Below are 274672 nucleotides of genomic sequence, written 5' to 3'. Positions count from 1 at the left end.
CTTGTTGCACAGGAAGGGCCTGGAAAAAAATACCCATACCCTTTTCCATGAGAAACCAGGTGATGCTTTGGATCAGGATATGCTGGGAACAGCTAATTGGCCCCTGACACTGCTGTGAGCTCTGCAGGTGTTACACGAGCAGAGCAGGGTGTGGTGCATCTTCCCACCCAGGCATCTTCCCCCTGGAGATGGCCCCAAACAGGATCTGGGGAGGAGCACAGGGCACTGGCAAAGGACAGGGGGATCAGTCTGTGGCAGAGCCAGGTTCTGGCAGCTCTGGTGGTATCATGGAGAGGTTTTTGCCATCAGTGAGTGACTGGTATTTGATTTTCCGACGCTGGAACGTTCGCTTTGTTGGCTTGTTCCCTTGGTTACATGGTATATATTAAGTTCTTCATTTGCCTTCCTTATACAATTAACTGGCATTCCATTGCATGAATTTTGAAAACACAACCAGTGCTAAAACTTCACGGTCAGGCCTGGCTGACCCCAGCAGACACTGCACCAAGCAAGCACATACACCACTGGTTCTCTGGGAGCAGTGCAGAACAGTGCTCAGCATTGGCAGCCCAGGGATTTGGGGAGTGGGGCTATTCCAGCTCAGCTGCCTGGCAGCCCCGGTGTGTGACAGGCTCTGTGCAGGGCTGTCAGTGCAGCCTGGGTGTGTGACAGGCTCTGTGCTGGGCTCTCGGTGCAGCCCAGGGTTTGTGCTGGGCTCTCGGTGCAGCCCAGGTGTGTGACAGGCTCTGTGCTGGGCTCTCGGTGTCTGTTTGGGGCTCTCAGTGCAGTCCTGGTGTGTGACAGGCTCTGTGCTGAGCTCTCAGTGTCTGTGCCAGGCTCTCAGTGCAGCTCGGATGTGTGACAGGGTCTGTATGAGCCTCTCGGTGCACCCCGGGCTCTGTGCCTGCCTCTCGGTGTCTGTTTGGGGCTCTCAGTGCAGCCCTGGTGTGTCACAGGCTCTGTGCAGGGCTCTCGGTGTCTGTTTGGGGCTCTCAGTGTCTGTTTGGGGCTCTGAGTGCAGCCCTGGTCTGTGACAGGCTCTGTGCAGGGCTCTCAGTGCAGCCCTGGTGTGTGACAGGGTCTGTTTGGGGCTCTCAGTGTCTGTTTGGGGCCCTTGGTGTCTGTTTGGGGCTCTCGGTGTCTGTTTGGGGCCCTTGGTGTCTGTTTGGGGCCCTTGGTGTCTGTTTGGGGCTCTCGGTGCAGCCCCGGTGCCGCTGGCAGCGGCCGCTCCCGCTGGCTCTGCCCATGGCTCCCAGATTGTCAGAGCTCTCTGCAGATCCCATCCTGCAGGGATGTGTACGCTGTTCCCTGCGCCCGTGGGTGTGCATATGGCTGCCTGTGTGGCAACTGTGCCGAGTGCCAAAGCACAGAGGACAATGTGTGTAGTAGCAAAGGGTGCCAGGAATCTGAGCTGCTGGAAAGCCGGGGAGAGGCACCCCACGCACCGGGATAGCAACTGCAGAGAGGGCTGGGATGGGATGGGATGGGATGGGATGGGATGGGATGGGATGGGATGGGATGGGATGGGATGGGATGGGATGGGGTCTGTGCTGAGGGAGGCTGTGCCCAGGGAGGCTCTGAGGATGGCAGAGGCCAGCGAGCAGGCTGCACTTAGGATTAGTCAGTATGGGAAGATGAGGGGAGGAAAAGCATCCCATGCCTGAGGGGGAACCCGTGGCAAGGGAAGCAATGCCCCTCTGCCCACAGGAGCACAGCACTGTGTCAGAAGGTGGCACTGACCATGTGTCCCTGAGCCTCTGAGGCTGGCTGGGATCCTGCTGTGGGTTAACCCCACCACTTAGGTGCAGGATCCTCCTGTAAGAGCTGGCCAAAGCCCTTCCCAATGCACTGGGAGGATCTGAGCATCCTGCTGTTGGAGTGTTTGGTGTCCCAACCCTGAACTGTCCCCTGAAATCTTCCCATGGCTGAGAGGCACCAGGCACAGGGCACATCCAAGGAGGGACAACACACTCAGCCTGTGTTGCCTGGACCCTCATTCCCATCTCTTTGCCCAGCCTCATCCCTGGTGTGCAATACAGGGTGTGGGATTGCTTTGGCATCCCAGGGCAGGGGATAAGGGTGTGTGTGTGTCACAGGGGGCACAGCCCTATCCCAGGTCCTGTCCTGCAGCACTGCTCCTCTGCCTGGGCCCTTGATTGTTGCCACCTAGAAAAACTCCTCTTTCCTCTTCCTACCTATCAATAGAGCCTCACCCAGCCTCGCTGGGTTTCCTTTTGTGGTGTCAGATGATGGCTTTAGCATAAATGGTGCTGCAGTCCCCTCCATGGAATGCTCCAGCACTCTGGGGCTGTGGAGCATGGCAGGGCTGTGCAGATAGCAAGGAGCTGGGAAAGCAGGACACGGCCAGCATGCTGGTGCCTCATGAGGAGAACTGTGTCCAAAACAAAGGCATGTCAGCTCCAGTTTGGGATACAGAGCATATACAGAAAGTGGCTCCATATGATCTATGAGTTAATGGTGGATGTAAAATCCAGGTGAGGAACCCTGCATGTTGTCCAGAGGCCACAGGCAGAGGCAGGGCTGCACACTGAGAGAGGGGTTTGCCTGCTGAGTGCAGGTTCCACTGCCTCTGCCCTGCCATACAGAACTGCCCATGTTCCATCCCTTGCTCCCAGAATGACTCAAATTATGAGGTTCAGTCCCCTCCAAATTAAATGTGAGTCAACAGTGTGCCCTGGTAGCCAAAAAGGCCAGCCTTGGTCTGGGGTGCAGCAGGGACAGCATCACCTGATGGCCAAGGGAGGATTGTCTGGCTCTGCTCCCACTGGGGCAGCCTCACCTCGAGTCCTGGGGCCACAATAAAAGGATTTAAAGCTGTTAGAGAGCATCCAAAGGAGGCTGCAAAGGTTGTGAAGGGTCTAGAGGAGGCCATATGAGGAAAGGGTGAGGTGACCTGGCTCATTCAGCCTGGAGGAGACTGAGGACAGAGCTCACCAGTCTGCAGCTTCCCCGTGAGGGGAATCAGAGGAGCAGGCACTGATCTCCTCTCTCGGGTGCTCAGGGACAGGACCTGAGGGAAGGGCATACAGCTGTGTCAGGGCAGGTTTAGGCTGCACATTGGGACAAGGTTTCTCACACAGAGGGTGGTGGGGCACTGCCCAGGCTCCCCAGGGATTGGTCACAGCCCCAAGGCTGCCAGGGCTCCAGGAGCATTTGGACATCACTCTCAGGCCCATGGTGGGATTGCTGGGGGGACTGTGCAGGGCCAGCAGTTGGACTCCATGACCCTCTGAGTTCCCTTCCAACTCAGTTTTCTTAGAAACTGTTGCTGTTAAGTGTTGGATGTTTCAGTAGCCAATTGCATTGCAAATCTTGCTAAATTTTAGACCTTGGCAGCTGTTTCTGGCCTGATCCTGATGATCTGGAGTGAAACTGCTACATTTTCCCTGTTCACTGTTGATTATGTGGAGAATGGATTTTTTTTTTTTTTGACTCTACATTTACCATTTTACAGCCTACAATTGCATCCCTTTTTGTTTCTATTCATTCTGTTTCCAAGAGCTCTGCTTTGATACTTGGGGTATGGGAGACTTTTGAGCGTGGGGATCAGTGTGGTGTACAGCACTGAGACAGGCTACACCATTTTTGTACAGAAGGGCATCACAATGTTTTCACCTCTTACTGTGCCCCTCTCTCTCACACCTTGTTTCCTTTGCACCCAACTAATTTCGTAGAATAAATTATCCTGAATTTCCTGTTAATACAGTCATGCTACTAAGAGATTTAAAAAATATAAGCTGCTAAAGGTGTTTATTATGTTATTATGTACAGACATTTTTTTCCCTTTAAATGGACCGACCCCCTCTCTTGCCTTTCTCAAGCAGTGAATTCCTGAGGTTAATTATACGCTGCGTAACAAAGGTGTTATTTCTTTTTGTGCCTTCGGTTGTGTTCCTTTTCATGGCTGGAGAAATGAGCTGGGAGAATAAAGGCTTTGCACAGAAGTGCATTAAAGTCAGTGGGCTTTGGCTCATGCCCAGAGAGAAAAGCAGCACATGGTTTAATTCCAGGGCAGGCTCAAGCAGTTGCATTTAAGGCTTTTTCAGCGGTGATGGTGCAGCTTTTAGGTTGGATTCTTCATGTTCAGCTACCAGAGAGGAAAAACAAATTCCCCCAGGAGCAGCAGAGAGTCGTAACACGCTGTCTCCCTCTCTCCAGATGAATGGCAGTGATGGGATGTTCAAGTATGAAGAGATTGTCTTGGAAAGGGTAAGTACTGCTCACCCACCCACCAGCAGCCTCCTCCCCCTCGCCCACCCCCGGCACTGCTGCCCCCCACACATCCCTGCACAGCCCATAGGGAGAGCCTGGTCTCTGCCCCCCGCTCTCTCTGGAGCCTTTCAGGGTGCTACACCTGCTTTGCCAGCCTGGCTCCCACCAGGGTGGGCTTGCTGCTCCCCTCTGCCCCTGCACGCCCCTCCAGAAGGGAGGGAGGAAGGCTTCTCCTTTGCCTCCCTCTTTCACACCCTCACCCCCACAAACTCATCAGTGCAGAGCTTGGGGGGGCTCTTTGTCGTTGCCTTTGTCAGAAAATAGAGGTGTGGGGAGCTCTGCTTAGGCAGACACAGGTGAGTACCCCCCACAACTGGGCACAAGGACCAAAGCCACCCTGCCCCCAGGCTCCCTGTCACTCTAGGGCACACAGCCTCGGGATGCTAAGCTGCAAGAACAGGTTATTTAGTAAAACAAACCACAATAGAGGAAGCTCCTGCTCAAGCCTTATCTTTGTTGGCAACACAGAGGTGATGGCACGTGCCACGCCAGCCGTGGCTAGAATCAGCTCCCCCCGTGTGTGGGGTTTATTCAGGGGTAAGCCAGCACCACACAGGGCACCAAGGGCTTTCTGTTGCCCAGGAAGCAGCAGGGGAGGAGGGATGGAGAGGGAGCAGGAAAAGCTGGCCCGGGGTTTACTCAGAGAGACAGGCACAGCCCTGCTGGCTGGGAGTGGCTGTGGTGGGAGGCTGCCCGCTCTCCCCACAGCTCACCTTCCCTCCCCACAGCTCACTTTGCCTTCTCACAGCACACCCTACCTCTCCACAGCATACCTTCCCTCCCCACAGCTCACCTTCCCTCCCCACAGCCCCCTTGTCTCCCCACAGCCCCCTTGCCTCCCCCCGGTGCCGTGCTGGCGGCTCAGCCTCGCCGCGTGGCCGGCATTGCAGGGGAAGAGGCAGTGCTCATTATTCTGTTCCTCTGTGCCTTTAGTCATCTCCCTCCTTCCCTTGGCTCTGCATCACAGAGGTGGGTGGACGGAAGGTTATCTGGGGCTGCCGCCTCACCCACCGCTTCCCCGGCGTGCCTGACGAAACCAGCCCAGAGGTTCCTTCCTTTTTGGGCTAAGTGCTTCTTGCTCCGGGCCCAAGTCACGGGCAGGAGCCTTGTCTCAGGGATTCAGAGCATCCTCTGTCCTCAGCCCATAGTGGGAACAGGGAAAGAGCTGGCAGGACACACAGAGAGGCAACACTCATTGATGCCTTCATTTCAAAGCCCCAAGCATCAATTCGTTCTCCAACAGCAAGGAATCATGAGGGAATCTCACTGCTTAGAGCCTGGGCCAGCATGGACCATACCCAGGTCCTTCCCCTTCACCTGGTCCCTGGTGGGATCCAGCAATCCTGTCTTAATGCAGGAGAAGCACCCTGGTGCCTGCAGGGGAGGCTGTCCCCTTGCTGGGGTGTTTGGCTTCCAGAATTGACCTCAGTGTACCCCAAAATCGCTGGTCAGTCACTGTTATTAATCCTTGTCTTTGCTGTAAGGACAAGCATAAATGCAGCAGCATTTTGGGGGCAATAATAGCAGAAACACAATCTGCAGAGGGACATGGCTTTGTGTTTACCCACCACATGTGTCCACATCAGGAACTGGCCTGGCATCAGCTAAGAAATTCCTTGAACTCCTTTTTGAGGTTTATGAGAATAAAAATTAACACCTCCCAGATAATTTCCAGGTTTTGTAGCTAACCAAGGACCTTCCATAGACAGGCACAACTAATGGCTGGAGATTATTTTGCAATCTTACCTCCCTTGGTGCAGCCTGGCTTGGTCTCTGTGACAGCAAAGAGCTTTTTTGAGCTAGACACAGGGTAATCAGAACCCAGCCCAGAGGAAAGAGAGCAGCCTAGACCCTTTACTGTTGAATGCCTCTGTGTCACATGCCAGCCAAATCCCAGCTGGCCAGGGAGCATCCAGGAGTGCTGCACAGTGACAGGCATTGGTGGCTCCTGGTGCTGTGTCACGAGTGTCACCAAGCCAGCTCTGCATCCCTGCAGGAGCTGATGCTGGGGCAAAATTGCTGGGGAGAAGTGCAAGCCCCAGCTGGCTGTTGGTGCTAAATTATCCTGGGGAGATGGAGTTCCAGTGTGGCCCTCTCAGCCACAGGTCCCCTGGAAGAGCAGAGCACCCCCTCATCCCCCACGGAGCACTGGGGCCATGGGCAGCCAGGAGAGCTTGGCCTGAGCCCACTCGTGTAAGAGAGAGGCAGGCACAACTGTCTGTGACTAAGTGTCAGCTCTTCCACATGAGGAAACAAGGCAAGAAGCCATCTGATTTTCAAGGCAGAGCAAAAAAGGCAGGAATTGTCCACTTGCATCAAGCACGGATCTGGAAGCAGCGCCTGTGAGTGTGTCACTAATGAGGATCCTGCAAGTGGGAGATGTGGCACAGGGCCACAGCCACTCAATCCTGAGGTGCTGGGGGGATGGCCTGGAGATGAGCTGTGGTCCCTGCATTCCCCCAGGCAGAACTGGGCAGGACAAGCATGTCTGTGAGGAAAAGGAGACAGAACTGGAGAGCCCACTCCATCCTGATAGCCACCTCCACGCAAAGCTGTAAATTTTGTCATCAGCGTTGCTGGTCCCCAGCTGGGCTTTGTGCCAGGGCTACATCCCAGGGTGCAGAGGGGCAGGAGTGGGATGCTGGTGACTGGCACAATCCCCGCTGCTCTGTGCAGGCTGCAGCATTGGTGTCTCCTCCTGGGGAGCAGCCAGCAAGGGGAGGTTTTCTCAGCCAAGGACCACCTCCTCTTCCCCCAGCTCCCCGCCTGCCTCGGTCTCTCCGTGGAGACGCGGTGCTGAGGGAGGTTCCCACTCTCCCTCCATCTGTTCAGTGCTCCACGCTGCTGCGCCGAGCACTGAGGAACGCCAGCCTCTCCTCCAGCAGCATCCCTGAGCCCCCTGAGCCGGGCACCCCAGGGTGGGAGAGCTGCTGCAAGGGCTCCTCCTGCTCCCCAGGCAGTCCCAAAGCTGGGGGGAACCATTTCAGGAGGGCTGGCAGCAAGCAGGTGCCCATGGGGGAAGGACTCAGTGTTTGATTTCCCACAGGGGAACTCCGGCCTCGGCTTCAGCATAGCGGGAGGCATCGACAACCCCCATGTTCCAGATGACCCAGGCATCTTCATCACCAAGATCATCCCCGGGGGAGCAGCAGCCATGGATGGCCGTCTAGGGTGAGTACAGGGCTGGGGGTGCAGCCAGGGGGTCACCCAGGATCTCTGCATGGACCCTCTAGGCCTAATCTCTTTTCCCAATATGGTCCTTGGCCTCCATATGTCTCTTTCCCACAGCCAGATCCCCTCAGGACAGGGTTGTCCACCATCATTGGACCACCCTAGCCACCCCTATTCCCCTCCCTGTATCAGGCTCCTGCTCCCACCCATCCCATTACAGCCTAGGGCAGGGATCCAGCCTTTTTAACTCCCATCTCCATCAGGGTTGCACTATAGGGACCAGCTCTGCTCTCCCTGCTTTGGGAGGGACCCCTTTCTCACCCCAGCAGGGTGTGATCTGCCAGCTTGAGCAGCTCTCATTTGGTGGCTGGAGGAGGGTGGCACAGGGTGACCAGAGGAGGGTGGCATGGGCTGGTCACTCCCCAGGGATGCTCAGGGCCATGCTGTGCCCACAGGGTGAACGACTGCGTGCTGCGGGTGAACGACGTGGACGTGTCTGAGGTGGTGCACAGCAAAGCTGTGGAGGCCCTGAAGGAGGCCGGCCCCGTGGTGCGGCTCGTGGTGCGCCGCCGGCAGCCCCCGCCAGAGACCATCATGGAGGTCAACCTCATGAAGGGCCCCAAAGGTGAGCCCTGAGCTCTGCTCGCTGGGCCAGGGTGCCCTCCTGCCCCACAGGACAGTGTGGGGTGACCCTCGGTGTGAGATGTCATGAGATGCGGGGATGTGGGATCAGGGTGGCACTGCTGCAGTGCAGGGTGCTGCAGGGTGGCTGAGCAGCGTGGAATGCTGTGGGACAGGGGTTATGGGACAGTCCCACAGTGCTGTGGGACACAGGGTATGGGACAGACCCACAGTGCTGTGGGCCAGGGTTAAGGGACAGTCCCACAGCGCTGTGGGACAGGGGTTATGGGACAGACCAAAAGTGCTGTGGGACAGGGGGTATGGGACAGACCCACAGTGCTGTGGGACAGGGGTTATGGGACAGACCCACAGCGCTGTGGGACACAGGGTATGGGACAGACCCATGGTGGCCAGGCTGGGGTGGCCCATTGCCTGCTAGTTTTGGGCAGGGTGTGAATCCCAGTGAGGCACAGGGGCTGCCGTCTCTGTCTATCTGTCGGTCTGCCTGTCCCTCACCTGCATTCTCACTCTCCCTCAGGCCTGGGGTTCAGTATTGCAGGGGGCATTGGGAACCAGCACATCCCTGGGGACAACAGCATCTACATCACCAAGATCATCGAGGGAGGTGCTGCCCAGAAGGACGGGCGCCTGCAGATCGGGGACCGGCTGCTTGCGGTAAGCCCCGTGCCCACAGCCAGCTGTGAGGAGAGGCTGAACAGCTTCCACTGTGATGCAGTGTTGATCCTGAAGCCCAGCACCCATCCTGTCAGCAGCTTCACCCCTCTTCCCTGGGGCTCCTGCTGGGATGTTGCTGTGGGAGGGCAGGCTCAGTAGTGGCTGCAGGCAGGAGGGCCAAACCCAAGGTGATGGGACAATGCCTCTGGAGCTGCTGTGGCACCTCCCCTGTGGAAAACCCCTCTCGCAGGGCTGCCCTGCTCCCTGCCCTCCTGCTCAGCCATGTCACCCAGCCCTTTCCCTCTGGCAGGTGAACAACACAAACCTGCAGGACGTGCGGCACGAGGAGGCCGTGGCTGCCCTGAAGAACACCTCTGACATGGTGTACCTGAAAGTGGCCAAGCCTGGCAACATCCACCTCAACGACATGTACGCGCCCCCCGACTACGCCAGCAGTACGTACGCCTGGCTGGGCACGGGGGCTGGGGCACCTCAGCCTGCTGGGCTGGGGAGCAGGGCTGGGGCACCTCAGCCTGCTGGGCTGGGCACGGGGCTGGGGCACCTCAGCCTGCTGGGCTGGGCACGGGGGCTGGGGCACCTCAGCCTGCTGGGCTGGGCACGGGGCTGGGGGCACCTCAGCCTGCTGGGCTGGGGAGCAGGGCTGGGGCACCTCAGCCTGCTGGGCTGGGCACAGGGGCTGGGGCATCTCAGCCTGCTGGGCTGGAGAGCAGGGCTGGGGCACCTCAGCCTGCTGGGCTGGGGAGCAGGGCTGGGGGCACCTCAGCCTGCTGGGCTGGGGACAGGGCTGGGGGCACCTCAGCCTGCTGGGCTGGACACGGGGGCTGGGGCACCTCAGCCTGCTGGGCTGGGGACAGGGCTGGGGGCACCTCAGCCTGCTGGGCTGGGGACAGGGCTGGGGCACCTCAGCCTGCTGGGCTGGGGAGCAGGGCTGGGGCACCTCAGCCTGCTGGGCTGGGGACGGGGGCTGGGGCACCTCAGCCTGCTGGGCTGGGGACACACGGGGCTGGGGGCACCTCAGCCTGCTGGGCTGGGGAGCAGGGCTGGCCTGGGCTCTGTGTCCTCATTCTCTATGCATTTCTGCTTCTGATGGCCTTCTCCTCCCCTGCAGCCTTCTCAGCCTTGGCTGACAACCACATAAGCCATAACTCCAGTCTGGGCTACCTGGGCAGTGTTGAGAGCAAGCCTGCCTATCCCCTCCCTGCCCAGGTGACTCCGTCCCGGTACTCGCCCATCCCTCGGCACATGATCGGAGATGATGACTTCACCAGGTGAGCACCAGGCAGCAGCATCCCCATCATGCTCCCTCTCATTCCCTCACTTTCCCTCTGTGGTGGCTGGATGTCATCCCCACTGCCAGTGCAGAGCCTCAAAAGGCCATTTAGTGCAATGCCTGAGGTCCCCATCATGAGCTCTGTGCTCACCCCCTGAGTCGAGCCCTGCTGTGTCAGTCTCTGGCTTGCTGCATTCACTCCCTCTCCATTCCTTCTCCTACTCCTTCACAAGCCTTACACAACTGCATTTCAGCTTCATTCTCTTGCCTATTTCACAATAGCTGCAGTACAAGGTGTTCCCTGCCCTGATGGTGCCATCCAGCAGTGCCACAGGCTGCCAGGATGTCCCCAGGTGGAGCTGGGACAGGGGTGAAGGGCCAGGGGGAGCACAGCCTTGCAAACAAGTGGGGCCCAGTAGAATCCTTTATGCTGAATGAACAGGTTTGTTTCCTGAAGCCAGAAAATAAAGAAACATTGCTCTGAGCCTAAATGCAGTATAAAACTTCTCCAAAGCCTCAAGCTGAGGGTGGGAGAGAGAGACCTGGAAAGTCCTGTTCTACTAGCTGATTGTTACAGCTTCCCCTCTTCTTGTCACAGCCTTGGGGCCAGTGCTCTGAATGTGCTATCCCCAGGGCCAGGACTGTAGGGCTTAGGCTGATTAATAAGGACCAACATTTGACTTAGGCTTAGGGCTGGCTCTGCTGTTTGGAGCAAGGTTGCAGGCTGGTTTTGGGAGTGTGCCTACAGTGGAAGATGCAGTGGCTTTGTCCAGGATTCTCCCATTCTGCAGCTGAGTGGTGGATGCTGGAGTGGGAGACGCTGACTGATCTGCTGCCAGGTCTGCCATCATCCTGGAGAGTGTCTGCACTCATCTTTGTCACGGGGCTTTCTCACCTCCTGGTGCTCAGCCACAGCTGGGTGTCCCTGCACACCATGACCTCTGCAGCAATATCTCCCACCCTCACCCACCTCTCACACTGGGCTTGGCACCATCAGTGCCAGTTCTGGACCCTGTTTCTGGCACTGCATCCTCAGCAGGTGTAGCAACTTCTGTGCTGTCAGGGCACAGGGGGATGATGCCACAGGCAGGAGCAGTGCTGTCTGCCATTACAGACAGCAGAAGGGGCTGAGTCACAATATTTGGAATATTTGGAAAACACACCAGAGACCCTGCTCCCAGGAGGGTGTCCCTTCTTGCACAAGCCAGCATTCCCATTTGTGGATTAGAGAGCAGAAAGAGCAACCCAGCTAAGGCTTAGCCAGTGGCAGTGGCACAGCAATGGCCCAGCAGTGGCTCAGCTGTGGCTTGGCAGTGGCAGTGGAATGATCAGGGCTTTCCAGTGGCTCAGCAGTGGCCCAGCAGTGGCTTGGCAGTGACCATGGCACAATGATGGCTCAGCAGTGGTGTCTTGGCAGTGACAGTGGCACAGTGATGGCTTGGCAGTGGTTCAGCAGTGGCTTGACAGTGACCATGGCACAATGATGGCTCAGCAGTGGCCCAGCAGTGGTTCAGTGGTGGCTTGACAATGGCCATGGCACAGTGATGGCTTGGCAGTGGCCCATTAGTGGCTTGGCAGTGACCATGGCACAGCCATGGCTCAGCAGTGGCCCAGTGGTGGCTTGGCAGTGACAGTGCCTTGGCTCAGCCAAGGTGGCTTGGTTCAGCAGTGGCCCTGATGCAGCACGTGCTGGTGGCCACTAGAGGATGGTGCTGCCTTATGGAAGGCCCCACTGCAGACAGGCTGGCACCACTGGGCCAGCGTGCCCAGACACAGCCCCCTGCCACCCAGCAGATCCACAGCCTGCAGTGGGCTCAGCACTTGGCTCGTGCTTCCCAGGACAGTGCTGAAAGCCTCCTGTGCATTGCTGACTCCCCAGGACAGTTCCATGGCTGCAGGTCTGCTGGCACCAAGGTTGTGCACTGGGGCCAGTGTGGTCCAAATACAGCTCACTGGTGTGGGGAAAGGCAGCAGCTGCCCTGGAAAAGAAGCTGTCTCCCATGAGGCTCTTGCCAGCCATTCCTCAGGAAAAGCAGAGGTCCAGTATCCAGCCTCTGCCCCTCCCACAGACACAGGTGCTGCTTAGATGTGGATGTGGCTCCAGTGACCCTCACATCCTGCAGCATCCAGAGCTGGGAACCCAAGAATCTGTTTTCCACCACAGCAACCCAGACCCAGCACAGCCCCACGGGATCCCCCAGCAGCCCTGTGCCAAGGTGCCAGTGTTAACACTGACATTCAGCATGGGATCTGCCGGGAGGCTCTGTGCCCAGGGCTCAGACAGGCTGTGATCTGTCATGCCTCCTGTGAGGTGGATGCAAGCCAAGACTGCACATCAGGACTGAGACTTTGACGTACCTGTCTGGGGCTTCATTTCCTCCCCTCCTTCTTGTAGGGCCTCTTTGCCTTCCAGCAAACTGTCTGGTCCTCATGGGTGCTGGGGATGCTTCCCCCTACACTGAGTTGAGGTTGTGTTTCCTGCACGCTGCTTGGGCAGCAGCAAAACCCAGGGGGCAGAGCAAGTTCATCTCCTGGCTGGAGGCAGGGTTTGCAGACCCAGAAACCTGACCTATTTCTTCCCCTGAGAGAACTCTAGCCCTAGGCACAGCTTTGCTGCAGAGGGACTGAGGGCTGCAGCCCTCCCTGCCCCCTCTCCCCTGCCCCTAAGCCAAGTGCTGGTAACATCTTGAGGACTTGGGGTTGAGCATCTTTTGACTGAGCATCTCCATGGTTTTCCTGATCTCCTGGTTCTGGTGTGTTCCAGTCCCCCCACCCCAGAGCCCCAGGGCTCTCTCAGCACAAGTCTGACAGCCTTTTAGGGTGCCTCTCTCAGTGCCATGCCTGGACTCCAGCATCTCTCCTAACACAGCCCAGAGATTTCCCTCTGATACCTGCAGGTGATGATTGATGAGGCTCCTGAGCTCCATGTCAGGCCTTTGGTCCTTGTGGTACCCAAGGAAGTGCCCAGGATCCAGCCACAGTGGATGCACTGATGATCTCCAGTATCATCTTGGCTGACAATCACCACCAGCCTGTGCTAATTATCTGGCATCATTTATTCCTTATTTCAGTCCAGAGCTTGAGCTGGGAGCTGCCATTGTTCCCATCACATTGGGTTTTTTCTCCCAGACAAAAACTGACACAGGAGTTTTGCCATGCCAGCCTGTCTTTCTGCTTTTGCCTGCCTATTGTTTGAGCTGTGATAGAATTAAGTCATCAAAAAATGAAGGACTTCTGTTGAGCTGTGCAGGGTCTGTGGCACTGGAGGGAGGCATGGGGCTGTAGGCACCCTTGCCATGCTGTGGAGGGGCTTGATCCCACCCTCCTGGCTCATGGCATCTGATGCCACCATGCAGTTCAGTGTTTCTGCGTGTCATTTCACAGTGGATGCTCTGTCTCTGTCCATGCTGTGTCTCATGTCACTCCACCTGCCACCTCTTCTGGTTTATCAGTCTCCACAGTGCTGAGGGCTGAGTCACACCAGGCTGCACTCGGGTGACTCCAGCCCCACCAACGTGCCACAAGCCCTGGGCACAGAGGAGCCTGTCACCAGCTCTGCTGCTCCTCACCCCAGTCTCTCTCTGTCCCTTTTGTGTCCTTCCAGGGAGCCCCGGAAAATCATCCTGCACAAAGGCTCCACCGGCCTGGGCTTCAACATTGTTGGGGGGGAAGATGGCGAGGGGATCTTTGTGTCCTTCATCCTGGCTGGAGGCCCGGCTGACCTCAGCGGGGAGCTGCGGAGGGGAGACCGAATCCTTTCGGTGAGTCGGCGGGGCACCGTCTGCCCCTCTATCCTCCCACAGCCCCGGGTGGGCACGGTTCTGGGGGATTCATCCCGGGTGCGGGTGCGCTGGCACGGCCCCGGGGTGCCTGCGGTGGGGGGGCTGGCCGGGGGCAGGTACCGGGGATGCCGGTGCTGGAAGTGCCGGTACCGGGCGTGGTGCTGGGGGTGCAGTGGCAGAGTGATGCGGCTCTGAGTGTGGGTACCGTGGGTACCGGTACAGGGACGGGGCAGCGGGGCCGAGGCGCAGGGCAGACCCCGTGGTTCGTGCCCCGTGGGTCTGGTTCAGCGGAGCCGCTGTGTCCCGGCAGGTGAACGGCGTGAACCTTCGCAACGCCACCCACGAGCAGGCGGCGGCGGCGCTGAAGCGGGCGGGGCAGACGGTGACCATCATCGCGCAGTACCGGCCCGAAGGTACCGCCACGGGAGATCGCGCTCGGGACCGGGAGTGGGACCGGGAGCGGGACATGCAAATGAGGAGTGTGGCTATGCAGATGAGGCAGTTGTGATATGCAGATGAGGGGGCGGGGCATGGCTGGCGCGCGGTCGGGAGGCCGGGGCGGGGGTCTGAGGGCGAGGCTCCGCCGGGGGCGTGGTCCGGGGGCGGGGCGGGCTCCGATTGGCCGGCGCGGAGGGGGCGGGGCCGCGCCGTCCCGCCGGCCGTGCCTGCGCGGCTTTGTGTGCGGGCCGGGGGGTGCGGGGCCGTGGCCGCCCCGCCTCAGGTGAGCGCCGGGCAGCCCCGCCGGGACCCACCGGCAGCGGGGCCGCGGGGGGATCCACGGGCCAGGCTCATCTTCGGGGGAGGGGGAAGAGCTCTGCTTGCCGGAGGGCGTCGCCGCGAGGCCCGGCTCCGTGGGGTCCCGCGGGCCTTGCGGGAGGGACCCCGTGGTCGGGAGAGCTCAGGGGTCCCGGAGGGCGGCCACGGTGCGGGCGGGGCTGGAACCGGGGCGTTGCTGCTGAGCTGGGGCTCGTCCCCCCCTGCGAGCATCCCACCTGCGGCGCCGCCCCAGCCTTTCCTTGTCGCTGGGTTCCGATTCCCCGGCAGCAGCGGCCGGGGCGGGTGGTGCCGCCGGGGGCAGCGGGAAGGGAGCGGGCAGTGCCCGCACAGAGCCCGGCTGGGCGGCTGGAGCGTGGCCCGGGGGCTGGGAGGGCGAGCGCTGGGAGGGAGCCCTGGCGGCCCGCGGGGCCGGGGCTGATCCCGGGGCTGATCCCGGGGCCGCGCCGTGCACGTGCGGGGATGCCGCCGTTCCCGTCCGCTGGAAAACGCCTCTCCCCTGGCCCCCACGGGCTTTCTCCACCAGCTTTCCCCACCAGCTGCTCCCGTCCCCTCAAGGAGGCCGATGTCCCCCCTAGGCATGCCCTTCATCCCGTGCCTCCTGGGGCATCGCTGGGCGAGGTCCCGCTGTCCGCTGTTCCTCCATCCCATGGCAGAGGCCATTGGGGTGCGGAGTCATTGGTGCTGCTCAGGCTCTGCTGTGGGTGTGGGGTTTGTTTGTTTTGTCTTTTTTTTTTCCCCTTTCTTTCTTTCCAGGAAGAGCTTAATGTTCTCGTATTTCTGGCTCCCTTTGCCACTTGAGATTTGGCAAAGACACCAACCAAGAGTGATTCTTAAATGTCGAACTGGACAAAATGTTTTGAAACCCCCTTAGACCGAGGCGGAAATGTCAGTGTATTGTAGCTGGTGACTTTCCACATCCATGATGGTTCCTGGCACGTGTGAGCAGCAGCACCCAGCACAGGGGCTGCAGCCACCCCGGGAGGCAGCATTGTGGCTGTGGAGTACAGGCTGTTGTGACTGGAAGTTGCCCTGAGTGCTCCAGAGGCTTGAAGGGCTGGGAGTCATGGAGAAAGATCTCCCTGGTGGGTGTGAGCCCCCAGTGTGGGTGAGGCTGGACCCACTCAATGGGCTGTGTGCTCTCAAATCTTTGCCTTTTCTATGTTTGTCATGTGGGAAGAGCAGGAGAGCTGGGTTGTAGGATGCCCAAGGAGGAGATGCTGGTGGAAAGGGGATTTGAGAAGTTCTTCCCCGCTAGCAGAAGTGGAGGATGGCACCTGTCTCTGTACCTGAGCATGGGCAGGGCTTGCCTTGGGGTGCTGGATGAGCACAGTGTGCTCTGTGCCTGACCTTGCTGGGGCTCCAGGGGGCAGAGAGGCTGCTTGTGCAGGTCTCGGGGGATGAGGGGCCCTGCCTGTTTTGTCCTGCCAGACACTAGGAGGGAAAAGAAGCAAAGACCAAACCAAGAAAGGCAGGACAGCAGCTTCTCTTTCGAACCTTTCTTCTGAGCACCAGCACCTTTGACCACTGCTGCCTGCTGTTGAGGAGGGGGAGTGATGGTTCCTCAGTTTTTGTGAGGTCTGTTCCCTCTGAGCACTTCTCCCCCTGACCTTTGCCTGCTGCTATCACCAGCACTTGGATTTAGCAATTCCCCCTCCTCACACCCATGCAACAAAGCTTTGAATTCCTCACTTGAAAGTATAAAAAGTCACATTATGGCCTTTCTCTGAGTCAGTCTGTTCAAAGGGGAGTTCCAGGGGTGTGCAATGAGTTGTAAAAGCTTCTGAGCATTCCCTGTGGCTGTGCTTCCTTCTGCTTTCCTGGGCCTGTGCAGAGGGAAGGTGTCTGGGGTCAGGGTGCTAAAATGCTGGGCTGAAGTTGTCAGTAGTTTTTTGCAAGTGGCTGGGCTGAAACCTGTGACTGAGCATTTCTGGGCTCTGCTGATGGCCTGGCCTGGCAGAAGTGTTTGGATCCAGGGCTTTATGTATACTCAGGAGCTGCTTTCCCCTGTCTGCCAGTGTCTTTCCTTTGTGCTGTCTTCTGGTGCCCAGCTGCAGACCCAGGGCTTTGTTGGCTCTGCTGGGTGTGTTTGCAGGTGTGTCACACACGTGTGCTGCTTTCTGGGATCCTGGGGCAGGCAGGTGATCCCTGCCTGTTGGTAGTGATCTGTAGCATGTGCACACTCAGGGATTCCACCGAGGATGGAGCTCACCCCAGGGGACAGAATCAGCCCAGCTCTAGGAACACCCACACCCTGGAAAGGGAAAAGCAGTGGGAGGGTGCAGGGGTGTTTTTATCGAGCTGCTGAGTGAGAAGAGCAAACATCCTGGCACACAGTGCCATGGCACTCAGGGCAAGAGGTGCCAGCTCACCTGTTACATACTTTGCAGTGTTGATAAGCATGTCCTGAACGTGTTGAGCACTGTGGGGATCAGCCCTGGCTCACCTCCCTGCTGCACCCTGGGAGGGTTTCAGCTGCACAGGAAGTGTTCCAGAGCCGAGGTGTCCCTAAGTTAGGGAGCAAAGGCAGGAGCACTCCTTGCTGGGGGTGATCTGCTGGTAATTGTCTCAGGCTGCTCCAATGTGCAGCTAAAGGGTGCCCATGGCACCTGGCAGTGCCCTGAGGCAGTGGGTTTGCTTTGGCTGCTCCTCCACTCTGCCCTCCTCAACTGGAGCAAATGTGGGTTGGTGGCTCTTTGCCCTTGCTAGGGCAGGACTGTGTTTGCTCTCTGGGGTTAAAGGCAGAGCAGCCCCTGTGTCCTTCAGTTTGCTGCAGCCAGCCTGGTTTGTGTTTCTTGTCATGTTAGTGGGCTTTGCCCACCCCTCCCAGCAGTGTGACCACTCTAACAAAACTAGGAAAGGCTCTTTCCATGGAGTGCCCCAGCTGAAATGGGGACATTTGAGAACTTTGGGCTGCTTGCAGAGGGATTCATATGCCACTTCTGGCAGGGCAGTGGGACCCACAGGTTGCCCTTCCAACACCCCCACCTTGATGCTGGGGTGGAGAAATCTCCTTTTGCCCTGTGTTTCCTGTCCAGTCCCAGGCAGTGCATCCTCCACAGTTCTTGTGGAGAAGAGTGTTGCAGGAGGAGTGAGTCTGTGTTCCCCTCAGTGTGGGTGTGCAGGGAATCTGTGCCCCCAGCAGGGTTTGCCATGACCCAGGGAGTAGTGGGGGACAAGGGCTGTAGTGGTGCTTTCTGGGGGAAAAACAGCCCTTCTGTACCTAAGAGGGTTTACAAAGAAGCTGTACCCACTTCTGACAGATGCTGCTCTGGGATTCAAGAGCTTATGGGTCTTGCAGGGAGAATGAGCTGTGTGGGTCAGGAGATGTGGAGTGGGATGGAGCTCCCTTCCCTCTGCTGAGAGCTCCATAAAACCCTGGTGCTGCTTGGGTGGCAGAACTCAGTTTTCTTGTAAAATAAGCATTGTCCATGCCTTGCTGCATCTGTGTTTCCCTCTGCCAGCAGGAAGGCAGGTGAGGCAGTGGGTGCCCCTTGGCGTGGGGCAGTCAGGGGCTCTCTTGGTCCCCACATTACCTGACCCTGCCTGCTGTTGCAGCAGCTCTGGGTGTTGTATGGCAGGAGAAGGGGCTTTGCAGGGAGTTTCTGTGTGCCACTTGGCAGTTTTGTGTGTATTGCCTTTTTTTTTTTCCCAATCCTTAAGTAAGAATGTATCTTTGGTAAGTGGGTGTAGCAGGGGGATCCCCAGGCTGTAGGGCTGGAGTCAGGAAATGCCGAGCTGCAGCTGCACCATCCCATAACCCCAGCCCTGCTTTTGTCTGCACTGACAGTCCATGGGAGAGGGGCTGGCTCCCAGACAAAGCCCACAGAGCATTTCTGAGCAGTGTTGCTGCTCCCCCCATGTGAGGTGGCTCCACAAGCCCAGCACAGCTGTGGCTCTGCTCTGCAGTGAGTGCTTGCCTCAACAGCTGCCATGCTCCCCTCCCCGGAATTAAAACCCAAGCCACATCTAAACCACTGGGTCGTGGACAAGACTTTGTAGGCAAGTCTTACAGCACAAATGAGCCTGGTCCTCTCTCACCTGTAACTGCCCAAGGGACAAAATGACGGATGTGAGGCAAGGTCTGGCAGTGTGGGCTGTGGCAGTGCCAGCAGCTTTCCTGGAGCCGCAGCTGCACTTTCCCCATTCAGCCCTGGGTAGGGAGGCCTGGAGCCTCCACCCCTGTGTGTCAGCCCGACCTTTACACCCGGCTGGAGGCTGAAGGTCGGGCTGCTGCAGCGCTGCTCCTGCCCAGCCGCCTGGCAGGAAGGTGCTGGTGTCTTCTGGAGGGTTCCCCAGCTCTTCCTGCACATCTCTGCTGCTGGGATGTAGAAGCAAAAGGTGAATTCTTCCTCCCTGCTCCTCTTCCAAGGGCAGGGACTTTGTGTTTTGCCTCCCTTTCCCCGTTCCTGCTTAGGAGAAGGTGTTTGCTGCTAGCAGAGCGGTAGTTGGGGGCTCTCCCAATGGCTGTGGTTGTGTCTCCCTGCTCCAGCTGGTGGGCACTGGTCTCCTGGAGGGGCTTTTGCTCTCTCTCCATGTTTTGAACTGCTCTGTAGGTCAGCAGCTTGCCAAGTCCTGCCCAGCCATTCCCTCAAGGAGCAGTGGAGGTCACAGCAGCCACTGCCTGAGCTGCAGTGTGGGAAGCTGTGGTGGGGTTGGGAGCAGCTGGGACCCTGCCTGCTCCAGATGCCCTGCCTGGACTCCTGCAGACTCCTGTAACCTCTTCAGCTTTGTGTGCAGGGCCAGACAGGCTGGTGGGCAAGATGCCTCGTGGGGATGAGCCCTGGGCCAGCCGTGCCTGCACTGAGCAGCCCTGTCCCCACAGAGTACAGCCGCTTCGAGTCCAAGATCCACGACCTGCGGGAGCAGATGATGAACAGCAGCATGAGCTCGGGCTCGGGCTCGCTCCGCACCAGCGAGAAGAGATCGCTCTACGTCCGGTAAGGCCCCGCCCGCTCCCGCCGCGACCGGCACAGCCCCGCGGGTGGAGAGGGCTCCTGAGGCTGTCACAGCTCAGCCTGGGCTGTGCAGAGCCTCCAGCAGGGACTGGCACATCCCTGCGGGTGGAGAGGGCTCCTGGGGCTGTCACAGCTCAGCCTGGGCTCTGCAGTGCCTCAGAGCTCAGTGTGTCAGGGACCAGGGGATGAGTGCCACGGATGCATCACAAAGCCTGGAGGGAGCACCAGGTTTGTGCACTGGCTTGTCAAGGCTGGGTGCTCGCATGCCTCTCCCAAGGACTGCTCCAGGTTGGAAAGCAGTGGTCTCTGCAGAGCCTGGGTGGCTGCTGGCCAGCCCAACACACTGAGGAAAACAGGGAAATGGTGGGCATCCAGCCCTGCTTCTGCCCCAGGCAGCTCGTGGCAGCTTTCAGGGCACTCTCCTCAAACCAGCTAACAGGCTTCTCCTTGTCTCGTCCTGCCATCCCTGTGGCAGGATCTGGCTGGATGGGAGATGAGCTCTTAGGAGGATTATTGCTCTGAGCCCTCAGAGCACTTTTGGTCTGGAGCCAGGTGCAGGACAGGCAGGCAGGGGTTAAACAGCCATGCAGCTCAAACTGCTGCAAGTCCTGTGTGGACAGGACAATCCCTGCTTGCCTCCTGCCACCTCCTGCCTGCCACAGCGCCAGTGGGATGAGTGCTAATGAGTAATTTTAACTTGGTAATTAAAATAATCCTGTAAATCCTAACCCTGCACAGCCTGTTGCAGGTGAAGCTGGCAGGAGCAAGGGATGCTCCTTCTCCTTCCCTGTGAGAAGGATGGCAAGGACCAAGGCTGCATGAGCCTCAGCTGCATCTCCCACTGCATGGCTGCTCCATGCAGAGGGACCTCAGGGAGGGTGGATATGTTGCAAGCCTGGTATGGCAGGAGGGGAGAGCTGCAGCTCTGGGTTCCTGCAGTTCACACCTTCCCACAAGTCTCTGCAGGCATCTTGCTTGATTTAGCATCTCAGGGCTTCCTGGGGGTGTGCGACAAGCTGGGTGCAGTGTTGAATAAACATCATCTTGTTAATCCTGCCCTCACTCCCCTGCTGTCCTGTGGGCACCCTGATGTGGAGGAGGGTTTAGGCTGGGTCCAGCTTGAGTTGAGCCTGTTTTCTGCCTGGAAAGGTGCTCATGTGTCAAAGTATTCCTGTGAACCAGAGAGCTCCCTGTTGCCTCCACACTACTTGTACCATTTCTTAATTCTTGGTGCATCCCCCCCATGGGGCTTTGGAGGCCTCCACAGCACTGAGCCCCTCACACATACCCAGGAGGAGCTGGGCTGTGCCTTGCTGACAGGGTGATCCCAGGGGAGAGCTTTTCCCCAGTGTGGCCCATCACAGCACTCCACTCAACACACACCCTGCAGACGTGCTTGGAAGAGCTGCCGGGTGCCCAGGCTGCCCCAGCCCTTCTGGGCGGGGTAGTTTCAAGCACAGTTCACCCGAAACCAGCTGAGCTGCTGTGCTGTGGACAGGACATCAATTACAGGACTTGCTACCCAGCTGCTTGAGTCAGCCCTGTGTGGCTGCATTGCAGCCTGTGTGCTGTGGAAGGGCTGGAGCTGGGCACCCCAGTGCCTGCTGGAGCTGATTTGGGGGTGCTGGAGTTTGGTGCAGCACAGGCAGGGGCAAGGCAGGTTCACATCCTGCCCGTCACCTCCCTGCCCTGCTGCAGGGCAAAGTCTGCCAGCGCCGGGCCGTGCTGGGTGGGGATGGAGGTCAGGCAGGCATTGTGCCTGGGCACCAGGAGGACGCCATGGGAGTCCTTGGCACTGCTCCCCTGCCCTCCAGCCAAGCCATCTGCTCTCCTGGCTGTGAGTGCTGGGAGCTGGCCTGGGGACACAGTGGAGCTGCCGTCTGCCCCTGTGCCCCCGAGGGGCACCGAGCCACGGGGGTGCTGCATGCCAGCACAGCCAGGGGCCAGTCTGCTGGACCACCGTGCCCTGGGGTGCCAGGACCTCCTGTGCTGGTCTGCAGGTGCCCTGCCCCTGCACAGACCTTGCTCTGCCTGTCCTGGGGTGCTGGTGGCTGCTGCTGGAGGAGCATGGGCCCTGTGCTGCTCTGCAGGGCGAGCTGCATGGAGTGGGCAGGGAGGAGTGTGGGCCCTGCAGGGCAGGATGCACAGAGAGGGCAGGGAGGAGAGTGAGCCCTGTGCACTCTGCAGGGCAGGGAGGAACATGGGCCCTGTTCAGGGCAGGCTGCACAGAATGGGCAGGGAGGAGCACGGGCCCTGTTCAGGGCAGGCTGCACAGACAGGGCAGGGAGGAGCACGGGCCCTGTTTAGGGCAGGCTGCACAGACAGGGCAGGGAGGAACATGGGCCCTGTTCAGGGCAGGCTGCACAGAGTGGGCAGGGAGCACGGGCCCTGTTCAGGGCAGGCTGCACAGACAGGGCAGGGAGGAGCACGGGCCCTGTTCAGGGCAGGCTGCACAGACAGGGCAGGGAGGAGCACGGGCCCTGTTCAGGGCAGGCTGCACAGAATGGGCAGGGAGGAGCACGGGCCCTGTTCAGGGCAGGCTGCACAGAGTGGGCAGGGAGGAGCACGGGCCCTGTTCAGGGCAGGCTGCACAGAGTGGGCAGGGCTCCTCACAGCCTGCCTGCCTTTGGGAACCGGCCTGACCAGTTCCCCAGGGCCTTGGCCAGCAGCGCTGACCTCACAGCAGCCTGCCAGCCACATGCAGCCTTATCTCCTGGCCTGGAGCTGCCTGCAAGGCTTGATTACCTCCAGCCAAAGCACCCTTTGGTGCTCTGCTGCCAGCTCCAGCCTGCTGCCCTGCAGAGGGAACAGGCACAGGGGCTGCCCCAGCCCTGAGCAGGCTGGGCAAGGAGAAACATTCAGCCACCAGATGTGTTCTGGATGCACAGGGCACATCGGGTCTTGTCCCAAAGAGCCCTCTCCATGGGGCAGCCCTTCTTCTTCCCATTCAAGACCCATCCCCAAGTGCCCTGAAAGGTTTCATAGCCCAGCACTCCCCTGGCAGAAATGCCCTCCAAGCTCTGCTGCTCCCCAGGGACATGCCACATGATCCCACAGTGGAAGGGAGCAATGAGCAGAACAGAGGATCTCTCTCCTGCTTGCAGAAGGTTTATTAGGGCCAGGATTAAACCAGCAGCAACCCAGTGTTTGCAGTGCCTGGGCTCATGCTGGGCTGGGGCCCAGTGGGGCCAGTGTCCCAGGAGCAAATACAGGGGTTTTGCTGCCAGTACTTTTAGTGACTCGTTCCTTTCTTTGTCTTTTTGCAAGTTGATGCATCAAAGCAGACACAGTTTGTGTGATCTGACATGAGTAGAACAAGTTGCAGGTGAAGCCTCTGAGAGCAGCTTATGGGTACAGGCTGCAGTGCTGTGTGTGATGTACATGTGCAGGAAAAGCATTAGTGCTCTTCTAGTAAAAAACCAAACTCTTTTTTTCTATAACTGGTTTAATTTTGAAGATAATTTTAAACTCAATAAACTGTTCTCAGGGGAGGTGTTTAGGGCTATGAAAAGGATCACTTGTGGAAGCAGATATATATACTCTGAGATGCATTCCTCATTCACAGGCTCTGTACATAAATAGAGGCTGTGCTCAATGCTGTGGTGGTCTGGTGGTCTCTGCCTGTGCAGCCACCCACCAGCAGTGGGGTCTGATGTTCCCTATCCCATTCCCTGGCCCCACAGCCACAGAGGGACTCTTAGCCCTTCTTCAGGCTGCTGCTGTGGGCCTGGCCTGCTCACCAACCACAGGCACTTTGAGTGTGGCTCATGTGCATCCTGCAGCTGAGGTCAGCAGGGAGTTCTCTCTGGTTCCTGCCTTGCACTCCTCAGGGCTTGTGCAGAGGGGTGTTCAGGTGGCTGCCAGCACTGCTCACCTTGGCAGGGCTTGGGTTAAACTCTGTCAGGTGTGACGGTGGCAGTGCCCCAGGAGGGTGGCACTGCTGCTGCCCTCGCTGCCTGGCCATGCTCAGAGAAGGCCTTGTGCTCTCTGCCCCTCCTCAGAGCCCTGTTTGACTATGACCGGACCAGGGACAGCTGCTTGCCCAGCCAGGGGCTCAGCTTCTCCTACGGGGACATCCTGCACGTCATCAACGCCTCGGATGACGAGTGGTGGCAGGCCAGGCTGGTCACAGCCCACGGCGAGAGCGAGCAGATCGGGGTCATCCCCAGCAAGAAGAGGTGAGTGTCCCTCAGCAGAGCTGTCACACTTGGTGAGCCCAGGATTTCCATGAGGTCTGCAAGCCCTGCAGCCCCCAGGGCCCTGCTCAGGCTGGGGTCTCCCTGTGGTCCCAGTGCACCTGGCCCTGTGCAGCCTGCAGGGCAGCTGGGTTGCAAGCTGGGGCTGTGTGCAGGTCTCCCTAGACAGGTTCTCCAAAGCTGGGGAGACTCCAGGTGAGGAGGGGAGTGGTCAGCCCCCTCTGTGGTCCCTGTGGGCATGGGGAGTTGGTGTTAGCCAGTCTGGGTCTCTGTGAGAGCAGAGGCACAGCAGCAAGGGCTGCTCCTTGTGTCCTCTGTCAGTCTGCCCAGCTCTGTAGCCAGGTCCCACTGTCAGGTGGGAAGTCACAGAGAGCAGAGGAGCTGGCTGCTGCTGCTGCCTTCAGGTCTGCAAAGCCAGCCTTGAGTCTGTCCCTATCCCTGTTGAGAAGGCTGGCTTGGCTCCTCCTGCTGCTGCCCAGACCTTGGGCAGGCAGCTCCACACCTGCCCCTCCCTTGGAAGGAGCTTCCATTTGCCAATGGAGCCACCACCCAAGGGTGCCTTTGGCTGGAGCCACGTGGGCAGCGTGGAGGGCACATGGATGGGACTAGCAGCTCTTTCTCTCCTGATCAGGGTGGAAAAGAAGGAGAGAGCACGGTTGAAAACAGTGAAGTTTCACGCCAGGACTGGCATGATTGAGTCCAACAGGGTAAGTGCTGATCTGGGGCTCAGTGGGGCACCTGGAACTGGTAACTAGTGAGGGCAGGATGAGTCCCAGCAGCAAAAGCTCCTCATGGGGCAGCTCAAACCAATTCTAAGGCAAAGAGCTGTGTGACCGGACCTGCCCCAGGCCCACATCTGCTTGGCACAAAGCCTCTGTGAATATGCAGTGATTGAGCAGAGGAGCCCAGGATGGTGTGAAAGCACTGGGAAGGACCCATGATTGGAGTGATGGGGTGGCAGAGCTCATGGCTTGGAGCTGCCTGCAGGCAGCTGCCCTCACACCTCACAAGCAGTGCCTAACAGGCCAACAAGAGAGGAAGAACAGCCTGGCTACCCCTGCAGAGCTACTGACTGCCCCATCAGCTTCTCAGCTTCCCTACCACATGTTTTTCTCCATGCTTAATTTTTTTTCCTGCATTACAGTTCTCACTTAATCTCCATGATTTCATTTGAGGGTGACTGCCCTGCCACAGCTCCTCATTGTCTCTCCATTTTAATTTCCCCCACATGTGTTAAACACCATTGTTTTTTCTGTCCTCCTCCCATCTCCGTGTTCTTCAGTCGATCAAAACGAAACGTAAAAAGAGTTTCCGCCTCTCTCGAAAGTTCCCATTTTACAAGAGCAAAGAGAACCTGGCCCAGGAGAGCAGCGGACAGGAACGTAAGTAGCAGCTGGCCAGAGAGGGGCAAGCCTGCACCCCTCAGCTTCCCTGCCCTGAGGGAAGAGATTCAGCACGTTTCCATAGCCAGGGGTCCTGGCACCTGCCTGTATTCAGGTCTGTGCTCCACAGTTGTGCCAGCAGCTAGGGAGAAACTGGAACTTGAAATGAAAGCAACAGCTGCAGTCTGGCACTCTCTTCCTTTCTCTCATGTTCAATGTCTTCATCTTTTCATCCAACTTTGCACCCACCCAGCTCCCTGCTCTGCCTCCCCCTGCTCTCCCCCCTTTGCTGCAGGCTCTGCTCCATCCCTCTGCCTGCTTCCCTCCCAGTGAGGGGCTGGCTGCCTCCTGCAGAGCTTCTCCTGTCCCTGCCAGGGCTCAGGGCTGGGGAGGTCCCAGCCTCATCTTCCCTAGAAGTGACTCACAGCTTCACATTCCCACTGGAGAGCCCTTCCAGTGTGGACACAGGGAAGCCATCACCCTGCTGGCCACCCACAGCTGAGGCTCATCTTTGGTAGTTGGCTGCAGATGTTGGAGGTCCACAGCTCTCACCACCCTGGGGCTCCCAGTAAAGGCAGTGTGTTTATCTTATTGCCCCAAATCCTGATGTGGGCAGCACTGGAGCTGCTCCCCAAACCCAGCCCCTCCTCTGAGTGCTGAGCTGCATCTGCTCCTTGGACAAGCATCCAGCTGGCAGTGCCCACACCTCTGGGAAGGGGCAGTGGACGAGGCAGAGCTGTGTCTGTGCCCCAGTGCCAGCAGAGCAAGCACATCCCCTCCCCTCTGGGGCTGTCCTGGCTGTCATACAGAGCCAGGAGTTGCTGCTGGGCTGCTCCAAGGGCTCCCTGCATCCCTGTGCTGCCCATGGCAGGCTGGTGCCAGCTTCCAGTGATTTTAGCAGACAGCCCAAGCCTCTGGCCGTGCTGAAGGTTGTCTGTGTGTCTGCCTGTCTCTGGTAGTGCCTGCACATGGCTGGGCTCCAGTGAGATCAGTGCTGAACCTGGGGCTGGCTTTTGGCTGCCCTGCAGTGAGATGACACAGCGTGGGGATGGGGCAGGCCCCTCTCTACCTGCCTGTGTCCCAGGCACACAGCCAGCTCCCTCCCTGTGCTCTGCCCTGTCCATCCCAGCTTGCCTGGGGGGCTCTGCCTCACATTTCCACAGCCTGTGCAAGCACTGGGGTGTGGGGCAGCTGACACACACAGCTGGGGGGAAATGTGTCCTCCTGCCACGTGTCACAGGACTGTGTGCTGTGCTGGGGAGGCACTGAGACACAGTGCCCTGCCAGTACACCCCATGAGGGGAAACACTTCAGCCCCTGTGCCAGCAGCTCAGGGCTGCAACTGCTTGCTGCCAGCGATGCTGCTGTGGCTGCCCTGCCCTCCCCAGGCCCAGGGTGGTTCCTGGGGGCTCTTTGGCAGAGAGGGTGAGCTTGGGGGGCGGGGGGGGCCCAGCCAGACAAGGCAAGATGTTGGCAGCGGGCTGAAGATATTTAACCTCACTTGCAGTTGCAGCTCTGGGCCGTTCTGCACTCCTGTCACTAATGCTGGTCTGGCTCTGTCTCCCCCATCCCTCTGACTCCCCTTTTTCCTGCGCTGTCTTCTCTCCCCCTCTCCCCCTTCTTGCTGTCTGTGAAATCAGGACTTCCCTGGGTTAAGTGACGATTATTATGGAGCAAAGAACCTGAGTAAGTTGAATTCCGATGCACATTGTTCCCTCTGTGGCTGGCGGTGCCTGGGGCGTGGCTGGGGCAGCTGTGCTTCCCTGGCTGCAGGGCAGGAGGAGCCCGGGGGCTGCGGGGCTTGAGGTGCCTCTGCTGCACGTGGGATGGGGTGGGGGAGCTTGTGTGGGGGTGTTGGCCATGCCCTGAGTGCCTGCTGCACCTCCTCATCCTCTTCCTCCTGCTCCTGTCTGGGTCGATTGGTGCTTCAGCACTCGGAGCCACTTCCAGTGTGGGTGGGAAGTGGCCATGGTGGGCCTGCTCTGAATGGGGTGGTTGGGTGACAACGTTTTGAGGTGTTCCCACCTTTCTCTGGGTTACCACATGTGCAGAACTGCAGAATAATGCGAGGAGCCCCGTGGGGTGTGAGTTCCCTGCCAAGCTGCACACCCCCAGCCAGTGCAGGGCCTGACTGGGGCAGGCAGCGGCCAGCAAGCCTCTGTGGGGTGGTCGCAGCACTAGGATCAGCCTGAGCAAGCAAAGCCCCAAGCTCTGTCCCATTCTGTCACTGTCTTGTCTCTGTGTGTCCCAGCCCCATCCCCAGAGGCAGTGGATTCCCTGTCCCCATCCCTGTGCCAGCACAGCCGTGCCCTCCCTGCCCGCTGTGTGCATGCTGCACTGCTCCCCTGCCAGCATCCCCTGTGCACTCCACCTTCCCTCGGCCTGGGAAGCCCTCACATGTGCCAGGCAGGCCCTCCTGGCCTCTCTGTCCTCTCCTGGCAGCATCCCCTGCATGTCCCAGCCCAGGGTGAACGATGCCGCCCTTGCCCACGTGGCACAGACTCGTCCCAGTGGGTGCTGGGCTGCAGGTTTTTGGGGAGCCATTGCTGTCCTGCCCTTGGTCACTAGTGCTGGGTGACAGCTGGGTGCCCCTGTGCCTCCTGCCCAGGCTCCTTCTGAAGGGATCTCTCTGGTTGCTTTGCAGAGGGCGTGACATCAAACACCAGTGACAGCGAGAGCAGTTCCAGTAAGTGTGTGTGCACCTGCTCTCCCGCCCGTGTCCGTGTGTCTGTGTGTCCCTGTGTGAGTGTGCATGTCTGGGCACGTCCATCCTGTCTGTCCCAGTGCTGGTTCTGTTTGGAGGCTGGTCCTTCCTGCTGGTGACACTGAGATGCTGCGGCCAGCTCCCTCCTCGGGGCCAGGGAGAGCAGGGGCTGGCAGTAGCAATGAGCCTGCCTGCTTCACTGCTCTCTCCTGGCTGCTCCAGGGCAGGGTGGTGGTTCCCAGTCCGTGGTGATCCCCCATGCTCAGTGCCTGCTACAGGCAGCAATGGCCAGAGGCCAGACCTGTAGCATAGATGGCTCCTGGAGCCCAAGCCTGTACAAGAGTATGGGATCCAGCTGCAACAGATGCTCCCTTTGTCCCCAGAAAGTCCTCTAAATACCTGCAGGGAGGACACAACATCCCAATGGGCTGGAGCCTGCAGTGGTGGGGGAGGGAAAGAGGAGGCTTGACCCAGAGCTGGGACATGAATAATTAAAGTGGCTCAAGGGCACATAGCTGCATGCCCGTCATGCTTCACATCCGTGGGTGGAGTGAAGGGGACAGCCTGGAGTGTCCCCAGAGCTGTGGGAGGCTGAAGGGGCAGGAGCCAGCTCCTCACAGCTGCAGAGGGGCTGGAGAGCAGCTGCAAGTGCTCACCTCCATCCCCCTGGCTCTGTTGCAGAAGGACAAGAGGACACCATCCTGTCGTACGAGCCAGTGACGCGGCAAGAAAGTAAGTCCTGAGCTGAACTGCCCTGTGCCCACTCCAGTGGGGCCACCTGTGTCCCCAGCACAGCCAGGGGGTCCTGTGTGCCCTCCCCTCCTGCCACAGCAGCAGGGCACTGGGTGGATGCAAGAGGAGTCCCGTGTGTTACATGCAGCAGGGGAGCCAGGTGTGCATGGCCTCCACTGCCCAGTTTTAATCAGAAAAGATTTGCATTGTGGTCTGCAAGACCAAGGGAGAGATCCAGAGCTAAAACTGAGCTCAGCTTTAGTCCTTAGCTGAGGACAAGATTATCCCTTCCTGCCTCAGACCAGGTCTGTGCTGCAGAGCAGAGCACCCCCTCCCTGGCCACAGCCTGCAGCCTTTAAGCCTGCTTGATGCTCAAACCCTGCAGACCCTTTTGCAGGCTGAGTAGTCCCAGCCTTGGTGGTCTGTCCTTGCCAGGAGCTGGATCTGACCCTTAGGCTCCATCACTCCCCCAGCTCCCTGGCATCCTCGCCCAGCTGTCCTGTTGCCTGGCTCCTGCCCAAGCAAGGGAGCAGTTTTGCTGATCCACAACCCTGGAGACCTGCAGAACCTTCCTTGGGGCCACGCAGATGGTTTGGGTCAGATGGGAAGGACATGTTGACCATGACCAGGAGGAGATAAACTCGCACAGAGGAGGCACCTTTGGGTGCCCATGTGAGCCAGGGCACCCAGTGCCAGCAGAGAGAGGGCAGGTCCATGCCAAGAGTGGCAGTGGGGTCAGCTCTGCAGCACAGGTGGGGCTCAGGCTGTGGCTCTCATTTGCAGTTCACTATGCCAGGCCAGTGATCATCCTGGGCCCAACCAAGGACAGAATTAACGACGACCTCATCTCTGAATTCCCTCACAAGTTTGGTTCCTGCGTGCCCCGTAAGTCCCAGCTCGGGGCCCTTGCTGGAGGGAGGGACAGGGGTGGCTCTGCTCCTTGCAGGGTCCTGCCCAAGGCGTGGGGAGGGGGCTGGGAGCAGGGGTGGGTTTGTCCCTGCTGGTTTGTGGTGTCACTCTGGCTTCACTCTTGGTTCCCACTCTCTCCAGACACCACCAGGCCTCGGCGTGAGAACGAGGTGGACGGCCAGGATTACCACTTTGTGGTGTCCCGGGAGCAGATGGAGAAAGACATCCAGGACAACAAGTTCATAGAGGCTGGGCAGTTCAATGACAATCTCTATGGCACCAGCATCCAGTCCGTGCGGGCGGTGGCAGAGCGGGTGAGTGCCAGGTGCCATTCCTGGCACCGGGATGCATTCAGCAGCTCCCCTCCTTCCCCCCTGGTGTTAATCAAGGGCTGTAACCACATTAAGCAAGCACAGTACGATCCTCTCCTCCCTCCAGAGTCCTGCCAAGCCATGTGGCTGCTTTTCTCAGTTGTGTCACTCTGCCTCGGCGTGGTACCTCTGTCATCCAAACTCCACCCGAAAGCCTGGCACTGCTGGCCCAGCCTTGTGCTCAGGAGCTCACAGGATGGAGATACCTGGGTGCCCTCAAAGCAGCAACATTCCTCTGGAGGAGTCCTGGAGCTACCCAGGGCTTGTAAATAGTTTCACATGTCCAGACAAAGGCTCAGTCCCTTTGCCTTGTTGCTGTCCTGCCCTGAGCAAGCAGGAAAGTGAGGCCATTGGGAGCTGCCTTGTGTCTCAGGAGTGGGGTTCGTTTCTGCAGCTCCTCCCTTTTCAAGCACATCTGTATGAGCAAGCTGTTTCCCACACAGAGTAGAGTGTGTGGGTAGGTCTGATCCTGCTTGTCTCCTTTCCAGGGGAAGCACTGCATCCTGGATGTGTCTGGCAATGCTATCAAGAGGTTGCGACAAGCACAACTTTATCCCATTGCCATTTTCATCAAACCTAAATCCATTGAAGCCCTCATGTAAGTGCAGCACTGTGTTCTGTGCCTCTCCAGCTGCCTGTCCTGCTGCTCCTGGCCCTGGGTAGAGCAGGCTGGAAAGAATGGGAAAGCTGAGCTTGCAACTCTTCTAAGCAGCAGCAGCAGAGGGTATTATCTGTGAGGAGAGTCAGGAGCTTGAGAGTGACCCTGAGATCAGAAGAAATTCTGCTGGCACCAAGGGGCCTGGGAAAACCCTTCTCAAGTCAGAAGGGGTCAAATTGCTTATTTCTATGTTTTATGGAGATGCGAAACCCTGGGCAAGCAGCAGTCTCACAAGTTTAAGGGATTGTCTGAGTTTGAATTCCCTTCCGTGCTGTGGTGCAGGGGCTGGGGTAGGTGGCAGTGGGAGGAACTGGTGGAAGTTGAGATGAAAGGCCAAGGCAGCCTGGGGTCTGTGGGGATGGGAGCTGCCTTTGGGAGCTGGGTCCTGCCCAGCTTCCATTCCTGTGAGCAGAGGATTCCCAGGCACCCTGGCTCTGTGGGCTATTTTTGCTTCTGTTCATTGCTAAGAAAAAGAGCTGAAAAGTTTCTTATTCTTTGTGTGTGTCAGGGAGATGAACCGGAGACAGACATATGAACAGGCCAACAAGGTCTTTGACAAAGCCATGAAACTTGAGCAAGAGTTTGGAGAATATTTTACAGGTGAGTGTCCTGAGCAGGGTTGTATCTGATTTACTTCATTTTTCCATCCAGCAGCTGTGACCTCTCTACCAGCACTGTCCTACTGCAGGGTCATGGGAAAACATCCAGCTTCATCAAAGCAAGAAAGAAATGGCACTTTGCCAGGAGGGCTCTGCAAGGGGACTGCTCCAAGATCAGTGGATAGGAGTAAACCAGTCAGAGAGGAGGAGACAAGTTGTCAGGCAGGATTTTCTGAGTTTGTGAAAGCTTATCACCAACCTCAACAATAATAAAAATCGAAAAATCCCCAAGCAGGGGAAGCACAGGGTTTCAGAGTGCTACAAGTGTACAGGAAGTAAACTCCCTGCATGGGAGAAAAGTGGAGCATTTTCTAAAAGAGAAAAGAGAAGTTTTTAAAGAGGAAAGATTAAAAATTAGTGACCTAAATGGTGGAGACAGTCCTGAGTTATTACAAAACATCTACCAAAAAAGACTGGAAGTTTGGCTTGCTTCCTAAGTAGTCTTTGCTCAAGAGCCAGTCAGGGGTTGCTGACACTTTGTGCCTGCTGAGATGAACTGCTCATGACACAGGCATCCTTGTGCATTAAGGAACTAATGTTTGTAACATGATTAATTCTGGAAAACCACAGGCAGGTGAAGAGGCAGAGGAACTGGTCTTCCATCCTTTTTCCAGTGCAATAGCTGTTTCTTCTGAAGTTGAGGAATGATAATGTTGCCAAACTGTGCATTACCTGCCTAACAGCTACTGGGAAAACCCCCAAGCAGGATGTTTCCCAAAAATTGATTTCAGCTGGGCAAATACTGGGGTACAAACACAGGGAGCTTTCCCCAGACCTGTCCTGGGCTCCAGAGCTGCTGGCTGTTTTTCCAGGAAAACATGACACAGTTTTGCAGGCCCTCAACATGCCACTATGCACTTGGAGGGCGAGTTTGATGCTGACCTGTGAAAAAGGAATGTTGTTGGCTGAAATGTGTTGAAAGAACTGGGTAATGGGCAGAGAGATGGTCACTGCCTCAGGTTCTGTGCCAGCAACTTAGAATGAGGGAGCAGAGATGCTGGAGGATGGTCCTGGCTGGCTTACAGAGGCAGGCTGGATTACCAGAAAGCTTTGGCCCCTCTTGAACATCTTGCTGTGATGTAGCAGCACAGGGGAGCACAGGATGGGGCAGGGGCTGCTGCTGGGAGCCTTTCCCAGCCTGAGAGCTCTGTGTTCCCCCCCTGCAGCACAGGAGGAGCCCTCAGCAGGCAGCCAGAGGGAAAACCAGAGGGAAGGGATGAAGCTGGCACCTCGGGGGTGGCTCCTGATGCACCCCATGAGCTGCCTCAGCCCTGCCTTCCCTGCTCTGGTCAGTGCAGCCCCGGTGCCTGACACAGCGTGCAAAGCTGATTAGCAGCCTGGTGTGGAGAGCCCAGCCAGCCCTGCACACAGCCAGGAGCTCTGCCAGCTGGGATCAGCACTGCCTAATCCCCACCGAGGTGCTGCTTTAACCCTCTGTGTCACTGGGCCCAGGGCAGCTCCCCTGACACCGCCTGGCTCAGTCCCTGCAGGCTGTGCCCTCTGGGGCTGCAGGAGGGCTCTCCAGAACTCAGGGCAGTGCTGCCTGGGGCTCAGGGTCTTGCTTGTTCTCTCCTCTTGCAGCCATCGTACAAGGAGACTCTCTTGAAGAAATTTACAGCAAAATCAAACAGATCATTGAGGACCAGTCCGGGCACTACATCTGGGTCCCGTCCCCAGAGAAACTCTGAAGATGTCTCCCTCCTGCTTCCCTGTGAGCAGAAGATCTCTGAAGTCCCACCCATCCGAGCCCTCTGCCCTGAGGGGGAGGGATATGAAAACTATTCCTGCTCCCTTTTTTAGATCGTCGCAAAATTGAGTTTTCTAGTCCTGTTTCTTTTGTTGGGATGAACTCATATCATTCATCACGTGACTGTTCCCACCATTCCTGCATGGACCTTCCCACTGCTCCAGTAGAGACAGACAAGAACCCATTCAAGGTCGTTTTTTTATTATTATTATTATTATTATATTATTATTATTATTATTATTAACTAAACAAAGAATCAAGATGGGAGGAGGCAGCTAAGGACTAATGTAAGAAGACAAGTGAAACAATGGGCTCTGAACACATGAGCTGGTATCAGAGCTCCAGGGGCATTTTTCCAAGTGTGACCGTCTAGCAGCTCTGAACAGTGCGACAGATGGGGCAGCAGAAAGCATTTTATTTATCTGTATATGTAATTTATATATAATATAGAGGAGAGATATTATATATATATTATATATATATATGTATGTGGACTAGGAAATCTGAGGGACCTCTCTGGAAAGGTGTTGTATTATTGCAAGGTTCTCTCAGTTCCTCTGTCCCGAGCACTCGGCGTAGGGAGTCTGCTTGGGCAGGAAGAGCTCAAAACGGTACCAGGTGCTTTGGAAACTTCTCCCGTCCAGGCCAGTTCCCTGCAGCCCCCCTGGGTCTGAGACAGGCCAGAGACTGGTACTGGTCCTACTGGTACTGCCTGTGCAGGAGGGACCAGAGCAAGGAGCAGCAGCTGCCCTGCGAGAGGCTGGGAGACAGAGACTGAGCAGGAGGCTGCAGAGCAAGAGAATGGATGATGCTACATATTAAATTGCACATTGTTTTACACATCACCTTATGTGTTTGCATGAGAGGTTTCCTTTTGGTTCTATTTTTTTAAGCTGATTTTAAACCAAAACCATATTGTGTTGTTGTGTTGGCTTTTTTAATTATTATTATAATTATTATTATTATTATTATGCCATTTTTTCTCTTGTCAATGATGAACTGAATGGGTATAAAATCCAGTTTTTTAACTTATTTTTTAAGCTGGCTCAATTGTAAATAGAATCTAGATCTGTGGTGTTTAGTTAAGAAATACTTTACTGGCCACATGGAACAAATGTACTCACTGTCCTGTGTTGCTGTGAAAAACCTGGGATGTTGGACTGGCCCTGTACCTGTGGGTGCAGGTGGAATGACCCATTCTGGCTTGTGGCAGCACACTGGCATTCCCTTCTGCATTAGCCACTGGCAGGAAAAGCCCCCAGCTGTGCCTTGGATGGACACTCCCATTTTCCAGATCAGTGACAGAATTAAACCCTTCTCTGTTCCCGGCCCTGCTGTGTGCAGGGGCCAGGGCTGGCTCTCCTGGGAGGGACCCTCCCTCCAGCAGAGGTGGCTGCATGGCCACCTTGCCTGGCTCTGGCCTGACATTCTGTGTGAATCTGTGGCTGGAGCTGGGTTCTGCTGCCGCCCCCAGGCCACCCCAAAGCCCTGAAGAGGTGCCCAGCTGGCAGCTGAGGGCAGGGGCTGCAGAGCTGCCCCATGCCCTGGGCACTGGCATTTTTCAGGAGAGGCATGGAGACACTTGGCCCTAAGCTGAGACATGTCTGTCTTTGAGGACACTTTGGCTTCTGTGCTTGAGTGGGGCTCCAGACCCTTGTGTGGAGCTGGGGACACTCTTGTGGCCTTTGAGGAGTGTGTGCTGGGCACTCAGAGTCCAGTCCCAGTGCTCCCACCTTACCAAGAGCTGGTGGATGCTGTTCCTCACACAGTGCCACCCCACAGCACAGGAGGTCGCTGTCCAAGCACGCCCAGGTAAGTCTCCTCCTGCCTCTGTTTGGCAGGGACGAGCTGTGCTCCCTGTCCCCGAGGTGATGGCTCTGTGTGTGTCAGTCAGTGACGCTGTCCCTGTGCTGCCTGGGGAGGAGCCTCCTTTGCCCACCCTGCATCCCAAGGAGCCCTGCAGGGACCGAGCAGCTTCTGGGGCCAGCACAGGGCTCTGCAGGAGCCCCAGCTGTGAGCACAGTGGAGGCAGGAGGATTCTGCTGCCACTGGGACCGACCCTAAAGGAGCACACAGAACTTTGGCAATGGGTTCCTGCCGGGCACACAGCCCCTGCCCCGCTGGTCCTGCTCCAGCTGCTATAAATGTCGGTCCCTGAAGAAGTGGAGTAAGTGAAACAAAAGTCCTTAAGGTGCTAGTCACACATTCCTATCTTTTTTTTGTCTTTTTTTTTTCTTTTTTCTGTTTTTTCCTAATAGCCTGTCTCCCTCTCTCGAGTCACGTGGAGAAAAGATGATGTACTCCATGGCATAGCTGACAGTACTGAATCAATCATGACAACAGTAGTTGGTTAACAGTGTTTCTTCCAAGGAGACATATATTTTTAATAAACAGAGAGTTGCAAAGAACTCTTGTCTTTGAGACCTTCTTGTAGAGTCCTTCATTGTGTACCAGATCTGGTTTTTTTTTGGTGCTGGTGTTAGCAACTCTTGATATGGTTTCTCTATGGCAAACTGACATAGACACTGTTGACACTGGTTTAGGGGGGGGGAAATAGCCTTTGTAGTATAAAAGGTGATGCCTGAGAACTTGCCTAGTGGAAAAAGGAAACCTTAAAAAAAAAAGAATATAGAAAGGAAGTGGGTTTATTTAGAGCTGCAACTCAGCCACTGAAAAGTGCTTTTGGTTGGGTTGTTTTAACCCAGGTTAAGTCTGGCCTGATGACACAACACCATAATCTATTCTGGATCATGGCTTGAATTCTGGGGGGGTTGCTTTACAAATAATAGGGTCCATGGGCTCCCTCCTATGTAATTGTTCTTGAATTGGATATAAGAACAAAGTAAATACATAGTCCAGCTAATGTAGAACTTCTTTTTAGTTTTAACATGCTGTTTAAATATCAGAGAGGAGAAAAGTTGTAAAGACAACTGGTATAATTTTTAGTACCTTCAAATGCAAAGAAAAGGAGTGTTCACTGAGAGATAAATGTGGTTGAAGGAGTGTCACAGTACTCTTGTGCCTGAATCTGCTTTGTCATTTAGCTGAGCTTAAGGAAGGGTGAAGGGGTTTGGTTTTTAAATACTAAATTTCTTTTTTACTTTCAAACTGCACAGAAGGGAAGCAAATTGTGATTTCAGGAGAACAAGGATATTGTACCCACTGAGCACGGGCATACAGTTTGCTGACTGTTGAGTTTGTGAAGCTCACTGGACAAATTCAAAACCATTTAGAAACTCCTTTAACTGATCAGATCAACAGCCCGGTGGTGGTGGTTGTCCACAAAACACCGGAAGATTTAGCACTTGCTAAGCAGACCTGATGCTAGAATTACCACTCTCAAAATACAAACTTTGCTTGCCTGCTGACAGATTTGGAGTCAGGGAAGAAGCAGCACAGAAATATTGTCTGTTGCTGCTGTGCCCAGCCCGTGTGGGGCTGCAGACACCCTCCTGTGGCCTGTCCTGAGCTCCTGTGTCAGCTCATCTGCTGTGAGCAAAACATTCAGGCTCCAGGGGGGAGAGGAACACGGGGTTACCTTCTCACATAAACCCTGTCACTCCTGTGAGGCAGAACAAGCTCTGGAAGAGAAACACCATGTGAAGAGAAAGAGGGTGGCTTGGAGAAGGAACTGGCTCTGCTAAAGCTGTAACCACCCATTTTCCTGGCTAAGGATAAGTTGCAAAATCTTGGCCCAGAAAATAGCAGAGCATTGTCCTGAAAATGGTCCTGTCCAGTTGTGAAATGTAGGAGGTGGTTCTTTTCTCTCCTAAGATGTCCTGCTAAAGCTGCCTGCAACAGGCATGAAACTAATCTGCCCTAAGACACTTCTAGAAAATTAGACTGTAAGCTGCTTGTGCTCTAGAAAACATGTCTGTGCTTCTGTCTGCAGCTCTGGCTAATTAGCTGTCTTAGCTAAGCAAGAGCTAAGAGAGCACAGGTTGTGCTGGGAGGCTACTGGAAGAGGGGCTTTAAAAGAATGTAATTATCATTTTCTCAACATTTTTTCTCCATTGATGGAGCTGTCTTAGATACGCCTGTGGTTGCTAATGATGCTTGGCAGCACAATCTTCAAGAACTGCTGTTCTCTGCTTTCCTCAGGCTGTCACAGCAGGATTCATGGCACTGTAGCATCTGCTGTGAAGCAGGTAAACTTATCATCTTGTCAAAGGTGTCTCTTTCCTTCAAGAATCCATGGGTACACCTTGACCTTCAGTGTTTATTTATATCCCTTGCCTCCAAAATGAGGGTTCATTTGTTTACCCTTAGGGTTTTTAACCCTAAGGGAAACATTACACATTGTTAGAGTCAATCAGTGCAGCATCTCTGAATGGTACCAGCACGTGGGAGCACCTATGGGACCTGCAATACCTGCTTGGGGCCACACCTGACTCAGCACGGGGGTGGCTGTGGGATTTCCTCCCCTAGTTACAGTTGACAAAATCTCCTGCCCAATCCTCTAATGAGCTTCAGCCCTCCTCCAATTACCTTCATTTCTGATTACTGTGACCACTTCTGAGTGGCCAGGCCAGGCCCTCTTCCTTCCCTGCCTCTCCCAGATGCTCAGTGCAGCCCCAGCAGTGGGAGCAAAGCTCTTCCCCCCGTGTCTGCTGGGAGGTGCCCCCTCAGTACAGAGCCCTGCTCCTGCTGCAGGTGCTCTGGGTGAGAGGTGGTAGAAGGGCTCCAGGGCTCAGCAGCTGAGCTGGGCTCTTCTCTGCCCTGCCCCATTCCCAGATCTTCTCAGCAAGGACGTTGTTCCCAGGGCAGGCTCCCTGCCCCATCAATCCCAGGTGTTGGTTTGGACTCACCCAATTCACATTGCAATTCCCTCCGGCCTCTGCACTGCTGCTCCTCCCCAAATGGTTAAGAAGTCAAATTAGAGGGGGGAAAGGGGCATAAAATACTGGCTGGGGAAAAGGGAGGGAAGTTTGTGACCTCCTGCCCTGGAGGATCCATCTGTGTTCTCAGAGGCAGGGAGGGCTCTGCAGTACAGAGCCAGTGTCCAGCACACCCAGGAGCTTCCACAGTGATGTGAAAATAGGAAAGTACAGCTGCAATGCCACCCTCTGGAGCCCTCTGTGCACATCCAGGGATGAGCACACATCTCTGAGCTGAAAGAAAACAGGGATCAATGAAAAGGTAAGAATGGGGGAAGAATGAACAGCTCTGTTGGTTTTTTTTTACAGGTCACCTGTTGCTGTTTTAGAAAATATTTATAAACCACAGTCACCCTCAATGGGGTACTGAACTGTAAAGCAGCCTTTAGCCTGGTAAAATAACCTGGACCAGCCTGCATCTGGACCAGAAAACACCTGCAAAAGTGTGATTGCACAAAAACAACCTACTGGGAACAGCCACTGGAAATGCAGCTAATTACAGTCTGATTCAACTAGGAGAGGAATTCTTGCCCTACTTAAACCCTTTGGTAAATACTAAGCCTGGAATAAAATGTACTGTGTAAAAATGTGCAGGAAGAGATGAGTACTATCAGCAGAGTCTGAAACGTATCTGATCCGGGCTCTTCAGGGCTGTGTGTAGCATAAAAGAAATCAGAGTATCTGCAAGGAAAAAATTCAAATCATTCTGGCTGTAGGCAAACCCACATTTAGTGTTTGCTGCCTTCTATGGCTGTATATAATTACCTCCTTGCACTTGCTGGGCAAACATGACCTTTCTCACCAGGTACAGTGTGACACCTTTACCTGTTTATGTGTGTGCAAGTCAGAACTCAGCAGTAATTACAGGCAGCCCAGCAGGCTCCCAAGGAGATTCTGCAGGCAGGATGGAAACCTTTGAGTTTGTGGCATCATTTAGAGTCCCCCAGTGTTGTAATGCAGCATGGATCTCCTAAAACTCTGACTCCAGAAGAATTTTCTGTTTCATTTGAGACCTGGATTTTTACAGATTTAAAGGTATTTCTTAGTTAAACAAGCAGCACATTGTGCATTAGAGATCTGAAAGCAGTGTCTCAGAGACCCAAACTAGGTCTGGTGAACTGATTTCAGCTCACCATGAAATGGAGAATTGAGAGTAAATAGATCCATGCTCCTGTTAAGGAGCTCCCCTGTGTGACCCTTCAGATGCCATTCCTGGGGTCCCAGTGTCATCACCCAGACTGGGAGCAGAGCCCCTTTTCAGTGGCAGCTGCAGTGACCCAGGGGGTCCCCACCCAGCTCCCTGCACACCCCACACTCACACACAGAGGATTCCCCACTGGCTCAGCCCCAGCTTCCCCACAGCCACGTCCCAGATGTGCTCAGACTTGCTGAGCACCTGCCTGGCCCAGGGTTCAGGAGCCCTCCCAGCACTGCCAGGGAGAGCTGCAGCTTCTGCCCTGAGCTCAGCACTGCTGGTTTTTCTATTCCAAGGGACTGTGAAACCAGTAAACAGCTCTGAATTCTTGTCCTCACTGAAATGGACTGGAAACTAAACAATCTGATAAATATTTATGCTGCAAGGCAGCTATGACAACCAGAGGAGATGGAAGACTTTTTAAAGACTTTCATTGTGCTCATTGCCATTTGCTACTAAAACCAGATATTTAAACCAACCTGTTACACAACAGCAGAGGCATCTCATGTAAAACTTAAATATTTATTTCTAACTGTTAAATAGCTCCAGAGAATGAAAATTATTCCCAAGAGGAAAACAATTACATTTATTGAATAAACACTTCCTAAAAAGTACATAACTTCTTTGCCAACAAGAAGGAGATCCTGGTTTCTTTCCCACTGCTCCCATGGCCCTGTGCCTTCACAGAGCTAACAGCCTCTCATTCAGCAGAACACTTCCAAGAGAGACTGCTTTCCTTTTTTTGTAGTTGTGGCTGTCATTATTCTTCATTTGGAATAAATCCCTTTGCTCTGTCCAGCTTGTCCAGAACCTCACTATAAAGGCCAACCATCTGGAGAATATGAGCACCACAGTTGTCAACAAGGATGGATAAAAATGTATCATTTAACCAAGTGTATAATTTAACTAAATGTATCATTTAACACAAAACAGAACTAAGGGAAGAGGTGGGAGACTACCACCAGCTTCTAGACCTGAAATTTCAAATTGATGTAAAGATTTTTGGCACAGGTTTAAATACAGTGGTTTAGAAAAAAAAAAGATCAGTGCAACCTAACAAAAGTGGTTTTATTTACAGTCATACAGCATAGTTTATATGTGAGTCTTATACCAGCACATAAACCTATTCACCAAATAACAGATGTTGGGAACTGATGTTGAGGACGGGGAAGATTCTTATTGTCAGCTCTCATTGCTTTAACTGATGCATTTTAAATGGTGTAAGAGTTACAGCCAAGCCCTTGATTGCTCAGCTTGCACACAAGAGAATGAATGGTGACACCAGCCAGGCTGCACTGGGTTGCAAACCAGACAGGAGCAGCAGCCAAAAGGTGTAGGAAGAGGCTTATTTGTGACAGAGTAAGAAAAGTGTCATTGCAAAGTGTCACCTACACTTTGTAGGTGCTAGGCTGGAAATTTCTCCCTCATAGGAAGTGGGTAAGCTACACCTGAGGAGATGAGCTTTAGTGATTTTCTTCACACCATTTTAAACCCTATTTATAAAACATGAGATTACACTAGAAACCAAGCCTGAAAGTATATATCAGCTGATTTAACTAAACTGGTACAGCACCTTGACTTCAGTTAAAGCAGGCAAAGGTACAAGGTTCTCCCATGGCCACAAACAGTCAGAATTTATTTCCAGTCACCCATTTCCATAATCCTTCCAGTAAAAGAAGGCTACATTATTCTCTCTATTGTCTATCAAAACTTTTCTGGCCTCACTTTGAAAAAATCTTTTAGCACCAGGCTCCCCCAGAATATTTAGATACCATGATTCTCCTGAAACTCTAAAGATCATCAGCAGTGGTTTCTTCACCCAGATCCACATCTCAAATTCAGGCCAGCCAGCCAATCCCATATCCTCAAATCCCCCTGTGCACACTCACATGGCCTTCATAGGTCTTCTTCAGAGAGCCTAAGTGATTGAGGAACCGCATTCCCAATCCACACCACTGCTCAGCTTCCTTGTATTTACCAACAGTGTACTGAAATATTCCTGTATTCCAGGCTCTTGTCATCAACCAAAGGATCTCCATCTCTGGGTAAGCATCCTGAGGTAGCAAACAAGCAGCAGCACCTCATCAGAAAATAGAATCTTCACTTCAAAACTGACAAGTCAAGAGTGTGCTAGAGTTTAATTTTAGAGTAAGAAAACAGTTGGGTTCTTTCCTCCTAAGCAAAGAGAGAAAAAGCCCTTACAAATCCAAGGAAATTTGTAATGCAGTCCTAAATATCCAAGAGACTTTTCTACACCTTCAGTGTATCTTTCACTGAAGAAGGCTTAGCAGCTCCACATATAACACTATGTAATGTTCATTTTACTAATTGTTCTCAGTCTAATGAGAATTTCTTTCAAACGTGCTCAGGATTATGTCCCAGTCTCTTGGTTTCCTGTTCAACTTACTGTGCTGCTGACTACACTCAGAGCATCCTCAAAGTAGTCCCACACCTCCTGCAGCACACAGGTATCCAAGTCTGTCAATCCAGTTGGCAAAGAGATGTTAATCAAACTGTGTAAGCATTTGCTGAGGATTGAAAGAGAGAAAAAGAGGAAATATTAAATACCATGTGCACAAACAGTTTTTAGTATGAGGAGCACACTGAGTTATGTCTCTGTGATTGTCAGACATGTCTACCTTGGGGCTTCACACACTCATATTCTTGTAGCAGAAACATGCATTTTTGTACCATCAGATCTTATTCATACCAACTGTGAAGAAACAGAGTCAAGAGCAATGAGTACTTAATTCTTTTCATTGCTGGTCTGTACAGTAACACAGAAGGAAAATCACAGTATTACCTAGGGTGCTACACATAACAGCAAGAACAAAGTACCTTTTCTAACTTCCCCAGCAAGAGCTACATAGGCAGCATCCTCAGAAAACCAGTAACAAATACAGGGTTCTGAAAACAGCTCTGTCTTTCTGAGGGTGAAGTGAGAAAGGCAATATCAACAGTTGCCTTTGCCAAGTGCTTACTTCAAGGAACTTGGAAAGGACAAGTAACACATAAATATGCTAAATAAATCACATATGTACTATGTGGCATCACTACCTTACAACTCATAGCTTTCTTCTCAACCCTTAATTTCTCTTCTTTGTCTTTGAAATACTCAGCAGAGTAACATTTGAAATGAACACCTTCCTCACAAGAAACAATCAGATACCACTTCTGGATCCAATTTTCATTTTCCTTCCGCAATAGATGAATTTATTGGAAACAAGACTATGCCAGAAAATATGCCAAGTAAACAAACTGCAGGTGAAACATCTGTTAGGCAGTCATCATTCAGAGTTACACTGGCTGGCCAGCAAGAAGTGGAACCTTGCATATAAAGTAAAATCCACTTTTTTTCAAATTGCAGGCTTTATACCCAGTCAGCATTTCCAGTCACAGGCTCATGGCAAAGCTATGTGATAACACTAACCTAAATTTCACAGCATCAATGACAGCCTGCTTTCTGTGAAGGTTTAGTGCACTCTTGAGAGCTTTCTTACACAGTGCAGGATACCGAGCTGGAGGCTCCATTGCTAATGCTTCAAAGTAAAAGAAAATAGAGAAGAATAAAAGATAAATTACTGAAGCCAACTTCAATCTCTTAGGTTACTAAAATAACTTGCAGCATGTTGCCAGATCCCTTGTGAAAAACAACTGAAAGAGATCTGCTTAATGGGCTGGTCACCAGCTGGTGCTTCTCTCCCTCTTTCTTACTCAGCACATCATCAATGAGGACAACAAGGCAGAAGCACAGGAAGCTTCATAATTCTCTGGTGTTTACCTCCAATGCAGTAATACAAAAAAATCGGGTGAGGGACACTGTCTAAAGAGTTTTGTTTGTCTCCTTGAACACAAAAATCCAGATGGAAACCTTATGCAGGAGCAGGATTTGAGAATGGTGTCTCCAGCACTGGAGTGTTCTCCCCCAAGGCAAGGAGAACAGAAGGTGTTTATGCAATCCTACAGGACACCTCCAAAGACTTGCCATGGTAGTTCTAAATGCTCCTCATCTTTCTTGGATCCTGCTCTAGATTCTCAAGCACATTTTTGTGACTAGGACTTTGTAATGAAAATATGGCACAGTGTAGAGAAGTGCTATTTACAAATTGACTATAAAAACTTTAGAGTTGAAACTTAACTTTATCTTAGTGGCTTAAATATACTCAAAGTATCTATCCAAAGTCCACAGCCCAAAACTTCTGCACTGGGGCATGAATCAGTGAGGGTCATTCTCTGGCCTTTGCCAGTTTGGAGCATGTAAAAGTTCATCTGAAAAACCCTTTCACAAGCTGTATGAGTGTCTCAGGGTCTAGAAATGGAAAGATATCACAACTTTCTGGTTCATCATCCATGTCATCTGTCATTTCAAAACACAGCTCTCCTAACCTTGCTGAGATCCTAGGCATCCTTGCTTCAGGACAAAATATATATGGTTAGACCCATTTTTACAACACATGATAATCCTGGTCACCTCAAAAGAACAGGAAAGAGAAATTAAAGCTTCTTTGTCCTTACATGCAATGATTTCAAGTGTCTTGATCTCTATTTGTGGCTGCTCCCAAACTGACTCCATAAGATTGTGAAGTGTTGGATCATTCAGTTTGGATCTTGCTTCAAATTCATAAAGCAGCAACAATGTGTCTGTTGGGTCTGTAGCAAAATCTCCTACAAAAGAGAAAGGATTCCCTGTATGTAATGATGGATTTTATCTAAGCCACAGGGTAATTTTTGCTTCCAACAGGCAGGAAAACCATCAAGGCACTCAGACTTAACAGCAGAGCAAGTGGAATTTGCCATTCAAGGAATATGTAATGGAATTTTTCTACCAATATCCTACCAGAAAAAGTGAACTATGCATGCCAGGCTAACAGTCACTTAACACCTCAGCTGTTATCATACTGTCATCTATCTACTCCAATAACCTCCATCTGAGACAGCAACTCCACATGCTCTGTATTTTCCACTAACATTGGGACTAAGTTGCATGTGCTGAACACACACTTTGTGGCTTACCTGTTAATTTCAGCACCTTCCATATCTCCTTGCATGTCTGAAGATGTTGAAGGGCCTGACTAAAAAGCTCCGTCTATTTTACAAAATTAAATAAGTTATTCTTGTCATGGTTTTAAAAGCAAAAGGAATAATTATATCAGAACCAGCTATAAAATAAATGAAGAATCAGCCTAGTTAGTAAATTGCCTATACCATTTACTGGGGTTTTGAGGGTTTTTTCTCTTTTTCAAAGACCTCCACATCTCTGACAAAGCCACTTCGCATTGGCCCAGAAAGAACCATCCATGCTCCTATGGGACATAACTGTTTTATCTCTCAAGAATAAAACAGTGCTATTGAGACTGACAATCCACTAAATGCCACAACAGAATTGCTGTGCATTGCCCTCCACAGAATTTTCTACAATCATTCTATACCAGACTTCTGTACTTCCTTCACAACCTCTGTATTTTCCTTAATCTTCTTATCACAGTAGGCACAATGCCCTCTTCCCCCCACCCACAAAAAGATGTACACATAAAAAAAAATTAGTTTTATCACAACCACAGTGGTAACTACTTTCAGCAACAGCAGTAATTGTCTTTCTCACTAACCCAAATTTAGTAGCAGACTTCTTACAATATATATCTTGTAAATTGAAATTCTCCTCAGAAGTTACTGCCATGACCCTTTATTGATACAAACCCATTCAAAGACACTGAACTAATTTACAGAAATTCAACACTTACAGATGTCTGGAAAGGTGCATCAATTCTAACTATGAAATAGTCCCTTGCTTTCACTGCTCTGAGTGAAAAAACTAGGACTTCAAAATCAGAAGGAAAAAAATGCTACACTGGTAGAAATTTCATAGCAGAAATAGTTAAGAGGTCTTTCCCTACCTGTTCTGAAGGTGTTACTTGCTGTCTCCCCATCTCCAGATCAACTGCAGCTGCCATTAGCAGGCATGTCTTCTGAGCAATCAGAACAGCTTTGTCAGAGGGACAAAACTGGGACAACTGACACCAAAAATAGGAAAAGGTAATGAGAATTTTACCCATAAAAAGCAATTTGCTTGTGAACAGATGATTGCTGACCCTCCTCTATGACACTTGCAGGAATCAGTCATGAGTAGTATATATTCATATTGTAATTTTACTGGTACAATTGCACTAAAGGATTATTTAAATATAAAGTGTAAAGCAGAGTTGGAGTCCCCTCTCTACAAGCACATATGAAACTGACAGTTTGGTAGAAGTCCTGCATAAAGATTAGGACTCAAGTACTTAACATGTTTGTATTAGTGATGCAGTTTAAAAACATCAGAATCCATTTATTTTAGAAACTTCTCATCGAAATCTTATTACATTCTTAAGAAACAGAATGTGAAGTATGACAATAATGCACACATTTTCTATCACAAGTCAATCTCCTTGTGACAAAATGCTCCATCTTCAGAGCATACAAGCATGTCTCCATGGAGACACCCAAACCATGGATGTGACTTCTAGAAGAACTAGACAGATTAAAATATTCCTCAATTAGAAACGCTATTAGCAAGAGTAAATACCTTGAAAGACAGCACAAAAAAATCCCTCATCTTTTCAGGGCTGTCCTTGAACTGTACAGCTAAGTTCCAAGCTAACAAAGACACAAAAATAGAGACTAGAATAAGAATCTGCACTGCTACATGTGTGCCCATGTAATCTCTAGGAAAAAGCAGTTCTGATCTTACAATTCTATTTCTGAACCAATATGTCATCAATAGCTCATTTAACAACAGCAAGAAATACTGTTACTAGTGATTTGTTAAAATAGCTAATTCATGCTTTCACATTTTGCCTTGATAATTTCACCACAACCAAGAACCCATTCTAGCACACACCCTGCCAACAAAAGCATGAACTGGGAAAAGCATTTTCTTATATTAGTTAACAAAGCCAGCATATGAGGGGAAGTGTTGTACAGTACTCCCAAGACAAATGAAAAAGCAAAAGAAGAAAAACCCACAATGTTTTGAACCATTCTTCATTTTACCCCAGCAAGGTCAAGTACATGGCAATTAATCACACAATTCTGAGTAATAAATGGATGAGCATCTAAAGGCAATCAAATTATTCATGTATGAGAGCTTGACCCAATTAATTGTTTAGATTCTACAGCAACTTTCACATTAATTTATTCTATAGGACAGGTTTTTGTAGTCTCTGAATTGTTTATCCTGTGAGTGAGAATGCTGCCTTTGAAAGGTCCTGATTCATTCATGCTCATGTCACTGTATCTGACCTCTGCTGCTTCTCCCCCTCCCTTGCTGCTCTTTACTGGAGCACAGTTACACTGTGAGGATGTGTGCAATTCAGGTGTCTTCTGATACTGATTCAACTGTTTGCTCTCCTGTATGCTCTAACAGAAGCAAGAATCTGAAAAATTGGTTCAACTTGTTACCCTATGCTTATATTTTTATTTATAGACAGCAAATGCATTAATCCTTTACCAAAACAGTGTAACAAAGACTACAAAGTGAGGATCCAGAGACAACATCATGCATAAAGCTTAGGGCAGCCCCATGGCAGCTGCATTTCCCACTAGAATCCACTTTATCTGTGATAATATTTGCTGTTAGGATTTCCCAGTCTGTAGTTCAAGGCAAACTCCAAGGTCCTTTAAAGGACCAGTAAAGACAGGAGATTCAGTCTAGATTTTGAGGGAGCCACCTACCAACTTTTCTAAACCAGTGAGCTTCAAGGATCCTCATGTCCCCTGTAAATTTCTCTTCTGTGAAAGACTCAGCAAGTTTCTTGTGAGCTGCAGAAAACATAATTCAATATACAAAAGTACCACATTTGGAGCAGAATAAAAACATTTCCAAGTCTCATCCTTGCACTACAAAACAGAGGTTTCCAAAACACCTGTGTAATTCCTGATGAAGACTTATTCTCACAACTTAAATCTAATATTCTTCAGAAAGCCCTATTACAAACAGCACAAGGTGCCTCAAACAGCATTTTTGAGAAGATGCCAATAAGCACTGCTCTTCTAAGTTTACTGACACTGAAGTCTAATGCAGAGGAGTTTTACTTAATTTCACAAGAAGGGGGTTTAAATTTAATTACAACTTTGAAGCCTTTCTTCTAGGAACCTTTTATTGATTCAATTCTGCTCTTAAATCTCTTCTACTTGCAGCAGGACTGCAAGCTTTTGATAGCAAAACCTGTGGCACTGAGACCCAACTTCACAATTCTATTGAATCTCCAGCTCTAGTTTTCATTGATTTCACTGGGAAGTTCAGAGTCTGGATTGAAATAAGGAGTCTAAATATTTCATTAGTATAGATCTAATCATATAATAAAATATTCACATATGGAAGAACTCCAGAAAATGCAAAAACAAAAACATACCCAAGTTCAAGTAAGTCAGTATGGAATTGATATCTTCATCTCTAGAATTGAGGAAAAATTCAGTTTTAGAAAATTGATTAATTTTTTTCAACAGGAATAAAAACAGAACACATTATTTATGTTGGAATATATTTTCCCAGTTATGGATAGATCCACTCTTCTCACTCCAAAGTTTGGAAAGATATCCCACTAGTGTCAAAGTTACAGAGATTGCTTAGCTCACAACCTCCATTAAAAATGCCTGACAGGCAGGCATATGCATTAATAAAAGAAGTAGGCAAAGAGCAAATATTTAAAGAAAAGTTTAGACAAGTTGAAAATATGTTCCTATGTGATGTCATTAGGTCAAGCTAGAAAGTCATCTGGGTGGACTTTTACCAGCATAAAAAATAATCTCTTGATTACTCTGCAAGAAAAAACACCCAGAAAGAAAATATTACAGAATTTGAACAACATATCCACCATAATAAAATGGTTTTTCAAGGAGACCCACCTTTTCTCTGAATTTTCTGCCATGATTTTTGATAACATCAGACGGACCAAACATCTAAATATGAGAAAAACAAACAGTGAAAAAACAAGATTTTTTTTCAATGGTGTACTTTGCCCTGCTTTTCCTGAAAGGATCCCACTTTTCTTCCTTATGCTTTTCCTTGTATGTATATTGAATTCTTACTTTAAGGATGTAAATAATTGTCGGCAGTCTTGTAAATGTTCAGACAAATACTCCAAAGCTTTGATAGCCACAATTTGTTGGTCATTCTGAAAAGAATTAAAACATGTTTTGTATATACTGCACTACCTCAGTTACCACAAAAGATACCCAAACCAAAACAGCAACAAAACCCCAAACAAAAACAAACCCCAAAGCAACCACATTTTCCAAGTCTGTGCAGCCCAGTAGCAGGAAAATGAACAAAGGACTGTGCACAGAATTGCCTGAGAGTGCAGAGAAAGCTCTAAGGAGAGATCATATGATTCCCTGCACAAAGAGCCTGTGGCAAGAGCAGGACTAGTACAGGTTGCTGAGGCTTTCATGCCTCACAGGGCTGGGAACAAAGCCCTGATAGCCTGAAATGCAATCAGCCAGTTCAGACAGTGCTCAGGCCACCAAGCAAGAGGCAAACAGGAGGGACAAAGGACTTTCATCATGGATTTATGTGTATTTTTACACAGCTTCCCCCTCTCACATCAAAGATCAAATCCCAGAGGCAGAAGAAGATGAAACGTTTTGTTGAGAATTTTACAGAAATGCACAATGTTATATCCAGATGCCAACATTTGTAACTCAGAATTCTTTATTTTTATGACAAAATTTTAAAAGATACCACTTCCTTCTACATGAAAATAATTTCTACTTTGCATTACACAACACATTTGAGTGAGACCTTTGTTGTGGAAGCATGAAATCCTAAGAAATCCATGAAATACAGAGAAATATTACATCTAGACCAGGTTAAAGAGGTTACAGCTGTCCTACTTATATCAATAAAGCAAAGACAACATTATCTGCTCTACCTCTAAAGCAATTTGGGCAGCTAAACTCAAGAGGTTGCTGCCTGTATTTTTATCCACTCTCAGCTTGTCTTCATGTTCTGCTGGCTTTTCTGCTAGTTTCCCCATTTCAATAACTGCTTCCATAGCTGAAAGAGACAGAGGGAAAACCAACATTTTTATAGAAGCAATTGGAAGGTGCAAAGTTCTGTTTTAATGACTTATGAAAGGCTATAATTTTTTTTTTTTTTTAATGGAAAGCCAAGACAAGAAACCCTGAGCATACCAGCACCTCTCCTCAAATACATATTTCCTCCTAGGGAGGTGCCAAAAAGCTTTCAAGTTACTAATCTAAGGAAACAAAGATGCCATACAAATGATACTCATCTCACATCCTTAATTTTGTTCTGCTAAGTAACTGTTTGTTACCAAAGACAGAAGACTTTCTCTAATACATTGTCTGGGCATCATTCCAAGCTCCCACATCTTGGCTTGTGCTAAGGGTGCCACTGCTTTTATGTTCACACTGTGCTGTGTTTCCCACTCTATATTATGTGAGCAAATTATGCTGTCAATAAAATTTGTATAGAGAATAATTAAATGGCAGAGAACTCATTGGAAAATAAGCTCTGCACATTACTCTGTATTCTAAGTAACTATAGACTGTATTTCTCCATTTTCATTACTTGAGCTAAGATCCTCATTAAAATATGAAACAGCAGAACTCATTATAAAGGAGAAAGAGGCTACAGAGATACAACATTCTGTAAGTAATCTCAATAATTCATGTATTTCTTGGTAACTTCAGGCTCCATCTGTCCAGAGAAGTTAAGAGCAGCAATAATGGTTCCCTTAAGTTTCATATTGTATATGCATACTAAAAAGTATAGAATGATTCTCACCCTGGGATGCTACTACAGCTTCTGCCCATGGGAGGATTATCTTCCCTAGACAGAGACTCCATCCAAACAAAATCAAATATAGCAATGGACTCTGCCTCTTACATATTGTGTGCTAAAGAAAACCAAATCCCACTTTCACAGCTTAAATCTACAGCCTGACATTTTCAATGACTTTAGGGACCCTTCTCTAGCTACCCTCTGTTGTGTCTTTCTCAAGATGAACAGTCCAAAGCTGTTGAGTATTTTTTAATATATTTGGTATTTCTCCTTGTAGTGGGCCCTTTAACTTTCAGGTTGTACCTTTATCAGTATCGTTCTCCAACACTGCAATCTTATAGACACTGAATTTAGTAAAGATGCTGTTTGGATCACACCTTTCTGCTTGTTTAACTGCCTCTTTAGCCTATTCACAGAAGAGATTAAGGGAAATCAGTACAACATCACCTTGAAATTAGTATATAATTTGCAATAGAAAAGAAATACAAATATACACAAAACATTACTGGTTACATTGCTGATATTTATAGAATAACTCAAGATGTTTGACAGGGCCACATCTGCCCTTGAAACAAAAGTGATGAGACCAGAAGACAGCACCAAAGGCTGACCAGAAATGAAAAAGCCAATTCCTCAAAAATAAAAGCAATGCAAATAAAGACATAAGTATGTATACATATGTATTAAATATACCTTGTCAATTTGTTTCAGATGAAGATAGCAAGAAGCCATGTTCCTCTGCAGCTTAGCCAAGTTCTGATCTATCTGCCCAGGTGTATAGAAGCTGACAGAATAATTGTACCAGTGAAGGGCTTCAGAATAGCTTTTCTCCTAGAAAATATAAAAATAAAATAAAACCCAAACAAACATGGCCATATTTGGGTGATTAAACTGCCTATGTCTTCCTAATTTTTCTTTAAAAAAGGTCACAGCAATGAAAGATTTAGATAGTCAAGTATATCCTAATGCAAGCTCCAGGTTGTTCCAGGTGCAGAATCCAGCACTTTCCCTTGTTAGATTTCCTACAGCTGGTGAGTGCCCAGCCCTCTAATTTGTCTAGACACTGTGACAGACAGAATGCAAAGCTTTACTGAAATCCAAAGAGATGACATCAACTGGCTTCAGCTGATAACAAGGTGGATGACCTTGTCCTAAAAGGAAATCAAGTTTGACAAGCAGGACTTCCCCCTCCTGGACTAGTGCTGGCTGTGACCAATGACTGCATTGTCCTTCAGGTGTCTTTCAATAACTCCCAGAATAATCTCCATAATTTTACCAGGCACTGAAGTGAGACTGACAGGCCTGTAGTTTCCAGGGTTGTCCTTCTTGCCCTTCTTGAAAATTGGGATAACTTTTGCCAGCTTGCAGCCAACTGGGACCTCTCCAGATTCCCAAGATCATTCAAAAATCATTGAGAAGCCTCACAATGACACCAGCCAGTTCTTTGACTACTCTTGGACAAATCCCTTCAGGCCCCAGAGCCATATAGGAGCCAGCTGGAGCAGGAATTCTTGCATTAACTGTTCCCATGCACAAACCTTAAGATAAGGCTACCTGAAACTTGATTTTGTAACTGAAAACAGCACCCAGATGGATGAAAATAAAACTAGTGCCAGCTGGAACAAGGCTCTTAGTAACAGTTTGCACTCTAACCAAAAATAGACATATCAAAGAGGTCAGAAAACGAATTTCATTTTCACTGATATAAATAAGAACACTACTATTTGGTCCCAAACCTCATAATGTTTGGCAGCTCTGTCCCACAAGATGATGTGCAGCTGATTCAAGGCTTCAGGCAACAGCTGTTTGCCAGTATAATGACCTGAAAAGATACTGCAAATCATCACTTTACAAGAACTTTACAAGAACAAGCACACTGAGAGGCATCTAAGAACTATTCTACAGCCTGCAACAAAAAACAGAGACACAGCAATAGTTTCAGCTAGGAGCCAGTGTTTAATATCCTGTTTATAAAAAAAAAACCCAAACCAATGAATCAACCAAGCAAAACTCAAAATACTCAGTAGGTAAGAGAAAAATATTTTTATGCTTGAACAATGTAAATGTAGCTCTTGGTCCTAGCTAGATGCAACATGAAATAGGATTTGTTTTACAGCAGATCTGTAGTCAAAAATACTACACTGCTACCGGTGCAACAGACCTGAAAAATTAACTGTTATCCAGCTGCTCTAACAAGGATATGCAACCTGTCTTACATTGACAAACAAAAATAAATTGGGCTGGATGGACAAAGTATTAACATTACACTGGTTAATGTTTCTAATCCACATGTATCAGTCACACACAGACTACACTAAGAAGGAGGAATTGCTCAAGCAAACGAATTTAACCTTAAACTTGATCGTGACTGTTGTTCAATATGGAAGTTGAAAGTTGCCAAGTAAAAGAAACATAATAGAAAACAGACACAGAGAAAGAAAAACAAGAATAAGGAAAAAAAGTGAAAATTAGAATGCAAGACTTTAGCCAACTACATCCAGCTTTCAGTAAACAGCAGCAAAAGATGGGTACAGACCTATAATAACTTCTTCAATCTTTTGCTTAGCGAGCAGCTCCCTCTTATTCTGCAGCAGGAACTCGATGTGGAGCAGGGTAATTTTTCCAAGGTCAGGTGAAGATTCAAATCGTTCAGGAACAGATTTCAGAAAATCAAAACCAACTGATTCCCTATTCACAGAGATGCATTTTTAAGAGGCTGCACCAGAAGAGCTGTTAATTTTCCATTCTAGAGATTAACATATTCACACCATACAGCATGTTTGTCATTCAATCACACCGACAGAATGAATCAAGGTATGAATTTGTTACAGTTCATCTATTCAGTGGCAGCTTCCTCTTACCACAGGCTTCTTCCACTGTATTCAGAAGAGTTTATTCTTCACATTTGCATCAAGATACAAGCATATACATACATAATCATGATGGAGCACTTAACAGGGTAAAAATTTGTGCCTCAATTTATTTTGCAGTAACTTGTTATCCTTCTACTGTTTTTTCCCAAGAATGGTTCTAGGGCTCCAAAGTCATTCTGATGGTTGGTTAGAAAAATAAATGTCAGTCTGATGATTCCAGACATATAATAAAACTACATAATGAATCTTAATCATTCCAAAGTAAGTCTACAGCACTGCAAATTGCCATTACACTTATTTCACACTCTGTTCTGTTGCCACCATAATCATTATCTCCTTGCTATAGAAGACAGGCTCCTTCTCAAAACCTTTCACCTTACCCCCATGAGCTTTTATTTGAAATAATGCATCATTGTATAATAGATGTTCTTTGCTTATAAAGAAACACCCAAAACCTCCAAACATTGTGTTTACCCCACTTAGAGATGCTTTCATACCTTCCATGCTCCAGCAGCAGTTTGGCAGTATTCAAACAGAAGTCTAAAGACATGTCAAAGTGTGTGAATTCTGCAAGAGCTAGACAGAACACAAAGCACTTGAGATTATGTAATCAACTTAGACACTTAATTGCTCAATTTACCACTTATCTCTTACACCTTCTTTGAAAGACAGAAACAAAACTGAAAAAAAAAACCCAGCAACCCTATAACAGATGTACAACATATGGAAGAATAATACCTATTGTGTTTTGACTTTCCTTTCACTGTACAGTTAATGCAGCACTACAGAAAGGTGACAGGCTGATAGCCCTGGAATTCCAGCCCTCTGTCTCTCTAAACAGGAGCAGCATAAACTTTTGTAGAATAATTATTTATTTTTTGCCTCCAGCTGCCTTTTATCAAAATGTCTCATCCTTATCCAGCAGGAACAACCTAACACTGAGGTTAGTGTTCAGGCTGGGTGTGGTATCATATGGCACTGGGAACTACTTCAGCATAATGCCCTGAGCATCAGCTGTTGGACTGACTGGTGCTGATAAGCAGGTATCAGTTTTACACCACTCAGATAAAGTTTTAAAACTGTTACTCTGTGCTGAATGGTTAAGAACAAAACAGATACATTTGTAGCTTGGATGAGATCAGAGAAGGAATACACAAGGACATGGAACAGTTGTTAAAAGAAGCATTTGAAGGCAGCTGATGCAAGTGTGCAACCCAAGATTTTAGTGAAATGCCTAAAATTGAGCAGGAATCTTCACTCAAAAGACAGAGAACACACTTTTTTGCCAGCCATACAAGAAAAGAGACATCCACTCAATAAATGTGCTTGAAAAACTGACTGGAGGCTTAGTGTTACTAAACAATAGCCAAGTGTGTTGTGATAGGCAACTCTATGGTTTCACAATTCAAACTGAAGAACACAAGTCAGCTACTGTATGTTTATTTGAAACTGTAAGATTCAAATGACTGGCTACTTGAAATCTGGCTGAAAGCCCCAAGGAGGAATGTGGAGTTACCATTTCTGCTAGTCTGACAGCATTCAAAGCCCTCAGCTCTCTGCAAAAAAATTCCTCATTTCTCAGATTATTCATTACAGATCTGATGCTTTCCAACCTGAAATGTACAAAGCCTCTCTTCCTTAAGATTTCATTATTTATGAAAATAAATTTCTCTGACACATTAATTATCCTTTCTATATTAAAGTCTCTCCAAAAACTTTCTTATCCTCTCATTTTATAGCAGAATCAGTTCTGCTCAAGTGATAAATGTGAGAAATAAGGAGAAAAGAGTTTACTTGACTTAAACAAACTCTTGTAATAGAGGTTTATAACACACTGCTCAGTACATGATGTCTCTTGGTCAAAATCTGCAAAATCCCACCCAGAGAACAGCAATGCTTCACCAGCCTTTCTTCTGTGCTGACTGTGTAAGTCAATGCACCTTCCCCCTTCTGCATAATCTTATGCATATGTCTAAATAAACTGGAGCTTTACATTGCTACATTTTCACTCTCTTCCTTTTCACAGCCTTCAGAGTTCCTCCCCCCACCCCAATTTGCAGCAAGGCTATTGAAATTAGCATCTGGATACCTCCTCTGTGAACACTGAGTACTATGTCTCATACTTCATAACCAAAAGGACATTTAGCTAATAAAGATTCTGCCAAAACCACAACATTTTTTTCTATGTATGACACATGCAGTCTCCTTGGATATGAAGTAATATGAAACCTAGGGAGAGCTGTGATACCTGACTTGATATCTTCATCTGATGCTCCACTTTTAAGAAGAATTTTAACTTTCAAAAAAAACCCTGCTGGGTGCAAATTCTCCTGCACAATGAAAAACAATACATTACTTGGACAGCTCCTCATAGAACACAGATCCTGTGAGAGTACAGCACATTCATAATACAGACAAATATTAAGGAATCACATACTCCCCACTGAAATTTTCACTTCCATTTTAATGAATGAAGCAAGTGGTAGGCAACTTATGCCATAATTTCTTCTAAATGCAATGTGCATCTTTATTATTTATTCTTACACCACCAAAAGACCACAAGGATAACGAAAGCAAAAGATGCAAAATTCTCAGTTTGTTGTGGCTCGTTTTTGATACTTTTAAATAGAAGCTGAACATTACTGGATGATAGAAACATTTCCAGCTTTCCTGTGTGTGAATTGGCTAGATTAATCTAGAATTAATATGAGTAGATTCAAAGTAGTTTATAAAAAGAAGAAATTCAGGAGTCAACAACAGTGGGAGCAATTGGAAATAATGAAGACTGTTTACTAAAGCCCTCACTAAAATAGTGCATTTTTCAGGTTCTAGAATCAACATTTTCTTCTGGTTTTCCATACCCTCACACAATATCAAAATTTACATTATCAAAAATTATGATAAAAACACTTTCTGCCTCAAAAGGCTTTGCAAAAGTAAACAGTAGAATAGGACAAAAGGCTTAGATACTGTAGTAGCACATTATTTGCATAACTAAATACACTGCCTTTTATCCTGATCTCATGAGCATATGCACTATGATCTGCCTGTAAATTCAGGCAGCATGCAGAAATTGAATTTCAGCTTCCATTTAAAGCAAAATTTCATACTTACAACTTGGTTTGTACAAAACAGAAAATTAATTATTTTTAATGATCAACCAAAGACAAATAGGAATTTTTCAGATTTCATTTAATCCATACTGACCTGAATAGACAGAAGCACAAAATTAATTCAAGTCTCTATGGGAAACAGAATTTGTAAAGGATCAAGAGACCTTGCTGTAATGGCTGCTTAGAGATGTATGAACTTCCTTCAGGGTAGCTGGTGTTTATACACCTCATTTTTCAGATCTGCTTGCATGCCTCTGCCTGGGTGTTGATTTGGGGATCCCCCAGACAATGAGGTAACGGAAATCATTTTACTCTCTGTGCTTTTGCTGTGGGTTTGTGGCTGTCCCAGCTGCCTGTCTGTATCAACTCACACATCTGAGAAATTTTAGTCACACCATCATCAAAGGACCTTACTACTAACACACAGGAAGCAGGAGGGCAGCTCTACTTCTACATGCAAAAAAAAGTACTTATCTACAAAAAAAATAATAGCTGGGAACACCAAAATATCCATAAGAGCATGGAAACATAAAGCAAACACATCTCAATCTGTTGTCAAGGATTACACACCAGGGATTAATGTGGTCCATATTACCATGTCAATAAATGCTTGAGTTTCATTTATTGCAATCTTTAAATACAGCAAAAATTAGTACCTGATTTGCCAAGTTTATGGCTTTCAATGCCTTGTCCAGGTACAGGCTGCAATCCCACTCAAAATAGGTCGTGGCTAACAGTCGCAGCACTTTAGCCTGGGAACAAAAAAATAGCCACATACAAACATACATATGAACATAAATCACTTAAATTCTAAGGCCAGGAAAAATAAAAGCTCTTTGAGGCAAAAAACCCTGTCTGGTATCAGACATATGAGGTGATTTCTCACATCTGAAATATATCCAGTCTTGAAGCAATGCAGTACACACAGGACATGAATCAACTAGAATTCAGAGAAAAACCAAAGGGTTGCAAGGAAAATCAGATAACTGGAAAAAAAAGAATTAAAGAAGAAATTGAAATAGCAGGAGGTACACGTTTCACAGAGGAAAATAAACAAATAAAAAAGCAGGACAAAGACCTACATGACAATGGACTTCAAATACATAAATTATTTACATAAAGAGGAAGAAATTAAAATCTTCATATCCGCAGTCGGAAGTAAAAGAATAAACTGACTTCTGAATGAGACAGAGAAACATCCATCACAAATGACACAGCTCAACTGATGAGGTATTGAAAGAGAAGAGGAATGGACAAAGAGATGCCCTTTCAGGATCTACTTCAGCCTCTTTCTACACTGATTTCTGTGAAATAGCAGAATCAAATGTGATTTAATGGCACTCATCAGTGACTGATGCTTGTAACAATTGAACTTTAAACTCTGCCAAACTTCACAGCAGACTACTAAAAAGGAGACCAAGACATCACTGGGCAGGTTTGCACAGAAAAGGCAGATAATACACTGGAGTCAGTTTAACAAAATGCTCCTATTTGTAAATAGAAATTTCTCTATTTCTTACCTGCATTTCTTTGCCAACAGAATATTTCATGTCCATCTTCCCAATGTCATAACTCTGGCTATCAAGGATAAATGGAATTTAGAATTAAACAGGATGACAGAGATAAATTCAGTCAATCTTCTGATATGTTCAAAATTCCTGTCCTTTCCCACTTCCTAAGCAGTTAAAAATCACATAAACCACACAAAATAATCTCAGTAGCCGCTTTTACCAGAGAATAGAAAATTCTGGGTTCCTTCTACCCTTACATTAAAAATTGTACTCAATCACTTTCTTCAACCTGTTGCAGCACATTCTGTAACATCTTCTATTCAAACATTTTGGTAGATTTTATCATTTTTAACCACAGAGATTTTGAAGAAGCGAGTGTTTCCATTCTCACCTGGAATACAATATGGCAATACACAAAATCTATTCATGACTCCAGACCACAGCACACCAACAGCAAAGACAGAACCTGTAACTCGTGATCCCCATTCTTCTTCTAGAAGTTAAGTGGCAGAACAAAGAACCACCCAGGAGAAAACACAGTGATAATTACACAAAACCAGATTTGATTGCAAATGCTGTGAATGACGAACTGTTAGAAAGAAAAACAGTAACTGGACTCTTGTTTTCTAATCTAATATATTCTCAGACCAGGGAAATCTTAACCCACTAGATGGAGCCACACTCTTTCTCCGGATTATTATTTGCACTGTGCAAAGCTTTATTTCCTCCTCAAATTTTGTCATCAGGATTCGGTATTTAATTTTCCAAAGGAATAAAATATAAAATAATCTCCAAAGCACCAGATGTAACTAATTCTGAGCATTTCTACAAATCCTCTTTGACAACAGATACAACCATAATGATTTGGAATTTGGACTGTTGCCCTCCATTTTCTTCTATTTAAAAGAACAAGAAGACATTAACACAAATTTTCTGCAGTGAGGCTGTTACCATGGCATGAGGATGCTCTTCCTCATAGCCTACATTTCCTCATCCTTAGTAATACCACAGTAGTTATTTGGATCCTACCCAAACCATCTCAACCCATTCCTTTTGCACCTTGATGTTTGTGCCTTTCATCAGTCAAGGACTCTTCAGAAAATTAATCCCTTTGGAGGAAGGGCTAGGGAGAGAATTGGCAAGAACCACTGGAAGATGACTTTCATTCTAATGGCATGAAAATCCATGTGGGAAAACAAATCGAGATTTTAGGCAATAGTGTACAACCATGACAAAATATCTGCTCAGATAATTTGGTTCAGCTAAAATCTTGTATTCTCACATTTTACTGAGACTTCTACTTTCCCTTGCTCTCCTCTCTCCTTCACACACATTTTTACATCTCAGAATCAAGGGTCTGTTTATTTGATCTTTGCACATTACCTGAGCCAGAAGGAGCTCTGTTCATACCTCTTCCATTCATAGGTTTCCACTCCAAAATTGTAACAGAGGATTGACAGGTAACAGGTCTGGAATAAAAGACTCCTGCTTCTATAATGTTCTTGTAAAACATCACTACATCTATGGCACTCCAGTCTCAGGTTCTTTAAAGTGCATTTTACTTTCAAGATATTTCCACTGCTATCACTTCTGGCCTTTTGCAAGGGGATGCTGAAGATGACTAAAATGGAATCATTAATTGCATGGCAAAGTGAAGTATCATTAACCAGACCAGGACACACAAAAGAGCAGGATTTTTGAAACACATGAGGAACACAGAGTTCCTCAATAAATCACATTGAAAGCACTGGAACTGTGGAAATTAAACAATAAAAAATGAAATTTGAGAGCCAAAACTGTAGTACTATAACCCTTTTTTTTTTTTAATAACAAAAATGTTTTACATAATTAAGTGAAGAGGACTCTACCTGTTTCATGGCAGGCTTCTTCCCAGCATTTCTCTTTGGGGTTAAAAAAGGATTACAAGATGTAAAAGAAAACTGCTTTTGAATGCTTGGTTATTCAGAGCTTTATCAGTCAGCCCTGACAACATCTGTTCATAACAACTTGTCATTTCTTTGAAATTATTTGCAGCTGTCATATGTCATCCAAAGAAGAGACAAAAAGTCATTTTATATGCCAGCAGGCTGCCAATATTTACATCCATTTTGCCTCTGCAGTATCTTTTTTTCCCAAATATAAATGATGCTTTTTGCAAGGGACTGCAGATTTCAAATTCTCAGACAAAAATGAGAAGGGTAGGACAACATCTTGTTTCAATTTTTTTTTTTTTTTTTGCAATCCAGAAGCAAAAGCACAGAGTAGGTATATGCATAAAGACAAAAGAGATCACTCTCAGATGTGAAACCTTATTTTTCACAGGTTCATTTGTGAATGTTTTCTTTCCAGGAGAGAAAGTTTCCTGTTCTGAGCATTGGTTCATACACTATCAAGGATCACAATCCTCCCCAGCTGATCTCTGGTACCACACAACACAATAATCTGCCTGTGTTACTCTCCAAGGACTCTCTGGTGTAATGAGAGCCTGGAAGAGTTTAGGATTGAGAGCTACCCAGCAGTGCAAAAGATTTGGATTCACTCAGCAATCACTAGCTCTTTCCATTTTCCTCATTTTTTACATACCACCTTTTAAATCAGAAGTCAATTGTATCACTCTCTCATGACCAGAACTTTTACCTTGTCTGCATCAGTGCTCCTGCTTTGTGAAGAGCTTTCATCACAAGAAGTTTAATATTATTTAATGAAGGAGTTCAAGCAGAAAGAATTAAATTAATTTAGAATTAAATTAAAAACAGGAGGGGAAAGATCCCAGTGAACATTTTCAACAGTAAGAAGTTCTGCTCTTATAATTCAAATCAAAGCTAGACCCCTGCAACTTAGTCACTCAGATACACTTGAACAGCCTGAAGCTGACAAAAAGCAATGTAAAATCAGTTGGAGTTTAATTGGTTAAAAACACAAATAAGCTCCAACAATATTTCCCGTATTTTTCTTTAAGAATTTGCATCTGCTCCTTTGAATTCTATTATCTGTGCCAGAGAAACAGGAACAAAATGTTTCTTAAATATTGGGAAAACATGTAAACAAATGAAAATAAATGTCAGGAAGTTTATTCTGATATAACTATAATAGACTTTTATCTTTGCAAACAAAAAACTAATCTGCATATGATAGTTTGTTTTCTCTGTGAGACAAGAACTACAAAAACTACTACAAAAACCATTCATAGCTCTACAGTTTCCTGAAGATGAAGATTAGTACTGATGGTAGTGATAGACTTGCATATCAGTGACTTTGTAACTCAGCTCTTCTCTTGTCCCATCTGTCCCCAGACAAATGTTCACATGGGTACAAGATGCAATATACAAGATCAAGATGTAAAATGCAGCTGGTTCTGTAGAGAGTAGGTGGTATATTCATTCAATTTAGAAATCTTTTTGCCTTGCTTGCTGATTTGTCTTCTCATTGTTTAGGAAAGAGTTTATTATTCTATTTAAAATTTTAATCTAAGAGAAGCAATAAAAAAATGCACTCTGAAAAAACTCTACTGTTTCCACACAAAATTTTTAGCAACAAAATCTGAAAGAGGCAACCAATCGCAGAAGAGATCTTCAGTTCAGAGTACTTTTCAAAATTTTCTATGGCATATGTCATGCTTTAACATACAGAGAGGAAAGTAGGTTCTCAAAGTTTGCAATGATAAAGAAGGGAAGATTTCACTTACTTCTTTTGGCAATTTCATCAACATATCTTTGCAGCGCTGCACACACATCACCGCTTTCTGAAAATCCCCTTGAGCAACAGCCTGAGAAAGCAGCACAGCATGCCAACAAACTGTTAGTGTGCAACTGCTCTTTAAAATTCACTAAAAACCTCATTCTTTAAAATAGGACTTGGGCTTTTCACATGCAGTAAAGCTAGGTTTAGGATTAGGTATCTGTCCTTACAGTGCTATAATAATTCTATTTTTCCATATTGCCAGATGATCAAGAGATCCAGAAAATCACTGCAATCCTTAGGTAGTATGCAAAGGCCAGAGACATGGGACAAAATCATTCACATGTTAAGATGATACAAGAGCTCAGCAAAATTTATACCACCTCTCCTTTTGTTTCCATGATCAAATTAAAATATGGGCCATTGCTTTGTCCTGTTTAGGGTAGCTCCTGAGAATTTTGGAGATAGCACTTCCATTCTAGATACTGAGGTCAGTGGTGTGACCAACAAATGCAGGAACTACATTCTCTGTATTTGCACTTCTGTGTCTGTAATGCTCTGTAGGACTGATAGAGTTCTCAGGCACTTCTGAAGGAAAAACAATTCCTCTCAAAACTTAGAATTTCTAAATTACATCTTTTAAACTACAGTTATTTGCCTTGTTCTCCAGTCAAGCACAGGACACTATTGGAACTGACCCATGTATGATTCATAGAGGCAGCTGTTTATTTTATAAACAACCATGATAGCCAAATCATAAAGCAACAAATCTGAACTAGAAGAGATAAACACCACTGCAAGAATGACTGCGATAAATGAGGGAAATTAAAAATCATTAAATGATTGCAACACTGAATGCAATCATGAGATCTGCTATCTTATATCTAAGTGAAGGAAAGCTATCCCTCAGCAAGTCCTCAATGCCAAGCATTCAGGTATCTAATAACTGGGTCAGAGTTTCCCTCTATACCTCTACAAGGTATAGAGTGACTTAGAAGGAAAACTGAGAACACATACTGATTCAGCTTGGTAAGAGAGTACTTTGAAAAGGCTCTTCTCCACATCAGCTCTGTGCCCTTGAATATCTGCTTCACCCTCGCTCCCCTTCCGTAACTTGGCATACAGCTTTTCTATACTCTGCAAAACAAAGTGCAGGCATCACCCGTGGAACTTACAAACAGGAGTGTATGCAAGAAATCAAAAGTGGCAAAGAACTTACATTCATGGCATTCTCTAGAAATCCATCTGCAAGAGCAGCTTTTCCAATATCTATCCATCCTTTCCCAGTTTTCATAGACATCTGAAGGAGGAAATGGTCTTTTGTGAAAATGCAGTCATTTTCAAGAAAGGTAAAGTAAGATCTCATCTCGTTGTAGCACATATCTAACACAGGACAAGGGTATTTCAGCTCTGTAATATCTAACCAGCAACTCTCACTTCTGAATGAACACTCAGATACAGCATAAGACTTATGGTGGCCTACTAGACAATATTATAAGATAAATAAATACATGTCCTGCTCATAACTATTCTACCCTTGAGAAGATGTGATGCTAACCACACTGCCCAGACACTCCTAGCTCCAATGGCTCAGCAAGGTACCCCTGTAAGATACAGGTCTCACTTCAACATGTACTTTGTTTTTTTAAAAGCGAAAAAATGGGATCATCAATCTTATCTTTAAGTGATGAGAAGAGAGAGTCAGCAATGCTCCTGCCAAAACACCAGTTACCCTTCCAGAACTAGACGGATACTTCACTCCCTTTCCAAAGCAAATGTAATAAGATTTGAAGACTTCCCTGGGGGATCAACTGTATTTCATTACACACCCACAATTAGCCTTACCAAAATCTGTCTTCGAATAGTTCCCTCCGGAGGATCGCTGCCCTCACAAAGGCAAATCAGTCTGCAGGCAACAAACCGCACTGCAAGAAAACAGTGCAGCCATTCAACTTTCCTTCTCTCTACTTCTTCTTTTTTTTTCAGAAAGTCAAGCCCTGCCATATCTGAAAGACTATCTGACATTTTAAATCACAAGACAGGAAAATGTGAAAGCTTCAGGAGTCAAAGAAATCTGAATTTTAGCCAAGATGTTTAAAATTGCTTTTCAGACAGTAAGAAAAAAATATATATTCTCATTAAAATAGCTATTAAACAATTTAGAGAGAGTTTAAGTTAAATACATGGTATTCAAAGATTTAATTACATTGCAGGTGCTTACAGTAACATTTCTTGAAGCCTCAAAATAGCCTTCAGCAAACTAAGGAAATGAAGTTTAATAATCTCTACAGTTTCAAAGTAAAAAGCAAAAATATTTTCAGACCTTCCTTAGACATCAGGGATGGAAAAGACACTACTTAATATATTTAAAAGAGCCTCTCCCTGGCCCTTCAGCTGTGATCTGACAACATCACACTCTACTTTGTGTCAACTTACCCTTTTCCCTTTACCTGGTGTAATTTATATGATGCAGATTATACATCATTTTGACTATAACACCTCAAGACAAGAATGTAGGCCTGACTCTGCAATCCCACAGAACCACACAAAGAACACGCTGAGGGAAAACACCAAGAGCTCATTTCTGCTTTCTCCCAGCCTTGCTCCTGGCCCAAGAGAACCCCCCAGCTGTGCACCTGGCTAAAGTAGGTCAGTGAAAAGAGGACCTAGAATGTTTCTCTATGCAAATATGGACGAGATAGTTACATTATAAAAACAATCTCACTGGATATAAATTAAGTGACCAACAATCTAAGATTTACATCTTTGTTTTTTCCATACATTTTTGGATTTGAACCACAGGATCAGAAGGCAAATTATAGCTTCCTTTGGTCACATCACCTCTTTGCTGGTATGGAAAGGGGAGTGATAAGAATGCCTACACTGATTCTGTGTCACAAGAAGATAACTATTACATCAGGATGCTTCTTCTTAACCTGTTTATACAAGCCAACTAGTACATTTTTCTCTTTCTAGCCCATGTCTGCAAAGACTCAAACAAATCTCCAGCACTGTTTATGCACTTTAAATGCATTTTAAAGTGCATTTTACTTTCAAGATATATCCTGCCAGCAGAGAGTGTTTAGTTTCCACGCTGCAGCACACAGAACACCCTTAGGGAGGTACAGAACATACGTACATTTGGCTCTTTGCTCATCACTGATAACAGCACCCGTGTGTTTGGTCACTGTCCAGTTCCACAAGCTGACTGCACTCTCTTCAACCTGAAGAGGAGAATTCCACTCAGTTTAATTTTGCCCTGGATGTGGATCCCATTGAAATTTACTACTGGAAAAAGAAGCATCTTTCACGTGTTTCACAGGAATGGTTTCTCCACATGTTTACACAACTCCCTTTCACACCAAAGGTGTGAGTTTTCCATAAAACTATCACAGGATCCCACAGGGACCTGTTGGACAGGGACCTGAAAACAGGCAAGCTGAATGGATGTAGCATTTCTTCACCTAAAATCTGAACTTTGGAAAAGAACTCTAAGAATCTTATCACATTTGAGAACTATCTGTAGTAAGGCTTCACCTCTTTTGCACATCAAAAAGACCACTAAGTAGCTTAATTACTTTAAATACCTACACTGGGAAACTTTAGATATTAGCAAACAAAGAACAAAGGTTACTGACTATATACTCTTGTTTAAAAGATAGAGCACTACATAAAGGCAATAAGCTGCTTTAGCAACCCACCCTGAGGGGCTGATTTTCCATCACTTTATTCTAGTTTTCATGACAGATCTTGCCTATGAATACATATTTGCCTGTCTAGGAGAGAGTTCATAGCCCCTCTTATTGAAGTGGCCAGATTACAAATTTATGATTTCTCCTTTCTTCAAAAATAATTTAGCCCAACTGCTTCAGAAAAACTGAAGGATACCACTTTTGTGCTCTTGTATTTCTTTACACACTGTACTATTGGCACTTTCTGTTACAACACTTGCTAACTTATCGCGCTCCTTGTTGCAAATTTAGGATTTCCAAAATCAGTGTTCCTTAGCTGATAATTGCTACTTATTAAATGTCTCTTGAAAATATAATTTTAGAGAAAGAAGTTGGACAATATCTCAGCTGGTCTTTTTCCTTATTTCAGATTCATGTATTACCAGTTTTCTCTTTGAAAAAGGACTTTTAAAATAGATGTTTACTTCTTTCTAAGTACTCCTCTAGGAGAAATAAACCAAACATTAGGAACAACCACTTGATAAACTTTTACAATGACTGAAAATGAGTACCTCCAACATAATATTGTGTACTGGAATATTGTTTACCAGGCAGTTAAAATTACATGCCTGCTTGTTTTCTTCTTCCTTGGGTTATCTGCTGTCACTATGGGAATCCACAGGGTGAGAAGGACCTCTCCTCTGATCCAGTACTAAACTCTTAATTCATCAGTGCTCTCTGCTTGCATTTTTACTTAAAATTACAACTAGATACTACTAGTAATTTGAAATAATAAATACCTTACCATCATCAGTAACCAGTAATTTTTCCCATTATTATCATAGAATGGTTTGGGTTGGAAGTGACCTTAAAGTGTCGCAGACATCTTTTCACTAAAAGTCCTTTCTTTAAGATTTTTCCTTCTGAGAAGCTAAGAGGCCTCAGAGACAGAATGTAAACAATGGTTGTCTGCTGCTGTAGAATGCAACAGGTCCACCTGTGACTGGCCCATCTTAGATGTGTATAATTAATGGCCAATCAAGGACCGAGCTATCTCGGACAGAGTGTGAGAGAGCTGCCTTTGTTATCATTCTTTTCTTTTCTATTCTTAGCTTAGCTAGCTTCTGAGAAAACCTGTCCTTCTTTTTCTTTTTAGTATACTTATAATGTAATATATATATATATCATAAAAAAATAAATCAAACCTTCTGAACATAGAGTCAACATTCTCATCTCTTCCATCATCCAAGAACCCCTGTGAACACAACCACACTTAAAGACCACCCAGTTCCAACCCCCTGCCACAGGCAGGGACATCTTTCACCAGACCAGGCTGCTCCAAGCCCTGTCCAGCCTGGCCTTGGACACTTCCAGGGATGGAGCAGTCACAGCTTCTCTGGATAACCCGTGCCAGGGCCTCAACACCCTCTCAGTATCTTACTAATATCTAATCTAAGTCAACCTTCTTTCAATGTAAAGCCATTTCCACTTTTCCTGTCACTTCAAGCCCTTGCCCAAAGTCCTTCTCCAGCTCTCTTGGAACCCCTTTAGGCATTGAAGGTGCTGTAAGGTCTCCCCAGAGCCTTCTCTTCTGGCTGAACCCTATCTGTCTTTCCCAGCTCAGGTGCTCCAACCTTTCAATCACCCTCATGGCTCTCTCCAGCAGGTCCACAACCTTCTGAAGTTGGTGGCCCCAGACCTGGACACAGCATCCAGGTGGGTTTCATGGAGAACACATTGAGAACACAAACTGATTCAGCTTGGTCAATGCAGGGTCAATGCAGAGTCAATGACACACACACTTTTACATTCAACATCATTTCACATTGACTTTTAAAAATAACATTTCCCACTTTATTTCGGACTTTCACGCTATTGGGGCAAATGACGAAGAAGTGAACTCTTCTTTACATTTGAGTAGTGCTACACTTTTAGCTTCCCCGCCACGGGTGGGAAGCAGCAGCCGCTGGTGTTTACGGAGCTGCAGCACCAACCTGGGCCAGGGCTGTGGGGTGTGAAGCACATGCACCCCCCGTTTCGTCAGACGGGCTGGGAGCGGGGGGCTCTCCCTCCGCCACCTTCCCGTCCTCTTCAGAGATGCTCTCCGCCGCCTGGAACAGCTCCTCCGTAAGGGCGGCGATACGGGACGGCGCCTCTTCCCTCAGCAGCTCCCGCACCAGCGCTGAAAGACAGGAGGACATCGGTGCGTGACGCTCAGCCCAACATCAGCCGCCAGTGACGGCACTTATCGAGAAGGGAGAGCCCGCGGCACCTTCCACGGCCGCCGCCCGCGGCCCCGCCATGGCCCCTCAGGGGAGCTCCGTGAGGGGCGCGGAGCCACGGGAGCAGCGCCCGCGCACTGCGCCTGCGCGCCCCGACCCAGCGCAGCCGGCGGGCCCTCGCGCCGCCGATTGGCTGTCTGGCTGTTTCGTCCCGCCTTCCGCCCCGAGTGACAGCCAATGTGGCCAATCGCGCGGGGCGACGGAGCGGCGTCCGTCGCGCGCCGCTCGCCGCGTCCGGTGCGCGGCGGTTGTGGAAGGATCCCGGCGGCGGGGCCCGGGCGGGCGCGATGTCGGGGCTGCTGCACACCACGCTCAGCGGGCTCAACAGCGACTCGTACTGCGAGATCAGCCAGTACCGCGACCAGCACTTCCGGGTGCGCCCGGCGCGGCGGGTGGCGGGGCCCGGCCGGGGCGGGGAGGGCTGAGGCCGGGATAAGGCCGTGCGAGGAACCGGGCAGCGGGAGGGCACGGGGCGGCGGGAGCGGCACGGCGAGCGCGCTGAGCCCGCGGCCTGCGCCTCTGTGCCCGCAGGGTAGCAGGCAGCTGCAGGAGAAATCGCTGAAGATTTCCTCCACGCTCTATGTCGGCAACCTGTCCTTCTACACCACCGAGGAGCAGATCCAGGAGCTCTTCTCCAAGTGCGGGGATGTCAAGAGGATTGTCATGGGTCTGGACAAGATCAAGAAAACCCCCTGTGGCTTCTGCTTTGTAGAGTATCCTTTCTGGTTCCCTGCTGTCAGTACGGGTGTGCTTGGCACCTGTAGTTCCTCTGCACAGGAAGTGTATCAGTGCTGCTGCTGGACAGGTGATAGCCAGGTGCTTCCTACCAGGCACATCCTGTCCCTCCTTGCACCTTCCTCTCTGCACCCCGACACTGACTGTATAGTGGTGCCGTATGTGACAACTGCCACCAGAGCTGTAGTTTCTGGAGGTGGAAGAGAACTCCTTTTAATTCATTAATTTCTTTAATGCTTTTAGGGCCAAAATGAGAACTGTTAGTCATCAGCCTGACATCTTCCGTGTCCAGAGCACATGTTTGCTTTCTCATCTCAACTGCACACCTGAAGGAAGTAGCAAGATAAGCCATGGGGGCATTTTCAAGCAGAGGGTACACGCTTATACAGGTTGTGCCAGGAGCTGTCTGTGCAAAGCTCTCCTTTTGTTCTATTTCAGTCAAGTTTTACATAGTACAAAAAGGCTGATTTCTTGCCCTTAGCAAGGCTTTAATGTCTGTGTTCCATTGTCTTGGTCTTGTCTGTGCAGGTACTCACATTAAAGTACAGAATCCTTGCTGAGCTGGTCTTAGCTTGGATTTACATGAGTGCAGTTTTTGATCCCATAGAGAAGAGCAGAAGAGGCTGGGAGGCAGTGGGGGGAGTTCAGCTTCTCAAATACAATACTTCCCTCATTTTTTTCCCTGTGCCCAACAAAAAGCACCCTGAGTTGTCCTTACAGAGTGCCTCAGGTATTACACAAGAGCAGATGCTGAGCACGCCATGAGGTTCATCAACGGCACCCGGCTGGACGACCGCATCATCCGCACGGACTGGGACGCAGGGTTTAAGGAGGGGAGGCAGTATGGGAGAGGAAAGACTGGAGGACAGGTAAAAGCAATGCCAGTTCATCCCTGAATTCGGTCCTGTAAGACTCTGTACTTAGTTGCTGGTTTTGTCTCAGGGAGAACAATGTGCAGACTGTAAAGACCTGATAACCAGGGTCACTCACTCCCAGGCTGTTTTGGTAATTGACACCTGGTGATAAAGGCTGGAAATAGAACTTAAGGCCACTTTTGTTTAGGACTCCAAACTTCCTGCAATGCAAGCAGAATGTTCTCTAATCCAAGCTAGTACACTTGAAATGATCCAGAATTTGAGTAGAGAGAAGCAGTGTGGCTGCCAGGCCAATCTCATAACACAGCAGTTTCCCCAAGGGCAAAGATGAGGTTTAGATGAGATAAAGTGTTTTGAAGGCCAAGCCTGGCAGTTCAGAAGAGCATACTGAAAAGCTGAACAAAAATATTTTGGAGTCTTTGCTTCTTACCTGAAAAAAATCTCAACAATCAAATATGTCCTTTTTGGTCATTTTCACCACCATTACCACCTTTTTGGTGGATTAGTCGAAGAGATCTCAGACGAGTTGAAGTGTTTCTAATGTGAGCTTCAGTTCCCCACCAACTGAACAAGGAGGGGATGATGATTCTGAGGTCTGGCAGGGGGCTGGCAGTGCTGGCTGTTAATGTGTGTGTTGTTGCTGTGCCCCAGGTGCGAGATGAATACCGGACAGACTACGATGTGGGAAGAGGTGGCTTTGGCAAGATCATCCAGATGCAGAAGGCAAATCACCAGCCTGCAATCTATTAATTGCCTCGTGGCTCCTAGCTCGTAGAGGGCTCTGTCCTTCCAGAGCTAGCCCTGTTCTCACATTTGGGATGGGGTATGGAGTGATCCAAGTTCCAGCAAAAGGTGACTCTCCTTAGACTGTGGATATACATGTGTTCATTCTCCCTTCTTCCTGAGCCAGAGAGGATGTTCTGTGCTGATACAGGGCAACAAAGGGGAAAAATGGACAGCTCTGTAGGATTTTGGGCAAGAAGAAATGCAGCATGTCACACACACCTTATGCTATGACATACTCTTCATGTTGCACTTAAGCAGGTGGCTGCCTCCAAGCTGCAACTGCAGCTGTGGTTGCTTTCAAATTGAACTTTTTTAAAAACATTATCACCATTGGAGCCCTCCAGGTGCCTGGGCACCAGTGAGGATGCAGAAGAGATTCAGGTTTCTAATTTACAACCTCACCTGCTCAATAAACAGTATCACTGTTTCAATGAGAGAAGTGGACATGGTCTTACCATCCACTTGGAGGTTCTTGTCTGCACATCTATCCCTTTGGTTGGTCAGGGCCTGCAGAGCATTTCTCTTTGTGATGCCCCCAGTGCTGGCTGCCTGGCTTTTCAGATCCTCACTGTTCGGTGTGATTTTGTTAAAAGTTTCTGTTAATTTTTTTAAATAAACAGTTGTATTTGGTCTGACTGAGAAGAAAGTAATTTCACCCCTAGCAGCCCTTATAGAGCTGTGTTTTGTATTGGTAGCTAGGAAGCTGTTGATAAAACACCAGTGTTTTAGCTGTTCTTGAACGATGTTCCCACAGTGTCAGGGCTGTCTCTAACATTCCCACCTCACCAACAGGCTGGGGTGGGAGCAAGGTCTTGGGCTATTCAGACCCTATGGCATCTCCTCAGCAGTAATAGCTAAGAGAAGGGAGATGGGGGGCATTCCTTACTAAAACATCTGTCCTCTGGAGCAGCTGCTCTGTGTACTGAAGTTGTGCTTCCCAGGAAGTGGCCGGACATCTCCTGCTGGTCAAAAGTAGACAATAAATATTTAGTTTTCCTTTGCTCCCACATGCAGCCTTGCTTTTGCTTTATTAAACTGCCTTTATCTTGGCCCACAAATTCCATTCCCATCTTCCTTTCTCCCTGCCTTCCTCCCAGTGAGGAGGGGAGTGAGAGAGCAGCTTGGTGGGTACCTGGTGTCCAGGCAGGGTCAGCCCACCACAGTTTGGTGCCCAGGGTGGGGGCTGAGGCAATGGCTGTTCTGTGCTAAGTGTGCTTTAGCCATAGTAGTTACTAAGTAGGCAGCTCCTGTTGGGCCACAGTGTTTGCTGGTTGCATTTCTTATCTCTTTACTTTGCTGGGCTTTGGGAACATGTTAGTACAAACCATGGCTCTGTGCTTTGCCCTGGCACTGATGGCCTTGCTCTGCTGGGGGAGCTGCCTTGTGGAGAGGATCCATTTCCCACTCCCACCTGGTGTGGGTGGCTTTATTGTTCCTGCTCAGCCTTATGTGAGATATTTAATGCTACTAATTAACATGGTTGGCATATCATGGGGTCTGTGTAATCTGGTGTCATCCTGGTATAAGACAATTTTTGGGTGAGTCAATACTGAAATGTGCCCTGAGGCAGCTGGTCCGTGGGTGGCAGAGTGTGTGGAAGGATTTGGGCAAATGCCTGGGCTAGTTATCACCTCCCATAGCCTGGGACTACACCTGAACAGGCAAGTAACCCTGGCAAAGTGACGTGCCAACTGACAGAAGGTGCCTAGCCCAGTGAAAACCAGCAGCTTCTGGCACTGTGCTGGGGCTTGGCATGTGCCTGCAAAGCCCAGTTCAGGGCTGTCAGAGGGCTGTGGTTAACTCAGGGACCCCAGCCACCTCTGAGAGTAACCTGATTGAGACTGGGGACAAACTCCATCTGAGGTGATAGGGGCCCAAACAAGAACTGCTGTTGCCCCAGTTGTGGAAAAAACCCAGTGGACATGGAAGTCAATGGGTCTATGTCACCAGTTATTAGGGGAGGAGGAAGAAGAAGGGATCCATCAAGACGTTGGTCCTTGAGAAAAGAAAATGCAGGAAGGAGTGAGGGAATTCAGACAAGAAGCAGAAACCACCCAGTCTGCCCTCATCAGAACTTTGAGACATGTGGAAAGATTACAGCCCTGTGGAGTCCTTACTGGCTGCTCTGATGCTGGCATAACAGGGCCCAAAGTCAGCAGGAAGGTAGGGAAGCCCAAGAGCTATTCAGCTCTTGGGAACAAAATCAGGGATGTCACCACATGCCTATGGATGTAATCAAGATACCAACTGTGTCTCCATCAGCCAGCAGGGAGGAGACACCAGGTTTCCTGGGCTTTGGGGAAAGTGCATGTTCAGGTTATTGTTAGCTTGTGAGCCCTCTCCATGGAGTAACCTGGACAAATCACAGAATCACAGAGTGGGTTGGGTTGGAAGGGACCTTAAAGACCAGCTAGTTCCAAGCACTTTGCCATGGGTAGGGACACCCCTAAGGGGGGAAAGTGACACAAGTGGCTTAGTGGGCACCTGGTATCCAGCCACTCCAACATTGAATCCTGCAGCAATTGCAGTTTGTGTGTCAGAACCACTTTCTCTGTGACACAAACTGGGTGGGGGACACATCTCTTGGTGTTGTAAAGCTGCTGTCACTTGCAAACACAGAGATGGACTCTAGGAGGGTGCACGAGTCTCACCATGGTTCTTTGCACTTCTGTCTTGCTGGCTTTTCCTCTCCTGCTGTGCAGTAGCTCAGGGCTGATGTCAAAAACAAGTTGCTTATGCTCTCAATCAGACCAGTCCATACGTTTCATATCAGCAGCTTGAGAAAATTCAGGAGAGTTTTCCCTGTTCTGTCACCTGTCCCACAATTGGAGTAGCCTGTAAAACATAACAAATGCTCAGTGATCACTAAAGAGAGGAGGGAACCAAGAACTCCCTTCCCTGCATTTCTTCCCATTTTAAGATGAGCATGGCTAGCACTCTCTAGCCTGTTCTTCTGTCCAAACAAGATGAGATCTAAACCCTTTTTGATCTGTCCCCAAGAACCTCTCAGGTAGGTTCCTCAGGGCAGGTAATTCCATTGAACAAGTTAAATTCTGTCTGTAAATTTGGTTTGTATTATGTAAACAATAGCAGCTGCTCCCTGCCCAGTAACGTGTCATGATTTTTCATGCATTATCTTGTCCAGGATGATAGAAACTGTTGCACACCTATGTGCAGACCAGGCAGTTAAATTAGTTTAACACTCACATTACCCCAGAGACTTGATAACTGAGCTGGGAGGGGTGTTACATTTAGTTTGTCAAAATGTCTCCTATCTGTTTGTTTTGCAAGTCAGGTGGCTGTGCCTGTACAGCTGTCACAGGTCTTAAAGGAACTGCATGTTTATCCTTCAGCAGGTTTAAAAAATGTCAGGATTGACCAGGCCAAGGTGCAGGCTGCCCTGAGATGCAGTGAAATGGAACAGGACATTGGCATAAAAATGGAAAAATAAGAGCAGTCTTCCCTCCAGCCTTGCAAAGCACCATCAGTGTGAGGTCCTGTGTGGAGAATATGAATTAGAGATGGAATAATTGTTTGGATAAACACAGCAGGAAAATGGGAAAGCTTAAGGAGGACAGGAGGATGTAACAGCTTTCAAACTCTATGATTAGCAAAGAAATCTCTTTCTGTGTATGAGGTTGGGAAACCAGCACACCTATGCAGCCTTTGGTGATCCTGATAGTGGCAGAGAAGGGGTTGTTCATCAGGAAGTGGCCACACTGATGGAAAATTACCCATTTGCACCATAAATGTGCCACTTGCACTGCCCATGCTGCCTCTGCCATCTCCTCCCTGCACCACTCACTCACTCACTCACTCACAGGCTCACTTCCACCTCAGTGAGGTGTGGGTGCCATGGGGGTACGGCTGTCTCATGAGGGAGACTGCTCTGAAGCTCCAGGGTGACATCCTGCTGGGTGCAGGCATCATCACAGCATGCTGGCAGCTCCAGCACAGGCTGTGAGAGGAGCCACCCTTTGCCTAAGTGCAGTGAGGACTGGGGGACAAGAGCAGGAACCAGGGCAGCAGCTGCAGCACTGGGAGGAAAGGAGAACAAGGGAAGAGAAGCCATGTGGCAGCAGCTCATCATGCCAGGCCTGCAAAGGCAAAGAGAGGCGGGCACTGAGCCTGTGTGTTTATAGAGAGCTGGCCACCTGGCACAGCTCAGGGCAAGAGGATTACTGGATGCACACAGGCTCCTCACAGCTACTGACTGGGTCATGTGTGCTTAAGCTCACCACAGAGAACAGAAGGGTTGGGCCCTGCCTGGAGCCAGGTGAGAAAGGAGTGATAAGAATCTCCCCCATCACCGACTTTGATTTCCTGGAGCCCTTCTGGACTGCGAGGCAGCACAACCCAGTTCTGCTGCAAGAAATGTCAGGAGCTGATCCCAGTTTGCTGTGTTACACCAGTGACCCCATCTGCCTGTATCAATTCCCTAGATTCCAGGACTCAGGCCCTGCTGCTGGATTCATCCCACTCAGCAGCCACTGCAGCTCTGCCCCACCAGCAGGGAAGGGGATCTGACAGTGCTCAGATTTACAGGGAAGAAGATGGCACATTAACTCCTCACATTGAAGCATTTGGTGTCACAGAGCAGAGCAGATTTGCCAGCCTATTTTAATTCCCAAGCGGATCAAAATTTAATCTGCTGCTACATCCCTGCCTGCCAGGGCCTGCTCTGGCCAGGGAGCAGTGCAGGGACAGGGGCAGGCTCTGCAGCTGCAGCTCTGCCTCCAGAGGCTCAGCAGCACAGCCCCCCATCTCCATCCTGCCCCCAGCCTGTATGGCCACGCTCATGGCCTCTTGGTACCCCCCTGGAGGTGGCAGGCATCCGGTGTGCAGAGAGCTGCTCTGAAGGATCCACCAGGAAAGCCCCATGTCCCCCAAAACCAGCTGGATATGAAGTTGTCCAGATAAGATATGAAGTTATGAATGCCATGGGGTGTGGTGAAGCCAGATGGGGAGGGAGGCTGGCAGTCACCCCAACAGCCCAAGCCAGCAGCACTGCATCCCTGGCATGACCCCAGAGCACACTGTCACCAGCCAGTGGCCACAGGAGCCTCCCCAGCCACCTGCCTGCTCAGCATGGCTTGGGCCAGACACAGTGGGACTCAGCAGCCCTCCTGCTCCCCTTTCAATCCAGGGGGGAATGGCAACGAGGAAATCACAAATCAAGCCTGGGGAGGAAATGACCCAACTGCCAGGGCAAACCACATGCAGCTGTGTTGGGGGTGGTTCCTTCCTTCTTTCTTTCCCCAGAAGGGTGGGTCATCACAGCCCTCCCAACTGCAAAGCCAAGCTCTGCTTTTTGCTGATTCTCCCAAACCACAAAAGGGCCCCTCCCAGGCTGGTAGCGGAGGGGAAAGGCACCCTCCAGCCCCCAGCCCCTGTCAGGCTTCCCCAGGAACATGCTTTCCTCCCAGGCTCTGTGGGATGGAGCTGGGCTGCTATCAGAGCACGCTGCTGGGGCAGCAGGTACAGCAGTGACCCCGAGGGTTTGTGCAGACACACACGGAGGCTCTGAGTGCTGTTCTGGCTGTTGCTGTGCTGAGATGGGCAGTAACCCCAGCACGGCCTGGGAAAGGCAGAGGTGCTGCCCAGCAGAGGATGTGGTGCCATCCCTGGCAGCCCTGCTAGCCCTGCACAGAGAGGGAGGCAGGGACCCCCAGAGTGGGTGCAGAGCTGGGGCAGCCCCCACAGGCTGGTGGCCAAGGACAGGAGCCTGGCCCAGAGCCTGGGGGGGAACAGGGCTGCTGTAGCCATGGCGCAGTGGCACTGACTCCCCAAAGCTTTCCCTGCTGAGCTGCCATGGTGGGAGCTGTCCAGAGCTTCCAGAATCCTGCTCCATGCCCTGAACTCTGCCAGTCCCAGTGGATGCCCAGGCTGGGATGGCAGAGCTCAGTGGGATGGCCTGTAACCAGGCAGGGATGTGCCCATGGGCACGTGGGCAGGGATGTGCACATGCATGGGACACAGACACAAACAAAGGCACGGGGGCTGTGCAGTGCCAAGGCAGGGGGTGACAGCTGCAGCTGTATCACAGGCCCATTGCCCTCTAGCCTTGGGTAGCAGCACCCAAAACTGGGTGAATGAGCACAGGGCAGGCTCAGGGCTCAGCAGGGGCCCTGTGCTGCCTCTGGCCAGAAGATACCCACGAGGTGGGGTGGTGAAGCCAGCATGGCACACTGAGGCACCAGCCTGACTAGGAGGGCTGGCAGCACCCACAGAGTCACCTGTGCCTGGGGGCTGGAGCCTGAGGCTCTGGCAGGGACAGCAGCCTGGGACACTGGGACAGTGAGTGCCTGTGCTGGGGCCAGAGCAGGAGCCACAGCCCCTTCTGCTGCAGGGACAGCCCTGGGAGAGGGCTCCCAGCTCCAGCACAGGGGCCAAGCAGAGCTGATGGTGCAGGTACCTCAGCACTGACCGTGCAGTGACCTTGCACCACTGCCAATGAACAGCGAGAGATGCCAAAACCAAGCACAGTCCATCTGCCTTAAATTAGGTTTGTTTTGGATACTTATGTCAGATCTGATTTAGACCAGAACAAAATCTGGAAAATCATCTTCTCTCATGGATGCAGCCCAGCTTCTAGTCAGGCTTCCTCTGCAGGCCATTGTTGGCACCTCCAGGAGGGATTATTTCCAAGGCCTTTACTGTATCCACTGCTCTGGAACTTGGTGTCACAATGGCCTGAAAGGCAGGACCATGGCAGGCTGCTCTCCTGCCCCCCCAGGTACCAGCAGCAGTGTCTGGAGCTGGTTTGAAGCACTGCTTCACAGCTCCTGGCTCACAGTGAGCACTGGTGGCTCCAGCTGGCAGGGTTTGGGCAGGGTTTGGGCAGGGATGTCACCCAGCACTGTTCTGCACTGGCACCCAGCCCAGTGGCAGGTAGGGTCCTGCCAAGGAGCCCATGACTCCAGGCCATTAACAGCAAGACTAACAGGAAGAAGCACTTAAAAACATTTAATTTAATAGATTTAAAAATTCACCCTAAAATTATAGAAAGGCAGACGAGGTTGGACACAAGTACAACTACACTGAGGACATCTCACTGACACTTGAGCAAGACATTTACATCAAACAGCATGGTCAGGGCAGTACCAGTTTGCTAGCAGTGAGTTCCAGAGTACTGTGAGTACCAGAACAAGTTGCAGTAAGCCTTCCTGCAGAGCTCCAGCCATGGCTGCCAGGTACACATCTGGCACCTGGAAGGCAGGGAGGAGGTGGTGAACACAGCTACGTGGCAGATGGAATGAATACAGCTGCACCATCACGTGGGGCCTCCCGTGCACAGAGAAAGCAATTTTCATGGCCAGGGGGCTGTGCTGGTGTCACTGCCCCTCTGTGGGACTGGAGGAGGGTAGAGACCAGCCCTGGGCCACCAGCACTCCCACCCAGACTTCCCTGTGAGGGGAAGAGGCAGCAAACGACCCAGCTCTGCAGTCCTGACTCTGTTTTGCCAGTAGGTAGGGTCGGAGACACAGACACCAAATTAAGGAATATATATACCCTACGATTTCCAAACTGTCCTAAGTCCTCAGTTTCCTCTAATTGTACCCCCAGTTAGCTGTCCACAGAGTTCCCAGTCATTGTCCTACACAATACACCCTGTGACTATAATCACTCAAGCTTCACAATATCCAAATAGAGCTTGAGAGCATTTCATGCTTTGGTACCACATGGATTGTCTAGTATCAGTGGAGGTAGTTGGTAAGGTAATTGTTTCATGACCATCCAAACCTTAACATATACAATGCAATTATCACAACAAAAAGCAAAAGGATTAGCATCAATAAAACAACACCAGGGTGAAGCACTCAGTTGAAAATTCTGGTAGCTGTAGGCACCCATCCAAAAAGAATGTCCCACCATCCATATTCTCCATCACATGATGGACAGTAATCAAAGCCTTTTATCCATTCTCCTGGGCTTGTTTCAGCAAGCCTCAGGTCTGTGTGTTGGAACAGAACCTTGACCAGTTCATACCAATGGGAGTAGGCTGCAAGTCATCAATCAGGGTATAGTTAGGTTCCAAAAATTGACAGGATATAACAGGAAGTAAAAAACTAAAAATCTTCATTTAAAAAATAGAAAAAAAATAAATAACTAAAAGCCTAACACTGCAATAAAGTTACAGGTACAAATATTGGAGTGACTAATATATCTTCAGTAACATTACTGAAGATTAATATATCTTCAGTAACATTATCTACAAATAGAAAATCACAAGAGATTCTGTTGTATCTCATTGTATACAATCTCACAAAGTGTACCACTGACTTTTTCAGATCCTGGCCAATAATTTGCTGTAGGGTATTTAGTATTACATCCAAAGCAGCCAAAGCTAACAAATTAGTATTGTAAATGTTATTCCAAAATGCATCCTGCACAAAAGAATCCAAACTCAATCTAAAAACTTCTTAGAGTCCCCTGAGTCTAGGGTTATCCCTGATGCTCCCTGGTCATGCAAGCACACCACCCAAGAGAAAAGATGTTCCCCTGTTTTTTCCTAAACTGCTCAAATATTTAAATTATGCTGAGTATAATCCTCTATGAGTATCCCTCCTGATCATTAGCATCTAATTCTACCATTTGTCTCCATGCTGGTATCACATCTACACAGTCATCTCGGGAACCAACCTCATCAGAATCCACAGCAGCCCAAATATCTCCATTCCATTTATCAGGATCCCACTGCACACCTGCCTCTGCAATCACTGCATGCATTTTCTTGTGCTTCACTTGCCCCCTCCTTTCCTTATACTGAGCTACTCTAACTGCAGCCTTCTCAGCAAGTCTGGTAAATCCATCTTGTCAGCAAGCAGCTTAATTTGGCATTTTAGCATTACAATTTGATTCTGCAACTCACATCTGTTGGTTCATGTTAGAGCATTTCAACAACTGTTCCTTTTGTTGGTGTTTTGTTTGTTTGATATACTGTTAACAAAATCCATCCTTGCCTTTCTGAATCCACAAGTTCTTTTCCTTTTTCAGTATGTGATTTTTGGATGCATTTCAATACATCCAACAGTTCAGCTTCTTTTAACTGACTTCCCCATTGCTCACATGGTCCTCCAACCTTAGCCCACCTGAGGACCAGTGAACTATATGGAAGTTCTTCCCATCTGGGAATTTCATACAGGACTGGTTACTTTAATTTAGATTTTAAAAGCAACAGTTTGTTCTGACCCTGCTGACTACGCTGATTTTGTTTTGCTAGTGAGTAGGGTCAGAGACACAGACACCAACTGAAGGAACAGTGGCATTTACTATGATGGAAAACTGCAAAGAATCACAAAAGGATAAGCTAAGCAAGGCACCTAACCATGAGCAAAGAGTTGCAAAGGGACAAGCTGAGCAATGCTAATCATTGCTAGGAAAGAATGCCTACAGTGATTATGGAATATCCATCACACATCATCCAAGCCCAAGAGACATCAGCTCTGGGGGGAAGTGTCACAGCCAAGGGCTGGAGAGCCACGCCAGGAGCTGGGAACTCCTGCAGTGCCTCCTCCTCTGCAGGCCACGAGGCTCCCCCACTTTGCTGTGACAGTGGCCCGGGGTTTACACTGCTAAACAAACCAGCTGACATCATTTCTAATTTCATTTTCCTGTCAGCTTCCTCCCAGAGCCTGGCCAGGGCTCAAGGAGGATCCAAGGGAGTTGTCTTTGATCCTATACCCCCTAGTTAGGCCAGATGTGGCCTTAGGCTGTTTCTAGATACAGAAAGGTGACCGTGTTTTGCCAATAAGTAAGTACATGTAACAATACTTTGTTAATGAGTGGAAACATACAACATTCAGTTGGGATGTTCATCCTAGGTCAGCTTTGACTCAGGACCTTTTGTTCAGACCTTAGTACTTCACTCTGGGACTCAGTCTCTGCAGGAGAGCGGATGGATGGACTGTCTGGATCATGATCTTGTCCCAAAGTGGCAAAGAGGTCCATGAAGCACTGGTCCCCAGGCCCTCAGACTGCAGCAGCCCCAGGGCTGAGGTCCAGCCCAGGATGGTGCAGAGGTTTTTCTGCTGTGGCACGGGCTGTTTCCGAATTTTTCTCTTCCACGCTGTTCCAAATCCCATAGGTGAAGTAAATAATGAAACCTGCAGGACAGTTTACATAATGAAATGTGCAATGGTGGGTTGGCAGCACTAACAGACCCCCAGGGGAGACCCATGGGCACTGCACTGCCCAGCACAGGACACCTACCCACAACCATGCAGACAGCAAACCGCACCCAGGTGCCCGCACTCAGCTGGACCATCAGCAGGATGTTAATGAAGGTGCTGAGGATTGGCACCAGTGGCAGGAAAGGTACCTGCAAGGGACAAGAAGTGCTGTGTCAGCTGTGCCTTGAGGGACCAGGCTGGGCTCAAGGATGCTACTGGCCAGTGGAAGGACCCCCTCCCTGCCACAGCCCAGAGCACCCAGGCACCTCCACACTGAGGCCTGCTCCTCAGAGACACTTTTTAGGGCTTTCCTGGTGACTGCCTGGCAGCAAGCCCTGGCAGAACCTGCAATGCCCAGATCCTGATGGAGTCCAGGGGATGCAGACACCAAGATGCAGGGGGCTGCACTCACTTTGAAGTTTAATCGTGCATTGCTCTGCGGCTGCCTCCAAATGATGATGGTGAAAATGAGCAGGGCCACGAGGAGCAGCACCAGAAGCACAACAGAGCCCACATTGGCATCCTCCAGTGCATCCACACTGAGGGTCAGGACCACGCAGATGACTGTGATCAGTGCAGCTGCAAGAGAGGGGGTTGTCAGGGGACTGTATGGCACATGGCCTCCCTGGGGCCCTGAGCCTCACCCACAGCTCTGCTGAGGCACCCACTTCTCTTGATCAGGTCCAGCACGCACTGCCTCTAACACCCGCCCCAAAGCCTTAGGAAAGTGCTTTGCTGGAGGCACTTCCCAGACCAGCAAGCTGCAGGGAGCCTGTTCTTGGCTGGGCTTGGGCCCAGCTCTGACGCTCACCCAGACCTGGCTGAGCCACCCCACTCTGGCTGTACAATGGAGCCATTGATAGATCAAACCCTGCTGGCTGAGCCCAAGCACTCTCAAGGGGCTGGGAACTGCCCTTGCTGGTGGCCAGCGTGGGTCAGGCTCATCACAGAGATCTCCCATGACCACCTGCACATCCCTGGCTTAGCACCCATGTCCTCCAACAATGCCTGTGCACCCCAAACCACAGCTGTACCCTGCACTTGGCACCTTGCTTAGGGCTCAGCACCTTCTGGCACTGCCAACAGCGACTGGCAACCCGGCCCCTCTCCTCTGCCTGGCTTGCTCTCCATCCCTTCCCAGCTCTACAGAGACATGCCAAAACACTCCAGGCCCTGGCAGGAGGGGACACCAGCCGCCAGTTCCCACTGACTCACCAATGACCGCGACACAGACATAGACAATGCGCCCTGAGAGCACGGTGGGGGTGTCCCCAGGCGGGTTGAAGAGCGTCGCCAGGGACAAGGTCTCTTTGTGCTGGGCACTGGCAGCACTGATGGCTGGGTTCATGATCACTCTCTCCTCCTCGTTCCCATTCAGCTCCAGCATTTCCACGGCCTTCGGGGAGTTCGGCTGCCTGGGCTGGTACCTGAGCAGGTAAGACAAGCTTGCAGCAGAGCCCAAGAACTTCCTAGCCCAAGGGAACAGTGGGCAGCACCTTCACATCCCTGCTGCTCCGGCAGTGGCCCCGTGACAGCCACTCCAAGGATATGCCCAGAGTCACACACAGGCTCTGGTCAGCAGCCTCCATCTTGGGGGCTTGACACTTCCCCAGGATGCATCATGCCCCTGGAAAACAGCTGTGGCTACAAGCCCCCAGGATGGTGTGAGGAACATCCACCCTGGGCACCGCCAAACACGAGGAGTCACGCACCGGAGGATGAGCACGCACATCGCCACCAGGGAGTAGGCCAGCAGCGTGCCGATCGACATGAGGTCCACCAGGTCCTTCAGGTCAAGCAGGAGGGCAAACACCGCTGCAATGAGGACAAGCAGCATGAGCACAGCTCCAGACCACTGTCACAGACATTTTCTGAAAAATCCTTTCGCTAGGATTTTTCTCCTGAGAAGCTGAGAGGCCTCAGAAGCGAAATGTAAACAATAACTATCTGATGGATGTGGAATGTGGTCTGGAGATGGTTTACCAAAAGGTGCATCTTTGATTGGTCTCATGTGAATTGTTTTTACATGATGACCAATGACAGCCAGCTGTGTCAAGGCTGTGAGCAGTCACACAATTTTATTATTCATTCCTTTCCTTGCTAGCCTTCTGATGTCTCTTTTCTCTCTATTCTTTTAGTATAGTTTTAGTATATAATTTTCTTTTAATATAATATATATCATAAAATAATTAATCAGCCTTTGGAAACAGGGAGTCAAGATTCTCATCTCTTCCCTCATCCTGGGGACCCGCAAACACCGCCACAGACCACTGCAGGGCTGGGTGTGAGGATGTGGCCAGGAGCCTTACCTGCGAAGAACCCCGAGACAAAGGTGGCCATCAGAGGGGTCTTTCTGCCACTGTGGATCTGGGAGAGGAACTTGAAGAGCAGCCCATCCTCTGCCATGGCATGGATCACTCGGGGCATGGGAAACATGGAGCCCAGCAAGCTGTCGTGGAGAGAGATTAGGCAAGCTGCCCACATCTACCACCCAAAACGGGAAGGGACCAGCTCTGTGCCAAGAGCAGGACAGCAACTGGACAGAGCAAATCCCCAGCCCAGCCAGGTTAATGCTGTCGGTCCCTGTGCTGTGCCCCAAGCAGTGCCAGGAATATGGCAGTCCTACCTGGTGGAGAGGGCACAGAGCGAGCCAACAGCAACGGCGTAGCGGGCGGGCTCCCAACCAACCTCCTTGAAAGCCTCAGGCAGAGGACTGCTCTTGTTCAGGAGGAAGTAGGGCACCATGAGAGTCAGGGATGCAGACACCCCGAAATAAGCCACAAAGCAGATGAGGAGGGACACAATGATGCCAATGGGAATCGAGCGCTGTGGGTTCCTGGCTTCTTCCCCTGTGCAGACACAAGAGGCCACATGTGCCCCACTCCACTGCACAGCATGGGACCAGTACCCCCAGGGGATGAGCCAGAGTAGGGACTTTCCATGGCAGCACAGGACAGGGGAGCAGCAAGCAGGGGCTGTCGAAAAGGAGGGGTCCCTGGCCATGCTGCTGCTGCACTGGCAGAAGGAATGGAGCTGCCTGGCAGCCTGGGCTTGCAGCCAGCCCTTGGCCATGCCAGCCCTTCCCCCCTACCATCAGCTCCCACTCCCTACAGAGCCTGTTGAATAGAGATCCTCCTTGAATGTGTGCTTGGCTTTGCAAAGGTGTGCTGCACCAGGCTCCCAGCAAGGGGCTCAGCAGCAGGAAAGGAGGAGACTGCTGGGCAGCCCCTGGAGGCAGGGTGGCACAGGCAAGGTCAGGCAGAACAGCCTGTACCAGCCACCCACTAAGTAGATTTCTGGGGTAATGAGAGGAAATTAAGAGAGCTGCCTGTGCTCCAGGAAGCAGCAGTTTTGCATGAACCCAGTCATTTGGAAAAAGGCTGCCTGAGGCTGGGAATAACTAGGAGACACCAGCAATTCCCAGCACTGTGGCAGGCTCGGCTCAGCAGTCAAAAGGCTCCCTGCTGCTCTGGGAGCTGGCTGTGCAGGCAGGGTGCAGCCCTGCTCCCATCATGTGGTGTAATGAGCCACTTTTCCTGGGGCAGGGCAGGCTCTGAGCCCTTTTGTCTGGCCCAGCTGAAGACACACACTCCACAGGGAAACGTCCCAGGAGCAGTGAGACCAGCTGTTTTCCCACACCATGTGGGAGCATCCTCCCCATCAGCTCCCAACCAGCTGCTGGCTGTGCAGGGGAAATGCCCACGCCACCCTCACCCAAGGCAGTACCTGTGGTGGCAATGCAGTCGAAGCCCACGAAGGCATAGAAACAGGTGGCAGCACCAGTCAGCATCCCTTCCAGTCCAAAGGGGAAAAACCCACCAGAGCCAAAAGCTTCTTTCCTGGAAGAAATGCAAGAGAGCAGCTGCCGTGAGGTGCAAGGACAGCAGGGCCTGTGCCTGCCCTATGGCAGATCCCAGTTGCTTACATGTCATCCGGTGTGTCTAGCAGTGACAAATTGACATGGCTCTCTGAAAGCTGCCAGTTCTTGATGTTTCCCTTGATGAAGCCAGCAATGATGACAAAGCTCAGCACCAACAGGTTCACCGCTGTGAAGATTTTGTTCACCAGGGCAGATTCACTGACACCAAAAGACAGCAGTACTGTGGGGACAGAAGAGGTGAGTGAGGACCCAGCAGGCTCCTGTGCCATCACCCATGGTACCATGGAGCCACTCTCCTGCATACCCACCAGTAAGCAGCAAAATCAGGATCAAAGCAAAGAAGTCTGGATGCTCGGCCAGCACTCCTGGCATATGCATTGGGATGTTGGTGGTGAAGAAGGTGGAGATGTGGTTGCCGATGATGTTGTCAAATGTTGCACTCCAGGCTCGAGCCACACTGGCCGTACCTGGTTGATGGCAAACCTGTGCATTAGTCTGAGCCCATGGCAGACTGGCACCAGCCACCCACCTCCCTGCTGATCCCACCCCACACACTGCCCCCAGAAGCCTCCCGTGGTGCCAGCAGGGCGCTGGAAGGAGCCCCACACAGCCTGCCTGGCCTCGTACCTATCACATAGGAGAGAATGAGGTTCCACCCGGCTATAAAAGCCCAGATCTCGCCGACGGTAACGTAGCTGTAGAGGTACGCAGAGCCAGCCTTGGGGACACGGGCCCCAAACTCTGCATAGCAGAGTCCAGCCAGTACCGATGAGAAAGCAGCCACCAGGAAGGAGAGGACGATGGAGGGACCAGCCATCTCCTTGGCCACCTCCCCGGCCAGCACATACACACCAGCCCCTAGGGTGCTGCCCACCCCCAGGGATACGAGGTCCACTGTGGAGAGGCAGCGAGCAAAATGTGTGTCATCAGAGCTCAGGTCCACCATGCGCCGGCGGATCAGCTTCTTCCCAAAAACGGTCATTTTTTCCCTCAGCATCTTGTCTTCTCCTCAGTGAAGCTCAGCTGGTGAAAAGCCCTGCAAGAAAAGGGAAATGTGAAGCTCAGTGTCCTTCAGGCAGCAGGACTGGTACTGCAAGGGGCAGGGAAGGCAATGATGCCCACGGGAGCCCAGCTCCCAGCTCACTCATTGGCACCACACCCCTGCCACACTGGTTGGCCAGAGACAGTGGTGGGGCACCCTCCAAGGCACTGTGGGGCTGCACACACCCTGCCTGCACAGCCCTTCCCCACAACAGTGAGTCAGGGATGAACCCAGTCAGTCCATGCTGGGAAATGCTCATTGCTTAAGCCCTGTGTGGTCTCAACCATAGAACTCATAGGCGTGTCCCAAAGCTTGCCCACCGCTTCCCAGGCTTGTCAGTCTGGAGATCCTTCAGACCAAACTTGACTGCCGGTACATTTCTCCAGCCTGGAATGTGGGCAGCAATGATGCGGAGACAATTCCTCCATAATTCCTTGCCTGCTAACAGTGCTTGCTAAGCAGTCTGCAAGCTCTACAGGCTGTAATCACCCCGAATGTGTGACATCCCCACTCCCCTTGCTCACAGCAGCCACCTATCCCCAAAAAGCTCAGAAGATGAGCAACCTGTGAAGCAGGCATCCAGCACAGAGGAGCTGCAAGGAAAGTGGTTCCCAATGCCCATGGCCACAGCTGGCACTCCTGCCTGCACCGAACCACCCAGCCACCAGTGGCTTCTCCCTTCATCGGCAAAGTGAGAACACTCCATCCACGTGCCCAGGACCGCATGCCACACTACTGTATCAGCCTAAGCACACAAGGATAACTTTGTGACCATTTCCATAGAGGATTATCAGGATCACAGCAGCAGCCACCAACTCGGCTGTTTCCCCATAACCAGCAAACCATCCTGCTTCTTGATAAACCTCCTCCCGAGCTGGCACGTGTCACATTCAGCCTTTACCCCAAGTGCAACAAGTCCCCCAGCACCAGCACCCTCCTCAAACACTACCTGGACAACTCCAGCTGCCTTCCCCAGCGCTGCTCAATTGTTCCAAGTACCTCCAGCACCCGAACTCGAGATCCGCATGGGTCAGGCGGCAGCAGGAGCCTCCCGCTGCATCCCGGTGCCTACCGCAGCCAGGGAGCGACTATCGCATCCCGCCGCGACTTGGCGCAGGTGTGGGGAGCTGTTAGCTCGGGACCACCGCCCCAGCCCCCGCGGGGGCATCTGCGTCCCCAGGAGCGCCCGTCAGGCTCTGTCCTGCCGCGGAACCCGGGTACGGCAGAATTCGAGCGCGGCAGGAGCGGAAGGAGGGGCCGCATGTGGGCTGGCGGCAGCTGATGCAAGATCGGCACCGGTTGCGCCAAGCCGCTCCCGGTCCGGCGGCAGCGCCCGCCACACTCACCTGCGGCGCCACGCTCACCTTCAGCTCGGCTCGGCTCGGCTCGCCCCCGTGGGCCCCCCTTAGGTGAACTCAGTTCCGTTTCGCGCCGCGCTCGAGAGCAGAGGGTGACGAGTTCCGCCGTGATAGTGGTATAAAAGAGGAGGGCGGGAGCCAGGGCAGAGCCGACCTTCCTTCTAGCCCCACCCGCCTCCCGCTTCCCGCGCTCGTTTTCGAAAATAGAAATTCCCGTGACAAATGGCACCGGGGCGAGGCACGGCTCGGCCGGCGGGAATGCGGCTGCTGCGGGCAAGAGACCAGGGCAAGGCACCTTGCTCCCTCGGGAAACGCCACGGAGGGGGCAGCTCAGGGTGCCCCGAGCCCAGCTGTGCCATCAGAACGGAGCCTGGCCCGGCCAGATCGCAGGGAGCCGAGGCGGCGAGGCCAGCGCGCTGCGGGGGCTGCGAGCGGAGCTCCGCCCGCGCCTTGTGCGGGGACTCTCCCCATTCTGGGAGCAACAGGCACTAAGGGATGGGAAACCCAGTCCTGGGAGAACTGTTCGGCAGCCAGGAGAGAGGCAGGGGCCAGCACCATGCTGTCTCGCTGGCCCCCCCCCGTCACCGGGCAGCGCCTGATGCAATCCAGGGCTGGCGTGTCGTGAGCGCCCGTTCAAAGCGGCAGCTCAGGGAGATAAGCCAGCCCCTCGCCGGCATCATCGGCAATGCCCTGCTCCGGCATTGCCGCTAGCGAGGCAAAAAGCTTGTCAGTCTCTTGCAGAGCGGAGGGGAGCAGGGCAGGGCAGGCGGGAGCGCTAGACAGTGCCTCCCCCGCATCCTCCGGGCGGGGGAAACGCCTGGAGTACGCGGTGATGGAAACACCAGCTCATGCTTCTAACTGGAAGTGACACAGTTGTGTAGTGCTCTGCCCCCGCTTCTCAGAATCGCGGAACTGCAGTTCAGCACCCCGACCCCATGACGAAATAAGGTCATTACTAAGACACTTCCCACTCATTCCAGGACTGACAGCTGTAGGCAATGACCTGGACAGCACCATCGCCAAGAATGGTGCTGGTCCTCAGCCAGGACAGGCAGCACCACGGGCACAGCAGGACTCCAAGCAGGGTCACCCTGTCCTAGACGAGCAGGCACTGCGTATCCAGAATAGCAAGGGGGCAGATTACATTTCCCTATTTCCAGAAACCTTCTTGCAGCATCAGGCTTTGGGAGGCAGTTTCCAGAAAGGAGCATCATCAGGACACCGGAGTATGTCTCCAGTTCCCAAACCTCAAGTGCAGCTCCACATATGTCTTCCCAGTGTCCCATCCTCACCTCCCAGTCTTACTGCTCCCCACTCCCATCATCCAGGGCCCTGATCCAGCAGCACAGGCCAAGGGCTGGGAGCAGGCAGAGGCACGGAACAAGCCAAGTGCATGTCTCAACAGGAGCAGCAGGAAGGCAAATAGTGGCAAAGCACACATAGCCAGCATCAAAGGAGGTAGGAGATGGCTCCAGCCCATAAAGCGAGCCAGAAGCCCTGCAGAAACAGATCCACATCAGTCCTCAGATGCCCCCACCACCTTCCACAAATGAAACATTAGAGTATTTTAGATTGGAAGGGACCCATAAGGACCATTGAGTCCAGATTCACCCACGAGTTCCTCTCTGTTTACAAATAGCAGGGCACTTTTTTGAGTCAACTCCCTTAACTTCCTGGTGCAGGTACTATCTTCACCATGCGTGTAGATGGAACACACAGCATGTTAGGGCTCTCTGCTGCAGATTGTGCCAGCACTGGAGCTGCCCCAGCAACCAAGTGCCAAGCAGGGGTGGGAGAGAGCCAACACAGCTTTCCTGTGCAGCCACCCCTGCACACAGTCCAGGGCAGTGCCCCGGGAAGGGGTGTGGGCTACCTGTGAATGTGCATTCCAAGGCAGCCAGGAACACCAGCCAGAAATAACAGGAGCAGGAACAGGCCAGCCTTCCCAGCCCAACCTCAGGGCACTGCCAGCACCAGAGTCTCCAGTGCCTCACCCAGACACAAGGCAGTGCAGAAGGCGCCTGCATCAACCGAGCACAGAGAGAAGGCAGCAGAGCAGGGCCAGCATGCAGGAACAGTGAGGGACTGGACTGAGTCCCAAGTGCTGCTTCCCACCACATGCCCCTAGTCACTGACAATAAAGCAGTAATAAATAGCCAAAGCCTGCAGAAGTCTAATGTGCCATCAGCCAGCATTGGCTTTTCCCACATCCAATGTGAAGGTGGTCTAAAGAAGAAACCTGCCCATACAGCTGCCTACCACCACCACACATCCAAGCATCCCACCTGGAAGCATCAGTTTTGTCCAGAAATGCTTCCCCAGAGCCACACTGTACCTCCATCCACCAGCACCCAGCTCCTTCTTGTAACAGACCTTAAATCTCTGGCTAAGCAAAACCAGCCACAGCCAAGCACAAACCTGCCCTGTTCGCCCAGGGCACTGCCTCTACCCAAGCAGACAGCAAGCACCACTGCAAAAGACACCTTTATTTTACATACAAGGAGTTAAAAAATTAATTAATTCAAGAGCTCCACATATATCACTGGCCCAGGGGCTCGCACAGCTGAACAATGGCTGTTGTCTGTCCCCATGTCCCAGCTGTCAGTCTCTCCCCAGGTCACCACTGTCAAGCACTGCTGCATCTTTCTGACAGATTCCTGGGAAGCAACATCAAAGCAGTAATGCTTCTGGCACTCAGCACCTGACCCCTGGGAGAGGCCATGAGCTGTATCCCTCCCACCTCACAGCCCTCAAGGGACCACTGGAGCATCCCTGCAACCTGCCCAGAGGAGAGAGCTCACCACAGTGAGGGAACATACCTGCTGCTCTGAGCTGAGCCTGCAAGGAGGAGATTGTCTGCTGATAGGCTTCACACTGGGCAGTCTTGTCAGCTGCAGACAGGAGGCAAGAAGGTGTGTGCTCAGCCTATCCTAAATACCTCACACCCAGACTCTCTAGGGGCAGCACTGAGATCCTGCTCTACCCCCAAACATGAATCCAGCCCCACTCCCACAGAGCTGCAGGCCCTGGGCTCCAGGTACAAGCACAGGGGATGTCACCTGCACTACAGGTGTCCTGCAATCCTCAGAACAGCCAGCTCCACATACCAAGCTCGCCCTTCACTTGTTCCAGCTCTTTCTTCACACGCTCCAGTTCCTGGGACAGCTGATCACCTGCAGACTGGCAAGAGCAGGGTGCAAGTGTGATGCAGGGAGTTGCAGCCCCCCCACAACACAGCCACAGCACAGCCCATCCTCTGGAGGAGCACTGCAGCCCATCCAACACTCCAAGCTCAGCCCCCTGAGGCACATCCATCACAGGAGCAGTGCCTGGCAAAGGAGCTGCTGTAGGGAGCATCTGCCAGCACCCATGGGAAACAAGAATGCCTTTGGCTGGCTGCAGCCACAGAGTGAAGAGCCCTAAAACTGCTGGAAAATGCACAAACTTATTTTGCAGGTAGGAGATTCCCAACTTAGAGATTCATCTTGCAGGCTCTGCACAGCCCATCCTGGGGCCATGTCCTACATGTCAGGACATGTAAAAGTGACAACACAAGCCACATGAAGTTTGCGTGTTTCCAAAGGCCCTTAGAAAATCTAGCTGGACAGAAGCCTGCAGTCCCCTGAGCACAGAGAGCTGGTAAAGCCAGGCAAAAAATGTCCATGGACTTGTGTAAACCCCAGAGAAAGGCTGAAACAGCTCAAGTGCCAGCCAGAAATTGGCAGGTCCAGGCCTCATCATCTCCTATCTCTGGCATAGCTGGCCCAAGCCAGAGACTGAACAGTGCTCCATGGTGACAGGACACAGCTGGCTCTTACCTGCTCAGCAGGGACTGCATCTTCACACCCTGAAGTCAGGCCAGGGGCCAACTCACTGGACAGAGAGGACTCCACACACTCCCATGTCTGGTCATTTCTACCTGTGAAGAGAGATGTCAGCACTAGAAACCTGCCATCCTCAGCCCCTCTTCCACCTGGCCACAGAGCTGCTCCAGATCAGGGAAAGACAGAACCTGTCCAAGAGAGCCAGAAGTGTCCCAGCACCTCCAGCCCAACAGCTGCTGCTGGCTTGGCCTGTACGGCTGCTGCTGGGAGAAAGTGCTCCTGCATGGCCTGGCTCCCAGAGGCTCTGGGCTCCTGCTGGGAGTCTGCTCTCACAGTGAGGGCAGGCAGCTGCCTGGGCAGGGTGGGACAGGGCTGTCGCAGCAGAGCGGGGACAGCCTCCTTGCCTCCCTTCCCTCTGCAGGGCTCAGCACTGCGGGCAGCCCAGCTGCAGTTCCTGGGCAGGCAGCACCCCCTGCCTGCAGCACAGTCTGGAGCACCCTCAGCCAGGGCCACACCTGGTCACAGGGCCTATCTGGGGAGCAGCACTGCCCAAAAAGCAGCTGCCCATGTTTCTCCACACTCCCCCCAACACAAGGCAAGAATCTACACCTCCATACTGCTCACCTGCTCCCAAGACGATACTTGAGGCAACCAGCCTTTCTTTGCTCCCATCATTTTCCTGCAGCTCTCGGGTCCTATTGCACACCAGCTCCTCTGTAGTTGATTCTGAAGTGAGACCCAAGAAAGGAAAATAAAGAGCATCAACCCCTGCTAAGAGACTGACCATGGCCACTCCCTCTCCTATGAATGAGCCTCAAGCACCAGATTTGTTTGGATTCTTTGCTGGATGCCTCTCCAGCAAAAGAGGGAAAGTACTTCACCCAGCCTTGCTTGCTCTGCACTTTACCTCCCCTCCTGTGAGCCCAAGCACATGCAGTCCCCCCCCAGTCCATTCCCCAGGATGAGCTTTGACCCTGCAGCCAAGACCTGGATGTTCTTCCCATGGCAGCAGTGCCCCTCTCCCATGACTCTGCAGCCTCTGAGGCTTCTGCCAAGACTCACCATTATTGAGGCAAAAATGCTTGGACGAAATCACTTTTTCCGGAGGCCTCAGTGAGGAGCGGGAAGCCACAGTAGGAATTCCTGTAGAAAGCTTTGAAGAGGGCTGTTTAGAACTCCCAACCTTGGCAGCAGCTGTAGTGAACAGTAAACACAGAGGCCGCTATTCCCAAGCAGCTCCATTTCACCTTCTTCAGGCAGGCTGGGGCTCAGCCAGGTTGCCTGCCCTAGGAGCACAGCCACCAGTAACCCCGTGACCCCACAACACCACGGGGTGAAGGCTTCAAACTCAACAGGCTGCCAGCCCACACTGGTGGCAGTTAACACACACCACGCACCTCGGGGTACAAGACTATTTCCTAGGCTCCTACCTGTGCCGCTCCCATGGACTCCCCACTCCCCATGCCCTGTCCCCTTTTTGGGCTGCAGCCCAAGCCCTTCCCCTTCTCCCTTCTAGGTGCAGCACCATAACCTACGTGCTTCCCTGCTTCGCGCGAGGCAACTGGCAGGTGCAGAATTACTTTTCACCCCTCTGGCCCGGGGGACGAGTTTGGGAAGGCTGGAAGGCTGTGCCTGCTGCGAAGCCCCGCCGGCACGTTGAAGCCTGGACCTGGCAGGCGACGTCAGCTTCAGCCTGGTCCCTGGGGGAGAGAGGGGGTTCTGCAGGGCCGGGCGGGCGGTGCCGTGCCGGGGCTCCCCGCCGTGACCCCGCTTACCTGGGGGCCGCAGGAGCCGCGTTTCCCAGGCGCCGCGCCCTGTGCCGGCCGCGGGGAGCTGCAGCCCCAGCGAGGCCCGTGCGCGGGGCAGAGCGAGCCTGGCGCGGCCGCGGCCCGGGGAGCGGGCAGGGGTGCCGGGGCCGCCGCCGGAGGGCTGCCCGGGGCCGCGCCGCGCCCGCCGGGACACAGCGGGTGTGCGAGCGGGGAGGGCGCCGCCGGCCGCGGGCTGCGGGAGGCACCCGAGCTCCCCCGGGGTCGGAACTGGCGCCGGGCCAGGGGCAGCAGCGGCCTCGCAATCGCCCGCGCTCGAGTTTGGGAGCCGCCCGTGGCTCGGTAAGGGCAGCGGCGTGGAGGTGGCGGGTCCGGGGGGCTTGGGCTGCAGCCCGCTGAGCTCTCCCGGGCCCGGCGAGGGCTCCGCGGCCGCCCCGAGGCGCAGGCGGGCGGCGATGGCGCGACACTCCTCCTCGAAGAAGCTGAGGTACAGCGGGGTGGCCGGCGAGCGCAGCGCCGGGACGTGCTGCAGCAGGTCAGGGCAGTCCGGCGAGCCGGGGCCGGGCTGCGGCTCCGGCAGCCACATCGCGCCTCGGAACCGCCGGGGAGAACCGGGGAGCCCCGCCCGCCTCCGCGCTGTGCCGGCCCCGCCCGTGCCCGCTCTGTTCCGGCCGTTGTCCCGCCCCGCCCGTGTCCCTCTCATCCCGGCCGTTCCCCCGCCCCGCCGCTGCCCGCTCTATCCCGGCAGCTCTCCCGCCCCCTCGCCGGTGACCGCTCTCTCCCGGCGGTTCCCCCGTCCCGGTAGCCCCCAGGACCAGGCAGACAATTGGCTTCACAGTGGTTTAATGCGAACGGCACCGGGACGTTACACTGGACAGGGTGCAGACAGCTGGATGGATGGCAGCCCCGCGCAGGGCAGGGGAAGGAGCCGCCCCGAGCGCGACTGGCGGCAGCAGGAGGCAGGGACCGAGCCCCTCCGAGGCCACGGCCGCCTCCACCGGCACCGGGCTCCGCGCTGCCCTACGGCCCTTCACGGACCGAGCCAGCCCCCGGAGCAGCTCCCTCGCGCTTTCAGCGACTTCTCCCCAAGAGCCACCTCTCGCCCAGCAGTACCAGTTCCTCACCAGAAAATAGAGGGGACGGTGGGAAGGCCTCGGGTAACGTGCCTGGCAGGAACAGGAGGGCATCCACTCTGGGCCTGTGCTCCAAGAAAGGCTCAACTGTGCCACAACAAAGTGACCAAGCACTTTTAAACCAGCCAGCCTTGACCTGAGGAGCCCCTGAGCTGAGGCCCAACCTCACTCATCACAGCTGTGGCAGCTGGGGGAGCCTCCAAAGGACACTTGTGCTGCAGCAAGTCACAGCCTCATTGTCCCCTCAAGCTTTGAACACTTCCCTGACCAGATGAATGTTCTCACTTCCACACAAGTGACTGCCTAGCTCACTGCAGAACAGGGGAGAAGACACAAAGAGCCATTGCCACTTCTCCTGCTTTGCAAGCAATGTCTAACCTAGGACTGACTCCCATTTTCTGCTGTCCTTTTCTGGAGAGGTGGCCTCACTCTGGGCCCCTCCAGTGGCAGCCATCACAGCTGCATCCTACAACTGCTCCCACCAGCCTTCTCTTGCTCCTCCTCACCAGCCAGTCTGCTCCTCCCTGCAGCTGGGGCCCAGGATAAGGTCACTAGGCTCAGCCGAGCAGGGTGCTGCAGGCAACACCAGCCCAGCAGCCCATGCTACAGCAGGCTGTGGTGTTTCTTAAACTCTGGGCCAATGCATCACAGCACATGTGGCTAAAGCCCAGACTATCCCATCTTCCACATGCCAAATGGCCCACAAAGAGCATCATGAGAGCACATGGGATGGAAACCCCTCAAGCTGCCAGCAGCACCTTAGAAAGGAGGGGACACAAATACACCAAATAGGTCTGTAATTCAGGAGGCTGATAGCGGGGTTTGAGTAGGTGTTGGGTCTCAGCACTTCCAGACAGTGAAGAATGGGGGTTTCATGCAGGGTGAATGGGGTGGATGACAGACTGACACACCCAGGCACCTACTCACTGGTTTGGATAAACCTTACTAAAACTCTAATACCTGATATAATCACTGACCAACATGACAACTGCTATTCTTCAAAGTCTCCAGCAGAGATGCTTGGGGCTGCACAGACAAGGGAGTGAAGGTCATCTCTTATCTTCCTGTACAGGGAGAGAGGCAGCTCCTACACCAGAACGCCATTAGCAAGTTCCTGCTCCACACCTAGCCACATCTGCCCCTAGACATGGGACAACACACTCACTTGCATAAATCTTCACATCTTTAGGCCACGACCACAGCCCAGTAGAACAAACTGCTGCCAGTTACAAAAGAGGAAAATACTGAACAAACTGGGAGGTTCAAGAGAGGAAAAGCTGGTTCAGAGAAGACAGATTTAGTGTAAAAATAAATGTCATTTTTGCAGGAGGGAGGGTGGAATGGAGGAAGACAGTGCCAGGTGCTCCTACTGGCGCACTTTCCCTGGGACGTAATTCCTATCAATAGTCTCCTCTTGCAGGAACATATGTAAGCAGCGCTCATTCTGTGCCAGTGGGTGTCCAGCAATTCTGGAAGAAAATCAGATATGGAGGTTAGCACAGCTGCCTCCAAGACCCCCACACCTCTGATGTGCACAGGAGGGAGTCAGGCAGCCAGCTCAGCACACCTGCACCGCGCTCAGCCCAAGGTCACGCATGGCTCTGCAACAGGACCAGTAAGAGGTGCTTGAGCACAGGCTGTTCCCTTCCAGGCTGTGCCCTGAACCAACAGTACCATGCTGGTGGGTCCCTGTAGCACAGCTGTTCTGCTAATACTCACTATGCTCTCAGGAGAGAGCACAAAGCACAGCCCCCACTCAGGGCAGGACTTGCTCCAGTTCCAGTTTCATTACGTGGCTGCAGGCACCACCCTCCAGCACTGGCATCTGCCAGAAGCAGGTCAAGACTCAAGACTCTCTCACAGTCAGCCCACGGCCAGCAAGAGCTAAAAAGGCAGCACACAGCAAAGCCTGGACATCCAACTTACTTGTTAATAAACTGTTCTAGGCCCTGTCTCCGCTCCTCGATGAAGGACTCCTCAAAGATGCCTTCATCTCCTCGGAAGGGAAGCTGTCGTTTCAAAGCTTTTCCAGGCAGCGGTGGCACTACAATCTGAAAGCACAGAATCACCCCATGAGCACAACAGCCACCTGCCAGCAGACATCCTTTGCTGTTTGATGCTCATCTCCAGTGCCATTGCATGGACAGAGCAGAAGTTGCCCGCTATCAGAGACTTGCTAAGTTTCACGTCTCAAATCATTTTGGGATGCTTGGCAAATGCCTGTGGGTATGTTTGGTGGGAGGGGCAGATCAGGGCTTGCGAAGGGCTCCACCCCTCAGCCCAGAGCCAACACCCCAGGCCGGGCAGAGCTGTTCATCAATCACACTGTGGGTGGTGCTAGCCCAGCCCCTGAGTGGCCAGAAGCTCCACCTTGGGAGGCGGCCACGAAAGCCCTGGGGCTTAAAAGCTCCCACGAGGGACTTGTCTGGCCCCTGCATTCTCCCGGAGCTTCCATCTCATCCATGCTCGAACCCTAGAAGTTGGTAACTGTGTGTGTTTTCCTGTACCTTTTCTGTCTTTCTCTCTCTTTTCCTTCTAATCATCTTTTCATGGAACTTTTCTAGGTAACATAGCAACTTAAGGTTTTAAAGGTTTCTAAGTTAAGCAGGGTAACATTATGCTAAGTTAATAGTAATTTATTGTTACATAAAAGTAACGTTATAATAAATGTATCAATTCTTTTGCCAAAATTCCTTATTTTTGCCAGTAAACTTTTGTGCATTTGTGACCTCTTGAGAATATCTGGTTGGGATTTCTCCTTGCACCAAACTAGAGTAAGGGAATCTCAGTTTAACCCCTAGATTTAAGTATCTGGGGTGCAACATGCACCACCACTTCTGGGAATCTCAAGATTGTTGCTGCAACTGTTCCCACATCCTGACTTAAGGAATAAGGAGGTCTGAGCCAGGCCTCACCTTACTGTCTCGTTCCAGCTCATTCTTCAGCCACTCAAAGTCGCTGTATCGTCTCCTCACACACGACTCCTTCAATTTGAAGATGGGGAGGTTTGTCTGTAATGAAGCAAAGCAGTTTATTTGCAGGTTGCTCTGGAAGCCACACATGCAACTGAAACCTGAAGATGCAGTGAGAAAATTAAACCTCCTAAGGATGCATGATGGGAACGCTCAACTTCCTTATTCAGGACAGCACAAACACCAAAATCCTTCAGATCCAAGCAAGCCAGTCTACTCAGTGCCAGCCATTCCCTCTCCCTTGAGAAACTATTTCTGGAACATGCCCCCTTCCCAGGGGCACACACTGGAACCAGTGCTGACAATATGATTGTCAGGAGAATGATCTTTTTCCCCCCAAGTTTGCTCCATTTTGAAGTGATCTACAAGAGAGTTTTGCAGCAGCCCACAGAGGAAAAGAACATTTGACCTGACACTGGCATCTCCATGGAAGAACTAACTGAGGGAATCTTGCCCCAGCAACTGTTCCAGGCTAGACCTTATCAACAGTCTTCTCCTAAAACAGAGCACCTACCCTAACAGGCTTTTCATGCCCACCTTGTGTCACTGGAGAACGGTGCAGCAATTCCTCACCTTTCTCCCCTGCCACTGGAGTCCAACAAATGACAGCTGCATTAACTTTACCTTTACCCCATCAACACAGTCTGAATCATTCCAGGAACTGAGGTAACAAAACCTTCTGATGGACAGCACTTAGATATTACTGCAACACAATTAACTGTGTTCTTATGAGGACTGTGAAATAAACCCAGCTGCTTTCAGAGCATCTCTGCTGGTTTCAGTGGGACTAAGAGGTTCCCATTGCCACCTGCAGGCTGATGGGAGCCAAGCACCAGAGCAGAAAAAAGCAAACACCAATTCTTCTGAAAGGCAGAGGAGACTGACCAGTTAAATCACGCTATAAGCAAAAGTTAAACCAGAACCACAACACATGCTAAAGGGATCTTGTTTTAGGGGAAGTTCAGTTTTGCTTTTCCCATCTATCAGATGCAGAGCTGTGAAGGGGTCCCCAGTTCAGCTCGTTTAAGGCCCAATGAAGAGAACTCTGCTCAGCCTGCTATGCACACTCCTACCTAGGCCACGGGCTCTTGGTAAAGCAGCCAGCACGCAGTGTGAGCAGCCCCACGTTACTGCCACCCAGCTCTCCTCCCCTGCCCGAGATAAGCAGCTACGTGCAGCCATGCCCTGCTCAGCAGCCACCCAGCGGGGCTCTGGAGCTGCTGAGGCAGCACCTCGCTGTCCCTGTGCGCAGCAGCCCCCGCTGGATGCCGGGCGAGCCCATCAGCTCTGACCTTGAGCCCCGCAGGCTCGCCCCAGCCCGGGGCTTCGCCTCCTCCGCCCCTCGCTGCTCCACAGCGGCAGCGCTCCGGCCCTACGCGGCCGCCGTCCCTCGGCCACCGCGTCCCGAGCGCTGCCGCCCCTCCCCGGGCCGCACACCCGCGCACCGGGCAGCCCAGCCCCGCAGGCCCGACCGGGGCCGCACCCGCATGCGGAGCTCGTAGCTGGTGTATCTGGCGCGGCCCATGCCCACGGTCTGCGGGTTGAAGATGTCGATCTCGAGGAAGTTGCTAGGCGGCCCGTACGCGTCCGTGAGGTCCTGCGGCTTCGCGTTGAGGCGCCGGGTGTCCGCCACCGCCGCCTCCGACATGGTGGTGGTGCCGCCGCCCCGCCCGGCCCGCCCCGCCCGCTACCGCAGCCCGCCCCGCCCGCGCATAGCCGCACGGAGCCCGCCCGCCGCCTACATAAACCCGCAGCTATCCAGGGTTCGGGGCCCCTCAGCCGCCACCCCACCCGCACATCGCAGCACGGCGCCCGCACAGCGCCTGCATAACGCGGTAGTTATCCAGGGTTCGGGGCCGCTCAGCCGTGGCCGTGACAGCGCCGCCGTGCGGCCGCCCCCTGCAAAAACGCAGCGGGTATTCAGCCCGCGGGGCTGGCTCGGCCGGCCCCGGAACCTGCATGGCAGGCTTGCTCCCGGCGTTGCTCTGCGTCCCCTGAGCTGTCCCGGCCGGACCCCCACGGGACAGGGCAGAGCCCGAAGCTGAGGCGGCCGTGCTGAGCGCCCGGCTGGAAACCGGGGCGCGGGGCCAAGAAATGTACACAGGGACTGCACCATACAGCGTCTGGAGTATTGCCAGCCCCAGATGCTGTACAGCGCGGGGAGCGCGAGGCCCCAGAACGTGGTTGTCGCGATTCTGACGGGCAGATCGGGACGCAGACCCATCACGCCTTACGCCAGGGAGTGTCCCGGAAATAGGCTCCCATCCGTGACGGGATGGCGGAGGCAGCACCACTCTCAGGCCGACCCGGAGTGCCGCGGCGCACTCTGAGGCGGGCGGAAAAGCTGCGGCCGCCTCGGGGCTGCCGCCACCACGCCACTATCACCCCTCTGCCGTCGTGGGGGGACTAGGCCCGCACTGGGCCTGGCAGGTTATGTAAGCGTAGCCCACTGCGATGCCTGCTGGGAGCTGTAGTCACATCAACGCACCGCCTGCCACGCTCACCCGTAGTGGGACACGCCCCGCCCTCCGCCGCAGGGGGCGCTGGGTACTGTAGTCCGCCGGCCGTACATGGCTGCCTGCTAACGCCCCGGTGGGACTACCGCTCCCGGCGTGCCCCGCGCGCGCAGGCGCGGGGAGCAGCGCTGCTCCCTGGTAAACAGAGCGGCGCGGCGGCGGCAGCGGGCCCGGGGCGCACAAAGGGGTGGCGGGCCCGGCACTCCCGGCGGGGCTGAGGCGGCGCCCATGGCGGAGCCGGCTGGGGCCGCGGCGTCGCCGGACATCGACCCTGACTTTGAGCCGCAGAGCCGCCCGCGCTCCTGCACCTGGCCGTTGCCGCGGCCCGAGGCGGAGACGGGCGGCGCGGCTGGCGCGGCGGAGGAGGGCGCGGGCGGCGCGGCGGCGGGGCCCGGCCGGGCCGAGGGGGCGCGGGCGGGCGGCGCGGCGGCGCGGAAGGGCGGCTCCCGGCGCAATGCCTGGGGCAGCCAGTCCTACGCCGAGCTCATCAGCCAGGCTATCGAGAGCGCCCCCGAGAAGCGGCTCACGCTGGCGCAGATCTACGAGTGGATGGTGCGCTCCGTCCCCTACTTCAAGGACAAGGGTGACAGCAACAGCTCCGCCGGCTGGAAGGTGCGTGACGGGGGGACCGGCCTCGTGTGCCGGGGCTGGGCCGGGCGAGCAGCGGCTGCGGAGGCGCCTCCCCGGTGCCCCGGCCCGCCCCGCCGCCCGCTCCGTGCTCACCTGTTGCTGCGGCTCGGCTGCACTCGGGGCAGCGGTGCCCACACTGCGGAGCCTGGGCTGAAAGCTCTGCTGAAAGCTCCGGGGTCTCAGACCCAGCCCAAGCTTCGGCTGTGCAGCCGGAGCAGCTGCTGGGGCTGGTTGTGGCATGGCCCCGCGAGGTTGCCCCTTGCGCTCTTTGCGTTTAGAAACGTTGCCAGGAGAGAAGGGGCACATTTTTTTAACAGGCTGTGTCCGAGTTTCTGTGCAGGGTAGAGCCTCGGCTGAAGGGTTTTTAATCGCAAGGCCGCAGTTCTTTGTCACGTGATTGTTAAAGCTCAGTATAAATAACAGTGTCATAGCAGGCGTGCTTGGCTTTCAAGAAGGGCTCTTGAAAAGGCGTCCTGTTTCCAGGAACGTGATGGGGGCCTCTGCTGGAGTTTGGAAAAGGGAAAGCAATAGTCTGCTCTAAAGGCTCAGCAGTGTCTTGTCTCATTCTGGAAATAGGTGTGTGCAGGGCTCTGTTAAAAGAACTCCACATTGTTTCAGTTCTCTGCCTGTGGCGACCTTGTGCTCCCTTATCTTTAGTCTAAAGAGTTCCAGCAAAGAGAAAGGGAAATGTGAGAGCTGGCTTGCAAAATAGCCCCTCAGCCTGTCCTATGTATCTGAGCGGATGCCATGGAGACTGGACTCTGTTGCTCTCTCACTCCAGACTGGAATTACACTCTTGTTTGCAGTATTTATTAGCAGTTCATCCGTGCCGCAGTTCTGCAGGAGGTTCAGCCAGCACGGTTTGGGGCTTTGGGCTTCCGTGACTCCAGCCACGTGTTCCTCTGCTTGTCTGACTGAGCAGTAGGTGAGGACAGAGAGTTAATTTCAGACAGTAAATAAATAAATAAACGCCAGTTTCGGGTAGGTTGGCTTTCAGCTGGCTCAGCTCTCTGAAGCGGCACACCACGTGGTGGTGTGAGTGCAAACATTTGCTCGAGAGGGTAGAACCACGGTGAGAGGGATGCAGCTGTCACAGCTTGGGCCGGCACACGTCAATGCAAAACTTTTCACCTTTCCATTTATCACTCATTGACAGTTCCTAGAGAGTGCATCTAGTTTAACTAATATGGATTGTTCTCTGTTACTCGTATGTATAGGTTGGATTCTGCATACTGAGTTCTGATTTGGGACAGTGCTTGGGTTTTGGTGTTCTTACTGGAAGATAGTTCTTGTTTCCTCAGGCTAGGGCTGCTCTCCTGGTCCTGCTGCTCCTGCATGAAGTCGTGTTAATTTAACAGAATTGATGCATTTTCTTGTCAGGAATATGTCCGAGTATCTGTTGGGCAGTAGTGCCTGAGATTAAAGCTCATTGTGCTTTCTGAAATGCTCCCTAGGTACTGTAGTGAAGATGGAATATAGTGGGATGTCCTGCTGGACTGGATGCTGGAATAAGTACACTTCTGGCTTAATCCACTCTGGCTGTTCTTTTGTTATATCCATTCACGTGTAATGGGACCATCAGCCTTTGGTGTTACTCTGTGTTTTAATAATGTGTCACTTTTGGGACATGTACAGGTAGATTTAAATTCCAGAATTTCACTTTGAGAATTTGTGCATACACAAGAGTGAGATTCCTAGTCAGATACTGTTGTAGCTTTTCTGTGATTGACTTTTTAGTGTGGTTTTTCAGCCTGGGAACAGAATAATTCTGGCTTTACAAGGAGAAGAAAAAGAAACTTTTCACCAAGGAAGATGAGGGTGGGCAGAACAACAACAACTGTGGTGGGAATCAGCCTGTCTTATGATCAGGGCAGTTTAAAGCTCTTGATTTAACCAGCAAACAGAAAATCGTGATAAAAATACAATACATTTTCTTTCCTGCTCACTCTCAAAATCCTGTTGGCAGAGCTTGGCAGGATGTGTGACCATGGAACTTACTTTTAGTCTTTCTTTCTGTTAACTCGCAGTTACATGGGTTTGCAAGAGGTTTGTTTGTTTTACTGACCTTAGTCTGTTTGCATTCAGATCCCTTAAGTGAAGGGAGGTCAGACATTTACAGTTTTACAGACGGGGACTCAGTCAAGTCAGTTCAATTTGACTTTTGTGGACTTGGAGCAAAATTAATAGGTGCATATTTAAGACAAACTGAATAAACAAAAGACGTGTCTTCACTCGAGGAATGGACCTGTCTGTTTTTTTGTTTTGTTTTGTTTTGTTTTATTCTTGTTAATTTTAGAGCTGTGTAGCTCTCTTTGCATGTTTTGGGGGGTTAGGGTTAGGTTACAGTTTTAATCTGTAAAGTAAAGGAAAAACTTCTTGAGTTATCTTAGTGATTTCTCAGTCTTGAGGTGAATGATTTTACATAAGGGAAATAAATGTGAAGCTGCTGTAGCATTTAAAGGTAGCTGTAGCATTTTGATGCCTGTTAAGATGGTGGTACAGCTCTAAAGTTCTGGCATTTCTGTCTCGTTTGAACAGAGCCAAACTGATAATACATTTTATTTTTATGTAGTGCAGTTTAACAGAGAATTTTGATTAAGTAATTAAAAGCAAGATGTCTTTAAAAACTCTTAATCTACTTTAGTTAATATAAACCCCATAAACTCATTGTTGTTTCATAATTAATTTAGAACTGTCCTGCTCCACTATACAATTGGGGGAAGTGCAGCTGTTGCAGACTGCCAGGGTGTGACCTCCATGAATTCCAGAAGAATCTGTGTTTTCGAGGAAGATGGAGTTGGCTGTTCCTGAATTGCTTCAAGCACCTTGTAAAGGACACATTTGCTGTGTGTGCATTCTGTCCTTTCCCTGCAGGAGTTCAGCTGAAGTTAAGAATTAACCAGCCTGCGAGGCAGAAGTGTCTGTGTAGGGGGTGTTTGGGGCTTCTTCATAATCCTTCCTGGGTGCTCTGCAGGGTAGTCTGGGTATCTGTGGGTAAGAGGATAATTCCTTTTGGTTTTGAGATTATTTGCAAGGGGCAGTGTTGAGGGTTTGGGGTAAAGGGCAAAAACCCTGCAGAGAAGCAGTTTGCACTGGTTGTTACATCCATGTGTACAAGCAAATTTGGCACGGTGAGGAACAAAAAGCACTCATCTTTCTTAGTGAAACAAACTGTGTATTCTCCCCAGGCTCTTGTCTTTTCCTTTGTAGGAACAGAATAAACTTTAAAGCCATCCTCTTCACCCTCCAAAAGTATGTCACTGAAACAAAAATCAGATGTCACCTATGTATCTATGTATACAACATAAAGAACAAATGATTCTGCACTATTGCACTAATTATGGGAAGCTGAGGTCACTCCTCTGCATCCTGGTGCTCCCTATTTATTTCAAATGTGTGCATGGATATATACAACATATGTACCCTCATACATATATATATGTATGGTGTGTGTGTGTGTATGTATATATATATGCAACAGCTCAAGGAGCTATATTATGAATTTAAAATTATCAAGTGTTCTGTTTATCTAAAACAGATGTCTACTCTTAATCTGTGTTAAAGTGGGCAGCATCTCCTGAAAAGCCTTCCATTCCAGCCTTGTAGTTGATGTTAAATGTTGACCAGATGGATCAGGAGACCTGGCTGAGGGCTCAGTCATAGTCAGTCACTTCAGTGGCTTTCAGTGCTGGCCCTGACAGTCCCCAGCCTCTCCCAGAGCTGTGGCTATCTGATCTCCTGGCAGAGCATGTGCAGAGTTCCCTCACGTTGGAGCAACTGCTCATCCTGTGGCCCTCTGAAGCTCCTCCATGAAAGAGAATAGGCCAGCAGACAAAAGGAAGCCTGTACATCTTCTGGACTGTTTCTGCTGTGCTGCAGCTGGTAGATTCTGCCAGGCTATCTTTATGCCTTGCACATAAATTCCAGTTCAGTAGATACAAATCATGTGAAGACTAGTTTTGGCAAAGTTGAAAAGTTTATTGTTGGTGTGCTGACACCAACAAAGTCAGGCAACTTTTTTGTTTTTTTCTGAAGTCAGATCTGCAAATAAGCAATGATAAGTTCCTAAAATAGGCACATTCACTGTTTGTTTTTAATACCTGCTGGTATGTCCCTGTATCCTTTAAGATTATTTCTTTTTGCTCAGATTTGTCAAAAACCTTAGGTTCTTAAATTGAACCACTAAGGGGCCAAATCATTATCTGGAGAACCTTCTTTAATTTCACTAAGAAACCCTTTACCTGGACAGGAACATCTGGTGGCAGTGCTGGGCTTACTTTGACTTTTGGTAATGGTAATTGCAAGATAATAGGATTACAGAATGGGTTGGGTTGGAAGAGACCTTGAAGATCATCTCATTCTATGTCCCTGCTGTGGGCAGGGATGCCTTATAACAGACCAGGTTTGCTTCCAGCCACATCCAGCCTGGCCTTGGACACTTCAGGGATGGGGCAGCCTGTGCCAGGGCCTCACCACCCTCACTAGGAAGAATTGCTTAATATCCAGTCTAAACCTGCTTTCAAGTTTGAAGCCATTCACCCTTGTCCTATCACTCCTTGTAAACAGTTCCTCTCCTGATTCCTTGTAGCCCCCCTTTATTTACCAAAAGGCTGCAATGGTTTGAGAAGACTTTCAGAATATTTTCCCTGTGTTTCCTCACTGAGCCAAAACCGAATGGATGCCATAAACCAAAAGGATACCTAAAACTTCAGCTCAGCATCTTGGGTGTGAGCAAAGTGTAATTCTGCCCAATTTTCATCCTGGTGCAGGTTTGTGTATAGGTAAGGCACAGTGTGGAGTCTGGGGGTGTCTGTTCTGCACAGAGCCACTGATTGCAGTCTGTGAAGAAAGGCTTTATGTGACTGTGTTGAGAAAGCCTGTAGTGTTCATTCCTATGTTCATGTGCCTGAAAGGATACAATTCCCATTAAATCTTCTGACACTAAAAATGAAGATGTGTTCTAAAGTGAATTGGAATAGTGATGTCATTGCTGTCGTCACTGATACATCATTGAAGTCCACCTGCTCTTAAATGGTTTTGTAGGTGCTGCTCTCTGTTAGTTTTGGTTTATTTTGGTTTCTTGGAAGTTGCTGCCTTGCAAAGGGGAAGGGGGGTCTGGCTGTTTGAATCCTCTATAGCTGAGGGTGGGTAGAAAGTGCTGGACTCTTGCCATTACCTCATGTGGTGTTAGTGATGTGCTTAGTCCTGGCTGCAGGGCGACGTTCCCTGTCCCAGCTGCTGACAGCCAAACTGGCTTTCCTTAAAGCAGGGGGGACATAAAAAACAGAAGCTGAATGAGGCTTGTTCAGATGCCATACTGAGGAGCCCCTGATGGAAACCTAGTGAACACAGGTGGATATTGTCCATCATCTTTCTCTTAACAGGGTATTTTACCTTTGAATCCCAGTAGTCCTTAAATGGTCTGGTGTAGGTGAGGTGGGAGGAAGGCAGCTGGGCATGGCAGGGTGTTGTGAGTGGGAGAATGGCTGAGTGCTGGGTGTGGAAAATGAGGCTGGTGCACAGAAGTAGGACAGTAGGGCAGATGTGGGGTCACCAGGTGTCCTGTATTCCAGGTGGAAGAAAACTGATGAGTACTCAGCTGTGAAGAGGGCCAACTATCACAGTGTAGCAATATACACTTAACCCTGCTTAAAGTGACACTAATAGGCTCTTCTTGTTGTAATGTCCTGAAGAAGCATGAAATATAAGATTTTTTTTTTTAATTTGAAGCCTTGTTGAATGTGGTTGTTCCCTTCAAAAGTTGGGAAAAGCTTTTGGTGAAAATTCATCTACTTCATAGAATGCCAGTTAAATTACTTGAAGATTTTGCTGCTACTCTTTCCGGTTCCTTGCCAGTTTTTTTTGGAAAGCTGCTGTGCTGAATGATTATTCCTTGCAGCACAGCTCAGTTTTCCAGGCAGTTCTCAGAGAAGGCTGTTCCTGGGCTGCTGGTATTACTTGTTCCAACAAGTTTCTTCTGCTCTATCTAATCCTAAACAGCTTTTGTTGTGTATGCCTGCCTGTCTTGTAAATCGCCTCAATCTTTGCTTTTTAGAGAGCTGTGATCTTCTTCTTCTGGCCTCCCACTGAAAGATTACAGAAAGGAAAATGTTCTTCCTAAGATAGAGATCCCTGTCTGCTGAGCTTGACGTCTGTGCTCGTGTGTGCCTTCTGGAAGGGGATTGCTGGGGAAGTGTTTCAACTCCCTGGCTCTGGAGCAGTTGTTTACTTGCTGGTGCAAATCTCTACAAGGAAGACTTTTTCCTGAAGCCTTTGGAGCCAAGTGGCTGAGACAGGCACTGACAAATACAGCAGGCAGAGTGTTCTCCCCTTGCAGCCTCCCAAGAATGCCATGGCAAATGATAATTCAGCACAATTATAGGCCTGGCACTGGAACATGGCCCTGCACTGGGATGAGACCAAGTTCTTTGTATGCCTCCAAGGCAGTGAGAGTGTATTACAGGCAGCTGCAGTGATTGCATGTATTTTCTTTCCTTTTTTTTTTTTTTCCTTCTGTCACTCATCCTTTAGAGAGACTTTTTGTTAAGAAATCTGATCCTCTGTGGTTTGTAGTTTAAACTACATGATGTTTCCTGGGAGAATGGCCAGGAAAGGAAGGAAGCCACTGTGTCTCCTGGAAGGGTAGTTGCTCTGTCTTGTCTTTCTGAGCATAGCTTGTGCTTGGCCCTGAGTGTCTGCTAGCCCAGGCCGTGCACCACTGCTGCAGGGATGAGCTCTGCTGGGCAGGGCACAAGAGCCTCCTTCTGCTCCTGTAAACTTCAGTTTTATGCTGGGGAACCTCAGCTGTACCTTCAGAGCTGTACAGTCCCCTGGAAAGGTTGTAATCTTCTGTAGTCACTTCAGCTGAGCATTTTCAATGGTATCTGTGGCAGTTGCCCGTGAGGCTGACTGGGCAGGGCAGTGGCTTGGTTGTGCTACCAGCTCCTGTGGTAATTCCCTGATGTGAGACCAAAGCAGTGGTTGGTGCTGGGCATGATCCACAGCAGCAGCACTGATGTTGCTGCAGGGGCAGGCCTGTTTTGATGGTGAGAAGTGTTGCTGTCCTTTAACTGTGGCCAGGAGATTTTATCAAAGAAGAAGACTTAATGTTCTGGTAACTAAGATTTAGGGAATAGTTTGCATAAGCTCCTAGCCACACTTCTGTGGCTGGTCCATATATCCTAGTTTGAAGACACAGTGGTTATGACCCAGGGAATGGTCCACCCTTCAGTGTACAAGTTTGTCTCTGGCCAAACTTGATTTTTTTGCATACTATCTGTCCTTAATTTCAGACTGGTTTTGTCTGAATGTGGTTTGCAGGAATCATCTTTGATCTATGATGGATTTAGAGACACAGGCTGGCATATTTTTATGGCAATGCTTATCATGCAGCCATAAGTACCACTATAAGATACCTAAATAAATAACAATATCCTGCCCTAAGTAGGGGCTGAAGATGTTCCTAAGGATTTGAAGGATTCCTGCCTGCACCTCTTCCTTCAGGTCATGCTTCTCTATGATCAAAGACTTGCAGAGTCAAGACCTTGTGTGTTTTGCAGATGCTTAGACCAACTGGGAGCCTCCCACACTGCTAAAGCTGAGCATCTAAAAAGTTAATCAAAAGTCATCTGTATGTTTCTGGTGTGGGTTGCTTAACATCGAGAAAGGAAATATGTCAAGGTTGCCCGGGTGACTGAACTCTGTCATTTCCTCTTCTGTCAGGTCTGACTTTGAGGTCTGTGATTATTTTAGCATAATTGATCTGTCCCTGGCTTTCTCAGTGAGATTGGAGGGTGCTCTCTGTGTGTTGAGTGTATTGAATCACTAGCAGGTGCATTCTGGTGCATTCAGGCTGCTGGGTGTGTGGGTTCAGGTGGAGTTTGGGACACTGCTCTCCAGCCTGCAGCCTTGCAGCCAAGCTGGGTCCTGCAGGTGAGTTGGGGTTCTGTGCTGCAGTGCTGAGCTGCCTCCCACAGTCTGCAAAGTGATAACTTAGGCACTGCACTTTAGATAACAGTTAACCCTGTTGAGAGAAATGTTCTGGTTTTTTTCCTCTGCCTCCAATTACACGTTTTGTTCTCTTCAGTTTTCAGTGCTTGACCCCCATGGTGAGGTAGTTCAAAAAACAGAGATAAAAGAGGCAGGAAAAGTAGTTTCCAAGGAAGGGTAAGGCTGCTTTTCAGTTTGGTTGGCTCTCTGAACTGCTTATAACGTCACAGATGCTTGTGTTACGGAAGGATGAGAGTTTGAAGATGAGGAAGGAAGGAGTGGTACAGTAATTATCTGTTTCTACAGCTTTGCCATTATGTCAGTTCAGCAGTACCATGTAAAATCACTTTGGGACTGTTTTATAAAAGGTACCAGGCTTCATCGTGCTCATATGAATCCTGTTCTTATTCCAAGATGTCTCATTTCAAGCTGCTTTTCAGCCAAAAATTAGCTACACAAATTGTCTCTTATGATACTCAAGATGCCATCATGAGTTCCCAGGCTACTTTCAGGAGAATAAATGAAGAATTAGTGACAACATAGTGGTTCTTATTGCTGCAGCAGTGTGCATTCAAAGTTATGCACATTTACCTGGGAAAAGGGACAGGATTCTTTGGAAATGAAAGCAGCAGCCTTGCAGGAGACAGTGCACAGTCTGAATTGTTTGTTTCAACACTTGAAGGAAAAGAAAGCTTTGTTTAGAGAAGATGCCAGGCAGGACTATTGTACAGCTATTACTGTGAGCAGCTCAAGTAATAAAACTGTGTAAGAACATTGACTGACACATGTTCCATCAGGCTCTGGCTCTGCAGTCACTCTCCAATTAAGAACATGTGTATTCTTTGATACCAGTTGCAGCAAGCAGCCAGTCTTCTCCAAATCCTCAACAGCCAAAGGTTAAAATGAAAGCTAAGCCAGGATGGTTCTCAGATCTCCTTCAATCTCCATAAAATCTTTCCACTTTGCCTGCATTGTTAATTTGTCTGTGTCTCCTTTTTTCTAGGACAGTACTTTTGGTGAGGTGGCCAAAATTAGCATGGGGAGGACTTTTCCGAGAGGAAAAGGGTGGGGAGAGGGAAAGCAGCAGACAGGAAAGAACTGTGTTGAGAGTTGGTGGAAAAAGATGATAAAAGCACAGTTAATTTGTTCAGAATTAAGAGAGTATGCATGAAAACTGAAGGTTGTTATATAACTTAGTTAATATGAAAAAGATGTTGTGCTTGGACCCCTGTTGTGTTTCCAATGCAGCACTTTTTAATCATTTGTGATTTGGCCATCTGAAGAAATTAAGTGCAGATATCAAATAAATTCATAGGCCTCAAGGGGAGTTTATGGAGGATCTGTTCAAACAATGAGATCGTTGCTTCCTGATTCTAAAATACTGGGGAGTTTATCAGCTACAGGATGAAAATTGAGTTCGATGATAGTGTACAGACATGTTAGCTTGCAGTTTTCAGCAAAGCTAAACCAAAAGAAGGGAGCTGGGAGAGGCAAGGAATGTGTGTCTTACCCAGCAGAAAGATGGGAGAGGCTAAAACTGGCTTGTACTGTGTGGGAGTGCAGTATCCACTGAACATCTTACCCTGTCAGGAACATGCACCAGGGAAAGCACACAGCCTCCTTGCAGAGGGAGCCTGGCAGTCTCCAGGATTCTAGGACTCTTGTTCCTTGAAGTTTCTCTCTCATTTCTCCCAGTTTTGGGGTGATGTTAATGGATAGACTGAATAGAAGTGTTCTGCCATTTCTCTTCACTCAGTCTGTTGTATTTACTGTTATACTCTGCTTGACTCCAACTGAAAACTGGCCATATAAACATTAAAAAAATAGCCAGGGTTATGCTGGGTAAAGGGGTTGACAAAAGGGTGGGAACAGCAATAGCTCAAATTCAGGTAGGCTCATGTTGAAATTGCAGGTTGTATTTTAGAACTTGTTTACTCGCTCTGTGACATGCCTAATTTTTTGCAGATTCTGTACGGTCTTTAAAGTTCTTTTGTGTTAGTATTTTGCTAGCTGAAAGCTGCTAGTTGTCATGGTAGCTTCACCCTTGATATTGCAGTGAAACATGGCACCGCTTGCTAGTGCTGCAAAGCATGTTCAGACAGAAATAGCAGGTTTTTATGGGTAGCTTTTTGTTATAACTTTCTTCTCTGCATTCTGTCTGAATGTGTTTAAGCTTGTGAGGTTTCTAGGTGGGAGGTGTGTCAACTGACAGGTTCTCACATTTTGTGGGCTTTATTTCTTTTTTTTTTTCAGAACTCTATTCGACATAACCTGTCCCTGCACAGCAAGTTTATTAAAGTCCATAATGAAGCCACAGGGAAGAGCTCTTGGTGGATGCTCAATCCTGAGGGTGGCAAAAGTGGAAAAGCACCAAGGAGAAGAGCTGCCTCCATGGACAACAGCAGCAAACTTGCAAAAGTCAGAGGTAAAGCATCCAGGAAGAAGCCTCCTCTCCAGTCTGCTCCAGAATCCTCTGCTGACAGTCCTGGCTCTCAATTTCCTAAGTGGCCTGGGAGCCCGTCCTCGAGAAGCAACGAGGACTCTGATGTGTGGAACACCATCCGGCCTCGAACCAGCTCCAATGCAAGCACCATCAGTGCCAGGCTTTCTCCTATCCTGACAGAGCAGGATGACCTCCATGATGAAGAGCTGCTTCCTTCTCTCGTGTACTCCAGTGCATCCAGCAATGTTCCACCAACTGTGACCGAGGAGCTCGAGCTCATCGATGGCTTAAATTTGATGTCTCCCAGCTCATCTGTGCTGTCCACCCAGCAATCTGCCTCCAGTGGTCAGATCCAGAGAGATTCCAGCTTTTCCTTGCAGAGCCCAAATGCAGCTGGTCAGACTTTTGGCAACTCCCTGTTTAACCCTGTTGATATTTCACTGCAAAGTTCTGTCAACCATTTCTCTGCCCCTCAGACCTTGGAAGCTCTTCTGACACCCAGCTCTCCGCCTCCAAGGGATGTTATGATGACTCAGGTGGATCCAGTTCTCCCACAGACTGGTAACAGGATGAGCAGCCGAACTCTTCTGCTTCTGGGTGGACAAACTGCCCAGAGTAAGATGAGCTCAGGCAATCCACGAGGAAAGCCTGCAGAGCAGCAGGCAGAACCAGTCGGTGCCAGTGTTTTGCCATCAACGCTTCCCATAGTGACATCTCCTCAAAACACTGCCAGCATCACCAGTTTGAAGGCTCCAGTTTCTGCAACAACTGCCCAGTCAGTCCAGCTGGGCAGTCCAGTGCTCCTTTCATCTGCCAGCCCTGCTCCCTTGGGATTGAACCAGGACAGGCTCCCCACTGACCTGGACATTGACATGTACATGGAGAACCTTGAATGTGATATGGATTACATAATCAACAGTGAACTCATGGATGGAGGACTGGACTTTAATTTTGAACCTATTCTGCCTACTCCCAGCTATCCCAGCACCTCACAGGCCTCCAACCATACCTGGGTACCAAGTTAACTTCAGGAGCACAAAAAGGTAGGTGTAGTTGTGTAACATGCTACAAACAACCTTGTCTAGGATGGTTCCTTTGCCCAACTCTACAGCAGTTAAAAAAGCCTCTTTGAAAGCATAGTAAAAAAGCTTTTGGAAGAGTCATGTTCCCTTTTAGGAGGAGAAAAAGCTGTTTAAAGGTAGGTGGATTTAACTTACTAACCAGGTAGTCAGCTCCTTTATGAAATAGAACAACCTGAATGAAACTCCTGTTGCCTCCTGTCACCCAAGATGGCTCCATCACAGGACATCAGGCAGTGCCTACAGCTCTACAGTTGACATGAGAGCATGTGCTGATTCCATAAATAAAGACATCCACCAGTAAATACAGAGTGGTTGAACTGAGCCAAGCACACACTGTGTTTCTACCCAAGTTACTATTATCCCTGCAGAACTCTCTAGGATGTGTAGTACAAAGCATGTCCATGTCATGGCTGGCTGCTTTGGTCTGTGTATAGCAGGTCACAGTCACTCTTATCACACCTCCTGCCCTGCCCTTACCTGGGGTAGTGTCTGGAAAGTCAGGTAAGTTGGCTCACCAGCATTAACTACTCAATTGCTTCCCATTATTAGAATAGGAAACAGGAGTCTGCAGTGTGCATGGAGGTGGAAGGAAGAAGGATGTGTTAGTGCTATCCCATGTACTGCAAGGCTGCATCTTCAGCAATTTGTCATATTTGCACAAGTAGAGTCAGTTTGGCAAAGAGTGTATATGACAACAAGACTTCAAAATATCTTATTGTTTAAGGCAGTGACACCCTGACTTGAAACACTTAAACCAGAGGCAGTGGAAGAATTAGGGAGCTGGAGCTGAAGGCCTGCTTCACACTTGGAACTCAGCTGATGGAAAGTGGACAGGCTGGAGCATAGGCTGGATATTGATTGGAAAGTGGAAGCCTTGCCAAGGATATTTCCTTTTTAGGAGGCAGATATAGTATTTGTTAGTGCTGCAAATTCAACTGCTAATACTGTCCAGCTGAGCAGGCAGAAGTAAGGGCAAACTGCAGATACTGCTTCATTCTGGGAAGCCCTTAAGCTTCAAAATCATGAGGGCAGAAATTATCATCTTCTTGACCTTAATACTCTTTCCTAGGCACCTGAGTAACCTGGAGGTGGTTTGGACCAGGTGACCTCTGTCAGTGCAGCCATTCTCTACAAGTGTCTTGGGTCCAGACAGAGTAAAACACTGTCCTTTGAGCTGGTGTTACTTAAACTGTGTGAACATATTGATGCATTACTATATATTGAGATTTTAGACACAATTTAACTCCCCCTTATTCCAAGCCACATCCCACTGCTTAAGATGTAATTTCTTGGTAGTGTTCTTCTGTTTGTATCTAACAGATCTCTTTATTGTAGGGAGAGGAAGATCAGTCAAGCTTCTCTGTTTTCTTATGGGACTTTTTATAGTGATGTGTGTTAACTGTGCATTTACTGAATTTCTGAGTGTCTTAATTTAAAGATCTTATCTTCAGGTGAAATACAGAAACTCAGTTTTGATTTCAAATTTTGGTTTCGAAATTTGGTTGACAAACTATGGTATCCTTCTGTGTTAGGACAGTTTGCAAGTTAGTGGCAGAGGCTGTGGCTTTTTGAGCAGTGTTCCATTGGATATTGTTCTGAGCTTTTCTGTTGGTTTTGTTTTTTTGTTAGGGTTTGCTTTTTTGTTTTTATGCCCTGCTAGGGCAGGCCATTATATTTGTGGACTTTTCAGGGATTAAATATTTTTCACAGAAGTGTTTTCAAAGCATATGCAGGCTGTCCTGCACTCCTGGGCCAGATAGACAAGGCCTCTCTTTAAAGCATACCAGGTATAGATTATTTTTTAGGAGTGTAAAGCAGAGAAGCTGAGGAATTGTTTATCCAAGGGTAGGGTCTAGTACTGTTGAAAATGTGGATATAATGAAGTGCTTAAGAGGGAGAACAGGAGCTCTTAAAAGCGTGGTTGTGTTCTTGTTCCATTTTATACTTTGTGTGAATTGCTTAATCAAAACAGAGGAGCTACTGATGCTAAAACCCCTGGATTTTCCTTGTTCCACACATGATACTTTCTGGGAAATGTGCTGGGCATGAAGGAGTGAGATCTGGAGCAAGTTCTGAACCCCCATTGTGTTTGAGCATAAAGCGTAGCTCCCACGTGCCTTGGTGCTCTGGTCACAGCACTGCTGCCCCAGGAGGAGAGGCCACACCCTGCCAGTGTGCTTTGCTTCCAGCCTTTTATTCTGTCCTTAGATTATGTTTGCCTTTTCTGAGTTTTGCAAAGCTTTTCTGTTTTGCCTGTATCCTGGAGTCCATGGAGTGGGATGAGAGGGAGCTTTTTCCCCAAAGGAGGGCAAGTATTGTGCAAAAGGCTGCCCAGACAGAGAGGTGAATCAGGTTTCCAGCAAAGGGAGAGCCGGCCACATGTGCAGAGAAATAGGAATGTTCCTGGGAAAAGAGGCAGAATGTTTTCTCAACGAGTTACAAAACCAAGTGAGCTGCAGACATCAGTGTCTGTGAGGAGGTCAGGACCGTGTCAGTTGTCCTGTACTGCAGTGAGTTCCTAGGATCCCAGTTTAAAAATCACTGTTCAGGGAAAGCTATGTATTGCTCTGGTGTGGCAGGCATTTTTCCTTTCATATCCTTTCTATTACTCTGCTTTTCTCTGTGTTAAATTCACATTGGCAAAAGCTATTCTTAAGTGATCACTAACATAAAGCAGTTCTGAGTAGTTCCTGTGGGCCTAACTCGTGGCCTTCTGGGTCAGTTATGGGTGTAATGCTGAGCAAAACCTGTTCATCAGTTAATCACAGTGATCACATTCTGATTTGAGCAGCCAAAATGAAAGTGAACTGGGGAAATATTTCTCTTTGTAGACAAGAGGATATCTTTAGGAAAGAGTACTTAGTCTTATCTGCAGCACTTAGGAAGATAGGAGCTAGTTGGTGTTACCCTTGGTGCTCAAAGCTCCCATGATTTTATCCTCTTCTTACAAGTTAAATGCCAAAGAGCTTGTCCACAGCTTCACCAGGAGTCTGTTTGAACCCTGCCTGTGTTTCTTTGCATGGGCATTAGAGATCAAACATTGAAACTTGGTCTCTGCCCAGCACTGATGCAGCACCCACAAACTGAGCTATTAGCCACAGAGGAAGACAGCATAGAAATAGAACTGCTTTTTTGTGAAGTGCTGTAGTATTTGTCTCATTGGTGAGTGTGGAATCCATTTAGTCTTGTGGTGGATAGTAGTTAATTATTTTTACTTATTCAGTTAGACTCCCTATGGCTTCAGAGTCTGGAGAACTCTTTATCTCTTGCCCAGTTTGGTCTGCATTCATGCTTTTTTTGCTCTATCGAATTCCCTTTGCTCCAAACATTGGATTTTTGTCTGACAGAGCATAAATAAATAAAACCCTCATAAACTTGCAATTTCCCAAAGCATCCCATTGCTCTGGCTTCTGTTTTAACTTACTGTCTTTTCTTGTTCAGAGCTGATTCCCTTTTGTAGTTTTGGGGTTTTTTTTCCTTTTCACAGGTTTATTTCATGCTTCCTGTTACTGAATGCAGCTGCTAGGATGCCCTACATTTATCTCGCTGTTTTGCCTTTCAGAGTGGATCATATACCTACAGTGGTGGTTTTATGTCAGTGTCCTAAGTCAGCTTAGACTTATTCCAAGGCTTGTTTCAATGAGTTGTGACAGCTTTATTGAGGGGAGGCAGAAGACCTGAGAAGAGATCTTCAGACTTTTGGGGGATTGAAATACCTAAAAATGCTTAATTATTTGGAAGGTAGAGACAGGATTTCTCTAAGTGGGTGAGCATAAACAGTTTGTGTGTGATCTTTAAAAGTCTCTTTTACAGTCTTTTCCCTACCAATTGATATTTGTGGTTGTTTAAGGTGAAGAGTAATTTTCCACTTTCCTGCAATGCCTCTAGTGTTAGCCAAGTCCTTCTTTAAACTTCCTTATCTTGCAGAGCCTTGTTGGTGCTGTCAGCTTACAGGAGAAATACTTGCTGCTGACCTTTCTGTCTCAGTCATACCCTGAAGCTTGGAGCTGAGCAATTGCATCCTCCACTTGACTCTCTGTTGATCAAGGTTTCTTGTGGTCTGTTTGTTCTGTAGGGGCAGAATGGTAGTAATTAACTCCTTATCTATGCATCCAGGATTCCCACTGAAGAGGAGCTCTAACCAGTCACTCTTATTTTCTTCTTCCTAGTGTCCTTCAGGTTTTGAACATTGGGTTCTGACTTCACTTCCCACCCCAGCAGAGAAGAGAATGGAGCATGTTGGATTCAGTTTCCCTGCACACCATGCCTTGGGCAGAAAGGGCTGCCCATCTGGGAAGAAGGGGCAACCTGCATCTGGCTGCAACAGGAAGAGTTTAAAAATAATAATCCTGTTATGTGCCATGGCTCTTCCTACAAACCTGACCCTGCCTTGGACCACCTGGAGAAACCCATGTCCAAAGAGGAGCCCTGGTAAAAACCTGGGCCAGAAGCCTCTGTGCCAGGCAATAGTGTTTTCCTGTGTGATGAGTTGGGTTTGCTGGAGGAATCTCTCACTGGCTGTCCTCTCTCTGCTGCGGCAGAAAGTCTCCCAGTGCCTCGGACCGGTGGAGGGCTGGCTCTGCTCTCGCTTGGCTTGCCTCATGGGGCAAAGTAGTTGGACTTTCTGATTAAGCCACCAGATGTGCACTTGGTATCCCACAGAGGAATTGGTGGGAGCTTGTTGGTAGAAGCCCTGTGGGAGAAGGGGTGCTGTTTCAGGGGTTGGTTTCAGTGTGCCCATCACTGGAGCGTCCATCATCGTTCTGCAGGGAAGGGTGGTTCTCGTGGTGTAGAAGGCTTCCAGCTGTCCCCCTGGGTGGAACAGGAGGACACTTGAGTTTTTCACTGTGCCAACTGAGCCCCATTGAATCAGAAGCATGTTTTGAGAAGTCCCTATGCTGTTCTCAGCACTTTCCTGATACACCAGGCTGCTGTAAAATAAGCACAGGTGCTAGTAGCTGCTTTCTGGGACATAAAAACATTGTTTTGGGTTTGTTTTTGATCTGTCTTGCTACAGCAGCAAAATGGAAAGCCTGGGTGTGGCCTTAACAGAGCCCTGGTTGCTTTTCAGAAGGGCATTTTCTATAGATGAAATATTTTTTTACTAATCTGGGAACTTTCTACAGTGAACATGAAGCCAATGTAATGTGTGTCCCTATTATGCATCTCTCTGTCTGAGAAGGCAACAGTGACAGACTCTTTTTCAGAGCTGTATTAGGAACAAACACATCTGATGTTTGATAATGTATATGATTGAGGGGAAGAAATTGGCAGGTCCCCGTGGTTTCAAACCACTGTGGGGAAGAGTTGTACATTATTGTAATCTATATGTAAAAGTAGGTGCAAATTACATAGAAGCTTTTCTAAACCTTTTTAAATATATATTATATATTTTAATTGAAAAACGAGATTATTGGATAAAAAGAAACAAAACACATTTGCTGCATCTGTCCCCTTCATACCAGATAACACTACAGTATGGGAGGGGGCAGGCCTAAGGCATTTTGGGCCAAGAAGCTGAAAATGTTGTTGGAAAAGTGGGAAGGAGACAGCACTGTGACTGGGGAATGGCTGCTCTCCCCAGAAGAGGCAGAGGGAAGGTGCCTGGCAGGGCTTTCAGCCACAGCTGCTCAGGCTGGGCGCTCCTGCCAAGCCAAGGGCACGATGGAGGGAATGCTAATCATTAACAGTGCTGTTCTCAGCTAATCCCTGAGTAGCTGCCTGCAGCTGATCCACAGGACACATTCCCTGCTCTGCTGAGGAGATGGTGTGGGCTGGATTGTGCTAGATCTGCTGACACTGCATAGCCCTCACCGAGGGCATGGTCAGTTGGATTTGGTAGCTCACTTTGGTTTCTGAGGGGTTTTGTTTTCTTGCTGAAGCTTCTGCTACTGCTGGGGAACTTGAAGCCTGTAGGCTCACCCTCAGGGGTCCACTTGGGATCCTGCTCTGTTTCTATATTTTTGCAGAACAGAAATTAGGGGTCAAAAGATAAATTCAGAGCATTAGTGGCATGTTCCTATCACTGTTTTGGTGTTTGCAGTGGCAGGATCTGTGGGAGACATGATGCTTTCATGGTGTTCTGGTAGGCTTGATCTGACAGAAAGACTCTCCAGTCCTTTTTGAAGGTGACTTCAGTTCAGAAAGTTTGTATTATGCAGTGCAATGAGCCACAAGGTTTCACCAGCTTGTCTGCTCTGTTTTCATTTTAATCTGAGTGGAGATTGCAACAGGAGTGATTGCCTGGTTACCTCCAACAAGGAGTCTTCAAAAGTCTTATCTACAGCATGCTATGCCATCAAAGCTTTGAATAGTTTGATAACCTTTGTTTTGAAGGCTGCTTCATGGCAGACCTCCCAGTGATGTTTCACATTTGCCCACAATCTACATGTCTGGCCACACCTCGTTGTAACAAATAAACAAAAAGGCAGCTCCCAAGCTGGGATCCCAGAGTTTGTACACTTGAGGCATGGATCAACATTCTCACTGGAGTTAATTCATTACACAAGTGGATAGATGCCCTGTCACAGCACTTGATGGCATGTGTCACATGTGAGAATCAGCCACTCTGAGCTGCAGTGAACAGACTGGAGAGATTTATGTTGTTTGGCACATAGTGTGCTGCCTTGTTAGCTTGGGTCCTGAAGGGAACTTGATCCAGTGATGTACAGAGCAGGTTGAATGGCTGCCCAGGATTCCCAGCCATGTATCAAAGGACAAGACACCAGTAAGTGTGGTCGTGTTAAATGTGAGTCTCTGGCTCATCTCCCATGAAAATGGAACCCAAAGCAATAGAAAAGACAGTATTAGTAGCCAGTGCTTCAGACCACATGGTGAGCTGTTTCAGGCTGGGTTGGTCTGTGGGAAAGAGGTGCTGTCTTCAGGCTGGTACAGAGTGTCCCTTAACTGTGACAGCACTGGGAGCTGGCCTGATCCCTGTCTGCAGAGAGCCTGGCCCTGGGCACTGAGGTACCACCCCAGGGAGATGGACACAATCTCAGCTGGTTCATGTCCTTGAGCTGGTCCTGCTGCAGGAGGTGTAACCCCAGGATTCATCATGGGTAGTGCTCTGCTGTGAGCTCACAGAAGACACTGTCCTTTGAGTAAGGAATACAGCACGTACCTATTTTTTTTCCATATTCCCCTGGCCATACTTGTGGAGATAACACTGGAGATAGGAGCACCTCTGGCTGGAGTCCTGCTGTACCAGGGTCCTGGCAGTGACATTTCTGCCTTGCAGCAGTCTGTACAGGTGCTTTGTGTCTCTTCAGCACAGCAGGAGCTGTCAGTGGTTGAAGAAGGTTGAGAGTGCACCAGTGCTGAGAATGGTGTTCAGAAGACTCATGGAGTGCTCAATAAACCATGAATGTAATGCTGCAGGCTCAAGCAAGCAACTTACCTTCTTTTTTGTATGTTTAGCAGGATAGCTTGTATTGTGGGCACAGAGGGCAGGGATGCAGAGAATTTAGGAGTTCTACAGACGCTTCATTTTCATAAACCTTGAGCTTCATTTTCATAAACCTTGGGGTTTCATAAACCTCTAGCCTGAGATACTTCCTCATAGGACACAGGAGACTCTGAAGTTCCTGAACTGCTGCTTGCAGAAAGGCTGTACCTGGCAGGGGGTTGCTCAATACTTGTCCAGTTTTTTGTGTTCTTGCCCAAAGCATTTGCTGCTTCCTGCTTGCTGCTGCTGGAGCCCAGGTCATGTCTTGGTGGCTCTTCATGCTGCATTAGCACCACAGGCCCCATACTTTGGGTTAGTTTTTGCTCTAATGAAGGATTGGGGATTTTGAGAGCAGCTGTGAGTGGGTGAGAAGGAAAGGGGCCAGTGACATGGGGAGTGGTGCTCCTGGATAAGTGCCTGAGGGGAGTGGGCAGGGGACTCTTGGCACAAAGCATTACTTTATGCTGTGTTCCTTGTCCTCCCTGAGCTCAGGCAACAAATTTCTCCATCTTCAGAGGATCAAATGCCACCTTACACAGCATTGAAGCCACCATGCAGCTCAGGGCCACTAAGGATTCAGGTAACTAGGCCCATAGAGCTTAGTAGGAGGCAGACTTGTTGCTTTTATTTACACTTGGGTTTAGCAAATTGCTTGAACTTTCTTTATAATTTAAGCATATTTTACTTCCAAGCATGTACTTCCAGCTTCATGTGAGAGCTTGGAAAATTGGAAGCTTCTGGGAGCCCTTAATTTTCCTTGCTGGTGTGTCTAAAATCATGTCATCCCTATCCTGTGCTGCTTTAAAAACAGCAGTCAGATCATCCTGATGAGAGGAATGAAGCATTCCAGAGCCTGGGTGTATTCATAAACAAGAGTCATAATAGAAGCAAGTAGCACTAATCAGCTTTTCCAAAAGAAATGCCTAGAAAGCTTTTATGTAGATAAGAATTTGTTAATTTGTTTTCTTACTTAGCTGCTTATTTATAGCCACATTCAAATGCTTCAGGGCTAGCCTTGCTCCAGGATTGAGTAACCTGTGTCTGGTGCCATGGGTAGGAGTGCCTTGGGAGTGGTGTCCTGGACTGTCACCAAAATGTGAAAGTTTGGATCCATTATTAAAAAAACAAACCCAAAGCAAATCAATCAACTTTGGGACATGAACATCAACAGGGAATAGCTTAGGGCTTGCCTCAGTTGCATGTCTAATGAAAAACATGTTCTAATTAATGTGGGGAAAAGCAAGCAAGAGGTGACTTCTGAAGCCTGAAAGATGTGTCTGTGTGAAGGCTTGGAGCATGAGCTAACCCATCACCACACTTACCTGACCTTCAGGAAGGGGATCCCCTCTCTTCACTAGCCTGTGTGTCTTTCCCTGCACCTGATGTGTCTGTAGCTGATGGAAAGCAGTATCTGATGGAACCAAAATCACTCCTAATGCTGTGGTGTACAGCAGGGAGAAGAGGCAGCAGAAGCTGAAGGTGTAAGAGCTGACAGTGTTGCATTTATGGTTCTTTGGCTGAAGCAGTGTTATGGTGTGTGGTAGTAGGGGATGTTCTGGGACACAAAACCAGCCCTGGTTGTTTTTCAGAAGGGCAGTGGTGTGGGACTGGTGGTGTGGGGTTCCCCAGGGTTGTCCTGAGAGGTTTGGCTCAGTAGAAGATAGGTTACTTGTCCTGAAAGCAGCCACCTTCATACAGCACTGGGGTGGTTCTGTGAAATGGTGCTTCCAGCACAGTGGAGTCTTCACCTGGTGCAATCCCAGGAAGGGTTTCTGCATTGCTAGCACAGATGTCTGCTGCACACAGGGCACCACTACCTGACACAGTTTCCACCACATCCCCTGTGCACTCTTCCACCCATTTCTCACAATATTTTTTTTAATAAACCTCTGCTTTTGTTTGCTCTCTGTAGCAGTGTAACTTCTGAACCATTACAGGCTTTGTTACCATCTGTGCTAGCAAGACTGTAGAATGTGCTAGACTAGGGGGGAATGTTTGAAAAATAAAAAACCTGTAATCCTCTGCTCTGTGTCTCATCCAGTTTGTTCTGTTCTCATGGCAAAGGCCAGCTATTTCTCCTTGCCCTTGTCTTCTTTCCTCTGCTATCCTCACCTGTTGGGGTCCCCCTCAGTGGAATGCCCCTTAGCTGGCCAGAGGCAGAAGGGTTGCAGTGTGACACCCACAGAGTCTCTGCTGTGCCCTGCAGTGTGGGAGCCCCTTGTTAGAACTTGCTGGCAGTGCATGGGGATCCATGGGGTGCCAAGCCCTAAAACTGACCCTGGGGAGTTGTAAATCCTGCAGGACTAGTCTAGAGTTGTTTCAGTCCCTTCATTTCTTGCCTTTCTAGACCTCAGTGCTGAAGGTGACTCTGTTTTGTATAGCTACATTCAAATATCTGTGTGTGTCAGCAGTGGTGGTGGCAGGTAAGGAGATGAGACAGAAACGAGGCAAGGAGTGTAGACTAGGGATTCCACTGGCCAGGTTAGACACACAGAGGGCAAGCTGGGGATGTTCTAACACTGCTGAGGGTAAAGGCTCATTTGTGAAATTGCACAATATGTGTACAGCCAGAAAATTTTCATTCAAAGCCTTGGATGCCAGTATATTATTTTTTAATCCTATTCTTCACTACAGTTAATGCAAATAACTAAACTTTAAGGGGCTCTTTAAGGGTCCTGCTTCAAGATTTAACCCAGTTTGCAAAAATGGGGAATTAGGAGGAGATCCTTAGGGGAACTCTCTGCCCCTCATCTGTTCCTTGGGTACTTAGGGCTCCTTGCAGGCACATAATGATGGGTGCTCTTGGAAACACAAAATGCCCAAGATTTTGCAGCTGATTGGATCAGGGTGAATGTGTTCAAAACTTGCCTCACAACAGGGGCCATGCATTTGCTCAGTAGCCATTAACACTTTTTTTACCTCTTTGAGCATTGGTCTGTGCCATTTAAGCATTGCCAAGGAGAACAAAATGGGACCTGAATGCCTTGGCTCAGGGTTGCTTTTGATGAGTGTAACACTGTATTCAGTAGCCACCAAGAGTCTCCTGTGTTCTGTGGTTTCAATGCATTGTGTTTGCACCTTTCTTGCAGTCCTGGACACCTCGTAGCTCTCCCAAGTTGTCACCATAAGTGTTCTGGCCTATGGGTAGTTGTCTGCAGAACAGCAGTACCTGAAGCCAGTGCAAAAACAGGTTTTCTGCTCAGCTGGGTTTCTGGCCACAGTCCTGCTTTGTCTCCAACCCCTGCTGGTCGATGAATACCTGCATTCCACCAGGGATGGCCCCACGTGTGGAAGCACAGTGGGGAAGGCTCTGCCCTCTGCACGTGGCCTTTGTGGTGCTGTGTGAAGAAAGAGGGCTGGGGCACAGGGATGTGGTGGGTGCACTCTGCCTTCTACTGAGCTGTCCTCAGCTCGTGTGCTGTTATTTCCCCTTGAGAGCTGTGCTAAGAGCAGCAGCCAGAGGCCTGACTCTGGCTGGGTTGTAGGGGCTGTGGCAGTACCATTGCTGCAGTAGGACTTGGTGCTGTCCATGGGCTAGGACACCATTCCCCCACCATGCAGCTTGGGAATGGCTTGGCTGTTACAAAAGCAGTCCTGGCTGTACCTGCCAGCGCCTCATTCTGCTACAGGCTTTGCAAGAAACTCAGTTACTGCTTTGGGCATGTGCCTGCATCCTCCCCTGGGTAATCCCCAGTACAGTCAGTGTCCCAGCTCCCATGTGCAGGATCTCCTGGAAGGTTCCTGCAGAGGTGAGGCACTCTGTACTCTGGCAGTTCTTCCAGCCACCGAGCAATAGGGAGGGATATCCTGGCCCAAGCACATGAAGGATGCAGGGGCCACCAGGACAGGGACCCAAGTGCTGAAATTGCCAGACTTGTGGCATGCTCTGTGTGACTCCCTGCAGTCTCTCCTGGCCTTGCCAGCAGCTCTGCTTGTTTCTGGTCAGGTTTGGAAAGCATGGAGCCTTTCATCTTACTGGTGTGGCTGGTATTTGTCTGTGAGCTGGAGTGTGTGGCAGCTCCAAGGCCAGCCCTTAGTGCGGGTGTAGAGATGAAGTAAAAGGGAGCCAGCCTCACATCACCTGGGAGAGGCAGCCCCTCACCCCCAGCCAGAGCCATGCTGTCACTGCCTTGTCCCTTTCCTGGCCAGCACGGGGTGGTGGTGGGAGGTGAGGGTGCTGCTGGCAGCAGGCTGGGAGCCAGCCCAGGCTGCCCAGCACTGCAGGTGCTCTGCTGTCTTCACCAGCAGTGAGCCCTGTGGGGAACTGGCTGCTGTGGCCCATCCCAGCCCTGCAGGGGATGGAGCTGCTGTTGCAGGGACAGCAGGGAGTCTGGCAAGCTGGCTGGCATTGTGCTTAACCAATGCTGCCCCTGGCAGCCAGCAGTACCCCCAGCTGCCTGGGCCCTGCCCAGCCCTCACTGGGGCTGAGTGATAGTACAGCAGGCAGTCCCAGCACTGGCTAGCCAAGCCTGGTGGCAGCTGTCCCAGCACCAGTCATGCTTGCACTGGTGTCACTGTTCCAGCACCAGTACTGACTGAGCTGGTACTACCCAGCACCAGTTGTCCTGGCATTTTACTGCCCAGGCACCAACTTGGCCCAGTACAAGCTGGCCTGGGCCCAGTGGAGGGAAAGCATCAGCAGCATGGATCAGGAAAAAGCTGGTCCTGGTTCCTGGCCTTGCTCACTGAGCGTCTGCTTGGGAGTGTGAGCAAAATGCTGCTTCTTCAGCTGCAGAAGCAGCACCCCCACCTTGGCCATGTGTGACCAGGTACCAGCCAGCTCCTTCCTTTGGCACACTCCACTCCTCCTTGCTAGAATGCCACGGCCCCTTGAAAAACTTCCCTCTTTTCCTCTCAAACACACAATGCTGCAGCAGTTGCTTATCTGAGCATGGCAAGAGGACAGAGCTGAGCTGAACAGGATAGGTGTAGCCTCAGTGACCAGCTGCTGGCCATGGACCAGAGCTGTCACTGCATGACCCCAGCATGGGTCATGCATTGGGGGTTTCCTGACACTTGGGCCATCTCAGTGCTGTGCTCAGCCAGACACTGCTGTCCTGCCTTCACAGCAACCATGCAAGTCTGGATCCCCTTCCCAAAATCTAGCAGAAATAAAGCACACATCCATGTCAAACATAATATATTTATAGCAAAAATAGGCTTTTTCTGTAGCTTCCATACACAAGGTTTTCTCCCCGTATATTTACGCAGTAAACAGGTCGACTGAAGCAGCGTGCACTGGCTGACTCGACAGCTGCCCTTGCTTCAGGCTCCCACTTACAACGGGTGGCTTCATTCCCCTTTTGTGGCTGCTCTCTGGAGCCTGCACTGGTGCCCTTGTACCTCTCCAGCCAGGGGTTGTGGCACAGGCAGGGAGCAGCCCAGGGCGATGGGAGGAATCGTGGTGTAGCCCCCCAGGCAGAGGGCAAGGCTGGTGGACAGGCTGCCTCTGTTCAAATGGGGCAGGCCCAGGAGTGCCCCCAACCCACATTCAAGGAGAAGCTTCCTGTAGCTTACCTGTGCTGACCACAGGCTCCTCCACCATGCTGTTAAGCAAGTGACTGGACACAGGACCTCAGCCCTCTCATGGTGGTAGGGAGATACAAATCACATTAACTCAAACACATTAACAAGCCTCCCTTGTTTCTCCTGTCTCTCTGCTGATGGGAAGCAGAGGAGGGGCTTAGGACTGCCCAAGTCCCCAGCAGAAACCTCCAGTGCCTGAACACTGTCAAAGACCTTCTCATCCCGCTGTCGGACAAAGCAAAGCATGAGGATGCTCTGCCAGCAAGAGCTTCACAGTTTGGAGTTTGCTGGGTCATCCCTTGTCCATCCCAGAAGGGTTTGGCACACAGACCTAAGGGACATAACGCAGGCAGCAAGTGCATCCCCTTGCTGTCCTGGGGAAGGGCCCTTGCTAGGAGCCAGCACTCTTGCTGCCTAACCCTGCAACTCAGAACATTGCAACACACCCACATGCTGCCCCCACTGTTCCCAAGTGAGAGACACCACCCCAATGAGGACGGGTGCCCAAGCGTGGCTTTGCAAGCAGAGCAGCCACTGCAGCACAGGGAAGGAAGCCAGTTGTCCCCTCTGCCCTCCCTGTGCCATTGAGGCTCCCACAGCACCCAGGCAAGGAGCATCCCTCTAATCTGGCCCCAGTCCCCTCCCACTTCCCTCTTCCCCATGTTTTTGGCAGTCCTCCTTGGACATGTTCAAGTCTCCAGCATCTCAGCAGCACGGACTTGCCTCACAGTTTGGTAATTGCACGTAACAGGGCCACTCAGTGACCCCCACAAGGCAGGGGGGGAACCAACAAAAAGGAACAACAGAGTCAAGTGAACTAAATCAAGGAATCCCTCGCTGTCGGTCCCAGCGTGAGGGTCCCACACGAGTCCAGGGACAGAGGAGGCTGCCGGGCCCTGCCGCAGCTCCAGCATTTAGGAGATCATGTACTGGGTGATGGCCTGCAACGCGTACAGCAGCTCTGCCTGCATCCGGGCTTCCAGGATCAGCAGGTTCACGTGGACCTGCAGGAACACAGAGAGGCTCAGGCAGCTGAAGTGTGCTGTGCTCAGCAGTGCAAGCAACTGCCCACCTAGGCAAGTGAGTCTTTCATATCAAAATGCCACCAATTTTTCCAGCTCAGGCAGCTCCCCTTTTCCCCTCCTCCCAGTCCTGCAGGCTGTAGCTGCTTCCCAGAGCTGCGTGCCAGGGAGTCCCCTGCATACTTGGCACCAGCATTCCAGGCTGGCAGCGGCAACAGTCCCTGACACCCACAGCAGCTGCTCCTGTGAGTTACAGCTTGAAAGAGCCAGGAAACACTCACCACTGGGGTAATGACATTGGAGATGCCTGTGCTGCTGGTGCCCCTGGTCTCATCACAGTGGGCAGCCCCATGCCACACTAAGCCCAACTCCTTACAAACAGCCAATTTCCATTCCCCCCACCTGCCTCAGACTGGTTTAGTGGCTCAAAAACCTCCCATACACCCCATAAAGCATCTCAGCTTGCAGCCCCTGCCTGCTCCCAGCCCCACCGCAGCCAGAGCCAGGGGCCAGCTATCCCACCTTTTCACTGTGCTTGAACTGCTTCCAGAACCTGTCAAACATTTCTGAGTTTGTCTTCTCTGGGTAGCAGGTTACAGTTTTAATGTAAACTTTGAGCATTCGCTCCAGGAGCTGATTCACTTCTGCATAGTCATAATCATCGTACCTGTGGAGAGCACAGGGGAGAGTCACAGCCAGCACCTTGCCTGTGGCCTGCCTGGGGCATGGCACAGCCACAGGGCAGGGGGCACATGGCAACATCCACCAGGCACCAAAACCCTGCCCCAAAGCCCCCTGCCCTGGCCACAGCAGTTCAGTATCTGTTCCCTGCCTGTCTCAAAATCCAGGCATCTGTCCCTTCTCCATGCTCATCTGCATGACAGAGTGAGTGCCCTACCCTCCTCCCGCCCAGGCCAGCTCAGTTTTCTGCCCTGGACCATGAGGTTGGTTTCCCTACCTAATGCCAAACATGCAGTGGATGTAGTTCCAGATGCCCCGCTTGAAAACAGAGGGCTCACAGCCCTGCCGCTTGGCCATGGCACTGCTCTGCAGACCATCCACCATCCTAAACTTCTCATCCAGGAGATGCCCAATGTCAGAGTACAGCCGGTTGACCAGTGAGAAGCCATGGTCTTCCCAGGAGTAGTCCTGTCGAGCACAGCAAGAGGATTTTGCAATTGCAAAAAGAAGCTTGCAGCATGTTCCCAGGAAGAAGGGCTGGAGACCTCAGGAAGCAGAAGAATTCAGTGAATATGCTCTGGAGGTAGCTCTGCCCAAACCACATTCCTAATCAAGCAGCTTTTGAATGATTTTTACCCTTGCCTCCATGAGGGCCATGTGAAAAAAATCATCAACCCTTGGGGACAGAAGTCACCTCCCTCTTCCCAACCCGAGTGGGGCAGGGCATCTGCATGGGCAACTCTATTTATGGGAGGGGAGGGGAAGGGAGGGGAGGGGCAGCCCAAGCTGCTGCCCACCAAGAGAGCAGGAGTCTTACCTGGACTCTGAACACCTGCGTCTGATCCTCATCACGCCGGGCAAAGTCTTGGTATCCAAAGTCAGGGTCCTGCATATAGCATGCAAGGTTGGTGGCACCAGTGACTTCCCCGTCAGTATCTGCAAGAGGGGAGAGCCCTGCAGCTGGGTCAGAACAGTGCTCAGCTGCCCTGTTCCCAGCCACATCAACCAGCCCTTGCTCTGCCCCACATGCATCCCATGAGCCCCTCTGAACCACACATCATGGAAAATGTAAGGCATAGAGGAGCAACAAACACACAGGGGTGCCACATGAACTCCCACCCTACACACCCACCCTGCTCCCTGCCCCTCACCTTCCTCTCGGTCCTGCTGCAGCAGTCTCATCTCGTCCCTGCCCTCAGTCTCCACATGGATCCGCTGCATGCGTTCCCGGAGGGAATCCAGCTCCATGCAGGAGTCCAGGGACTGTACAGACACAGGCCTGGGGGTGAGGGCAGTGCTCCCAGGGGCATCCCCCCATCCCCTGCACAGCCACCCTCTGCCCCCATCCATCCCCTGCACAGCCACCCTCGGGGCTCACCCGCTTGCGGTTGATGCGCAGCAGCTCCTGGCCGTAGCTGTTGCTGGCAGTGGCCTCACAGAAGCACTGGTTCCCGAGTGACAGGGGCTTCAGCGAGCCTCGGCCCCCCAGCCCCTCATCCTGCTCGCAGCCACAGCCAAAGACAAAGCTGGCAAGTGCATGGCAGTGTGCCAGGAGGACGACAGCGTGCACCAGCTCCGCCAGTGACCAGCTCCACTCGCTGATCTTCAGCAGCTTCTGCAGAACATGGACACACCAGCAATGTGACACATGGGCAGGGTGCTGGCAGCCCCTGGGGATGCTGCTGTCCCCAGTGCCATCCTGGTCCCTGGCTGAGAGCCCTTCCCAGTACCTCAATGTGCTCCTTGGTGATGAGCCACGGCCGGTGTGCCAGGATTTTGTTGATTTCGTTGAGGTTGCGGAGTTTGGGGGGGATGAATTCGAGGCCGCGCAGCCACTGGGGGTCCCCCCCTGCCCGCAGGAACTGCAGCACGTGCAGGTTCACCAGGTACCGGCACTGGTGCCGGGCTGCTGCCTGCAAGAGCAGCACATCAGCATCACTGCCCCAGCAGGACAGGCCCCCACACCCACCTCTCACTTAACCTCCAGGACATTGTGATTTTGGCCCCTGACGAGAAGCCCACGGCACAGGCTGTCTGCTGGAGGTTAAGGAGAGCCCCACAGGGCTGAGCAGAGCCCCCATCCCCTCCGGCAGGTGCCAGCAGGGCTCACCATGATGGCGATGTAGTGCCGGCAGTCAAAGGGTAGGGGGCCGTCCATGTGCATCAGGTAGTGCTGTGTCTTGAGGAAGCTGTCCAGGTACTGGGGGTGGTATCCCATCTGCTGGGTCACTGCCTCCAGCCGCCCTCGGCTTGCCAGCACCTTCACAAAGAGGAACTGGGGGCACTCAGGGTCGCTGCTGGACATCTTCACTACCTGCAGGAAACACGCTCTGCTTAGCTCTTCCCAGAGCAGCCCCTGCTGCAGCAGCACACCCCAGCTAAGCCCAGGCAAGGCAAGAGGCAGAGATCCCTCTCCCAGCTTGGTGCTGCCAGAGGGACACTCACAGTCCATACATAGAGCACTGCTCAGAGACACAGATAGCAGGAGGACAGGTAGCAAGACACACAGGTTGGTCTCTGTCTGGGAGAAGGCTCTGCGTGGTGAGCTGAACCAAGGGCAAACCAGGAATGATGTTCCTTGTAGTGGTGCAAGGCCAGATTAGGAGAAACACAACACAAAATACATTCCAGAATGGAGCAGCCCATCTGCCAGCACGAGCCCTCCTGCCCAGTACCAAGATGTCAGAGAGCTATAGAAGCAGCAGAGGGGCTCCCAGGCTCCTGCCCTGGCAAGCCAAGAGGCAAACCATGTCCTGGTACCTTCCATGTGATCATGGAGCACACAGAAGAGCTCCCCACATGTTGCCCAAGCAGACAGCATGGGAGTGGGTTCTGCAGCACAGAGCACAGCTCTGTGCCCACCAGAGAAAACACAGATGGGCAGCTTGGCAAGGGGGGCCCAAACACCCCCAGCAATGCCCACGCCAGCCTTGCACCAGGGTCCAGCACAGCTCCAGCCCCTCCTGAGAGGGTGGTGGGAACAGAGGGCAGGGATGTTGGAAAGATGCCCAGGCAGCTGCCGTGCTCCAAGGACTGTGTTGCCACAATTCCCAGCCAACAGCATGGTCTGCACCTGCAGCCTGCCCACCCCGGGCTACAGGTACAGCAGGTGCTACCCTTGTCACACAGGAAGCCACAGCTCCTGCTCACGTGTGGGAGCCCAGGCAGCACCCCTGGATGCAAAGGATGCATCTCTTCTCCCAGGCTTGAACTGAAATCTCTCCTGGGAAATTCTGGCCCTGTCTTGTTCCTTCCACCTGGCTCTCCGGTGCAGGCACCCAAAGCCTGGTGACTGGAGCATGGGAACAATGGAGAAAACCAGGAGCACTTCTGCAAACCACCAAAACCACAGAGTGCATTGCAGAGCAGCCAGGGGTGAGGGGCAGACAGAGCAGGGGTGAGCTGTGTGGCAGCACAGAGCAGTTGCACCCACAGAGGCAGTGCAGGAAGCAGCTCAGGCTATTTTCCATCATCCTGCACTTCTGGTGAAAACACCATCGCTCAAGTAACAAGAGGTTTACTTGACATTTAGAGTGTCCTCTTCACTTCCTCTGGTAAAAGGGGTCCACAAACCCCCAAAACTCATTAAAATGGAAAAATGAAAAGCACCGGCTTCTCTGATCGACAGGAAAAGATGAAAGCCAGAAGTGACCTGCAAAAGCCCCCTACCAAGTCCCTCTGCCTGGGGAAATGAGATGCTGTGGGGACACCCAAGGGGCCACAGCCCTGGTATTGTCCTGGAGGGCTGAGGTGGAGGAGCCCAGAGCCCTTCCATTCCCCCGGGGAAAGGTGGTCCCAGAAAGGAGCTGTGCAACCATGGCTCAGCCTTTGGTGCTGCCAGCTCTCCTTACTCTGCTTGTCCAGGTGATGATGGAGCAAGCAACCAGGAAGATGTGTCTTGGAAGGAGATGATGAAGGAAGGGGGGGATGAAGGTGCAGAACAGCCACCTCCTCGGCTCTCAGCCCCTGGCCAGGCTAAACTGCCCACTCCCAAAGGCACTAGCTCAGCCCAGGCTATCTCCTACCGGCACCGCCTGCCACATTCCCTCAGTTCTGCCTCCTCAGCCTCTCTCTTGGCCCCGGTGCCACCTTCCTCATCCTCCTCGGCCACAGCCCTCCTCCTCCTCCTCCTCCCGGAGTGCATCCACTCGCACTCCCGGGCTTTGGGAGCATCGCCTCCCTCCCCAGAGGGAACCTTCGTGTGTCCGAGCCCCCCGAACTCTTAACAGGCACCTCAAATGCGTACCCACCGTACCCACCACCGACCTCGTCCCCTCCCCGCCCGGCGGACCCCGGGGGAACGGCGCCCCGGCGCTCCCGGCCGGCAGCCGTGAGCACATCAAGAAGGCAGGAGGTTGAAGGAGCCCGGACAGCGCCGGGATGTGCGGGAGACGGGCCGGTAGATCCCGCCGCGCTCCCCGCCCGGCCGGGGCTCATCCCTTCGCCCGGCTCCGTCGGTACCGGTGGCTCCTCCGGTAACGTTCGCTGGAGACGGTGCCGCGGCAGCACCTCTCGCCCGGCCCTTGTGCCTGGGTATTCGAGAGGACGGGGCAAGTACGAGTGCCTGCGGCAGGGACCCCTACGGCGGTGCCCGCGGCCGGTACCCGGGGCCGGTACCCGGGGCCCCATTGTGCGGGCGGCGGCGGCGGCAGCGCCCCCGGTGAGCGGCGCGGGCAGTGCAGGCGGAGAGAGAAAAACAAGTTTGATTGGCAGTGATGGAGCCACGGCGCCTCCCGCATCCCGCACAAAGGGGACGGGGACGCCACCGCCGCACCGGGACCTGCACCGGCACCGGCACCGGCAGTAGGACCAGGACCAAGACCGAGCCGCCGGTCGCGGCATCGTGAGCGCATAGCCTCGCCGGTCCCGCGTACCGCCAGCGGGCATGCCCCGGCCTGCTGGTGCCCTAGCCGTGCCGGCCCGGTGGCGGCGAGCAGGGCTAAGCCCGGTGCTCCTGTACGGGCTCGGGTGGTGGCGGCGGGGCGGGTCCTACCTGCCCCGGCAGCCGCTGGCATCGGCTTCCTCGGGGGTGCTCCACGCTCTGGGGACACACGATCATGGTGAGCCCGTGCCGTGCCGAGCGCAGTCTCGGTGCCGGTGCCCGGTGCCCGGTGCCCGGTGCCCGGTGCCGGTGCCGGTGCCCCCGCCCGGTGCGGCCGCCGGCAGCGCAGAGCCGGCACCGCGGCAGGCAGGGGGGCGGGCCCGCCTGCGCCAATCGCCGCCGCCAGGGGGCGGCCGCCGCCGCACCACGTGGGCAGGGCTGGAAAGTTACCGGGGCCGGGCGCGCAGGCCCCGCCCCCAGCAGGATGGGCGGGGCGCGGGGTGCCCCCGCCGCTGGGGGGCGCTGCCGCCTCGCCCGGGCACCGCGGGACGGGCGGGGAACCAGGCCGGGACCCTATCCCGGGCTCGGCTGTGCCAGGGCCCGGCTGTGCCAGGGTCCGGCTGTGCCAGGGCCCGGTTGTGCCAAGGTCCGGCTGTCCAAGGGCCCAGCTATGCCCAGGTCCAGCTGTCTGAGGGTCCGGCTGTCTGAAGGCCTGGCTGTGCCAGGGCCCAGCTATCTGAGGGTCCGGCTGTCCGAAGGCCTGGCTGTGCCAGGGTCCAGCTGTGCCAGGATCCAGGAGTGCCAGGGCCTGGCTGTCCGAGGGCCCAGCTGAGGGTCCCACTCTTCTCCCAAGCAAGCAGTGATAGGATGGGACAATGTGCTCTTCTGTGCCTCTGCCAGGGAAGGTTGAGGTTGGACATCAGGAGGAATTTCTTCCCAGAAAGAGCAATCAGACATTGGATTGGACTGCTCAGGTAGGTGGAGGAGTCACTGTCCCTGGAGGTGTTTAAGGAAAGACTGGAGGTGGCACTGAGTGCTGTGGTCTGGTTGACATGGTGGTGTTTGGACAGAGGTTGGACTCAATGATCTCCAACATCTTCTCCAACATAATTGAATCTGGGATTCTGTAAGAGCAGCTGCAGGGGGCTACAGTCTGTGTTGGCCAGAAAAGTCTGCTCATCTGCAGGGACAGCAGCAGTGGCTGAGGGCTGCAGGTGGCCCCAGAAGTAGTTGGAGAGGCCAGAGAGCAGAGGCCATTGCCCAGTGAGGTCACAGCACATCACCCCAGTGTGCAGGGAGCCCTGTGAGACAGCCAGGAGGGGACTCATCCATGTGCTTGATGTTTATTGATGAATACGCTGCCACTGTGGGACAGCAGGAGTGGCCCTTGCCTCACTGTGTGTGGGAGGTCAGAGGTGCTCAGAGCTGGGGCTCCAGTGGTGCTTTCCCCAGACCCCGCAGGACGAGCCTGGGCAAATCCCCTGGCAGGCAGAGCTTTAGTGCCACTGGAACCTGGGGACACAGGGGAAGGAGCAGCAAGGCCTGGGGGAATGGCCAGGATGACACTGGGGATGGCTGAGCCAGCACAGGCAGGACACAGGAACAACCACAAAACCACGGATGAAAGGCAAAGAGGAATTTTATTTTCATTACCTCACCAACTGCAGGACCCCCCCAAGCAGCACCCAGGCAGAGGCACATAAGCAGGGATGCAGGCACTGTGGATCTTGGTCCACTCTAGAGGATCACTGAACCTGCTGTTTTTGCCTGTTTATCAAGGATTTGTGCAGTTGTGGTTTACCACTGTGGTTTGATCTTTCCCACAGCAGGCCAGGAATCTCAAGCATGTTAAATAAGGTGCCACTAAGTCTATCACAGGCCCGTGTTATCTAAACACACAAGTTCTACTTACTGAATACACAAAGCTAAACAACATGAGTATGGTATATGTGTTTTTCCTACATCAGCTGCAAGACACTTGAGCATGTTTACAATCTTTCTTGCCTATCTTTCCTTATTTTTCCACACTTGGCCCCCCTGGGACTCCTCATCCTGTGTGTCTCCTCATCAAGTGTGTCACTTGGCTAGTGGCCCCTGCCTGCTTAGCTGCAGCTGCCCACTCACCAGGACACGTCCCTGGGTGTGCTTGTGGGCGCTTGGGAGCAGAGAGGGCACTTGGCAGGAAGCAAGATCGGGGATACAGGGCATTTGGCAGAGAAATGGCAGGAGCAGGGAGCAGGGCCTGAGGAGCAGTAAGGTTTGGGCAGCAAAGCTGTGGAGAATGGGGCATGCAGGAGTGTAGGCGTGTGTCACAGCCTCCCATAGCTGTTCTGGTAGGGGCTGTGCTCACTGGGGGCAGCTGGGGGCCCAGGCATTGGAGGTGGTGCATGGTTGCTGCTGTCCCAGAGGGGCTCGTGGCTGTCTTTGGGTGGCAGCTCAGTCACATAGCAGATGTTCTCGCTGTAGTTGGGCTTGAAGCTCTCCACAACATCTTTGGGGACTCCAGTCCATTCCTCCAGGGAGCAGAGCAGGGTGAGGATGAGCCACTACCCAGCCCAGCCCCAACCCCACAAAGCCAGGGTGAGCCCAGGGCAGGGCTGCCTGCACCACCTTACCTGGAAATTGCCGTTGTGGGTGATGAACAGCTCATCAAAATTCTTGCTGGGGTTGGGAATTCGGGGCATCAGGATGACCCATACCCTGTGCAGGAGAGGTGTGTTAGAGGGAAGAGCCCCAGTGCTGCTGGCCCTGGCAGCTCCCCACACTCACCTCTCCATGCGCACCAGCAGGATGACAAGGACCAGCAGCAGCAGGCAGGAGGCAATGGGGACCAAGACCGTGCGGATCCCAAACCAGTACAGATCCTCCACCATGCCTGGAAGGAGAGGGGTGACACTGATCCCCAGACAGCACACCAGCATGGCAGTGGGGTGGGACTGCAGGTGGCCCTCCATGGGTGGCCCTCCATGGGTGTCCATGGCATTGCTCATGGCAGGGCTCAGCTGGGAGCAGAGCATGGAGAAGGGGCCTGTCCCCAAGCCCTGCCATCCTGTCACCATAACTAGCTGGTGTCCCTGTCCTGGCCCAGCCATGCCCTCCAGTGCTAAGAAGCCCCTGGCTAAAGTCAGCAGGTCCCACTGGAGGGGTGTGTTTTGCTTCCAGAAGTACAAAGGATGCTGCTGCCAGCACCCCACATGCCCAGATGGGTCTTGTCCCTACAGCTGCTGCCTCAGGCCATTCTCTGCTTGCTTGGCCATCTCTCACCTGCGAGCCCTGCCATGCTCCAGTCCATCCTATCCCACTGCAGCCCTCAGAACATACCCTTGCTCGTGGAGTTGCTGCCCCAGATGACAGGAACACTCCACTCGCTCCAGAACTGGGTTCTGCCACAGAACTTGTTGATCTTGCTGCGCACGTAGAAGGTGTAGGACTTCTCATAGTCCACACTGGGTAAGGAGAAGACATCTCCATTCACCGAGAGCTCCTGCAGAGACATGAGCCCTGAGCTGCTGGCTGGGACCATCTTGGAGGCTGGTGCACAGCTCACCCCAGGCACAGCCACAAGGCTGCCGTGCCCAGGGCTCTCACCGTCCAGCTGGTGTCCTTGTTGCTCTTGTATTTGACAGCATGCTTCAGGCACCCGTTTTTGGGGTAGGGGGAGGCCCAGGTCAGCCGCAGCTGATTGTTGCTCATGTTGTGGATGGTCAGGTTGACAGGAGCCTCTGGTTTCACTGCAAGGGACAGGTGATGCCCAGTGAGGGCTGGCCCCATGGCCAGTGCCCTGCTGCCAGCTGGGAGCCCACAGGGGAGCTCTGAGAACTGACAGGGGGGTCCCCCCACCAGTCTGTACCCAGGTCCTGCAGCTCCATGTGCTTGCTGGGGATCTCCAGGGTCTTGCCTCCAATGCTGGCATTGATGAGAACATGGAAAGGCTGGAACTGGATGAGCTCGTTCTTCTTGAAGTGGCAGCCAACCCTGACACCCTGATGCTGCAGGTACTGCTTGCACTCCACCGCCTTGTCAGACGTGTTCTTGTACCTGTGCCACACTGGGTTACCAGGACTCCCCAAAGCCTCACATGCCCCAGCCCTCACCAGGACCCCTCTCCCCAGCACATCCCATCCTGCTTGCTCTGGAGACAGAGCCTGCCCCACCCTGGGCTTGGAGAGGAGGAGAGGCCTGATGGACCAGCAATGCTGGCAGCAGCCCCCCTGCACAGGGACCCGCTGCTGGACACTCTGCTGTAGGACTGGCCATGCGGCAGGGGCACCTACCAGTAGAAGAGGGAGTAGTTGACTGTGGGCATCTCTTTGTTCCCCCACGTGCAGTTCATGTACTCCTCGTTGAAGAAGACACACTCCACTCCTGCAAGCAACAGACACTGCTGGGCATGGCAGTGGTGGGTGGCTGTGCCAAGGCCCAGGGGTGTACCAGAGAGACATGGCACATGCCAGATCCCCACATATCCCTATGAGCCTCCCTCCATGTGAACCAAACTCATCAGCCAGCACTGCAAGGGCAGGAGAAAGGCAGGGTCAAGCTTTCCTGGGCTGTAATGCAACACAATGGAGAAAACAGGCTGTTTCTACACCTGGAGATGGAGGGCACCTTCCCACCAGCCCAGGAGGTCCAGAGATACAGAGAGGCTTTTTCCACAGAAAGCTGTTGTTTTACTGACAGCCAGGCAAGGAGTGCATTTTTTCTCTGAAAACAGTGGCTGGGATGAGAGTGCCAGGTGGAAAGAAATGCCTCTGTGTCCTGTCCCCTTCCTGTGCACAGCACTACTGAGGGGACCAGGAAGGAAAGAGCAGCCAGCGCAGATCCACTGACCATCCTGTCCAACACCCTCACATGGCACAGACCAATAGGATCTGCCAGTAGAGTGATGGGGCACTCGCACTCCCAGGGTGCTGGCGGGGTCAGAAATGCTCCAGCACTGCAGTGGGCACAAGGACACCCCAACAGGGCTCCCTGGTGCGGCCTGACCCTCCTGGCAGCCCCACTGCAAGGGGCCATACAGGTGCCACAGGTCCTGGGACACGTCAGGGGTCGCAGGGTCCCTAGTGCGTGCCACAACAGCGCGCCAGCCCACACAGCCCCACATCCTGTCCTCACCCGCCATCACTGGGGAGCTCCAGTCCCCAGCCCCAACCACAAAAGGGGCCCGTGGCCTTCCCTTGTGCCCCCTTACCTGGCTGGCTGTCGGCAGCAGCAGGGTAGGGACCCGGCCCACAGAGGACGAGGAGGAGAAGGACAGGCACGAGGAAGGCGCCAAGAGCCGCCATGGGGGCTGCTGAGTGAGGACGCGTGCGAGCAGCCTCAGCCAGGGCTGCCGGCTTCCGCAGCACTCTGCTTCCTGCCCACGGCTCCGCCTGCACCGGGGCATCCTGCGTGCCCCAAGGGCTGCCTTATGGGGACCACTGCTCACTCCACAGGGGCCCCACAGCTCATCCCACTGGGATCCCACAGCTCAACCCACTGGGACACCATAGCTCATCCCACTGGGATCCCACAGCTCAACCTACTGGGACTCCATGGCTCAACCCAGTGGAATTCCAATGCCTCATCCTACTGGGACTCCATGGCTCATCCTGTTAAAAATAGGTTAGATACTGTTGTAAAATAGTTGATAGATCGTTAAGCATGTACTGTTAGTTTGGATGTTATATTGTAAAAGGGGTTAAAAGGGTAGTTATAAGAAATCTGGTACCAGAACACACTTCAGTACCAGAACACACCAAGGTACACCAAGGTACCAGAACACACCTCAGTAAAGTGCACCACGAGCCAGCCTGGACACAACTGTCATGGCCAATCGAGCACCTTAAACCTTCATGCAAATGAAGGATCCAAAAAGAAACCAATCCAAAGGGACAAAAAACAGGATCAAAAGGAGCTTCTGACCCACTGAATCTGTGCTGCTCCATCGGGGCCATCGGGGCCATCGCTGCTGAGCAGCCCCAGCGCCGGAGCTGCAGCATCCTCGACGGGAACGCTCCTGCTCGGCCCGGGGCCCCCTTGCTTTGGGCCTTTCCTTTTCTTACAAGAAATGCTGAAATCGCTTTAGCACCGGGAGCCTGCTCTCGTTTTTGACAATCTCGCTACGATAGCACAGCTAACCCACTGCACTGAGACCCCACAGCACATTCAACTGGCTCATCCCACCGGGACTGTGTCACCCTCCCTGCTCAGTTCCCACACCTCACACCTCTTGGAGCCCCCATTTCATGCGGCCGTGTTCCCGTGGCTCATGCTGTAAGGCTCACCGCCCCTGGGCTGCCCCAGGAGCATGGCTGGGATGGGGATCCCAGCGCCCAGCCCGCCTGGATCCCTGGCAGCATCACTGGGAGGCACCGAGGCAGTCGGAGGGGGCGGCTGCAGGAGAGAATCACAGCGGGGCTTGGTGCGTGTGACAGTACGGCCGGTGCCCGCGGGGGCTGCTGCCGGTGCGGTGATGGCCGCACGGGGTGTTGGTGGCCGGGGTCTGGGGGTGCCCCGGTACCGGGGCCGGGGGCGCGAGGGGGGTATCACGTGATCCTCTCCGGACACGCCACCGGCGCGGCGCCTCCGCCGGGGGGCGCGCGCGCGCCGCTCGGGCTGCCCCGTCCCTCTTCGACACTTTCCGTCTTCGCTCGGAGCGGGCTCGGGCCATCCCGGCACTGCTCGGGACTCGCCTGCGGCGCTCAACGCTGTTTTGTCCCTCGCTCGTCCCCGCTTCGGGGACTCTCGGCTCTCTCCGTTCACTCTCGGATCTCTCCGGCTGCTCTCGGTGCTTTTCGTCTGTCCTCGGTCCAGTCACAGCAGTACTCGGGTCTCTCCGTTAATTTTCGGCATTCTTCGGCAACACTTGGGTCTCTTCGGCGACGCTCGGGATTCTCCGTGCTCCTTCGGTTCGGCTTCGGCGGCGCCCACCTGCCCCGGCGCAGCGCGCAGCGCGCAGGCGCGGGCGGCCCCGGCGGCCCTTGTTGTGGCCCGGCCGGCCCGCCATGGCGGCCTTCGGCGTCCTCAGCTACGAGCACCGTCCACTCAAGCGCCCGCGCCTCGGCCCGCCTGACGTGTACCCGCAGGACCCCAAGCAGAAGGAGGTGCGGGGGCCGGGCGTGTGGGGGGGACCCGGGGTGCAGGACCGCTGTGTCGGGGCCGGACCTGAGGGAGCGCCGGGTTAGCGGCGCGGGGCCGGGAGCTGGGCGAGGGGGCGCCGTCCCACCGGGACCCCGGGGGTGGGGGGCGCCGGCCGGGTCGGGGGAGCCCCGGTGCCGTGTCCCGGCACTGCCCTGGGCGGTGCCTGGTAGCCAGGGCTGGGGGAGGTCGCGGGAGCAGCCGGGCCTCGCCTGGTTCAGCCCCCGCCGTGGGGACGGAGGCTGCGGCGGTGGGCGCGGAGGGGCCGGGCCGGGCCGGGCCCTGCTGACCGTCCTTCCCCCGCAGGATGAGCTGACTGCGCTGAATGTCAAGCAAGGCTTCAATAACCAACCGGCGGTGTCTGGGGACGAGCACGGCAGTGCCAAAAATGTCAATTTCAACCCGGCAAAGGTGAGAGACGTCCCGCCGGTCGAGGGTGGGTTTGGCAGGACAGGCGGCTAGATCCTGCACAGTCTTGGGTCTCGTTCCTTCCGTATGTCGAGAACTACCATGTCTTCCCCTTTTGTGTGGGTGTTTTTAAGACTTGACCCTCCGTTTCTGTAGAATCCAAGTTCTGCATTCGTTTAGAACTGTGTCCCACCTCTGAGAGAGTGGGTTCTTATCTGGTTCAGTGCATCTTAGGGGCAGGTCTGTGTCTGCAGTATTCGTTAAGCCAGCATCTAGGACTCCTTAAATTCTGCTATTAAAGCACAAGACTATGATAGTCGGAGAGAGAAACTCCCTATTGGTTTGGTTACATGATGACCATAGTAAAAGGAAAGTATGATTTCGTGAAACATCTGGAAGTTTAAAAATGGGAGTTATATAATAGGCTTCAACTCCATTTTCCAGTCTCTGAAATCAAGATTTTGACTTCCTGACAAAACAACTAGTAATGACCTGGGTTGGAAGGCAATCAATAAGCTCAGGATATTTGTTTTCCTTGGTTGACTTCTGCCTGAGGAGCCTTGTCTGGTTTGACAGGTATTTTTTAAGTGGTTGTGTCCATCTCAACTTAAGTCCCTGCTTGATTATTGTATGAGTTGTCTAGACACATTAATCTCTGCAAGTATAGCAAAGGAGTTATTGGCAGTTACTTTGTGTTTCAAAAGTTGATACTGGTGAGACTTCTGGTAGGAGTGATAAATGAGTGATAAATTTTAAGCACTCTGATCAGGTCTTTGATCTCTGAAATGTAATGAATCCTTTTTTTTTCCTTCTCCTCCAGATCAGCTCCAATTTTAGCAGTATTATTGCAGAAAAGCTGCGGTGCAACACCCTGCCTGACACGGGCAGACGGAAACCCCAGGTCAACCAGAAGGATAACTTTTGGCTGGTGACAGCACGTTCTCAGAGTGCCATAAACAACTGGTTCACAGATCTGGCTGGAACTAAGCCCCTCACTCATCTTGCTAAGAAGGTATGTTACAGGAGAGGCAACCTGGCAGGGCAGAGAGTTTAATCTGTGCTTGCTTTTTGAGGTTTTCTGAAGGTCTTTACTGTTTGGAGAAATTCCTTGTCTATACATCTTGTGAAGCTTTCAGCTTGCAGCGTGGATGTGGGATTTGTAGTGCCCTAACTGTAGTCATCCATACTTTGAGATCTGGTCTCTTGGCTGTTATTTTGAGGTGTGTTCAGCTTTGCCTTTTGGCTTGTAGGACATGACTGATTTATTTTAAGGTTCAGTTGTTTTTCCAAAGAGCTGCCACTGTTGCCTTTGGTCTGTTGTTTAGATTAGGACATTTCTGTTGTGGAGGATTTCTCAAGTTCTCAAAAGTCATAGTGAGAATTACTGAAAATAATCACCTAAATGACTTCCCAGACTTCTGTTGCAGTGAGGTGTTTCTGCTTTTCAGCAGAGGAGAGTACATGTGGTCTTTGCCAGGCTACAGTATTTCTATGCCCTGGAGTTTAGGGGTAGATATTCCCCTTATAGCTGTGAATTCTGTAGAGTATGAAAGAAGGGTCTTAATCTGGCATTTTATCAGGCCTGATAGCAAGAGGGATAGCTCTCTCTCAGGGGAAGCCTACAAAAAAGATGCTTGTGAACCTGGTATGCACTGTGGAAAAATCATAACTCCCAGTTGCAAAATGGTCTGAGTCATTCCTGGGGGGAAAATAAAGTAATCAGATTTTCCCAGTATCTGACTCTTCATAAACTTACTCCTTCTTTGTGTTTTGACTGTCAGTTTCCTGAGGTCATGGTAAAAGCTTGAACCTTTCAAGGTTTTCCCCTGTTTTCCTGCTATGAGCTCCATCAATTTTCGTGAACTTAGATGTGAAAGAGTGACTGTCAGTAGCCAGGTAGTCTGACTTTGAGGCATCAGAGAGTAATTGGGAAGAATGTAGGAAACATAGCAGGTAAATGAACATCAGTAGTTCAGGGATTTGAACCTGCCAAATGGACCTGTTTCTTGTGAATTTTTTTCATTCCTCTGTGAAAACACACATACTTTCACTCTCCAGAGAATTGTGTGGAAATGAGCCCCACAGCTGTACTTTTCCCTGTGATGTCCCTGTTATTGCTTCCTGGTTTATAGTCCTGCAGCCTGATTATTTCACTGGTATCCTCCTATAGTGTATCTTGAATTTTGAATCTTGGATTAATGGATTCCTTCCTACAATGTACTCAGTTCCCTGTTTCTCGCAGTCTTCTGTTGGGTACTCAAGATATTGTGAGACATCTGTAACCACTCGGTTTTGTATACAAAGTGAAGAGTCCTGTCTTCACTTTGCATGGCAGATACTCTGTTACTGACTCAGTCTGTATCTTTCATAGCTCTTTATGTGCTCTCTGGAGGATAACCTCCAAGGTGTTTGCAGGATTCAGGGCATGGATTTACAGTGACGTAATTATATGTTCTGTCTTCTTTCAATTTGTTTTGTTTCTGTTTGTACTGAAATGCAGCTCTGGTACTGTTACTTTCTGACCACAAGTGAATTTTGGCAGCAGGTTTTTTTGAGGTAGAGGTACTGTGTTGCTCTGTTCCCTTTTTACCTTTTTCATACTTGCAGCAGGTATAGCTGCTTTAGCTGCTTCAGTTCATATTCCAAGTGCTTGGTTCAATTTTCCCTCTCCATTTCATTACAGGTGCCCATCTTTAGCAAGAAGGAAGAGGTCTTTGGTTATTTGGCCAAATACACTGTTCCAGTAATGAGAGCAGCGTGGCTCATCAAAATGACCTGTGCCTATTATGCTGCCATCACGGAAACGAAGGTGAAAAAGCGTCATGTCATTGATCCCTTCATTGGTAAGCACTCTCTGTGCACCACGGGCTTTGTCCAGCACAGCTGTTTCCTTCTAAGCCTGCTCTTGCTTAGTAAGAGGTAGCCTGGAAATCCAAATAAACTTGTTTCCTGCTGCTAAGTCCTTGGGTTCTGGTGTGAGTAACTGTCTGAACAACAGGCCCACCTGTGAAAGTACATTGAAAAACAAGTCTTGGCAGCCATAGAAGCCTTACTTTTCTTTTTCCCTGTTAAGTTCTACTGAGCTCCTTTGCTGCCTTACCTGTTTTTTTCTTCCATACAAAGATTGTAAAGTTGTAATTTAGTGATGACTGATTAGCTACTTCCCAAGTGAGTATGTATATTTCCTAGAGAATTTTGGTATGTTACTCTCTGTCTGTGTTCCCAATTTCATTAAGCATTACTGTATCCAACATCCTTTGCATCCTGGCCTGCTCCAGATTGCTGTGATCTAGAAGAGTTCCCCTGACTGTGTTCTGGATTTTTTGGCTTTCCACCTATGCACCATCCTGGTTCTTTCCTGCTCTTCTTTGCCACACTGCTCACTGCTAACCTCTTTTCTCCAGAATGGACACAGATCATCACCAAGTACCTGTCAGAGCAGCTGCAGAAAATTGCAGAGTTCTACAGACAGCTCCCAGGGCAAGGCTGTGGTTCACCATCGGGACCAATGCCCCAAGAGGTGGAACAGGCTTTGAAGCAGTGGGACTACAATGAGAAACTGGCTATGTTCATGTTCCAGGTGAGGGACTGGTGGGAGCTGCTGGGTTGGTGTGAGCATAGGAGAGCAGGGGGGTGGATGCCACATGATTGATTTCTGCAAGATGCTCTCTTTCCTAGTGAATAGACCACTAGGACCAGATGCAGTTTTGAGCTCAGTAATAGGACAGGGGTAGCACAGAACTGTGAAAACTTCCAGAGTTATTTCCACTGTTGGAGTGCAAGCTGCTGCTGCTCTGCCTTACCTTAGTGAAGGTTACTTCAGCTTTCACCCATCTGCTCTGCTTTTATCTGTGTGCAGGATGGCATGTTGGACCGGCACGAATTCCTGACGTGGGTCCTCGAGTGCTTTGAGAAGATACGGTCAGGAGAAGATGAATTTCTGAAAATGCTCCTTCCTTTGCTGCTGCGGGTGAGAAATACACTCTCAGCTTGCTTTAGGAGAGTGCTCACTTCTGCTTTGGCCATCCCCTTCCTATTTCCTAAGGGGATAATGAGTTGTTTTGCACCAAGAACACCAGGGAGTGTCCCTGTGAGCATCCTTCTTAGCTCATGCAAGGATGTCTTTTTAGTGCTGCACTTTTCCAGTTTTTATTCTCCTTTATCCTTTTTCCCTGCACTGGACTTGGTAATCCCTGCCCATGCCACAGCTGTGATAGTTCCACTGGCTGTGTACCAGTACATGGAAACTGCTTTTTTCTTTCTTTCTCTTGCAACAGATTCTGGGCAAATGTTTGAAGCTCTGGGAAGCCTGGGTGTGGGTACATTTTTACACATTAAGTCATTGCCAGAGAACATTTCAAGGCTTTTTCTGATGCTTAGTAGCCAGTGGGTGATCCGTGATAAGGAGCTCTCTGTAAAAAAGAACTGCCTCTTCAAGGCAGTGTCACACAGTGTAGTACATTGGGAAAGTTGGGATTTTTTCTTGTGTTCCTTGTGACAAGGATGTTTGCCCCTCCTTCCCTGTTCCCTGCAGTACTCTGGAGAGTTTGTGCAGTCTGCGTACCTGTCCAGACGTCTGGCCTACTTCTGCACCCGCAGGCTTGCTATGCAGCTGGATGGTGCTGGTGGGCACCCACCACACATCCTGTCTGCCCAGACAGGGAATGCTCTTCCTTCAACTCCCACCCCACAGCCAGCTGCAGGGAATCCTCCTCCCAGCCCTTTCAGCGACTTACTGCTGTGCCCCCAGCACCGGCCAGTGGTGTATGGGCTCAGCTGCATCCTTCAGGTACGTTTCAGTGATGGTGATTCGGGGCTCAGCAGGGACAGTTTGTGTGCCATCACAGAAAAATCATTACAGTCTGAGTCAGCAGCTTTGTAAGTACAGAAATATCAAACCATGATTATCTCTGCTGATGTGTTACAAGAGCTTTTGTCAGACAGTGCTGTAGCAGTGCCCTTGACTGACTTGCATAAGAAAAATGGTTTGGAATAGAGCCTTTTGCTCTGCTCACAGGTGCCCCACATGGCTAGGAAAGCTTTACAAAAGAAAGGATGAGAAAGAAAGAAAGGGTTATTTCCCATGTGTATATCAATAGCAGGTTTTCATCCAGGAGAGGAAATTATGCCAGAAATGAAAGTGCTTTGTAATTTTGTCAACTCTTAAAAACAAACATCCCCTCATCAGAAAAAAAGTTCCCACAGAACAAAAAAAAAAAGCCCTCAACCAAACAGCACACACAAGAAACAGCCCTTCCCACTTTATGGAAGAGTGTAGTGATTTAGGAGTGGTAGCAGGCTGTGAAAAGGAACTACCCTAAACTCATAATCTTTGTAGGTGGGATTGATTAAATGTGACATTGCAATAAAAAGGCAAAGTTGCCAAAGCCTTACTGATAGATGTTCGAAGAACTGGTGCTGTTGTGACACTGTGGGATTCAGTTCTTACTGTCCTTGTGTCAGAGAGAGGCAAGTTCTGTTCTGTGTGTGCATTCATTCATGATTGTGTTTTTCTCCTTCAAGAGGAGAGTGACTAGGTGAGGTGGGTCCATGCAGGAGTGGAGATTGTTTCTTCCAGGGGAGAAGAGACTTGTTAAAGCAAAGAAAGTTCCAGAGCATGCAGAATGGAGCAGGAATTGGAGAGGAAGAGAGCACAAAGCTTGGGAATCAGCTGCTCAGGAGAGGAACTTGAGAGGAAGGAGCCCTGGCAGGATCAAAAAGCAGCCAGCCAGCTCTCAGAGAAAAAAAGGAAAAGAAAATTTCTCTAGTACAGTTGGCTAGAAGTAAGGACCTTTCTAGAAGCAGGGGTTAGAGAGCAGTGCAGGGTTATAAATAAACATTTTTCATTCTTAAGTCTTGTTTGCTTTCTGGTGAAGACGTTTAGAGGGTTTGTTGTTTTTTTTTTTTCTATTTACTATGTGATAAAACATGTCTCTAATATAAAAATCCTCTATTTGGGGAGCTTGCTTTAGGGAAAATAGATGAGCATATGCACCTCAACGGTTTGTCTGATTTGGAGTTCAGACACAACCTGCTTAAAAAGTTGACATTGGTAAATGATAGTCTGATCTTTAGTATGTCTCAGTGGAAACAGGTGCATTTCTAAGAATTTCCATAATTCTAAGAATGTGCATAATTAACCTTTGCTGAAATGTTCTCAAGATAAGCAGATTCTTTGGTTTGAGGATCTAAAACAGCTTTGTGAGCCAAAAAATATAGGGGAATATCATAGCAATTGTTTAGTGAAGTTTTGTCTGTGTTTATGTGAGTGTACAAGCTCATAAAAGAATGAGAATGCATATACCATGGTATTATTACTATAATAATCAGACTTGTGATTATCAAACAAAATGGTTTCATTAGTTTAGGTCTGTTACCTGATATTTCTTCTCAGACTTTACACTTGATGACAGTTATAAGATGCCAATGTAAATGCCCCTTCTGGACCATGAGGGTTGGATTGTGCATTGGGGGTGTGAGTTTGTATGATCCAAACGGTTTTTCAGAGCTTAAAAAAAAATAAAACTGAACAAAACCAACCCACCCAGATAGTATATATGCTATATAGAAGATAATGAGTGCCTATATAATAATAATGAGGTAATAGGATAAAGTAGTGGTTAGTTCTGTAGAAATGTAACTTAATTGTTTTGACCTTAATTTGCTCAGTGATACTGACTTTTCTGTCTGTTGCAGAGTATAATTTTGTGTTGCCCGAGTGCCCTTGTGTGGCATTATTCCTTGACTGATAGCAGGATAAAGACTGGCTCACCATTGGACCACCTGCCTATAGCCCCATCCAACTTGCCCATGCCAGGGGGGAATTCAGCCTTCACACAGCAGGTGAGCTTCAGAAAAGGGAGCTCTTGTGGTTTGGGATAACAGCTGTATCTTAGCTCTTTCAGAATTTTCTTTTCATGTTGTGTGATAAGCAGATCTGGAGGTGCTGTCTCAATCTCTAGGAATTAAGTGCTCTCATTCTGCTGTAAGCCAGATAGCGATGTCCTTGGAAGATGGGCAAAATCTAACTTGAAGTAGAATTGCTGTCAGTCTCTTTGTTCTCTAATAATTTTGTTCCCAGGACTTCTAAGGCATCCTTTTGTGTGTTTACACAAGTCCATTGTTTCTAGGTTCGGGCAAAGCTGCGTGAAATTGAGCAGCAGATAAAGGAGCGTGGCCAGGCTGTGGAGGTTCGCTGGTCATTTGACAAGTGCCAAGAAACCACAGCAGGTAACTTGCTGTAGGTTAAAGTTTCTCTCCCCCTGATGCTACTCTGACAAAACTCCTGTCTGGCTATTCTTCTTGATTTTTTCCTATTTCCTACTGTTTGTATTTACTGTCAGCAGTAAGACATGGCTCTTTCTCTTTGCAGAGCAAAATCTTGTAAGAGTCCATTTCTCTAGATATAGGGGAAGTTTCTATTACTAGGAGCTGGAGATATTTACCAGGGAACTATACTCTTGTCTGTGTGCCATGCTCTGATGCTTCTCCCTAAAATCTGCTGCTGGCCACAGTGAGAGTCAGGATAAGCTGGGTGGACCCCTGCCTGACTGGTACAGCTTTCCTTGGGTAGTAAGCCCAAGCAATGAGCTCACAGAAACTTCTTATAGAATCCTAGAATGGTCTGGGTTGGAAGGGACCTTAAAAATCAAGTGGTCTCAATTCTCCTGCCATGGGAAGGGATACCTTCCCCTAGATCTGGTTGCTCAGGACCAATCCAGCCTGGCCTTGAACACTTCCAGGAATGGAGCGTCCACAACCTCTCTGGGCAACCTGTGCCGCACCCTCACAGGGAAGAATTTCTTCTTAAAATCTAGTCTGAGTCGATCCTCTTTCAGTTTAAAACCATTCCCCTTTGTCCTGGCCTTGTAAAAAGTTTCTCTCAAGATTTCTTGTAAGCCCGCCTTAGTGTGATAGGTGACAGTCAGGTCACCCTAGAGCCTTTTCTTCAGGCTGAACAACCCCAACTCTCTCAGCCTTTCCTCCTGGGAGAGGTGTTCCATCCCTCTAATCAACTTGGTGGCCTCCTCTGGACTCGCTCCAACAGCTCCATGTCCTTCCTGTGCTGGGGACCCCAGAGCTGGAGGCAGCACTGCAGGTGGGGTCTGACCAGAGTGGAGCAGAGGGGCAGAATCCCCTCCCTTGAGCTGCTGGTCATGCTGCTTTTTGGGCAGCCCAGGACACTCTTGGCTTTCTGGGCTGTGAGTGCACAAGGCTGGGTCCTGTCCAGCCTCTCATCCCCCAGCATCCCCCAGTGCTCCTCTGCAGGGCTGCTCTCCATCTGTTCATTCCCCATCCTGGATCAATACTGGGGTTGCCCTGCCCCAGGTACAGCACTTCATACTTGGCCTTGTTGAACCTCATGAGATTCCCACTGGAGCTTGTCCAGGTCCCTGTGGATGTCATCCATCCTTCAGGACTTCAACCAAACCACCTCAGCTTGGTGTCATCTACACTTGATCTGTGTCTGTGTCACCACTCATCACTGATGTCCACTGGAACTCTGAGCCTTTCACCACTACCATCTGGATGTGACTGTCCAACCAGTTTCTCATACACTGAACAGTCCATCATGCCTGCTGCTGTGTAGGCCCTCCCATTGTCAGAATAAAACAGTATTTTGGTGGCAACACCAGCCATGGAGCCATGTATTAATAGACTGGGCCCATCTGTTTCTTCCAATGTCATTGCCTGTGAGTGGAAGGATAGAAGAGAAGATAATCTCTGTTCCAGAATCCCTTTCTAATGGTTGGTCTCAAGGTCCTGAAATCCCTTTTGATTGTTTTTGGACTACACTTGTGACTTCATCTTCTTCTGTGGGGGAGACCAGTAAAGTCTGAGGGCTGGACCAGGCTAGGAAGTTTCATGATTTCATGTCCTTAACCTGGGCACCAGGAATGCATCAGGCTTCCCTTAGAGAAGGGTCCATCTGGCATTTGGATAAAGGGTCCAAACCCTCTCTTCCACTTAAAAAGAGAATCACCTACAATTACAACCCATCTTCCTTGTGGAACTGGTCTTGATACAAGGTGTAGACCTTTCTGACCTTAGCTGACCTTGGCAACACATCTGGTGTTGCTCTAGTCTATTGTACCAGGTGCCAAATACACATTTTTCTTCTCTGTTCTCTCCTAGGTTTCACAATTGGCCGTGTCTTGCATACCTTAGAAGTTCTGGACAGTCACAGCTTTGAAAGATCTGACTTCAGCAACTCTTTGGATTCCTTGTATAACAGGATATTTGGGCTGGGTCCAACCAAAGACAGTCATGAGGTGCTCTGGGACTTGGCTGCTGGGCCCTGGTCTTGGATGTGGCTGTGTTCTTGTTTATAACCACACTGTTATTGTCCTGTGTCTGCAGAGAGCTGATTAGGTAGTGGCCTTTGGCCAAGAGACATGATCTCCATTGAAAAGGATTGCATGCAGCTCTGTTAGGGAGGTACTAAAATGAGTAGGGGAGGTCTGTCTCTAGAAAGTCCAACAAATACATGTAAACTTGAGAGGATTCACTGATGAAGGATGTCAGTCTGCATATCAGATTGGTGCTAAGGACTTGTTATGTCAGTACTAGCCTGGTCACATTTTGAGTTGACTGCTGATTCCTGGGAGCTCCCAGTTCAGGTTCCTTTTAGCCTGGGAGTTGATGTGTTTATGATGTGTAGGACCATAGTGCATCCACTACTGCAGTGGTTCCTAGAAGAGGGCAGGGCTGGCTGTTCTTATACTTTGTACGAGGGTGTCGAGAAGTTGTGTTTTACTCAGTGCTGTGATTAGAGGGATGATTTTCTGAAGCAGAGTCAGTCTGGAGATTTGTCAGTGGCTGTGGACCTCACATTGCAAAATGCAGTCAAAACAGGAGGGCTCTAGCTTGACGTGTGTCCTTCCTGTTAGGAGGAGGGGAGTGTAGCAGTGTTCAGTCCCTGTTCTATGGGGAGCAGACCCACTGTTGTATCTGCTCCCCTCTCCTGCTTGGCTCAGGTTCTCACTGCAGTGCTTCTATCCCCCCAGATCTCCCCAGATGATGATGCAGTGGTGGCCTTGCTGTGTGAGTGGGCTGTCAGCTACAAACGCTCTGGGCGCCACAGAGCCATGGTTGTGGCCAAACTCCTGGAGAAGCGTCAAGCAGAGATCGAGGCTGAGGTAGGTCCTTATTCCTGGAAGGCTGGCAGCAGTAAAGGAGAGCAGAAGCTACCTAACTCCTGTTACACCAACAGGCAAAGGCTGATCAACACAGTGCCTCTTGTCACTGGTGCTGCTAATTATGGCATTTGCTCCATCTGACCCAATGTAGGTCATAAATGAGCCTGTGGGATGGTGCATATCCCATTTCTTGGATGCATTTGAGGACAGCTGATTGCTGTGCAAAAGCATTGACATACTTGGAGACTGTGCAGTAGCTTACAGAAACCTGTATGGTGGCTTGCTTATAAGAGCAAGATAGAAAAATTCTCTTGAAGGCTTCTTTTTTGAGATACATGGATAGGAAGTTTCTCCTCTGTGTCAGCAGTCGCTACTTTTTTCTGTTTCTACAGAGATGTGGGGACTCTGAAGTTGTGGATGAGAAGGGCTCCATCTCCTCAGGCTCTCTGTCAGCAGCCAGTGCTCCTGTCTTTCAGGATGTCCTTATGCAGTTCCTTGACACTCAAGCTCCTATGCTAAGTATGTAATAAGAATTTGTGGTCTCCCAGTTTCTAGCTTTCCCTCTCTTGCAAACTTGGAATTTGTGTGCAGTTCTCTTATGTGTAGGTATGGGGTGTATCTAAATTCTCTATCTGGCTTCCTTGCAATTCAGAGCTTATCTTGGTGAGGGAGGAAAAGCAACTTGCAGGGCCAGATGACAGAAAGATGGTACAGAGGCATTTCTGTTAACAGAGCATTGGCCAAGGATAAACAAGTTTAATCAGGAATTACTTCAGACTGAGAACTAAAGGGAGGTTTTTAACTGGTGACAAAGCTCTGGCTCTGATGGGAAGTGCTGCAAACAGGTTAAGGGGGATAGGATAACAGGTCTGAATGATGAAGGCAGCTGTGTGTACACCCAGGAATAGCACTTAAGTCCAGTGGCTCTGGGCTGTGACACTGGAGAGCTTTTGACTTACTTAATTGCTAATTTTTGAAACTGGACTTTCTGCTTTTAGTCCCTGCTGTAGTCTCAGAACTGTGTATCAGTCATTGTGTTGACATCTCAGGAAATCCTTTCCCTTTCCCTAGGTTAGGTGGCTGGTGTTGCTTATAGTGGTGCAGAATTACTCTGATAGCCCTGTGTTGTCCTTTCAGCCGATCCTGGGAAGGAAAACGAGAAGGTGGAGTTCTTTAATCTGGTGCTGCTGTTCTGTGAGCTGATCCGACATGATGTCTTCTCCCACAACATCTACATGTGCACGCTCATCTCCCGGGGTGATCTCGCCATGGATTCTCATGGGCCTCGCCCTCCCTCACCCTTTGATGACCCTGCTGAGGAACATGACAGGAAAGAGACAGAGGGAAGCAGTGGCATCAAGCTGGAGGTGAGATCGTGAGCACCATGGCCCTCCTGTACATCTGTGTTGTGCTTGCCTGTTTTTGCCAGCTTTGCAGCCTCCTTGCTGTTGCCTGTTGGAGAATGTACCACTGACTCCTGCTCTTCCTTCCCTCAACTTATTTCCTTAGCATTTCAATTAAAAATTATGTTAATTAAGTGACTAGAAAGGACCTGCAGATTGTAGAAGGGTAGATAGGAGAATCTTGCATGGCTTGATACAGAGCAGCATATCATGAGGTGTATCAGGCTCCAGCTTGCCAGGCACCATGGGTGTGGTGGCATAGTGCTGTCACTGTCCAACATGGACATCAGTGTAGTCAACAAATATTCTCTTGTTCCCTGATGCATCACTGAGATGTAAAGCTGCTCTGTCTGTTCCCAGGACACAGGTCTTTCAGAGCCCATGGACATTGACCACAACCCCAGCATGCTCTTTGATGACATGGAAAAGACAGACTTTTCGGTACGTTCCAGCATTTCCTGTTACTCAGTAAGTAGGGTCAGCGTGTTGTAGTGAGCCCAGGAGCAGCATCTGCCTTGCTTTTGTGTGTCTGCTGGAAGTGGCTGGGTTGTAAGGCAGTTCACATTGCAAAAGGCCCATAGCACCTATTTATGTAGGTTGGTCTTCATCAGGGCAGAGTGAGTCCCAGTTGTTCCTGGAACCTCTTATGCTCTGGCTACTGCCAGCCCAGTGTTTGGGCAGGGTAGGAAGTGGGCTGCTTGGAAGTGGATGGGAAATGAATGACCATGATGGCATCTGATAGGAAGTGACCAGTTGCAGAGGTTTTCTTGATCCTGGGAGAAGACACTACTCTGCTTTCATCCTACTGTGTGGCCTTCATTGCTACTTCAGGGTTACAGTTCTTCATATCTGTGGGCATAGTTCATGGTAGCAGAACACTTTGAAGCACTTAGCAGTAAAATTAACTCGTGGTGCTTGAAAAATTCCTGAGTACCTACATCTATTCAGCCATCTCTGACCTTTACCAAGGTACATGTCAGCCAAGTGTGATGTAAAGTTACATGCTTTCCCAGGATCTCACTTCTGTGGAAGGGGCTGTTCCAAATTCTAAGCTATGAATTTATTACTCTTATTGTGTTATTTCCTGTTGCGTTTAATCTAATATACAACATGGACCAGAAGCAAAAATAGGAAGAGTCTCTTGGCACATTACCTTGGTTTTTGCCTTAAGACCTGGCTGGTTTTCCAGCCCTTCCTTTTCCTACTCCTTTTTAGACCTGAGCAGAAGTACATTCCTTCAGCAATATTTACTGTTGCATGACCATGTTTCCTAACTACATTTTCTTGTTCTTATGTCTCCCCAGATGTTTTCTCCACCAATGCATTGTGAATCTAAAGCCAGCCCTTCCCCTGAAAAGCCAGATCCTGAAAAGGAAGGAAAGACTCTGCTGAAGGATAAGTCTGTGGAAGGAATGCTAGCATCCCTGTATGACCAGCCTCGGCACATCCAGTATGCAACACACTTCCCTATTCCTCAGGTACAGGACCTGCTTCTAACTGCTCCCCTGCTGTTGCCCTTGTCAGGAGGCTGCTGTCTCTCCCTACTGTGGCTGGCTAAGGAGCAGCCCTATTTTTCTGGATGCCTCCTTGCTTATTCCCAGAGAAGCTTCTGAAATGAAGGTTTTCTTTTTCTTTCAGAGATGCAGATGTGAAACAAGATTAGAGCATTCAGCCTTGTAGTTGCTAATGCAGTTGTCTCTTTTGATTCCCCAGGAGGAGTCATGCAGTCATGAGTGTAACCAAAGGCTGGTGGTTCTTTTTGGGGTTGGAAAACAACGGGATGACGCTCGGCATACGATCAAGAAAATAACCAAAGACATTCTAAAAGTCTTAAACAGAAAGAGCACTGCAGAGACAGGTTAGTAGAGCTTGAGACACTCCTTTTTGAACTAAGAGCATCTTTCCAGTTGGCTGATTCCCTTGTCTGGAGTCTCACTGTGAAAGGATTTTACTCAATCTACAGTGTCTGGTAAGAGGTACTAGTGAATGAGTCTGGAATGGTGCTCTGTTTTCAAACATACTAACCAGCAAGTAAGACAGTTGATTTCCAGCTGGTAATATCTGTTTAATTAGCTTGTCTTCAGAAGAGAATTATGTCATACAATGTTGAGAGTGAGACCCTGGCCAAAACTATGGCTTTTCATATTTTATTTTATTTATTTTTGCATTTGGATCCTTGTACAGGAAGCAGCAAGTACTTTGCCAATGCATATTTGGCAAAGACTTCACTAAATGTATCATTCTGTTACACTTCAGGCATGTGCTAAACGTGTAGGATAGGAAATTTGGATAGCTGGGTCAAAATCAAAAGAAAGTGTCTGATGTTCAACAGCTAAGAGCCTGGCTACAATTTTTCTTTCTTAGTGTGATGCCTTAAAGGCAACTTAAAATGTAGTGAAAAGATGATGCTTTAAAATGTGGAGTACTCTGACAAAGAAACTTTTGTGGCTGAGCATCTCCAGTCCAGAATGCCTTTTTTCATCAGAGAATAGGTATATTTCCAAAGCAAGGCAGAAGGATACTCCAAGGAGTACTTCCATTTGGGATAAACTTGGTGTTTGCCCTACTGCCATTCTTAGGTTAGGGATTCCTTAACTTCTTTTTTTTTTTTTTTAATTAAAGATAGTCCTTAATCAATCAACCTAAGGTCTAGGGCTTAGGCCTTTTGCCTGTGCTTCATCACAGGGGCTGATCTTTCTGGGGAACTGTCAGAAGCTGATGCCTGATGTTTAATCCTCTGGTGAGGAAAGCAGCCTAATACTGTTTTTGACGTTTTCAACTTTGGTAGGTGGGGAGGAAGGCCAGAAGAGGAAAAAGAGTAAGCCAGAAGCATTCCCAACAGCTGAAGATATCTTTGCAAAGTTCCAGCACCTTTCTCACTTCGATCAGCACCAAGTCACATCTCAGGTATGAAAATTTGAATACTGCTGTCCTTCTTGGGCCCTGACTGAATCTCTTTGTATTACTGAGAGCAGCTTCCTGGAAGGAGATGAGCCTGCTGAGGGACTCTGTGTTGTCTTGCACTTGCAGGTATCTCGTAATGTCTTGGAACAGATCACCAGCTTTGCTTTGGGAATGTCGTACCACCTGCCTCTGGTGCAGCACGTGCAGTTCATATTTGACTTGATGGAGTATTCACTCAATATCAGTGGTCTGATCGACTTTGCCATCCAGGTAAGAGCAGCATGCTCAGGTGCTCCCTGCAGAGGGATTTGTCCACCTGAGAGGCAGCAGATCTGTGCTGTGATAGTTGGCCTGCTCTGGTCATCACTGGGGACCCTCTGACCTGTGTCATGGAGGTGGTCAGATTATATGGTCATTGTGATGCTTCTGGGCTGCAGCTGTCAGGGAAAGGTTGTCTGTGGCAGATAGTCTTGCATGTTCTATTCTGAGGATTATTCTTCCAAAGGCTTTGGGCTTGTTTCCAAAGGACTTGCATCTCTGTCCCTGATTGCAGCAGGGCCTTGTTCTGAGTGAGAAGGGGATTGTCAGTCCCTGGCACCTTGCCTGCCTTGCTCCCCTGGAAAGATCCTTGGCACATGGCAGCTCAAGCTGCCTTCTGGATCCTGCTAAAATCCTGTTGCTGTTTCTGCAGCCTGTACCAGGTGTCTCTTGAAGCCTAGCTGATGGAATTGTGGCTGTTAGCCTGGAAAAGATCAGAGTGAAACTTCAATGCAGAATAGAACTACCAAACAAGCTGCTTAAAACTGCCTGTGGCCATATCACAATTACCTTCTGATACCCAAGCCCTGACAGCCCCTTGTACTGCCTGAGACATTTTGCCAGCTGTCCTAGGGTGCATCCCTAAGGAGAAAGTGCCTGGCAGTGCCTTTCCTGGCAGGTCCTATAGGCTGTGGGTTTGGTGTGCCTCCTCCCTTTCTGACCATACCTTACCCCTGTGGCTGTTGAAGGGTTTTTCTGTCATTGGGTGCAGTTGCTGAATGAGCTGAGCGTGGTGGAGGCAGAATTGCTGTTGAAATCCTCCGACCTTGTTGGCAGCTATACCACCAGCTTGTGCCTGTGCATCGTGGCTGTGCTGCGGCACTACCACTCCTGCCTTATCCTGAACCAGGACCAGATGGCTCAGGTCTTCGAAGGGTAAGGGCCTCTCCCCTCTCTGTGTAAGGAAATATATATGCTGGGGGTTCACAGGGGGCATGGACATCTATGTCCTTCCAAAAAGGCAGCTATTTGGTGCCTGAGGGCTCAGCTCACTGTGTTTTGTCTCTCTGCAGTCTGTGTGGGGTGGTGAAGCATGGCATGAACCGCTCGGATGGCTCCTCAGCAGAGCGCTGTATCCTGGCCTATCTCTACGACCTGTATACCTCCTGCAGTCACCTCAAAAGTAAATTTGGGGAGCTCTTTAGGTGAGTCTGATGCAGCTGAGCTGCAGTGGGTACTGCCCACTATAGCACCTTGACTTAAACTTTGCTTTTAATCTTGTTTGATGGGATTACTCCTGAGAAATTCCTTGTTTGGAAAGGAATGGAGAACAGAGCAAAGAGCGTCATTAGGTCCTTGTTTATGTCATGGTGCAACTGTGCCTTGTGGTTTGGGGCAGCAAACTCTAAAAAGTGTATAGTGGATTTAGGCCCAAAGGAGGGTGAGTGGATAAATTTACCAGAGGTTTCAAATAATTTATAAGAAACTGAGTCTCCTCCCTACAGAAGAGGAGTACTGATAGAAATTTTGTAAAGTTCTAGTTGATGTGGAAAATAAACTGAATGTTCAACATATCTTAGAATGCAAGCACGGAATGAATAGGAAATAACAAATGTATTGATCTTTATTGGTACACAGCAATCTTGAATTTCAACATGTCCTTTCCCAGAGAGGGTTTGCCTTTGCTCACCAGAATTCAGTGGCCATGTAACTTTTTTGTGTTCCTAATTGCTTTTCTGTCCTGTTAGTGACTTCTGCTCCAAGGTGAAGAACACAATCTATTGCAATGTTGAGCCTTCTGACTCCAACATGCTATGGGAACCAGAGTTCATGATTGACACTATTGAGAATCCATCTGCACATAACTTTACGTACACCAACCTGGGCAAGAGCCTCAATGAGAACCCAGCCAATCGCTACAGTTTTGTCTGTAATGCACTGATGCACGTGTGTGTGGGACACCACGATCCTGACAGGTGAGAGGCAGAGCTTTCATGGTTCCACTGAGAAATTAAATTCTTTATGTGAGGGTAAGGAAACCAGTGGCCATATCTTGGCTGTCTTGGGGTGTGAAGAAGGAGGAGCCAAGGCTGGGGTCCCTTAGAAAATCACTGACCTGATGGCATGCATGAGTAGCAAAGCTGACCCTCTCCTTTTTTCATTATTTATTTAACAGGGTGAACGACATTGCTATCCTGTGTGCTGAGCTAACTGGCTACTGCAAGTCTCTAAGTGCCGAGTGGCTGGGTGTGCTCAAAGCTTTGTGCTGTTCCTCCAATAATGGGACCTGTGGCTTCAATGATCTCCTCTGCAATGTTGATGCAAGTGCAAACATTCAAAAGGGGAAAAGGAATTGAAGCAGGAGTGGAGGGATCCCTTGGGAGAAGGCAAAAGTGAACAAGGGATGGAGGCTTTGTCTTCTGAGGGCAGGGAAAAGGCTTTGAATACCAGGGGCTGCCATTGGTGTTTGTTGCAGCCTGGGCAGACTGTGGACATTGACCAGGGGTTATGGGCCCTTCTGCCACCCAGCTCCTAGGAATTGCTGACAGAGGGAATGAGGTAGAGGCTGTTTGGATCACTGGCTGATCTCTCTTTCAGGTCAGTGACTTATCTTTCCATGATTCCTTGGCCACCTTTGTTGCCATTCTCATTGCCCGGCAGTGCCTGCTGCTGGAGGACCTGATTCGCTGTGCTGCTATCCCCTCACTCCTCAATGCTGGTAAGTGCATCCCTGCACAAACCTGTCTGACTCTCAGTCCTGGCCCAAAGGCCTGTGCTTAGTGCATACTTGGTGAACTCTATAGTTGTGAAACATGCCTCTAATACTTCTATACTTAATAACTGAATGTGGCACTCTAGAGAAATGTGGGGCTTTTGATTTCAATCAAAAAGTGGTTGTGCTAAGGTTTTTCACTGCCCTGCTCCCTCAAGTTTGTGTGCGAGCTGAAGTAAGCATGGGGATAGCCATGCTGATAACAGCCTCACTGTGTGACCATTGTACTCAGCTCTGAACTCCAGCAGTATGCCTCCTACTGATAATAATGTTCAGTTTAGCATTTTGGCAAGAGCAGCCAGCTGGGCTTACAGCACCTGTGCCACTCTGCCTTATTCTGCCACCAGCCTTCCTATCTCTGCTCTGGGGATTGCAGCATCCGGACTCCTGACAGGGTGAAATTGGAAGGATGGAGCAAGCAGAAAACAGTGCATGTCACTGGGGATAATACTGAAGGATTTGCTTGCTTGCATGTTAATTGCTGCACATGCTCCATATTTGTAAATACAATAAGGCTGCTGCAGCTTCTCAGCTGTCTGCTCCAGGGCAGTGCACTGTGAATAGCTTTTGGATTGAGAGTCAGCTGTCCTGGTGCTTAAGAAATCTCAGTTGTCTCTTTTCTTTACATAGCCTGCAGTGAACAGGACTCAGAACCAGGAGCACGTCTGACCTGCCGGATTTTACTCCATCTGTTTAAGACTCCACAGCTGAACCCATGCCAGCAAGATGGCAGTAAGTGAATGAACCTAGAGCCTTTCTTTATTGTGGAAGTACTAAGGCTCTTGCACTCCAAGAAGAGAGATATGAGACCTTATGGTTAGAGATCATAACCTGCTTGCTTTGAATAAAGCAGGCAAAGCCTGATGCACTTTCTTCATAGGACAAAGAACAGTGTCCTTCCATTTATGTCACTCCCTGGTAGCCAGGCATTGGAGAGAAGGTTCTTGGAGGCAGGAAAACAGCCAGTAGAGGTGGCCTTGCTGTCACTAAGCCATTAGAGTAATGATCGCTTCTTCTTTTGTGTCTTGAGCTTTGTATAGCCTCTTAACTTGGTGCCAGAAGCTGCTGTTTTACAGCACTCCTTTTTTGTGTGATGATGGAAACATTCCAGGAAGCTCTGTTCTTGGCTTCTCACCAGTATCCTGATAGCTCAGATTTCTAAATCCAGCTTGTATTTTAGGTCTAGGGTACTGTTGGAGCTTGGAGTTCATGACACAGGCTCTGCACCCCATTTGGATTTCATGGTTCAGTTGTCACAATGTGATTGGCACTATGCATCTTGAAACTTAATTAAATGGGCCCCATGTTACTGTTAGGAAAGGGACTGGCCTCGGGATTCTCTGAGCTGGATTTTATGGTACTTGCTGGCACATAATTCAGGCAGCTCTGGAGCCCGTGCCTTTCTCTCTGCTGAGTATTGCCTTTCCCCTTTGTCCTCTTTGCAGACAAACCCACTGTGGGAATCCGCTCTTCCTGTGACCGTCACTTGCTGGCAGCTTCCCAAAATCGTATTGTGGATGGAGCAGTCTTTGCAGTGCTGAAGGCTGTCTTTGTTCTGGGTGTGTACCTGTGTTAGCCTGAACCTATAACCATGTTTTTTAGGGGAGTGGGAGAAAGGCACTGTATTGTTCATGTTGGCTGTGCAGAAGGCCAGAGGAGATTTGTTCTGGTGAATATGTGGTGTGTCTGTAGCTGTAAACGTGCTTTGAGTCTGTTGGCTGCAGAGAGGTCACTGATCACAGGCAGAGTTTACAGAATCTCAGGATGTTTTTTGAGTCGGGCTTTGTCGCTAGAGTTGTTGTGTAACACTTGTGCTTTCCTTTTAGGAGATGCAGAACTGAAAGGCTCTGGCTTTTCCCACCCAGGAGGTGTTGATGATCTCATGGATGATGAGCTGGGCACCAGGAAGGCTGGTGGTCGGGTAGTCACTGTAGAAACAGCCAGCTTGGATATTTATGCCAAGTATGTACTGAGGAGTATATGTCAACAGGTGAGTCTGTCCTATCTCTAGGTGTGTCCTTATCCCTTCTGCATACAGATAGATATATCTCACATGCCTTTCTTCAGGTTGGGTTTGGCACATATTTCTTTGAAAGATCAGTGAAGAACCTGCAGTGTTTCTGTCATGTGACAGTACTGAGGATTGCTCACTGTTAGCAAAACACAGAGACAAGCAGTGCTCAGGAATTAGGTGTTGCAGTGTTCAGGGACTGCATCTCCTTTGCTTTGGCAACAGCACAGGGCTCCTGTCCAAGGAGGGGAGTGCTGGAGTGGTAAGCTGAGTTGTGTGCTGAAGGCAAAGAAGATCAGCATGAGAAAGACAGACAGATGGTTTATTAAAATGATAAATGGTGTCTTTCAGGATGCAGCCTGAGTGTTGCTTGCAGCTAGGCTGTTAATGTATCCCTGGGCTTTGCATTGCCCTGTTTAGTTAATTAAAACAACAACAGCAAAAGCCTTTTGCTTAGCCTAATCTGACAGCACCAGTATTTCTATTCCTTTGTGAAAAATTGACACTTGAGGAGCTGAAACCTGGCTAATAATGTTGCAGAGTAGAGTGGCCATGCTGTATGAAAATGGATGTTGAAAGGTATCCTTAGCCTCGGTTATAAGTTTATTCTCTCAGCAGGAAAGATGTGGTGTTACAATCTGAAACCTGTATTTTATTTTACTAATGTGTACACCCACCATTAGTGCTGTGTGTTGTCCTCAAGCTATTGTTTATTAATTGGCTGACTGCATAGCAATGTTATCACCTTACAAAAAAGGAATTGGAACCACCTATTTTTAAATATAAATTCAACCTTCTTTGAAACCTGACTGTAGCATTTGCAGAAGTAGATATTCCCTTGCTGGTCAAAGTCTATATAGGAAGGACTCAAAGCAAGTAGAGGTGTTTATGCACAGCAGGGAGTAGCAGTGTCAGGTATCACTGCTCATACCAGTTGTTGGCAGCAGTGGTTATGTAGAAGTGAACATTCCAGCAGACACCCATGAGTTACCACCAAATTGTGCCAGAGCTCCTGCAGGCTTCCTGCAGCTGTAAAGGGCTGGTAAAATGCTGTGTTTAATATTAGCACCTCTTCTGTGAGCAGTGAACTTGCACTAATAATGTCTTAAATTGTAGGTTATGATTTCTCAGTCTCAGGTATATATTTTGTAATCGACTTCATTGTGAGGGGATTAGGAAAAGGAGCAGATTATAATTAATTTAAAGGTTTTTTCATAGATTCCTAGAACAGTTTGGGTTGGAATGGACCTTAAAGATCATGAGCAGGGCCACTTTCACTATTCCAAGTTGCTCAGGGCCCAACTTGGCCTTAAACACTCCCAGGGATGGGGCATCCTCAGGTTCTCTGGGCAGCCTGCTCCAGTGCCCACCTCTCAAACCTGTCTAAGTCCCTCTGGATGTTCCCTTCCCTCCAGCATGTCTTTCATTCGTCTTTGTACCAATAAAGTGGATTGGAAATGAAGTCTGAGTTCTTGCAAGAAGCTGAGCAAATGATAACAGGAGTCTTCCCAAGGAAATGTGTATTACCTAGGCAAGAAAGAGAAGATTATTATCAAGACATTGTGATGTAGCAACACTGAAGGGGAAATGTAATGGAGAGGTCACCACATCTCATGTACAAACTTCATCTGGAATGAAGATAATGATCTAGGCTGTGGTTTCACAAGGATTTCAAACCAGAGTTTTGACCTTTTCAGTCTTTGTGCTTCAGTGCTTAGTTTGCTACCCACTGCTGAAGGGTATTTCCAGCTTTCTAGGCATAGCATCAGCACCTGTGCATAATGAACTGGATCCTCATCTCTTCTTTTGTTGTCACTTCTCAGTGGAACAATGCTCTGATCAGGCTTCCTCTGCAGATGCAGAAGTGCTTATATAGCAGTCCTCTGTTGATTTTAATTCAATGAATGTGCCTAATTTTAAGTATGAAAAATTTCTCTACTAACAAATGCTGCAGGTTAACTGTAAATTGAGTGAAGTACCTACCTCATGTTTGGAAACTGCTTCCCTTATTATTATCATACATTTAGGGAGCATCAGCTGAAATCAAGAGGCTGACAATAATAGTCTTCTGTCTACCTTCTCATAATATGTGATTTTATAAGGGGCTTGCATCCAGTCAGTCATTTTCCTTTCCAGAGTCTGAGAAGTAAAGTAATCAGTTTTTACTAAGTTTGGCAGTGTGTTTTCCATCACTATTTGAGAATTAAGGTGTATGCTTTTCCCAAGATGTGTTCTGGTTTAGTGCTAGCTGCAACCCTGAGTAACCTAACTTAGGACAGCTCCAGAGCTTTGTTGTGCTGGAAATAGACCAAACAATTTTAAGTGATCCCTTCTGATCTTCTGAACCCAAGTGGCATTGTTAAGGGAGCCAGGACATGGTGTAGTGACTGTATACTGTTAAATCACACCAATATTTTCTCAAAAGAAAGAGCAACTACTGTGTTTCATTACTGCTGACTTGTCAAAGTTTGTTTCCTCTGTTCTGATTACTGTGCTGTGCCTGACGCCTGCTGAATCAGGATAGTACAGTTCATGAAGAGAAATGATTATCAGGCATAACTGCATAGTAATAAGGCTTTTATGATTTTGATGTGTTCCATGCATCTCTCTGAGACTGAAAGCAGGGGCGTTGGTTTGGAATCAGACATCAGCTTCACTGTGCTGACTCTGCCTTCGTCTTGCAGGAGTGGGTAGGAGAACGATGTCTGAAGTCCCTCTGCGAAGACAGCAATGACTTGCAGGATCCTGTCCTGAGCAGCACACAGGCTCAGAGGCTGATGCAGCTGATTTGTTATCCACACCGGCTCCTGGACAATGAGGAGGGAGAAAATCCTCAGCGGCAGAGGATTAAGCGCATCTTACAGGTGCAGCTGCTGGCAGAATCTGAGTGTTCTAGTAATTGCCTCATGTAATTGCAGCCCTCTGAGGGGTCTGACACTCATTATGGTGGGACCTGAGGATGTGGGTTGGTGTAGTCTGAACTGAGATAAGGCATTATGTGAAGTGTGTATGTGTGTGTGTGTGTTACAGAATTTGGACCAGTGGACCATGAGGCAATCCTCGCTGGAGCTGCAGCTCATGATTAAACAGACAGCAAGCAATGTGAGTTTCTGCTCAGAGGGGATCATACAGGGGAGGATGAAGTGGCTGCTCGTGAGTTGGTGGGGAGGTGGCCTGGCAGAAGTGGGGATAGGGAGAAAGTAAACAATGAGGGAGTCAGGCTGTGAAAGCCAAGCACGAGAAGGAAGCAATGAGTCTGAGACCCCAGGGGCAGCAGCCATGGGGAAGTTGGCAAACTGAGTTTGTACTGAGTTGAAATGTGGAAGCTGTAGGTGCTCTCAGAGAAGGACTTGACTATCTTTTTGTTCCCTACCTCCAGGAGATGAACTCCTTGTTAGAAAACATAGCCAAGGCCACCATTGAGGTATTCCAGCAGTCAGCAGAGACCAGCTCTGCTAGCTGTACTGGTAATGGAGTCAACAATATCAGTAGCTCAACAAGTGCTACACCTGCCAGCAACAAATCCAAACCCATCCTCAGGTAGGTGTAGAGCCAGCATGCAGCTCTCTTGTAGACAAGTCTGAATCCTAAATTGCATTGCAAAGAGCTTTCCTCTCCTGTTTTGTCACAGCTCCCTGGAGAGATCAGGAGTGTGGCTGGTGGCCCCTCTGATTGCCAAGCTTCCAACATCAGTGCAGGGCCATGTGCTGAAAGCTGCTGGAGAAGAGCTGGAGAAAGGACAACATTTAGGGTCATCATCCCGCAAAGAGCGGGACCGCCAGAAGCAGAAGAGGTGAGTCCAGGGGAAAGGCAGGCAGTGTTTGCTGTGCTGATCCCAGCCTGGCAGTATAGCTCCTTCTCTGTTCTCTCACAGTATGTCCCTCCTGAGCCAGCAGCCATTTCTGTCACTGGTGCTGACATGCTTGAAAGGTCAGGATGAGCAGCGGGAAGGCCTCCTCACCTCTCTGTACAGTCAGGTCCAGCAGGTAGGGGTCTTATTTCTCCCCTCACTTTCCTCAGGAGCTCACCTCTCCAGCAGACAGGCTCTGGAGCATGGCCTCAGGATATTGCTTGTCTTACCCTGTTTGATACAGGGAGCTTGAGCTGACCATCTCTGAGTCACCAGACAGTGAATGATATAAGCTGCTCTCTCTGAACTTCAGCATACAGCTGGTGAGGTCTGTCCTCTCTTCTGTATTTCTTAGATTGTTACAAATTGGCGAGAAGATCAGTACCAAGATGACTGCAAAGCCAAGCAGCTGATGCATGAGGCCTTGAAACTGCGGCTGAATTTGGTGAGCAGTTGCAGAAAAAGAGCTTAACCATCTGGGGTGAAGAGTTGTCTGCCTTCTCTTCCTTTGGAACAAGCACACACTGGAAGGTCTATATATGTCCTGAGGCAAGGAAGTAGGAGAGACACTTGTGCTGCTTTCTAGGTCTTGGGCTCTGAGTAGGACAGGGTGCATGAATAAACTCCCTTGCTCTGTTTCATCAGGATGAAATCCAGAGACTTGGTCTCTTTTGTAGATGTGCCTTCCCCTTTGAATGCCTTTGCAGCCCACAGCACTACCACTTGCATCTGAGGTTTGGCTGCTGACAACAGTCTCCCTCAGCTCTCAGTAGGAATTAAGCTCCTTTAAACCCTGGTTTAAGCTCCTTTCTCACTTCAAAATCTCAGTGTTTCTTGGTGTCCTTGTGACTGAACTTCCTTTCTCTGCCAGGTGGGAGGAATGTTCGACACTGTCCAACGCAGCACACAACAGACAACTGAATGGGCCGTGCTTCTCCTGGACATCATCAGCAGTGGCACTGTGGACATGCAGTCAAACAAGTAACTTGCAGTCTTACTTCTGGTCTATACACTTCCCAAGGGAGGCAGTTGTTAGCATGGCCCCGTTTCTCATGTGAGCTGGCTGTCTCTCTAGATATCTGTCAGAAGTGACAGCTGAAAGAGACTTTGGAGTAATAGCAGGCTACAACTTAGGTCCTGATAGCTGAGTGCACTCTGCCACATTCAGAACTAACTTGGCTTTCCAGATGCAGAGAGAGACACAAGGGAGAGCTGAATCTGCTTTTTAGAGGTGCTGAATGGATACAGAGGAGTCCAGTCTTAATCTGTGATACTGCACCTAATTCGAGTGGGAGTAAAACTCAAGTGTGGTGTATAAGGAAAAGGAAGATTAGTGTGGGAGGTTATTCTGAAGACTGACACTTCAGAATGTGGGGGAAGTCTTGACAATTTAATAGTGTTTGGTGTTGCAATGATGGCAGAAGCTTTTTATCAGTTTTTCAGGTGACTGACCTTTCTGCTCTGACCTACAGTGAGCTCTTCACCACCGTGCTGGACATGCTGAGTGTTCTCATCAATGGCACCCTGGCTGCTGATATGTCCAGCATCTCTCAGGGCAGCATGGAGGAGAACAAGCGGGCATACATGAATCTTGTCAAGAAACTCAGGGTGAGGGACACCAGGACCTGTCTGGGGACCAGAGCGTGCTGTGTTGTGATTGTTCAGCTATGCAGATTTACCTGTGTCTCATGAACAGTCCCTGTTCTGTTTCTGCTGTTTAGATGAAGTAGTGAGGGTGACCCCTATGACTCTGTAGGGCTGAAGGGTGCAAAGGTGAGAAGTAATGCAGGGATGGAGGCCAAAACCAGAAGAGGCATAGGTGGGCTTTGGATGGTTTTTCCTGAAAAATTCTTCAAGTCCTCTTTGTTCTGCTTCTGCAGAAGGAGCTGGGCGACCGTCAGTCTGACAGCCTGGAGAAGGTGAGACAGCTACTGCCACTTCCCAAGCAGACCCGAGATGTCATCACCTGTGAACCTCAGGGATCCCTCATTGACACTAAGGGCAATAAAATAGCTGGCTTTGATTCCATCTTCAAGAAGGAGGTAAGTGAAGCATTTTTGTCTCTATCACAGCTCCTGAGTGCAGGTGTCACCTTGTCCTCTGATGCCTTAAGTCTGCACAGCTTGGGAGGCATCTGTATGCAGTGCCTCATTCCCTGACGAGCCTGAAGTGGCTGGCTGCACGCAGACAAGCTGGCACATAACCATGTCCAAAAAGGGCAAAGCTGGGGTGTTAATGCTTGGTGATAGCATGCTGCTGTGACCTGAGATGTTAACTAAATTTGGGGCTTGTATTTATGGTTATATGAAGTGTAAAGAGAAACACATAATCCTTGTCACATAAGTTAATGGCAGAGCCAGTGTGCAGGAGGCTGGCAGAGATGGAATGAAGGAGACTAGACAGTTGTTGATGAAGGCTTTCAGAAATGACTGCTTGGCCACCTGGAGGAGCAGGGACCATTAGCAAGGGCTCAGACTGTTTACTGAGAGATCTGGATTAGAGCCTGAAGAAAGGATAGAGTTACCCGTACCCTCGCAGAAACAACAATAGGAACTTGAAGATTCTTATCTCTTTTGCTTTAAAGGGTTTACAAGTCTCTACAAAGCAGAAGATTTCTCCTTGGGACCTTTTTGAGGGTTTGAAGCACTCAGCCCCGCTCTCCTGGGGATGGTTTGGGACAGTCCGGGTGGATCGCAAGGTGTCCAGGTTTGAGGAGCAGCAGAGGCTTCTCCTGTATCACACACACCTGAAACCCAAACCCCGCAGTTACTACCTGGAGCCTTTGCCACTGCCCCCCGAAGAGGAAGAGCCTCCTACACCTGTGGCTTTAGAGCCAGAGAAGAAAAGTGCAGAACCAGCCAAGGCTGATAAAACAAGCTCCAATCCTGCCGCCTCCACTGAGGAACGCAAGAAAAAACAGAGCAAAACCAAGAAACGCAACCAATCTGCCAGCAAAACTGAGGTAATGGAGGTCCAGCAGCTCTGGATGTCCCATGTCCACCACTCCTAGTCACAGAACACTCCCTAGAGGCTTTGAAGATGTGATGTGTTTCCTCTCAGATGGGAGTACTGGAGCTTTATCCTGTTCTCTCTAGCCTGGGGCAAGGCAAACACTTTCTTAATCCCTGGTGGGAGGAAAGGAGTCTGCCCAGCTTAGATAAGATCCTTGGCTTCCTCCTGTGGACTTTTCAACCTTTTAATAGTCTTCCTCCATGCATGAATTCCCAGTGCACATTGATCTTTCTTACTGCTTTGTCTTTGCAGGACTTTGTGTTGGGCCCTAGCCGAGGGGTTTCATATGGAGTTGGCATGCCTACAGATCTCTTGCATCACCAGTCAGGAAGCACCATGTCAAGGCTGGCATATGGACAATCTCCAGTGGGTCTCTATGCCCAGAATCAGCCTCTTCCAGCAGGTAGGTGCACCAGAAAACCAAAAGTATTTCACCTCTTTGGGAACCTGTTTTTGTAGATGGTCCTATGCAGGTCCCTGCACTTTCTCCTTTTGCCTGGCATGTCTAGGTACAGTGATGAGCAGTCATTCTGGAGCTATGAGGTGCAGCAGTAGCTGTGACTGCTCTGCCTGTTTCTCTTCCTCTTGCAGGTGGCCCTCGCCTGGATACATCCTACAGACCAGTACGCATGCCACTGGGAAAACTGGTTCAGAGTCGCCCTCCCTACAGTGGTGTGCTGCCTCCAGGGATGGGCAGCATGATGGGCATTGACCCCTCCTACAAGCCAGTGTACAGGCAGCAGCCTCCAGTGTCCCAAGGACAGATCCTGAGGCAGCAGCTGCAAGCAAAGTTGGTAAGTCAGAGCTGTGCTCTGGCTGACTCCACAGTATGGCATGGCCAGGCTGTTTGGTGCTGGCCCTTTTAGCCAGAACTGCCCAACTCTGTATCTGCTCTGGAAATATGTTGTTTCTGGTGCCTGCCTTGTGGGCCCATGTCACTAACAGTTGGAGGAGGTTGTCATAGGGGGCCTCTGGCGAATGAGAGGGGCATGTTCTGCCTGGGGGTGGCAGGTTTTTTAGTGGCCTATTTGTCCCAGGTCAGGATGAAACAGAAGTCATGAGCATTCCTGTTGTGCAGCAATCTCATAGGTTAAGCAGTGAAACCTCTTGTCTGCTTTAGTGGGAGCTGCTGAGAAGAGAGCAGCAGTGTTCCTGCCCTTTGCAGATGTTGGAAAAAGCACTTTTCTCTTGCCTTCCAGCAGGGCCAGGGCATAATGGGCCAGCAGCCCGTGCGCCAAATGGCTCCAACCCCGTCTTATGGAGCACTGCAGCCCTCCCAGGTAAGTGGCAGTGACTGCAGGTAGGGCTGGAATCTGGCTCCAGCACAGGGCAGCAGCTTTGTTCTTGCTGCTAAAGCCTGAAAGCTCTTGGCTCTTCTCCCTAATGAGCTTCCCTGTGACAGTATTTACAGGAGGCTGATGTCCTGTGTTCTGTATTCCTTTTCACCCCATTACTAAAAAAGGCTTTTTTTGTTTCATTTCAGGGTTACACTCCTTATGTCTCCCACATAGGCCTTCAGCAGCACCCCTCCCAGTCAGGCACAATGGTACCTCCTACCTATTCTGGTCAGCCCTATCAGAATTCCCACCCCAGCTCTAATCCTGCTCTAGTGGATCCTGTTAGACAGATGCAGCAGAGACCAAGTGGCTACGTGCACCAGCAGGCCCCTGGCTATGGACACACCTTGGGCAACACACAGAGGTACCTCCTGCCCTGTGGGATGTTCATTATCTCTATTTTGTAAGGTGTTTCCCTGCTCTGCTTGCAGAACTCTAACAGCAAACTGTGAAAACCCTGTTCTCCATGCTGTACTTTGCTTCCTCAGAGAAACATCTTTATCCAGCTTTCTGTCCAGGGAAGAAACATTTGGAAATGCTAGTTGTAGGCAGGAAACTGTGTTACTAGCCAGAGAAAGATGGCATAGAAAAGTATGAGGAAAAATTACCTGGGAAAGTCATAGTTTTGGTTTTAAATCTAACCAGAAGATCACCATCAAAGGGCTAAATCTGAGATTTCCATTGTTCCTGAGCAGGCATAAATGCAGCAGGAAAGCCATGCAGAACAACTGTTACTTAGGGCTTCTAGAAAAACAGTTTGTATTAAACCCTTGAGAGGCCCTTGTGTCCCTCACCTTTCTACAGAGACAGCATGGGTTGCAGGGGGCTCTTTGGGCTGTCTATTGATGTCAGAAGTTGTGTTTGGATTAAAGAAAGCTGTCTGCCTGTGAATCCTTTACTCCATGTGCTTGTCCTTTTCTCTTGCAGGTTTCCTCATCAGTCAATACAGCAGACCCCCATGATGAGTGGGATGAACCATTTGGGTCCACAGGGAGTCCCCTCAGGAATTCGACCCAGCCAGATCCTTCCTGACCAACAGCAGCAGCAGTACCTGAGGCAGCAGCAGCAACAACAGATGCTGAGGGTGAGTGGTTGCTGACAGGAGGAAGGCTGCTAGAGCTGGAGGAGGCTTGTCCAGTGCTGCTTACCTCTGCCCCTCTGTGTCAGGAAGGATGTCACTCTGTTGGAGGCTGGCTGTGGTAATTTGCTAGGCAGTTCTCCCTTCCTTAGAGCTGGCCACTCTTGATGGAGATTCCTGCTGCACTGCCTTGTGCCAGCTACCCAGCATGAGCTAAGAGTCTCTTCAGTCCTCTGGCCTGTGTCCCACCTCTTCCTGCTCCAGCTGAGCCAGTAGATTGTGCAGAAAGTTAGCTGTTGTACAAGTGTGGCAGGAACTAGAAACAAAGTGAAAAGCCCCCTGTCCACAAAAGAGCAGGAAAGTCGTTCAAGATCATCTTTAGGGGCATATCTGCATTTCTGAAGATCAAAATAAGCATTGGTTAGTTTCCATTGGCAAAAAAATCTGGCATGAATCAGTCCATATACTCCATTTCTTACAGCAGATGGTGAAAAACTGATCCAAAGCCAACTGTTAGACCCAGCTCTCTAGGTTCAAAGAAGATCACAAAGCATGAGTCAACAGACATGAGTATTCCATGGATTTGCATTATAATCTTAGGAACATTAAATTCTTACAGGAAATAAAGATACATTTCTAGGAATTATAGAAATTATAGTCAGAGAAACACAGATAGTTTAATTGGTGAATCCAATGCCTTATGACAAGGCCTAGCAGACCTGTGGAATATGGGGAGACTTTACATGGCACAGAGTGCTGAGTCTTTTGTTCAGAGAGTGGCCTGAGCGAGACAGTGGTTCCTGCAGAGAGCTGCAGTCAGCAGTATCTGAGAATTGCTGCCTTGCACTGGACAAGAGAACTGCCTCTGGCATGGTCAGCAGCTTTTAGTCCTTTTGATAAGTAGCACCCCCTGACTATTCACTTTGAGTTTCTTTTAGCATTCTCCATCACTCATATTTAGAAGAACATGCCTCAGACAAATTGCTAACACTTCTCCTAGGTCAGTAACTTCATGTATACCTTCAGCTTTTAGCTGACTTTGCTTGGATGCTTAAAAAACCCACAAAGGTGGAGTGCCTAAGCTATCCCATGACTGGGACTCCTGCTGTATTACCTGGCCTGTGGAAAGGATGGGTGGCCTTTTGATTTGTCTTATGTGGGTTGGTAGACAGCTGCTGCAAGAAGGTAGGACATGAAATTGGTATCCTGGCCCATTTAGTCAGTCATCTGCTTTCTTGTGTACCCAGGTTGCAGCATCCATGTCAGGAACCTGTGACCAAACTGATATAAGTGGGAAAGCTGTTCTAGAAACTCACTCCCTTTGAATTTGAATCCTTGGTCCATTGAATTCTTGATCCAATGTGTTCATGACTGGTTCTTATATGAATTATTACTGTCCACTGTGTCCTGTTTACTGGCTGTTCTTTCTCACTGTTATTTGCCCAATGTACATTCCTAGGGAGCACTTGCAGCTTTCAAAGGTCAGGGTTTTCTAACCTTCTTTCATAAGACACTGTTCCTTCTCCTGATTGTATTTTTGTTTGTTCTCTCAGTCTGCTCAAGGTTTGAACCTTGTCCTTTTGAGGCAGTGACTGGAACTGTACCTACCATCACCACGTTGAGTTTCTTATGATAACATTAGTATTTTTTTATTTCTGCTAGGAATATTTTTTTTTTATCTAGAGAGTTAAAAACTGCTTTGACAGATGGGAGAATTGTCTGGAAATTAAGAGAAATGAAAAACCTTGAGATTTCTGGGTATGTTCTGACTCCAACACACTGAATATTCTTCTCATCATAACTAATTCTGTAAACATTTGGTTTTGAGCACTGAATCCAGTTTTATCCACATCCTTTTATTGAAGTGTAACACCAGCTGTCATGAGTGGCAGGGAAGGACAGCAAGATAGATTGAAGAGTTGGGGGACATGACTGAGAAGGAAAGTCTGAAATAGCTGGATGTGTTGCATTAGAGAGACAAAGACAACAGGAGAGATACATCTCCATATTTTTTATCTTAAAAATAAAGAAAAAAAAAACCTTATCTCTTTTTATCTCTAGGCTGTAGGACCAGAAATGGCCTTAAAACACATGTGAAATTCAGGGTAGAGATTAGGGAAAACTCCAGTAGTAGGAGCTGACCTGGAGTGGATTGTGTAAGGAGATTATAGGAGCTCTGTGGCTACCTCTGAAAAGAATCTGAGAATGAGTCAGGCAAATACTCATTATTCTTTATTGCTGATCTTAACCAGGAGGCAAAAGATGAAGCAGCCAGCCTTTTGAGTCCTTAGATTTCTATTCTTGCACCTGGTTTGCTCCTAGTAATGACCAGTGGACTCGGAGTTCACTTCCTGTCATCTGTCAATACCTTATCCTGCAGAAAGCTTTGTTGCTGTCCGTGTATTTCTCGCCATTTCTCAGCCTGAGGTGGAGTCCTGGTGAAATCTGAGTAATTTAGGTACCTGTAAGGAAAATGGTGCATGAGGTGTTTCACTCCATGGAACACATGGAACATTTCCTCCTTAAGCCCTCGGTGTGCCCCGGTGCCGTGTGCGTTGCCCTGACGGTCCCTTCTCTTTTGTCTTCACAGCAGCAGCAGCAACAGCAGCAGCAACAACAGCAGCAGCAGCAACAGCAGCAGCAGCAGCCCCAGGCACCGCAGCCCCAGCCCCAGCAGCAGCCCCAGGTGTCCACAGTGCCTCAGCCCCAGGCGCAGGGCCAGCCCCCGGGGCTGGGGATGCAGGCTCTGCCCCCCCAGCAGCCCATTGTGAGTGTTCCCTCAGGCACAGGGACGGGGCAGTCCAGCACACATCCAGCAGTGCTCCACCTGCATCCCCCCTTTCTCCCTTCCCTGAGCTTCCCAGGGCCTGTGTGAATGCTGAGCCTGCCAGCAGGTGCTGTGGCTATAACTGTGTTTCTCTCTTTACAGTTCCAGCGCCAGGGCCTTCAGCAGACACAGCAGCAGCAGCAAACAGCTGCTCTGGTTCGACAGCTTCAGCAGCAGCTTTCCAGTAAGCCTGAGTGTTCTTGATCCTGTTGCTAGTCTCCTCCCTGCTGTTTTCTATTGCAGGTACTCTGGGTGTAGAGAAGCGAGGCTGAGCCAGACTGTCTGTCTGAGGACATAAATTATGCTGGCAGGGAGGTGGCATCAGAACTTAGAGCTACCAGCCCAAGGGGGCACAGCAGCAGGGAGGGCAGTGCTTGCCAGGTTGTGAACAACCTTCCAGACCTTCCTCCTGCTGCCTGCAGAGGGACAAGGGAGCTGAGCCTTTGTAGGGATTGCCACACAGCTTTCCTGAAGGGATCCAGTGTGCAGCGTTAAAATCATCTGAGGGTATTTTCTCTGCTGCAGGTGACCTCTGAGGGGCACAGGGAGGCTGTAATTCTGGAGCAGTCACTTGGTAGATGACCCAGAGACACTGTGGTCGTGTTGTGAGCCAGACAAGACTTCTTGGAGGCAGGAGGAGTACTCTAGAAAGTGTAGCTGCACACTTGCTGTGTTTGTGGTAGTCACAGCAGGGTAATGGCATAGATGTTTTTCAGTCTGGCACTGTATTCCTATAATCTGTATTGAATTACTGGCTGGAGGATGACAATACAGAATTCAGGTTCTATGCTGTTCCCTTCTGAATTGCCTGCTGTCACTGTCTTTTCTCACCTTACTGGCTTTTCTGCTGTAAAAATGGCAGAAATGCTATGAAAATGCTCAGAAATGGACAGCACAGTTGATAGGTTTTTTGTTTTATTTTGCACTGAGAGTGAGACTGTGCCAGATCTGGTAATGTGTGGAGTGGGGGACTTGAAAACTGTGCTTCCCTGATGGAAAATTCTTAGTCCTTGTGGCCAAAAACCTCCCCAAACCAGGTTTTAATGTGCTGAGCTTCCCATTAGCTGGATTCACAAATGATAAGTCTGTGCCAAAGGATCTCAGCTGGGACATTCAAATATAGGAAGACCTTGTATAAGAATCTGAATACAGCAAAAGAGCCATATTTTTGTAGCCTTTCTGTACAGCAAATGGAACTGTTGTATCTGCAGTAGATGTGTGGGTCCCATGCAGCCTTGTGTCAGGATTCAGCTTCCATGCTGCCTCCTTGGCTTTGCATCACTTCCCCCTGGAAGCATCTGGAGTTCTCATTTGTAGTGTCAGGGATGGAGTGGAAAGCAGGAAGGTAAACCAAGACCAGCCTGCACAGGAGGGGGACAAGGGTGTTCTGGGCCCAGGATATGCCTTAGGAGGCTCCAGGGTATCCCTGAATGTCCAGAAGAGTTGAGAAGGTAGCAGGCCAGCCAGGTTACACTCAGCTCCTTTTACTTTAGTGGCTTAGGGTTACACATGCTGATGTTTATGTTCAGGAAAAAGGACAACATAATTTTATGTATCAGACAATACTCAAATATACTGGGAGCACTGTAAATCACAAAACAGCAGTCCCACCAGTTTGGAAGTTCATGAGGTTCTTGAATGTAACTTTACCATATTTCCTGCCTTTGTGCCATCTGGAATTCCTTTGGGCCTGTATGGAGATACTGACAGGAAGGCAGGGATATTTTCTCAGAAACCTTTGGTTTCTGGGAGTGCTTTAGGATGAGTGACACTAGCTAGCTCAGCAGCTTGTATGGCTGCAGAAACTGTCTCATTTTATAGAGCTGACTTTCTTTCAAAAGCAGAAATAATGAATCCATAAACACATCTTCCCAGCTGCTTGCCACCTTTCAGGGCATTGTTATGGTCCTGCAATTCCACCATGAGGGATGGAGAGATTTTCCCTGGAAACTTCAGGATCAGGACTAGAATATATCTCTCTCTTCCTGAAAGAATGTGGGATCCTGGCTGTGCTGCTGCTCAAAGGCTCAAGCAGATCTGCAGCACAGGGAGTACCACACTGGTTATATTTTATACTGGTTATATTTTCCTTCTCATGGCCTGTGACACTCCTCATACTGCCCTGGTGATGTGGGGAGGGGAATCTCTTTTCTGAACTAGACCTTGTGACTGTTTAACTCTGTCTTGACCTCAACAGATACACAGACACAGCAGAACAACAACCCATTTGGACGCTACTGACCTGTGGCACTTCAGCCTGATGCAGGAGGGAGACATCACTGTGGATGGATACAGCCTCTTCAGCCTGGCCCACTCTCTGGGGCAGCCCCCACCCTGTGTCCTTGTGTCCCCCAGTGCTGCTGCTGTCTGTCCCACAGGGAGATGCCAGGAGGAGCATTTTATTGTACAGAGAAAGTGTTTTTACTATCCAATTTCTACAAATGTTTATGGAGATCCCTTGTGGCTGATAGTCTCCCTTCCCACTTTGGTTTCAGTTTTTACTCAGTTTTTAGTATTTTTGTTAAAATAATGATTAAGACATTGTAAAATTTTGTACTTTATTTATACCAGATGAACTCCATACTGCAGACATTCTCGGATGAATACAGAGAGCTTACTTTGCAAACTGAGTGTGTATTCAGAGCCTGCCTTTCCTCCTCAGCACTCCTCCCAGTACAGCCCAGCAGCACCCTCCACACATGGTCTTCATCTCTTCCTCAATAGAACTAATGTCTGCATTTTTAGCTTTTGTGAAGGCTAAACAATTTCGTTTGGGAAGGAAAGCTCTTCCCTGTTTATTTCACAAGCTGGTGTTCACACACTTGCAAAGGTTTGTGCAAGCTTTGTAGGATTTTTATGTTGATTAAGGGCTTTACTGGTAGTCCTGTTGCATGTTCCACCAGGACACTGGTATAAAATGAAGAGGGACTTCTATTGCAGGGTAATTCTGAGCTCTAACCAGCCCAGCTTCCCCCACCACAGCACTTACAGAGATGCTCAAGCTCCTTATCTCTGCAGTCTAGGAGGAGCTGCAGACGAAGTGCGCTCACAGTGCTGCTTCTTGCTTCTCACCACAGCAAGGTTTGGCTGATAAGCACCAAGGTTCCTTTGTTAGCTCCTTCCTGACAGCCAGGGTGCTTTCTCTGCATGGGAAATGTGCATTCTGAACTTGTGCCCTGCTTAGTGCAGCCTGCTGGCATGAGCTCTGATCTGGTGCTTGCTACTCCTGCTGTCTGTTGAAGCTGGAAGCCACCAGCACCTCTCTTCTCTCTAGATTCTTCCTCAGCAGTTGGACCTGTGATCCCTGTGGTAGCTTTGCTTTACCAGCCTCGTCCTTCTGTCCCATCTGTGTGGGATAGGGTGAGGCCACAAGGACTCAGCAAGGAGCTACACCTGATCTTCATCTGAGGGCAAATACTTCTGGAGGGTGGGCCACTGCATGAAGGCAAGCTCAGGGCACTATGAGGGCTGGCAGTGCTCCTTGTCCCTGTTGATGGCTGGTGTCTGCTGTCCCAAGAACTTTCCCTGTCCTCAGTGGGAGCACAGGTGAAGCTGCTCTCTGCTGTCTGGGGCTTGCTTAGCACTACACCCTCTCTGCCCTGCTTGTCCCCAAACACCTGCACCTATGCCAGGTTCTTGCCATGTGGCTGCAGGACCATTGGAAGGTTTTGCTGGCCAGGCCTGATGGAGGGAACTGTTGTTCATGAGGACAGGGGCTTGCTGCCTCTGTGCATCCCTGCTTGTCCCCTCCATGTGGATCAGCCTGAGCCGCCTGTTCCCTTCGTCTTCCCCCTGCCCCCAGGCTGCCCTGGCCGGGGACTCTGCTTGCCGGCAGCCCGTGCTGGGTGGCCCCGAGCTGGAAGCTGTGTCAGGCCACCCCTGCCCGGCGGGAGCCGTGGCTGCGGCAGGAGCGCTGTTTCCCTCATGCTGCCGGGGCGCGGAGGGGCCGCTGCCCGGGGACACTGGGCGCTGTCCCTGCCCACAACGTGCCCCAGTTCCTGGTGTGCACGGTCATGGCCGACACCCCCTCCTCTGCCGGCCTGGGCGGCAGCTGAGCCTGCGCCAAGCGGCATCTTGGATGCTCCTTCTGCATCGCTGCCGCGCCGGAGGTGGGAGGGGGCGGCTCTGCAGCAGCCGGAGCGGGCCGGGAGCAGCACGGCCTGGGGGCCCGACAGGGGTGCGGGGTGGGTGGCCTTGCACGGCAGCTGTGGTGACACGGCAGTGCTGCAGTGCCACAACACCGAGCCGGCTGCTGAGCTGGGGTGTCAGATCCCCCCATCAGAGCTGCTGCTGCTGTGGGCGCTGATGGGGGGAATCTGGCACCCCAGGAGCCACCCTGCCCTCCGGGGGGAAAGGGGATGACTTGTCCCTTCCAGGGTCTGCTGCTCGAGACCCTTTATTGCACGGCCCAGCAACAGGGCTGGCCCTGCTCTTCCTCTGGCAAAAGGCTTCCCCCAGCTGTGTCAGCTGCTTGGCAGCCCAGGCCTGTGTGGGATGAGCAGCACTCCAGAGCTCTGCTGTGGTGACAGACGCCGGGCTGCCACAGTGTCCAAGATCCCACACAACCCTCGGTGGCTGCCCAGAGGTTCCCAGTGGGTGCAGGAGGTTCCAGGGGGACGTGGGGAGCGGTGCAGGAGCTGGCCACAGCACACAGGGCTGTGTGGGGAGCTGTGCTGTGCCTGGCCTGGCTGCGTGCCTTGCAGCTGCTGTGCTGCACATTAGCACTGAGCCGCGGCCGTTTTAAGCAGGGCTGACAGCTTCCAGCCCTTCTGCTCCTTCTCCGAGTCGTGGCTAAACGCTGCTTGTGACAGAGCCAGAGGCAACCGGGGGCATTTTCATACACACTGCCCATTGAGCAGTGCACACAGCTGCCCTGCTGCGGCCACCAGCGCAGGGAGGGGGCGGTGCGGGGTGTGCCTGTTTGATGCTGGGCTCCCTCAAGGCGATGCCACACGGGCTGTGCCCAGCAGCTGAGGAGAAGCCCGAGATCGAAACAAATCTTGATGCATTGTGGGGGATGGATGGACTGAAGAGGCTCTGCCCTACACACCCACCCCACCCAGCAGCCTGGCATGCAGGGTCCCCATGGACCATAGCCTGGGCAAAGGTGGCTTGTCAGGCACTGTCAGAACTGGTGTTGTGCAAAAAAATCGATCACTGCTCAGTCAAGCAACTGAAGCTGGGCGTGGAGCAGCTGTGTGAGTACCCAGCTCTCCTGCAGGCACCACTGCAGCTGTGCTCCAAGATCCCATCCTGGACTGGTTTTGTTCGGCAGTGGGACCCAGGCAGCTATGCCTGATAACCTGCCTGCCGCAGGGCAGCTCAGCATCGGTCTGGGGCCCCCTTCAAGATGCTGCTCAGAGCCAATGAGCCCTGGTAAGCACAGGGCAGGGTTGTGCATCCATCCCAGGCAGTGCTGGACCATGTTGCCTGCTCAACGGCATTGTGGGCGGCAGCTTGCAGCTCACCCTCTATGCATTTTACATATATATATATATATATATATATATAATAGGGTGAACTATATCGGTATGCCCTATATACATCCTGTGTGTAACAGGCCAGCAACAAAATCAGTCAAGCTGCTGACCACCCATAAGCAGTCCCTGAGAGAGGTAGCAGGGCAGGAGAAGCAGGAAAGCTCTGCCCTGCCCTGCAGCAGCAGCTGGAAGGAACTGGGGCAGGTGAAGCCCAACCTGCACTGGGGTGCAGGGATCTCTCTGCCACTGCACATTCACAGACTCAGTGCAGGTGGCAGAGGTGTGTGGGAGAGATGAAATTAATTGCTGCCCTTCAGATTCTGCCATGCAAACATCTTAAACAGGAAACGGTGCCTGCTCTATGGAGGCATCGCAGCTGATGCTACCTTGGCAATGGCAGAGGGAGGCAGCAATCAGATACATCCATCAAGACCCAAATCCATGCCCTGCTTCAAATGATTTCTGTAATCCCATCAGGCAAGACTGAAACATTGCTATGGGCAGCGGCAGGCTGTAGGAGAGGCGGCTCCTGCCAGGAGGCCATGAGTGGGAGGAGAAAATACCCCCATGCTGGGAGGGGGAATGACAGAGGTGCTGGGTCTCGCTGCGCGGTGCTGCTGGGAGCCTTTGGGTGGCTGCTGAGACTGAAGCCCGGTGCGTGGCAGGGCTGGGCCGGGCCCCAAGGCTGAGGCTGGGATGGGGCACCCCGCACTGAGCACCTGCTGAATGCTCCCCAGACCCGCTGGGCACTGCGGGGCAGTGCGAGAGGCGGGGACCGCTCCCCCGGCTGTGGGGAATGTGCCGGGGCTGAAGGGTGCTCCAGCTGCCGTGAGGTGTGCCGGGGCAGCACACCGGGGTGCGAAGGGACCCTTGCAGCGTGGCTGGGGCACGCACAGGCTGCAGTGGGGCAGGGTTCTGTGTGCGCAGGACAGTGCAGGGTGCCCGGGGCCGTGCCAGGATGCCCCCACAGATGGGGTCGTTCACTGGGGCGGTGCGGGGTGCCCCGGGAGGTGCAGATGTCCCGGTCGGGAATGCGGGGGTGACCCGCTCCGCCCAGGGCCGATGGCAGAGCGGTGCCGGTGCCGTGAGCAGGGCAGGTCTGAGGGGCCTGGGGGACACGGGGGTGCAGGTGCGGCTGCTGCCGGTACCCGGAGGGCGCGGTCCCGGAGCGCGGCGCTCGGCGGGCGCGGCATCCCCTCGGCGCGGGGACCGGGGCGGTGCGGGTGCCGGGCCGTGCGGTACCGGGCCCGGCTGGCGGGGCCGCGGGATGTCCGATCGGGGCGGTCGCGGTGCCGGTGCCGGTGGCGGGCGGCGGTGGCGGGCAGGGCGGCGGCAATGAAGGGGTGCAGCGGAGCGGCCCCTCCCCAGCCCGCCTCCGCCGTGCACGCGCCGCGCGCTCCCGGTGCGGGGTCGGGCCGGACTGAGCGGAGCGCGGGGCAGCCGCCGCCGCCACCGGCATGGCCCAGCCGCGCCGCCGCCCCCGACGGTGAGTGCGCCCGCCCCGCCCCGCCCCGCACGGACCGGCACGGCACGGCCCGCGGCCGCTCGCGATGGGGAGGGCGGCCGGACGGCACCGGACCGGCCCCGCGGCGCGGGGCTGGGGGTGGCCGCCGCTCCGGCCGTGGGGCTCTCGGGGCGCGGGGTGGTCCCGGTTCGGGTCGCGGTCCCGGAGCCGGGCGTCGGAGCGGGGCGCGGCGGGGCAGGGGTTAACGGGTGGGGCCGAGCGCGGCGGCGGCGGGTAACGGCGAGGGTTAACGGGGCCGGATGAGCGGCCGCGGCGAGCCGGCGGGTTGCCATGGCGACGTGCTGAAAGGGGGATTGTGCGCCCGCCTCAGCTGCGCGGCCCGCATCCCGGCCCCCGCCCCGCATCCGCCGGGCACCGCTCGGCCCGGCCCGGCACACCCGGCACAGAGCGGGCAGCGCGGCTCGCCGGGCTGGAGCGCCTCACTCCAGGGAATTGGGATCCTCCCCGGGGCTCTGGGGTGCGGTGTGGGTACTGGGGGTGGGTTATTTGGGGTGCAAGGATGCTCCTCGTGCTGACAGGCATGAGGCTGCTGGTGTGAGCATCCCTGGGTCAAGGGCAGGCAGGAGATCCCCTTGGCTCAGTTTATTTGGCATAGCATTAGGAATGACATTAGCCATTGGGCTCCTGGAGTGGAAGGACATTCCCTGTTTCCCTCTTGGTCCAGGGACCTCATTGGAGGCAGGCTTGCTGTCAAACAGCTGGCCATACTCATCCCTGAGCGGGGCAGCAGGCCAGATGTCCATTCATCCATCCAGCCATCCGTCCCTGAGCGGGATGCTGAGTGCAGGGGCTGTGGCTGGAGTTGGCACTGCTCACCTGAGCTTGACTCCCTCATGCTCAAAGCCACGGAGCAGGACAGGGTGGTGGGTGCTGGTCGCTTCTGGGGTCTGTCTGCATCCAGTACTGTCAGCAGCAAGGGAGAGAAATGCTAAGGGACCTGAGACCTTTGTCCAGCCAGTCAGTTTCTGGACCACACTCTCCCAAATAGTGACACCTCCTTATGCCTCTACCAGCAGCCTTTCCCAAGGCCACAGACCTCCCTTAGGGAGGTGGCTCTGACATGACATCCCTGAAAGGCTGGGATTTTCCTTCCATCCTTTGAGAGTGCCTCATCTGATGCTGCTGCTGGCTCAGCCCCAGGTGATGGCAGAGCCAGCTCCCCACAAGCCCCTGTGCTGGCCATGGTTTGTGTCAGCCTGCTGGGACCTTCCTTCCTCAGCAAACCAGGGTCCTCTGTGGAATTGGGAGCATCTACCAGCTGGGTAAGGAGTGGATGTGTCCTCAGAGAGGGAGCTGCTGGTTGACAAGGCAGGAGTCACTCTCAGCTCTGGGAAATGCCTGTGCCAGGCGTGCACCCCAGCACCCATGGCTGCACCTGCTGCAGGGCTGGGCACCCAGAGGTCCCCACTGGAACCAGAGCTCTGCCTGCTCTGCAGGCTGCAGGTGGCCGCCACCAGAGCTGGTGTCTGCAAAATGGTTAAAGGCTGACATTTAGAGGTCACACTTTTAGCACTGTGCATGTGTTTGCTTCATTTGCATTTGCAGTTAGCCGGGCTCGAGGCTTTGCCACTCGCATGTGCAGTTGCCATGGTTACGTGTGCAGTCGGGATGTGGAGTTTGGTTGGACACCTGCAAACACGCAGCTCTCAACCTCCAGAGCACCAGCAGAAGCTGCCAAGGTGCAGGGCAGCCCTTGGACGGGAGTGTGAGGGCCCTGCACAGCTCTGTGCTGAGGGAATGGGAGCTGCAGAGCCCGTCTTGGCAGGGTCTGCTTGGTGCTGCCTTGCACAGCCTCCAACTGCCCACACTCAACAGCAGTGAGCATCTAGGGCAGCCTTGTCAGAGAGGAGGATTGAGCCCGTGCCAAGGGGGTTGCCCTGCCCTTTTCATCTGGGGCTGTTTCTTTTCCAGAGCCCGTGTAGAGGCTTTTGTCCCAAGGGGCTGGAGGGAAGGTGCTCGAGAGCAGGGTGGTGAGGGCAGCCAGAACCTGGGAGTCATGAGTGGAGCTACTGAGCAGCTGCCCAGGGACAGGGGCCTGCCAAAGCCTCAGGAGGCAGCGTGAGAATTGGCAGGGCACTGTGCTGAGGCTCCAGATGTGGTGGCTGTGTCTGTCCTGGCTCTCTGTGGGGGCTGCTCTGGGTGCTCACATCCAGCACAGACAGGGATTTGTTCCAGGTGTCTTTTGATCAGGATCATGTCCGCGTGCAAAAGCAAGGAGGTGGTGATTGCCAAAATCCTCTGGCAGGTCCACGTTGGCCTTTGTGTCAAGGGAGGAGGTGTTTTAGGACAGCTGATAGGAAAGGGACCTTGAGGTCATCAAGTCTCTAAGCTCCATCTAAACAATTCCCGAACAGCATCAGCTCAGCCAGCTCCTAAACCCCCCCAGCCACAGCGAGTCTGCTGCCTCCCAGGCAATTTGCTGCCATCTTCCTGTATCCTTCCTTCTAGAAGCTATTTCTTTGCAGCAGGCAGGGGAGAAAGGAAGCTCTCTTGGCTGTCCAGGAGCTACCGTGGCCTCAGACAGAGCAGAGTGGAGGTGTCCCTGCTGCACTGGTGGCAGCTGGAGGGATCCAGTAACAGTAGAAGGGTGGAAGGATGGTGGGCAGTGGCAGGGATGGGGACATGGAGCGTGTGTCCGTGCAACAAGTTGTGGAGCTGCAGAGGAGCCTGTGGGATCTCAGAGCACAGAGAGGCTGTGTATCTGCCGTCCTGGGGCTGTGCACCAAGTGCAGAGGGATGGGGCAGGGTCCTTGGCTCTGTCCTTGGAACTGCCGGCTCCCTGTGGATCCCAGACAGGGATTGCTCTGCTGGTGGTCTGTGGTTATTGGCTGCCACTGACAGTGCTTTGAAAGGCAGCCAAGGGTGTTGTGGAGGGGAGGTGGTCACAGGCAGCACAGGGCACCTCAGCAGCAGGAGGCAGGTTGGATTCAGGTTGGATCCTGGTACCAGGGCACTCAGGGAGAGCTGGGTCTGAGGCCTGAGCTGAGCTGAGCTGGGTGGTGCCGGATGGGGGGCTGAATGCTCTGGTGGTCTCCTACCGTGATACTCCCCAGAGCTGGGGGCAGGGAGCAGGCTGTGACCAGCACTGTGTGCTGCTGGCCTCAGCAGGATTCTGCTGTGGGTGTGAGGGGAATGAATAAATGGTCCTGCAATTGCCAGAGCTGCCAGTTTGAACCCACATCATTCAGACCCTGGAGCGAGTCTGACTGAGAGGAAATGGGGATGAAGAGGGAGCAGTGCAAAGACATGGGTGCTTCTGGCTGCAGCTGCCGGGTCCTGTCTGGTTTGTGTAGCTCCTGGAAGTTTTCCCTGGCTGGGAGGTTATGTGCAGTTTGGAGGCTTGTCTGGGCTCAGTAGTCAAGTGGCATTGCAGTCCATGATGAAACCTGTGCTCCTGCTAAGTCTTGAAGTTGTGTGTGGAAACTCTGCTCCTGCAGTGCATTCCTTTTGCCGTGTTGTCTGCCTGGCAGCAGGGACAGCACGTGGCAGGGGCTGTCTGTGGGCAGGATTTTGTGCTGGGGAGCGCTGTTTGGGGTGAGACCACCTTGGCAAGGAGCTCAGAGGGTTGTTGGGAAAGAAGCCTTGTTCCTGACACTGCAAAATGCAGAACAGAGGAGTAACATCTGTTATTTTCAAGCTGCATCTCAGTGCAAGCATATCCTGTAAGGTGCCTGGCAAGCAGAATTGAAACTTTGCCTGGTGGCCAGATGCTCTGGCCGTGCCAGCAGAGCAGGTGGCAAAGTTTGGGAAAGGTTGCAGAGAGAGCATGTTACAGGGCTTGTACAGTGCACAAGCCTTGTTTGGGTCTGGGCCTGGGCTGCAGAGGGCAAGGATGGCTGGAAAAAGTTTGGTCAGGAGGCTTCTGAGATGGGCTTGGGGAGGGGACTGCTGAGAATGCCCTTTTGTGATGATCAGGGGCTGCAGGGACTTGGCCTTCATTCAGCATTGGTGCTGCTCTAAAGGAGTGGGAGAGGACTCCCAAGTCTGTAACGTGGCCAAAATGTCTGTGTGGCACTCCCTGGGGAGGTGGTCCTGTCCATGTGCTGCTGCTGGCCTCCAGTGCTACAGGAGCTGTGAAGGTGAATGTGTGAGTCCAACTGTCTTTGTGTCTATTTTCTGCCCTCACATAACTCCAGGCACCACTGAGCAACTTGAGGACTCGTGGGACAGTGATGGAGGGGAAGGGGACAGGGGTTGCTCTGTGTCTCTGTCTCTAGAGCTGCCCACGGGGAGCTCAGGAGAGATGTGTGGGTGTTGAGATCATTGTGGAGTCAAATGCCTGGAAGTTGCAGCAGAGTTGGTCAGAGGTCTGGTGGCCTCTCTGCAAAAAAAAAAAAAAGGGCTAAATAAGGCAGGGTTCTTCAGGCTGGAAAGGAAACAACAGAAGATGGATAAGATGTGTCTACAGGAGGCCAGGAGAGAAGCGATAGAGGTTAACTGTGCATTATTTATTTTCATACAAGTACAAGGTCACATCAAATTAAGCTCTCAGGAGGTGCCAAACAGGAGGAGAGGCATTGCCTCTTGCAGATGTGTTATCAAATCACAAAAGTCCTCAGGACAAGGTGTCATGAACAGCAAAACCTTGCATTAGTTTCAGGAGAAATGGGATGATATCAAGAAGGACAAGAGGTTCCCTCAGAACTAATAAATACACTGAGATCCACCTATGGCTTGGGCAGCTGCTGAGCTGGGAATTGCTTGTGCTTCTGACTGCTTGCAAGTACACAGAGCAAGGTGGACTTTTGGTCTGCTCTGTTATTTTCATAACATTCTGCCCCCCAGAGAGTGTGGAGCCAGGAGGGAGCACTGGGCTTTGGTGAAGAAGGATGGGTTTATCCCCACCCAGTTCTGTTGCTTGGCACAGGGTGGTGGATGCATGCTCAGTCCTGCTCCCTCACTGGAACTGTGGGATGCTTTCCCCACGTGGTGGAGGTGCACCTGCAGGGGGATACAGGACCTGTGCTGAGCACCAAGCCTTGGCTTCACAGGACCCTTTGCTGGAGACCTCCAACAGGCTGTTGTCCACTGATCAGGTGCTAATTCAGCTGGTTTGAAAATGAATGGCAATATCCCTTCCTGCCGTGTTCCCTGACAGTTCCGCTTCCTCTGGTTCCCTGGGCACAGGGACACGCTGGCAGCAGGGCTGGAGTCTCAGAGCTGTCCCAGTTCCCTGGTACTTGCTGCACATGATAGGCACTGTGAGATCACCAGGGATCTGATCTTCATCTCCCCCTCCTCCAGTCCCCTCTTCCTGCCTGTTCTCATACACATCAGTGTCAGTTTTGTTCCTGGTTTTATCCTCAGATGAGAAAAGACTCATGTCCTGCTACCCATGAGGGTCCAGTTCAGCCTTACCTTGGGGAATGTGGGATGCCAGAAGGCTGTTCCCCAGCTCCTGAGCAGTCCAGAGGACAACAGGGAGATGGAGCCTTGGCTTGGGAGCAGTTGGCTTCTTGTGGGAGAAGTGGACTCGGAGAGGAGGATGCAGGGATGAGCTGGGGGTCCAGCAGTCCCCTGTGGGGTTTGGCTGGCAGGCAGCAGTATGAGGTCGAGTGAGGCTCTAGCTTATGGAGAGGAGCACTGAGGGAAGTGTCCAGCCAGCAGCACAAAAGTGTCCTTGCAACCACAACCCAAAATTTCCCTTGGATTGCATCTGTCCTGTGCCACAAGAAAGAAACAATCTCTGTTCCTGTCCTGTCTTTTTGGTCTCTGTTGCCACTGGGGTCTCTGGATGAGAATCTGAGATTGCAGATTTGGGCAGGGAGCTGCTGTAAGAGAAGCCAATTGGTTTCCTACTCTTTGTAACCAAAAATTCCTCTTGTGTCCACCGGGATCAATGCTTCCAAGTGGCCATCTGCTGGGGCAGAGCTGTGCTCAGGGACCTCTGAGGAGCAGCAGGGAGCATGAGAGCTCTCTTGGCACTTGGACTTGACTTTCCTTGGCATTGTTGGTCCTTGCAGCACGCCTGTCTGTCCTGCTTCATTCTGGTCTGCTCCCTCTGGAGAGACAGGGCATCCCCAGGCTGCCTGATTTGCTCCGGTCCAGCTTATTTCTTAACACGAGGTGGTATTTGCAGTAAAACACATTAAAGGATTTTTTGCCAGAGGTTTTAGGCTTTCTGCTTTTTTGTGCTCGAAGATAGAAAATATGGGAAGATAAATTTACAAGGGAAAATAGAAAATACATTTTGGATTAAATTTGAATGGGTTTCCTTTCTAGCTGCTGGCTTGCCTGACCTACAGTCTCTAGTGAGCCCTGGCTGCATGAGCAGGACTTTGTGGAGCTGCAGGCTCCAGTCCAGGGTGCTTCCATGGTCTTCTGCTTAGTCACGCCAGCTTTGGGTTTGGTTTGGGAACAAGAGCAGCTGAGGGCCTTGTTGAGAGCAGGCTCCCCTGCTTCAGGAGGGTAGAGGCTGTCGTGGGCTTGGGCTGCACCATGGGCTGCACTTACACCTGGGCTCTCTGAGGTCCCTCTGAGGTGACAGACACCACCTCTGTCCGGGCTGCCAGCTGTGCACAGAGCCCGTGCTGGTGGTGGTCCCTGGCTGTGACAACTGTATAAACTCCTTAGGTGCTTACTGGAGCACATACCAAATCTGTGCGTTTCCAGAATTCCTGGGAAAGCCTGTAGGGTTTCTGGGGAAACCAATAACTCCGGGATGGGCTTTTCTCTCGTTCAGCTGCAGATGGGCGGGTTTGGACGCCGCGTGTGCCAGCAGCACACGGGGGTGGCCCTTGTGCCAGGGCTGCCCTCGGTGAGCCGGCGCTGCCGCCTGTGCCCTGCCCAGGAGCCGCTCCGGAGCTCCAGCCGCGCTCAGCAGCGGGGTGGGGCGGGCGGCAGGGCAGATGTGGAGAGGGGAGGGCGGCTTCTCCTGCACCTGTGCCTTCCTCTGAGCGTGCGGCTGTGAAATTCAATGTGTAGCCGAGTGGTGGCCGGTGAGGAGCCCAGGGCACGGTGTGTGCCGGAGCCGGGCGGTGTCGGGCCCGCATGCACGGCGTGTCCTGCCTGCCAGCTCTTGCGGAGGCTGACGTCAGCCCGGAGCAGCGGTGGCTGCTGCAGGATGTGCCGCCTTCAGCTGTGTCATCCTGGCTCTGCCTGTGCGGCCCCGGCTCCGCAGGAGCTCTGCCAGGAGGTGCTGCCCCGGCATGGTGTCCCCTGCCCCGGCATGGTGTCCCCTGCCCTGTGATGGTGTCCCCTGCCCCGGCATGGTGTCCCCTGCCCGGGGATGGTGTCCCCTGCCCTGGGATGGTGTCCCCTGCCCTGGGATGGTGTCCCCTGCCCGGGGATGGTGTCCCCTGCCCTGGGATGGTGTCCCCTGCCCCGGCATGGTGTCCCCTGCCCCAGGATGGTGTCCCCTGCCCCGGCATGGTGTCCCCTACCCCGGCATGGTGTCCCCTGCGCTGGGATGGTGTCCCCTGCCCCGGGATGGTGTCCCCCTGCCCCGGGATGGTGTCCCCTGCCCCAGGATGGTGTCCCCTGCCCCGGGATGGTGTCCCCTGCCCTGTGATGGTGTCCCCTGCCCCGGGATGGTGTCCCCTATGCTGCGATGGTGTCCCCTGCCCTGCGGGGGCGCACTGGGAGGGAAAGGGACCTGGTGGCCCCTGCAGGGACAGCTTGCAGGGTGGTGCTGTGGATGGAGGAGTCCATGGTGCTTCCAGCAGCAATGGCGTTTTCCCGCCCCCACATCTGGATCTTTCTGATGTTTCCAGTGAAAGCTGCTCGCTGGTGGGAGCAGAGGGAACGTGCATTACAGCATTAGCAAAGGCAGCTTGCACTGACCCATGCTCTGTCCTGCCTGTGCTTTGCTACCAGTGGTCACTGCTCCCCATCTCCTGCCCCAGGGCTGGGTATCCCACTCCCTGCTTCCCAGAGAGCAGCCCTCTGTTGTAATGAAGAGTGCAGTGCTCTGAGGAGGGGGTCATCGTGGTCTCCCAGGCCAGCCACAGAGAGCTGGGACTAATTGTGCCCCCAGGCAAGCTGCAGTGTCATGGAGCACTGGGTCACTGCTGGTGCCAGTAGGCTCAAAGAGACATTTGCAATATGGTCAGAAAATCACCTCTGGTCTTTGGTCAGGCCACTCACACTAACACAAAACTCAGCATCTGTAGAGTCCAGTGGGATGTGCTGGGGCACACAGTAGGGCAATGGGCTGGAGTTCACCTGGGGCATCTCTGGCACAGGACAGGACCTGCATCTCTCCCAGCTGTGGGAAACTCGGGAGCATGGGGTGGCACAGCCCTGCACCCCAGCCTCTGGATTCCTGTGTCTGTGCAGAGCCTCTCTGGTGTTCCACCTGGCCTTAGGGACTGTTGTAGCAAGGTGGAGGTGGTGTGGACAATGAGCTCAAACATCTGGGACAGCTTTCCTGGGCAAAGAGCCTGCAGTGAGGAAACAATTTGGTGCTGGACTGCAATGCTTGGCCTTTCCTGCACCCTGAGGGAGCACACGAGGCTCTGCTGCCTGCACTGTGACCCTCATGGTGGCTCTGTTGGGATGGCCCACACCACCCCTGGCACAGGGACAGGCTCTCCCCACTGACTTATCTTGCTCCATAGGCTTGGTGTTTCATGGTACAAGACAAGGTGGTGGTGACACATCATGCACAAAGATGGTTCCTGTACACTGCCTCATAACTTGTAACCTTATCTCTTCACTAGAAGACTCATTATGTCATGTTTCAGCTTCTGTGCCAAAGTTAGTTCCTGCTTGTCTCCAGCTATTTCCTTCATCTTTGTTCTTTGTCCTGGGTTTTATTACCTTTATCCCAGATTACTTCCATGACCTGTTTCACAATTCTGCCCTGCAAAACCTTTCTGAGCTGATAAAAAGTGGAGTGATGTTAGGCAGAAATGGTTGGTTGGGGCAGATATTGGTAAAAGCAACAGTCCTTTACTGGCTCTGCTGCTGAAACCAGAGGCTCCAAAGCCACTTTGTGGATTTCAGCCCTTGATTAATGCATTTCGCTTCCTGTTTTCAGTCAGTAAAAATGAAACATTGACAACTTATTTTGGATGAAGCTGTTCCCATTCAGAACACTCTTGGATTTTGTTGCCCACCCTCCCTAATCACATTTGCAGGAAGTCCATGTATTTTAAGCTGCAGTCGGTTCCTCTCTGCCCAGCCCACCTCCTTACATTTATAGAGCCTCCCCCAGCCCACACTAGTCCATGGAAAGCATTGGCTGTGCTCACACTCGCCCTGCCTGCAGCCACTGATGCTTTCTGAGCTTCCCTTGGGGCTGGTGTGAGATGTCTTGAGCTGTTCTAGCCCAGGTATGGGTAGGACATGGTGCACATTGCCTATGGCCCGTTCCTTCCTGTCCTTTGTATGGCTGGGTGCCCAGGAAGGAGCCTGAGAGGCTGGGTATGAGAGAGTTTTGGGTGACGACATTGCCTCAGCAGCTTGGTTTCATACTTGCCTCTTAGTTTCAGGCATTTCAGAAATGGGGGTGTCACTGTGCCAGCCTCTTTGGGTCACCAAAGTCTCCTTTCTTTATTAGACTTCAAACCTGCTTTTGCTGACATAAGAAATACGAATGTGTTTGGACTTGGACTTTCAGAAGCTTATTGATGAGAACCTTGTGCTTGTGTAATTGTTCCCTAACACAGTTCAGTTATAATGATCCCTGTTAACTTTAAAAATGGCCCCTGTTAGCTGTGGTAGTTTCCAGGGCAATTATTTAGGAGAGGAAGCATCACTCTGGCAGATGTGAGGGGGATGGTGCTGAGCAGGTGGGATAATGTCAGTGTGTGGCTTCCTGAAGCTGGAGAAGGAAGTGAGGGGAATGCTGCTGCTGGAGTCAGCTCTCTCTTCGCTGGGTGAGATTTGCACTTGGGCTGTTAGCTGTGGAGTGTTGATCACAGATTTGAGGGAGATTATATTGCCTTGGAGTAGGTGCCTGATGCTTGTTTGTGATGTGTGGGAGAGTGAGCAAGTTGTCTTGGCATGAACTCTGTGCTGGTGCCAAGGGCTTGCTGAAAGCAGATTGTCTGTCAGCTCACTCCTGAGTACTCGTCTGGAAATTCCAGGGCTCTGTGGATGCACTTCTGCATTGTCAGCCACCTGCCTGCACAAAGCCAGAGGTGGAGTAATCCTAATATTTATTTGTGGAGCACTGCTTGGAATGGAATGGAATGGAATGGAATGGAATGGAATGGAATAGAATAGAATAGAATAGAATAGAATAGAATAGAATAGAATAGAATAGAATAGAATAGAATAGAATAGAATAGAATAGAATAGAATAGAATAATTTCAGTTGGAAGGGACCTACAATAATCATCCAGCCCAGCTGCCTGGTCCACTCAGGGCTGACCCAAAATTAGACATGTGGTTAAGGGCGTTGTCCAAATGCCTCTTAAACACTGACATGCTTGAGGTATCGACCTCCTCTCTGGGAAGGCTGTCCAGTGTTTGACCACTCTCTGGCTGAACAAATCCTTCCTAGCTCCCAGTGCAAACCTTCCCCGGCACAGCTTTGAGCCGATCCCTCGTGTGCTGTCGCTGGGTACCAGGGAGGAGAGCTCAGCGCCTCCCTCTGCACCTGGGGAAGCTGTCGGGAGCCCCGAGGTGTCCCCTGCGCGGTGCGGGGGCCGCGGGTGCGCGGTGCCGGTGCGGCGGGGCCGGGCGGTGCTGACGGGACAGCTCCCGCCGCTGCGGGCAGCTCCGGCCCCGCACGGGGCTCCGGGAGCCGCCCCGGCCCCGCCAGCCCGGCCCCCTCACCGGGACAGAGCGGTGCCACATCCCGGTGCTGCCGCCGCCGGGGTCCGGGATCCTCGGGCTGAGCCCTCGCCGCTCGGGCGGGTTCAGCTGTGCTCGGGCAATGCCTCTCCTTGAGCTCTGCCCCTGCAGGTGTTTGTACATTGAAACTGCTAACAGCGAGGTGAGGGAAAGAAAAACTGCCACTGTGCCTTCATGCTGGGCTCAGGAAAGCCATAATGTGAGATAATCCAGATTATTTCTATCCAGAACGTGGCAATAAATAGCCTGCTTCCAGCAGCAGTCCCTGAGCCATGTGGGAACCCGTCAGTGCACCGAGAGGCTGCTGTCACTGCCCTCTCCCTGTCCTGGCAGAGCCTTCTGCTCACACAGCAGCTGTGGGCTGTGCCATGTGGCCCTGTCTTCTCAGCTTCCACCAGGCTCCTGGGAAGCAGTGAGTGGGAAGGTCATTCAAAATCTAGACTAACTCAAGGTGAGCGTGTAGCCCACTCCAAAAAGCTCCAGGCTTCCCAGCACAGTTGTCCTTGGACTCTCTATAGTGGTCACCTTCTTCTTGCGTCAGCAGTATTGGGTGCTGACCCCAACACTGTCCCTGCTGCAGTGCTCACAGGCTGTCCTTCAGCAGCACCACCAGTCACAGCTCGGTGACACCGAGAAACCTCCTGCATTTTTGGAGCTCTTGATGCTAAACGAGAGCTGGAAATGATCCAGGTTGTCTCACCTGCTGGGCAGCGTGTCTTCTGGAGCCAGGCATCAAGCAGTGTGCTGACATTCAACACCAGAAGTGTCTGGAAAGGCTGAGATGTGGGCAAGGGAAAGGTCTGCTTTGCCCCTGGTGTCCTTCCCAAGGCTGGCTTGGCTCCTTCATGAAGAACTCATTAAAGGCTCTGGAGCCAATGGTGACAGGCCATATTGCAGCAGGAGGCCTTTGGCACCACGGCAGAAGTGGCTCTTGAAATTGTCTGTTTCTAGGGATTTTGAGTAACATTCTTCTGTTATGAATGGAAGCTCTCGAGGATCTTGGCATGTGTCTGGGAGTTGTCAAAGAGCTTCTGTCCCACATATGTTCTCGCAGCGTTGAGGAACTGAACTGACACTTCTCACGTGGTGCCTCATCCTCTCCCCAGGGCAAAGGATGTGCACTGGAGTGTCTCCTAGGCTGCTGATGTACAGCTTAAAATATTGGTGCTGCTGTGGGTAGGGGCTAGGACAGGCATAGGGACAGATCTTGGTGCAAATGAGGGCGGGGTTTGTAACTTTTCCTCCTGTCCCGTTGGGGTGACTGTGGTGCCTCCATAGGGGGCTGCAGATGTGCCTCAGGAGGAGAGTGAGCTGGGCAGCACTGGACGCTGGGAGAGGCCCCTGCAGAGTGAATGGATGTTCTGGGCTCCGTGGTGCTGGGAAGCCTCCTGAGTGCTCTGCTCTGCAGCCTAAATGCTGAAGGGTTCGTGGCCAGGGTGGCTGTGTATGCCCAGACAGTGACAAATGCTGAATGAATGAGGGCAGGGGCAGAGCTGCCAGCCAGGGCAATGAGAAATGTGGGAGACTGGGCTGGGGGGGCTGCTGGGACCCTGCTGCTCACTTGCTCCATCCATCTGCCCTTTGCAGATTGCCATGGAGTGCTTTAACTTTTCCTGGTGTACCCTTAACTTTTCTTTCTCAGTATGGATGTGTCTCCTACCTAGCACAAAAGGGCAGAGTGTTCTGAACTTTTTTGCAGTGGCCTTTGCATGTTATAAAACTGTGCCCTGTGACTTTTCTTGTCTAGACTAATCCCAATCTTCCAGACGTTTCTCCAAAGCTTTTTGATGATCTTGCTGGTCTCCCATGGCCTCTCTCAGTTAGTCCAAATCTTTTGGGGAATGAACTGGTTCTCTGGACAACAGTAAAATTACTTGGTGTGTCTTTATGAGCTGAAAGGAGAGTAATTACTTCATGTGTAAGCTGGCCTTTCACACATCCTGCTGTAGTTGCCTTTTTTTGTGGCAATGATATGCTGGCTCACGTTCAGTTTGTACTCACCTGTAGCCCTCATGACCCTTGTGGCAGAACTGCTGCTGTCTCTTCTTCTGTGGCCTCTTTGTGCAGTTGTTTTGCCTCCCAATGCCTTACAGTCCTGCCCATCATCTCCCAGCCCTTTTCCCAGTCTGTCAGGAGCATGTCAAACTCCCATCCTGGCCTCTGAAGTGCTGGGGTGTCACGTGCAGATTTTGAAATGTACTCTGCTCTGTCATTTAGGTCATTCATGGAAAAGCAGAGCAGCAGCAGCAGGAGGGCAGACCTTTGTGAAACCCTACATGTCCCTTCCAGTGTAACTGTGAGCCATCTATCACTGTTCACCAGCTCTGTGATGGACCTGGGAAATGCCCCCACAGTGCTGTGGGACCTGGAAACCTCTGCCTGTGGCCTGGATGGGTAACCTGGGGTGGGACCTGCAGCCTTAGGGATGATCTTGAGGGATTGCACAAGCACATCAGTCCAGTTGTGCTGCAGCTTCTCTGCCCCCCAGGGTTTCCTGTGGCTTTCTGCAGTGTTGTAGGCAGGGTGGGAAGGGGCTGGGTGAGAGCTGGCATTACTGCCCAGCAGAGGAGAGAAGATGCCAGGTGGGGAGCAGGTCTGGCAGGTGCTGCTGCCTGAGAGCTGAGCACCAGCCTGAGCTGGTGGAAAGGTTTGGAGCTCAGCTGGAGAAAGGAAGGCAGAAGTTTCTCATGCTGCTTGCTGGGTGCATGTTTGTTCTGGGGTGCATGGGCTGGCTCTCAGCAGAGTACAGCAGGGTCAGATGGTGAGCAGAGCTGCACAAGGCACAGTGGCTGGAGGGTGCAATGGGACATCTTGTCTGCTGGCTGTTGGAAGGAGATCATCCATCCGTGCCAGCTGGGTGCTTTGAGGTCTCCATCTGTCCTGGCTCTGAACCTCATGGGACACAGAGCCACAACATGAGTGTGCTGAACTGGGGCTTGGTGCCCCAGGGCAGGAGGCTGGGCCCTGTGAAGGGTCCAACAAGAGAGCAGGCTGGCTGCTGGCATCTCCTCGGCTGCCTGCCAGGGGAGGTGTGGATCCGGCTTGTCTGGCTGGTGTGAGATGCCTGAATATGCATCTGCCAGAGAGGCTTCCAGAGGATCCCACCCGCCCAGGTTTCCATGGAGAGCGTCTCTTTGTTGAGGAGGAAGCGTCTGGCAGACAGTGTGGCCGTGGAAATACCTATAGAGCATTTGTTTTGCAAAGCACATGAATAACATCCCCACGAGCTAGCAGCCTCACTTCCTCTGCTCACCCACCAGCAGCCTGGCAGAGCGACCTGGGATGCCTGCAGTGTCTTTATGCTCCCAGTTTCTCACTGAGTGCCTGTGTGAGCATTCCCAGTTTGGCTGTGCCTGCCCAGCCCAGCCTGGTTTCATTTCTGGTTGGCAGGCACAGCTCCTGGCAGGCAGCAGCCCATCTTCGCTGGGGGACACGTTTGGCTTCCCTGCTGGAGGCAGCACTGAGAGCGCTGTAGGCGGCAAAACTGGGAAAGTTTTGCTCCCACCTCCCATGGGATGTGAAGGGAATTGCTTCCCTGAACGAAGTGTCCTTTCTCTGGTCTCTCAGTTCCTTCTCATGCTTTGAAAGACCAAGAAGCTGAAGAGCTGTTGAGGCAGCAGGCAGCAATGCAAGGCACATGCAACATCCCACAGTGGAAGGGATTAAGCTTGGGTTTTTATGGCAGTCTGTCAGCATTAAATTAAGGCTAAATTCCCATCCTAAATGTTATGTTAACATGAAGTTACATCAGAAAGCACACAGCGCAGAACAGCAATATGAGGGTATCAGATGTGTTACAGGGGTATTGTAATTATCCCAAATCAGGCATTTGAAACCCAGGGAATTTCAGATATAGGGTTTGCATCGTCTTTCGGGTTTGTAATTGAAAAAATCCAAACATAGGAAGGCTTAGAAGCATGTCACTGAGATTGTTTGGGTGCCTTTATTCTGTGCTGTGGGGACATGTGCAGATGGAGGCAAAGAGTCTTTAAAAAATGATGGAACCAAATGTGGAATTACAAATGTTAAAACACCGTGAGCTGTATTTGAGTTTTAAGGCTTTGTGGCTCTCCAGAGTAACATTAGGGCTGCTGGGCCTTGACTGTGCATCTCCATATCTGGACATATTTGGCTATCACTTTTGCAACTCACCTCTGTGCCTCGTATTTGTAAAGCTCGTAATTGGAGACAGTTTTTAGTCCTGTAGCATCATTTTGTTTAAATTAAGAATGTGTACTTAATTCTATTTTACCTTAAGGTTTTTTTTTGTCTTCAGATTTCCTTGTTTTTTCAGATCTGGATGAGGATTAAACAAAAACCCAGAGGAATATCATCATAGCATAATTCTCAGGAGCTGTAGCAAGAAGCAGTTTTTGGCTGTGCTTTGTAAAGAGAGATTCCTCACTGTGTCAGGACAGGATGGTTACAGTGGGCGTGCGGAAGCTCCACGGATGCAAAGTGGGCTGTGAATTCAGCCCTGTGCCTGGTGTGCACAGCCCAGCTGGGCAGCTGTGTGGTGGCACTCCCTGGTGCCATGAAATTGCTTTCCTGGAGGAGTTGGTGGAGCAGCAGTGCCCATGGCAGCATGTGGCTGCAGCCATGAGGAAGCTCTGGAGCTGGGGAATCAGCTGGTGAACCACCCCTGGCAGGGCTGTGGTGCTCCTGCAGACAGAAAATGATGACAGATCAGTTGAAATGGCTCTGCAGGGAGCACTGGATGCACTATCGTAAAGACTGGAAGCTGCCTGTAGCTTCCAGTCATACAAATTAGATATGACAGTCATTAATAATTAGCTTTATCCTAACCTGTGGTACCTGAAGGAACCTAAGCAGAAGATTTACACTGGGCAGTTTGCCTTCCAGCAGCGTCAGGCAGAGTGATGGGTCTGAAGCACCTCTGAGATCCTGCTTGGGAGCACAGCTCTGGGGGGTCCAGGCCAGCCCTGCACCCCTGGGATGTGGCTGTCAGGCAAAGGTCAGCTCTCTGCTGAAGGAGGAGCATTGCGGCAAGGAATGTGAGATGAGTGATGGTTTTCTTCCAGAGCTGCAGGCAGAACAGGGCAGCCAAGGCACTGTGCTGCGGATGCAGCTCCAGCAGTGGTGGGCAGAGCTCAGCTTGGGGTCTCTGGGTGCCTCAGCTGTTTTCCTGGCCCTTGACTCAGCTTTTATTTCTCAGGCTTTGGCATCTGTTTGGGGGATAACGCAGCAGAGTTGTGCTCCTGCTGGGGTGTTTCTGTCACTGCCTGGTGGGGCAGGAGGAGGTGAAGGGGAGTGATGTGCAGAGTTGTGCTGCCCTCCTTGTCTGGCATCACCTGCATTCCCTTGGCAGGCTCTGGAGAGGTGCCTGCACGCCCAGCCCTGTGAGGCCTTGCTGCTTGGGTGGGCTGAATGCAGTAACATGATTTTCTGAGATGAGTGTTTCTGTTTACTGTGTTACCCTGATTTCTGAGGCTGCCAAGTTCTTTGGGTGTATCAGGAGGGCAGGCACAGCATGGGCCCATTCCCTTAATGACCAGCAGTGAGTTGCCTGCACATGTGCAGTACAGATTTGAGACACCTTCTGTGGGGGTTTTTGGTTGTGTTTTGTTTGGGTGGGGTATTTTTGTGGGTTTCTGTTTATCTGTCTGGGAGATTTGGGTGGGGGGGTTGGGTTTTTCTGGGTTGGTTTTTTTTTTCGTGGTGGTGGGGTTTTTTTTCCTGCAGATTTTCCTCATTGGATGAGGTGTTCTCTATTTGTGGAATCCCTGCCCAACTGAACCTCCACCAGAGCTGCAAACTCCCATCTGCATACAGCCCTTATTTTGTGCTCCAATAATTTCTAGGCAACTCTGCTCCCCTCTGAGCCTGGGAGAGATCTGCCGGGTGGGCATGTCAGGATGCCCTGGGGCAGAGCGGAGGTGCCTCGCTCACTACCACCGCCGTCTCTCCCAGCGTGAGCCCATGTGGCTGAGACAGGACCAGTGAGCATCCCCCGAGCCACCGCCGCCTTCCCGCGGGGACCGGCTGCAGATCCGCCCGCCGAGGAGCGGAGCGGCCGGGGCCGATGCTGCGGTGCGGGGAGCCCCGGGCCGGCTCCCCGTGCCCGGCGCCCCGGGAGCAGCGGGGCTGCGGGGGGAGCCCAGCGGGCGGCACTTACATAAGCCCGAAATGCGCCAGGCGGTGCTGGAAGGTGAAGGGCAGAGCGCTGAGGATCCACAGAGCCTCCAGCGAGGGCTCCCTGGCACAGGAGCTCTGCTCGCTGACACATCCGCGGGTCCCCATCTGCGGTGCCCTCCCTTCCCCGCGGGGGCTGCCACAGCTGCTCCTCCTGTGCTGCCAGCCCGGGCGGGACGGGGGAGCGCAGCTCTGCCTCCCGGGCTTGCCGGGGCACGGAGCGGCTGGCAGGGAGGGCAGATGCCCACAGGCGGCTGGCAGGGAGGGCAGATGATGCCCACAAGCAGGTGGGAAGGAGGGAGGGCACAAGTGCTCTGTCTGTTCACCTCCTGCCTGCCCAGCACCCGGGTCCTCCTGGGCTCTCCCTGCTTTGCCCAGTGGAGGGGGAAGCTGATGGGGACTGTGCTGGTGGGTGAGACGGGTGCCTGGCTAGGACGTGTGGGTCCTGTTTGCCCGTGTAGGCTGCTCCAACAGGGGAGCAGTGCTGTGCTGAAGGCCAGGAACGGAGCACAGGCAGCTCCAGCTCAGCCAGGAGAGGAGAGGTGCCAGGGGAATCTTGTGCAGGGGCTGTGCTTGGCACCAGTGGTGTCCAACGGGCTCCTTATGGGGAGGGACACAGCACTGTCTGCTTGTCTTGGCACCCAAACTCTGGGCAGCCCCTGAGCACTGGGGACAGGCTCTGCAGGCATGGGCAGACCGTGTGTGTGTCTGCACATGCTCTGCTTGTTCTGCCCGCTTTTGCCTGCTCCCAGAGCCACCTGCCCGGCTGCTGGCAGAGCCAATGAGCACCCATGGGTGGGAGGCTCAGCCAGAGATCCTGGCTCCTTCTGCACTGCACGTCTTCAACTCTTCCAGAGCAAGTCTGCTGTTAATTCCCTCCATCTCTCCACAGTATCAGCAGTCACCTCCGGGCTGGGCCGCTGGCAGGCAGGCAGCAGCAGGCAGCTGGGAGGCTGTGAGGAGCTGGTGCCACCTCTCCCTGAGTCCGTGCTCCCGACCACCCAGCAGAAGGCGTGGCTGGGCACCCCTGACTCCCGTCTCTTCTGCTCCATCTGTTCCTGGTGGGCAAATTGGAGGCTTGGTGTGATGGGGCTGCTCTGAGACCTCACCCCAGGAGCTTCAGGCCTGGATGTTGGTGCTGTTTCTCCCGGACAATGTGGCTGATACTCTGGAGAAGTCCTCTCTTCCCCCCTGTTCTCCAAGTGCCTGAGCTGGTGGCCAGCTGGGACCTGCGTCTCACCCTCTGGGTGCTGAGCTTTGCCTCGATGGTTGTGCAGATGGAGGGCCAGGTCTACTCGCCCACTGTCAACACGCACTATGGGAAGTTACGAGGGGTGCGCGTGCCGCTGCCCAGTGAGATCCTGGGGCCCGTGGACCAGTACCTGGGGGTTCCTTATGCCGCTCCCCCCGTCGGGGAGAAGAGATTCATGCCCCCTGAGCCACCACCATCCTGGTCGGGCATCAGGAACGCTACCCACTTCTCACCAGTCTGCCCCCAGAACATCCACAACGCCGTTCCCGAGATCATGCTGCCCATCTGGTTTACCTCCAACTTGGATATCGTGGCCACGTACATCCAGGACCCCAACGAGGACTGTCTGTACCTCAACATCTACATCCCCACGGAGGATGGTGAGTCCCCACTGGGGTGACCGCAGGAGAGCGAGGGGGGGGGTCATTCCACCCCTCCCCAGCAGTGGTTGGTCTCACCTGGGTGTTGTGTTTGAAGCATGTGGTTGTGGACCCCGCAGCATGCTGTCTGTTTGTGGAAAGCTTTCTCTGGCCACGCAGCTTGCCCTCTTGCCCTCAGCTGCCATCTCTGTCTCGCGTGCTCCTGCTCCTCCACGCCTCCCGGTCCTACCCCTCCACCTCCATGGCATCGTCACGGGTTCCTCCTCTCTTGTATTGCTAAATCTGAATCCGACTCTCTGACCGCAGATCCACAGAGTGACAAGCTGATTTGTGCTCCCCACAGGCGCCGAGTGCCAGGTTCTGTCTTGAGTTGGTTCGAGTTCGTCCTTCCTCCCTGCTTCCCACCCTCCCCAGGTCCATGCGCTAGTTGTGGGCGTGGGCTGCGGCTGGGAGGAACACTCTCTGCCTCTCCCTGGGAAGATGCTCCGGCAAGAAAGGGACCACAGAGCCCTTTTCTGGGCCCTGGTACGGCTGGGAGGTTGGGGTGCACCGGCAGACACATCGCTTGGCTGCTCCTCCGTGCGCGGTGGGACGGCGGCAGAGCGATGAGCCTGGCGTGCTGGGGACGCACGGGGCACGCTCCTGTTGGGGTGAGGCTGAGCGGCGCTGGGTGCCTCCTCGTCTAACCTTTTCCTTTGTAGGGGATCCCAGCTGAACTGTAAGTAGAGGGCAGAGGAGGCAGCGCCTGCCCGCACGCCCGCCCCAGCCTCACCGCAACAGGAGCCCCCGGGGATTTTCAGCGGGCCAGAAGGGACCCGCAGCGGGTCTGCTGCACACAGCAGAGCAGCCTGGCGGGTCGGTGGCTTCTCCCAGGCTGGCTGGCTCCACTCCTCTGTCTCTGGGGCCCACGGGATGCATCATGCCTTCCTTCTCGCCCAGCACGGCTGGCCCAGAGTTTTCCTCCCATGGCGACGCTCCCTCCCCACCTCCCGCGGTCCCGGGGGCGGTGGGAGGGTAGCAGCGTGGTTGTGATTGCATGCCCACTCCCATCAGTGGAGCCTCCTGTTATTTTGTAGTCTTTTATTCATTTTACAGTAAAACGGATTTCCAAGGAATGCACCCGAAAGCCCAACAAGAAAATATGTAGGAAAGGAGGTATGTAGCAAGCCGACCGGCAGAGAGGCACAGAGAGGAAAGAGAGAGAGAGTGAGAGAGTGAGAGGGTGCCTGGCTGGCCCCTGGCCTGCAGCACTCCTCCAGCACCTCTCTGTGCTGCCACCCGGACTGTGGACCCTCCAAGCAGCCCCCCCCTGCCACCCCCTGCTTCCCACTGGGAATGGCCCCACGGATGCTCTGGCCAGCTGGGAGCACAGCTCTGGGGTCAGGTCATGAGGATGCTCATGGTGCTCCAGGCCTTTCAGAACAGCTTCTCCTGGGCTGAGCCTGCACTCCCTCCTTCATCCCACTGGCACTCCCCATCCCTGGCCATGAGGGGTAGCCTCTGATGGCAGGCAGCACTGAAATACATCCCTTAGGTTGGGTTATCCCATTGTGGGGTGTATGGACCTGCTCAGGGAAGGACCCGTGTGATGGGGGACTGCAGCAGTCCATCCTGGGCTGAGCTTTTCCCCCGTTGCATCCCTGATCATTTTGCATCCAGAGCTCCCTGGTTAAAAGCATAAAGCCTCTCCTGGCAGTGTAAATGCTGCAGATTCTGCCCTGAGCCTTGTGCCTGCCAAGGCTGCACCCCACTGCTCACACCCCCGTGCCAGTGCCAGTCCTGCCAGTAAGGATTTGGTCTCCAGCCCATGGCACAGCAGCCTCCCTGAGCCCACAGCAGTCCTAGCTGCCCCATGGGGAGCCAAGTACCTCCAGTTCAGACACATCTGCTTTGCCTTGCCTCCACTGACCTTCCCCCATTGCCCCTAAATGATCCTGTATTCCCAACCAGTGACATGCACAAGGGAGTAGAGACATACAAATGGTAGCTGGCTCAGTCCCGTGTCAGACACAATGCCTCACCCATCCCTCCACACAGCCCCGTGCAGGCAGGGAGAGCTGACTGCTCTGTGCATCCCAAAGATGAACGTGTGGATGGTCAGGCAGCCAAGCTCTTCTGAAAGGCTCAGTACAGGGTGTCTGCCCAGCACAGGCTGCTGTCCTGGGCATCCTGCAGCAGCAGCAGCAGCATCCCTGCATCCCAGCCTCTGTCTCCCTGCACCCCTGGGTTTGGCGGGGCCAGTGCAGCTGGGCTTGGAGGTTTGGGGAGCGCTTTCCTTCCAGCCGTTTCCCCCAGTTCTGTTGTTTGGTTTCTTTGCTTTGCTTTTCCTGTTGCTGTCCTGGCTATTCACACGCCATCTCTCTGAGTGCCAAGGCTGCCCCTGAAAGGGCTGGCGCATTAGGGAGTCTGTGCACGCTGCCTCCGGAGCCGGCTGTGCCAGTGATCACCAGCCACTTCAAAGCGCTTCCTCTCCCGGCCCTCCCACCGGCTGCCAGCGCTGGCAGCCCCCGCCGCCCCCCTGCAGCCAGGGGAGCCGGCTCCAGGTTACTGCCAGACAAGGGGATGATAGAAGGCATGACAGGACACCTTGGGTGTGCTCATCTCCTGGGTTTCCCTCCCTGCTGGCTCTGCTCACGGGCGGGGTTTCTTTGCAGCCCCTCTGCGGCTGTTGCCTCTGGTCACCTCCCAGGGAGCTGGTGGGGGACATTCCCTTTGCCCCCACTGGCCTCTATTGACTCATGGACCAGCAGATGCCCAGTGCCAGCCATTTGGACATCCAGGTGTGGCGTGCCAAGAATTAAAGCACCCAGACACTGGCACTTCCCTCCAGCTCTGGCCAGGCTCTGGTAGCTGTTGGCTTGAATTAATTGAGTCACTTGTGATGAAACACAGAAGCTCCCACACTCCTCATTGTGTATCCTAGGTTAGTAATGCTTGGGGAGAGGGTAATGTACCTGCAGTGCTGATTTCCTCAGGTTGAACATTTGAACATTGACTCATTCTGGAATAATCATGATTACTATTTCTAAGGCCACAGACGAGCAGTGATAAGCTCTCCTCTCACAGAACGGTATTTTGGTGGTTGGAAATGCCTCAGCTCCCACCTTACTGGAGTTTTCATGACTTCTGCCACCCCTAAGCTCTGTGTATTTCAGAGCAGACAAAGGACTGAGAATTTATCAGTCATGCTTGTTTATCTCTGGGACAGAAAAACATCCCTGTTTCCCTGCCCAGTTGTCCACAGTCATTTCCTCTATGGAAATTTTCTAAATGCCAGTCTCCTCCATACACATTGGTCCCTTCTCTGGTAGCAGTACAGGGCAGCAGTGCTTTGAGAGCAGCTAGCCATGCATGGTGCCAGGGGAGCTGACAGCACTGAGGCTCATTTGGGGCTCAGATTTTGCTGCAGAAATAGTGCTGCCCCCCCAAAGACCATGTACACAGACACACAGACACACACCCTGGGAGCACAGTACCTATGTGCAAAATGCAGCTCTGCCCCATGCTTTGTGCTGCCAACACTTCCAGCCTTTTTTTGGCTGTGGTAGATGCCAAGATGATTTTTCCTTCCCTTCCTCACCAGCCTGGGCAATCCTTGCTGCAGGGCATGAGGAGGTGGATGTCATTTTTGGAGGGGAAAAATGTGGTTGCCCTGCACTTAGCAGCTCTTCCTGGTTCTCATTAGCGAATGCCCAAATCTCTCTGGCTGGGACTGCAAAGAGTCTGTGACATTGCAGAGACAAATGTGCAGGTCCAGCATCTTCCTCTTCTGTGTGAGGGTGGCTGGAGCTCCCAGCAGCTCCTGGGCTCAGGAAACACTTCGGCAGCTTCTCCGCTGCTCTCCAAGAAGCTGACTTGTCTAAGTACCAGCTGAGGCTTCCCTACAGCTGCACAAATTCTGCAGTGCTTCCTTGCTGGAAGCTTCTTCCCAGCCCCCTCGAAGCCTGCTGCTCTGCAGGGCTGGCTGTGGGCAGACCACCGCCCTGGGGCTCTGCTTCCACTCCGGGGAGCGATTTGCAAAGGTGAGGGTCGGTGTTTGTGCTGCGGGGCAGCAGAGCGTGAGGAGATGCAATGCTTTTACTGAGTCCACTCAGGGATGGAGAGAACTCCTCTGCATCATTCAGGGCAGGGAGGGGCAGGGCAGCACCGAGGTGTGCTGCAGTCCTGGAGCAAGGGCTGATGGCACAGGTCCCAGCTGAGCTGTCCCTGCCTGTGGGGCTGTGCAGCAGCAGGTTCAACAGCTGCACCGTTCTTGGCCCTGTCCCTTGTCACTCCCAGAGCAGCAGCTGAGATGCTGTGGCTGGCAGCAGGTGTCCCTTTGGGTGCATGTGGCCATCAGAGGCTCTGCTCCCTGCAGCATGGTGGCTGCTTTGCAGCAGTGGGTGCCCCACGGAAGTCCCACTGAGGAGAGAGTGCTGGAGCTGCCTATAGGTGCCCTGAATAAAGGTGTCATCTCAGGCTCCTGCTCTTCTCTTATCCACACCATGCTGAGAATGAAGGCTCTGAGAACTGAGGCTCCTTACCCTGCTTTATCTCTGATTGCACTGGTGTCAGTGCTGCTGGTATGGTTTACTTAAGATAGAATAAATCCAGCATGGATGCCCCTGTTTCAGGCAAAGTGATTTTTTTTTTTTTTTTTTTTTTACTAAAGTTGAACTTAAATCTTCCTAGTGGCTCAGATAAGAGCATCTGCATCCTTCCTATCGGCCTGAACAATGTCACTTTGCAGTCAGCTTAAAGTGAAGTGGCAGACAACAGACATTCACTTCCTGGGTTAGTGGAGAGTGTTTTTGATGGGTAAGGAGAATAAGAGCCATGAGCCCTTTTAGTTTTTCCAGCTGTGAATCCACAGGCTTAAATCCATCCTCATGAGAGTGGGTGAGAGCTGCAGGGCTCTGTGTGGTGGCGTTTGTCAGAGCAGAGGAAGCTCTCCTGGGCTGGGTGTCCCTGAACATTGAGTCACTTGTGATGAAACACAGAAGCTCCCACACTCCTCATTGTGTATCCTAGTGGAGCCAGTGGAAAGTGTTACTGGGTGAGGGAAGTGAAGCTGTGATTGCTCTCACGAGCTGTGGGGCATTGGTGGGTTGTGCTGGAGGTGAGCACTGCAGCAAGGGGCAAAAAGCCCACTTGGTCACAACAGTGAGTGTTGGCCATACCACCCTGGCACCTTCCTGCTGATGGGTGAGGCTTGTGCTTTGCATCTGCCACACACACATGCCACTGCTGTTCCCCTTCCCCTGGCCTGCATCGCTGCACTCCTGCTTTGCTGAGCTTCCCAAGTGCTGCTTTCTGCCATCTCTTCCACAGTGCCTGAAGCTCAGGTTGCTGGAGGCTTGTCCCAGCCATCCCAAAGCTCTGCAGTCTCCAGCTGGATCCCTCCCTGCTCAGCTAGGACAGTTGCTCAGGTCACAGAGATGTTGTCCACTGCCCTCTTTTACAACCTGACAATTCCTCATAGCTGATTCCTCCATTCTCATCTGCACAGAGGCTTCTGTCCCTGAAGGAGACCAGGCTGGAGGGCTGCAGCCTGGCCAGTCCCAGGGCTTTAACAGCACCAGGGCCTTTGGCAGTGGAACAGCTGCCTGTGGTCTGCTTCTCAACTCTGAAGCACAGTGTGGATCAAGGCTCACTGGCTGTTGTCTTCATTAGAGAAAAATCCCCATCCTGTAGAAGTACCAAGAGGTTGGTGCACAGCACTGGTTAGCAAATACTGCATGAGCACTTCGTCATTTAAGTGCTTTCTGGGCTTGCAGCTCTTCCTAATGAAGACACAGTAGGTCAAGCTTGCAGCTCCTCAAAGAGGCTGAGTGGCTGCACATGCCCAGCCAAGTGTGTGGCTGGGGCTGGGCTGGGCAGGCAGTGTGGGAAGGATGCAGCAGGAAGGGGGAGATGCTGGGGCTGAGGTGCTGGGGCAGGAGATGACAGGGATGGGTGGAAAGAGGAGAAGGATGTGAGATTCTCAGAGAATGGCCGGGTGGTGAAGCAGGAGGTGAAGGGGTCGGGTTGGAGCATGGTGGGGAAAGTCAGAACAGCACATGAGTCAGCTGATCCATCCCTGCCCTTGGCAGGAGCAGCTCTCCCTCACCTCTTTCTGGCAGTGTGTCCCACCTGGCCTTAAACATCTCCCCAGGCCGCCTCTTCCAGTGCTTCTCTGCCCTTTCTTCCAGAAAAGTTTTCTTCTCATCCTGCCTCCTGTAGCCCCAGGGCTGCCTGAGAGGGACTTGCTGTTCCACCTCACCACCTCACAGTATTCTTTCATGTGTTGGGATGCTGCTGCAGCTCCCATCGTGCCTCTGCTCCCAGCATTCATATGTGACCCAGCCTTCTGCAAACTTTTCCTGCCTGCTGGATTTTTTGAGGTTTCTGGTTGCTGCTCCTCCAGACTTTCTGCAGCAGGTCATGGCTGCTAAAAGCATTCTACAAGCCTCTCCCCCTGATGGAGCTGCCTCACAGCCATTTCAGATCTCTTCCTCCCCCATCACAGATTCCTTGTAAATTCAAATCCTGTCCCACTCCATGCTGCCATCTCTGTTATCCACCTCCCGTGTCACCTGCAGAATGCCACTCCCAGACTGACAGTGAGCATGGCTCCCCAGTTTTGTCTTTCTGACCAGTTTTGTGCATTTAGTCCTGTAGTTCCATGCAGCCACAGGCCCGTCCCTTGCTGATGGGAGCTTTGCTGGGGGCTGTGAATGCCCTTGCTGTGGCAATGGGAGCTGTTGGTGGTGGCAGCAGGACCCTGGGGTCGGCCAGGTGCCTGGCAGGGTGTCAGACAGAGCCCCTTGTCTCAGGGGAAGGTCCCTGGGCAGTGCAGGCGCTGTGTGGATGAGTCCTGCCTGGGGGAAACCCTGCTGTCTCCCCAGAGGTCACCATCACCTAGGGAACTTTTTGTAGCAGGCACTAGGGAGCAGAGGGCTTGCAGGTGTTGATCTGCAGCTCTAAGAGGATGAGAGCACCCAGCATTTCCTGAGATTCAGAGCTCCAGAGCTCAGGGATGGCACCACTTGCCTTTGTGTCTACACTGGCATGCAGTCCTTTGCAGGAGTGGGGTTTTGGCACAGGTTTTTCAGCACCCCTGCTCCCTCCTGCCCACAGGCCACTTCTCTGCAGTTTGGGGAGTGCCAGGCTCACTGCAAGCCATCCACAGCAGCAATCCACATGGGGCTGCTGGGCTGGCCCATGCCCCAGAACTGCAGCTTGGCGAAGGGACACAGAACATCTGTAAGGCATTCAGGATGTTACAGAAACTCATATGTTTAGGATTCTGCCTTAGTCAGGTCAAGCTGACTGGTGCCTTCGAAATCCTCGGTGAAACATGGAACATGTCTTGTAAGGAGGGAGTTGGTGCAGGATGGAGCCAGGCAGCTCAGGGGAGCAGCTGTCATGAGGGATCCCTGCGTGCTGTGGTGGTCTCATGCAGTGGTGCCAGTGGTTTGTGGCCAGGCATAACAAGGAGCCACACACATGTGGGGGTGATGGGCAGGAACCTGCCTGGTGGGCAGTGGCCATGCAAGGCAGCCCTTGGTGTGAGCTCTGCAGAGGACAGGTGTCCCTGGGGGCAGCAGAGCTGGGAGCAGGGCTGGGTGCTAGGAGAGGGAGCCTTGCCTGGAGCTGAGGGTGCATGACCAGGTGGGGGCCAGGCTGGGATGCAGGAGGACCGACAAGTGCTTTGAGAGACTCATCCACCACCAGCACTGATGCTGTCACAGCCCCACTCGCGTCTTCCCTCCACCCCAGCCCTCCCCAGGGAGGATCTGGGAAGGGGCCCTGGTGAAGCAGCATCCTGGCACACTCCTGGGGCAGCCCGTGCCCAACACTGCCCTGGCTCTGGGAGAGGTGCAGTGTGAGTAGCCAGCAGTGCTGTGGGGCACAGGCGTGGCCCCACTGTCTCTGCTATCATGCTATTTTTGAATTCTCTTTTTTTTTTTTTTTTGGTGTTCTTTTTTTTCTTTCTTTCTTTTCTTTCTTTCTTTTTTTTTTTTTTTGTTTTGTTTTGTTTTTATTTCCTTTTTGTTTTCCTTTTTGTTCTGTCTCCTCGTGTTTGGTCCCTAGGAGCCAGCGCTAAGAAACAGGGCGAGGACTTAGCGGATAATGACGGTGATGAAGACGAAGGTATTTCTGTGCTCGAGGCTGCCACTGCATGACACGCAAAGCAAAGCACAGCAGCTCCGTGTGCCGCCATCCGCTGCCACCCCCAGGGAGCCCTGTGTGTGTCTGTCTGCCGTGCCAGGCAGCGGCGCGGGGTGGGGGGCAGGCTGGCCGGCTGTGCAGGGCACCCAGCACCTTCCCCTCCTCCTGACGGGGGGAAGCTCATGGGGTTGTTCCGCTTTAGGAGGAGTTTGCTCCTGCTCCGTTGGAGTGAGGGCAGGGAGGAAGCATGGCAGCTTGGGAGGAGAGAAGCCCTCGGGCACCTGGGCCCATTTCACCCTGAGCCCACAGGTCACATCCCACCTCCAGCCTCATCCCTCCAGAGTCAGTGACATGCATCTGGGAGCCAGCAGCCTCCACACGCACCCCTTCCTGGCCCTGCCATGGCTGTGCCAGCAGCCTGAACACTTGGCACCCCAAAGGGTGTCTGGCCATGCACAGGAGACCCAGGGTTCCCTTGGTTTCTGTCAACTTCTCTCCTTCCTCACCCCGTGGAAGTGAGGTCTTGCTTGCAAGCACCAGCCAAGACAGAGCAAGTGGCCTTTCCAGCAGATGTGATTCTAGAGGTATGCCAGGACTAAGCAAGCTGCAGAATAGGCTATTTTTAGTAAAACAGGGTGGTTTGTCTGCAGGTTATGGAGTCAGCGTGTTTGGCTGCAGAGATGTGATGAGGAGCTAGGAGGAAGGGTTGGCCAGGCTACAGCCCTCATGTGCTGAGGACAGTAAAGCCTCATGGTGTGCAGAAGGCCCAGGGCAGCTCGAACAAGTCCTGGCAGATGGCATTTAGGATCTGGGAAATAGATGAAAAACTTTTTCCTTGGCAGTACTAAAACCCTGTTGTTTACTCCAGCTAACCTGTGCCCCTATGATCTCTTGTACCAGGGCGTAAACTGGCATTCAGCCTAAGTGACTCCACTGTGCTCAATCCACACACACCAAAATGTGCTGCAGCAGGAAGATGTTTATTTCCTGGTACATCTCTGTACATTGCTGCCATTCTGCTGTGAGGAGGGCTCTTTGCATGTCAGGGAGTGGGTGCAGGATGGAGGAGAAGACACGGGCACAGGCACTGATGTTCCTGCCCCTCTCATTTCAAGCAGGTGATACTGGAAAAAATTGTCCTGATGTAGCTGTGCCACACAGGCAATGTCTGTCCTGGAGGAGCTGCAAGCACTTTTTGCTCCCCTGGTCTGTGCATTTGTCTGACTACATTCTGGCAATAGGAAAAGAGCCAGCACAGGTTTCAGGTTTGGCATAGCCTCATTCTCCTGGAGGGAAGAGGTTTTCTGTATGGGAAGCCACCTTTAGCCATGCCATGGGCCACAGCTGGAGGTGACAATGGCCAGAGGTACCCATCAGCCTGGCCTGCAGCCCCCTGCAATGCACAGGCCACAGGGAGGAGTGGACATGTGCAGTGGCTTGGTGGGTGTGAGGGAGCATGACCAGCCCAGTGGGCACTGGTGTTGGTGTGGCTGTGCCCCAAGGGTCCCAGTCCTGGTGGGACAGTGCTGTGCAGCACTGCTGAGGGAGGCAGGCAGGGAGCAGCAGCTGCCTGGGGCAGCTGAGGCCAAGCAGGCACTGCCAGCCCACCTGGGCAAGGTGCTGGGTGTGAGTGAGCACAAGGCAGGACAAAGTCCATGGGTCTGGATGGCCAGCCCAGGACAGGGCTGGGCAGGGCAGGCAATGTGGGACCTGGCCGTGTCTCCGGGGCAGGTGCAACTGCCTCGTCCATGTGACATGGGCAGGATGTCCAGGATGTTATTCCCCTGTGGGTGGCCATGGCTCCCTGAGGGATCACCAGCCAGTGGGGCAGGAGGGGCAGGATGTCCCCTGGACAGGAGAAGTCGAGAGAGGGAGCGTGGCTGCTCCCTGTCCCCCAGGCTCCCACCGTCCTTCCTCCCCGGCCCGCGGGGTCCCATTGTCCATCCTCACTCCATGCCTCATGCCCTGTCCTCGTCCAGATGCCGTGCTCACCTCCCTGACACACACACCTGCATCCACTGTCTGCCTCATCACCATGTCTGTGTCTGGGCACTGGGGTGCCGTGGGATTACATCCAGACAGGCAGGTCCCTGCCTTCCCAGGGGAATGGGAAGGGGGAGTGGGAGAGTAAGACACTGGAGCACACATCAGTGGCCCCCCCTCTAGGTCCTGCACACCCCCATCCCTGCCCCCCTCCGCAATGCCAGCTTCCAGGACTCACGGAGTGCTTGGGTCCAGCCAAAGACAGGACATGGGGCTGCATCCTGGGGCTGGACTCTGCAGCTCCCACCCACAGCACAGCTGATCTGGCTCCCACACCGTGCCAGAGCCCAGCTCCGGGGAAGAGAGCAGGGTCCAGCCAGTGTCTGTCCCTCACCTGCTCAGACCCCTGAGGGGACAGCAGTGTGGGGACAGAGCAGCAACAGCCACGTCCCGCCCAGGGGCTGGCAGGGTTGGTTCAGTGGTGTTTGGCTTTGGGGCTCCATGCTGTGGCCCCCAGGAGAGCTCTGGCTTTGGCTCCCAAGCCCCCTCCGTGGTCCTGGCAGCTGGCATTGCCCTTGTCCTTGGTCTGCCTGTCGGGCAGGGTGCTGCGGCCGTGCGTGCGGGGCTGTGTGTAACCAGCTCTCCTTGCAGACATCCGGGACAGCGGGGCCAAGCCGGTGATGGTCTATATCCACGGGGGCTCCTACATGGAGGGCACGGGGAACATGATAGACGGCAGCATCCTGGCCAGCTACGGGAACGTGATTGTCATCACCCTCAACTACCGCGTTGGAGTGCTCGGTATGAGCTGGCTGCCCTGCCGTGGGACAGCCCCGGGGCCGCACAGGGGGCGGCGGGCCCGGCGGGATGCGCTGCGGGCGCTGCCCCTGCCCTCGACCCTGGCAGCCCGGCGGTGCCACGTGGCACAGCCCCCAGCACACGGGCACAGCCCAGCCTGGGCCCTGGCACCGGCCCCCCCGGCTCATGTACACAAACTGGCTCAACTGAAAGCAAATATTGGTTTGTGGTTAAATGAATAATAAATGTGTTTACCCAGCATCTCCTCCTGAGAGGGCTCAGACGGGTGAGGTGCCAGCGGGTGCTGCCTGGCTGTCCTGGGGACCTGGCAGCTCTCCCTCCCTGGGCACAGGCAGCCTCCAAGCCACTTGTGCTGCTGGGACCCCCTCAGCAACACACCGTGCCACGGCTGTCTGCAGTGGGCAGCACGGAAGGTGTCAGGAGCCATGCAGAGGAGGGTGGCAGTCCTGTTTCCAAAAGCACTGGTGACTTAGAGAGGCAAAATGAGGACAGAGGGTCAAAAGGCAGTGCAGTCCCCTGGCTGAAGCAGCAGAAACCCCCAGGGGCTGAGACACAGGAGGCTTGTGTGGAACACCACTGTTGCTTGCCTTGGCTGCATGAGAACAAGGGGTGTAGAGGTTTGGGGACAGCTCCTTTCCAAGCCAAGCTGCTGGCTCTCTTCTCTCTTCCTGGCCATCCAGCCTAGCATGGTGCTCTCCCTTGGGCTCCTGCCTGGTACCTGGGGCAGCACATTCCTCTAATGGTTTCCAGAGCCCATATTTTCATGTGGAAGATGATAGTTAACCTATTCAAAACCTTTTAATGTCAAAAGTCCTAAAATGGATAGGTGCAAAGATAAGACACATGAGTCACAATATGACATTAGGCTTAAGTGGTGCCTTCATCATTTCCATTGAGGTGGTGCACCACTCCCAGCCAGACCCCCTCCAAGTGCCAGCACAGCCCTGGGGCCACTCCCTGTGTGCTGGGGTTACCTGCCTGGATTTTACCTCGGGCCCCTCAGGTTTTGGCTTCCTGCTTAAAGTCAAAGCAAACGAAAGAGTGATAACTTATCTTGGGTGTTTCCTGCGCTATTGAAAGCATTTCTCACCTTATTCCCCACTGAGAGCCTTTGCATTTTAAGCTGCAGTCGGTTCCTCTCTGCCCAGCCCACCTCCTGACACTTTACAGAGCCTCCCCCAGCCCACACTAGTCCATGGAAAGCATTGGCTGTGCTCACACTCGCCCTGCCTGCAGCCACTGATGCTTTCTGAGCTTTCCTTGGGGCTGGTGTGAGATGTCTTGAGCTGTTCTAGCACGGGTGGTGGTATGGGTAGGACAGAGCTTTGTGCTCTTTACCCTGTCCCTGCTGGTTGTTGGCCAAAGAGGTTCCCCGAGGTTTGCAGCTGTTCTCTCAGCCTTTCAGCCCTCTGTGCTCTGCAGAGGGTGGGAGGAACTCAGTGGTGTCCCTGCTCCAGCTTAGAACTCACAAAACTCTCATGGTGGGATAGGGTCCCACAGAACACAGGGTGCCCTGCCCTGGGTATGGGGAAGGGGGGTGGGAAACCAGGACTTTCCCTGTTTCCTCATCCCTAACCGGGCTCCCCTTGGCCCTCAGGGTTCCTGAGCACGGGGGACCAGGCTGCCAAGGGCAATTACGGGCTGCTGGACCAGATCCAGGCGCTGCGCTGGGTCAGCGAGAACATCGCCTTCTTCGGGGGGGACCCCCTGCGCATCACCGTGTTCGGCTCGGGCATCGGTGCCTCCTGTGTCAGCCTGCTCACCCTGTCCCACCACTCAGAAGGTAGGTGTCAGCCTGCTCACCCTGTCCCACCACTCAAGGTAGGTTGTCAGCCCTGCCCGAGGCTGCTGCAGCTGCAGAATCTGGTTTAAACCCAGAGAAGAGTAATAAACATAATCCTATTCATACTAACCCTAAGCATCCTCCTAACTGCACTTAACTTTTGTCTCGCCCAAATAAAACCTGACTCAGAAAAACTATCCCCATACGAATGCAGATTCGACCCCCTGGGATGTGCTTGACTCCCTTTCTCAATCCACTTCTTCCTAGTAGCCATTCCCTTCCTCCTCTTCGACTTAGAAATCACCCTACTCCTCCCACTACTATGAGCCACCCAACTACAATCTCCTACCACCACCCTAACCTGAACCTCCTCACTTATCCTCCTTCTTATCTTAGGACTAGCATACGAATGAATTCAAGGCGGATTAGAATGAGCAGAATTTGTCTAACTAGACTAAAAATTAGTCTAAGACGGTTGATTTCGACTCAACAAATTATAGCTCCCACCCTATAACTTTCTTTATGTCCTACCTCCACCCAAGCTTCTGCTCAGCCTTCACCCTGCTGATGCTAACCCAGGGAGGGGAGCCCACCTGGGTCCTGCTGCCCAGCCCAACAAAGTCAGGGCTGCTTTCTAATCACTCACTGGTGAGAGCCTGGACCAGGACTGGGAGGCAAAACTTTCTCATCAAGGGCAGAAAGAGGCCAGTGGCAGAGGATGTGAGAGACAGGGATGGAGTGGGTGCTCCCAGTGCACAAGGCTGCAGCCCAGAGCCAGCCCCTTGGCATGGGGAGAGGTGGGGACCCCACAGCAGGACAGGGATGCTGGGTCATCCCCTGCAATGGGATCCTCAGGGAGCACAGCAGCCCTTGGTTGCTTCCAGGGACAGGAGGGACCCTGCCCTGGTGCTCAGGTGTTCCTAGTGCAGGTGTGGAGGAGGTGCAGGGCATCATTCAGGGCACTGGGAACAGGGATCTCAGTGCTAGGAAAGGTGTTTATACTAGAATAGAGGGGAAGGAAAGGTATTTATACTGGAAGAGAGGGGAAGACAGAGTGCCCCAGACATTCCTCCTGAGCCTAGGGAGGGGTGGAGGGCCCTTTGTTGGGAGACTGGCAGAGCTGGAAGTGCTGCACCTAGCAAAACACAGGTGGAAGTAATATGATTAATATCTGTAAATATAGCAGAGTGTTTACTCTAAATAAAGAAGGGAATTATTTATGCTAAAAGGCTGTGCTGGAATAAGAGCAAATGCATGTAAACCACCTGCAAATGCATTTACATCAAGCACTGAGGGGGAGAAAAATTAGCTGTGAGACTGGAGGTGTTTTTGATAAATTTCCTAAAGGAAATTCTAGGAGCAAAGCCTGAACTGGATGTGGTCCACAGGGGAGCAGCCTGCCAGGGACCTGCTCATGAGCTTTATATGAGGGTGCAGTCATCTTCCAGTGCTGTGTCCCCAGTGTGGTGCTGAGGAGAAAAGGACATGTGTGAGCAGTAGACATGGGCATGAGTCTGCCCTTCAGAGACACACAGCAAATTGCACTTGAAGCTGAAGAGCTGCTGCCCTGCTCAACAGCCTGGGAATCACACAAGAATGGAGATCTCCAGAACCTCAGCAGGGCTGATGGCTGATGATGGGGAGTCTTTTACAGGCTGAAAGCTCCTGCAGAAAGAAAAAGTGTTTTCTCTGCCCATATTGAGTGTGAAAGGCTGCAGAGGGAACACTATGTGTAATGCATTCCCAATGCTTCTAAGGGTACTCCTTTCCATCACAGGAGTGCAGGAGTGTGTGCTTGGCTGCCCAGGTGGCCCCAGCCTCTTGCAGGGGTCCAGGCTGGAGCAGCACGGAGAGAGGCTGAGGGTGGATTGGAGGGGCTGCTCCTTGTGACTTTTCAGCCATGAAGAATAGTCCTGCCAGTATGTGCACTTCTCAGGTGATGCTGCACTTCATGCCACTAAGCCCTGCACCTGCATGGTGAATCCTGTGCTGCCCATGCAGCCCCAGTGCCCCTGGTGTGCCCCCTGCACTCACTGCTGGGGCAGGGGAGCTGCTGCTGGCTGTCAATGCTGTGGGGCAGGAGAGGAGTGCTCAGTGCTGCAGCCAGTGTCCCATAAAGCCAAATGGCTGTAAAATGACCTCAAAAAGTTCCCTGTGCCAGAGCACCCACATCCCCAGGGATGGGTAGCTGGCTCTGGAGCACGGCATGGGAGCAGTGCTAAGTTGCAGCCTGCAGAACAGGTGGGTTTGTTTTTACTGCATCAAAATAAAATTTCTAGTGATCACAAGCTATTAATGAAGCTGCTGATTTGTGCCTGCTCTGCCAGGTGCTGCAAGAGGCAGACACTGGAGGCTTGGTACAGCACATGTTGGGTCTGGCTGCTGGGGAAATCCACAGCTCCCTGCCAGCTTCAGGCCTTGTAGGGTCACTCTGATTCCTCATCAGTGACTAAAGTGCTGTTTTTCTCCCCAGCCAGCCATACCAGGGCATGAGCAGTCTGTGCCAGGCAAACTTTAAGTGCTTCCTTTGCCCCATCTCCTTCTCCATGGGGGCTTCTGCCCTTTGCTGCCAACCCTCCAGATCTCAGCTGGACAAGGCACCCAGCACCCTGCTCTGAGCAGGGCTTGGCCCAGACACCCCCAGAAGTGTTTCCAGTCTCAGATACTGGGCAAAGCAAAGAGGAAATGTGGAGCTGGCAGCAGCTGGTGGCAATCTGCAGCTCCAACCACCCTCTGGCAGAGCCCTGGCCCCACCACTGACTCCACCATGCTGTGGCAGACACTCCTGCAGGAGCCGGGTGTGTTGAGACCCTCACCATGGAGGGGAACAGGAAGGAAAGGCAGAACTTCACCTTCTTGCTGGGCCTCAGCAAGCTGCAGAGGTCCAGTGTGGAGGGCAGGGTGCTGCTGCCTCCCTGGGGTGCTTGTCAGGCTTCAGTCAGGTGCTGGCACAGAGCAGGAGGACATGACGAGTCGGGGCTCTCACAGAGTCCTGGGTCAGGATGTGGCCACGCAGAGACATGGCAGAGGGGCTCCATCGGGGACATGACCAGCTGACAGTGACATCAGCTGCCCTGGCAGTGGTGGGCAGGGCCAGAGCCCAGCCTGTGGGTCTGTCTGGGAAGGGATGCTGCTGGCAGGGCGCAATAGCTGCTGCTGGGACAGCATCTCCAGGGAGCCAGGAAACCCCATCCTGGCTCCTTGGCACGTGGATGATGGTGCAGAGCAAGCAAGCCCATGGCCAGTCTCCAGCCTGTAGGCTGGGTATGGCTTTCTAGGGCACCAGGAGGTGACAAACAGAGCTTGTGACTTCTCTTTGTCCCAGTGCATGGGACTGTACGTCAGGTACTTGGCAGAGTGAGGAATGTGCGTGCAGACAAGAGCTATGGACATGGTGGCTGGGAGCCAGGAGCCTCTGAACGCTTCTGTTGCAGGAAGGTGCTGCTCTGCTTCCCTGCAGAGTGGCACAGCCTTGGTTGCACAGGGGTTCTCTGCACTTCAGGGTGCCAGGGGCAGCCCCATGGGCACCACACTGCAGTGCCAGCACCGTTCAGGGGTCACCCGGAACAGTCCCTCATGGAAAGCAAGTGCTGGGGTCTGGCAGGGGTGCAGGCAGCACTTGGGGTGCAAAGAGGGCTGGCCAGAGAGCAGGGACCCCTGGGTGCACCCCGGACTGGCTGCCTTTCACAGCCCAGAGGCTCTGCTTCCTCACCACCCTTTGTATTCTGAGCACAAGCACCATTGACATGGGACTGGAGCGAAGCCACGCATTTCTCTGCCTGGGCCAGGGCCTTTGTGGCCTCGTTTTCCAGGGCGAAAGTCCACTCCCTCTGTGTTCCTGGTGGCAGAAAGGCCCTCTTTGTGCATCTGGCAGCGTGCTCCTGCAGGGCCGGATTGGCACTGAGCAGCCCCAGCTGGGCAGGAAGCAGCAGGGAGGGGGTGGAGGGGGACTCTGACAAAGCGGTGGGGTGGGACAGGCAGGGTTAAGTGTCCCCAAGCAGGCGTTAACCCTCCCACTGCTGCCAGCCCACAGCCTGGCTCCTCAGTGAAGCAGGTGCCAACCTGGGCTGGAGGATGGTGCTGGGCCCAGGTAACACATCCTTGGGGTGGCTGGGGTAGCACAGGCTGCTTGGCAAGGCCAGGCTGTGATGCAACCATGGCCCCTCTTCTTCCCACACCAGGACAGGGATGCAGGGTCATCTCCTGCAATGGGATCCTCAGGGAGCACAGCAGCCCTCAGTTGCTTCCAGGAGCACCCACTTGCATTCCCAGCTGTCATCCTGCCATCCCCACAGCAGCCCTGAGCTGAGCCCCCTGTGTGAGCCCAGCTCAGCAGGCAGCACAGCTCAGGGACAAGGCCGGGTGTGTGGGCTGCAGCGCTGGCTCCTTGCAGGGGTACAAGAGCATCAATGCCTTCTCCATGCTGCATCCTGCAGTGCAGCTCTGGGATGCTGGAACCCTGCTGAGAGCTTCTCCACTCCCTGCCTGTGTTGCAGGTCTCTTCCAGAGAGCCATCATCCAGAGCGGCTCCGCGCTCTCCAGCTGGGCAGTGAACTACCAGCCTGTGAAGTACACCAGCATGCTGGCTGACAAGGTGGGCTGCAACGTGCTGGACACCGTGGACATGGTGGACTGCCTGCGGCAGAAGAGTGCCAAGGAGCTGGTAGAGCAGGACATCCAGCCAGCCCGCTACCACGTGGCCTTCGGGCCAGTCATTGACGGGGACGTGATCCCGGATGACCCAGAGATCCTGATGGAGCAGGGCGAGTTCCTCAACTATGATATCATGCTGGGGGTCAACCAGGGTGAAGGGCTGAAGTTTGTGGAGGGTGTGGTGGACCCCGAGGACGGCGTCTCAGGCAGTGACTTTGACTACTCAGTCTCCAACTTTGTAGATAACCTGTACGGCTACCCTGAGGGCAAGGACACCTTGAGGGAGACCATCAAGTTCATGTACACGGACTGGGCCGACCGGGACAACCCCGAGACACGGCGCAAGACTCTGGTGGCCCTCTTCACTGACCACCAGTGGGTAGAGCCCTCGGTGGTGACAGCTGACCTGCACGCCCGCTACGGCTCCCCCACCTACTTCTACGCCTTCTACCACCACTGCCAGAGCCTGATGAAGCCTGCATGGTCCGATGCAGCCCACGGGGATGAGGTGCCTTACGTGTTTGGGATCCCCATGATTGGCCCCACAGACCTCTTTCCCTGCAACTTCTCCAAGAACGACGTCATGCTCAGCGCCGTGGTGATGACCTACTGGACCAACTTTGCCAAGACAGGGTGAGTGGGGATGGGTGCCGTGCCTCAGGGGTCTGCACTCACTGCAGCTGCACTCCCTGGGGCTGTGCTGTGGTGGGGGGTTAATCATGCCCAGTGTGGGACACTGAGCTCCCTGTGCCCAGAGGTCCCCGTGTGCTGCACCTTCACTGGGGCCATGGCATCAACCACAAAGCAAGAAGCTTAGATTATGGCCAGCCCCTGGGAGAGGACCCAGCCAAGCCCCAGGGGTGGGAAGGCTTGTTGGCCCTGGTTATCTTGGGTGAGACTTGAGCCAGGGTTGGGTGCTGCCCCGTCATTCAAGCCCTTTTGCCAGCCCACCCTGTGCCACCACTGGCAAAGGTCCCCTCAGTTTCTGTCTCTGCATCCAGCTCTCCCTCTTTGTTTCTTTGGCTTTTCCCAGTGCTAGTTCTGTTCTGCCTGTGTTTCACAGGGACCCCAACAAGCCTGTCCCCCAGGACACCAAGTTCATCCACACCAAGGCCAACCGGTTTGAGGAGGTGGCCTGGTCCAAGTACAACCCCCGTGACCAGCTGTACCTGCACATTGGGCTGAAGCCGCGGGTACGCGACCACTACCGGGCCACCAAGGTGGCTTTCTGGAAGCACCTGGTTCCCCACCTGTACAACCTGCACGATATGTTCCACTACACCTCCACCACCACCAAAGTGCCACCACCCGACACCACTCAGAACTCCCACATCACCCGCCGGCCCAACAGCAAGATCTGGACCACCAAGCGCCCCGCCATCTCTCCTGCCTACAACAGCGAGAACGGGAAGGAGAAGTGGAGCCCGGAGCAAGAGGCGGGCACGCTGCTCGAGAGCCCCCGCGACTACTCCACCGAACTGAGCGTCACCATCGCTGTGGGCGCCTCCCTCCTCTTCCTCAACGTGCTGGCCTTCGCCGCCCTCTACTACCGCAAGGACAAGCGCCGGCAGGACACGCACCGGCAGCCCAGCCCGCAGCGCGGCGCCTCCAACGACATCGCCCACGCGCCTGATGAGGAGATGCCCTCCTTGCAGGTGAGCCAGGGGCACCACGAGTGCGAAGCTGTGCCATCCCACGACACCCTGCGCCTGGCCGCTCTGCCCGACTACACCCTCACCTTGCGCCGCTCTCCGGACGACATCCCGCTTATGACCCCCAACACCATCACCATGATCCCCAACTCGCTGGTGGGGCTGCAGACCCTGCACCCCTACAACACCTTCACCGCCGGCTTCAACAGCACGGGGCTTCCGCACTCACACTCCACCACCAGGGTATAGCTGCCCGCCGCCGGCGCACACGCATGCACGCACGCACACACACGCAGCAGACACTGGCAGAGGGACCGGCGGGGCCCGCAGAGCCCCCAGACGGAGGGGCAGCGCCCACGGACGGTGCAGCTCCCAGCCCAGAGACCTGTGGGGGTCCCAGAGCGGCCCCGGCGCTTTCTTTTGTTCCTATCTAACTTTTGAGAAGTGCTTTGACTCTCCTGGCCTCAGGGCCCCGTGGGTTGCCCCGGGACACCAGTGGGGTGCAGGAGGGACACGGTGTAGTCCTGCACAACCCACCCGTGCAGGTGGGCAGGGGTACCCCACTGTCAGTGGCCACGGGGTTCCCGGTGCTGTGGCTGTGCCTCCCAGTGGGGCGATCGCATCTCCAGTGCTGAGCCCACCGAGCACCCTGGGACTGATGAGGAGCAGGACCAGGCATCCCTCTCAGCCGGTGCCCAGACATCCCCAGGCATCTTGGCAGCCCTGGAAAAGGCTCCTTCACTGTGCTGAGAAGTGGCCCCAGGCCATGGTGCTATAGGCAGAGGGAATGGGCAGAGTCCAGGGACCTGGCCTTGTGCTGGATGCGGGCGCTGGGGCTGGTGCCGGGGCTCAGGGACCCTGGGAGCGGGGCCCTGGGCTGGAGACTTGGCACCTCTGCCCCTCTTTGCGCTGCAGAGAATCTCTTTTGTGTCAGTCATTTCTCTTTGCAGAGACGTTTTTTAAGCAGATCTTTAGTTCTTTACACACTAACGGAGTCGCCGCGTTTTGTCCTTTGTAAAGATTTTAAAACCAAGTGTTCTTGATATAAAATAAAAAGCCAGTTAGAAGCCAGCGTGTGCGCACGGTGCCAGCCCCCCATGGCGCCCGCCTGCTGTGGGTGGGCACCAGGCAGGGCAGTGCCTCCTGCACTGTGGGGCTGCGCTCTTTTGTATTTTTTGATATTCTCCCTCCTCTGTCACCCGTGCCCACGTATCTCAGCCAAAAAGCCTATCCAACGGCCTGCCTGCGAGCACCCCCGCCCCGGTCCCTCACCGCCACCACTGGCCAGTGCCACCCACTGCCCCTGTGGGCATCACCTGCTCCGAGCACTGTCTGTTCACTCCCATGAACCCAGGACAGCCCCTCATGCTCCCCACCCTGCCCTGCTCCCCCAGGAGCATCCCACATCCCTTCACCATTGGCCCAGGGCTGTGCTGTGCCCTCCCTGCCCGTGCTTGTTGCCCGAAAGCAGAGCCGGTGGTTTGCAGCCTGCGGCAGGAGCGGGGCGACAGGAGCAGGGTGAGCTGCTCACCAGCATCACCTCTGCCTCCTAGACTGCTTCCACTGGGGCCTTTACCCCACTGTGGAGTGACCCCAACTCCGGCATCCAGGATGTGCAGCTGGAACAGATGCCTGGGTAGGGACTCTGGGGGTGATGCAGCCTGTGTGGGGCTGGGAGCCAACCTGTGCTGGGGCTGGGGCATCTGCTGTGGCCACCAAGCCACACGTGGCTCTAGACAAGTGGCTTTGGTGTGGTGCGGGCATGGAGAAGGAGCTGCAGGGGATCCCACGTGGGGTACCCCGGTCTCAGCCCCCCAAGGTGAGCCCTAGCACCTGGGGGCCTGGGGAGGCAGGAGAAAGGGACAGGTCCTTGTAGGGACACCATATCTTGTCCCTGTGCAAGACGGTCCGGCTGGCAGACGCTGCCCGTGCTGGCGGCCGTGACGCACCGGTGCCGGCTGGCCCTGCTGCCCGGGGCCAGCGCATCGATGGCCCTGCTGGCCCTGCTGGCCCTGCTGCCCGGGGCCAGCACAACAACGGCCCCGCACCCCGCCCCGGCCCCCGCCCCACGCAGGGCTGAGGGTGAGGATGCTCGTTGGAGAATGTATTTATACCCTGTCACCCGCGCAGAGTAACAAATTCCAAATAAAACAGAAGTGATATTTTTAATAGCGGTGTGTCTCGCCTCTTCTTGGAGCATGCAGGGCCGGGGGATTACCGGGCTGGGTGGGTGGGATGCCCTGTGCTGGTCCCCATGTCCCTGGTACCCCTCTACAGAGGCAGCAGGGGGACCCTGGTATCACCCCCCATGTCAGGGCGCTGGACCCCCACAGGCAAGCTGGCACCGTAGCATCCGGGACTGCCAACACCGTGTGCCACAGTGGGGGGTGTCCCCAAATCCCCCCAGCCCTGCTGCCCCCAGCACTGGGGCCCCAAGTGGGAATGCATCTGTCCCACAGCCCCCTCCCTCCGAACTTCAAACCCCTTCCCCAGCCTTTCCCAGCTGAGCTCCCCTCCCCCTATTTGCCAAAGAGAAAAGCTGCTGGTTTCATTTCTTTTTAATGTAATTTCAACTGGAGTTGCCATGGAAACCAGGAACGGAGTGGGGGGGCTGAATTGCCTCCAGGCAGCGCGCAGACACTGGAGCCAGGGCCGAGGCCCCGAGCCAGGGGAGCCGGGGCAGGCAGGGGCACAGGCTATGAGGAAGCTGAGTGTGGGGCTCTGCCCTTCTCCCCATGGGGGACCTTGGCAGCTCCAGTGCCACGGGCACATGTCACCCTGTCCAGCACCATGCTCCAGACCCTGTGCTGGACCCCCCTAAAAGCCCTAGTGCTCCCCATTGTGGCATCCCACAGAGTGCCCAGTGCCCTCTTGAAGGGGTGATGCCTTTCTGCCCCAGATTAGGGGATCGCCCTGCCCTTCTGTCCCCTCTCCTCATCCTTGCACAGCCCCAGCTGCACGCTGCCACATGTGCCAGCGTGGCCAACCCAAGCTAGGACCCCGAGGCAAGCTGGTGACAGACAACCCAGTGCTAGTATGCTACTGCCTTTGCAAAACTCCTGAGGCTGCCATCTGTCCAGGGTGTCCTTGACCATCAACAGTTTTCCTTTGGAGACCTGGCAAAGCTCAATGGACACTGTATCCCAGAGGGTATGAACACTTTACATCTGCGTGACAACTGTGGGACATCCTCTGCTTCAGGGGACATGTTTAGGGCTGCTGGCAAGGAGAACCATAAGGGAACTCAACTGCAAAGGTGTCCCTGGCATGGGAGGGAGTGAGTGAGTGATCTGTGGCTGGACTCTGGCTGCTTGAGGATTCACAGCCAGCAGGAGGGCAGGGATGCTGCTCTTCTGTCACGGTTTGACGCTGGCACAATGCCAGTGCCCCCATGAAAATATATGCTCCCTGGTGTCTGCTGTGAGATGTGACCAGGAATGGAGCAAAGCAGGCTCCAACTCAGGAATAAAGAAGAAAAAACTTTATTAACCTACAACTATATATAAAGAGAAACACACACAGAACTCGGAATGAAAACCTTCCAAAAAACATTCCTCCTCCCCCCACCAAATTTCCAATACATCCACCCCTCAGATCACCAACTCTCAGTCCATCACCACCCTTTAGATAATCAATTCTCAGTTCATCAAGGAGGGAGGAGTCCCTCTTGTACCATAGGCTTTCCCCTGGAAACACAGTTGAAACCTCAGTTGACCACAGCATCCCAAAAAACCCAGTTCCTCTCAAACCAGGACATCTTCACCGTAGCATCACTGGGATAGTGCCCTGGTGCTGTTCCCCACACCTCTGATGCACCCAGGACACAGGAGAGCAGACTCACAGGCAGGCAGAACAAGCTGTTAAGTCTTAGGCTGCAACCCCCTCTGCCCTGTGCTGCAGCAGCACAAAGGATTTCTGTGCTCACCCACTGCCAGTGACCTTCCTGGCAGTTGACTCAGAGCTGAGGGTTTTGTCTCTCTGAGAACAGCAGCCTGGATCCAGGGATGCCTGTCCTGCTGCCAGTCCAAGCCTGGAACCCAGCAGCCCCTGCACTGCAGTGGCCATCCAGTGACGAGGCTGAGCCCTGCCTGGAGCAGAATGGCTGGGGAAAGGAGACTCTGGAAGCCTCCTCTGCAGTCCTCCTGACAGTGGAGATGTTTCAGTGATAGTTCAAGCTTGATTTCATCCATCGTGCCCATACAGACTGCTGGGCTGCAAGTTCTCTGACCCTACGAGAATGCCAGCAGCTGCGTCACGTCTGTCCCACCATCCTCATGCTGACTCAGTCCTGCCCATCTCATCAGCTTATCTGCGTTAGACGTGCCCACGTCTTTGAACTCTTCCGCTGCAACTCCAGACACCAATTACCTCCACAATTAGCGTCATTAACAAGAAGCGCATTTCTGGCCCGCGTGGCCGCGGGCGGGGCAGTTTTCTGGGTACTGGAGGCAGCGCCGGCCGCTGTTCAGTACAGCCTGTCCTTCCCCGACGGCTCCTGCAGTTCAACCTGTGGCCAGCAGCGAGGGGACTGCCCGCGCTCCGGGACCTCTGCTCCTCCCAGCCAACTCCCTGCAAGGACAGCGGGCGGGCACAGGGCTGGACAGCAACGCCCTGGGTTCCTCCTCCTCTTTCCGGTTGTTTTTTTCTCCATTTTTACTACATTTTAGACGGATTCCCGCGCTGAGCCCCAGCGGTGCTGCCGCGGGCAGGTGCGGCCCCGCCGCCCCCGGCCCGGCCCCGCAGCGCCACCTGGCGACACCCCCGCCGCACGGCCCGAGCCCCCCGGCGACCCCTCAACCGGCTCCCAGTAATCTCCATTCACCCCTCGACCGGCCCCCAGTAATGCCCATCCACCCCTCAGCCGGCTCCCAGTAATGCCCATCCACCCCTCAACCGGCTCCCAGTAATGCCCATCCACCCCTCAGCCGGCTCCCAGTAATGCCCATTCACCCCTCAGCTGCCTCCCAGTAATGCCCATTCACCCCTCGACCGGCTCCCAGTAATGCCCATCCACCCCTCAACCGGCTCCCAGTAATCCTCATTCACCCCTCAGCTGCCTCCCAGTAATGCCCATCCACCCCTCAACCGGCTCCCAGTAATCCCCATTCACCCCTCAACTCCCAGCGCCTAGATGGCTCCCAGCGCCCCCCAGCCACCCCTATCCTGGCTCCCAGCGCCCCCAAGTCACCCCTATCCTGGCTCCCAGTAATTCCCATTCACCCCTCGCCTGGCTCCTAACGCTCCCAGTCACCCCTCACCTGGCTCCCAGTGCTCCTCAGCCACCCCTGTCCTGGCTCCCAGTAATTCCCAGTTCACCCCTGTCCTGGCTCCCAGTAATTCCCAGTTCACCCCTGTCCTGGCTCCCAGTGTCCCTCAGTCACCCCTATCCTGGCTCCCAGTAATCCCCAGTGCCCTCTCGCCTGGCTCCCAGGGACCTCCCTGCAGTAAGCCTCCCTCCCTGCAGTAAGACCCCTATCCTGGCTCCCAGGGACCCTTCTCCCCATGCCAGCCTCCCGTTGTGCCTCGTCCCACTTAGCTCAGCCCAGCCCAGTGCTCAGCAGTCTGCCCTCCTCTTGATGGCCCCCAGTGACCCCCCCCAGCCCGATCTCTCCAGCCGGGCCCCAGTAGCCCCTTGCTGCCCCAGTGTGCCCTGCATTAACCCCCAGAACCCGCCCGGGGTGCGGGACCGGGCGGTGCCGCCGCTGCAGCAACTCGCCGGCGCTGCTGACTCAGGTGTGGCGGATTATCAGAGGCTGAGATTGTGGCCCCAATGGCCCCAGCCAGCCCTGCCCACATCAGCCACCGCCGCTATCTCACTGCCCACCGACCCCCGCCCCGCTGTGCGGGCGCCCCGAGCGGCCCCAGCCGCTGCACGGTGCCACCCTGCCGTCCCCATGCGGGGACACCGGCACCACTGTCACCCCCATACAAGGGACGGCGTGCGGGCTCCTGCAGCCCGGCCAGGGGCCCAGGATGAGCGGCAGGGTCGCCGTGTCCCACACGGGGTGCTGGGCGGCGGGACCTTGAAGCGGGCCAGCCGAGTTAATCGTTGACCGGCTGTTTGCCTTTCCCCATCTGCACTTTTACACATTAAATCTGGGTATTGGTGGCTCCCCGGGGGCCAGCCGGCAGCCTGAAGCACCAGATCAAGGTGCTCCGAGAGCTGGGGGTACCCAGAGTCATCACCCGGGTGGAGAGCAGGGCTCCTCCACCGTGCATGTGTCTGGCTTGCAAGGAATGCAGCGGGGAGGATGCTCACAGCAGGGGAGTGGGGCCACGGCGACCAGAAATGTCCCCGGGGACCATCCTGGGGGGCCGGCCCTGCCCCGGTGCTGCAGTAGCCCGGGGGCTGGCGCCGGGGGATGCTCAGCCGCTGGTGGGTGCGGGTGGGTGTGAGCCTGGCTGGACACACCTGCGGTGTTTACTCGGCGAGTCGTGGAAGGAGCAAGGCTGTTTGGGAGGCGGGGGTGGCGTGCTTTCAGGGCAGTATAAAGTCCAGGGGGGTGGTGCGGTGCAGACTGATTGCTGCAATCCCGAACAGCATTGATTGATTGTCCTGTTGTTGAGGTGAGAAGCTGGCGGGCACAGCACCGTTCCGGGGGTGGCCGCATGTCCCCCAGCTGGGGAGCACCAGGGGGGCTACAATGGGGACCACAGGCAGGGCTCGGCCCTGGGAGAGGGGAGCCGGCAATGCTGGTCCTCATGGCGGGAGTGGGGAAGGGGCACTGGGGGCACAAGCGGCGTCCTCACAGCTTTGCTGGACGGTCTTTGGCTGCCACCGCTTGCACAGCTCCGGCTGCTCGCACCTTGGGCTAAGGGATGGAGGTGGCATTTGGGATGGCACTGACTGCCCCTCCAGCCTGCAGGTACCCAGCTGGGAGGGTTTACTGGGTACGCTGCTCCCCACCTGAGGCTGGGGACAAAACCCCTGGGACACGGCGCCATCCCTGCAGGGATGGGGCACAGTGTGACGGTGTGGCTGGGATACCAGCCTTGGGGACACGGGGGCTGTGCGAGCACAGGGATTGTTGTCCCCAGCCGCATGTCCGAGCAGTAGGACACCGTCGGTGAGTCCCTCTCGGGGGAGGAGCGCAGCCCCAGCGCACAGCAGCTTCTCTCCGCCGCCCTTTCTCCCACGTCTCCGACGGCACGCGTGGGGCAGCTCCGGTGCCCTCACAGACGCTGCTGCTGGCACCAGAGCCTTGAGGGGATGGCAGGACCCAGTGCCACCCTGCCCCGCGGCAGCTCAGTGCAGACCCCTGCTCCAGCGCCCTGTGCCGTCCATGCGGGATGTGCACGCTCGGCCATGCTTCCTGGGCTAGGGACCTCCGGACACGCTGGGTGGCCTGTCCGGCCCGGCGATGTCTGTCTGTGGCGTGGGTCCCGCCGGGCAGAGCCACGAGCAGCCCGCGGGTGGCGGGGCCGTGTCCGGGGTCGGTGCGGGGCGTGGTGGGGAGGTGGGAGTGGGTGCAGGGCCGAGCAGCGGGAATGCAGCACACAGGCACTTTGTTTGGCCAGGGTGGGCGGAAGTCAGGGCGTTAGATCTGAATGCTAAAGTGTGTTGTTCATGGGCCGATAAAGGCCCCATTGTATGCAAATAGTTTATAAAGCAGCATATGACTTCCAGTGCAGGGCAGTGGCAGAGAGAGACGAGGGCAGGCGGAGCAGAGCTCTCCTGCGGGAGGCATGAGACCTTAGAGGGGCCACTGGGGGCAGCTTGCGAGGACCTTTCCTCACCGGCAGGTACGCGTCGCTAGGATCCTCCACACTGGGGGGTGGCTGGTCCCGGCCACCCAGACTCCTGCCGGGGTGGGAAGCAGCTCCCGGGGCTGCTCAGTGTCCGTGGGGAGCTCTGGTGGGGCAGGGGTCTGTGCCTGGGGGTGGGATCACCCTGTGTTCCCCGGGCCAGGATGGCCCTGGGAGGGTGGCAGTGCAGGGCTGCACGGGGGGATTGCCCCAGCTCAGGGCTCTCTGGCCACGCTCCTGCAGATAATGGGAGGACGAAGGGAGGCACTGGTGCAGTGGAGCCCATGAAGCTCCTTGGGACCATTCCTAGCCAAAGAGCTCAGCACTGGGTACTGGGGGTCCCTGAGAAGGTGTAGGAGCTTCACCCTCATTCTCTGTGGCAGCTGTGGGTTAGAATCCCTGTGCCAGCGTGGGGTGGCAGGACTGGAGAATCTGGCACTGCTGGGGCAGCCAGTCTCCCGCCTGCTCTGGCCAAAATGCTGCCTGGAGCCGTGTCGGGAGCAGGAGCCACGCTGCCATCCTCCTGTCTGTCGATCCTGCTCTCCACCCATCAGGGCTGCCACCCAGTTGCTCCCAGGTCCCTCCTGGGGCTGCTGCCACTGGAGCCCGGACCTGCTCTGCTGGCTCTCAGCCAGGGGTCCTTCCTGCTCCTAACACCATCCCTCACTGCTCTCTCCTGCAGACGTGAGAAACGATGAATTGGGCCGGGCTGTACACGGTGCTGAGCGGGGTGAACCGCCACTCCACCGCCATCGGGCGCATCTGGCTCTCTGTCATCTTCATCTTCCGGATAATGGTGTTAGTGGTGGCAGCCGAGAGCGTTTGGGGGGATGAGAAATCTGCCTTCACCTGCAACACCCAGCAGCCTGGCTGCAACAGCGTCTGCTATGACCACTTCTTCCCCATCTCCCACATCCGCCTGTGGGCGCTGCAGCTCATCCTCGTCACCACGCCAGCCCTTCTCGTGGCAATGCACGTGGCCTACCAGCAGCACCAGGAGAAGAAGCTGCTGGTGATGACCGGGCACGCGGATGCCAAGCACATGGAAGAGGTCAAGAAGCACAAGATGCGCATAGCGGGATCGCTGTGGTGGACATACGTCTGCAGCGTGGTCTTCAGGCTGCTCTTCGAGGCCGTGTTCATGTACATCTTCTACATGCTCTACCCAGGCTACCAGATGATGCGGCTGGTAAAGTGCGAGGCTTACCCCTGCCCCAACACTGTCGACTGCTTCATCTCCCGGCCCACTGAGAAGACCATCTTCACTGTCTTCATGCTGGTCACCTCCAGTGTCTGCATCATCCTCAACATGGCAGAGCTGGTCTACCTGGTGGTGCGGGCCTGTGCCCGCCGAAGCCAGCACCACTCCAACCCCTCGTCGGCGAAGGGCTCCTTCTACGGGCACAAGCATTCCTCTGAGTACAAGCAGAACGAGATCAACCAGCTGCTGACAGAGCAGGACGGTTCCCTCAAGGACATGCTGCGCCGCAACTCTGGGCTGCAGGAGAAGGGTGACCGCTGCTCTGCCTGCTAGGGGCAGGGGCCGCTGGCCCCACAGTCACCCCATGGGCCTGTTACTGTCCCTGTCCCAAGGATGGCATCCCTCAGGCATGAGTGTGGCTCTCCTAGATGGCCAGGAGGGCATCTTGGGCCATTAAATCTCCATTCTCAGGTGCTGCCTCCCTCCTTTCTGCTCTGGCCGTGATATGCTGGGAGCTGGGGTGCCAGTGTGGGGTGTCCATCCCTGCACCCAAGCCCTGGTGGGTGCCACGAGGGGCTGTGGGGGCTGCAGTGCCAGGGCTGAGCTGGGGCTGTGGCTGTGTTGCCCTGACAGCCAGCAGCGGCCAGTGACCCCTGGGTGGCATTGATCAGTGTCCAAGGGCTTGCACTCCCCCAGCACCAGCCCCTGCAGCCCCGAATATAATTAGAAAAGTGCCCAGACCAAAAATAGAGGGAAAAAGTTTCCCCAGTGGCTGTTTGATGTGCCAGTCACAGTGAAAGCCAATGGGGCACGCAGCTGCCTCATGCCCCAATAACCCCATGCTTGCTGTTGGGTGACCGGACAGACAGAGCAGGCAGACCTGTCTGCACCCCACAGAGGAGCTGGGGACCGGCTGGGAAGGGGCCTCGCAGCATCCCCCATCACCCCCGTGACAGGAGGGGACGGCACAGGAGCACCGGGCTCTGCCCCACGCACCGTCTACGGTGAGAGGTCCCCATGCTGCCACCGCGGTTGTTCCCCACGGTGCTCCCAGCTCTCTGCTGGAGGCCTTTGCTCCCCTTGATCTCCTTGTGGCAGGTTAGGGGGTCCCCTGGGATGCAGGATGGGGACACTCCAAGGACAGCCTTGAGCTGGGTCTTGTGTACACCTCCTTGGCCAGGGAGTGGGGCGGCGTTTTGGTGGGTTGTGGGGTGGCTATGTCTGGAGGGTGGCTGTCTTGCAGGGCACCACAGCACGTGCCATGGGGGACTGGAGCCTGCTGGGCCGGCTGCTGGAGAATGCCCAGGAGCACTCCACGGTGGTGGGGAAGGTCTGGCTCACCGTCCTCTTCGTCTTCCGCATCCTGGTGCTGGGGGCAGCCGCGGAGCGGGTCTGGGGTGACGAGCTGTCTGGCTTCTCCTGTGACACACAGCAGCCCGGCTGCCAAAATGCCTGCTATGACAGCACCTTCCCCATCTCCCACCTCCGTTTCTGGGTGCTGCAGATCATCTTTGTCTCCACCCCCAGCCTCGTGTATCTGGGGCACATCCTGCACCTGGTGCATCTGGAGGAGAAGGCACAGCAGCAAACAGCAGCACGGGCCGGCAGCGGGGCCAGGCGGCAGCGCCCCAGGCAGCCCCAGCTCCCTGCAGGGAACACGAGGGCACGGGTGTGCATGCGGGGGGCCATCCTGAGGACCTACATCTGCAACATTGTCTTCAAGGCTCTCCTGGAAGTGGGCTTCATTGTGGGCCAGTATGCCTTGTATGGGTTCCAGCTGAAGCCCCTCTACACCTGCAGCCGCTGGCCCTGCCCCAACACGGTCAACTGCTACATCTCCCGGCCCACTGAGAAGACCATCTTCATCCTCTTCATGCTGGGGGTGGCCTGCGTGTCCCTGCTGCTCAACCTGGTGGAGATCTACCACCTGGGTCTCACCAAGTGCCGTCGAGGGCCAGGCCCCAAGTCCCGCATCCTGACCGCTCCTGGTGGGCCTGTAGGGCCTGGCAGCACCTATGTCACTCTGCCCAGGGGTGGCAGTCCCCCCCATGGCCTGGCACCGCTGAAGAAGGCAGGTGCATGGCTCGGGGTGGCTGGTGGGTCCCACAGGGACATGCGAGCAGCAGACCTGGCAGTGTAAACGTGGCCTGCTGGGATGGTCAGGGATGGGCAATGCGTGGGTGGGTGGTCACAGTGGTGATTGTGTGTCCAGTCTCTGCCAGGCCCAAGGCATGGAGGGCTGGGAACAGCCTTGGGGACACTACTCAGCTGCTCCTGGCACTCCTGGGAGCAGCAGAGCTGAGAGTAGAGCTTGGAAGGGGGAGAAAATAAACATTTACTGCACCTCACTTGAGTCCTGCTCTGCTCACAGGAACTGTGGCATTGCTCTCCAGCTGCTCCATCCTACGGACACACTGCATGGTCAGGGCAGGGCCACTGCCGGCTTGGGTGGGGCTGCTGCACTGTGGGCCGAGGGCAGGGCAGGGACAGGCAGGGCATGCCATGCTGGCACCAGTGGGCACTGGGGCAGAGGCTATCAGCACATTGCAGAGCTGGCAGGACAGCAGGGCCCAGGCAAGGTAGGAAGTGCAGGGAGCACAGGCTGGGATGGACAGGAGCAAGGTGCACAGCAGCACAGGGACACTGGCCCTGTTCTACAATGCTCACCCTGCCCACGGGGAAAAACCAGGGGCTGCCAAAGTTTTCCACATCTTTATTTGAAATGAATGGTTTCCAGAGACACAGGGTTAGTCCTACTGCCCTGGCATCACTACAACAAGACTGGTGAGCAGCTCACTCTCCACATGGACACAGAGAACAGATGGCCCCAGGCCAGGGCCCAGAACAATATATACAGGCTCAACAGGAGACCCATGTACAGCTCAAGAAAACCAACCAGAACACGAGAAGGGGCAGGAGGCAGCACAGAGTGGCACAGCTGGAGCCAGACTTACCCTGGGCAGGGTGGTGGCAGCCTGTGGCTGTGGGAGGGAGGGGGAGGCCAGGCAGGGCTCCCTGCTTCTGCCAGCAAATGCCTGGGCCCCTCTGGCTGGAGCAGAGGTTTCCACTGATGGCACCTTGCACAGGGGAGGGTCCTTACACCAAGACAGGGAACAGTGGGGACAGAGGGGCAGCACTAGTACAGACCCATCTCCATCAGTTTTCAGCAAACTCAGAAAACATTGACCAAAGAGAGGGAGGCATCCTGGTGGCACACAAGGGAGGTATCCCTGTGGCAAGGCCAGATCTCTGCCCACAAATTCCAGTGCAAGCTCCATCCACTTCCTGCAACCAACCCAAATCTCTCTTACCCCAGGATAAAAGTTCTCCCCCTGACCCAACAGCTCTCAGGCTGCCTGTGGCCCATGCCCACTGGCTTGAAAAGACAATCCTGCCCCAGCAGCAGAGCTACTGTTCCTGCCTTGATACCTCAAGCCTTGTGAGGGAATGCTAAAGGAAGAGGGAAGTAAAAGCTTTGGGGGCCACTGGTCCAATGGGGCAATGTGTTTTGTGCAATTCCTGCCCTGGGGCATGGGGAGAGAGGGGTAGTGGCAGGCCTGGGGGGAGGGGAGGGGAGGGCTGGGCAAGGGGAGCTGCACCAGGGACTCTGCCACTCCTGTGCCACGGGAACAGACCCTGGGGAAGATGGCTCACCCAGCAGCCAAAACTGGAGACAGAGCTGAGTGTGGGGGCCACGTACGTAGGGGATGCCTGTAATGAGCAGGATGGGAGGTCCAAGTCTGGTAATGATGCAGGGACAGCACTGCTGCAGCACCATCCCTTCCTATACTGCAGGGCCCCTGCCCTGCAATGGGAAGCAGCAAGATGAGGTGTCCAGGGCTGGAGTGCAGCCAGTCCAGCAGCACCTCTGCCTTAGTCCACGTCGTCCTCCAGGCTGCTGAGGCGGCTGTGCTCCTCGTAGATCTCCCTGACGGCCAGGATGCGGTTCAGCATGCTCTCCAGCATGCTGCGGTCCATGGGGATCACCGAGTACCAGAGCGGGGACTCGGCGATGCACGAGCGCTCGGGCTGCAGGTAGAACACGTCGCTGCGGTTCCGCAGGCTCTCGGGACTGTGGAGAGACAGCAGGGTCAGACCTGGGCTGCCAGCTCCCTGCAGGGGCTCAGACAGCCTGGCCTGATGTGTTTAGCAAGGGGTGTTCACAGCTCATCACAGCCTCTCATCATTTAGTAGGGTAAGGACACAAACTCAGCCTACAGCTCCTTGTTCAAGGCCAAAACCCCCAACCACCCAAGCACTGGACTCCTACTGCACATTCCTGCCAGTCTGGAGAAGGGCAGGAAGTGGAAGAGGCCAGAGAGAAGCATTCTCTCAAACTTGGTCTAGTGAAGCAGCACAGAGCCTGGGCAAGACTGCATGCTCTGTACAAATGTCTGGAGAGCAGCAGTCACTCCACAGGGTTCCATCAAAACTAAAAAGTGGCCCCAAGTGGCACATGCCTCTTCTCCAGAGAAAGCCTCACCATTTGGAGAGATAAAACTCATAAAACTTGACTGGGCATCGGAGGGGATTCATCCTGTTCTCCCGCTGCTCCAGCATCGGTACCTCCTCCTCACGCTTCCGTTTTCCAGAGCCACCATCTGCAGACAGGGAGAGGAGCTGGATCATGGCTGGGTCCTGATGGGGGATGCAGGGGGAGGAACAGAGATGTTCCCCCAGACCCACCTCGGCTTTTCTTCTGCTTGGCAGGAGCGTAGTAGCGGATGCTCACCACCTTGGTCATGCCACGGGCTGTGGTGCACTTGCGGGACTGGCGCACCACGTTGGTGAAGGAGAGCTGCATGTGCTCCTCTGCTGTCTGCAGCCCAAAGAACTTGGTGTTGAAGAACATGAGGGTGTTGAGAAGCACAAAGGGTGAGTAAACACCCAGCTGTTTGCACTCCCAGAGGTGCTCCTCCTCGACACGGGAGAAAACTGTGTCTGCAACACACAGAGGGAGAACCAGGTCACATCAGCAGTGGCTTTGGGGCAATCCCTTCACCCTGCCTCCGCAAGCTCACTGCAAAACAGAGTGATGCTTCACAGCATCTCTTTTTCCACAAGGTTTTTTCTCCTGAGCCATGAGCAGAGCTAGAGCTCTGCCCAGCCATAAGCCTCCCCAGATCACAGCCAAACCCCAGGTGAGAACCCAAATCAATCCTAACTGCTCATCACTACAGATGGCCAAAAAGTGAACTCCAGGTCAGTGCTCCACCACCCTCAGTGAGTGATTAGGGAAAAGCAGCAGGCAGGAGAGATCTGGCTAGCTCCTGCCTAGATACACAGGTCTGGAGTCAAATGGCTCTGCCTGGGATAGCCAATCTGCAGAGATGAGGCTGGATCTATGAAATAACTACTGACAAGACACAGCAGGGAAGGCAGCCCAGATCACAGCAACAAGAAAAGCCTCTGCAGAGCTCTAGGTTAGCCTATTCACAAGGCAGCAGCACAGCAACCTTGGCCAAGGCCTAGCATCATGTGCAGGGCTTATCCATGTGTTGGGAATGCAAACACATGCACCAGTGTGCCTCCTGGCTTGGCATTCTCCTTGCCAAAGCTGGAGACATCACTGTGAAGTGTTGTAAAAATTCAAATTGTCCCAGGATACAAAGTGCTCTGCTCCCAGCTACCCTGACTGTGGGCAACAGAAGCAGCTGAAGCATAAACCATGCTGGCTCTGCAGTTGGTTTGGGGCAGTATGACCTCAACACACAGCAGGACTGTGCTGCCTATGCCAAGGTTGAAGCTGGGGGAGCACAATCAGGCCAGAGGATCCAAGGCTACAAGCACAAACAGGATTTATGGGGACTGAAGGTACTCTGAAGACACGTACTATTTGGTAAGATTGTGGGTTGCCAACCACTCAGAGATTTGTTCAGCTCCTGCACGAAGGTCAGGTAGTAAAGGTCTGTAAATATATTCACCATACGATTGTTCTCGAGCAGGTACTAGAAAGGACAGAACACACAGTCAAGAGAAACACAGCAGCACCTGGAATGCAAACCCTCCCCAGAGAGCCCAGGGCACATATGCAGAGCACCCCTCCTTGCACCACCAGAGCTGCTGGGCAGACACAGAGAGCTGCAAAGAAACCTTGGGGCACGACAAAGCAGACTTAGTGCTGAAGAAGGGCCTGAGTCTGGGGAGATGCCCCAGCCCCTCCTCAGAGATGTGCAAGAAGGGTACAAGGCTGGGGAATGGATGCCACCCTATTCTCAGCTTGGGAACAAAGACTAAACCAGGTGGGATGCTGTCCTGGGCTGAGGCACCAAAGGAGAGTCCAGCCAGCTTCTCTGGGTCCCCAGAAGGCAGAATTGAGGGTACAAGCTCCCCTCACCAGATCTGAGTCCCAGTCTGGCTGTAGAGGATGGGGGCAACAGGCCTCCCTCACCTGCTGGATGCCAAGGCAGAGGTAATAGATGCTGTCTGGTTCATAGCGCTCCCCATTGGGCCGCGTTATCTCCTTGACAAACTGTGCCAGGCCGTAGTTGAGCTCAGCTGCTGAGCAGGCTAAGATGTCTTCCTTGATCCTCATGGGCTTGGCTGCAGAGACAAGCACATCAGCCTCAGACAACAGCCTACAAGATCAGGAATACCTCAACACCCCAAGGTGCAGCTTCTGGGAGGTTTCTGCCACTGCACTGCATCCAGACAAGGCACTTACGGCCGAAACGTAGCTCCTCTCCCTTGCTGGTTTCTCCCCCTGCATACTTGGCTTGTACCCAGGACTTCCAGGCATTCACACCATACGAGTAGTTGAGCACTGTACAGCTGGGCTGGCTGCTCATCGAGTCCCGGGAACAGCTTTCAGAGAGCACCAGGCGCTTCTGCCCCTGCAGAGAGGTGTTTGTGAGACTGGGCACCCACCTGGGACAGGTGCAGGACTCCTGGCCACCCTCACACCTGCTGACTGCCAGCTCCCCACAGTGTGCCATGGCAGCAGGCACCCTTCTGCTGGCAGCCAAGCCAACAAAGCTCATTAGTTACGAGGGTCATAGGCACAAAAGAGACCAGCTGTCACATGACTTGTAGCATTCAAAGCTCCTCCAAAGTGACAAGCAAGTATTTTCATTCAAGGAGTGGCCTGCAGGCCAACCATGCCCTGAAAGGAGAGGGCACAACCTCCCCAGCACACCAAAGACTCTGGTACAGTTCATCTCCTACATCCCAGGTGGCAGCTCCCACTCCAAACCTAAAGGGCTTTAAGCAGGCAGTACCCACAGAGAACTCACCTTCCGCACAGCTCGAGGCAGATCTTGCTCTGTGGACACATCGTCTGGTCCCACCAGCCCACAGTCAAAGAGGAAATCCACACTGGGGTTGATGTCCAGAGGGTCTGAAAGGAAACACAGGCAGAAGGGCTCAGCTGAGACTTCTCATCCTGCCCCCTGTGCTGGCCTGATTTTTACAGCAAAATGAAGAGGGAACACTTCACATCCCCTACAACTGCCTGGCATGAACTTTTAGCCACAGCCCAACAAAGGAAATAAGGCTCTGGCAGACAATGCTAAAATTTCTCAGAATAACCAGAACCCCACATTTTTATCTCTGACAGTTTTTTGTTTATTTTTTAAACTTGAGGAACATTCCTCGTTCCCTGGTGCCAGGTCAGTACTGTGGACAGTCTGCCACAGGCAGCTCAATTCTGTTTACTGCTAGCATCCTGCCTCAGCATTGCTGTGCTCCTGCAAGTCCCTGCCTCTTCTTCCACCTTCTGTAAACAGACACTCAGCAATTCTGCCATTTCTCAGGATGCCATGCCTTGTCCAGGTTTCTCATCTAGCTGGATCCTCTGGTCTCATCACTCATAAACACACCTGTACTGCTGCCCTGCTCTTTGTGCTGTTAAAATCAGCTTCTCATTCCCCCTTCTCTGGGTCTAAACTTACAACAGGTAAGTTTAGTCTGGACAAACACTCCTTCAGAAGTGTTGGTCCCCCCACCCCTGCTGCAAGCAGTCACTGCAGGGCTCTCACACCAGGTCAGTCAGAGGGCACAGGGAGGTGAGTGCACACAGCTGAGGGCAGTGGGAGGCCCCTCAGCAGCCCTGCACACCTGTGTCCCCCAGCTCTTACTCTTAGGGAAGTCAGCCTCCAGGTCCTGGCCCGGCTCATCGAGGACATTTGCCATCTTGACAGCCATAGCCAACACATCGTCCCGTGCTGGTCCAAACAGGTCACAGTCCTCCAGGAGACCCTCTGCACTCTGGTTACTCACCAGGTCTGAAAGGAAAAAGTTCATCAGAAACGAAACTTTCTTGAAAACATTTTGTCTGTTTTCCCTGTGATAATTGGAAAACGAAGTCAGGATCCCTGTGCTCAGAGCAGCCCCACTACACTTGAACTGTCCAGCTTTCCCTGGACAGCAAAACATTGGAAATTTGTTGTCTCCCCAGCAACAACCCCCATCACTGCCATTTATAGGAATGCAGCCCCCAAGTAAAAAAATCTGCAAGAGCAGGGCTGGATGTAGCTACCTTTTGTAGTATGGAAGCTGCTTTAGGGAAGAATCTGAACTGCCACCTGAATAAATAGAGAGCTGCACCTGTCCACAAGACTGGCATCCCCAAAAGGGACAGTGGCAGACACTGATCTCTGCTGCAGCTCTTCCCTTCTGGTACCTCCTCAGTAGAAGTTAAGGACTTGCTCTTCCCTGCTTCCTTTCCAAAGGCTTTGGGAAAGCCACAATCCCAGCAGGTGTTCTAGCTCCAAGAGCTGGCAAACCCCCCTTGATCCCAGCTGTTGGACCAGACCAAGCCATGACAGAACCTACCACACAGGTCTGAGGAGGCTTTGTCCAGTTCCTCAGCCTCTGCAATCATCTCAGCCATGGCCAGGATGTCAGCCTCTAGGGGATTGGAGGGGATCTTCACCTTCAGTTCCTCAATGGTCTCCACAATCTTCTCTGTGCTCTCCAGTGTGGTGGGCAGGAACATTGGCACAGGCACCTGTGGACAGCAGCACATCAGGCAGAAAACTGACACTCAGTAGACTGACACAAAAGCAGAGGCAGGAGAAGAGCATGAACAGAGAAGCAGGGAGGCTTGAGCAAGGCAGGATCACAAGAGCAGCAGAACACGGGCAGGTGAAGCGTGTTGCTTACCGGGACAGGCATGGAGAAAGGCACAGGTACTTTCTGGCAGTACATATGCATAGGCACAGGCACGAAGATCGGGACGGGGATTGGCAACACAACCAGCTGGGGCTTCCAGTCAGCCTCTGACAAGAGCAAAAATACATCAGTGACCTTAATCCCTGAAGTTCCTCCACCCAGCTCTGCTGCATGCTGCCATGCCCCCAGCCATCCAGCACCACGGCCCTTCCAGCCACCAGCTCCTAGGACTCAGGGGCAGAGCTGCAACAGCAGCAAGTCAAAGTCAGCAACAAGAGAGGCTTCCCTTAGCCAGAAGTACAAATCCTGCTCTTACATAGCCTTGCTAAGAGGTCTAGTCGCCTTGCATATGCTGCACACCACACACATGCCCAACAGGAACTAGAGTTTAGCAGACAGCCCTCAGACAAGCTAATGACCTCCAGAGGAACAGGAGCTATCCTACAAGAAGTAGGATCATGCTATAGAGTTTTCTATATCTCTCCTTTTGCTGGTGATGGAAATGGTGATGGAAAACCCTGTCATGTGTGCCCTGCACCTGCCCAGAGACTTCTCAGCACGGTGCCAAACACCCAGCCCACTCTGTGCAGCATTTCAGGCTGGATTCACAGTTAGTCTGCAGCACTTGCCTTTCCAAAATGCCCCTGTAATTCTACAGTTAAGTCTTGCTTTCCTACCTGTCTGACATCCTTTGGACTTCATTTCAAACTTGCAGGAGACACCCCGGTTCTGCATCAGGGGTTTACACATGGCAGCTTTGTTTTTCCGAGGGGTGGCTGGAACCAGAGGTGGGGCAGGAGGTGGCACAGCTGGAGAGGTTTGGGCTGAGGAGGCCTTTGCTGACAGCTGGGGAAATGCAGAAAGCAGGAGGTTGGTGTCCACCTAAGGCAGCACAATCTCTTCCCTACTACAGGTGCAGATGGAATGACTCCCAAAGCACCTCCTGGAGCCTGGCAGTTCCCAACACATGGACACTCCCATGGTCAGGCCATGATGAAGGGCAGCAAAGCTGTTCCTGGCAGGCAGCAAACCTGTGTGCTGCCTCTGCTGTGTCAGGAGTCCAGCCATGGTGGCTCCTGTCCCATGGGGTAGAGGGGAACAGTGGGACAGCAATTATACCCAGGCACAAGAAAGCAATGTGCAAAGAGGAACCAGTGCCACAGTGTCAAGATATTCATCAATGATTCCTGGGGAACACTTATTCTTCCCCCTTGCAGGAGATATGTTGATGCTGCCTTCCTAGGAGCTCTTTTCATCTCCCACTACCCAGACATCTCAAAATGCATTGTTTTGTAAGAATGAAATCTCCCTGAGCAATGGCAGAACTGTCCTCTCTTTGGGGACAGCCCCTTTGTCTTGCAAACTCCTACCACCAATGGGTCTTACCATGTTAGTTTCTGCCTTCTGTGTGGAAGGGACAGCTGGCTTTGGCTCTGAAGTCTGACCTGTAAGAGAAAGCAACAACTCTTAAGTTCAAGAGCTCCTGGGCCAACATGTCCCACTGCTGGGACTGGAGGTGCAAGCAGCCAGAGAGCAGGGACAGGCTCTCCAGAAACTGCTCCTGGCCACTCCAGGAACAGTTAATCTTTCCACAATCTCTAGCCCTAACACCTCAGAAGACACTACAGCTCCAAGATCAAGTTATTCCCATGTGATTTTGTGTTCCCCTACAGTCCACCCCTTCCCCATCACAGCAGGTCAGGAGAAATCCCAGCCCCTTGTAGAGAGAGGAATCCAGGGCTCTAATCCCAGCTCTGCCTATTGGCTTGCTGTACCGAGCCATGGCCCCTCCCTGTGCCTCCATATCCCTGCAACAAATATCTTGGCAAAGTGCTTCGAGATCCCTAGGAAGAAGGTGACAGAGCTAGCAGCAGCATTGTAAGAAATCCCAGAAAGCAGAGAGACAGCTTAGCCCAGCCCTAGGGATGCAGTCCATTCCCCTAAGGAAAGAGAGGATCACCTGCAGGGGAGAGGCGCGTGTGGCAGACGCTGGTCTCAGGTGGTGACACCATCACCCTGCCCTGGATGAGAATCCAGCTCATGTGCTCTGCAGAAAACCTGCACCCATCTCAAAGGCTGGTGAGCTCCCAGAGCACCTTCACCCCAGTCTCCAGTGATCCCTGGTTACCCATGTGACTGGCAGAAAGAATTGCCTTCTACTGGTGGGCCATGCATGGAGACCCCTGCAAGGACAGCAGCAGGTCCCAGCACCCAAAGGCAGTGGCGGGTCCATTCACAACTCCTGTACACAGACAGGTCCTTCAGGAAAGACCCAGATTCCTAAAGGTCCAACACAGGGACATTCACACTGTGAAGACTTCCTCTGACCTGAGGAAATGAAGAATAATTCTTGTACAATTTGAGGCCCATCAGGCTCCATTTGCTGACCACCACAGGGGGCAACAGATAAATCCCAGCTGGAGGAAGCTCCCTAATCTGCAGCTAAGCATTCAGCCACAGGATCTGCAGCAGTCTCAGGGGCCAAGAACTCACCCTGACAACCCAAAGTGGATGGGCAGCAGGTCCAGGTAGGAAACACCAATGGCCTGAATGAGGAAAGACAAGCTATGGATTATGAGCAGAATTTCTGCTGCAGCAGAATCTAAAGCAAACATGATTGCCCCACTGGCCAATGATTTAGGACTAAAGAAAACAAGATTCTCCTGTCATATGCTATGTGTCCAGGCTTCCAGGAAAGCTGCAGCTTATTCTTTATTCTCATCCCAATACCAACAAGGAGCTGTCAAGGCACTGCCTGCCACAACTGTGACTTCTACCCTCTCCAGCTGGACAGCCCAGTGCAGAGCCAGCTCCTTTTGGAAGCCTTTGGGCACAGTTTTGAAGCAAAGCTCCTCAATCCCACACTAGATGGACTGTTCCCAGCAAGGGAATGTCTGCTTGTATGATCAGCTACAAGAACTCTCAGGATCACCGGATTGGTAGCAGCCACTGGATCCCAGGAATTAATGGTTTTAGGCAATCACTGGCTGCAGGAGAGTAAGCAAGAATAAGCAGCTCTGCCCAAGACGAGCCTGAAATCCAGGTAGTCCCTTGCAAGCTGGGAAGAAAGCTGTCAGGTCCACAGGAGACCATGCAGAAGCTGGTCCTCCCAAAATCCCCTGCACAGCACAGCACAGCTGGAAAGCTCTCTGTGTAAGTGGGTCCTGGCTTCAGCATCCTTCCTTTGCAAACTCAGCAGTATGCCACAGTCCTGGGGCAAGGATGTCCACAGCTGTCCCACATCTGGCAGGGGACTGGTGTGCCAGAGGATACAGAGGGTGCAGTGCAACCAGCAGCATCCACTAAGCCCAGCAACTGCTGGGGCAGCCTGGAACTCGTGCTCAGCTGAGCACTGACAACTGATGACAGGCTTTTCCTTGGCTCCCTTTAGTCCTTACAGGTTGCATGGAGATGCAGCTGTGGCACAGTGAAGAGTGATGCCCCACATACCAAGCAGCAGAGTTCTGGGGGGGCCTCCAGAGATGTGGTGGAGGAGGCCTGAGACTCCTGTGGTTGTTGGTGGTGGTGAAGGTACTTCTCATGTAGTCCATGGCTCCACAGAGAGAAGGGCTGAACAGTGTGAAACATCTTCCCTCTGCAGGCAGAGCTTGCCCACTGTGCCTGTCCCAAAAGCCGTGTTACAGATCTCTCAAAAGCAACATGCTTCAACAGCAGAGGACAAATGGAACAGCATGGCCAGGGCTGTGCAATCACTTGGTGAGCTACAGGAACCAGCATGTCACACACCACACACCTCTTCCTCCCTTGGGCAGCAGAGCACTGTAAATCAAGCAGAATTCCCATGGGCACCCCTGTGCCAGCAGAAACCAACAGTTCCTTTTCCAGGTCACTCCAGTGTGCTGCCACTTGAGCTGTCACCTCACACAGCCTGTAATGGAGCGTGGCTCTTGGAAGGCAGGTTGGGCTTCCCCTAGCTGGGGGAACCTGCTGCTTCTGGCAGAGCAGCTCTGCTTTGCTAAGCAGCAACGACATCCAGAGCTTCCCCTGTCCTATGATCAGTGCTCTATAGTCAGGGGAGGAACCTCAAGAGTCTGGAGATGGAGGATGAGTTCTCTCATGAGAAGGTCCTTGTCTTGGTTTCCCCTCCTTGGCACACCCTAGCCAGGGTTTTACACATCATGAAATCCCAGGGAGGCCAGCAAAGCCCTGAACCTGTGATGCAGGTATGTGTTGAAGCTTGATGCACTGAAGCAAGTGCTACCACTTTAACTATATCACCAAGTCACCCAGGAGATCGTGGCCTAAGAAAGACCAAGCAGAATGAGACTGCAGGAGTCCGAGGGCCAAGCGGTGTCTTGTCACTGTCACTAGGAGCACCTTCCATCCTGAGGGATCCCAAAGCACTTTGCAATCTTCCATAAGGAACTGGCTCGAGTTAATGATAGGAAATGGGGCAACAGGCAGTGAAAATCTCCTTTCCAGCTGGTACTCCATGGTTGCAGAATGGGGTTATCTGGGACACAGGGTTCGCAACTCCCCAAAGCTGCAGTGAACTTTGGGTAAGTGGTAGGACTCCAACCTAACATCGCAAGACACAGTGCCTCCAGCAGCTCAGCGCTCCCTCAAGACCGTTCTAGGTTCAGCTCTGGCTGAAGGAGAGCCCACCTACAGCATCACCAGCACCACTTCCTGCAGCACCCTTCTTTGTCCTTGAATGTTTCCCATCCAAGCACTGACCTGGCCCAATCCAGATTAGTTTATGAGATCTGAGAAGGTCACAGCTCGGAGGTGGTGTGAGGCTGCAGGTGGATTGTCATGCCAAACCACGCTGTCCCCTAACCCTGTAAATCGAGCTCTCCGCTGGCAACTTGAGGATGTTAAATCCCTGAGTATCCTCGCTAAGAGTGTGAGCTACAGGCAGCACGCTGGCACCGGCTCCTCCCGTCTGGGCCCTGTGTGTCATAGAACCATAGATGTTAGAGATGGAGAAGCCCATTAGGTCCCACTCCGTTCTTTCCCCCCCAGGGGCCAGTGCAGGATTGTTCCCTAGCGTCTCCTCCAGTCCCAGGCAGGCAGCTTCCACCCCCTGCTGTTGAGTCTTCCCTGTGTCTCTCAGACTGAGCTATGCAGGTTCCCTCCCTCCCTCCTACTCACTGTTCAGCAGGCTCTCGGGCCCCTTCTGCGTGTCCAGGTTGGGCTGGTTCTGTTGATTGTAAAATCGCAGCAGACACTGCTGGTTGCAGAAGTGTTTGATTTGCCCCCGCCAGTGGATGGTTTCCAGCAGCTTCCCCTGACGCTTGCAGGCATGGCACCGAGCTGCCTAAAGCCCGCATCAGCAGGAGAGAAACAACGAGTAACTAACCACACCCCCTCCGAGTGCAACACAACTCTCCAGTGAAAGGTGCACATCGCAAGGTGCAGTGAGCTTCCCCACAGCAGTGCCCTGCCAGTGCCAGCCGGGGACTCCAGCGGTGCGAACTTCTCCCAGCAGCACTGGCCGCGGATCCAGCACTGTGAGCTTCCTCAGGGCAGTGCTCTGTCTGGCAGGATCAGCTGGGGACTCCAGCTACGTGAGCTTCCCCGTAGCAGTGTCCCGTCATTGCCAGGCAGGACTCCAGCAGTGCCAGGTTCTCCGCAGCAGTGCCAGCCAGACTCCAGCAGTGCGAACTTCCTCAGTGCAATGCCCACTTATTTGGGTGCTGTGCCCACCACAGCACTTAGCACAAGCTGCCAGTGCCAATACTGACCTTGAAGTACCAGAGCAAGTATTTGCTTTTGCAGTCTTCACTACAGAAGTCCCAGGTGCTGCCCTCCAGCTGCTCGGTGACCGCCCGCTGGCAGGTCTGAGAACAGTAGGTGCAGGTGATGCAGCACAGGCCCAGGTTCTTGGTGAAATCCTGTTTGTAAAGAAGCACACACCCTGCGGAGAAACAATAGGAGTGAAACCTTCCCAGGATGAACTGGGGGCCTCCCTGACCCAAACATGACCAGAATCCAGGTCTGCGGAGACAACAGAGCACACGCAACACACTGTAGGGAACAATCCAGCACTGGCCCCTAGGGCTGGGATAAGATGGGACCTCACGGGGACTTGCCATCTCTCACCTCCATGCTTCTAGGAAGAGTCTGACTCCAACCTCCTGTGTGCAGGAACCCAGCAGGCAGGGCAAGGCCAGGTCAGGCCAGCCCAGACGCAAGAGCGTAGAAGTGCATGATGACAGGAGGAGCGGAGCTGCCACCTGCTGTCTCCCCAGCCCCCAGAGAGAGAAAAGCTGTGAGAAGGCCCTCCCCAAGGACACAATGAACGGTAAAGATCTTGCCCTAGGGCCTGGCTGGACAGCAAGCCATCCCCACAACAGTCCTCCCTTCACTGCATGGCAAGGCTCTTGCCCCAGGGCCTGGCTAAGACAATCTCCCCTCTGTTCCTCTCCATGCTCTCTTCTCCTCCCCCAGCATGGGCTGGCATGGGGGCTCTGCCTCTCCCATGCCTTCCCCAAGTACCTTCGCTGCAGAAATTCTTTTCCACTCCAGAGAAACGGATCTTCTCATGCAGCAGCTTCTCCTGCTTGCAGTGCTCACACTGAGACACCACCCCACGCAGCCGCTTGAAGTCCTCGCAGCAGTCCTTGCAGCAGAACTGATACACCTTGTCCTGCCAAAGAGACCACAGCCAGGTCAGCCAGGCTGGCAGGAGGTTCCCACACTTCTCAGGGAAGCAAAAGAAAGACTACAGGGCTGAGTTAAGTCCCCAGCTCTCCTGGCACAGGATTTGGCAGGAGTGGTCTCCTCCTGCCCTTCTGACTGACATCCCGCTGAACATCAGGAGTGCAGCACTCAGCAGTCTCCAGGCACATCTCTGCAGCTAAGGCATTCAGAGGTCTGGCAGGGCAGGAGCTCTGCTTACAGCAGGGAGAAGAAGTACCCCAGAGGTTCTCAGCAGTGTTGGGCTCCACCTCCACATCCCCCCGGGTGAAATCCTCACCTGCCAGTCCAGGATCTCCGGCTTCCCGCTGAACAGATTGTGACAGTAATGGCAGTTGAGGTGGATCCCACCCTCGGGGCTGGTGCGCTGCAGGAGACAGAGACAGCTCATGGGGGGAGAGCAGCTGGAGGGCAGCAGGCACCTGCCTCACACTGCCACCACTGCCACCTCCTCCATGGCCTGCAGCCTGCCTGGCCCCTCGGACCTGCTGCCACTGTGGGGACTCGCTCAGTCCATCACATCATGTCCCAAGCTCCTGGAGAGATGATTCCTGAGAGCAATTTCACTTTGCTTCCAGTGTGCTGGGTCCAGCTCTTCTCAGGAAGGCAAGCTTGCAAGCTGCCACGCCACTGGATTTAAAAACTTAGATGATGAGGGCTCTGCTATCTCTTCTGAGGATTTCTCTAAAAGTTCTTGAAGCACAGGTGCCTGATTTCTATTTTCAAGATAATGCAACTTAAGAATTCCAGCAGCCTCTCATCCCATTTTCTGCTAGATTAATCTGCTAGATTAAACAGCATTTGGTGTCCTGTCCACAATGCATTTAGTATTTGGTGTCTTATCCACAAGGATATATTTATTAATAAAGTAATTCCTGGTTTTCTTTCTGATAACTTCAGATAAGACATTCTGCAAGTGCCTCAGTACAAGCATTTTTCAAGCCCAAATTTAATTTTTGGGTTTTTCTTCAGAATACTTCCAATTTTTCTTCAGCATTGAAAATGAAGTCAACATTGGAGAACATCCTTCCTAGATGTGCATCATTCTAAGCAGGTCTTTTGCTCCCTGGCCCTCAAACATTAACTCTATGTTCTCCTGCTTGTACTTGCAATAAATTAATCCTCCTCCATGTGGCTGTAAACTGAGATGCTCATACTGAATAGTTTATCTGCTGTAATTCCATGGCCTTTTCAAAATCCTTATTTTCCAGGATTTGTATCTCCACACTACCTGAGTAAGGCTGACACAGGATCTTGCACTGAAATTGCATTTAAGCAAACATTAGGAGGAACCAGCCTTGTCAATCAATCCAATTGCTTTGCTTTCTGTGACTACCCTGAATGCAGCATGGGCTAACACTTCACCAGTTTTTGTTTCATCTGCTAAATTTCATCATGCTTACTTTGACTTTATTGCCAAATGATCGATGAAGATGTTGAAGTCTTTGGACTTAACACTGATCCCCAAGAAGCCATTTTGAAACATTCTCTTCAGTATTTTTTCTTTGACAAGTGTGTTCTGAGATCTGCCAGCAGGACAGTTCCTAACCCAGGTGATGCATGGGTTTACTCATATGTTTACAATGCTGATTTTATATGGTAATAATTCAAGTTAGATGAATTAATGAACTTCCAGTTGGGAAAAGGGGAAAAGTTGCAACCATTTCTAAAATGGGTAGAAAGGAGGACCCTGGAAACAACTGAACTGCGCAGTGCCTGTGAAGATCATGGAACAGATCCTTCTAGAAGCTGTGCTGAGGCACATGGAGCACAGGAGGTGCCAACACAGCCAGCACAGGGCACCAAGGGCAAGTCCTGCCTGACCAACCTAGCTGTCTCCTCAATGGAGTAGAGGGAGGGGATTCTGCCCCTCTGCTCCACTCTGGTCAGACCCCACCTGCAGTACTGACTCCAGCTCTGGGGTCCCCAGCACAGGAAGGACATGGAGCTGTTGGAGCGAGTCCAGGAGGGCCATAAAAATGATCAGAGGGTTGGAATAGTTCTCCTGTCAAGAAAGGCTGAATTGGGATTATTCAGCTTGGAGAAGGCTCTGAGGACACCTTATTGTGGCCTTTCAATACTTAAAAGGGAGCTTGTAAGCAAGATGGGGATACACATTTTAGCAGGGCCTGCTGCAATAGGACAAGGGGTAATAGTTTTAACCTAAAAGAGAGCATATTGAGATTAGCTATTTTTTTTTTACAACGTAGGTGGCAAAACACAGGTAGGTGCCCTAACCCTGGAAACATTCAAGATCAGATTGGACAGGGCTCTGAGCAACCTGATCTAGTTGAAGATGTCCCTGCTCACTGAAGGGGAGGCTGGCCCAGATGAGATCTAAAGGTCCCCTTCAACCCAAACTGTTCTATGATTCCAGCCTTATGAAATCTACAATGCTAAAAGCTCTATAGCTACACTACTCACGCTTTTTGTGACCTTAGTGAAGGATTACAATCAAGGATTTATAAAAAACCCAAACAAACAAACAGAAAGAAACAAAAAGAAGCCCACCAAAACCCCCAACCAACCAAATGCCTCCACCCCCCTCCACCAAAAAAAAAACAAAAAAAAAAAGCCCCAAACAAATCAAATCTCAAAATGAAATGCTCCAACTGCTAGGTTAGAGGTAACTAACTCTTACCTCTAGATTTTCTATGTTTTCTCAGTTGCCCAAGACTTGTCCTGGCCTGAGTTTCTCAGGTCTTCCTGGCTGTTACTTTGTTCTTTGACAACTGTACAAAACTAATATTCTTGAAATTGCCTATGAATACCACAAACATCTCACATATGCTGAAACTTAACATCAGAAGATTAAAAATCACCAGTCAAGCCTTTGAGGATTATTCAACAACAGGTATCCAGGCCTGCTACTTATAAATTTTTAGATAATACATCCTGAAGACTTATGTTTCTCAGTGACACCTGGCTGAGAGGGCAGCTCTGCCCCTCTCCACCCAGCTATCAGGTGTGCACTTGTGCTTTCCTGGTTTACTTGTGCACTTGCTTGTGCTCTCTTAAGGCCAGTCTATCTCAAACAGCACAGCTCTGCACTGCCCTCCTGCTGGGCATAACCTGATAGGCAGGAGTGAATTGCAGCCCACCTTATCCCAGTGGAGGGTGGGGGAGATAGGGCCAGGACTGGGATTTGAGCAATCACAGTCACTGCAACTCCTGTGCTCCAGAAGAGACTTTCTTAGGAGCCCTCCCTGAGGAGCTCAAGGAAGGTGGAGCCTCTAGTGTCATGAGCTCTATGGCCCAGCCCAGCATGAGGAATATTTCAGTACCTGGAATTTGGTCCAGCAGCTGGGGCTGCAGAACTGGTAGACAACCCGGTCTGTCTTGTTGTAATAGCAGGGTTCAGATAAACTCTTTCTGCAGAAGCTGCAGGGTCTAGGGGGACCTGATGAAACAGATAGGAATTGGTGAGGGCAGCAGCACAGGATGTGGGACTGGATTCTGAGGATGGCAAGCTCACTCGTCCTCAGTCTGACAAACTATTATCACAATGCAAGGGACAAGAACAGCAGGAAACTAAGAGCAGCAGATTCTGCTAGGACAGAAATGTTAAACAGATGGAGAGCAGAGTGGTTCAGAAAAGTGACCCTGGCTCTATAGGAATTTGGACAAAACAGGCTGCAACACTTGTCCCACTCCAGGACACCCCAGTACCCCATGTAATGGGAAGGGCAATGCCAGCACAATCCAGCACTACACCTGCTCCCTGCATTCATTCTCAAGAACAGCAATGTACACTACTCTCTGTATTAAGATGTCTACATGCTGCAAGGGCTCCTCCATCTGCACTTCCAGCAATAAACAATACCAAGGAAAGAATTAAGTGGAGAGGTGATGATTCCCTCTACACAGGTGCTCTTACCAACTAAGCCTGACTGCTTCACTTTGTGGGAGGTAGTGCAGCAAATGGAGCAGAACAGGCCCATCTTGCCACTGCGATCCACGTTGGGCAGCATGTCAAAGTTCTTGCACAGCGTCTTGCACCACATGCAGGGGTAGACCCGAGTGTTCTTCTGCAAACACAGAGCAGAACAGAGCTTCCAGGAGACCATCACAGCTGGCAAGGTCCAGCTCTCACATCCCACCCCACTGCTGTATCCACTACAGGACTGCTCTCCTGCAGTGACCACCTGATGCCAGGGATAGGCTCACAGTCTGCAGATTCAGGTGGTGGTAGCAAAAAACGCTGCCTTTGGCACTTCAACCTCTCATTTCAAGGGTAGCCTGGCAGGAATACTGAGTTTGGCAACCCCTCCCAAGACAGTTAAGTGAAGACTGCTCAGGTGACAGAGGAACATACCCAGCCTAGCCTTAGGGAGACATCCAGAAGCCATTCCATGCTAATTGCATATACCACTGTCACTCTACCATCAGTTAATGGACTTTCTGACCCATGCTTGGGTCCATGGTGGGCCCCATGCAGATAAAATCAATTCTGTTTACCTGCTTCAGAGTTTCCCCACAGCAGTCTTTTAACTGCTTTGTCAGCAATCAAAGACCAAGGGGATTCAAGTCACCTGCCATTTAATAAAATGCCCTGTGCCACACCAAGCAAAGTTGCTGTGTGCCCACAGATAACCCCCCATCCCAGGCAGCTGCCCCCACCCACCTTCTTGTAACTGTTGAGACACGCAGAGTTGCAAAAGCGTTTTTGCTGGCCTTCATGGAAGAGGTACTCCAGGGGCATGCCCTTGTTGTAGATATAAAGTCCACAGTAGTCACAGCAGTTTGTTTTCAGCCCCTTGGTGGCCCGGAACTTGGTGAAGCAGGCGTCGCTGCAGATGCGGTGAACCACATTCCCATTGCTGACCTCGTGCTGGATCTGCAGAGACATCACTGCTGTCACTCCCAAACCACCACAGGCCTCCTTCCAGTGCAGCTGTACCACTACAAGCACAGCCCTTGGGATAACAGGCACTAAAACTCTGGGAAGTGCCATACTGGAAGCTGGTGTGGACTCGCTGCGGCCTCCCTTGCCAAAAGTCAGAGGAGCAACTGTGAGAGCAGAGTGGCAGGAAGCAGTGAGCCTCAGGCAAGGAAAAGCTTGAGAGTGAGCCTAAGCCAGCTCAGGGGCTGAGGCCTCACACCACAGGAAAGAAAACCTGGCAAATGCCCTGGTCTTGATCAAGACTAAGTGCTGTGAGTTCTAAGCACTTCCTCCAGGACATGGGAAGGACAAGGGATTTGTTTACCTCGCCAGGTTTGTGGCAAACACTGCAGCGGCTGGTGTCCGAGGCATCTGCAGACTGAGGTGCTGGTCTGTGCTGCTGGGCCTCGTAGAGGGAAAGGCAGACAGAGGTGCAGAACTCATGGAAAGAGCCACCTGAACCAATCTGGGCAACCACAGAGTCCTTGGTGTTCCAGATCTCCCTGGGGATCAGGAGGGGATGGGTTAGTGCAGGGACATGTGTGTCCTGCCACAAAGGGATAGGATGGATAGGATGGCTCACTGTAATGTACAGGACTTTCTGGTGTCCCAAAAAGTTGGCAAGAACTGTCTCACAGCAGCTTCTGTCCTGGCCCAGGGGAGAGGTGTCTGAAGACAGAGCATGCAGGAGATTGTTTTGAGGGGAATATGGGGCACTAAGTCTGGGGACAGGCAGGGAAAGTAAGAATGTGAAGAAGGTGTAGGGAGCATGGGATAGGCAGTGAAAGAATACATAGGGCAGCAGCTGGCAGTGGGCAGGAATGATGTGGCTGAACGAGGGCCACAGGAAGGGGACTGGCAGGAGAGCTGTGGAGCAGGTGAGTGGGGTCACAAGCACGGGAGCGCTGAGGAGAGGGGAATGAACACACACTTTTTGCAGAAGGTGCATATCTTCTTGCCAGGCGGTTTTTTTGAGAAGGTGGTGAGACAGGAGCTGGAGCAGAAGAGCTGAGGAAGGCCTTTTCTCTGGTAGGCAGTCTGGCCCTTCTGCAGCGGGGTCCGGCAGTTGGCACACGTCATCTTGGTGAAGGAGGAGCGCGCGGCTCGCTGCGCCATCTGAGCACGCAGCGACATCCGCGTGGAGCGCCGCGTCCGGAAAGGGACGAAATCCTCGTCATTGGGATCATCCACCATCGCATCAGAGTCTTCATCAGACACTGGAACTGCAGAGCAGCAGAGGAAGATCAGAAACCCCTCGTTAGGAAGTGAGAAACTCTGCTGTGAGACACACGCTGGGATTTTCTGAGTCACCTTTCTAGAGTCCCTCTATGTACTTTGTTCCTGTCTGGGTGGAATGATAAAGGGATCCTTAAAAGAAATTCTGTTGTAACTGGAGATGAATCAAGAGGTGTTTAAACACACCAGGCTTAAATACAATTCCTGTCTAGGAAGTCATGATATGCCAAGGTTGAGCAGAAGCCCAAAGTGTGAACATCTACCCTGTAAGAACTGTTAGACTGGAAAGGGAATGTGTTAATCACCAGATTCTAGCAGAGGCAGGCAATAAAGGAGCAACACACAAATACTAAGGAATGGCAGGGTGGCATTCAATATCTCAAAGAACAGATACTTCACTCCAGGAAAATCTCCAAAATGCAACCTTCCTTCAGACAGCCTGCTCTCATAGAGAGAATGGAAGGAAGTTCCTGGGTGAGGAGATGGAAAATGGATTTCCTGGGAACACCCCCCAGTCTCATCCTGTAACTTAGTGCTTGGTGCCTACACACCACTGTAAAAATACTACAACACTCCCTGTTTTGACCTAAGTGCCCTGAGAAAGCAAGGCAAATACCCCAGGATGAAGACTTGTGGACCTGTCCTGTGCAGAAGGGAAGTCTGGATGAAAATTCCAAAGTTCCCACTGTACTCACACCATGAACTACCTGCCCACAATGGATCTGGATTCTCTCTGGCTGAAAACAGGGATTGGCCAACCCCAGTTACTCACTGCTCTCTGAGGAGTTCACAGTCTCAGGCCTGACAGTTTCTGATCTTCTGGGTCGTTCGCTTCTTTTCTGCTCCTAGAAGACATTCAGAAAATAGTTAGGCTAACTAGCAGCTAGGACAACCATGGATAAATATCCCAGATTATGGTGAAGTTCCAACTTCTGGGATTTGGTTTCCCAATACCTAGGCTGAAAATGGATAAAACTCCATGGATACCTGATCAGAGCTGGCAAGACAGAGGAGAGAGGGGAGTAGGCTTATGAGAATGACATTTCAGCTGAGGGTAGCAGGGACACACTGAAGCCATATTACAGCATAGTGGCAGTGCACAGGGATCATTCTGTCACAGGAGTCATACAAACTCCTCTCCAGAGGGCTGACACAACAGCCAGTGTCCCTCACAGAGTCTGACAACAGCCAGCCATGCTCTGTGCTCCTGTACCATACATACTTGACTGCATTCTCCTCTCACCTTCTCAGCTGGCAGCTCGCTTCCCTTCCCAGACAGGCTTTCTCCTGAAACAGAAACACAGAACAAGCTTGCATCTAACATCTTGGCTTTTCTCCAGTAGAAGAGCACAGGTGTTCTCCAAATGCAGCCACCCTTTGGGTCAGTCAGCACAGGAAGCCTCAGCCTGTTCTGGCTACCAAGTACAGTTCTGATGGTGGAAGGTTCCTAAACCCACCACCTGTAGTTGCAGATCCAAACACAGACTGGAGGAGCCCTGTAAGGGGGAGATCTCCCTGCATGGGGGAGGCAGGCTGGGTGGGCAGTTACCTCCAACTGCTTCTGCCAAGACTGAGCATCTCCTGGGGATGGCCAGCCTGGGCAGAGGAACTCTGCCTATTGGAAACACCTGCTGCTGACCCTCAGTTCCAGCAAAGACTCCAGCGATGGAGAGCGTGAGCTCTCTGAGCTGCAAACTCAAAGAGCACAAAGCCCCCTTGGTGACATTCAGTACAGTGTTACTTGCACACAGTGCCCTCTTAGACCATCACTGTCTCATTCTTGGCTACTGTCTACAATTGTTAACAGTTATTGGAAGAGTTGAGATGTTTCAAATAAAAAAAGCTGTGGCTGATGTGCAGCCATAGCTTTACTGGGGAAGCTCCTTGCTTCCACAAGCACCAAAAATCAGTTAAAGCCATGAAAGCCAGAGCAGGAGCTTGTGCACACCGGAACATTATTCCCTTTACACAAGAGGCTTTGCCCAAATCTAGACCATCAGAGGGTTGGCTACTTCCATAGCAGGGGATGAGCTGGAATGCAGAGCAGACTCCAGCTTCAGCAGTGTGTAGCTGCATGACCTCCTGAGCAAAAAGAAGCCAGGTTCTGCTGAGCCAACAACTTACCTGCTGGTGGTAAGGCTTCCTGTGCTTTGAGTGCACTGTTTTCTTTAAGTGAGTTCTTCCCATTATCATCCCCTTCCTCTGCCCAGGTTTTCTCCACAGGCTCAGGGGGCAAAGCTGCAGTTCTGTTGTCTGGGCTCAGCTGCACCTCTGCCTCCCCTGCCAGCCCTTCCCTCTGCAAGGGTGAGCTTTTCCTTGGTGCCTTCAACTTCATCTTCTTTGTTTGTTTAAGACTGAGTTGGGGTGGGGGCACTGTGGGACTTGAGGACTGTGCTGTGGTTTCTTCCTTGGCTGGGACACTGCTGAGATCCCTGGAGTCAGGGACAGGTTGTTGGGGTGATTCAGGGGTATTGTCACCAGACAGTGCAGGAATAGCAGCAGCACCATCTTCCTTTACATCCCCAGAACAATTTTTTGGTGCATCCTCCCCTTCTTTCCCTGTTTCTGGACCAACAGCTTCTCTAGACAGGGCAGAGGAGTCTGCTGGTCCACCCTCCACATCCTGGGAAGGTTGTGCCTTACACAGCCCATCCAGACCCTCTGGTTTATCCACCAAGTCAGAGGTTTTACCCAAATCATCCCTGACACCAGGTTTCTCCAGCATATCCAAGACACCAGGTTTATCTAGAACACAGTCATTTGATTTATTTAGTTCAGACACGCTGTCTGCTTTCACTACAAGGTCCAAGTCCTCATCTGCAGTCATCTGCTTGGATTGATCCCAGCCAGGGGGCTGAAGAACTGACACTTCCTGGGTAGAAGCTGTTTGGGAGCCCAGGAGATCTTCACCAAACTCCATGTCAGCAGGGAGATCACCAATGAGCGGTTTGTCAGGCAAGGACAGAGGGTCCAGAGATCCTGAAAATTCACTGGAATCCATTTAGAAGATGGCAACTGGAAATGAGAGAGAGAGACTTGCAAGTTAATGAAAAGCAGTCTAACACAGAACATGAACTGTCCACTCTTCTGAACACTGCTGGAGTAAACCAAGGCCCAGGAATGCTGCCAGGCCATAACCAGGACACCAGCAGGTGAATCACCTCTACTTGTGAGGGTACAAAAGTCAGCAGCAGGATGCAGTAGTTTGGTATAACAGACCTTTGGGAACTCTACAGCCCTCACACACCTCACCACAGCACAGCCAAGAAACTTGTTTATGCTAAATGACACACTGGGGTATCAGAGCACCAATTCAGGAGGCTCCACACCAATGTTCTGTAGCAATATCCCCAGCCCTGCCTTCTTCTCTATCCAAATAATACAGTCTGTCCTTTCTCCTGATCTGTTCTTATGGAGCTAACACATTTTTAATTTTTAAAATACCTTTTTTTCTCTTAAACATAGAGGTAGAAATAACTCCTTTCAAGCCCTGAAGTGTGTCTTAACAAGATACAGGATGACAACATGCATTAATCTTGTCAGAGGACAGATATAAACAATGTTACAGTATAACTACAGCTACTGCATAGCCCCAAAACTACATAGGCTAATATTCAGACATGGAACAACTGGAAAAGCTTAAGTTAGAACTAGGAGGAGTTCTGGAGAGTGGCAAGAAGAAAGGTGGTAAAGCTCTGATGTTAAAAGCAGTCATAATAAGAAGAAGTAGCAAGATAGACACAAGCAGGCAATGAGGAGTCAGGAAAAAAGACCAGTGTGACTTTGCAGGGCAAAACCAGTGACTTGAACAGGAAAGTGTGATGCAGACTGCCAACCTCAGAGGGCAAGTTACAGCCCAGCTCCTCATGGTTGACATCATCATAAGACAGAAAGGTCAAGACTTAGAGATGAGGCAAGTAATACGGTCTAAAACTGAATTATACCCCCACAAGGAGATAATGGTTGACAAACCTGAAGAGGGAAAGGGAGAAGGAGCTGGAGTCTGCAAGTGGGAAGGCAGTGCAAGACTTGAAATAACATCATGTCCCCAAACAGGCTCTAAGTAGACACTACAAAAAAGGCACTAGAATCAAATGACGTGGCAACAACCTAGCCCTTCCTATCAGAGTAATTCCAATTCTAAATTTAGCACTGTTTTAAGCCCTGAATGAGAAAACACTGTACTTTTGTTTATTTGGGTTTACAGTGGGCATAACTCATCTAGATCAATAAAGGAGGAAGCCTGATTTAATTTCACTAATGACGGCTGTTTAACTCTTTTTTCATATCCTTCCCTCTGAAAGGACAAGCAAATTTTCACTCACAATTTGCTCAGAACTAAACAGAACATACTTGGACAGAGAAGGTACCCAGCCTCTAAAACTTAGATAAGCAGGAATTTAAAGAAATCATACCCAACAACTGGATTTCAAAGCCACCACCTCCTTCTTTTATCTAAATACACAGTAATGTTTTCTGTTTCCTGGTGGTAGATAAAGCACTGTTCCCACAATCCCAATCAGAAACTAAAGCAAATGTAATTTTTAGAAATGCTCAGCAAATTTCACCCCCAAAGATTTTGGTGTTTCTGTTCACTTTTAGTTACAAGATGAGACAAAACTTTTAGAATAAGCCAATTCCAGAGCAATGCAGGATCTAATACATGTTTTAGGTTGGCTGACAGAAATAAGAACAAAGTGAAATAGAAACAAAGACATCTGAAAGAAAGGTCTTAAGGATTTGAAGAAGATGAGAACCCTTCCAAGATGATAAACAAGGTTTTTTTCCTGCTGTTCAGAATATGAGCAATGTCTCCTGCTCAAAGATATCCCCCACCCAGTTTCAGAGACAGAGAGCAGACCCTACAATAATAAGCAAAAAAACCTCACGGCTTCCAGATGAAGAAGGAAAATTTATTTATAGGTATACTTAACAGAGCTAACATACCCCTCAGAATGACCTCAGAGACTTTGCACAAGTTTGCAATGAACCACTAAGGTCCTAATGTAATTCCCACTTTCAGCTGCCTAGTCTTTGCTTGGTAGAAATAGACCCTGGAAACATTTGGAGCATAAGAAATCCATTTGGGCATTCCCTCCCAGAGCATAATGCAAGCAACAATCTACAAACAAACTTGTCCTGTAACTCATGTTACAAGTGGACCAAAGGCATCTGGGTTAACAGCGTACACCTTAACAATGCTTTCAAACTTTGGGTGATACAACACAAGACAAAACTCTAACTTAATGGCAATGTGCATGACCAACAGAAGAGTCTGAAAGAGAAGAAGTATTCTGCAGATTGAGGCAACTCCAAACTATCAGGATGTGGCTGGAATAGACCCCTCTGCAGAGGCAAGGCTGCAGTAAGAGCACTGACTCACTCACATGCTCTGTTTGGAAGCACAGCCCCCTGTGCTCGAGGCCCTGTCCCTTCTCATCAGCTCTGTCTGAATCCTCCCAGCTCACACACTCTGGAGAAGGAACCAAAATTTCTTAGGATGTGCAAAGCTAAGGACTGCTGCAGTCAGTCCAATGAAAGAGCCATGTGCTTGAATATCCTGCTCCTATTCACACCAAGAATGGATACCTGGGGAGAGAGTATAAGAAACACAACTAACAGGATGTTCCCATTCAGCACATCCCCCAATCAATGACTCAGCTGCTGAAGAATCACACTTGGCTTGAGCTGCACTGACAATGTCCCTGTTAAGAGTCTGTACTGGGCAAATCCTCTGTGAATCTGCCTAATCCCACTTTGAACCAATTTATACTTTGGACCTCCTAAAATTCCAGTGATTTTAAGTCCTGCAGTTCAACATTCAGGTTTCAGAAGTATTTTTCTTTTGTTTATTTTCAACCTGCTGCATCGAAGCTCCAAAATGATACAGGGCAGATGAATGCCTACTCTTGATATATTTAAAAGAATCTGGAAAAGCTGATGGAGTTAAGAGTTGAGGCTGAACCTAAGGTGATGCTCACAAACAGTGTGAGTGGGAAAGCACAGAATGTCCCTGACAATGAATTCTTTATAGTGGCTTTCAACTACCAGCTGATAAGAATGAGGAAGGAGGCTCTCAAAATAGGAAAGAATGGTATTTTCCAGTTCTGTGGGTTGCTCTGAAATCAAACTCAACCTGAGGAAATTAGAGCTGCTCTGCTGCAGCAAGGTAAGAAGCTCTACTTCTGTCTGCCCCAGGCAGACAGATTTGTCTGGGCCTTCTGTTGAGCTTCACAGTGAGTTAAGCTGCAAACAGAGCATGCACTTTATCTCTGGTAAAGTCTTTTCGTCACTTTCCACAACAGAAACAGAATAGCTTATTGTTTCTGGCAGGTGCTGAAATGATCCACCACAAGCCATCACCTCTCTTATTCCAGGACCAGCTAATGCACAGCTCAATCACTGGGGTTTGGTCACTGGTCCGCTCAAAATCTTCCTCTTTTCCAGCCACATCCTGGCAGCAAGGAGAGTACAGTGCAACAAACCAAGAGGAGGCAGTGTGCTGAAATCCTGCACCTGGCAGCACATATAACTGCTCCATTTGGGAACTCCTCACCTAGGAGTAAGTGCTACTCCCTGGAGTATCCAGTAAGAGATATATTCTTGGGAAGAACACGTTGAAGGGCAAAGTCTCTTGCACAACAGCCTGCAGCAGAATGCTTCTCAGGTAGCAAGTAAGCATTTCCACAGGAGTGATGGGACAGCTGGGGGTCCTCTCCAGGTGTGCAGGACTGGCACAGGACATGACACTGATGGCCAAAGCCAGAACCTGTGACCACCAGACCTCCCCAGCTCTTCATGCCAAAGAGGGGCACGTGGGATCTTCTCTCAGGTCTGGAAGCTCGAAGTGCAACATCTCTGCCAGGACACTTAACCACATCCAAGTGACTACCTGGGACTTTATCCAGCTTATTAAAGACATCAGTGGTGCTGTAACTCAGGTAACCATTAGCAGGGGAATATGTGGCCTACCTACAGAAATTAGGATCTACCATCAAACATTTAATTAAAAACAGACAGCAAAAAAAAAAAAAAAGCTGTTGTTACTCCCTCCTGATGAAGAGAACATCTCAGAAGTCTTTACAGCCCACAAAAAAATCCCACAGCCATGCAGTTACTGCTGTCCTCTAACAAAGGAACAGGAACTGCTTGAGAATCTGTCCTGGACTTCTGTTCATGGATGTGTATTCAGATTTTCAATACTTTTGAAGGCTGAAGGATTATCTTTTTCATTATTAGAGATAATGTGAAATATGAAAATAATTAATAACTACAAAAGACACTTAAATGAACATTTCAGCCACTTTCTATCTATATGGTCTGTAAGACCTAAGCAGATCTCTGGAAGAAGCTTCTATTTTTTTGTGCCAAATTTTTGAACCAACAGTAACATTCTACCTAGTATTTCTCAACAAATATAGTGTCAATACACAGTTCAATGAATAAAACATTAAGAAAGTAATATCATGTCCTACCAGCATGGTCTCAGTCAACATATCTTCATCAACAATATTGTACTTTGAGTGGTGAGTCCAGCTTCTCTGCTGTGACTTATCTGAGTTTATCTGGACAGCTGATAGCATTCTAAATCCAAGCACTGCAAACCTTTATTACGTATTGGCTAACTCACTTCAACCCAAATGAATTTACAAACAATCACCAGTAAATTAAGCACACTACTGTGGACCATGTTCCAGTCCAGTCAAAATTCTCCAGAAAGGAGCAGAAAGGATTTTGTTACTTACTAATGTTTTTGGAGAGGCAGCTCTCTGAGCTGCAAACTCAAAGAGCACAAAGCCCCCTTGGTGACATTCAGTACTGTGCTACTTGCTCACAGTGCCCTCTTAGACCATCACTGTCTCATTCTTGGCTACTGTTTACAATTGATAACAGTCATTGGAAGAGTTGAGATGGTTCAAATTAAAAAAAAATAAATAAAAATGACACAGTAACACAAGAATCCCACTGCTTTATGCATCAGCCATGGTTTAGAAAACACCCTTCAGTGCTAAACCTATTGTGTTCTCTGAAAAGAAACAGGGAGATGGGACCCATCTCAAAAAAATCACAAAGAAGATCTACAGCAGACATCTCCTTAGAGATACAGACAGATACACACAAGGATGCAAAAAGCTGGAAATCAAAGCTGGACAAGCTCATAAACACAACTGACCATGGGATCTGTAAACCCTCTGTGACTTGGAGGTTTTACATGCAGTGACTCACTCCAAGTCAGCCACAGCTCCTGCAGATGCCACTGGTCAAGTCCTTGTGCTTTGCAGGCAGGGTTTGGCAAATATTGTCCCACCTCCAGATGTGTTACTGGTTCTCAATCAGCACAAACTGCAGCAGCTTTCACCACATCCCCCTCAGAACAGTCTCCACGTGTGACTGGGACTGTCCACACAACAGTAACTGGTACACAGGGAAAAAAGGGCCTTTCCAGAATTTCACCAGCAGCACTGAGACTCCAGCAATTGTTTTTTGATAGTCCCAAAGCCAGGAAAGGAGATCACCACTAGATTTTCCTACAGCAGGAGCCCCAGCTCAGGGCTGCAGGCCTCAAATGTATCACAACCACCCTGAACCCAGAAAGCCAAATCCTCCAGCACTGAGCAGCTGGTGCTGCAACACACAGCCATGAGTCTCCTGTAAATTCCTCAAAGGCAGCAATGACCAAACTGGATTTTGAGCTTGCATTCCAGAAACTTTACCTCAAAGTTTCAACAAAGTGCAAGAAGGACAAATTTCAGAGATCTCACAGAATTGCCTGGAATTAGGTTTACCAGGAGACTCCCTGCAACATTTCAAATAAAACTGACAACATTCCTCAATCTCAGCACTATCTAATGCTAACCACAGCAGTAAATGCTAAGACAGGCAACAGGAGCATCCTCATCCATCCAGAATGCCATCCTGGCAGCAGTTTGAAATGGCTTGGATCCCCTCACACCTCCTAAGACCAGGATCTCCCAAAGCACTAAGTGTCAAGGCTTTGCAACAGAGAAAAGAGCAACAAATCTAAGTACACCCTTAGCAGCAATGCTACCTGGAGAGCAATTCAGCTTCAAGAACCAACTCCACTCAGCCATCAAGTCCAAGAGAAAATTCTCCTGGTATTTGTACAGCCAAAATAGTGTTAAATGCAGGGAAAAGGGGTGAGTGGGTAAAAAAGCTTTGGAAGTACTATCAGAAGCTCAACAAAAAAGGCTTGGAGGTACAGCGTGCTTGAGCAGTGTGTGTCCAAACTGCCTTAATGATATCAAGACAATGATTAAAAAAAATAGAAGACCTGGAAGTGGTAAAAACCAGATGGTCATCAGGTCTGTCTACCTGTTGCCCAAATGCTGCAGGAAGGCATCAGAGCACCTGATAAAGTGTTTTGGCACATCCCACAAGCAGCTGGAGAGGACAGCTGCAGGGACAGCAGGTGACTCTCCAGAGGAGTGCTGCAGCCTGGGACAGGCCACAGACTGCCTGGAGGTCCTCAAAACCCAACTGGACAAATCTCTGAACAACAAGGCCTCAAGTCAGCTTTGCTGTGAGCAGATCAGTTGGACCAGACACTTCTAGACATCCTTTACAACCCAAATCTGTTTGTGGTTCTGTAAATAAACCTTACTGCATAAGGAAAAAGAAAAAAAAAACAAAAGGGCAGAGTTTCTGAGAGGATCTATCTTTGAAGGCAAAACATGTAATTTTCCTTAAGAGGCCCTGCAGAGCCAAAATACTGGAAACACAGTGTGAGCTGTCTCCTCTGCCTCACTGACAGTCCCAGATCCCTCTGCAAGGTGCCTGCCACCAAGGTGCTGGAGGATGGTCTCAGACACTGCCATGTACCATCAGCCTGACATGTACCATCAGCCAAGAAAGAAGTTAATAAAACACTGCTGACACTAAAACACAAATCCACTCAAATCCTTAGCACTGCCTTTGCTAAACTAACAAATGCATTGTCACAGCTGTAGCCTATTACACGCTTCCATTGGATGGCTTTGACCACAACCCTTCTGCAGCAAGGCTTCTGCCAGCACATCTGTGTCCATCACAGTTGTGCATCCCAGCATCACTGACCACAAGACATCCACAGAGATATCATACAAGGGGCTTTGCCCCTGAAGTGAGGCCATGGCCACAGCCTGGGCCATTCGTCTGGCTGCCAGAGATGTGGGAGAATCTGGTGTTACTCACTGTCATCTTCCAAAGCAAGGGCACTCACAGGGAGAGGGATGTGAGCAGGTGCAGAGAGATAAAGAGGTTGTGCAAATATGCACTATGGAGCTGTGAGGCTCAGGTTAGTCATTACAGCTCTGTAGGCTGTGGATATTCCCTTCATAAGGTTGAGCTCACAATAACAACAGGGCTATGCTCTTATCATCAGCTTTGATCCCAGGCTAGGCAGGGTTAGGTGAGAAAATGCAGATTAAAAGTTTTCTTGGGGATTGCAGCTGCAATGAAAAGGAAAGAAGCTATAGCCTAGAACAAAAGCCATACCTGGAAGCACAGCAGGAGCAGAGGAGAGCACAAATGAAGCAGCTCTCATCCTCATCAAAAGAGACTCCAGGAACCATCCCTCAGCACTCAGTTGAAAATCCTACCCCCCACCATCACCTGACACGTCCAGCGCTGCCTCTGCCCACACAGCATATCTGATGCCAGGGCCTTTTCCCTGCTGGGCACACAGCACAGCCAGCTCCCTGCCTCGCCAGGCCTGCCTCCACCTCCACCAACCACACAGGAGGTGCTTGATTCTCCTCAGGGCACCTTGCTGGCCACAGCCACACTGCCCACATGGGGAGGCTTCAGCAGCAGCCCAGGGCAGCTCCAGCCCCTGGGGCTGCACCTTCCTCTCATGGGGCCAGATCCTCGAGAGCAGCACAGGGTGCCCAGGGACACACACCCAGGGACACACACCCCCTCCAGGCCTTGAGGAGGCTGCAGACTCCCCCGCATACAGGGGAAGGCTGTCAGAAAGGTTACCCAGTTCACAGAGCAGCAGCTGTGAACCCCACAGACTTTGCTCCTGCGTGTGGTGACAGCACCATAAAGGCTGAGCCCCTGGGGACACGGAGAGAGCCGAGCACCAGGGCAGAGCTGTAGGCTAGAGGCTGCCAGGGCTGTTTGCTGTCACTGCTCAGCACAGCCCCTCAGTAAGGACAGGGCCCGTTGGGCTGAGCACTCAGGGCCATAAACCCTGGGCCCAGCCTGTGCCGGGGCTGGGGGGCACAGCCAGCCCAGTCCCACATGAGGGCTGCCCCTCACACCTCCCTGTGTCAGCCCACAGCAGGGATGGGCCAGGCTGGGGCTCCCCATCCACCGCGGGGGTACCCAGAGACCGCCTCCCACAACAGGGGCAGGGATCTCGCTGGGGTCTCCATGGAAGCAGGGTGGGAATGAGTGTCAGGCTGGTTCAGCCACAGCGGGGGCACCCAGAGCCCAGACCCCTCCCCAAAAGGCATAAGGGTCGCACGATCCCCACACTGCAGGGGGCACGGGTTGGGGATGGGGGTCACATGGGGGGCTCCCCATCCATTCCGGGGGAGTCCAGAGACCACCCCCCTCCAGAGCGAGGGCCCACGGGGGTCTCCATGGAACCGAGGCGAGGATGGGGGCCAGGCAAGTGCGTTCCCCAGCAATACCGGGAGGGGTGCAGAGACCACCGCCTCCCCCGCACTGCAGAGTAATTCGCATTGGGTTCTCCATTGGATCGGAGCTGCAAGGGGTGGGGGTCAGGCTGGGGCTCCCCATCCATCCCGAGGGAGCCCACAGCCCAGATCCCCCATAAGGAGCGAGGGTCGCACAGCGCTCCCCCCACCACCGGGACCCACCGCAGGGCGCCCCCAAGCGGCCGCCACGGGGAGGGGGCCAGCGGCACCGGCCACGCTCCCTCGAGGGGCATCGGCCACGCCCCCTCCCGCAAGGCGCGCACCCCCCCCCCCCCCCTCCCCAGGGGGGTCACCCACCCCTCCACCCTGGTACCCGCGCCGCGCGCGCCCGCCCCGCCCCCTCTTCGCGGGGCCCCAAGACCGGCCCATCACCCCATCCGCACCTCCCGGGACACCGCCGGGGCACGCCCGCGGCCGCCACCGCTCATACCTGGCTCTCCCGGTGCTGCGCCGCCCGCTCTACCCAGAACCCGGATTCGGGTCGCGGCCCCTTTAAATGGAGGCGCCGCTCGGAGCCCTCAACGCGCTGCCAGCCGACGGGGGGGCGGCGGCGGCGCCCTATTGGCTGCGCGGAGCGAGGGACGCGCTCTCATAGGCCACGGTGGGGCCGGGGCTCGCGAGACTCGCTCACGAGCGGCTGCTGCGGAAACGCGGAGCGGAGCCCCGAGCGCGGGATCGGCGCGACAGCCTGGATCGCCACGGGCGGCTGGAAAACGTGGGGCGGATCCACCTGGCGGAGCGGGTCCCGGCGGGCGGGCAGCACGGAGCCGGGCGCGGGCGACGGCCGCGGTTTGGCGGGGCACGGCGGAGTGAGGGGGGGGAGCACGATGGGGGGGGCGGGCCAGAACGGGGCGCCCCGGTTCCCGCCGGTGCCCACGCGGCCACCCGCAAAGCACGGAGCGGATCGCACGGAATGGGCTCGCCACCCCGCTCCCCGCCCCCCCCTTAACCCTCTCGCTGCCGCCTCTCCCGGCCCCAGCCCCGCTGTCGTCCCGGGGGGTCCGGTCCGGCCGCACCGGCACGGCCTCTACCTGCACGCTGGGGGACCCACCCGGCCGAGCCCGGGCGCCGCCACCGCCTCCCCGAAGCTGGAGCGTCTCCCCAGGGCGGTGAGTGACAGCGCGGCCGGGCGGGGCTTCCGCGGGGGCCCGGGACGCGGTACCGCCCCCGGGAGGGACCGCCTGGGCCGGCGCCCCCCATTCCCGGCACCGCCTCCCCCCGGGATCCCCCTCCCGTGCCCGGGCTGCGCTCCCGCACCACCGCGCAGAGCCCGGCGTGCCCTTCCCCAGCCGTGACAGCGCCCACCTGGCCTCGCCGCCCGCGGCTCCCCCTTCCCGCCTCCATCCGTGCCCACCGCGCTGTCCCCTCCTCCCCGGGGGTCCCCTGCCGGCGGGACCCGGGCCCCCTCTGGCTCAGCGGGGCCGCATGCAGCTCTCGGCTGCCCCGCTCCATCGGGTGGGGGGATCACCCATCGCTCCCGCCCCCAGGAGCCTGAGGTTTCCCAGCCTGCGGGCACACGGGGGTGCCGGGGCTGAGCGTGGGCTGGGACCCGGGGGCACAGCCGGGAGCGGGCGGCGGAGCTGCGGGAAAGCTGTGGGCGCTCCGCAAGGGCTGTGAGCCGCCCCGGGGTCCCGTGCCCGGGAGCGGGGTGGCCGCGGGCGCGCGGCACCTGCACCGGTGAGGCGGTGGGAAGCGGTAGGGTTTATTGCAAGGCGGTGAAACGAAACCCGCCTGAGGCACAATACGACCGCGCTCCCAGAGCGTCCGGTCCGCTCCCAGGGGCAGGAGCCGCCTTCCTCCGCACAGCGGGGCAGCGACGGGAACGGGGTCCGGACGACGAGGGGGAGCCCGCAACTGGAGGCGGCAAGGAGCGGGCACGGGGATGGAAACCATCTGGAGGAGAGCGGATCGGCACAGGCCGTCCCCTGGCGCTGCCCGGGCTCCGGTGCTCACTGGCCGGGGTGGAGAAACCAAGGCCGGACCCGCCCCGGTGCCGTCGGGGGGCGCGGCGGGGCGGCACGCGCTCAGCGCCGCCGCTGGCCCTTTAAAACCGCGCGGCCCCCGCGCGCCCGCACCGCGCCTGCGCGCCGCGCGCGGTGCGGCTCGCGGCGCTCCCTTTGTCCCCCGCTCGCCTCTCACCCAAGCTTAGTGCCCGCCGCCGTGATTGGCAGCGCGCGCTGCCGCCCCGTTGACCAATGGGGTCCGCGCACGGCCAGCTGGTCCCGCCCCGCTACGGCGGCCGCTGTGAGTGACGGCGGGCTTGGCCAGTTAGCGGCGCGGCGGCGGGCGCCAGGTGACCAATAGGAGCTCAGGGAGAGGGGCGCCGTGTTAGGCTGCGCGAGTTCCGGCCGCGCGCTCTCCTCTCAGGGCCGCCGCGGTCCCGGTGCCCCTCTCCGTCCCGGTGTCTGTGTCCGGGGTCGGTGCCTGTCCCGGTGTCCGTGTCCCCGTCCGGTGTTGCCGCCAGGTGAGGTCGCGGGGGCGGTAGGGTTGCGGCTCGGACCCACTCCGTCGCCGCCGGGGCCCGGTGCGGCCTGCGCGGCCCGCCCCGCCCCTGCACGCGGGGCCGGCGGGAGCCAGCCGGGACCGAGGTCCGGGCCGCTTCCCGACCGTGCGTGTGTTGCTTTTAGGTGGGGAAGATGCAGGGCAACAAGGGCTTCAACATGGAGAAGCAGAACCACGCTCCGCGCAAGCAGCACCAGCAGCACCCGCCGCCGTCCATCCCCGCGAACGGGCAGCAGGCCAACAGCCAGAGTGAGTCCCGGGCCCGCCGCGGGGGCCCGCCCGGCCCCGCTCTGGGTAGGCGCTGAGCGACCGCTTCGGTGCAGCGGGAAACCTCGGGTTAGCTGCGGCCCTCGGGCGTGCAACAGGTCTCGGCAGGAACAAAAGGAACCCGGATTTCCAAGTTAAAACAATAAATCCTTAGGTTCCCAAGCAGGCTGCAGCATCTCCTGCTATATCAGTTTTTTCCCCATGTTGGAAGCTGCGGTTTTAGTTGCGCCTGGGTTGTATTTGTGCGTTTTCTTTTGGTTTTGCTCAGTCCGTTCGTGGGTACGCGCGAGTCCTGTGGTGTTCGTTCGTAAGTTTTTTGTGTTCGTGAGTTTCTTGCGTCCCTAAAAGCAGAGAAAGCGATATAGAGGTTCTGTCTTTGTCTCAAAATACCAGGAAAAGATCACTTACAGTTTGAAAGTCAGTGCGTTCTTGACAGTGTGTCTTTAAGCGTCGCGAATATAAGGAGCTCTGTCTTTCATTGTCTGGTTCCTGTTTTTTCCCCGGGCATAACAGATGGCTTCTCAATACAGGTTTTCTTAGGAAGCTAGAAAGTTAATAAGCTTGATTGCTAGAGCAATTACTAGATTATACAGCAGTAAGAAAGTAAGAATCGGTGAAGATTATGCTGTAGTGAGAACGTTGTTGCAGCGTTGTCTGCAGGTGCCGCTTAAGACTGTTTTTTTTTTTTTTAATTTTTTTTTATAATGAGGAACCGGGAGATGCCCAGCTTCACTCAGTATTTAATGCCAGTTAACATTGCTGAAGCCGTTCTGCTCCAGCGGGTGTCCGGGTTTTCCTGGTCAGTGTGGAGTGGCGCTCCAGAGCGGGTGCTTGTGAGCTGGGACAGAACGCGTTAATGGCTTCAGGGGCCTGAACTGATCTAACCTGATGGTTTAGAAGTGGCGAGACATCTCCGTTAGCATTTTTTTGGGGGGGGAAAGAGTGCTTTAGTTTTATTAGATGTGGATTTTTAATTTTTTTAAAAGTCTGGACACTTTGGCTGTTCAAAACAAAAATGTGTAGAAATCACCTGTGCGTTTTGTGTGATTCCTCAGAGTGGGGTTTTTTGTGTCAAATATACTGGGCAGGTAAAAATCCGGCATGTTTTTGTTAAGTGGTCGAGTTGAACAGGCTCTTTATCAGTTCCCAGACAATAACAGACAAGAGTGGCAGAGCAGCCGGTTCCAGTCAGGTTGAAAACAATAACAGTACAGCTGTACAGGGGAATTCCCACAGGAATCAGCTTGGAGGGAGTGAATGAGTGTGTCTCACTCTTCTGCATGGATCTCCTGAGGCAGAACAGTGGTACTCTGTGTACCCCTGAGTGTAACTCTGTCCAAGTACCTCGTGTTGTATCCACAGCCCTTGCAATTGATCCCCAAATACTCATGGACATGCTGTGAACAAGGAAAAACGTTTCATTCCTGCACCTTTGCTGTGTGAGGTGGATAAGTTAATCTCACTGCTCTTCTCTGGGCACACTCTGTCTGGTTATTTAGTGTTGGCCATGGAGGTGTGCTTACTCCTATCAAAGGGTTCTCCTTGCATTGTCTTTGCATGGACAGTCTCTCTCATTTAGTGCCATTTGGTAACTGGAATCAAACCATTGATGTTCACAGTTTATTTCATATGTGTGACCATGACTTGTGTCCTCTGCAAAGCAAAGGAGTTGCTTTCTGTGCCCTATAGTCCTGTGGTTAAGTTCCATGTGTGTTTAAGAAAATGGGGCACAGAGTGATAAAGTGATGCTAAATCCACACCTTTGTCTGGCACATAACAGAGCTTTCAGGATCATGCTGGACTCTTGCTGAATTAAGGGTTAAAGATTGTATATGCCTGTGGGGATTTGAGAATGTTACTGTTTGTGTTTATTTCTGTTGGACAGCTCAGAAAATATTTTAACCTTGGACTTGATCTCAGAGGTCTTTTCCAACTTTAAAAATCTCTTCTAGCAGAACTTACTGAATAGGGATATTTTTCTTATAATTAATCTTGTAATTTTTCTGAGGGCTCATCTATATGGCAGGATTTTTCTTAAATTTTGGGTTGGTGTTTTTCCCCACTATTTTAACTATTCCAGCCTTCTCTTCAGCTTGGAAACCCATACTCTGGAACCCATCTCATAGAATGACAGCTATCTGAAATGTTATCTGTCTGAACAAAATTTCCTCTTATTTTCATATTTTTCTAGACATCTGGAGTTGTTTTTGTGTGTTTTTGAGTAAAAATCTGTTTTCTGGCTTAACTGTGGCTTTTCTGTAATTATTCGTGTTGTAATAGCAAAATCCTGTGTTGTGACTGCAGTTGGGTTTTTTTTGCGGGCCAGTTACCGTGACCAGATCTCAAAAAGTTTGAGTGAAATATTTGATGTTATTTCAAGCTGCAGTGTGTTGTTTTCTCCAATTCTAGACTGTCATTCACTGGTGTTAATGAGCACTGAGGTTCAGTTTTCTTTTAAAAAAGCTATGGGACCATTCTGAAATAAAACATAAAACCCCCTTGTTGCTGGAGAGATGGCTGGAGAAGTTTAAGACCAAAATGAACGGGTGTGTTACCTGTATTATCCTGTGTCTCTGTGGTCACTGTGATGAAAGCTAATAAAATTTATCCCCCCAACTGTAGAGCAGCTGTGTACCTTATTCCCCTCAGATGAAGGCCTGACTATTGACCTGAAGAATTTCCGGAAACCCGGTGAAAAGACCTTCACCCAAAGAAGCCGCCTCTTTGTGGGGAATCTGCCCCCAGATATTACAGAGGAAGAGATGAGAAAGTTGTTTGAGAAGTATGGCAAGGCAGGGGAAGTCTTCATACACAAGGACAAAGGCTTTGGTTTTATCAGGCTGGTGAGTGACTTGGCAGTTTGGGGAGTTTTGTGGTGATGGCTCACAATGGAGCACTATTGCTAATTGAAAGTAGTAGATGTTCTGATGTCTTGCTGATTACACCTGCTGATGATTTTAGTAACCTGGAATATGGGATTAGCTTCCAAGTGGTTGGTCTAGGGCTTGCTTTTAAGAGAGATGTGAATTTAGGCAGCTTGTGGCAGGAGTTATGAGAGATCTGATAAATTTATTCTGAAATCAGCTGGTAGAAAGCAGAAAAAAACTCACATGAATGTGATGCTATTATAGACAAAGTGAACTTTTCTATTTCTGGAATATGGAATTCCTATGGGCATAGTTTGTCATGCAGCATTTCTGGCATGATTAATGCTCTTGGGCTAGGGGATCTCTAGATGATCATGTTGAAGTGTGTGTGAAAGGGAAGTAGCTACCACCATAGAGTGGTTCTTAGATTTCTGTGGTTCGTGCACCACCTTTGTGAAAGCCCTGAGGTGAGTGGATGAGGTTCCCACAGCCATATCTGGGCCACTTTTATGTAGTGCAGGTGCTTGGTAGTTACTTCAGTGAGTGGAAAGGTGGGAAAGTGGCATGAAAGGTGTGAAAGTGGTATAGAAGGTCTTTCACAGATTGTCATACTGTCAGCATTTCCTTATCAGACTTAAGGTTAACAGATGAATCGGAGTTGGTTTTTTTAAATGTATTTGTTTGTTTAAAAAAAGGTGCTTTGTAGCCTTAATATAATTATGTGTCATAATGAAAATGTCATTGTTTGCTTAGTTCACACTAGCTGTTGGACTAAACTTAGGTATTTGTTATATATTTCTCACCCTCCCTGTCCCCAAACTCTGGCTGTTCAGTCATTCACGATAAGGAATAGCTGTGCTTTTTGGCACGAGAATCATTTATTTCTCTCAGAAGTACTTGTTATGGAGAAATAAGCTTGTGTTTATTCCCGTGCCTTTCTGGGAGTTTTAATGCAGGCTGTTTTTCTCTGCAGGAAACTCGCACCCTGGCAGAGATTGCCAAGGTGGAACTGGACAACATGCCTCTGCGTGGGAAGCAGCTCCGAGTGCGCTTTGCCTGCCACAGCGCCTCGCTGACAGTCAGGAACCTGCCTCAGTTTGTGTCCAATGAGCTCCTGGAGGAGGCCTTCTCAGTGTTTGGCCAGGTGGAAAGGGCTGTGGTTATTGTGGATGACAGAGGACGATCCTCTGGGAAAGGCATTGTGGAGTTCTCAGGGAAGCCTGCCGCTAGGAAAGCGCTGGATAGATGTAGTGATGGGTCATTCCTGCTGACTACGTAAGTGTGCCTGGGGAGGGGTGCTCTGCATTGGCTGCTGAACGCTGGTTCTAGCACCACAGTGGGGCAGGTGGGGCGTGAGGTGATGATGGGGGTTGGCCTGGGGAGAATTTTATTTAGCTTTGTTCCAACAAGAGACAGTCTGTGCTGAAGCTCAGGTCTGAAAGCTTTCTTCTGGGAAGCTGCTAGTGGGGTAAGTGCATAAAACTTCCCAATAAACTTTTTCTCCATAAAACAACCTTAGGGCAATTAAAGCAGCCGTTAAGAACAGGAGCTATTTCAGAGACCATCCATATAACTTGTTTGGAAACAAAGTGCAAGTGTTTTAATTGTACACTCGGGGTCACTAAAAGGGAGAGTCTTGGGGCGGGATTCCACAGGGTGGAATGCCACTGTGGGCATGGGATCTGTTGGAGAGGCTGCTCACATAGATTGGATTGTGTGGAGTTTTCACCATTATAAACTGCTTTCCCTGTACTTGAATGTAAGGCAGAAAATCATGTTCTCATAATTATGTGAACTTGCTCAAGCAAATGACCAATTACAGTTGCATTCCACAAAGCAGCTTGTTGCTTTGTTAAGAGGGAGCCATTTATGATCTCTGAGAAAAAAAAAACTGTTTTGTATTACACTCCTAGAATTTGTGACTAGAACACTTCCTGAAATGGAGCTGCATTGCTCATTTTTAAAGTCATTTTTGGAAGTTTTGTGCTCCTCACCTCCTGTGGATCTGCAGCGGTACAGCTATACACAAGCACATTCAGTTTCAAAAAGCAGGTTTTGCTTATTTCATTTTTAATACCTGTTTTTCTCCCTAATGCTTCTTGAGGATAACCAGCATAGTGAGTAGTGCTCTACAGGAGGATTACTGTTAGGGAGCTTTTGCTGATTCAGAAGTCTATATCTGAAAGAACCATGAAAACAGATTTTTAAAAGTGCTCATGCAAAACTAATCACTATCAATGCATAGCTAAGGTTAACATTCAATCTCTTTATAGCTATCAGTTCATTAGGTTGTGGTACCTAAGACCACAAATGAGTCTGTTGTTCCTTTCTAGTTTGGCTTTGGTTTTGATTAAACTTGTTCTGGTTTGTCCTAGTTCAAGACAGGAAAGCTAGATAAATGTTTGAAATCTGTTCATGTTAGAAAATAAGATTATTAATAATTGAATATGTCACATCAAAGTGCAAAGCTGTATTATGGATCTTCAGCTGAGGAAATGGATTTTAGCCTTCCATATCCTGCCTTCCTGCTGGAGCCTGGGTACTCATTGCCACCTGGCATAACGGGATCATCTGTCTTCATTTCCCCAGCCCTGGCACATGGGACTGAGAGCTCATGGGAAGCTGGGGTGCTGCTTTGTGCTGAGGATGAGCAGTGTCAGTGCTGTGGTGGAGAGCTGATTCAGAGACCAGGTCAATACTTTGTTCTGCATGCAGAAGCCAGGGAGACAGGAGCACACATCTGCAGTGTCTGTTGTGAAGTGCACCAGTGGATTCCCTGGGGGGTGGAAATTCAGACAAGGGCCCAGTGGACCTTCCTAGAGCACTGTTGCCAAGCAACAGTAGCACATGGTGGCCTCACCAGCAGAGGATGGTACAGCCTGCAGCCTCCAGTGAGGAGTGGTGTAGTGGCTCTTTGCTTTAGATAGCCATAAAAAGGCACAGATGGCCTTGTGCCACTCTAGAGACAGGACTTCATGCTGAGTAGATCCTACTGGAGTATGTCAGGATTCCAGTTAAGCTGTAACTTAAAAGTAACTACAAATAGTATTCTTCCAGTACAGTTTTGGTTTGGATTAAACAAGGATTATGATTTACAGTTACACTCCTATTCTAGAAAAAAAGAAAGAGTTCAATGTGATTCCTGGTTTCACTTTGGTTGAGATCTCCAGCTGCTCTGAGTTTCTGTGAGCAGTGCTAAAAGCAATATATGTTGTGCTTTCCACAACTGCAAGCTTGTTCTTGAATTTTTGTGAAAACACCTCACTTTTTCTTTGCAGATTCCCTCGCCCTGTCACTGTGGAGCCCATGGATCAGTATGATGATGAGGAGGGTCTACCAGAGAAACTAGTCATCAAAAACCAGCAATATCACAAGTATGTATCTGGCATGCAGCAGGAGAGGAGAGTGCCTGTGGGCAGGTGTCTCAGTCTTAGATGGGTGGCTCATCACTGCTCATCAGGTCCTCCTTTTTTTTTTCCATAAATGTGACCTGACTTTAGAAGGAGAATTGCATTCATTCTTCTCTTGCCATGATTGGCTGAAAGAAAACAGTGATTTTGAATCCACACTGCTGGATAAGAGTGACAGCCTTCACATATTTTGTACAAGTCTATTTCAGTTGTTGGAATAAAAAATTAGGTCAATTTGAGATAACACAGATGACATGAGATTCCCTGGGAAGTATTACAGAAAGTCTATGGAGGAAACACTTGAACCTACAATAGAAATTTAAGGAATTATGTGAATAGCATTAGGGGATTGTAGAGCTATCCAGGTATAAGACCAGAGTCTTAGAAGGCTCCCCAGTATAGGTAGGAATCCTGTGATCTGAGCAGTTGGCATTAGCAAACCATGTGAGCTCGTGAATTTTTCAAGTGAGGAAGATGAGAGCTTCAGGAGGTGGAATTAGAAATAGTCCTGTTCTACAGGTGCAGAGTGAAAATAGCATGCACATTTGGGCAGTGTTTGTTTCTGGAGTGCATCTGTCCATGAGATGTGCAGCAGGAGCAAAGGCTGTTGCTTTCAAGGGGATTTCTAAAGCTCTACCCAGAATCTCTTATGAAAGCAGTGTCATTGCTTGTTATGGAGGAGGACAGCTTCCATGCAGGAATAAGATGATGCCTGAGGAGCAAACAAACTGGTGTCTCAGGCACAAGTTAACTGGGGCCTGCTATGGCATTTGACACACAAATGGAGTTTTCTTGGTTCCTCCTTGCTCTCCTGAAGCATTCACTAGCTCTTCATTGTTTGCCAGGGAGCGTGAGCAGCCTCCTCGGTTTGCACAGCCTGGCAGCTTTGAGTATGAATATGCCATGCGTTGGAAGGCTTTGATAGAGATGGAGAAGCAGCAGCAAGAGCAAGTAGATCGCAACATCAAGGAAGCGCGAGAGAAGCTGGAGATGGAAATGGAAGCAGCTCGCCACGAGCACCAAGTGATGCTCATGCGACAAGGTATCAGCCAGATAAATACATCCAGGGTGGGAGCAGGGCCCTGCACTGTCCAGGAGAGGGTGGCTCAATAGGCTGGCTAGAGACCACTGAAGGGGAGCTGTGGTGCGACCAAGCATGGTAGCAGCAAATAAATGGAATGATAGCATTGTTTAGGTGGAAAAGATCAGCAAGCCCAACCATTAACCTGCTTTCAGGTACTTGTAGAGCAGTAGAGTCTCCTCCTCAAGCCTTCTTTTCTCCAGGCTGAGCCCCTTTCCCAGCTCCCTCAGCTGCTCCCCATCAGAATTGTGTTCCAGACCCTTCCCCAGCTCCGTTCCCTTCTCTGGACACGCTCCAGCCCCTCAGTGTCTGTGTTGTTGTGAGGGGCCCAGAGCTGGACACAGGATTTGAGGAGTGGCCTCAGCAGTGCCCAGGCAGGGGACAGTCACTGTCCTGGTCCTGCTGGCCCCACCGTGGCTGGGACAGGCCAGGTGCCATTGGCCTCTGGCACACCTGGCTCCTGTTGAGCTGCTGCTGAGCAGCTCCCCCAGGGCCTTTCCCACCAGGCCCTTTCCAGCCCCTCTGCCCCAGCTTGGAGCTGCAGGGGTTGTTGTGACCCAGGGCAGGACCTGGCACTGACTCATATTAGACCTAACATGGGGAGAAGCTACTGTATTGGTAAAGGCTCCGTTACCTTTTTCTCTCCTATGTTATAGTACTTCAGGAATTCATAAGAGGTGGCATGGGAGATGAGTCTGATTGTGTTTTTTACTGTTGTCTTACACAGATTTAATGAGGCGCCAGGAGGAGCTGAGGAGAATGGAGGAATTGCATAACCAAGAAGTACAAAAACGTAAACAGTTGGAACTCAGGTAAGGTGGGGCAGGTTGTGAAATGCTGTGAATCCAGAGCAGAATAAAACATCACTGCACCTAGTTGTTCATTGTGACAATTTAATTACTACCTCAAGTGTGCTGTTACTTTGGGCTTTTTTTGTTCATAGGGAAGAGTGTACACTTGGTTTAAGATGGAAGAGTTAGGAGTTTCTTCCATTGGTTAGTATGTGCTTCTTCACATTTCTGTGTCTCAGTTAAGCTCCTTTAAATGAGGCAGATAGAAAAATCAGAATCTCTGCTGTGATTTAGTGGCTTCAGTGCTGCAGATTGGGAAATCCCATTCAGCATCTGTTTTCATTTGAGGGTAACTTGGTCTCAGAGATTTCTCTCTCCATTGTAGCACTTCCTTGTCTTGGGGTTGTTTTGAGAAGCTCCAGGAAGATTACCAGACTGTTTGTAATAGAAGGGGCTTGAGAGCTGTCAGGCTTGATGCATGATATTGCATGTAGTCTGCATGCATTTGGCAGCTGCTGTGTAGGGTTGGAAAATACTTCCAAAATTATGAGTTCAGCTGTTAAATCTAACAGTGCCAAGCCCACGATGTCCCTAAGCACCACATCTAAACATCTTTTAAATCACTCTATGGATGGTGATTCCACCACTTTCTGGGCAGCCTGTGCCAGTGCTTTGTAAGTGTTTTGGTGAAGAAATTTTCCCTGGTGTGACTTGAGGCAGTTTCCTCTTGTCTTGTCACTTGTTACCTGGGAGAAGAGACTGACTCCCACCTGGCTCCACCCTCCTGTCAGGCAGTTGTAGAGGGTGGTAACGCCCCCCTTGAGCCTCCTTTTCTCCAGGCTGAGCCCCTCCAGCTCCTTCAGCTGCTCCTCATGAGACACACACACACAAGTGGTTGTTTTTTTTTCAAATGGGCTACTCAGAACTGAAAGTTTGAAGTGTAAAGTTTCCAATGAAGATCCATGAGGCAGCACTGCAACACAGTGATGCAGGTGGTTGGTGTTTGTTGTGCTGAGCATCTTGGACTTTGCAGGCAAGAGGAAGAGCGCAGGCGCCGTGAGGAGGAGATGAGAAGGCAGCAGGAGGAGATGATGAGACGCCAGCAGGAAGGCTTCAAAGGGAATTTTGCTGATGCGGTACGAGTGCTTCTACATTTCCATTACATCTCTACACTCACAGTAGATTTTTCCCTTCCACAGCACAGCTTTCTGTGAATTTTCAGCTTGGTTGGACGACTGTACATCAGTAGTGCAGTCTACCCTAAATTATTGACTCCCTCCAATCTTAATACAGTTTAGCCTGGAAACTAAATCTTGCAGTTCTGTTCCACTGCTCTTCACGTAGGGCCGGCCCTCTGTAGCTGTCTTGCTGTTCAGAAAAATGTGTGCTGACTAATTCTATTCTAACAGCAACACACACTGTCCTGAAGCACTGCAGCAGAAGGCTGTTGTGATTATATGACTGGCAATATCCGTAGCTTGCAGTCTGTCTTAGTCATGATAAAATGATCCCAACTGAAGGCATTGCTGCAGGCATGGTTTATGCTTGTACTTAAAGTCGGTTGGTCAAGTATTTTTTTGTAGTGTAGCGTGGTAGTAACCTGCCTTTTGATAACAGTATCTCTAGTTCTATAGAGAAATGCCTTACAATTTGTTTCCAGTCCCAGGCACTTTCTGTTGTGGAGGCAGCTGTAGGGCTGTTCAGGTGGTGTAATGGCATTGATGCAGCTGGGGGTAAGTGTTCAATGCTTACTAGTGACACTTGGCCCCTAGGCAAAACAGGTAAATGTGTGTCAAACCAAAGGGCCAAGAGCATGGCTGAGCTGGAATATTCTCTTTGTGCAGCAGATAGCCTGATTCCTACAAATAATATTGCCTTCATATGATGGATAATGGCACTGAGACTACAGATGAAATGAAACTTGTCTTCACTTACCACTGTTAAAAAAAAATAGTGCCCTCACTGAAGTGCTCCTGGTTTTGCAGTGAGAAAAGTCTGTGATAGGTATTTCTGATGCTTGGTTAATAAAAGAGAAATTGAGCTCACTAAATGGTATTTTAATGCAAGTGACCCAGTACTGTGTCTTTATTTAAGCTTGCATTCCTTTCAACAGGAAAAGCTTCTTAGCTGTGCTGAGGGAGTAGCAAAACTAATTCTATCTAATGTGTTACTACTCCTCAGCACATCTTTCCATCAAGATGTCTTTAAGGTCTGCATGTGCAGCTTTGGATGTTTTATTATAATTCTGAAAAACAACCTTTTATAATGAGATATTTAAAATAAAACCTATTCATTCAGCAGCTATCATGTGAAGGTTGCTCCTGTCTTTCTTTGACATTTACCCTGGGAATTACTTTTCTATACATTATTCAGTACTAAATCCTCAGAACTCTTTGAATTTGTATAATTACATTTTTAAAAGCCTGATTATCAGTTGAGATGAGTGTCTGTCTTTCCAGAGAGAGCCACCAGACATGCGAATGGGACAGATGGGTATGGGAGGTAAGAGTATTCTTTGTTGTGCATGTTCATTTCCTTACAAAATCTACACTTTTTTTTAAGTGATCTCATTTTATTGGCTTCTTATTTAGAAACTCAGTCAAAGTAATCTCCCAGGCTAGTTAAGAGGAAGTATTCATGTGACAGGAAACACAACGTGCTGTAAAGCAAGATCAGCTGGTCGTGACCTGATAGTGCAAAGCTGTGACTCTGTCCCTGCATGGAGCAATGATTTGTGGCTCTGGGATGATGAGCAGACCCCAGTCACTGTGTGTGTGTGCCAGGACTATTCCTCAGTTTTCTTTTCCAGGTACCATTGGCATGAACAATAGAGGAGCTATGGGTGGTACCAATGTCCCAGCTCCTGCACCTCCTGCTGCTGGTCCTGGAGCTATGATCCCTGATGGAGCCATGGGAATGGTAGTGTATCTTCATCTGCTTTTTGTGCACACCTCTAAAATGCAGATTATATTGTTTCCAGTATTAAGCACTAGCTGCTAAAATTGAAGTACTGAGTGTTGCTTCACTCCTGCTAAAATCTTTAGAAGTTAATCTTGCCTTGGTACTAGCTGATAATTTTCAGGAGGTTGAGCCAAGTCTAATAATGGCTTAATTTACTTCCAAGAGAGCTAGTGCTAAAATGCTTGTTAGAAAGCTCTTAGGAGTAATATATGGTTGGTTTTAAATGACCTAGTGGGAAGCACTTTGTGAGATTGAGAGGTTTTTGAGAGTAGATTGTTGTAGGTACAAAGCCAAGCTTTCAGAAGTGTTCTGTTCATCACCAATTTCATAGCCAGAAAAGGGTTATCTCCTGTTCTCATATGCCAGAGTGAGTTCAGCTAATTTGCTTAGGAGGTCAAAAGCAAAGAATCAGTGCTGTTCATGCTTATTTGTTTGATTTTTAAAAAAATTTATATTTGATTTAGTTTTAAACTTTACTGCAGGGTTTTGCAATAAACCCTGGCTTTTGTGGCATTTGTCATCCCTCTCTGTCACACAGAGGATTGGCCCTCCCACAGTGTCAGCACTTCAGTCACCAGCAGAAACAACAGCAGTCATAGTAAAGCTTGTCCTGAAAGTTCATCTGCCTTCAGTGGTTTTTATGAACTGGTCCAATAAACAGTTTTCCTGCAAACATTCCTACTCAGACTTCTTGCTCTGTTGTGACTGCTATGACACAGATTTTTTTGTTTGGGGTTTTTTTTTGTTTGTTTGTTTGTTTGTTTGTTTTTTTGTTTGGTGTTTTTTTGTTGTTGGTTTTGGTTTTGTTTAATCATACAGAACAGTTTTATTTGTCTAAAAACTTTTGTACCTAAGTGGTAGGGACAGTAAAGCAGCTGAGGTTAAGGGAATGTGCACTACACAGGGAAATTAAGGGGGAAGGTGAAGCCAGGAGTGGAAAGGGAAGGTGAGTTCAGATGGCTCACCTGCTGCACAGCAGGGCCCTGTATGGCTGAGTGCAGGTTGTGTGGGGAAAGGAGCTTTGTTCTGCAGTGGTCCAGTGGTGCAGGTTTGGGACTCTGGGGATGTTTTTGGTGGGGTGAATGTTTGCAGTGAGGTCAGCTGGAATTGTGGAATATTGGTAGAATTGCAATCAACTCAAACTGCTTTTAACTGCCCTTTGTTCTTCCTTGTTTTTCTTCCTGCATCTTCTGCACTTGTGCTCGTTCCCAGACCCCACCACCACCTCCAGACCGCTTTGGCCAGGGTGGAGCCATGGAAGGCCTTGGCGCCATGGGAGGGAACCCGCCCGCCTTCAACCGAGGGAATCCGGGCGGGGATTTCGGCCCCAACAAGCGCCGCAGATACTGAGCAGGGTTCAGCCATCCCCTGTACACGCCCCAAAGGAGGAAATCTTGGCAGGCCACACACAGGGTTCAACCTGGGGGGGAGGGGGGACGTTTTAAAGATAGTTAATTAGGGCCTGTTTTGGTAAAGCCACTCTAGGACAAGGGGAGTGCAGTCTGACTGGTAAAGGTTTTGGAAAATTTCATGTGGTGCATTCCTAATTTCAAAGTGAAAAATGAATTCTGGGAGGCTGCCATGGTTCAGTAACAGTAAAATCTTACAAGGACCCTAATGCCTTGACCATTCCAGGTTACCTATTTGCAGCTGAAATCATGAGACTAAATTGGATAAAATTTCAGTATGTCTTGGCATTTTTTTAGAGTAGTGTACCTTGCTTAAGAGCACGGGGGGGTCTCTGGAGAACTAGGGCAGCATTTGGATACTTTGCAGCTCCCATGATTTTGTAAATTTATATAGCTCCAAATGATCCGTCATGTAGTGAATTGGAGGAGGTTTTGTTTGTTTCTTTTTCTTTTTTTTTTTCCCCTCCTAACTTGTTAGTTACTCTTTTTACCTGGACCATTTGTTTCTTTGAAGTAGTTGACAGTCGTGCAGCCTGAAGGGCTGGGAGGTTCTTGTTTGGATGGATTTTTTTAATAACGTGTTGTATCTCTTTATTTTTACTGGTAGTAAAGTACAATCTATTGGATAAAGATACTGTATCTCATGCTGAAGATTTAACTGAAACAAATGTTTGTATAATCCTAACCTTGCCTGTCTTTTGTGTAGAAGTACTACAAGATTTTTCATTTCGTGTAAACTGTTTGAACACAAACTGTAATTGTCCCACTAAAAAGTTTGAGTTTGTCTGAGGAATGTTACAGGAATGCATTATTAAAGTGGATTTTAAGCCTTTTTTATCTGGTGTCTTGTTTCTTCTTTTTTTTAGTACTAATGTCTACATGTGGATTGAATTGAATGAAGCTTCAGGTTATGGTGTGAAAGTTGTTCTTGCATAGCTCTGTAAAGAGGGTGTTCAGTCCCTGAGGATTTTCTAGCAGTTTTCCTTCTCACAGAATGAGTTTTATTTGTGGGTTGGAATGTGACCTTCAACTTCAGCGGGTCAGAATGCGGAAAGGGAGCTGCTGACATACCTGGGGTGTGTCTGCTGTGGTTGCAGGCAGCTGGGATACAAGACTTGTCCGTGTGTCCTGGAGCTCAGTTCCTTTCTCAGGTGCAGAGTGCAGATTTGTCTGTCTGCTCTGTGCTGCAGTTGCCTCTGGCTGGGACCTTCCAGAACTCCTGTGCTGGGATAGGAAGGAGAGGACTCACTGCTGGCAAGGGTAATGCTTTATCTGGGGTAATGCTTGAGGGAATCTGTAGGCTCAGGAGCCTTCTGTGGCTTGTGCTCTCACATTGGGTCTCTAGAGTTGAGACTGCCAAGGGGGAAGCTTAGAAATAAATTTAGGTGGGAAAGGGAGGAGAGAGAAAGTGTTACAGCCTAAAAGCATAAGAAGGTGCCTTGAAAAATTGTGACATCATGGGGAAGATAAAAACATTTTGAGATGGCTAATGTTGCCACAGCAAGAACCTTAAATTAGAGTTTGGTCCTGTAGGTACTCTTTAAATGCAGGGGAAGATGAAATAATCACTCTGGAGCCTTAATTAGTTTACCCCTGACTTTGAATGGGTTTTAGTTAACCTGGAATGGGATGATAAGGTGTATGGAAGAGAGGATGCAGCCAATGCTCTTTGTTTCTTTTTCTTAATTTGTTTTCCACATTTGAAAGCATCAGCAGCTGGTTTGCTGAGATGATGCGGTATCTAATGGTGGTTATCAGCTTGATTGTGAAGCATGAAGAGTTTGGTGATGTTTTTCATCTGGCTTATTTGCTAGAACAGCTCACTGTTGCAAAATCTCAAGTGAGAATGCTAATTAGCTTTTCTGTTGCTGTGTGGAAGATGGAGCAGTTCTTGTAGCTTGTCTGGAATGAGGCTGGCAGACATTCACCAGTGCCATGGCTGTTGGGTAAGTGCATTGTTTATTCTGAAGTGTGAAAAAGGAGCAGAAGAAACGATGAAGTTGTATCCAGGTATCTGTATTACCTCCTTCACCTGCCAGTTGCTCAGCTGGCTTGTGTGTTCCTGAGCAGCCCAAGGAGGAATTGCTGTCCTAGTGGAACAGCAGAGCTCAGATGTTCAGCATCACTCTGCTACTGAACAGTCCTGAGCAAGTATCAGGTAAGGATGGGTCTGGTTACTGCCTTTCCCTGGGAGAAAAGGGTGTGTGAAATCATAGGGGAGGAGGAATTTAGCACTGCTCAAAGCCCATCTAACAAGATTTCAAATATCTAAATTAATGATGCAGTGGCAGCAATGAAAGAAAACTAAATTCTATTATGGATCCTATAGGTAACTATTCTTAATTTGCTTTGAAGGAGGAGACTGAAAACCTGTGGCTGAGTAAGGAAATGGTAAAGCAAACCTTTCCTAAGATTTTCAGAGTTGTGTCAGGGACAGGCTGCCTGCAGTGCAGAAGCATTTACAGCTGGGCACAGGAGCAGGCAAGGCTGCCTCACTCCAGAGCAGTTCCTTGCTCTGCTGAAGCACTTTGGGTTTGGTGTTGGTGTTTGCACTGCCTGTTCCAGGTAAGGAGTGCATCTCCTGAGGCTGGGCTGCTCACAGCTCAGCCACTGTGCAGGAGGGAATGCTTCCCTCTGCATGCCTTTCCAGAGTGCTGGCTATTATGTAATTGCAGACTGATGAAATAGTTTTACTCTTCTGAGGATAAAGCGTTGCCTTTTGCTGTCATATTTGATCAGCTGGTTTAAAATGCAGTTTTCCAGTATCAGTTTGTATCACACCAAGGATTGATGAGCAATTTGGTTTTACCGCTTTGCTCTTAACTTTAAACCCCCATCATCTGTGGACTTCAGAAATTACAACTTGTGCTTTATGCAGTTAAGTAGTGAGTGCATTTGCAAGAATCAAAGATAAATGAAAAATCCAGCTGGTATGTGGATAATTCTGTCATACCAAAGCAGTAGACAAACATTTCTTTTTTTTTTCCTGGCACAGTTCCTCTCACTAGTGCCTCTCATTTATCACAGAAAGCTGCAAGTGATGGCATGTGCTGAACTACTTCTCCAGTGAGCTACCTTTGGGGGCTGGAAGAAGGAAGATGTGATTTTCTATGGCCTTGCTGAAAGGAGCCATCATTCTCTCTTCTCTTGGTCGTGACTTGGGTACCTAGTGCCAGATGTAAGTAAAAAGAGAGTGAGAATGCAAGGAGCTCAGCCAGGCACAGCACTGGTTTTGGGGCACTTTCCCTCACTTCACTTTGGCCACTCTGCTCTAAATAAGCTCACAGTGACCTTGCTATAAAGGCAACAGGACCCTCAAAAGGAGAAGTGCTAAAACCCCACACTCAATGCCAGTTCAGGGTATTTCAGCCAGCAGATTTTGATTCAGGATGCCAGCTAATGATATAACATTGAGTTTTAGGAGTAGACTGAACTCTTCTCTTTGGACTGGCTCAAACTGAGAACTAAAGTGCACTTTTTCATCAGGAATATTGCATGTGCCTTCAGAGTGAGCACCACAGTGAACCAACTCCTAAAGGAGTAACTCAGCTCCAAGGAATTACCTCTGGAGCAAGACACTGGCTGAACTACAGGGAG

At 51.7% G+C, this 274672-nt stretch overlaps 14 protein-coding genes across 46 annotated transcripts in view; 8 read left to right on the top strand and 6 right to left on the bottom strand.

Annotated features, from left to right (window-relative positions):
• DLG3 (discs large MAGUK scaffold protein 3) overlaps positions 1-35331 on the top strand; it is a 78919-nt gene extending 43588 nt beyond the window's left edge. For 5 of the 11 annotated variants that reach the window (XM_054641320.2, XM_077186046.1, XM_077186042.1 and 2 more), the window contains 19 exons: positions 4180-4230; positions 7340-7464; positions 7920-8089; positions 8624-8760; positions 9071-9215; positions 9890-10049; positions 13656-13812; positions 14144-14246; positions 19433-19547; positions 23567-23743; positions 24393-24468; positions 25044-25143; positions 27788-27829; positions 28529-28579; positions 29363-29464; positions 29630-29802; positions 30348-30457; positions 31026-31117; positions 32758-35331. In XM_054641320.2, coding sequence (XP_054497295.2) covers positions 4180-4230; positions 7340-7464; positions 7920-8089; positions 8624-8760; positions 9071-9215; positions 9890-10049; positions 13656-13812; positions 14144-14246; positions 19433-19547; positions 23567-23743; positions 24393-24468; positions 25044-25143; positions 27788-27829; positions 28529-28579; positions 29363-29464; positions 29630-29802; positions 30348-30457; positions 31026-31117; positions 32758-32864 — 2193 coding nt within the window. In that variant the 3' untranslated portion in view covers positions 32865-35331. Of the gene's footprint in view, positions 1-4179; positions 4231-7339; positions 7465-7919; positions 8090-8623; positions 8761-9070; positions 9216-9889; positions 10050-13655; positions 13813-14143; positions 14247-14514; positions 14555-19432; positions 19548-23566; positions 23744-24392; positions 24469-25043; positions 25144-26783; positions 26830-27787; positions 27830-28528; positions 28580-29362; positions 29465-29629; positions 29803-30347; positions 30458-31025; positions 31118-32757 lie in introns of those variants that run through there. The other 6 variants (XM_077186044.1, XM_077186050.1, XM_077186049.1 and 3 more) reach the window with 3 other exon arrangements.
• Positions 35332-39498: 4167 nt separating this feature from the next.
• TEX11 (testis expressed 11) lies at positions 39499-67101 on the bottom strand. Of its 3 annotated transcripts, XM_054641743.2 has the most exons (29): positions 66897-67101; positions 66619-66806; positions 64093-64177; positions 62799-62878; positions 62173-62253; positions 61971-62090; positions 60961-61041; positions 58659-58744; positions 57285-57342; positions 56421-56516; positions 54900-54981; positions 53149-53227; positions 52315-52466; positions 51515-51600; positions 50472-50609; positions 50082-50184; positions 48904-49028; positions 48062-48147; positions 47879-47932; positions 47386-47426; positions 46706-46792; positions 45558-45628; positions 44890-45006; positions 44009-44081; positions 43511-43660; positions 42426-42534; positions 41403-41523; positions 40885-41049; positions 39499-39827 (listed from the first exon to the last, which is right to left on the bottom strand). In XM_054641743.2, the coding sequence occupies exons 1-29, from the start codon at positions 66925-66927 to the stop codon at positions 39756-39758; spliced, it is 2817 nt and encodes a 938-aa protein (XP_054497718.2). In that variant the 5' UTR covers positions 66928-67101; the 3' UTR covers positions 39499-39755. The 3 variants fall into 3 exon arrangements, 2 of the variants coding, with proteins under 2 accessions (XP_054497718.2, XP_077042281.1); XR_013184317.1 differs by lacking the exons at positions 39499-39827; positions 42426-42534 and having other exon boundaries at positions 40912-41049; XM_077186166.1 differs by lacking the exons at positions 39499-39827; positions 42426-42534 and having other exon boundaries at positions 40908-41523.
• Positions 67102-67113: 12 nt separating this feature from the next.
• Positions 67114-69937, top strand: LOC129126023 (nuclear cap-binding protein subunit 2). The gene is made up of 4 exons (XM_054641742.2): positions 67114-67280; positions 67438-67619; positions 68372-68510; positions 69168-69937. The coding sequence occupies exons 1-4, from the start codon at positions 67194-67196 to the stop codon at positions 69264-69266; spliced, it is 507 nt and encodes a 168-aa protein (XP_054497717.1). The 5' UTR covers positions 67114-67193; the 3' UTR covers positions 69267-69937.
• Positions 69938-70552: 615 nt separating this feature from the next.
• Positions 70553-89947, bottom strand: SLC7A3 (solute carrier family 7 member 3). 7 transcript variants are annotated; one of them, XM_077186171.1, is made up of 15 exons: positions 89767-89947; positions 89573-89673; positions 88862-88934; positions 88574-88645; positions 83982-84390; positions 83663-83821; positions 83400-83574; positions 83201-83313; positions 82101-82323; positions 81784-81923; positions 81187-81289; positions 80690-80901; positions 79887-80053; positions 79515-79623; positions 76253-79408 (listed from the first exon to the last, which is right to left on the bottom strand). In XM_077186171.1, exons 5-15 carry the CDS (start codon positions 84349-84351, stop codon positions 79275-79277), a joined length of 1905 nt encoding a protein of 634 aa, XP_077042286.1. In that variant the 5' UTR covers positions 84352-84390; positions 88574-88645; positions 88862-88934; positions 89573-89673; positions 89767-89947; the 3' UTR covers positions 76253-79274. The 7 variants fall into 7 exon arrangements, 6 of the variants coding, with proteins under 6 accessions (XP_077042286.1, XP_077042285.1, XP_077042288.1 ...); XM_077186170.1 differs by lacking the exon at positions 88574-88645; XR_013184318.1 differs by lacking the exons at positions 88574-88645; positions 88862-88934; positions 89573-89673; positions 89767-89947 and adding exons at positions 70553-72137; positions 85346-85729 and having other exon boundaries at positions 79159-79408.
• Positions 89948-92170: 2223 nt separating this feature from the next.
• On the bottom strand, positions 92171-98850 carry SNX12 (sorting nexin 12). 2 transcript variants are annotated; one of them, XM_054641235.2, is made up of 4 exons: positions 98689-98850; positions 95393-95488; positions 94404-94528; positions 92171-93946 (listed from the first exon to the last, which is right to left on the bottom strand). In XM_054641235.2, the coding sequence occupies exons 1-4, from the start codon at positions 98833-98835 to the stop codon at positions 93844-93846; spliced, it is 471 nt and encodes a 156-aa protein (XP_054497210.1). In that variant the 5' UTR covers positions 98836-98850; the 3' UTR covers positions 92171-93843. The 2 variants fall into 2 exon arrangements, with proteins under 2 accessions (XP_054497210.1, XP_054497211.1); XM_054641236.2 differs by lacking the exon at positions 98689-98850 and adding an exon at positions 96933-97142.
• Positions 98077-119578, top strand: FOXO4 (forkhead box O4). The gene is made up of 3 exons (XM_054641231.2): positions 98077-98577; positions 108838-110070; positions 114279-119578. The coding sequence occupies exons 1-2, from the start codon at positions 98194-98196 to the stop codon at positions 110050-110052; spliced, it is 1599 nt and encodes a 532-aa protein (XP_054497206.1). The 5' UTR covers positions 98077-98193; the 3' UTR covers positions 110053-110070; positions 114279-119578.
• Positions 119579-122685: 3107 nt separating this feature from the next.
• LOC129125677 (sestrin-3-like) lies at positions 122686-130013 on the bottom strand. Of its 2 annotated transcripts, none has more exons than XM_054641233.2 (9): positions 129779-130013; positions 126896-127099; positions 126516-126698; positions 126164-126400; positions 125937-126048; positions 125603-125739; positions 125063-125253; positions 124627-124771; positions 122686-124086 (listed from the first exon to the last, which is right to left on the bottom strand). In XM_054641233.2, the coding sequence occupies exons 1-9, from the start codon at positions 129842-129844 to the stop codon at positions 123997-123999; spliced, it is 1365 nt and encodes a 454-aa protein (XP_054497208.2). In that variant the 5' UTR covers positions 129845-130013; the 3' UTR covers positions 122686-123996. The 2 variants fall into 2 exon arrangements, with proteins under 2 accessions (XP_054497208.2, XP_054497209.2); XM_054641234.2 differs by having other exon boundaries at positions 125603-125721.
• A 1215-nt stretch (positions 130014-131228) lies between these two features.
• IL2RG (interleukin 2 receptor subunit gamma) lies at positions 131229-136105 on the bottom strand. Its single transcript, XM_054641452.2, has 8 exons — positions 134799-136105; positions 133882-133972; positions 133458-133645; positions 133196-133338; positions 132929-133091; positions 132377-132482; positions 132223-132307; positions 131229-132120 (listed from the first exon to the last, which is right to left on the bottom strand). Exons 1-8 carry the CDS (start codon positions 134890-134892, stop codon positions 131917-131919), a joined length of 1074 nt encoding a protein of 357 aa, XP_054497427.2. The 5' UTR covers positions 134893-136105; the 3' UTR covers positions 131229-131916.
• A 118-nt stretch (positions 136106-136223) lies between these two features.
• MED12 (mediator complex subunit 12) lies at positions 136224-171356 on the top strand. Of its 2 annotated transcripts, none has more exons than XM_077185863.1 (44): positions 136224-136692; positions 137033-137137; positions 137955-138146; positions 139818-139977; positions 140539-140714; positions 140994-141104; positions 141669-141923; positions 143831-143977; positions 144265-144364; positions 146270-146406; positions 147142-147273; positions 147666-147792; positions 148411-148640; positions 149037-149117; positions 149981-150154; positions 150390-150534; positions 151465-151583; positions 151707-151850; positions 152611-152774; positions 152912-153043; positions 153587-153814; positions 154015-154159; positions 154437-154557; positions 155242-155343; positions 156057-156170; positions 156438-156601; positions 159307-159486; positions 159653-159724; positions 160002-160162; positions 160254-160415; positions 160497-160608; positions 160828-160917; positions 161344-161453; positions 161945-162080; positions 162353-162514; positions 163057-163434; positions 163737-163887; positions 164076-164278; positions 164684-164764; positions 164968-165185; positions 165749-165905; positions 168493-168666; positions 168829-168910; positions 170924-171356. In XM_077185863.1, the coding sequence occupies exons 1-44, from the start codon at positions 136594-136596 to the stop codon at positions 170965-170967; spliced, it is 6477 nt and encodes a 2158-aa protein (XP_077041978.1). In that variant the 5' UTR covers positions 136224-136593; the 3' UTR covers positions 170968-171356. The 2 variants fall into 2 exon arrangements, with proteins under 2 accessions (XP_077041978.1, XP_054497164.1); XM_054641189.2 differs by having other exon boundaries at positions 136225-136692; positions 168490-168666.
• A 4189-nt stretch (positions 171357-175545) lies between these two features.
• On the top strand, positions 175546-215451 carry NLGN3 (neuroligin 3). Of its 4 annotated transcripts, XM_054641665.2 has the most exons (8): positions 175546-175692; positions 193520-194259; positions 195355-195414; positions 202315-202374; positions 205027-205176; positions 206792-206977; positions 211474-212263; positions 212694-215451. In XM_054641665.2, exons 2-8 carry the CDS (start codon positions 193782-193784, stop codon positions 213529-213531), a joined length of 2562 nt encoding a protein of 853 aa, XP_054497640.1. In that variant the 5' UTR covers positions 175546-175692; positions 193520-193781; the 3' UTR covers positions 213532-215451. The 4 variants fall into 4 exon arrangements, with proteins under 4 accessions (XP_054497640.1, XP_077042315.1, XP_077042316.1 ...); XM_077186200.1 differs by lacking the exon at positions 195355-195414; XM_077186201.1 differs by lacking the exon at positions 202315-202374.
• A 5469-nt stretch (positions 215452-220920) lies between these two features.
• GJB1 (gap junction protein beta 1) lies at positions 220921-222699 on the top strand. The gene is made up of 2 exons (XM_054641477.2): positions 220921-221025; positions 221711-222699. Exon 2 carries the CDS (start codon positions 221723-221725, stop codon positions 222560-222562), a length of 840 nt encoding a protein of 279 aa, XP_054497452.1. The 5' UTR covers positions 220921-221025; positions 221711-221722; the 3' UTR covers positions 222563-222699.
• Positions 222700-222838: 139 nt separating this feature from the next.
• On the top strand, positions 222839-224557 carry LOC129125681 (gap junction alpha-3 protein-like). Its single transcript, XM_054641239.2, has one exon. It carries the CDS (start codon positions 223491-223493, stop codon positions 224367-224369), a length of 879 nt encoding a protein of 292 aa, XP_054497214.2. The 5' UTR covers positions 222839-223490; the 3' UTR covers positions 224370-224557.
• Positions 224558-224927: 370 nt separating this feature from the next.
• On the bottom strand, positions 224928-256966 carry ZMYM3 (zinc finger MYM-type containing 3). 4 transcript variants are annotated; one of them, XM_077186096.1, is made up of 25 exons: positions 256839-256966; positions 246246-247136; positions 245365-245408; positions 244894-244966; positions 243817-244108; positions 243211-243388; positions 242628-242840; positions 241881-242031; positions 241288-241403; positions 238284-238370; positions 237803-237953; positions 237049-237221; positions 236456-236621; positions 232727-232785; positions 232018-232186; positions 231332-231447; positions 231002-231176; positions 230305-230451; positions 229462-229565; positions 228894-229062; positions 228621-228772; positions 228063-228177; positions 226916-227170; positions 226713-226830; positions 224928-226301 (listed from the first exon to the last, which is right to left on the bottom strand). In XM_077186096.1, exons 2-25 carry the CDS (start codon positions 247120-247122, stop codon positions 226103-226105), a joined length of 4299 nt encoding a protein of 1432 aa, XP_077042211.1. In that variant the 5' UTR covers positions 247123-247136; positions 256839-256966; the 3' UTR covers positions 224928-226102. The 4 variants fall into 4 exon arrangements, with proteins under 4 accessions (XP_077042211.1, XP_077042210.1, XP_054497212.2 ...); XM_077186095.1 differs by having other exon boundaries at positions 256819-256914; XM_054641237.2 differs by lacking the exon at positions 256839-256966 and adding an exon at positions 256218-256622.
• NONO (non-POU domain containing octamer binding) lies at positions 256728-271912 on the top strand. Of its 6 annotated transcripts, none has more exons than XM_077186098.1 (11): positions 256728-256896; positions 258415-258583; positions 261179-261399; positions 262397-262698; positions 264702-264797; positions 265679-265875; positions 266642-266726; positions 267739-267841; positions 269165-269207; positions 269515-269624; positions 270879-271912. In XM_077186098.1, exons 2-11 carry the CDS (start codon positions 258424-258426, stop codon positions 271014-271016), a joined length of 1455 nt encoding a protein of 484 aa, XP_077042213.1. In that variant the 5' UTR covers positions 256728-256896; positions 258415-258423; the 3' UTR covers positions 271017-271912. The 6 variants fall into 6 exon arrangements, with proteins under 6 accessions (XP_077042213.1, XP_077042215.1, XP_077042214.1 ...); XM_077186100.1 differs by having other exon boundaries at positions 256730-256896; positions 258415-258538; XM_077186099.1 differs by having other exon boundaries at positions 256731-256896; positions 261206-261399.
• Positions 271913-274672: the final 2760 nt, after the last annotated feature.

The sequence above is a fragment of the Agelaius phoeniceus genome, chromosome 14, assembly GCF_051311805.1.
Source record: "Agelaius phoeniceus isolate bAgePho1 chromosome 14, bAgePho1.hap1, whole genome shotgun sequence".
Classification (NCBI taxonomy): Eukaryota; Metazoa; Chordata; class Aves; order Passeriformes; family Icteridae; genus Agelaius; species Agelaius phoeniceus.
Note: the sequence above shows the minus strand (reverse complement) of the source record. Positions and strands in the feature narration are given on the sequence as shown.

Excerpts from the sequence above, each read along its gene's own strand:
- TEX11 (XM_054641743.2), bottom strand. The coding sequence starts at position 66,927 with ATGGCGGGGCCGCGGGCGGCGGCCGTGGAAG. Across the intron at positions 52,467-53,148 it reads CTGCTGCTGGAGCATGGAAG|GGAATCAGTTGGTTTTGATT; the intron begins GTATGAAAGCAT and ends CTCTGTGAATAG. Across the intron at positions 42,535-43,510 it reads GACACTTGAAATCATTGCAT|CATTAGCAATGGAGCCTCCA; the intron begins GTAAGGACAAAG and ends TTTACTTTGAAG.
- LOC129126023 (XM_054641742.2), top strand. The coding sequence starts at position 67,194 with ATGTCGGGGCTGCTGCACACCACGCTCAGCGGGCTCAACAGCGACTCG. Across the intron at positions 67,281-67,437 it reads ACCGCGACCAGCACTTCCGG|GGTAGCAGGCAGCTGCAGGA; the intron begins GTGCGCCCGGCG and ends CTGTGCCCGCAG. Across the intron at positions 67,620-68,371 it reads TGTGGCTTCTGCTTTGTAGA|GTATTACACAAGAGCAGATG; the intron begins GTATCCTTTCTG and ends AGAGTGCCTCAG.
- SLC7A3 (XM_077186171.1), bottom strand. The coding sequence starts at position 84,351 with ATGCTGAGGGAAAAAATGACCGTTTTTGGGAAGAAGCTGATCCGCCGG. Across the intron at positions 83,314-83,399 it reads CTAGACACACCGGATGACAT|GAAAGAAGCTTTTGGCTCTG; the intron begins GTAAGCAACTGG and ends CATTTCTTCCAG. Across the intron at positions 81,290-81,783 it reads TGTCTCGGGGTTCTTCGCAG|CGGTGTTTGCCCTCCTGCTT; the intron begins GTAAGGCTCCTG and ends TCCTCATTGCAG.
- SNX12 (XM_054641236.2), bottom strand. The coding sequence starts at position 97,097 with ATGTCGGAGGCGGCGGTGGCGGACACCCGGCGCCTCAACGCGAAGCCG. Across the intron at positions 94,529-95,392 it reads AGCTGGAACGAGACAGTAAG|ATTGTAGTGCCACCGCTGCC; the intron begins GTGAGGCCTGGC and ends CTGTGCTTTCAG. Across the intron at positions 93,947-94,403 it reads CTAGAACAGTTTATTAACAA|AATTGCTGGACACCCACTGG; the intron begins GTAAGTTGGATG and ends ATTTTCTTCCAG.
- FOXO4 (XM_054641231.2), top strand. The coding sequence starts at position 98,194 with ATGGCGGAGCCGGCTGGGGCCGCGGCGTCGCCGGACATCGACCCTGAC. Across the intron at positions 98,578-108,837 it reads ACAGCTCCGCCGGCTGGAAG|AACTCTATTCGACATAACCT; the intron begins GTGCGTGACGGG and ends TTTTTTTTTCAG.
- LOC129125677 (XM_054641233.2), bottom strand. The coding sequence starts at position 129,844 with ATGATCGTGTGTCCCCAGAGCGTGGAGCACCCCCGAGGAAGCCGATGC. Across the intron at positions 127,100-129,778 it reads GCCAGCGGCTGCCGGGGCAG|GTAGTGAAGATGTCCAGCAG; the intron begins GTAGGACCCGCC and ends TGTTTCCTGCAG. Across the intron at positions 126,049-126,163 it reads TGCGCATCAACCGCAAGCGG|TCCCTGGACTCCTGCATGGA; the intron begins GTGAGCCCCGAG and ends GTGTCTGTACAG.
- IL2RG (XM_054641452.2), bottom strand. The coding sequence starts at position 134,892 with ATGGCGGCTCTTGGCGCCTTCCTCGTGCCTGTCCTTCTCCTCCTCGTC. Across the intron at positions 133,092-133,195 it reads ACAAGGACACCAGCTGGACG|GAGCTCTCGGTGAATGGAGA; the intron begins GTGAGAGCCCTG and ends ATGTCTCTGCAG. Across the intron at positions 132,308-132,376 it reads CTGCTGGTGCGCATGGAGAG|GGTATGGGTCATCCTGATGC; the intron begins GTGAGTGTGGGG and ends TCTCCTGCACAG.
- MED12 (XM_054641189.2), top strand. The coding sequence starts at position 136,594 with ATGGCGGCCTTCGGCGTCCTCAGCTACGAGCACCGTCCACTCAAGCGC. Across the intron at positions 137,138-137,954 it reads TCAATTTCAACCCGGCAAAG|ATCAGCTCCAATTTTAGCAG; the intron begins GTGAGAGACGTC and ends CTTCTCCTCCAG. Across the intron at positions 151,584-151,706 it reads AGCACCAAGTCACATCTCAG|GTATCTCGTAATGTCTTGGA; the intron begins GTATGAAAATTT and ends TTGCACTTGCAG.
- NLGN3 (XM_054641665.2), top strand. The coding sequence starts at position 193,782 with ATGTGGCTGATACTCTGGAGAAGTCCTCTCTTCCCCCCTGTTCTCCAA. Across the intron at positions 195,415-202,314 it reads GAAAATATGTAGGAAAGGAG|GAGCCAGCGCTAAGAAACAG; the intron begins GTATGTAGCAAG and ends TTTGGTCCCTAG. Across the intron at positions 202,375-205,026 it reads TGACGGTGATGAAGACGAAG|ACATCCGGGACAGCGGGGCC; the intron begins GTATTTCTGTGC and ends CTCTCCTTGCAG.
- GJB1 (XM_054641477.2), top strand. The coding sequence starts at position 221,723 with ATGAATTGGGCCGGGCTGTACACGGTGCTGAGCGGGGTGAACCGCCAC.
- LOC129125681 (XM_054641239.2), top strand. The coding sequence starts at position 223,491 with ATGGGGGACTGGAGCCTGCTGGGCCGGCTGCTGGAGAATGCCCAGGAG.
- ZMYM3 (XM_077186096.1), bottom strand. The coding sequence starts at position 247,122 with ATGGATTCCAGTGAATTTTCAGGATCTCTGGACCCTCTGTCCTTGCCT. Across the intron at positions 242,032-242,627 it reads GTCTCAACAGTTACAAGAAG|AAGAACACTCGGGTCTACCC; the intron begins GTGGGTGGGGGC and ends CTGTGTTTGCAG. Across the intron at positions 231,448-232,017 it reads GTCCAAAGGATGTCAGACAG|AGGCTGACTGGAAGCCCCAG; the intron begins GTAGGAAAGCAA and ends TGCTCTTGTCAG.
- NONO (XM_077186098.1), top strand. The coding sequence starts at position 258,424 with ATGCAGGGCAACAAGGGCTTCAACATGGAGAAGCAGAACCACGCTCCG. Across the intron at positions 266,727-267,738 it reads CGTAAACAGTTGGAACTCAG|GCAAGAGGAAGAGCGCAGGC; the intron begins GTAAGGTGGGGC and ends TGGACTTTGCAG. Across the intron at positions 269,625-270,878 it reads CTGATGGAGCCATGGGAATG|ACCCCACCACCACCTCCAGA; the intron begins GTAGTGTATCTT and ends GCTCGTTCCCAG.